The sequence below is a fragment of the Thalassophryne amazonica genome, chromosome 8 (genome assembly GCF_902500255.1).
Source record: "Thalassophryne amazonica chromosome 8, fThaAma1.1, whole genome shotgun sequence".
Taxonomy (NCBI): domain Eukaryota; kingdom Metazoa; phylum Chordata; class Actinopteri; order Batrachoidiformes; family Batrachoididae; genus Thalassophryne; species Thalassophryne amazonica.
The window spans coordinates 113676613-113964970 of NC_047110.1; the positions used below are offsets into that span (position 1 = coordinate 113676613).

At 43.1% G+C, this 288358-nt stretch overlaps 4 protein-coding genes and 2 long non-coding RNA genes across 8 annotated transcripts in view; 4 read left to right on the plus strand and 2 right to left on the minus strand.

Moving 5' to 3' along the window:
• The window catches only part of faap24 (FA core complex associated protein 24), a 30987-nt gene extending 6390 nt beyond the window's left edge, over positions 1-24597 (minus strand). The window contains exon 1 of the mRNA XM_034177303.1: positions 24413-24597. Coding sequence (XP_034033194.1) covers positions 24413-24518 — 106 coding nt within the window. The 5' untranslated portion in view covers positions 24519-24597. The remainder of the gene's footprint in view (positions 1-24412) is intronic.
• Positions 24598-54639: 30042 nt separating this feature from the next.
• Positions 54640-199939, plus strand: tdrd12 (tudor domain containing 12). The gene is made up of 29 exons (XM_034175553.1): positions 54640-54675; positions 62723-62878; positions 62962-63098; positions 70537-70656; positions 82488-82542; positions 84564-84643; positions 130133-130198; positions 130312-130360; positions 132453-132560; positions 141162-141338; positions 141533-141686; positions 142029-142156; positions 142368-142559; positions 158855-158983; positions 160146-160263; positions 160742-160881; positions 161003-161217; positions 170580-170661; positions 171666-171847; positions 172277-172484; positions 177210-177302; positions 177392-177552; positions 177750-177950; positions 178837-178904; positions 185399-185480; positions 185586-185699; positions 193308-193461; positions 193800-193869; positions 198677-199939. Exons 1-29 carry the CDS (start codon positions 54652-54654, stop codon positions 198751-198753), a joined length of 3540 nt encoding a protein of 1179 aa, XP_034031444.1. The 5' UTR covers positions 54640-54651; the 3' UTR covers positions 198754-199939.
• Positions 199940-209075: 9136 nt separating this feature from the next.
• Positions 209076-234624, plus strand: ankrd27 (ankyrin repeat domain 27 (VPS9 domain)). 3 transcript variants are annotated; one of them, XM_034177306.1, is made up of 28 exons: positions 209076-209258; positions 210700-210903; positions 211813-211923; positions 212608-212916; positions 214384-214443; positions 215117-215170; positions 217366-217431; positions 217655-217731; positions 217820-217941; positions 218042-218120; positions 219415-219547; positions 219620-219703; positions 221862-221983; positions 222939-223021; positions 223276-223391; positions 223550-223642; positions 223725-223922; positions 224078-224131; positions 224329-224445; positions 224725-224769; positions 224838-224951; positions 225156-225350; positions 226213-226332; positions 227481-227654; positions 227798-227891; positions 229106-229184; positions 229272-229335; positions 234024-234624. In XM_034177306.1, the coding sequence occupies exons 2-28, from the start codon at positions 210802-210804 to the stop codon at positions 234522-234524; spliced, it is 3366 nt and encodes a 1121-aa protein (XP_034033197.1). In that variant the 5' UTR covers positions 209076-209258; positions 210700-210801; the 3' UTR covers positions 234525-234624. The 3 variants fall into 3 exon arrangements, with proteins under 3 accessions (XP_034033197.1, XP_034033199.1, XP_034033198.1); XM_034177308.1 differs by having other exon boundaries at positions 210795-210903; XM_034177307.1 differs by lacking the exon at positions 209076-209258 and having other exon boundaries at positions 210689-210903.
• On the minus strand, positions 228669-240452 carry LOC117516351. Its single transcript, XR_004562371.1, has 3 exons — positions 240438-240452; positions 233194-233198; positions 228669-228967 (listed from the first exon to the last, which is right to left on the minus strand). It is a non-coding gene; the product is annotated as an uncharacterized LOC117516351 (long non-coding RNA).
• On the plus strand, positions 237070-238313 carry LOC117516350. The gene is made up of 2 exons (XR_004562370.1): positions 237070-237471; positions 237521-238313. It is a non-coding gene; the product is annotated as an uncharacterized LOC117516350 (long non-coding RNA).
• On the plus strand, positions 239338-257193 carry tmed6 (transmembrane p24 trafficking protein 6). Its single transcript, XM_034177309.1, has 4 exons — positions 239338-239638; positions 246004-246130; positions 254934-255109; positions 256904-257193. The coding sequence occupies exons 1-4, from the start codon at positions 239438-239440 to the stop codon at positions 257129-257131; spliced, it is 732 nt and encodes a 243-aa protein (XP_034033200.1). The 5' UTR covers positions 239338-239437; the 3' UTR covers positions 257132-257193.
• The last annotated feature ends 31165 nt before the right edge of the window (positions 257194-288358 follow it).

Here is a 288358-nt window from a genome sequence, read left to right on the forward strand (position 1 = left end):
GACATTGTTCAGAAGAACAGCGTAGTTTGATTAAAAAGTTGATTGGAGAGGGGAAAACCTATACGCAGGTGCAAAAAATTATAGGCTGTTCATCTACAATGATCTCCAATGTTTTAAAATGGAAAAAAAAAAAAAAAAAAAAAGACACGTGGAAGAAAACGGAAAACAACCATCAAAATGGATAGAGGAATAACCAGAATGGCAAAGGCTCACCCATTGATCAGCTCCAGGATGATCAAAGACAGTCTGGACTTACCTGTAAGTGCACAGTTCACAGTGAAGACAGTGAAGCATGGTGGTGCAAGCATCATGATATGGGCATGTTTCTCCTACTATGGTGTTGGGCCTATATATCACATACCAGGTATCATGGATCAGTTTGGATATGTCAAAATACTTGAAGAGGACATGCCCTTGAAATGGGTGTTTCAACAAGACAATGACCCCAAGCACACTAGTAAACCAGCAAAATTTTGGTTCCAAACCAACAAAATTAATGCCTTTCAGATGTGAAGAAATCATGAAAAACTGTGGTTATACAACTAAATTTAGTTTAGTGATTCACAGGATTGATAAAAAAGCAGTTTGAACATACACTCAACAAAAATATAAATGCAACACTTTTGGTTTTGCTCCCATTTTGTATGAGATGAACTCAAAGATCTAAAACTTTTTCCACATACACAATATCACCATTTCCCTCAAATATTGTTCACAAACAAGTCTAAATCTGTGATAGTGAGCACTTCTCCTTTGCTGAGATAATCCATCCCACCTCACAGGTGTGCCATATCAAGATGCCAATTAGACACCATGATTAGTGCACAGGTGTGCCTTAGACTGTCCACAATAAAAGGCCACTCTGAAAGGTGCAGTTTTGTTTTATTGGGGGGGGGATACCAGTCAGTATCTGGTGTGACCACCATTTGCCTCATGCAGTGCAACACATCTCCTTCGCATAGAGTTGATCAGGTTGTCAATTGTGGCCTGTGGAATGTTGGTCCACTCCTCTTCAATGGCTGTGCGAAGTTGCTGGATACTGGCAGGAACTGGTACACGCTGTCGTATACGCCGGTCCAGAGCATCCCAAACATGCTCAATGGGTGACATGTCCGGTGAGTATGCCGGCCATGCAAGAACTGGGACATTTTCAGCTTCCAAGAATTGTGTACAGATCCTTGCAACATGGGGCCGTGCATTATCCTGCTGCAACATGAGGTGATGTTCTTGGATGTATGGCACAACAATGGGCCTCAGCATCTCGTCATGGTATCTTTGTGCATTCAAAATGCCATCAATAAAATGCACCTGTGTTTTTCGTCCATAACAGACGCCTGCCCATACCATAACCCCACCGCCACCATGGGCCACTCGATCCACAACACTGACATCAGAAAACCGCTCATCCACACGACACCACACACGCTGTCTGCCATCTGCCCTGAACAGTGTGAACCGGGATTCATCCGTGAAGAGAACACCTCTCCAACGTGCCAAATGCCAACGAATGTGAGCATTTGCCCACTCAAGTCAGTTACGACGACGAACTGGAGTCAGGTCGAGACCCCGATGAGGACGACGAGCATGCAGATGAGCTTCCCTGAGACGGTTTCTGACAATTTGTGCAGAAATTCTTTGGTTATGCAAACCAATTGTTTCAGCAGCTGTCCGAGTGGTTGGTCTCAGGCGATCTTGGAGGTGAACATGCTGGATGTGGAGGTCCTGGGCTGGTGTGGTTACACGTGGTCTGCGGTTGTGAGGCTGGTTGGATGTACTGCCAAATTCTCTGAAACGCCTTTGGAGACGGCTTATGGTAGAGAAATTAACATTCAATACACGAGCAACAGCTCTGGTTGACATTCCTGCTGTCAGCATGCCAATTGCACGCTCCCTCAAATCTTGCGACATCTGTGGCATTGTGCTGTGTGATAAAACTGCACCTTTCAGAGTGGCCTTTTATTGTGGGCAGTCTAAGGCACACCTGTGCACTAATCATGGTGTCTAATCAGCATCTTGGTATGGCACACCTGTGAGGTGGGATGGATTATCTCAGCAAAGGAGAAGTGCTCACTATCACAGATTTAGACTGGTTTGTGAACAATATTTGAGGGAAATGGTGATATTGTGTATGTGGAAAAAGTTTTAGATCTTTGAGTTCATCTCATACAAAATGGGAGCAAAACCAAAAGTGTTGTGTTTATATTTTTGTTGAGTGTAATAGTTTTGAGTTTGTAGCGTCAACAGCAGATGCTACTATTATTGTGAACACCCCCTTTTCTACTTTTTTTTATACTAATAGCCCAATTTCATAGCCTTAAGAGTGTGCATATCATGAATGCTTGGTCTTGTTGGATTTGTGAGAATCTACTGAATCTACTGGTACCTTGTTTCCCATGTAACAATAAGAAATATACTCAAAACCTGGATTAATCTTTTTAGTCACATAGCAGTACTATTATTCTGAACACTACTGTATATGCTCCGGGTACAGTTGGCAAACGGGACGCAGCTATGCTGCTAGGGGAGCTAGACCTAAGACCTCCTCCTCCCAAGCTAGCTCTAAACAAATGCCGATGATTTTGAGAAGGGATGTTAGTGGCGGAGCCACTCGGGAGTACAAGTGTCTCAAACTACAGGACGCAGAGATCACGAGGAACAAGTTGCCACCTGTAAAACAGGGTGGCCGGCAGTGGATCATTAAGTTTGTGTATGTGTTTGTTGGACAAACTCCAGCCTTAGGAGACTGTAGGATATGTTTGAGAGGGAGCTTGGGGCACACAGAAATTCATGAGTTAGAACTTGAGGCAGGCACTGATGAATATGATGACACACCGTTACAGGATGTAAGCAGAGAGTTGTGGAGAGCTCTGAGGCAGCTTTACCCACCCACACTAAACACTGGGAGCATGATGGCTTGTACCCTCAGGGAAGAGGAGGATGGTGATACCTATGTAAGGCGGTGTAGAGAAGTGTGGGAGAGCCAGATGGAGGGTCCTTTGAGTGCCCCCTGCATGATGTTGTTTAGGAATGCAGTCGAGCAAAGTTGCCCCACCCCAGTGAAAACTCAATTAGATAACACTGTAGGATTACACCACATTAATAACTACCAAAAATGCCACAAAAAGATAAAAGCGAGGAGTTAACTGGGATACAGCTGAAACTGGACAGGACGCAACTGGAGGAAATAAAAAAGAACGATAATGACAAAAAATAGGCACAATTGACACAAAAAGGAACTGGTGAAGGACTTGAGGTTAGTGTTCCTCCCATACAGGCTGTGCAATACCCCCAACACCCCTTCCCGGGTCGTCCTTAGCCATATTATCCATCTACACCAAGCACAGGCTGTTTTATATGTGGGTCTCTGGCCCATTGGACACGTAATTCCCCATATGGCCAACACCCACAACAAAGAGGCGGGGGATATAAAAGGGGAATGAGCAGGGGACCCAATACAGTGAGGCACTCTGCCAAGCAACCTCCTAGAAACAGGGCTATCCCGCAAGGTGGGTGGGACCCTTATAGCTGGCCATATCAGCAGCCCATCCCTCAACCGCTGTGTCTGACCCCTCAACCTCCACCCCTACAACAGCAACCAACAGTGGGAGGGGCTGGACCTCAACAGGAGGTCACACATATTCCCCCTCAACAAGGGGCCGCACATATTCCCCCTCAACAAGGGGCCGCACATATTTCCCCTCAACAAGGGGCCGCACATATTCCCCCTCAACAGGAGGTCGCACATATTCCCCCTCAACAAGGGGCCACACATATTCCCCCTCAACAGGAGGTCACACATATTCCTCCTCAACAAGGGGGCAAACATATTCCTCCTCAACAGGAGGTCACACATATTCTCCCTCAACAAGGGGCCACACATATTTCCCCTCAACAAGGGGCCACCCATATTTCCCCTCAACAGGAGGTCACACATATTCTCCCTCAACAAGGGGCCACACATATTTTCCCTCAACAGGAGGTCACACATATTCCCCCTCAACAAGGGGCCACACATATTTTCCCTCAACAACGGGCCACACATATTACCCTTCAACAGGAGGTCACACATATTCTCCCTCAGCAAGGGGCCACCCATATTCCCCTTCAACAGGAGGTCACACATATTCCCCCTCAACAAGGGGCCAAACATATTCCTCCTCAACAGGAGGTCACACATATTCTCCCTCAACAAGGGGCCACACATATTCTCCCTCAACAAGGGGCCACACATATTTTCCCTCAACAAGGGGCCACACATATTTTCCCTCAACAAGGGGCCACCCATATTCCCCCTCAACAGGAGGTCACACATATTCTTTCTCAACAAGGGGCCACCCATATTCCCCTTCAACAGGAGGTCACACATATTCCCCCTCAACAAGGGGCCAAACATATTCCTCCTCAACATGAGGTCACACATATTCTCCCTCAACAAGGGGCCACCCATATTCCCCCTCAACAGGAGGTCACACATATTCTCCCTCAACAAGGGGCCACCCATATTCTTTCTCAACAAGGGGCCACCCATATTCCCCTTCAACAGGAGGTCACACATATTCCCTCTCAACAAGGGGCCACACATATTCTTTCTCAACAAGGGGCCACCCATATTCCCCTTCAACAGGAGGTCACACATATTCCCCCTCAACAAGGGGGCAAACATATTCCTCCTCAACAGGAGGTCACACATATTCTCCCTCAACAAGGGGCCACACATATTTCCCCTCAACAAGGGGCCACCCATATTTCCCCTCAACAGGAGGTCACACATATTCTCCCTCAACAAGGGGCCACACATATTCCCCTTCAACAGGAGGTCACACATATTCTCCCTCAACAAGGGGCCACACATATTTTCCCTCAACAACGGGCCACACATATTACCCTTCAACAGGAGGTCACACATATTCTCCCTCAGCAAGGGGCCACCCATATTCCCCTTCAACAGGAGGTCACACATATTCCCCCTCAACAAGGGGCCAAACATATTCCTCCTCAACAGGAGGTCACACATATTCTCCCTCAACAAGGGGCCACACATATTCTCCCTCAACAAGGGGCCACACATATTTTCCCTCAACAAGGGGCCACACATATTTTCCCTCAACAAGAGGTCACACATATTCTCCCTCAACAAGGGGCCACACATATTCTTTCTCAACAAGGGGCCACCCATATTCCCCTTCAACAGGAGGTCACACATATTCCCCCTCAACAAGGGGCCAAACATATTCCTCCTCAACATGAGGTCACACATATTCTCCCTCAACAAGGGGCCACCCATATTCCCCCTCAACAGGAGGTCACACATATTCTCCCTCAACAAGGGGCCACACATATTCTTTCTCAACAAGGGGCCACCCATATTCCCCTTCAACAGGAGGTCACACATATTCCCCCTCAACAAGGGGCCAAACATATTCTCCCTCAACAAGGGGCCACCCATATTCCCCCTCAACAGGAGGTCACACATATTCTCCCTCAACAAGGGGCCACACATATTCTTCCTCAACAAGGGGCCACCCATATTCCCCTTCAACAGGAGGTCACACATATTCTCCTTTAACAGGAGGTCACACATATTCCCCCTCAACAAGGGGCCACACATATTCCTCCTCAACGGGAGGTCACACATATTCTCACTCAACAGGTCACATATATTCTCACTCAACAAGGGGCCATACATAATCCCCCCAACCAGTATATGATGCCATAGGGAAGCTGAGATACAGGCCCGGATGAGGAAGAAATTTAACCTGAACCAATAATTAACATGGAAGTGGGAGGTGCAAGTTATGATTTCTTAGTGGATACTGGAGCAAGAGACAACACAAACTGGGACAAACTGAAAAGTGTAATTTATAATGCCCCCTACTGTGTAAGCTAGCTGGTGATCAATTTGTACAAAGCTTTCTTCTTCACTGATTGTGCCCCATCAATAAGCGAAGTGCACATCTCGGGCCGCGCGGTGCATTATGGGTAGGCTAAATTTTTCATCTACCAACCCACATGCTATGATGGCAGAAAGCAGCAAGGAGTGCTATGATTTGGATCATTTCAACCGCTGGAAAGTTGACGATTTAAAGCGTTTTCGTAAGCTTCGCGGATTGCCTGTTACAACCAGGACTACGTACGGCAGTGGACAGAAACGGAAAGAAGAGCTGGCTGCCTTTGCGTACGTTGCATCATTAAAGAAACTACCGTTGGTGCTGACGAAGGAGGAAGAGAGCGCTGCTGTCGAAAATGACCGGTCCTTGTTGATAGTTGGAGACAAACAAATTTCTGACCCCTTGAAGGCAACTGACGGATGGTTAGACGAAGTCCAGAGTCTGAAACTGTGGATATTGCAGAATATTTGCTAAGCAGGGATGAGAAATCACTACTCCGCCGGCTTCGTAATGACTACAAGGAAGGTGGGTCTCACATATAACCTCTTTGGTGTCACGTTTGTTTTGATAAGTTGACACATACAATGATATGTGCATGCATGCAGTTTGTTTATAGAACATGTCAATATTACAATATTACGCGCCACGTCATTCACGGCGCATCATTACAGTCATAAGCCGATGCACATAAACGGCGTCATCAACCACATTATAATTCGGCACAGTTTCAGGATATTGACAAAATAAATGCGTGCAAGAAACTGACAATTTTAGTCCGTCTTTTACGTCCATCTGGATCTTTCTTTTCTGTGAGGAAATTGTGTAGAATGAACGGAGGTTTACAACCACATTTCTTCTTCTTTGTCTTTGTGTGGACTCGGCGGAGCATTGCAATCGTGTGCTTTCAGCCAACTTTCAAGCCTATAAATTCCGTTTGAGTATTTGAAAACAGCAGTGTGCACCTGTCATTATTGTATGTGTCACTTAAGGCTTAAAGCCTTTGAAACAATCCCTGTAAACCTTAACTGTTACAGTCTACTAATGCTACTGTATACGAAATTCAATTGGAGCAGTGTGAGTTTGGTAGTTGGAATTTTTGCCCCCGTTTGACCCACGTATGCGCAGATGCATTGCACACTTCGCTTGTTTATGTGCAAGGGATATTCATGCCTTTGCTCCATGCAATAGCACGACCTGTGTTGTGACAATCCCACCTGCTGTGATCCCAGCTGGACGCCGTTCTTTGTTCTACCGGCTGCCACGCGCTCTGCACCGGACGCTCCATAAATAAAATAATTATTTAGCAAAGAACATTCTGTGCTGCCTGAAAAAAAGATGAGAGAGTAGGAGGAGTCTGTTGGACAGCCTGTTAGAGTGAAGTTTGTCGTGTCAGATAATGCAGCAAACATGGTGAAGGCTTTAAGTGAATTTGGGCACATGCATTGCGTGTCCCATACGCTTCACTTGGTGACATCCCTTCTGTCCAAAGCCAGGACCATCTCTGGCTATATTCATCGCTCAAACAACGCCAACAACAGACAACATGAGCTGCAAACACAGCTGAACCTCCCCCAGCACACTGTCATAACAGATGTAAAAACAAGGTGGAACTATACATTCTACACGCTCCAGCGGTTGGTGGAGCAGCGCAGGGCTGTGCAGATTATGACACAGGAGTCTAACTTGGGTAGAGCTCCGACAGTCATCTACCCAAATGAGTAGAGGTTGGCATCAGACATGCTCACTGTTCTAAGTCCTTTTCAGGAGGTCACACGGGCACTCTCAAAACACAGTGCCTCCATCTCTGAGGTCATCCCCCTACTGCATGGCTTGTGCTCCATCATCAGGTCACTGCATTTGGGGGCTTGTGCAGCTGGTGAGGAATCTGAGGATGACTCTGATCATGTCATGGCTGGTGGTGATGATGAGGATGCCACAGAGGGGCAGGACCAGGATGGTACAGCTGAGTCCAGGGAAAAGTTAGGAGCAGCAGCAAGGAAACTCGCAGCCAGTCTGAGCAAAGAACTAGAATGACGTTTCGAACCTATCTTTGCAAACTCCACATTTCTGCTCGCCACTCTCCTTGACCCCAGATATAAGGCCAGTTGTTTCCAAAACAGTCTTGATGTGGATGCACTGAAGAGGACATTATTCCATAGGATGGAGCTCTGTGACCTTGTGGCTGCACCTGCAAGGAACACAGAAGAGACACCTGCCACCAGCAGCACTTCAGTCCTCTCCTTCCTGCAGAAAAAGAAATTGGCTGTTCCAATGAGGACACATTTGCCATCTGGTGATGTGGAGGCCTGCCTGGCAGATGGGGACATCAACCTTACAGATGACCCAGTCAAATACCGGTCAGGCAAGCTCTAGTGCTGGCCCAATTTGACATGCTTTACACTGCAGCATCTCAGTTGTCCACCTACTAGTGTCAGTCCACAACGAGCAAACCTAGATCCTAGCCATGTGGAACAACTGGTCTTCATTAAAGTAAATGAAGATCTGAAAAACAGCATAGGACTATTTGGTCAGTAGAACAACCTCTCTCTCCCCCTCTCACACAGTCACACACACATGCAGACACAGACACACACACACACACACACCTTAATGAACATTGTTAAACATTGTGTGGGAAAAAATGCTAAGAACGTTAGGTAGTAAAAATAAATAAATAATTGAAAAAATCACAGTTTGATAACAAAAAAAGAAAGAAAGTTGTGTTGAGTGTGACTCTTGTTCATGCATACTTAGGAGTTCATAATTTCCTACTACACTGAATCTCAATTCTGAGGCTGTTCTGTTGTTCATTCATACACTTAAGAATATTCATGTTCTGAGTTTATAAAAAACATGTTCTGTAAATAGTTCCTTAACTATTGTGATCAAAAACATATTCATGTTCTGAGTTTATAAAAAAAACTTGTTCTATAAATAGTTCCTTAAGTATTGTGATCAAAAACATATTCATGTTCTGAGTTTATAAAAAAACTTGTTCTGTAAATAGTTCCTTAACTATTGTGATCAAAAACATATTCATGTTCCGAGTTTATAAAAAAAACACTTGTTCTGTAAATAGTTCCTTAACTATTGTGATCAAAAACATATTCATGTTCCGAGTTTATAAAAAAAACTTGTTCTGTAAATAGTTCCTTAACTATTGTGATCAAAAACATATTCATGTTCTGAGTTTATAAAAAAAAAACTTGTTCTATAAATAGTTCCTTAACTATTGTGATCAAAAACATATTCATGTTCTGAGTTTATAAAAAAAACTTGTTCTGTAAATAGTTCCTTAACTATTGTGATCAAAAACATATTCATGTTCTGAGTTTATAAAAAAACTTGTTCTGTAAATAGTTCCTTAACTATTGTGATCAAAAATATATTCATGTTCCGAGTTTATAAAAAACTTGTTCTGTAAATAGTTCCTTAACTATTGTGATCAAAAACATATTCATGTTCTGAGTTTATAAAAAACTTGTTCTGTAAATAGTTCCTTAACTATTGTGATCAAAAACATATTCATGTTCCGAGTTTATAAAAAAAAACTTGTTCTATAAATAGTTCCTTAACTATTGTGATCAAAAACATATTCATGTTCTGAGTTTATAAAAAAAAACTTGTTCTATGAATAGTTTCTTAACTATTGTGATCAAAAATATATTCATGTTCTGAGTTTATAAAAAACTTGTTTTCTGTAAATAGTTCCTTAACTATTGTGATCAAAAAGATATTCATGTTCTGAGTTTATAAAAACTTGTTCTGTAAATAGTTCCTTTACAATTGTGACCAAAAACACTGAATCTCAATTCTGAGGCTGTTCTGTAAATAGTTTTCAAATAAACAATAAATATAACAACTTCTGATCAATCCATATCAATTTCAGACTTAAAATAATGTACCAATTTAAAGTGGATATGACACCTAAAAAAATGTGGTAAAACTGATATAAATATCAAAGATATACATACAGTATAGTAAGTTGAAAGTGGTTTTAATTATTATCACTGAGAAATAAAGTTTGTACAGCTTCTCAAAGTGTGTTTCTTGGAAAGCATGTTGGCAGCGTGCTGGCAGCGTTCCATCAGCGGTCATGTGATGCCGTGACGTCACAGCGTGTAGAGTCCCATCTTTGTCTGTTCAACTGACAACAGGAACAGATAGGCCTCAGCATGGACAGTGACGAGGTCGAGAACTTTTCTGATTCCACTTCAAATGTGGATTGTTTAAGTGAGGAAATTGAGACTGACTCGGATCCTGAAGATGTCGCAGCTGTGATTAGACCCTACAGATTCGAGCCGTATCTTTCAGATGAACATTCAAACCAGGAGCATTCTGACAGCGAAAATAATGCCGACGGTGCTTCTGGCAGAGCCGAAGCAGAGGCAAGAGATGTGCCAATTCCGATGGATTTTGAAAGGCTGCAGAATACGGAACGGTAAGGGAGGCTTTGATTTTTGTTGCTGCTGTTTATAACACTATAATTATAGCATTTTCGACCACCGTCATTACCTTCGGGTTTTTGCCGTTTTCGAGTGCCAGGCATTGCATTCATCTGTATTTAGTTACGTTTTTTCACGAAAGAATAGGAAATAAACGGCGAAAGTTTTGAAAAAGATCGCCGAAAACAACAGTGAACATGGCACCGCTGTATTTACTATGTATTGTACTGATATTTTTACAAGTTCCTTGACCAATTCAAAATTATTGTGAACATATTATTTGGGGTTGACATTTTGGGTGTTCCTGTGAGCAGTGCGAGAACATGGAGACGGCAGAGGAAAGTGTCTGCTGTCGGGAGCAAACGCGGGTGTGCGAGCGGAGCGCGCGGCAGCCTGACATTTCGTGCATCGCACAACACCGCGGCTTTTGATCAATCTGCCTGGACTTGAAAAGGCTAAAACATTTTGCCCTTGTGTTTGTGCAATATGAGGATAGCCACTTCCAGAGGAAGTGGCTATCATCAAAGTAGCATGTCACCTGACAGAGACATCTTTTACAGCACAGGGAAATCTTTTCGCAGATCAAACTGCAAAGACAGTCGCAAGCTATGTGCCCAGTGTGGAGAGGATGCAGGGACTACAGCAGGTAAGAAACAGGGAATGAATGGGAGAGTTGCTTCCTAGAGGGAGCACTAGGATCACTGAGTTGCAAGATGCGGCTGCACTTGAGGAGAAGCAACAGAACAGACACCTGGACAAGGGAACCACAAAATCCCATGTGGATGGAATCTGGAGAAATCATTATGGGCCAGTGGTAGCACCGGCTGGGCTACCGAGCATCATGTGTCAGGAAGCACATTATCGAGGTCATATCTCTGCAAAGAGGATGAAATCACAACAAAGATGTTGCACCACAAACGGAGAGAAAAAAAAAAACAGAATCTGCCTTTGTCTGCCTCTTTCCTTCCCTTTTTAACCTCTTGTGTGTAGTTTGTCTGTTTTCCCTCCAGGTGGCACGCTGCAGAGCAGAGGAACGCCTGCAGCTCATTCTTCTCCTCACAGCTGATGCCAGATTCTACACGTCGTCATTCCTGCCACTTCCATGCGCTCTGACGTCTGAAATTCCCGTAGCTCATCTCCAGGTAATCTGGCCATCTCTAATTCCCATATTAGAGCTCATTGATCCTTTTGTGTTTCCAGACAATTTCTTGTGCAGCTCCTACACTGCTCTCTGCATGATGTGACTTTGGAACTCATCTGCTCTCTGCCTCTGAAGCGCACAGCTCTGCCCACGTTCAGTTAAGTTCCTGCATGTCCGTGAGATCCCCTTCTCACACTGCTCCTGTTTGTGGCTGTGCATGACTAAGAACTGTTTCCAACAACTAGTACCAAAGTCAAGTCCTGCTTAATTGGAAATGCGTCACAAGACGTGCAGCAGCTGACCTCTGAAGATAATTCATGAACTGTGAAGAATTCATGAACAGAGAACCTTATTTCCTAGACAGTGAACTTCATTCCTGGACCTGAGAACATTCCTGTTTAAGACTTCAGTGAACTGTTTGTTAGTTAACGCTTCCAATGTTACGAGTGCAGTCACCTGTGTTCTCCTCTGTCCTCCTAGGTCCTCGTCCTCGGATCTCTGCGTCCCACTTGGCCCCGGTTCCAGCTCCATATACTCCAGGACTTCAGCTCATTCTCAAACTCCCAAGTCTGGCCCTGTGTGTTCTGCAGCTCCCGAACTTCCACCACTATATGTGGGCCCAGTCTCGGCTCAGCAGGCTTCTTCCAGCTCAGCACAGTGCTTTAAGTTATTTACTATTGTAAATAAAGCTCTTTTCGTTCACAACCTGTTCTGGTTCTTGCTCCCAGCGTTTGAGTCCAGCACCTTGTAACATTCCGGTTCCATCTGGACCTCTAACCACAACAGAATCAGGCATCAAAAAGACAACAAATACAGTATAATTTGTCAGCATTAAGAAACGAGAAAAACAGAAGTTGAGGCCGCGGCACGCTCCGTTTACTAATAAAATAAATTAAAAGGGTAAAAAGCATAGTAACATACTATGCCAATATGCTAGCCATACGAAAGGTAAATGGTAAATGGACTGCATTTATATAGCGGTTTTCCATCTGCATCAGATGCTCAAAGCACTTTACAATAATGCCTCACATTCACCCCAATGTGAGGGTGCTGCCATACAAGGTACTCACTACACACCAGGAGCAATAGGGGATTAAAGACCTTGCCCAAGGGCCCTCAGTGATTTCCCAGTCAGCTGGGATTTGAACTGAGGATCTTCTGGTCTCAAGCCCAACGCCTAAGGTTAAGGGTAAAGGGAAAATAAGTGCGTCTTAAGTCTGCACTTGAAAGTCTCTACAGAATCTGACTGTTTTATTGACGCAGGGAGATCATTCCACAAAACAGGGGCACGATAAGAGAAAGCTCTGTGACCCACAGACTTTTTATTCACCCGAGGAACACAAAGTAGTCCTGCACCCTGAGAACGCAAAGCCCGGGCCGGTACATAAGGTTTAATTGGGTCAGCTAAGTAGGGAGGTGCCAGTCCATGAATAATTTTATAGACTAGTAGCAGAACCTTAAAATCTCATCTCACATGGACAGGAAGCCAAAATGGGTGTAATGTGGTCAAACTTTCTGCTTCCTGTCAAAATTCTGGCAGCAGCATTTTTTTATTATTATCTTTATTTTTATTGCATGTTTTTAAAGATTTATAAATGATACACAAAACCAATCTGGAGGATGGGCGGCGGTTACATCTATACATACTTAACTCTGTAAAGCACTCTGCAACTTCATGTCTGAAAGGCGCCATGCAAATAAAAGGTCTTCCTCTTGTACATTCAACTGGTTGGTACACGATGCAGACATTTACTCAGTAACATCTGAGCTCACAAAGTCATACCACTTTCTCCATTTGTCCATATAATCTGATTCTTTTAACATAATTGAGAAGGTTAATTTCTCCATCTGAGAAATGTCCTATATGATATTAGTCCATTGAAGCTTGACCGGGGCATTAGGTTTGAGCCACAGTCTTATTATGGCCTTCTGTACTGCAGTTAATAGTATTTTAGTTAGCACATACTGCTTTTGCAATATTTCCTAAATACATCACAGTACACTCTCTTGGGATACTATATCCAAGGATCTTTTTTATGACAACATTGACAAATGTCCAGAATGATTGAATTTTAGGGCAAGTCCAGAAGATGTGGGTATGATGTGCCCCAACACTACCACATTCTCTCCAACAAGCTTGCTGTATTTATAGCTGTTTACGCTTCAGATGTGGAGTAATTAAAAAAAACAAATTGCACACTTCCAATTAAATTCTCTCCATTGCACTGAGTTCGTACGTCTGTAATAAACAAAAACTTTGGTACCAATCCTCTTCTGATATTGTAACATTAAGTTCTCATTCCCACTTAGTTGTTGTGAAAGTGTAGGAACATGGACCCACAACAGGGGGCGCAAATGAACGGACAATGGAGGAAGTCAAATAGCACTTTTACTGTTGTGAAATAAGCACAACAAACACGACAGATTACAATAGTAGACAATAAAGTCAAATCACAAAAAGTGTCATGTGGGCAGGCTCGAAGATAGAAGACGTCTGTCCAAAGCAGAACCGGAACCACACGATTTCCTCCGCCACCGAGCCCCGGGAATACTGGAGCCGCCAAGTCCCGAACTCCCAGGTGGCCACTGCCTCCGCTTGTCGGATCTGGTACTGCTGGCAAGGAACAAAAACAGTCAGATGTGGGTGCGCCTGCACCCAGCAACACGTATGGTGGAAAAACCACCTCCACCTCTCGTCAGGAAATTACTGGTTAGTGCAGGAATGTGAGTACTTATCCAAAAGGTCCAAATACAGACTCCAGCTGTTCTACTCACTATCTGCGCAAAAGCAACAAAGTATTACTGTCACGAAGACAACACAACTGGCTGAGTACGTTACCTCCTCGGTAGAGCGATATCTCGGCAAAGAGGTGGAGATGACGTCTTGCTGATATACCGATGCGGATCAGATGATTGGTGACAGCTGTCGTAGGTGACAGCTGTCACCCCGGCTGCTCCTGTGAGGTGGCAGCGCCCTCTGGTGCCTGGAGCCCGCACTCCAGGCAGGGTGCCCTCTGGTGGTGTGGGCCAGCAGTACCTCCTCTTCAGTGGCCCACACAACAGGACCCCCCCCTCAACGGGCGCCTCCTGGCGCCCGACCAGGCTTGTCCGGGTGGCGGCGGTAGAAATCGGCCAGGAGGGCCGGGTCCAGGATGAAGCTCCTCTTCACCCAGGAGCGTTCTTCGGGTCCGTACCCCTCCCAGTCCACCAAATACTGGAAGCCCCGGCCCATCCTACGGACATCCAAGAACCGGCGCACAGTCCAAGCCAGCTCGCCATCGATGATCCGGGCAGGAGGTGGTGCCGGACCCGGAGTACAGAGGGGTGAGGTGTGATGCGGCTTAATCCGGGACACATGGAAAACGGGATGGATCCGCAGCGAGGCCGGAAGCTGAAGCCTCACTGCGGCTGGACTGATGACCTTGAGGATCTTGAACGGACCGATGTACCGATCCTGCAGTTTAGGTGAGTCCACTTTGAATGGAATGTCCTTTGTTGACAACCACACTTCCTGCCCTGGCCGATACGTAGGGGCCGGGGTCCGCCGACGGTCTGCATGGGCTTTCGTCCTCATCCGGGCCCTCAGCAAAGCAGAACGGGCGGCACGCCACACCCAACGGCACTTCCGCAGGTGGGCCTGGACCGAGGGCACACCGACCTCTCCCTCAACCACCGGAAACAAAGGAGGCTGGTACCCCAGACACACCTCAAAAGGGGAGAGGCCGGTGGCTGACGACACCTGGCTGTTATGGGCATACTCGATCCAGGCCAAATGGGTACTCCAGGCCGCCGGGTGCGCGGCCGTCACGCAACGCAGGGCCTGTTCCACCTCCTGATTGGCCCGTTCTGCTTGCCCGTTGGTCTGGGGATGATACCCGGATGAGAGACTCACCGTGGCCCCCAGTTCCCGGCAGAAGCTCTTCCAGACTTGCGAGGAGAACTGGGGACCGCGATCGGAGACGATGTCTGTTGGAATCCCATGCAGCCGGACGACGTGGTGGACCAGGAGGTCCGCTGTCTCCTGGGCAGTCGGGAGCTTCGGGAGGGCCACGAAGTGGGCCGCCTTGGAGAATCGGTCCACTATCGTGAGGATGGTGGTGTTGCCCTGGGACAGCGGGAGGCCCGTGACAAAATCCAGGCCGATGTGGGACCAGGGGCGATGAGGCACGAGCAGCGGCTGGAGCAGTCCCGATGCCCTGCGGTGGTCAGCCTTGCCCCTGGCGCAGGTGGTGCAGGCCTGGATATAATCCCGGATGTCGGCCTCTAGGGACGCCCACCAGAAGCGCTGCCGGACAACTGCCATCATGGTTCTTCGCACCCCCGGATCACAGGAGAACTTGGAGCCGTGACAGAAGTCCAGAACTGCAGCCCTAGCCTCTGGTGGGACGTAAAGTCTGTTCTTCGGCCCAGTTCCGGGGTCCGGGCTTCGTGCCAGGGCCTCCCGGACGGTTCTCTCTACGTCCCAGGTGAGGGTGGCCACGATAGCGGACTCCGGGATGATGGGTTCCGGTGGATCCGACAACTCCGTTTTGACTTCATCTTCATGTACCCGGGACAAGGCATCCGATCTCTGGTTTTTGGTCCCGGGACGGTAGGTGATCCGGAAGTCAAAACGGCCGAAGAACAGTGACCAGCGGGCTTGCCTGGGGTTCAGCCGCTTGGCGGTCCTGATATACTTCAGGTTCCGGTGGTCAGTGAAAACCGTGAATGGCACGAACGTTCCCTCCAACAGATGTCTCCACTCTTCAAGAGCCTCTTTCACCGCAAGGAGTTCTCGATTGCCGACGTCATAGTTCCGTTCGGCCGGGGTCAACCTGCGGGAAAAATAGGCACACGGGTGAAGGACCTTATCGGTCTCTCCGCTCTGGGAAAGCACAGCTCCTATCCCTGAGTCCGAGGTGTCCACTTCAACCACAAACTGGCGACTAGGATCGGGCTGCACCAGAACGGGTGCAGACGAGAAGCGCCGTTTCAACTCCTTGAACGCGGCATCGCAACGATCCGACCAGGTGAAGGGGACTTTTGGAGAGGTCAGGGCTGTCAGGGGGCTAACTACCTGACTGTAGCCCTTAATGAACCTCCTGTAGAAATTTGCAAAGCCGAGGAACTGTTGCAGTTCCTACGGCTGGTAGGTTGGGGCCAGTCTCTCACCGCCGCGACCTTGGCCGGATCAGGAGCGACGGAGTTAGGGGAGATGATAAACCCCAGGAAGGACAAAGAAGTGCGGTGGAACTCGCACTTCTCGCCCTTCACAAACAGCCGGTTCTCTAACAACCGCTGCAGGACCTGACGTACATGCCGGACATGGGTCTCAGGATCCGGAGAAAAGATGAGTATATCGTCCAGATATACGAAGACGAATCGGTGCAGGAAATCCTGCAAGACATCATTAACCAATGCTTGGAACGTCGCGGGGGCGTTTGTAAGACCGAACGGCATGACCAGGTACTCAAAGTGACCTAAGGGGGTGTTAAATGCTGTCTTCCACTCGTCTCCCTTCCGGATCCGAACCAGGTGATACGCATTTCTAAGATCTAGCTTAGTGAACATTTGGGCTCCATGCAGGGGCGTGAACACTGAATCCATCAAGGGCAATGGGTATCGGTTGCGAACCGTGATTTCGTTCAGCCCCCTGTAATCAATGCATGGACGTAGTCCGCCATCCTTTTTCCCCACAAAAAAGAAACATGCACCCATCGGGGAGGTGGAATTCCGGATCAACCCGGCAGCTAAAGAGTCCCGGATGTAGGTCTCCATTGATTCGCGCTCAGGTCGTGAGAGGTTGTATAGCCTGCTGGATGGAAACTCAACGCCTGGAACCAAATCAATGGCACAATCGTACGGGCGGTGCGGGGGAAGGGTGAGCACCAGATCCTTACTGAACACGTCTACAAGGTCATGGTACTCCACCGGCACTGTCCCGAGATTGGGCGGGACTCTGACCTCCTCCTTAGCCTGGGAACCGGGAGGAACCGAGGAACCTAAACATACCCGATGGCAGGTCTCGCTCCACTGAACCACTACCCCGGACGGCCAATCGATCCGGGGATTGTGTTTTAACATCCAGGGGAACCCGAGAATCACACGGGAGGTGGCAGGAGTCACAAAAAACTCGATCTCCTCCCGGTGGTTCCCTGACACCACCAGAGTTACTGGAGGTGTCTTATGTGTGATTAAAGGGAGTAGGGAGCCATCTAGTGCCCATACTTGCACAGGTGAAGTAAGTGCCACCAGAGGGAGCCCTGCCTCCCTGGCCCATTTGCTGTCTAGCAAATTCCCTTCAGAGCCCGTGTCCACCAGTGCTGGGGCCTGAAGGGTTAAATCCTCATAAAGGATTGTAACTGGGAGTCGTGTGGCAATATGGGTGTGTCCCACGTGAATGTCTTGGCCCACCCTAGCCCAGTTTCTAGGGGCGGGCGTTGGTGTTTAACCGCTCGGGGCAGTCCCTCTCCTGATGCTCTATCAAGCCACAAACAAAGCACGCTCCGCGGACCAGCCTACTCTGTCTATCTGGTGGTCTAAATGTGGCCCTGCTCGTGTCCATAGCTTCATCAGCAGGGGGAGCTGTAACCACACGGAGCGTAGAGGCCGTGGAGCATGGGGAGGGCGGAGCTCAGTCGGAGCTGGAAGGGAGAGGGACGGCGCGTGCCTGGCCACGCCCTTCTTCTCGTTCCCGACGCCGTTCTTCTAACCGATTGTCTAATCGTATAACGAGATCAATAAGCCCATCTAAATCCCGCGGTTCGTCCTTAGCCACCAGGTGCTCCTTCAGGACCAACGACAGTCCGTTTACGAAGGCGGCGCGGAGGGCAGTGCTATTCCAGCCGGACCTCGCAGCCGCGATGCGGAAGTCGACTGCATAAGCAGCTGCGCTTCGGCGCCCCTGTCTCATTGACAGCAGCACGGCTGAAGCGGTCTCTCCTCTATTTGGGTGATCGAACACTGTTCTGAACTCCCTCACAAACCCATCATATGTCTGAAGGAGCCGTGAATTTTGCTCCCAGAGCGCTGTAGCCCAAGCGCGTGCCTCACCGCGAAGCAGATTTATCACATAAGCTATTTTGCTAGCATCAGTCGCGTACATGACGGGACGTTGTGCGAAGACGAGCGAACACTGCATAAGAAAGTCCGCGCACGTCTCCACACAACCCCCGTATGGCTCTGGAGGGCTTATGTATGCTTCCGGGGAAGGTGGGAGGGGTCGCTGAACGACCTGTGGAACGTCACTGTTACGCACAGGGTCGACAGGAGGGAGAGCCGCAGCAGCGCCCTGAGGGCGCGCTTCCACCTGTGCGGCGAGAGCCTCCACCCTGCGGTTAAGGAGGACGTTCTGCTCGGTCATTAGATCCAACCGAGCCGTGAAGGCGGTGAGGATTCGCTGCAACTCACCGATCATTCCTCCTGCGGACGCCTGTGCGCCCTGTTCTTCCATTGGCCGGTCAACAGCCGGTTGACGCCCCTCGGGATCCATGACGTTGGCTGAGATATCCTGTTGTGAAAGTGTAGGAACACGGACCCACAACAGGGGGCGCAAATGAACGGACAATGGAGGAAGTCAAATAGCACTTTTACTGTTGTGAAATAAGCACAACAAACACGACAGATTACAATAGTAGACAATAAAGTCAAATCACAAAGGTGTCATGTGGGCAGGCTCGAAGATAGAAGACGTCTGTCCAAAGCAGAACCGGAACCACACGATTTCCTCCGCCACCGAACCCCGGGAATACTGGAGCCGCCAAGTCCCGAACTCCCAGGTGGCCACTGCCTCTGCTTGTCGGATCTGGTACTGCTGGCGAGGAACAAAAACAGTCAGATGTGGGTGCGCCTGCACCCAGCAACACGTATGGTGGAAAAACCACCTCCACCTCTCGTCAGGAAAATGCTGGTTAGTGCAGGAATGTGAGTACTTATCCAAAAGGTCCAAATACAGACTCCAGCTGTTCTACTCACTATCTGCACAAAAGCAACAAAGTATTACTGTCAAGAAGACAACACAATTGGCTGAGTACGTTACCTCCTCGGTAGAGCGATATCTCGGCAAAGAGGTGGAGATGACGTCTTGCTGATATACCGATGCGGATCAGATGATTGGTGACAGCTGTCGTAGGTGACAGCTGTCACCCCGGCTGCTCCTGTGAGGTGGCAGCGCCCTCTGGTGCCTGAAGCCCGCACTCCAGGCAGGGTGCCCTCTGGTGGTGGTGGGCCAGCAGTACCTCCTCTTCAGCGGCCCACACAACATTAGTTTCTACATAGAGTGATGTATGCTTCAAATTACTCATAAGAATATTATAAAGTCTGGAGAGCATCCTGGTAATCTTTTGGCGGTAAGCTCCACAAATTATTTCAATAATTGGATTACGTCCCTCAGATTCAACCTTTCTAATTGCTTTATTATCATAGTCCCTCAGTTGACACTACCTAAACAAATCCTGATTTTCAAGTTGAAAGTGTCTTTGAGTTCTTGAAAACTCCTCATCCTATTGTTTTTAGTAGCCACACGATAGGCTGCCAAACCTTTACTCATCCATTCTTTAAACACTGAGTAATGTGTCCCTGGCCTGAAGTCCTTATCTATGGCAATCCACCTCAATTTTTGATTAGTTTTCAATTTTAATTGTTTTACCAGGGAGAACCGTATCTCTAATGAGAATACAGTGACAGGGTCTAATTTATTTCTTAGAGAGTTGTTCAAATGATTCTCTCCAAGAATACTTTGAATCTTATAGCCAGGAACACGTCTCAATATCCTTCCACCATGCTTCAAAAGTACTATCACACCAATAACACAAAGGTCTCAGTTTCAGATTCGGAAGAGACATTCCCTCTCTATCTTTTGGTAGCTGAAGTGTGGAGAGGCGTATTCTTGCCCTCTCACCACCCCATATGAATCTAGACACCATTTTGTACAGAAGTCTGGGCACTCTATTCATCTTCACCACACTTATTTTACTAGCGAAATCCAGTGGGTAGGTGGACCATTTCTCCAAATCCTTTTTCAAATGTTCATTAAGTGCATTGTTGTTAACCCCATACAATAACTCTGGTGATTTGGTTATGTTAACCCCTAAGTACTGTAGCGCATGGCCTCATATCACCCTAATTAAATAAATACATTAATGCTGTCTCAACAAAAACATGAGTTTAGAACTGCAGACAAAAGACTGTGTTTTCTCTCTCAGTTGAGAAATTCCTAAGTCATCTGGAGATCTTAAGATAAGCTTGGAGACATCCCCCATGGGCCAACACTGGGACTCACAGCAAAACAAAACTGTAATTCAAAGTTCTTCAAAGGGGAGCCCTTGCCTTTTTAACGGTTAAATTTTGGTCACTATGACTTACATGACATTGTAATGGCTTCATGTCAGAATCTGAAATTGTCCAGGCCCGAAGAACCCACTTCTATGGCCTCACGCCAAGGCCAGACCCTCTCAAGACTGCATGATGATATTCCTTCCCCATGGTAACACATGGCCATAAAACCTTGTCTTGATAACAGCTATTATTTTTAGGTTTAAGTGAAGACATTCTTTTAAAATAAAAGAATTGCATCAGTATTCTTTGATTCACATATATAAAGACTTCTAATGGTGTTGGTATTGATTCATCAAACAAAATGCTTTGCATATAATCATTCCATTCAATTGACATGTGCTTCTTAACTGATGTGTGATCTTTCTGTATTATCAATATTGTTGATGGTGAACTATTCTGGTTTATCCAAAGGATGTGTTTAAGTGACGATTAATAATGTGTATCAATTCGAGTGTCTTAGAACAATAGTATAACAAAATAGTTAGTGTTTAAATAACTGAATCATTTGTGTCTGCACTGTGACCACATGAAGTTTCTGTGCGATTACACACCCTAAATGGGTGGAGTTTGGTGACATCAGTCCCCTTTAAAAAGTTAGAACAGAGTCGTGCGGCTCTTCTCTCTGCGTCCTCCCTGCTGTTCTCTCTCTCTTCTTTTCTTAAACACTTAATTGTTATTCTTGGGCCAAGGCTCCATTGCTAAGCTAAGGTAAAGCTGCCATGTGGCATTCATTTTTTGTTCTTTTTTGATAACAAAGTTTTAACCTGACGCTTTAAGGTGTGGCAAGTCTTTTGAATTTTTAAGAGACCTTCCGAGCTGAACTTTTCAAATTAATAGCGAATTTATAGAAAAGCAACTCTCCTTTTCTGTCGGCTATTTTGTTTTTTTCAATGCTTTTAAAGTTTTAACTTTTTCCTAAATTCACAAACATTTTTAATCTGGCTCCAACAAACTTTTTAAAAGCTACCAGAAACCATTTTCAACAAATACCTTCCACCTATGACAGTTCAAAAGTTTTGAGGAGGTGATCCTTGATCACTTCATATTTGTTTGCAGCGGGGGGGCTCTGCAGGAGCGTGATCAGCCTTGTTTCTGTGGAGTTGCTGACTGCTGACAGGATTGTTGGTGGCTGTGTATTTGTTAGCAGCAGAGGGCTTCGCAGGAGCGCAATCAGCCTCGTTTGTTTCTGTGACGCTAGGGCTGAGTATCAATCAAAAATTTTCAATACCAGTACCAATTTTGATACCGGTTCCTGAACGATACTTTTTTCGATACCAATTTTATAAGAACAATTCTAACAAAAGAAAATTACATTACACATAGGACAAATGTTGAGTTGTATTTTTCAGCTTTGGTAATTTTCCACTCCAAGCAGTTTTCTTACAGAAAAAATAAGCAACAAATAATTTCCAGTGCAAAAGAAGCATTTCCTTTCAGACATTTTTGCATGAATGTCTCTCCATAGAATCTGAGCTGAGCTCAGCTGGCTGCTGCACATCAGCACAGAACGTCTCATTTTGGGAGGAAAAAACTTTTGATCAATTGCAGTTTATTGTTTGTATTACAACATTTGGAAAGAGGTGTCATTTGATTTAAACGTCGATTCACTTTGAAGTTATTAATTCCGACCGGACTCTATCTTTCTAATGTGACTCGCTCGGCAGAGAGAGTGTTTGGAGCAGTTTCAATGGAACGTTTCTTTCTCGCAACAAGACAGGAGTCCCAGTTAGTGACTTCAATCCACACAAAAGTGACTCATGATTGACATATTTCAATGGCTCTGAGAGGGGTTAAGAAGCAGATTTGCCGCTTCTGAAAAGCAGCGAAGCAAAGAACCGAAGCAGTTGGTCGGAACAGTGCTTCGTTGCTTCAAAACGATGCACGTATTAAGTTGCAGTTGAAATGGAGTCCGGTGGTGGAGATTTTGAATATGGCTGCTTGTGCTCTCTAACGTCCACAGGTGGACTTGTATGCTCAGAGGAGGACAGCTGTGGACCGCTCTTTTTGCACGTGATTAATCTCTGGGTACCTAAACTTGGCACCTTAAAGACAAGGCATGTTTCATTACTCGGTACTACCGAAGCATTTCGGTCAGTGCCACAAAAAAACAAAAAAAAAGTTCGGTACCCAGCCCTACTTGGCGCTAAGGGCTGACACGATGTAATTATATTTCCTGTCATCTGCTGCGATCTCTCAGAGAGAACTGCGCCTCGGTTTGTGAAAACCAGGCGACAGTTTACAGCAGCGTGACTTTGAGCCATCAAATGTAGAAAAACTTCCAGCAGCAGCAGACATTTGCGTGTGAATAGCTTTGATCCACAGAGGTGTGACATATGAAGAAGGTAAAGCGCGTCAAGATCAGAAACAGCAGGGTTTTGAAAAAAAAAGGCAAAGAGAGCGTGAGACATAGCTAGCTGGCTAGCGCTGTGTCTTGCATGCGCGCATTTTGGGTGTACAGACAGCGATCAGAGTTTTGGTATTTGAGAGATTTGAGAAATATTTGCAGTGTGTATTTTTTAGTATTGATGAGTCTGATGAGTATTTAGTGTGTGTGGTTAGTGTGGTGGTGTTTTTGTTTTGTAAAAATGAGGCATCTTATGAATGATGAGCAAGTGCTTCAGATGGAGTGTGCAGCGTGTCCTCAGAGTTTGAATCAGTGAGGATTCTGATGAAGGAGATCATCCTCTTTTGTTTGGACAAGGAACCAGAGCAGGTGGATTCAGCAACCTGTGCACAGATCTCCACAGTGGGTCAGATTACGCGGTTCTGTTTGCAACTGAGCTCTGTCCCAGCACCAACTCCTGGAACACAGAGATGCAGACACACACTGCTGCAGCAGAGGCTCCAGCTGCGTTTTGTTTAAAGCGTGAGATGAACGTTAGCTTCGGTTTCGTTTGTTCCTTTCGTTTTGTGACTTTACTTTTTTCCCTTCGTTCAGGAATCTTTGTATGCAGTGTGACCAGGCCATGACGTGGGATTCAGCCTAGACAGAATGCCAGTCTGTCTCAGAAATATTTATTGCATTTAGGTGCAATTCTATACCTGAAAAAAAGGACTTGGAAGCAGCTGAAAATGAAATATAAGAATAAAATTCAAACTGGTAAAACTAAAGGACCTGTCACACTGTGAGGTTAATCAGCGCATGTCGAATATGCTGACTACGTCAGGCTAAAGGCTGGAGGACGAGCATCATTTCATAAACAGAGTTAAGTGTTAGCCAATTAAGTGTGTGTGGGACACACATATGGTTGTTGATCGTCCCAAAACATTCAGCTTTAAGACAACTTGAGTACTCCAAAGGTCATGCCAAAAAGTACTTTAAAGTACACTCAGATAATGCTCATCCTCACAGGACGTTTAACAGCTGTAAGAGGGAGAAAACCGAGTTCACAGGCTACGTTACCATGGTAACTGACTCTTGAGGTTAACTTAGTTCACTTTCTGAAACGGGCTCGAGTTAACCCCCAAACAGAAAACTCTTAACAGGCTCCTGATTTATAATAAACGTTAGTTTTCTCGGTTGCTGCGCCTATTTTTCTGACGGCTGCAATGAAAGTGAGTTTCTGGTCTGTTATCCTCGGAAATGTACGTTTTATGCATTTTAAATTATTTTTTGTACTTACCCATTAAGTGTTGAATAAGTGAGGCGTTTCTCCATTTGTCGTTGGCAATAATGTGTCCGTAAGGAGGAACCGCGTTCAGCACTTTACTTCTCGTCGGAAAATTCATTTTTATTTCGTGAATGGCTGAGAACAATGTTGGAATCAGGCACACTAATGCTAACCGTTAGCTAAAATAAACAAACTTTTTTCGTGTGCACTGTTCAGTTGGTTTAGGGCCGAGAAGAGCAGATACCTTCACTTCGCCCCCTGGAGGACAGGAGGGTTCTTTTTTAAATAGAAACTAACAAATTAAAATGTACAAAAGAATAGTCTTGACTCCTGGAACGCAACCACCCAGGCATAAAACACGGTCCACCCTCCCAAAAGTAGCCATATTTTTATGATGTCATTTTTTGTATTTATTTTGAGGACAATGGATCAATCGAAACCAGCAAAAATATCTTTTGTTGTCATGCTGAGAGGTCAGGTTTACACCCAGTCAAAGCAACCTTTGATTCAAGACTAGAATCTTCTTAACACTTTTGGTTCTGTGTGGTAGCTTCAGTTTTTCCTGTTTCCCTCCAATGTGATCTGGAGTTTTTGGTATTTGATCTGTCCTCAGCCTGTCAGTGGACAATATCTCAAAGAGCAGTGGACACATGTCTCCATAAATGAAACATGTCCTGACAAACAGTCTCACTGAAGCTGTTTAAGGAGCCTAAAGTCTTGACTTCCTCCTGACCGATGCCTTATTACAAGTGAGGTAATTTAAAATGTAGAACTGGCTGCAGTGTGTCTGCATGCTCTCCACAAAGAAAAGTTTAAGACAAACAAAATTATTGTTGCCTAGCATTTACTATTTTTAATCAGAAAAGTATTCACATCTCTCTCACACACAAAAAAAACTCAGTATCACAACCTGAAACTTTTCGTGTTATTACAACATACCAACTTGTCACTAAATTATCCTCCACCAGATGATTTGTTGTTCTGCAGTTGGAACGCTCTGTCATCTTATCCAAGTCTGGGAACATCTGTCAGTTAAATAAAAACTAGCAACAGAAACAGCCTGAAACAGCAACAAACAAACAAACAAACAACAACAAATCCCCAATTTAACTAAAAATCTGTTATAAATATGTTACAAATATTTTAGGCCAGTAACAAGGCAGCAGTGAGACATTTCAACAACACACTAATAAATAAATAAACAAATCCAAATAATGTGACATTTCTGCGAAGTCCATTTATTTCACTGTGGCCTTAAGAAAAAAGATCAGAACGTCTGGGTCACGACTCAGTTACCACAACAACAGAGTACATAGACCTACTTTGTGTATCACCTGGAAAACAAATACCTCATAAATCACTCTTTATGAGGCAATAATCACATTTAGGAAGCATTTTTTTGTTTTGTTTTGGGGTTTTTTTGGAACCAATCACTGCAAACATTTATGATTAAAATGATTTGTATGTCATCAAAAGATCTGAACAGTTTCACAAAGATGACAAATTACCTCTTAAGAGTAAATATAAAGTACTGGTAGTAGGAGATAAAAATTAAATAGTTACTGTGAAATAAATCAGAATAAACCAAAGCTATAGCTATTTACAGTCCAGACCCTCGGGAACAGGTCAGGTCCGGGCTACCAGGTCAAACGGTCACAGGTGGGCTGCATCACTTAAAAGGCTCCACCCAGACAGGAAGCCAGACGCTTGAAGAGAAAACAGAGACAAAGGAAACCAGACGGCGGACTCGTGGCGTGACTGTGTGCCGGCAGGTCGTCAGCAGCGCCGTCACTGAACGGGTCAACTTACCGTTATACTTACTTACTTACTTTACCGTTATACTTTACGCTGTGACTAGAAGAAGCTTCACTGACCAGTTGGGTAATTCCGATTTTTTTTCTCAATTTAAGGGAAAATCATTCATAAAAATAATCAGTTTCAAATAACTGTTTCACGTATTTTTGTGACTTCAGTGTTGTTTTCGATGAAGCCTGGACGGTCTCAGAGATATTCACAGAGCAAGTCAGACTAAGACTTTATAGAACACAGACTTGCCATTTGTACTACCAATTTTTCAAGCCAACAGTGTCACGAATACGCCACTGTCAGTCACGCTGCCATACTGTTGGCTTGCCATAGCTCGACATGTTCTCAGCCTTCAGTCATTGTGACCACTGGACTCTGTTCATGAAGGCTTCAGATGCAAAATCCAGTATGTTCTTTTTTAAACATGGATAAAAATGCAGTTTAAATGAGAAACCAGAGGAAATTATTAGCAAATGCACCAGTCTCCATAAGTGAAATGAAAGTAAATTCAAATTCTTTAATATTGTGCACGCACATCAGCCTCAGATAAACATTTGTGGTTTTGGACCTACTGGGTTTTGCACCTGAACCCTTGATGCATGGATTGCTGAGCTGCAGCATTTCTGTCCTTGTATGTTTGAAATTTGTTACTGGTAGTATGTTCAAAGCAGATGGTCACATCATTGATTCTGGTCTGCTTGAGGTTTTGTCCTGTAATCAAAAAACATCTGCAGGAGTTTTTCCTTTACCACTGTTGCCAATGTGCTTGTTCAAGGGGTTGATTTGTTTGGATCGCACATGCATTATTTGTTTTGCATGCACAGACGTTGGAATGCTGTTAAGTTGCACATACCATAAGTTACACCTTAACAGTATTACAACAACACCTGTGCACGTCTGTGACTCCGGCTCCAAGCTGTCTGAGGACATTTAACTGTGGGGCTGGAGTGCTCATTTTCCGCAGTGATGGCAGATCTTGCAACAGACATGTTATAGAGGGTCAGCCTTCTAGTTCTTCTATGAAAGGAAACTGAAGACGAGTGCATTTTCTGCACTCACCACATTAAAAATAAAACCAAACTGAGGACTGTGGCATTAAAGGGAAGGAAGCAGAGGTTTCCTGGACCTGCTGCTGAATCTCCAATATGTGTGATGATGTCCTCCAGGTTCAAGGGGAGGGCAGAGAAAACCCTTTCAGGAGAGCTTCTTCTCAGCTGGTGGATCCACTGATCCTGCCTTTGGTCCAGCAGATCACTGGAGTGTGGTCCTGCTGCAGCACTTCTCCAGTGTCCATCAGCTGTGTAACGCCACCATGGCAGACCTGGAAACCATCATTAGCTTTAAATTATTACCATTTATCAAAGCTCAGGGTCAGATACAGCAGCAGACATTCCAATACGTTTTACATTATCTGGAAAACCCAAACTTGGAGAAGGTCTCTGACCCTGCCTGGTACCATGGCAAACGTCACATCTTCTATCTACAAAGACCTTACTCTGTTCCACTGCCACAAATACACCAAAATTAATGACTGATGGAATTAAACAGCCAGTGACTTGTGCTTTTCAATCCCTTTTTCTGAGCAACGTGTGTGATACAGCAATCTGTAGTCATGTTCACCGTCTTGTGGTAGAAAAGGTGAACCAGACTTTGACTTGTTTTTATTGTCCTTCAGTAAAAAACATCACAGATGCTGTCACAGAATGAAATATCGATGCACTGCATGAATAAATAAAAACAGAAGAAAAGCATAGAACAAAAGTCCAAGGTGTGTGATAGTGATCAAAAAAAAAACTATTGATAACTCTCTCTGTATCTGTATATACACAACATACAATAAATAAATAAAGCACACGGGATATTGCACATATGAAGATGCTACAAATATAAAGTTGCTACCAGATGCTACAGTGTATTTTATGTCCTACGTTCTATACTGCACAATTCTTTCGATCGATTTTACTGTTTCTAATTTAGAGGTTTATGATGCTGTTTTTTCGGACCATATGCCTATTCTTTTTGACATGCCTCCTTTTTGTCATATGGTGAAATCTTGCGCTCCAACTCAGCGCTGTTGTGTTTTTAATTCTTCCACTGCCGCTCTGTTCTCCACTGCTTTTAGTGCTGTGATCAGCTCTTCTGACTGTCTCGGTTTTAATTTAGATGTTGACACCTTCACCTCTCAATTCAACTTGATCTGTCAGACTGTCTTAGATACTGTACTTCCATGGAAACTTAGATCTTCCAAACCTTGATCTGAGTCTTGATGAATGATGTTACGCGCACTGTCAGGGGCGAGTGTAGGAGAGCTGAGTGAAAGTGGAAGGAGGACAGGTCTCAGATGTCTTTCCAGTTACTGCGTGACTGTTGGCGTTTTTAATCAGAAAACTATGAAGGCTGCTAAATTTAAGTACTTTTCTGATGTTATTGCTTCGAACTGTCATAATCCTCGTGTTCTTTTTAAGACTGTAAATTCTGTTTTAAATGCACCACAACTGGATTGTCTGGAGAGCTCCACTGAATTGTGTGAGAATTTTTTCAAAAGGTTGCTGGTATTAGGGCCCTCATTAGTTCTCCTGCTTATGACCCTTCTATCTCTGTGACATGCTCAGCTGTTTTTGACCAGTTTGAGTCTGTCAGTTTGCCGTCTTTGAGAGATATTATTGATCATATGAAGCCTGCTGGTTCTCCAAATGACCCTTTGCCACCTCGTCTTCTTAAAGAGGCTTTTTCCATGTTGGCACCATTTGTACTGAATATTATTAATGGGAGTTTGGTTAATGGTATAGTGCCCGACAGTTTCAAGAATGCAGTGGTGACCCCACTTATTAAGAAATCTGGCTTAGATTCTCCTGAACGTTCCAATTTTAGGCCAATTTCCAAACTTCCTTTTCTCTCTAAAATTTAGGAGAAAACTGTATACTGCCAGTTGAGTTGTTTTTTAAATGACTCCCTGGAATTGTTTCAGTCTGGTTTTAAATCCCGTCACAGTACTGAGTCGGCACTGCTGCGGATTTTTAACGACATTTGTGTTGCTACTGATTCTGGTCACTGTGTTGTTTTGGTCCTGTTGGATCTAACAGCAGCCTTCGATACAGTGGACCATCAGATCCTCTTGTCTTGCCTGGAAAACTGGGTGGGCATTAAGGGTGTTGTTTTAGACTGGTTTAGATCCTACCTATCAGAGAGAAGTTTTTGTGTCCGTATTGGAGCTGTTGATGTTGTGTGGGCCGCTGAAGAGGAGGTACTGCTGGCCCACCACCACCAGTCGGCGCCCTGCTTGGAGTGCGGGCTTCAAGCATGAGAGGGCGCAGAGACAGAGAGTGACAGCTGTCACTCGTTTACACCAGCTGTCACCAATCACCACCATCTCTACAAAAGCCGGATCATTACTCCACCTCCTCGCCGAGAAATCAACTACCGTCGAAGGTAATTCTCTGCATTTCATACTTTCTGAAGACTAATTATTGTTCTGTGTGCAGCCGTATTCCTGAAGTCTGTAATTGGATTGGCGTGCAGTGAGAGTCTGCGACGTCTTCGCCTCTCACTCCATCCAAGGAGCAACTGTCAGGAGCTGCACGGGTGATTCTGTATCGGAGGTGGAGGTTTTCCCTCCGCGAAGACCTGTAGAAGAAGGATTACTGGGTGTGTGGATACACACTCACCATAACTGTTTTGTCATCTTCTGCCAGCAGTACCAGGGTCTGCAACAGAAGACGGTGACCACCTGGGGACTCAGGACTTGGCGGCTCCGGTGTTCTTCAGGCCGTTGGTGGTGGAAGCTGTGTGGGTCCCGGCTCTCCGATCGCCAGAGGTCTCCTATCTTCGAGCCTGCCCGCACGTCACCTTGTGTACAATTGGCATTATCTGTGTCTGTATTTAGTTGTGCGTTTCACAACATTAAATTGTTACTCTTTGTCTTATCCATTGTCCGTTCATTTGCGCCCCCTGTTGCGGGTCCGTGTTACGACCCTTTCCCAACAGTTGAATCTTGTGCAATGCCCCTTATATGTGGGGTGCCTCAAGGCTCCATACTTGGTCCGCTTCTTTTTTCTCTGTATCTACTCCCAATGGGATCGATTTTTAGGAGACATGATATGTCTTTTCATTTTTATGCTGATGACTGTCAAATTTATATGCTCCTGAAGCAGCAAAATGCATACTCTGCGAACGATCTCCTAGAGTGCATTGGTGACATTGAGGCATGGCTGTCCATAAATTTTCTACACCTGAATGATAAAAAGACTGAGGTTTTGCTGTTTGGACCTAGTGACACTTCCAAAATCAATGTTGATCTGGGTCCCATGAGTCAGTATTTGCCACAGACAGCAATAAACCCGGGTGTAAAACTGGACAGTGATCTTAAATTTGATGCTCAGATTAGGTCAGTAGTCAAGTCTAGTTTCTGTCAACTTAGACAACTGGCCAAGGTGAAGCAATTTCTTTCACGGCATCATTTTGAGATTTTAATCTATGCTTTTATCACTAATCGTCTGGACTATTGCAAAGCACTTTATATTTGGCTGAATCAGACTCTGCTTACTCGCCTACAGATGGTGCAAAATGCTGCTGCTTGACCTTTGGCTGGTGTTAGAAGGTGCGAACACATTACACCAGTTTTGGCCTCACTTCATTGGCTCCCAGTTTGTTTTAGAATTGATTTTAAAATTCTTTTATTTGTTTTTAAATGTCTTCATGGCCTTGCACCGCTATATCTGTCTGACCTGCTCCATTTATATGTCCCTTCACGCTCACTCAGGTCAGCTGATTTGTCACTGTTAGTAATCCCAAGGTCAAAGAGGAAGCGTAGAAGTGACTGATCTTTTTCAGTCGTTGCCCCAAAACTGTGGACTGATCTTCCTTTGCACATTAGACAGGCTGATTATCTCTCTGCTTTTAAATCGTCTCTTAAAACACATTTCTTCTCTTTGGGTTTTAATGCAGTTTGACATGTTGGTTTTTTTAGTGTTTCTGGTTTATTTATTTATTTATTTTCATCTATTTTAACTTGCCTGTTCTTGTTGTGCACAGCGCTTTGGTTGTTGGTATTCCTTTATAAATAAACTGAGATTGAGATTTGTATTTAAGTGTCTTATGGCGGTTTGTTGGGTAAAAACTGTCCCTAAATCTACATGTTTTGCACTTCAGGCTACACTACCATCTACCTGAGGGCAGGAGGGAAAACAGATTGCTAAAGGGATGTGAAGTGTCCCTGATTATCCTTCTTGCCCTGGACAAGCAGCGCTGTTCTGCCAGTTTGCCAATAGTTGGCAGCTTGGCCCTAGTAATCTTCTCTGCTGCCCTCACGACCCTCCTCAGTGCCTTCCTGTCTGCAAGGCTGCTACTTTCATGCCACAGAGAGATACTACTGGTTAGTACACTCTCTATTGTTTCTCTATAGAAGGATGTGAGGACAGCTGGGGTCAGATGGACACTCTTTAACATGCAGAGAAAGTGCAGATGCTGGTTGGCCTTTTTAAGCAGAGAGGATATGTGCAGAGTCCAGGTCAGGTTGTCAGGTCAGGTCAGGAGACATGAACCCCCAGGAACAATCTCCACAGCAGAGTCCTTGATGTAAATGGGTGTATGGGGGGAAGCTTCTCTTGAACTTGATTACCAGCTCATTGGTTTTCTCCACATTCAGGATCAGATTGTTGTTGATGGACCAATCAGCAAAGAGTCTCACTTCCTCTCTGTAGTGCATGTCATCCTCATTCTGCATTAGCCCCACTACGGTTGTGTCGTCAGCATATTTGATGATGTGATTTTTGCTGAACTTTGCACAGCAGTCGTGGGTCATGGGGGGGGGGGGGGGGGGGGGTGTTCAGTCCCAGTGGGCCTCGTTAAATGTAGAACTAAAATCAACCAGCAGCATCTGAACCCACACATTTTTCCTCTCCAGGTGTTCCATGGACAGGTGCAGAGCAGTGGACAAAGTGTCCTCAGCAGAGCGGTTTGGTCGGGACGCAAACCTTAGGGGGTCGAATGTAAAATGGAGGTGATGTGCTCTTTTATTAGTCTTTCAAAGCACTTCATGATTATGGAAGTGAGGGCTACAGGGCGGTAATCCTTATGGGCCCTGACACACTAGAGCACAAATGCCGAATGCATGAATTTGAGCTGCATTCGTACGGGACAGACATTTATACAGCCGTGTACAAATGCCACACAAATATCCAGAATGTGGTACAAAGCTGGCTCAAATGATCTGTGCAGTCTGGAGTGCAGCAGCTCCTGAATCCAGGTTGACTACCCAGAGTGCAGGTCGAATGCTGACATACGAGGTCTGTCCATAAACTATCGTACCTTTTTTTTTTTTTTTTTAAACTATATGGATTTGATTCATATGTTTTCACATCAGACAAGCTTGAACCCTCGTGCGCATGCGTGAGTTTTTCCACGCCTGTCTGTGACGTCATTCGCCCGTGAGTCCCGCCCCGTCGTTGGATTTTCATTGTCTGGAAATGGCGGAATGATTTGGGGTTTTTTTCCCATCAGAATTTTTTCAGAAGCTGTTAGAGACTGGCACCTGGAATGTCTATCTCGGCTTTCAGTGCTTACCAGTCCAGTAAGTATCAGTGAAATTGTGGAGAGCTGGACATGTCCAAACTTGTCCTCTGACACGCCGAAATGGAGGTGTTCCTTTGTCTCGCTTCCAAAGTGAATCGGTCTTTAAGTGCGAAGCCTCCGCGCGGCTTTCCATGACAAAATCTCTTGTTAAAAGTGAAATCTGCCAGAAAATGGCTGATGTCCAGCTCTTGTGATAACCAGAGAAAGAGCACACGACGTTCTCGGCTCCACAGAGCCATCAGCTCAGAAATGGTCTGGTGGCTTGTGCCGCGTCGTCGCAGCTCGGAGCACGGTGTGCCGAGCGTCCTTAAAGGGGTCCTTAAAGCTGTACTAACAGTCCTTATTCTCTGTGAAGCCCGTAAAATTTTCACCTAAAGCCAGATAAATTTTTCGAATAGTTTCCAGGTGCCAGTTTCTAACAGCTTCTGAAAAAATTCTGATGGAAAAAAACCCCAAATCATTCCATCATTTCCTGACAATGAAAATCCGACGACGGGGTGGGACCACTCCTTCCACAAGGCGTGCTCACAGGCGAATGACGTCACCGACAGGCGTGTAAAAACTCACGCATGCGCACGAGGGTTCAAGCTTGTCTGACATGAAAACATATGAATCAAATCCATATAGTTAAAAAAAAAAATAAAAAGGTATGATACTTTATGGACAGACCTCGTAAACCCTCCCCCACTAAAAAATAAAAACAGAATAAAATTAAAAAAGACAAGGAAGAAAAACAACACAAACCCCCACAATTCCGGCACCCGAGGTTTGGGTGGAAAGCAAGCGGGGGGTGGTGGCAGGGCGAGCGCTGTGGTCACACTGCTGGGTGTCGCGCTCACATCATATTAAAGATATTAAAGACAGCTCTTGGTCGTCTGAAGTGGTTTGATTTTTGGGGACCTGTGACTTCAATTGTTGGTGTTGTTGGTTTTGAAGCAGCAGAGGTCAGAGGTCAGGATCACAATACAAATTATGTTCAAAGTGAAAAACAGACTTCTGCCACAACACGTCCAGGACCTGCTTAGAATGAGAGACTCCAGTTACAATTTACGAGGAACATTATTATTTCAGAAATCAAAGATTTGAACTACCATAAAAAAAGTCTTTGTATTTCTGTTAAAGGTGTAAATATTTGAAATAATTGCCCGGATAAAATAAAATCGTTCTGTAGTTTTGTTGGTTTTAAAAGCCTCTTACTTGCTATAGCATGATGAATTAGGTTTATCAAATTAGGTTTATCGATTTTGTTCGATATCGATTTTTTTTTTTGATGCACTGCTGCTTGCATGTTTGTGTTTTTTGAAATTCTAGTTCATGGATCAATGTATACTTTGTATTAGTTATAATGAGTATATGTACAATTTTATATACACATGTATAATTTGTATTTTTGGCTAAAGGGGTGGGCGTTTACAAGCTTTTGCTTCTGCCTGCACCCTTTCGGGCACATGGGTGCATTGTTGGACTATTTTCTTTCTCTCTTTTGTTGTAAGTTTTTTGTTGTTCTGGACCTGTGTGCGCTGAATAAATTCATTCATTCATTCATGATGTGCTGAAACAAGTGCAGCGTGATGGTGACTTAGTTTTCATGCAGGTTTCAGACTGTTAAAAAAAAATGTAAAAAAATAAAATTCTGCCCTGAACAGAAAACCAGGCCTGTGACTGATGAAGCGGACAAATCCAACACGTTACATTCTGATGATGTGGCGTCCAGACAGCTAAAGGACTTGGACACACGGAAAACCCACGTGCAAGTTGATGGAATCTAAAGCCAAAAACAGTTGAGCTGTGTGTGTTTACCGGGAGGTGATGGGGTCTGTTCACCCCCTCTGTTGTTCTGAAGGCATTGGCCTGCGTTAGGACGCTAGAGGACAACATAACGGGACATCGGTCCAGCTTATCCAGTTCATCACCATCAGGTGATGAGCCTCTGCTGTAATATGCAAACTTCTTGGCCACCAGATCGTCGTTGACACAGATCTGTTGAAAACAAGGTCCTTCCTTTCAGATCCACTGAGCACCATGAATCCCACAGCTGATAACCAAACGGTGTGAAGAGACGTCATTCAGACCAACTGTAGAACAGAAGTTAGGAAGAGGTGACGTCCTAAAACTATCATCATTTCTCCAGTAGCTCCAACAGAATGTTCACTTTTCAAAAGGGCAATTCCCACAGCTTCCTCATAGGCACCACTGTAAAACCTGTGAGTTCCAGACAAACGCCTGGGATGGCTGAAAAGAGAGACACGCCTTCAATCAACTAAACCAGTCCAGCTGACCTGGCTCAACTGGACTCACCTACAGGATGCGAAGACCTACAGTGTGTGAGTCAGAGACCCACAAACCAGCAGTCACCCCGCTGACGAAGGCTTTTGGTCATCTCTTATGGAGCCGTATGATTCTGTCACCAACACAAATAAACTGATTTATCACAAATGAAATTGGTGATTTCATAACGACGGGTCAAAGTTCACCTTCACATTTCTTGACAGTACGTACGATCAATGGAGGTCGACCTCCGCCTTGGATCATGTAACACCACCTCCGTCTGCACTGACCCTATTTAAAAACACACAAAGAAGCAGAATGTTAAACACTCGTCTTACGTATTAATGTGACTGTTTCTGGATGAGTCTTCTGGGCTGGCTGCAGGGGGCGATAGTGGGCTGACCAGACACAGAAGATGTTTGTGGTGCTGATCTTCCAGTTGTCGTGAATGAGTGTCTGGGAATCTGCATTAATATTGTCCATATTGGACCTTTTAGATCTGGAGAACTTGATTTCTTTGGATGGCAGGGTGTGTTGTGGAGAGGTCGGGGGTCTTTCTGGTTTGGGGTGGGCTACAGGAAATCTACCTCCATGACGGATCTGGCATCAATACCATAAGACCGATCAGACAAGATAACTTAATTACCACCTATTCCAAGTAGTCTGCCCTTATAAATAGACTGAGATGGTTTGGACGTGTGCAGAGGAGGGACTCAGGGTACAGTACATCCAGAAAGTGTTCACAGCGCTTCACCTTTTCCACATTTTGTTATGTTACAGCTTTATTCCAAAATGGATAAAGTTCTCCCTCCCCCAAAGTTCTACACACAATACCCCACTTTTTTAGATTTTTGCTAATTTATTATATATATATATATATATATATATATATATATAAACCCCTAAGAAATCACATGTACATAACTATTCACAGTCTTTGCCATGTCTCCTGCTTCCACTGATCATCCTTGAGATGTTTCTACAGCTTAATTGTAGTCCATCTGGGGTAAATTCAGTTGATTGGACATGATTTGGAAAGACACACCTGTCTACATATAAGGTCCCACAGTTGACAGTCAGAGCACAAACCAAGCATGAAGTCAAAGGAATTGACTGTAGACCGAGACAGGATTGAGGGACAAATCTGGGGAAGGGTACAGAAACATTTCTGTTGCTTTGAAGATCCCAATGAGCACAGTGGCCTCCATCATCTGTAAATGGAAGAAGTCCAGATCCACCATGGACTCTTCCTAGAACTGGACACCCATCTAAACTGAGCAATCAGGGGAGAAGGACCTTAGTCAGGGAGGTGACCAAGAACCTGATGGTCACTCAGCTCCAGCATTCCTCTGTGGAGACAGAAGAACCTTCCAGAAGGATAGCCATCTCTGCAGCAATCCACCAATCAGGCCTGTATGGTAGAGTGACCAGACAGAAGCCACACTTTAGTAATAGGCAAATGGCAGCCCACCTGGAGTTTGACAAAAGACAGCTGAAGGACTCTCAGAACAGGAGAAACAAAATTCTCTGGTCTGATGAGACAAAGATTGAACTCTTTGGTGTCATGTTTGGAGGAAACCAGGCACCATCCCTACAGTGAAGCATGGTGGTGGCAGCATCATGCTGTGGGGATGTTTTTCAGCAGCAGGAACTGGGAGACTAGTCAGGATTGAGGGAAAGATGAATGCAGCAATGTACAGAGACATCCTGGATGAAAACCTGCTCCAGAGTGCTCTTGACCTCAGACTGGGGCGACGGTTCATCTTTCAGGACAATGAGCCTCATTCACTATCTTCTTAAGAATCTTCTTAGATTCCTTCTTAAGCTGTCCCTAAGAAGGTTCTTAAGAAATCTCTATTTCTGATTCATCAACGTGGTCTTCAACCACAGAATTGTTCGCAACTGTGTTCCTACGTTAATGAATTCCATCTCCTCTTTAACTGAAAGCACGTGCCCTATTGAGCCTAATTAACAAATGTTTAGCATAAGTAACAGAGGAGAGGAAAAACGAGCACTCACAGGGACTAGGAGTGGAGGTTCACGGCTCAAAAACCAAGTCAATATAAAAATAAAGCCAGCAACACTCAAGTGTCCTTCTTAATAAAGGTTTTATTGACTCATGGCAAGGCAACAGGATCAGGAGCCCAGACACGTTTCGACTAGGTCTTCCTCAGTGTGTAAGGCCATTCAGGAAATGACGTCTTTTATGGTAACACCAATCATAAACAGCTGTGGAACTCCACAAGACATGCAAATGCAGACACTAATAGTAACAAACCAAAACATTCAAAAGCAGATAATAATAATAAGATGATAAGAAAATAATAAGAAAAAAATGAGAAAAAACACCACTGTAGAAAAAATACACTACAAAAAAAAAAAAAACATCAGCACGTAAGAGTACCAAAATAAGGCCTACCAATATATAAAAGGTCTACATCAACAGCTGTAGCTTGTATATACCACATATGGGCACCAGTGGACAAAAGCTCAACCTAAAACTATTGTCCTTAGGGCTACACACTTACAAAAAAAGAGTATATAAAAAGACATTCATGAAAAGACACAAAAACATATATCAATAACAATGAAGCTCATAAATAGAAACAATACAAATATAAAAAATAACACATCAAGCCTTCACAAAACCAAATAGGCATAGTGAAGGATAAAAAACACACCTAAAAATAATAATGAGTACAAGGCCAAAAAAGTAGGCACAAACAGAAAACTCCTGATCCTGTTGCCTTGCTGTGAGTCATTAAAACCTTTATTAAGGACACTTGAGTTGTTGCTGGCTTTATTTTTATATTAGCATAAGTAACAGCCCATCCAATGCCCACACAAGGGCATGGAACCACATGGCTGTGGCCAGACGCAGATTTCATACAAAGGAAACAACAGAAGTTAAGGAGGAGGTGAGGGCTTCCAGGCTGAGTCAGGTCTGGACCTCATGTACGTCACCTTGAGGGTGACTTGTTATGCAAATTAAACCATAAAAACATCATGGAGAGCATCTCTACCTTTGATAATGCACGTTGCTCACCTTGCAGCAGGTTGTGTAGGTAGAGTGTCGCTTGAGCCGTCCCACTGACTCGAAACCACTGCAGACAAAAGACCAGGAACTGTTCCCCCATGAACAATCATTTCACAACATGGTGCATTAAAGCAGGGACAGGTTTTCTGTACCATCACACAGACTGAAGGCACGCTGCCAGCGACGCTGCATGTGACACGTGCGCATTTATAGTTTACAGGTGTGTTTATGTTGCATTCTATTCAGTTTTCCCACATTGTGTGTCCTTGATTGTGTCTTTCTCCACACTCTGTATCTTCTGTGGCTTTTTTACTTTTGGAAACTAATTTTACAATTGCACCTTTATGCACACTGTGCACGCTGCGCTCGACATATCCTGCACATTACACAGCTGATTCATCATTACCTTATAGGCCTTGAAGCAAACTCTCTGTCCTGGTTTCCCAGTTGTATGGCACTTGAGGTACATTCTTTACTATTCTTACTGTAATCTAACAGCAATTCTAGGTATTTGTACTGTGTTCCAACGACATTTGGACTGCATTTGAAAGCTGATACACATGGAATGTGCATGAATCAGTTGAGGCGGGATCCGCCCACATTCTCAGTAGTCGAACTGGATTCTTATTCAGCTGTCTGAATATTTGTCCCTCCTGACTGTGGCTCAAACTGTGGCTTTTTTTTTACCCATTTGGCCTGATTCTACTTGATTCCTGCTCATTCTGAAATCAAAAATAATTTTTCTTGCAAGTCAAGAGGCCATCCCTACATGATAAACTTAGGGTCCGTCACACTGATTTCAGCACTGCCAAGAATTAGACAGCTCCTCCCCTGCTGTCTGATGTGATGATGAGGTATGTTGATCTGTAGACTGTTGTGCAGACCCGATTCAGAGCTGGATGTTAAATCTAGATTCTTGACCTCTTAAGAAATTTCTAATATAATAACCCAAGTCATTTATTTGATTGTAAAATCCAACAGACTGTTGGTAAAAATCTATACAGGCCTCATAGTGTGGGGTGGCGCGTGCATGATTGCGCGTGCCGCCTAATACTAGTAACATGCATGTAGGGCCCATCAATATATCTTGCACTGGGCCCATGCTGAAGTTGCTACATCAGCTTTCATTTGATAGATTATTTTTATCATCCAGATCCAGTCCCAGAGCTCTGTGTGAGTCTATTTGTGTCAGGAACTGTGAGGACTTGGCACAACAGGCAGGTGGACACAAATGCAGACTCATTGCTCAGAGGTGGGATTTAGAAAAAGGTTTAATCAAAAACAGGCTCTGGTCGATACACAGGGTGACAAGCAGGCAGGCGGAGGTACAGACAGTCGTGAGGCGGCGGCGTGGTCAGTAACGAGCAGAGTTCCAGCACAGGCAAACAGGTGTATCGGAGGAGGCAAAAGCGGAGTCAAAAAACAAGCGGGGTTTCAGCACAGAGAAGCAGGTAACGGGCTCAGGCAAAAGGCAAGGTCAAGACAGGCGAGGGTCATACACGGCAAAAAACAGGCTATGGCAGAAAACACACGAGAGGCTTGGAATGAGGCAAAGCACACACAACGAACTAGCAGTGAAACAGAGGAAAGCATGGACTTAAATACAGAGGTTAATCGGGCGTGATGAGAAGCAGGTGCAAGAAGAAGGCGTGGCTGAGTGAGACAAGAGTGGAGTGACAGGTGGGCGTGTCAGACAAAAGCAGCAAAAAGAGAAATGTGACAGTGACAGAACAAATGTTAAACGATGATATCTAGAATCCAAATGTGAAAAACAGGATAAACAAATGAAAAAGGGCAAAACAGAACAGAAAATTAAAGGCTGGATCTAAACTAGATGAGAACTCAACATGTGGCAGGAGTGTACAGAAAAACCTGAGGGACTAATGTGCTCAAAACAGAGTGACTGAATAACCAGAAAATGAGACAAAGACTAAACTAGATCGGAACTCAGTAAGTGGCTGATGTGTGACATAATTCTCAAAACCTAACTTGATAACACAGAATGACTAAATAAGAAACAGAGACTAAACTAGAACCAAACGTAACGTGGGTGAAGTGTAACAAATCATAAAACCAAGACTAAAGTGTAAGAAACAGAAACTCAACAGTCAGAGCCGAACAAAAGGACCAAGACAGGGAAATGGAGAGAGACTGGGGGACAAAAGCAGATTCTGGGCCGGTCCAGGGCCAAAGCCTGACAATTTGAGGAGCATCTGGAAATGTGAAGAGCAGAAAGTGACTTCTTGGAAATGGACAGCAGTCATATGACTTTTTGTAATTTTTGAAATGGATTGAATAAAAAAAAGGCATTCATGTTTTTCATGTCTGTGATTTCTTCTCCACTGATACAACCCCTGGCAAAAATTATGGAATCACCGGCCTCGGAGGATGTTCATTCAGTTGTTTAATATTGTAGAAAACAAGCAGATCACAGACATGACACAAAACTAAAGTCATTTCAAATGGCAACTTCCTGGCTTTAAGAAACACTATACGAAATCAGGAAAAATAATTGTGGCAGTCAGTAACGGATACTTTTTTAGACCAAGCAGAGGGAAAAAATATGGACTCACTCAATTCTGAGGAAAAAATTATGGGATCACCCTGTAAATTTTCATCCCCAAAACTAACACCTGCATCAAATCAGATCTGCTCGTTAGTCTGCATCTAAAAAGGAGTGATCACACCTTGGAGAGCTTTGCATCAAGTGGACTGACATGAATCATGGCTCCAACACGAGAGATGTCAATTGAAACAAAGGAGAGGATTATCAAACTCTTAAAAGAGGGTAAATCATCACGCAATGTTGCCAAAAGATTTTGGTTGTTCCACAGTCAGCTGTGTCTAAACTCTGGACCAAATACAAACAACATGGGAAGGTTGTTAAAGGCAAACAACTGGTAGACCAAGGAAGACATCAAAGCGTCAAGCGAAAACTTAAAGCAATATGTCTCAAAAATCGAAAATGCCACAACAAATAAATGAGGAACAATGTGGAGGAAACTGGATTCAACGGCTGTGACCGAACTGTAAGAACCGCCTAAAGGAAATGGGATTTACATACAGAAAAGTAAACGAAAGCCATCATTAACACCTAAACAGAAAAAAACAAGGTTACAAGTGCTAAGGAAAAGCAATCGTGGGACTGTGGATGACTGGATGAAAGTCATATTCAGTGATGAATCTCGAATCTGCATTGGGCAAGGTGATGATGCTGGAACTTTTGTTTGGTGCCGTTCCAATGAAAACTATAAAGATGACTGCCTGAAGAGAACATGTAAATTTCCACAGTCATTGATGATATGGGGCTGCATGTCAGGTAAAGGCACTGGGGAGATGGCTGTCATTACATCATCAATAAATGCACAAGTTTACATTGATATTTTGGACACTTTTCTTATCCCATCAATTGAAAGGATGTTTGGGGATGATGAAATCATTTTTCAAGATGATAATGTATCTTGCCATAGAGCAAAAACTGTGAAAACATTCCATGCAAAAAGACACATAGGGTCAATGTCATGGCCTGCAAATAGCCCGGATCTTAATCCAATTGAAAATCTTTGGAAGTTGAAGAAAATGGTCCATGACAAGGCTCCAACCTGCAAAGCTGATCTGGCAACAGCAATCAGAGAAAGTTGGAGCCAGATTGATGAAGAGTACTGTTTGTCACTCATTAAGTCCATGCCTCAGAGACTGCAAGCTGTTTATAAAAGCCAGAGGTGGTGCAACAAAATACTAGTGATGTGTTGGAGCGTTCTTTTGTTTTTCATGATTCCATAATTTTTTCCTCAGAATTGAGTGATTCCATATTTTTTTTCCCTCTGCTTGGTCTAAAAAAGTAACCGTTACTGACTGCCACAATTTTTTTTCTTGATTTCTTATAGTGTTTCTTAAAGCCAGATGTTGCCATTTGAAATGACTTTAGTTTTGTGTCATGTCTGTGATCTGCTTTTTTCTACAAAATTAAACAACTGAATGAACATCCTCAGAGGCCGGTGATTCCATAATTTTTGCCAGGGGTTGTAGAAACTCCAGTAAAAGGTGTTAATTATTTAATGTTACCGGTATGATAACAAAATTACTTTTGTGCATTTTGCACTGAAAAATAGACATCTGGGTCTCTTTCTAGGATGGGCGTGGCAGCCATTACATGAGATATGATTCTGGGACTTGTCCTCATGCAGGTGGTGTGTAAGCTGTCATCTGTTACCACGGCCGCCAAAATGAAGTCAACAGCATGAAGCGTGTGTTTCAGGCCTGAGTTTATATTTGGTGACTGATTATCACAGACGTCAATAGTCAGTCTTACATAAGTTCTGCCTTCTCCTCAAAGATGGACACTTGCAGGGTTGTTGGTTTGATTCCCGCAAGGTGGAACCTCCTCACCCAGAAAGGCAGCAGAAGAAACTTCTGAATGGCAACTCGTACCCTTGAAAGAACCAGAAACAAATTAATGATACACACACACACACACACACACACACACACACACTGAAAACTGATGTGTTTCATGGCTCTAAGAACTGTGGACCTGCTCTACAACAACACAGGTTCTATTTTAACGGACCATCAGCTGATCCATTACAGACTGTTACACACTGTGTGCTGCTCCAGTCAAAGACAAAACACTCCTGCTGCTCTGGACTAAGTCTGTGAAAGATTCTGGTCTGATTGGTGTGATCAGTGTGGAGGTCCGGTGAGGTTCTGGTCTAATTGGTGTGATCAGTGTGGAGGTCCGGTGAGGTTCTGGTCTAATTGGTGTGATCAGTGTGAAGATCTGGTGTGGTTCTGGTCTTACTGGCATGACGGAACAACAATTTGTTCTCCGTGATCGACAAGGAAGCACAGAAACCCGAGAAGACACCGAATCCTTCAAGACTGAGGTTGACCGTGGCCCGACACCACGACTTCAGCGCCGAACAATACACCACACACACCTGAGAGAAATACGACATGTCATGTTCTTGTCCAGTTCCAGTGTTTCTACATAGATGTGCTGTGTAATGCTGAAGGATGTTACCTGTCCTTCCTCCAACGTCACAGGCTGTAGCTCACGTGGGTCACGTGTGCCATCATTGTAGAAGAGGTTCATCTGCACCTGAAGATTGTTGTACTGTTCCATGTCACCATCCGGACCCACAACAGCACGACCCCAGAGGCAGGACGGGTTCTCCACCTGTACACAGACAATAAGTGAATTAAAAAAACACACACACATTTTTATCCAATACAGGTGGGGTTAGGGTGAATGATTTATTCCATCCTTGGTGGACGTAATAAAATAAAAATAGAGTGCAAACCTTCGCCAAAACTAGTTTCCAAAAGGAGACTGCAGTCTTGTTTGGGGGCGGGCGCTAAAGGGATAAAATATGACGTAATTTCTCTACTTCTGGGGTAAAAACCACGGCAGTTTCGATGAGTTTTTGGGCAAATTACACGCAAACAAATTGAAAATACAAAGAAAAGGTGAGGATGCGGTGGGAAAGTGGACATGTGTTGTGGTTCGTTTATGATCCGGAGCTCAAACGTGTGGAGGCGGTTTTGCAGGCGAAAGAACGCAGCTACTCTGGTTAGCTGTGTAAGCTAACACTTAACGGCACGTCGTCTCCCACCTCCTCACCTTTTCTTCTCCACCCGGAAACAAAAAAAAAAAAAAAGCTTTTCGTGACTGCTTCAGTGATTGCAGCCAAAAACAAAACTGTACACCATTTATCTGTGTGAAGTTATGCTGTGTATATATTAAATGGAGGTCACCGTAAATGGTCAAATCCCACGACATCACGGACGGTTCAAACGAGACTACGGTCTCCTATTCTACAACTTTTTACCTTGGGGAAAAAAATTCAAGGTCAAAGTCCTTTTATTCTCTTGCTCTTGAAAGCTCACACACTCATCACTCATTTTCACCCGCTTACTCCAATTAAGGGCCCCTGGGGGCTGGAGCCTATCCCACCTGATATCAGCAATATTTTATTGTATGTTGATGTCATTTCCAGGAGTCAGTCGTAGTTTTAGATGCTGATATCATAATAATGAGTATTTTGTTGTATGATCTTGTCATTACAACAGAAGTCTCTGTTATAGCCAATTGTTTGACCTTGACCTTTGACCTTTTATAATTGACTAATTATTATCACAATGTTTTAGATTATGACCCTGTGCAAGAATAAAAAGTCCCTTTGGCTGATCCCGTTTGCCACAACAAACCCAAAGTGGATCTGCATGTTGAATTGGCACAAGTTTTACTCAACTCCACATTACATGGAGTAATGTGGCAGGGGTGGGGTTTGAACCAGGAACCTTCCGCACTGAAGCCAAGTGCACTAACCACTTGGCCACCACCCCTGCTGTAATGTTCAAGGATATTTTTGCAAATTCTCATGAATAATTTATTCCCAAAACTTTGACCTTAGGTGAACTTTTCAAGGTCAAAAGTTAACATCAAGGTCATATTTGGTCCAACTGTTTTCATAAGCTAAAATATGAATCAAGTTGCAAGTTTCTGTGACAATTAAATCCAAAGTTATAGTCAAGTAAGTGAATTTGACCTTTTGTTTAACTGTGACCTTGAGCTTTGTCCTTCAAAATTCAAGGTCAAGGTCACATTTGGTATGGCTTTCCATTAGGTAAATGGGTGATTCTTTAACTACGGGCACTATTGGCCTTGTAAATGTAATTTCCACCACACCATTGCCTTACAATATAAAGCGCCTTGGGGCAACTGTTTGTTGTGATTTGGCGCTATATACATGTGCTCTGATGTCACTGTTTATCTCCATAGAAACTACCCAAACAATCTTTCATACAAACTGTTTAAAGGGACATTACAGTGTTGTGGTGGAAATTACGCCAATAGTGTGGGACAACTTTCATTTTGTTTAAAAAAATTACAACAGTTGTATGACACTGAATACCCCAATTATGTTTTGATTATTTTACTGATATTTTATTCAGAGATATTTTAAAACATTAGAAAAAACGTTTCTTTACCATTCATTTTTATCATTGAAGATCAAAAGTCTGGGTGCGGGACAAGCACAAAACGGCAATATTTGCATATAATGATGCTGAAAATAGGTGAAAAAGTCATCATAGACTACTAGAACAAATTTCTTAACACACTTTCATTGTAAAGATAACTATAAAAGTGTGAAATTTCCCCTTTTTTCTGTTTTTCATACAAAATGATCAAAGGACATAATAAGTGCCCGTAGTCTAAGAATCACCCAAATATGAATATTTGAATGACATGGCCATTCTTTGTTGAGATATAATGCAAACTAGAGCACTGCACTCGTAGAGCCCAAACATCCACCAACACTAGTTTCCAATTCCACAAAATTTTACCTCGGAAAATATTTTCAAGGTCAAACTCCTGTTAGAAGTGACTTAAATTAGATGTGATCACATATCAGGAGGATGTATTTAGTTCATGCACTTGAATTAAAGTAGTTTTTGTGGCGATGTCAGTGTTTTTTTTTCCCCAACTTTTTTGGTTTCTGAATTCTTTCTCAGATAATTTTCATAGAACATTTTTTTTTTCTCTGCTGTGCACATTGTGTCATTGCTTTTTGGCACTTGGTTTCCAATTGATAACTGGAAGACAAACAGGCATAAAATAGGAACCTCCATCCAGTTTTTGTGGTGTAGGTAAATCCAGAACAAAAAAATGAGAGTGACTGAGGCACTTTTGATTGAGACATAAAGCAAAATGTACATTAAATGGGCTTTTCACTGGTCTTCTCTGTGTCAGTCTGATCCTGTCAGATCTCAGGAGCTAAGCAGCGCAGCATCTGGTTAGTACTTGGATGGGAGACCTCTTTGGAACACCAGCAGCTGTGTGTGTGTGTTTCTCCAGGTGAAACTGGAGTTGCATCAGGAAGGGCATCCGGCCTAAAACATGGGCCAATTACTAATGCGGATCTCACACGCACACACACACACACACACAAAATGAGCTTTTCAATATTAAATTCAAATGGACAAAAAATGCACAATCCGGATTAGCTCTGGATCAGACTTTATCAGGTAATAGTGAGTGCCAGTCTGCAACCTCATTTTCAAATATGAGAGTGATTGGGGCACGTTTGATTAAGATATATTGTAAAATATACATTAAACTGGATTTTCAATGTTAAATTTAAATGGCCACAAACTGTAATCTGGATCAGATCCAGATCAAACTCTGTCAGTTGGTAAAGGATACCATCCTACATAACATTCTCAAATATAGAAGAAATTCAATCTTTTTTGACAGAATTATGAATTTTTAAAGAAAGGGATTTTTCCAATTTTCCAAGATTTTTCCTGACTTTGACCTTTGACTTATGACCTTGAAAACTGAATCAGTGCTTGCCTATCATAATATGAATTCTCTTTTGTGGGTTCCAGGCCATTCACAAAGCAGACAAACAAACAAACGTGAAAACATAACCTCCACCCAGCTTTGTTGACGGAGTTAAACATACATCAAATGGTAATTTCAATGTAAAATTCAAATAGCTACAAAATTTGCGATCTGGATCAAACATGGTCAGTTCCTGCAGATTGTCTATCAAATTTGAAAGCAATTTGATTAGTTTGGAAAGAGATATGAATTTTTGAAAATTAATTCAATATTAAAGGATAGGGATGTTTACCTTTTTTTTCCTGACCTTGACCTTTGAAAAAAGAATGGTGTCTAACCACTGGGGTAGTTTAAGTGTATAAAGTTTGATAATTAGCACAGCGAGCTGTCGTGTGTTCACAAACAAACCGGGTGAAAACAAAAAAAAAAAAGAGCCTCCTTAGGTCGTTGCTCTGGTGACCAACTGTATTTACTTTATGTTATTTAATATGTATATAAATCTGCAGCCCAAAACTATCAGCTCCATCGATAAAACATAACGATAACGCACCATTAGAACTAGTTTAAATCTTTTATTAGCACAATTGACGTGTTAACCATTAGCTGTTCGTCAGCTAATTTAATTAGCTCTACTTACCTTAAAAATAGATAATTTGAGCATTGTATCAGACTTCAGCACGGCACACAATTATCATCACATTTAGGGCGACAAGAAGTCAAAAGGTCAGTTTGCTGCAACCAAACGACTTAACGAGGAATCTAACGTTTAACATTTCCATCTGCCGACTGTTAACTTATGGCGCCCCCTGTTGGAGCTATAACAAAAGCACAGCGTTATGATGGAAAATCAAAAATAAATAACTAAATAAATAAAATAGCTTGAAACATTTTAGCTTATACGTAACTAGCTGAGTTACCAATCCGGATCCAAAATTCAGTGGAGTTTTCCATGTCCTAATATCTATCTGTGGTGCAAATTTGGTGAGAATCTGTGAAGTAGTTTTGAAGTAATCATTCAAACCCTATACAAAGAGAAATCTTGATCCAGAATATCTCCAAAATTTATTGGAGTCTTCCATGGCCTAATATGTATCTGTGGTGAAAATTTGGTGAGAATCCATGAAGTAGTTTTGACGTAATCCTTCAAAGCCTATATAAGGCTGACTGTGTGTGTGTGTGTGTGTGTGTGTGTGTGTGTGTGTGTGTGTGTGTGTGTGTGTGTGTGTGTGTGTGTGTGTGTGTGTGTGTGTGTGTGTTCGTGCACGTGCGCTTTCAACCTAAGGGTCCAGTGACCTCCCCCTTGGTGCCCCCAGTCACCATACCAAGTTTGGTGTCGATTGCTTAATTACTGTGGCTGTGCATAGCAGAGCAGGTTGTGGTCTGTTCAAATATATACGAGGGCTGTCCATAAAGTATAGGTCCTTTTTATTTTTTTCAAAAACTATATGGATTTCATTCATATGTTTTTACGTCAGACATGCTTGAACCCTCGTGCGCATGCGTGAGTTTTTCCACGCCTGTCGGTGACGTCATTCACCTGTGAGCACTCCTTGTGGGAGGAGTCGTCCAGCCCCTCGTCGGAATTCCTTTGTCTGAGAAGTTGCTGAGAGACTGGCGCTTTGTTTGATCAAAATTTTTTCTAAACCTGTGAGACACATCGAAGTGGACATGGTTCGAAAAATTAAGCTGGTTTTCGGTAAAAATTTTAACAGCTGATGAGAGATTTTGAGGTGATACTGTCGCTTTAAGGACTTCCCACGGAGCGAGACGTCGTGCAGCGCTCTCAGGCGCCGTCGTCAGCCTGTTTCAAGCTTAAAACCTCCACATTTCAGGCTCTATTGATCCAGGACGTCGTGAGAGAACAGAGAAGTTTCAGAAGAAGTCGGTTTCAGCATTTTATCCGGATATTCCACTGTTAAAGGAGATTTTTTTAATGAAAGATATGTGGGCGGATTGCAGCGTCGGCTCGCAGCCGCCGCGACGCTCCGCCACAAGAAAAACACCTCTGTTGGAAGCCTTAAGGACAAGTTGGAACATGTCCAGCTGTTAAACAATTTCTCATATACTCACTCCACTGAAAGCCATCAAAAGCCGCCTGGATTTTACAAATGGTTATCAACACGGAGGTGTTTTTCCTGTGCCACCGCACCGCGTCGGCTGCGTCCCGACGCGCGGACCCGTCCGCACGTCTTTCATTAAAAAAATCTCCTTTAACAGTGGAATATCCGGATAAAATGCTGAAACCGACTTCTTCTGAAACGTCTCTGTTCTCTCACGACGTCCTGGATCAATAGAGCCTGAAATGTGGGGGTTTTAAGCTTGAAACAGGCTGATGACGCCGCCTGAGAGCACAGCGTGACGTCTCGCACCGTGGGAAGTCCTTAAAGCGACAGTATCACCTCAAAATCTCTCATCAGCTGTTAAAATTTTTACCGAAAACCAGCTTAATTTTTCGAACCGTGTCCACTTCGATGTGTCTCACAGGTTTAGAAAAAATTTTGATCAAACAAAGCGCCAGTCTCTCAGCAACTTCTCAGACAAAGGAATTCCGACGAGGGGCTGGACGACTCCTCCCACAAGGAGTGCTCACAGACGAATGACGTCACCGACAGGCGTGGAAAAACTCACGCATGCGCACGAGGATTCAAGCATGTCTGACATAAAAACATATGAATGAAATCCATATAGTTTTTGAAAAAAATAAAAAGGACCTATACTTTATGGACAGACCTCGTAAGGCTGACAGTTGCAACAGAGGCCAGCAGGTGTCGCTGTGCATATGTAGTTAGTAAACCTCACTCCCAACAGATCAAAAGGATTCTCTGGTCACAGAGGCTAGAGGCCTGGGTTTTAGCCTTCTGATTAGAGCAGGGGTGTCCAAGTTCGGTCCTCGAGATCTACCTTCCTGACACTCTTAGTTGTCTCCCTGCTCCAACAGACCTGAATCCAATGAAAGACTCGTTAGCAGGCTTTTAATGAGTCTTTCACTGGATTCAGGTGTGTTGGAGCAGGGAGACAACTAAGAGTGTCAGGAAGGTAGATCTCAAGGACCGAACTTGGGCACCCCTGGATTAGAGAGTCCTCCGACTCCCATGGCGAGGATCATGAGTTTGCATCCCGAAGGGAGTGAATGGGCGGAGTCATAACAACACAACGCAGACTGCAGCTGCTACACAGTGTGTCTGTCGCTTTCAACTTCAGAGCCCCAAAGACTTCCCCTTTAGTGCCCCCAGTCACCATACCAAGCTTGGTGTCTAACGCTTAACTACTGTGGCAATTCACCCCAAACACAAATTGTGCCGCATATATATATATATATATATATTATATATATATATATATATATATTGGCTTGCCTCTACTGGTGGTTGGCTCTCACTGCGGTATTGTATCACTTCCTGTTCCGGAGCACAGCGGTGTTTTTCTGTATCTGTTAGCTGTTTAATCTGCGCAGTTAGATTGATCTAGTTATCTAGATTACGATTTGTTTCCCAGTGTAATCTTTACGTGCCTTAACTAAAGCACTCCTTCTGCTGAATCACCTCTAAATTATTTACACATTATTCACTTTGCGTGTTTTTAGGAATCAGCTAGCTTAGCGTAGCTACTAGCTCTTAGCCGATTTAGCATGGCGGCTTCTCCTGTCTCTCCCGCACTTTTCTGCTCTGGGTGTGAAATGTTTAGTTATTCCTTGGCCTCCTTTAGCAGTAATGGTACTTGTAATAAGTGCAGCTTATTCGTAGCTTTGGAGGCCAGGCTGGGCGAATTGGAGACTCGGCTCCGCACCGTGGAAAATTCTACAGCTAGCCAGGCCCCTGTAGTCGGTGCGGACCAAGGTAGCTTAGCCGCGTTAGTTCCCCCCTGGCAGATCCCGAGCAGCCGGGGGAAAGCAGGCTGACTGGGTGACTGTGAGGAGGAAGCGTAGCCCTAAACAGAAGCCCCGTGTACACCGCCAACCCGTTCACATTTCTAACCGTTTTTTCCCCACTCGACGACACACCCGCCGAGGATCAAACTCTGGTTATTGGCGACTCTGTTTTGAGAAATGTGAAGTTAGCGACACCAGCAACCATAGTCAATTGTCTTCCGGGGGCCAGAGCAGGCGACATTGAAGGAAATTTGAAACTGCTGGCTAAGGCTAAGCGTAAATTTGGTAAGATTGTAATTCACGTCGGCAGTAATGACACCCGGTTACGCCAATCGGAGGTCACTAAAATTAACATTAAATCGGTGTGTAACTTTTGCCAAAAACAATGTCGGACTCTGTAGTTTTCTCTGGGCCCCTCCCCAATCGGACCGGGAGTGACATGTTTAGCCGCATGTTCTCCTTGAATTGCTGGCTGTCTGAGTGGTGTCCAAAAAATGAGGTGGGCTTCATAGATAATTGGCAAAGCTTCTGGGGAAAACCTAGTCTTGTTAGGAGAGACGGCATCCATCCCACTTTGGATGGAGCAGCTCTCATTTCTAGAAATCTGGCCAATTTTCTTAAATCCTCCAAACCGTGACTATCCAGGGTTGGGACCAGGAAGCAGAGTTGTAGTCTTACACACCTCTCTGCAGCTTCTCTCCCCCTGCCATCCCCTCATTACCCCATCCCCGTAGAGACGGTGCCTGCTCCCAGACTACCAATAACCAGCAAAAATCTATTTAAGCATAAAAATTCAAAAAGAAAAAATAATATAGCACCCTTCAACTGCACCACAGACTAAAACAGTTAAATGTGGTCTATTAAACATTAGGTCTCTCTCTTCTAAGTCCCTGTTGGTAAATGATATAATAATTGATCAACATATTGATTTATTCTGCCTAACAGAAACCTGGTTACAGCAGGATGAATATGTTAGTTTAAATGAGTCAACACCCCCGAGTCACACTAACTGTCAGAATGCTCGTAGCACGGGCCGGGGCGGTGGATTAGCAGCAATCTTCCATTCCAGCTTATTAATTAATCAAAAACCCAGACAGAGCTTTAATTCATTTGAAAGCTTGTCTCTTAGTCTTGTCCATCCAAATTGGAAGTCCCAAAAACCAGTTTTATTTGTTATTATCTATCGTCCACCTGGTCGTTACTGTGAGTTTCTCTGCATTTAACTGCATTTAATCTATTATTAGACTCTATTGGCTTTGCTCAAAAAGTAAATGAGTCCACCCACCACTTTAATCATATCTTAGATCTTGTTCTGACTTATGGTATGGAAATAGAAGACTTAACAGTATTCCCTGAAAACTCCCTTCTGTCTCCCTTCTGTCTGTCTGTCTTACATTTACTCTGATGGACTACCCAGCAGTAGGGAATAAGTTTCATTACACTAGAAGTCTTTCAGAAAGCGCTGTAACTAGGTTTAAGGATATGATTCCTTCTTTATGTTCTCTAATGCCATATACCAACACAGTGCAGAGTAGCTACCTAAACTCTGTAAGTGAGATAGAGTATCTCGTCAATAGTTTTACATCCTCATTGAAGACAACTTTGGATGCTGTAGCTCCTCTGAAAAGAGAGCTTTAAATCAGAAGTGTCTGACTCCGTGGTATAACTCTCAAACTCGTAGCTTAAAGCAGATAACCCGTAAGTTGGAGAGGAAATGGCGTCTCACTAATTTAGAAGATCTTCACTTAGCCTGGAAAAAGAGTCTGTTGCTCTATAAAAAAGCCCTCCGTAAAGCTAGGACATCTTTCTACTCATCACTAATTGAAGAAAATAAGAACAACCCCAGGTTTCTTTTCAGCACTGTAGCCAGGCTGACAAAGAGTCAGAGCTCTATTGAGCTGAGTATTCCATTAACTTTAACTAGTAATGACTTCATGACTTTTCTTTGCTAACAAAATTTGAACTATTAGAGAAAAAATTACTCATAACCATCCCAAAGACGTATCGTTATCTTTGGCTGCTTTCAGTGATGCCGGTATTTGGTTAGACTCTTCTCCTCCGATTGTTCTGTCTGAGTTATTTTCATTAGTTACTTCATCCAAACCATCAACATGTTTATTAGACCCCATTCCTACCAGGCTGCTCAAGGAAGCCCTACCATTATTTAATGCTTCGATCTTAAATATGATCAATCTATCTTTGTTAGTTGGCTATGTACCACAGGCTTTTAAGGTGGCAGTAATTAAACCATTACTTAAAAAGCCATCACTTGACCCAGCTATCTTAGCTAATTATAGGCCAATCTCCAACCTTCCTTTTCTCTCAAAAATTCTTGAAAGGGTAGTTGTAAAACAGCTAACTGATCATCTGCAGAGGAATGGTCTATTTGAAGAGTTTCAGTCAGGTTTTAGAATTCATCATAGTACAGAAACAGCATTAGTGAAGGTTACAAATGATCTAATGATCAGAGAAACACCTCCGTTGGAAGCGTTACCGGACAAGTTGGAACATGCCCAGCTGTTAAACAATTTCTCGGATACTCACTTGACTGAAAACCATCGAAAGCCGCCTGAATTTTACGAATGGTTATCAACACGGAGGTGTTTCTCTGTGGCGCCGGCCATGAGCGGCTGCCTGCCGACGTGCGAATCCGTCCGCACGTCTTTCATTACAAAATCTCCTTTAACAGTGGAATGTCCGGATAAACTGATGATCCCGACCTCTTCTAAACTTCTCTGTTCTCTCACGATGTCCTGGGTCAACAGAGGCTTAAATTTGGAAGTTTTCAGCTTGAAACAGGATGACGACAGCGGCTCAGGGCGCGGCGCGGCGCGCCGTCCGGCTCCGTGGGCAGTCCTTAAAGCGACAGTAACACTCCATAATCTCTCATCAGCCCTTAGAATTATCACCGAAAACCAGCTGAATTTCTCGAATGGTGTCCACTCGGATGTGCCTTACAGTTTCTGAAAAAATTTTGATCAAGCAAAGCGGCAGTCTCTGAGCCATTCCTAAACAATGAAAAAATAGACGGGAGGGGTGGACCACTCCTCACTCAAAGCCTGCTCACAGGCGAATGACGCAACTGACAGGCGTGAAAAAAAACTCTTGCATGCCCACGAGGGTTCAAGCTTGTCTGATGTAATCGCACGTGATTCAAATCCATATAGTTTTTGAAAAAAATAAAAAGGTTGGTTTCTTTTCTAATAGACCCCATATGTTACCACAGGTAGTTCATAGAATGGACCAGAAACGGAATGAAGTTTAACAATATTTATTCTTCACATAGACAAGTAAGTCCACGGTAAGTGACAGTTCATCTTGAGCTGACTAATGAAAACGATTTGTTTAAAACAGAGGTCTCAAACCGGTTCCAGAAAAGGCCGAGAGGGTGCAGGCTTTCTGTGCAACCACCCACTCCAGCCACCTGTGCAACCACCCACTCCAGCAGGTAGTGAAATAGGTGGCTGGAGTGGGTGGTTGCACAGAAAGCCTGCACCCTCTCGGCCTTTTCTGGAACCGGTTTGAGACCTCTGGTTTAAAACGTGGATTCACAGCAAAACACTGCAAGAGCGGGTAAACCCGCAGTAACATGCATTAAGATTCACTTTAACCCCAAAAACACTGCAGGCAAATAAGATTGAAAATGGTCAGAATCTGAATGGTGTAGCAGACGAATGGGGAAGTGACAAAACAAACAACAACAACAAAATAAAATTAAATAAAAATGAAGATTATTTTATTTATTTTATTTATTAAAATATTATTTTATTTTATATTATTTAATAATATAAAATAATACTAAATAATATTAAATAATAATTTAATAATATTATTTATTTATTTATTTATTTTAATGTACAAAAATATACGTTAACTGGACAGTTCCACTGGACAATTCAGAGCCAAGATGGAACAAAGATGGCGTCTTTGTCTCACATGATACCATTTTAGCCAACCATAGACCACAATGAAAAAATCCGAAGTAGTGGCACTCTACTTCGTTTTATGTCGCCCCCTTTAGACTGAAATTACAAGTGACGCTCTCAAACTTTGGCGTGTCTTGGCTGGTGGGGCGGAAAAACGTTGTTTTCAGGTCAGTTTTTCGATTTAATTCGACATACATGAACTGAACAAATCTAAAACGTTAACACTTAATGAGCATCAACTGATGGTTTCCGTCGTGTGTTTTTTTGTTTACCGTCGCAGGTGGAGCTGTAAGCTAACAGCGTGCAACAGGTGAGCGCAAAATCCTCCAATTAGTCGATTGGACGCACAAATCTTTTGTTTAAAGTTGATAGTTTGTCTTCCCGTAGAGCCCGATTTTGACGACAGTTGTGTGCTTTGCAGATACAATGCTGAAAATATCCATTTTAAAGGTAAGTCGCTCTAATTTATTAATTGATGATTATGGTTCAAAAGTGACAAATGTCCTGATAACTTAGGTGGAGTGGAATATAGTTAGGGTGAGAGTGAGGAAGGGCTCATTGAAGACTGACTGAGCAATTAGAACTGGTTGCAGACTTGAGTCATGGTAGAGTTTTGATTCATGGTGATTTTAAAGCAGCTATAAAATCCAAATGGACGAAATGGAGCCTCATGGGCTCCCTGATCTTATTGGCATTGTGGGATAGTTCGCCTGCAGATTCAGCTTGCCGGACTACTTTCGCCCGACCCAGTTTCTGGTTGTTTGCAAAATGGTGCTGAATTCATCGACATGAGACAATGCTTCTGGATGGCTGTGAGTATTGACTTATGATCATTTAGGCGTAAAAACACACAATATACACAAGTTCTTGTGCCAAATATCACAATTATGTGGGAACTACTTTTTGCGCAGGAATTCATCAAGCACGTCAGCTGCGGGCGCATACTAACACAGAATACCCAGAAACTGGCAAGAAGTTTGGCCAAAACGAGAGCGTCCACTTTTAGCTTGCCATAGGCTAAGCTAGTGGCGCATATGAGAGTGTGCCTAATGGGTTGTCGCGGAGCCATGTCACTTCCTGCAAAGTGCCAGTCCGAAGGCGAGAATTCATACTTCCGCAACTGGCCGCCCAATGAAAACAAGATCAGGGTGCATTGATTGTCTATGAAATCATCTGGTTTTGTCTCTAACTTGCTTCTAACAGCCAGCTGACAGCTCTCATTGCCTGGAACAATGAGATTTATACACCAAGGTGACCTGAAATGAACCATTATACATTAAATTGACTTTATTGAGTATGACCCCTTTGAAAAGTGACCAAAATTGTATTTATATTGAGGTTGGTGATGTGTTCATTGGCCACAAAAAAAAAAACAACCTCCAGAGCAACAGTGGTAAGGAAAAACTCCCTCTGAGGAAGAAACCTCAAGCAGACCAGACTCAAAAGGGGTGACCCTCTGCTTGGGTCATGATACAGACACAAATTACAAAACAATTCACAAAATGAACATACAGAAAATGTTTCCGGTGCACAGGATGGTTTCTGGAACAGACACCACACCCAACAGACGCTAAAATGGGTGTAATGTGGTCAAACTTTCTGCTTCATGTCAAAAGTCTGGCAGCAGCATTTTGAACCAATTGGAGAGCCCTAATACTGGACTGCGGTAAACCAGAAAAATAGAACACTGCAGTAGTCCATCTAGAAGACATAAACGCATGAATCACGGTCTCAGCATCAGCCATAGACAGGATGGGACGAATCGTCGCTATATTTTTCAGGTGGAAGAAAGCAGTCCTTGTAATATTTCTAATGTGGAGGTCAAAGAACAACGTAGGATCAAAAATTACCCCAAGGTTCCTCACTTTGTCAGTGTGATGTATGACACACGAGCCTAGGCTAAGCGTTAACTGGTCAAATTGATGCCGATGTCTCACTGGACCAAGAACAATCATTTGGGCGATTCCATATGCGTCGTAACGGGACATTCAGAGATGCATTTCCAGCCTGTCAGGCAGTGTTAGAGCAAGTACCTACATTTGGGTGCAGATAGGTTGTGATACCACTGGGCAATATTGCCTTGTGTATACTTTTGATCAGAAATGTTTTTTGGGGGAAACAGGCAAAAAAATCAAACGGCGTACGGGACACAGAAAATTGGTAAAATTCTTTCCAGGAATTCAACACAGAAAGTCTGTGAGTTGAATGAGACAGATTCATGTAACCATGCTGGAAATGTTCCCTAGAGTCTGAAAAGAAGCCAAATAAAACCTTTTCTCATATAAGACTATTTTTTATTAAATGCAGAGACTTTAATAAAAGTACAAGGCGGTGTGTTGTACGGGACATCTTTTAAAAGCCAATTATACAATAATTAACTAAGGCTATGTCAAATGATAGTTGTTGGCCAAAGTTAGAGAATCTGTAGTTGTAAGCTTTGGTCTTGAAAAATGAGATGTGGGGATTTTTTAAAATTTTTTTTTTACATTTCTGTATGTCATACAGGACATGACCCCAAACCCCCCATCGAATATGACAATTTCTGCCAATGCAGTGATGTCACATGATCGGGGTGGGGTGGATATAGCCATTCCCTCCCCTATTGACTAATAACAATGGAAAACACTGCAGCAATTAACTGTTAAACATGTGGGACAAAAAGTTACAATAATCCTATTTTTCAGAATTTGAGAAAAATTCAAATTTTTTTTTTTTTTTTGCCCCAAAATATCCAATTCCTGGTGACTGGCAGGAAAAAAAAATCTATTTGGTCTTTGAAGCTTAAGTATTTAAGCACACAATGCATCAGTTAATTTTGATAAATTTTTAAATTAACATTTTTGTTTTTAACCTTCTCATGTGGAATCGCCCATTTCAGTCTTATCAGAGTTTAAAAGTAGGAAGTTGGTTAGACATCCAGCTTCTTACTGTTGCAAGGCAGTCTTCTAAGGATTTTATGTGGGTGAGAGTGCCAGCAATTGCCGGCATGTATAACTGAGGATCATCAGCATAACAGTGAAAGGTAATCCCAAAACGCCGCAGTGTGTGCCCAAGCGGTGCTATATAAAGGGAGAAAAGCAGGGGGCCTAAGACAGACCCCTGTGGAACCCCAAATTTCATTTCACTAGGTTAGAGGTAGTGTTATTGTACAAAATACAGTAAGAACGACTGGTCAGGTATGACATCAACCATGCAAGGGCACTCCCAGTAATCCCAAAATGATTCTCCAGCCTGTCACGGTATGAAGCGCAGCACTGCGCACGCAAACTAATTGTCCGTGAAGATTATTTTATTTATTAACTACACAGATGTATAATAAAACAAATGGTGACTGGTTTATAACACAATGATGACAGAGTTTGAGGGCGAGAGAGAGAGGAACCGCAGCCAGTTTTTTTTTTTTCTTTTTTTTGTTTACATGTGCGTGCGCGAACACAACAAATAGAGCACAGCAACTCGATCTGTGTGTGAGAGTCATAAAACATGGGGAAGAGGAAGACAACACACTGGAAATTTTTTTTCCTTATTTATTTTTTATTGGTTGATTCTACTGGTGCTTATAATTGATAAAACTTGGATAAAGTTACTTGCACCAGTGCAAGTGCAGTATAAATTACGTGCACTGCTCGAATAATACGGGCACAAAAGAAAAAAAAAAAAACTAACTCGCACATGCACGTACTATTGCAAGCCCTGTAGATTTGATATTGGCCTATAGTTTTTCAATACAGTAGGGTCAAGATTAGATTTCTTAAGTAATGGTTTAATCACTGCAGATTTGAAACATTTAGGAACAGATCCAGAAGTTAATGAAAGATGAATAATTTCCACACAGTTGGCCCAAGAGTGGGCCACAGGTCCTTAAACAGTTTTGTTGGTATAGGATCAAATAAACGGGTTGTGCTTTTTGTAGACATTACGAGTTTTGTCAGCATGCCTAGTGAGATACTATCAAATTCTGTAAATCTAGGTAATACCTCAGTAATGGCGCCCACCTCAATAGCAGGGTGTAGTGGCTCGGTTATGGCATTCTGGGATATGCTCAACCTAATGTCTTCTATTTTCTTCTCGAAGTAATCCAAGAAATATTGTGCTGTAAAAGGAGCGTGAACTACAGTTGGTTGTCCATGAATAAGTGTTGCCACCATGTCGAACAAGAACTTTGATTAATGCTTGTTTTTGTTGATCAAATCAGAGTAATAGGTCCACTTTGTAGCCAGTAGTGCATGCTTATAGTCTAAGATAGCATCACGCCACGCAAGGTGGAATACTTCTAATTTTGAACTATGCCATTTCCCTTCTGGACCTCTAGCCTTATGCTTGAGGTCTTGCAAGTAGTCACCACGGTGACTGTGTTTGTTGGGACATGCCTATCGGCTTTCAGTGTGTGTGGAAAAAAAGATTATGTTGTTTTGCCCCTGTCTTAAAATAACCCTAATGATGTATTTGTTATTATTCACGAATTTGTTTTTATATCCACTAACGACTGGGAGTGAAGCACACTGGGATCATTCTGAACTGGGAGTGAAGCACACTGGGATCATGCTGAACTGGGAGTGAAGAGCTGGGGTTATTATGTTTTTGTAAGAGGAAATAACTTTCAGATGCCTGTTGATTAAAGGAATTATGTGCGCCTGGGAGTTTGAGATGGCCACTCACCCTCCCTTCGCGCACACACTAGAAAAGAGGGGGCAGAGCCATGCTCCGACAGAGTCTGCTGCGGGTTACGTACGAACGCCCAGCCGGTTGACAAGCGCACTCTGCCGAAGGTGTTGGCTCTCCACCTTAAAGGCGTCACGGTAAGAGAGAAAGAGATATGCGCTGCAACCACTTGTGTTTGATGTAACTGCTTTTGTGGGGAATAAATATGCGCCTGTTTGTTCTAGCAAAATGCAGTCTGTGTGATCATTTCTGTGTGCCGATCTGACCGAACCTTGTTTCAAAACACAGTGCTTACCAGTCGAGTGAGTATAAGAGAAATTGTGGAGAGCTGGACATGTCCCAACTTGTCCTCTAACACTCCGAAACGGAGGTGTTCCTTTGTCTCGCTTCCAAAGCGAATCTGTCGTGACGCGCGAAGCCTCCGCGTGGCTTTCCATGACAAAATCTCTTGTTAAAAGTGAAATCTGCCGGAAAATGCCTGATGTCCAGCTCTTGTGATAACCAGAGAAATTGCACACACGGTCCCGGCTCCACACAGCCATCCGTTTAGAAATGATTGGTGGTTTCTGCCTCTCGATGGCGGCTCGGAGCGTGGTGCGCCATTGTGGGTCATCCATAAAGCTGTAGTAACAGTCCTTATTCTCTGTGAAGCCTGTAAAATTTTCACCGAAAGCCAGATAAATTTTCGAATGGTTTCCAGCTGCCTGTCTCTAACAGTTTCTGAAAAATTCTGATGGAAAAAAAAAAGCCCAAATCATTCCACCATTTCCTGACAATGAAACGGCGACGAGAGGGGTGGAGCAGTGTTCACTCAAAGCCTCCCCACAGGCGAATGACGCAACCGACAGGCGTGGAAAAACTCACGCATGCGCACGAATGTTCAAGCTTGGCTGACGTGAAAACATATGAATCAAATCCATGTAGTTTTTGAAAAAAATAAAAAGGTCCGTTACTTTTCTAACAGACCTCGTATATATCACGATATAAACTTATTATTGACGTGTTTCTGAATGGGTCATATAGTCCCTTTGCAAAGCGAAATTGATTAAAATAACAAACAACAAAGAAAAACAGATATAATTCATTTTGAGCACCTGATTCTCTGACTTATATCGCCATTCCTGCTTCTATCCAGCAGGAGGCAGTGTTAGTTTGCAAACATTACCATGATTGGTCGGTGGAGTCTAAAAATTTATATTGTGAAACGACTATATGGTTTATATCGCCCACCCATAGAGCAAACCTATAAGCTTGCACAACAGCCCTCTGTCCAAACCATTCCGTACTTTAGACTTTCCCTTAATCCCCCTGGCAGCCCCATGCGCTTCCCAGAATGCACCGTGGTGCCAGCAGAGTTCTGGCATCTCACGGTGCATGTAAACAATGGAAGAGAGGATGTGGATGAACCTGTGATGGACTTCTGCTGTGCCCTGATGTTGTCTTCTTGGCCATACTTCACAAGGTGTGTTTACATTGTGCCCTGAACTGGAACTCTGCTGAAACCAACCTCTCGTCAAGGACCACGAGACGGCGCGAGATTCACAACTGCAAAACAGCGAATTGTGCTCTGTTTACTTTAATCTTCTCTCTCCTCTTACTGTCAGTGCTGTTTTGGACTAGCTCTTTGACAGGGAAAATGACATAGAGGAGAATGAGTCTGAGACAAAGGGTTGTGTTGAGGAGGACCCTGATTTTAAGGCACACTCATCTCATGAGAATGAGTGTTGACCCTCCTGTTGTCACTCATCTACCAGTAGACACAATCCCTTCCAAAAATGGAAAAATAATATGGCCCCTTTCCCCACTTCAACAGCCAAGTAGACTTAGCTCTGCTAATATTATCAAAATGGTTCAAGGTCCCACCAGATATGCAGTTAGCTGTGTTGAAGACATCAAGTCATCATGCGAGCTCTTCATAACACCATTGATTGAAAATATTGTTCTTGGGATGATAAATTTAGAGGGGGAGCGTGTGCACAGGGACAGTTGGAAAGACTTGGATGTACTTGACTTGGAAGCCTACATTGTCTTGCTCATTTTGACAGAAGTTTAGCTACAACTCAAAAGGTCAAGTGACAGCAAGACTTTGGAACTCTGAGACTGGCAGGGCAATATTTCCAGCAACAAGGCAGGGCTAACAAGAACGTGACAAACCTGCAGCAGTAAGGGATGTGTGGGACACGTGGGTGAAGCGTGTACCCCAAGGCTGTGAAAACTCCGCGGAGCCACGGAATTCCACGGATTTCATCATGGGGGGGGGGGGCGGTAGTGTTGTACTCTTTAATTGTGATCGTTACTGAGTTTTTAAAATGCTTATCGCAAAGCGTTCTTTTTTTACGACATCATGCAAGTTTTAGAAGTCCACGGACACTGATCTGTGTGTTACAGATACAAATCAGCTTCCTCGGATTTGCAGAGGAAAAATGCCACTCAAAGCCTGGCTGTTACGACAGTTGTCGTAAAGCGGGACTGGTTGGTTGCTGCAGTGACACTGTGGCTCCTGTGTGAAGCTTAGCTAAACGTAGCATGTGGACATCGCAGACTTTTAGAGCTTTCAAGTTTTTAAAAGAAGAATTTTGCAGCATGTCTGTCACGGAGCAACATCAGACAGAGAGAAGATGGCGAGAGACAGTTTGAAAAAGTCTGATAAGGACAAGAATCTGTGGAATTGTTGCTGGCTTCATCAACACACCTGAAAGATAAACAGGAAAAGCGAACTGGTAAGAATTTTTTTTCTCTGTGGAAAATAAACATTGTGCTGTTCAAACAGAATTTCAGAGAAGATTATGTGCCTTTTTTTCTTTCATTGAAAAAAAGACATTGTGGCTTTGAATGAATTTAGGCTACATGAATTTACACAACATTGTAAATGAGTTTTATTAATGTAGACTTTTTTCATGGGAAAAAAAGACATTGTGGCTTTGAGTGGATTTACAGGAATTTACACAAGAATAGTGGGTTTTTTTTACTATAAGGTAAGTTATTGATATTTTACCCTGATTTTTAGAATATTCTACAAGCTTTAGCTGTGGTTTTTGACATGGTTTAACAGTCTTTTCAGTCTTCATGAATTTCATGTAGTTTAATTGTTCTGAGTTGATGCATAATTTGGTTTACAATTAAAAGGAAAATCATTCCAGGTCCTACTTCCACGTCATATTCTGTTATTTCAACATCATCATTGACGGTTCAAATGAAAGGTTGAATCTAGGATCATTTAAATATGCACTAATTTTGAGATTTGTTCTTCCAGGAGAGGTTGAAAATGTATCAGTAGATGAAAATTTAATTTGGTTTCTGGGGCCCCACAAGGCCCTAGATCCCGGCTCCTGGGGGCTGCGCCCCCCAGACCCCCTGCGAATTTTCCTCGGATTTCACAATTTTCATTTCACAGCCCTGGTGTACCCCCGCTTTACAATCCAGGCCCCCACATGACTGGTGATGTGTTAATAATATTTGATGATAATAGGATGGATAAAGTGTAATATGATCTCATTTATTTAGATCCCTTACCATTGCAAAATGAATAATATGTATATCCACAGACCATGACTGTCACTAAAATGCATGTGAGGTGATAATCAGTGAATCGCTGCAGGCGCTCCGAAACAACGCATGCGCTGTATTCTGTGGTGCCGGAGGACTACAGTGTGTAATGACTGGAACTTTGTGACACGTTTAGATATTGGAAATAATCTTGTTTTGGTTTGCCCCCCCCCCCCGGTACTCTGAATCTCCCTCTGTCTTCCTGTTGGTAGCTCGCGGTTACACAAAGCTGTAAACTGTAGATCTTTTTTAACACGGACGTGGTCTCCTCTGACGTGTCTGTGTACAGGTGGAGAACCCGTCCTGCCTCTGGGGTCGTGCTGTTCTGGGTCCGGATGGTGACATGGAACAGTACAACAATCTTCAGGTGCAGATGAACCTCTTCTACAATGATGTCACACGTGACCCACGTGAGCTACAGCCTGTGACGTTGGAGGAAGGACAGGTAACATCCTTCAGCATTACACAGCACATCTATGTAGAAACACTGGAACTGGACAAGAACTGACATGTCGTATTTCCTCTCAGGTGTGTGTGGTGTATTGTTCGGCGCTGAAGTCGTGGTGTCGGGCCACGGTCAACTCAGTCTTGAAGGATTCGGTGTCTTCTCGGGTTCTGTGCTTCCTTGTTGATCACGGAGAACAAATTGTTGTTCCGTCATGCCAGTAAGACCAGAACCACACCAGATCTTCACACTGATCACACCAGCCAGACCAGAACCACACCGGACCTCCACAATGATCACACCAATTAGACCGGAACCACATTAGACCCCCACACTGATCACACCAGCCAGACCAGAACCACACCGGACCTCCACAATGATCACACCAGCCAGACCAGAACCACACCGGACCTCCACAATGATCACACCAGCCAGACCAGAACCACACCGGACCCCCACAACGATCACACCAATCAGACCAGAACCATACCGGACCCCCCACTGATCACACCAATTAGACCAGAACCACATTAGACCCCCACACTGATCACACCAATCAGACCAGAACTTCACCAGAACCCCACACTAGAGTGTGACACGGGAGTAGATTTTCACTCCTGTCCCATCCCACTCCCACAGAAAAATTCCTGTCCCATCCCAATCCCGGGCCAGAGCCAAAAAAAAAAAAAAAAATGCTGGTACAATGACTCCCACTCCCATCCTTCTCCCATTCAGAATGACTTCTGCTCCTGTACTGCTCCCATTTTTTTCCTTCTTTTAGATTTTAGGCAATGCATCGAATTTGATTTGATCTTTTCCCCAATTCTTTTTTAGATTACATTGTGTTCTGCAGTTTTATTTCAAAAGATATGGCAACAGGAAAGTTTCTGTGGTATAGGGAGGCACCTATTGCCTAAATCCAAATTAAAAAAGCTTCACTAAAAGACAAAACATAAATAATGCATGGCCTGTGGTCTTTCAACAGAGGACCAGCTGCTAAGTCCCTGTTTCTAGCTCTTTGGGAGGTCAGTTACAGCAAAAAATAATAACAATGAAAAGAAAACATGGGTCACACCATGTCTACTTTAGTTGAATAAACCCAAACATAACATAACGTTGTATTTTACTATTTCACTGAGCAATTGTTTCCCTTAAAACAGTGGCATTACTTTTATGTTTTAAATTGCTAAAACAACAACAAACTGTGCCAAGCAAGAGAGAACTGTCCTCAATGAACACAAGTGCATGAAGGCATCATTACCTTCACAATTCACATACATAAAGTTCTAAGCTGCAAGTATCTAAAAAAAAAAAAAAACGCTTTATGGAGATCAAATTCATTTTTCAGCTGTTCAACAGTTGGTGAAGGTAAATCAATCCCTTCTCTGACCATTTTTTAAAACTACTGTCAAGATTATTCGGTGTAAAAGTCTTCATATATCCAATACTTGTTAGAGGCAAGATTGACTTTGGCAACTTAAAGGCACGTTTTATTTTACCCCATATTTTAAGAGTTACTTTCGTCCAGTCTGACAGCCTTCCAGAGGGGGCGTCTATGAAAGGTATGAATTTTAAAGGGATGTCACATAGTTGTTTTTCAATATTGACCCATCTTGTGCTTGTATTATCTTGAATCCAGTCTGAGAGGTTTCATTTGTGCAGCCCAGAAGTATAATTTTAAATTTGGTATCTTAAGGCCCCCATTGGACTTAGGTTGCTGTAAACCTTTAAGTCTAATTCTGGGGCACTTATTTTGCCAGATGAACTTTAAAAGCATTTTGTCCCAGTTTTCAGAAGAAAGCTTTCAATGCGGCCCAGCAGAGAAAGAGGGAGCCCCGCCCATTGGTCCAAGTCGACTTTTATGCACTGAATTATTTTAGTATAATTTGAGTCATACAGGTCTTGTAGGAATAAGGGGATGAATATACCAAGGTATGTAAGACCTTCTCTAGGCCACTTAAACTCAGTGAGATGTTTTACACTTTGAGGTATCTTACCATTGATGTCCATAGCCTCCGTTTTATCCATATTTACCTTATATCCGGAATAGTATCCAAATTCACTGATAAGTGTCTTAAAATGTGGTATAGTTGTCAATTCTATTAAGTATAACAGTACATCGCCTGCTTAGTGATATTTTATGTTCCTCATTAATTATCGTAATTCCTTTTATGTTATCATTATCTCTGAGTTGGGCAAGTGGTTCAATGCTAATGGCGAATAAAAGTGGTGAGAGGGAACAGGCCTGCCTGCAACTGCATTCCAGTTTGAATCTCTGCGATGTATAGCCGTTGACTTTACCAAGAGGCCTGTGGGTTTGAATAGAGAGTTTGTATCCAATTTATAAAGTTAAGACCAAATCCAAAGCATTTTAAGGTTTGAAATAAAAATGGCCAAGATACGTGGTCAAATGCTTTTTGAGCATCCAAGGATAAAATCATGGATTCCGATTTATTATCTTTTTGATAGGATATTATATTCAACAGGCATAGTAGATTATCCCCATAGTATGTTCCTGTGATGAACCCAGTTTGGTCTGGATGAGTAATTTAAGTTATCTGATTTACTCGCTTAGCCAGAATTGCAGTCAGTATCCGCACATCTCCATGTAACAAGGATATTGGCCTGTAAGACTGGCATTCAGTTGGATCTTTGCCTTCTTTGTGTATTACCACTATGGTTGCATGTGTCCAGGACGATGCCACAGTTTTAGAATACAGTGCATAGTGATAAGCTTTTAGCAAAAGGGAGACGGTAAATTACAAAACATTTTAGAAATTCATTCACATAGCCATCTGGCCCCTTACTTTTATTTTTTTTGTTAATGTGGATATCACCTGCTTAACCTCCCACTCTTGAATTGGTTCATCTAATTTCTTAGCCGTTTCTTCTGTCAGTTCTGTCAAATTAATATTTTTAAGAAAGTCTGCTAATTTTCCATCATCAGTGCAGGTGTCTGTATTCTCGTAGAGAGATTTAAAAATGCTTGCGAAAATTCTGCTATTTTCTCGGGATTTGTAACAGTGCTTTGAAATGTAATTTTTTTGGACTACATTAAATGACTTTTGTTTGCTTAGTTAGAAGGCTAATAATCTACTTGCTCTCTTACCATGACGGCAGGACAGCTTGCTGCCTAAAACCTTGGTTCCCACTCCCGTCTGCTCCCGTTAACTTTTTATCCTGTACCATCCCAATCACATGATAAATAGTAAACTCCCATCCCTTGGGAATCCCACAGGAATATCGTGACCCGTGAGATTCCCGAAAAAATGTCAGCCTCTACCCCACACTGATCACACCAGCCAGACCAGAACCACACCGGACCTCCACACTGATCCATGGGTGCTAGTCTTCCGTTTTGACTATTTTCCGTAAAAGTCAAAATTAATATTCCGTTATTTCTGTTCTTTAAATATATTTATATTTAAATGGGGGGAAAAAAAATGATGAGCAACATTTCCTGACTGAAACAGACAAACTAGTTATACAAGCTGTCATTGGTCAGAAATTGAAGCTTGGCTCCAATGAAGCAGTTTGACACATGCGGTTCGAGCACTGTCGAGACATCAGCTTCATGCGCCGCATACGTTTCAGTACGGAATTTGGAATTTATTTTCTCTGTTGTAATCAAAGGTAAGTGCACTACAATTAATATAATGAATAAGACATTGTTTCATCATGAAAGCGGAATGGAGACAGTGGGGGGAAAAAAAAACTTTGTGATCGACGTGTGAAGCCAAACACATTTCGATGTCCGGTTAAGAATCGTTGAGAAATGATTTGATCCACCGACATCAATAGCCTTTTTACTTAACGATTCCTGTTGTTTTTGAGGATGTTTATCAGGAAAATGAAAATTTCTTTACGTTTTCTCTACAGTGCTTCTGCAGTGGCTCTGCTTGAAGCTTGAACCAGCAAAGCAACACTTCGACCCCTTGCTTCGCTCCTTTTCAGAAATGGCGGGTCAACAATTTTTTCATTAAGTCCCCCTTAAAGCCATTTAAAGATATCAATCATGAGTCACCTTTGTGCTGATTAAAGTCACTAACCGGGACTCTTGTTGCGGGTAATAAACGAGAATGGCCCTCCGTCCCATACCGGAGTTTTATGTGATGGTTCTCTGGCATGAGCTGTACTCAGTTCGCCAATGCGGAAACTGAAGCTGTCCATCAAGTAAAGGAAATAATAATGAGCGAAGTGTCGTGGAGCGGCGCGAAGCTCACTCATGGTACAGGGAGTCCTAAACAGGAAGTGCCAAAATTCATGTCCAAACGTCAAACACTTACTGAATTGACAGCCGAGATCCCACAGAATCTCGCAGGAACTCAGTGGCAAGCTCACACTCAAACAGGAAGTGCCAATTTATCAGTCACATTGAAACAGGAAATGTTGAACACTTCCTGGCATGGGTGGAGCTAGAGCGGATGCCGGGGTTTCACTGGACTCCCCTGAAATCTGATTGGACACAGATGATTGACATGTCACGTTACCACACATCTGATTGAGAGCTGCATTTTCAAATCAGTGAGTCACATTGACTGCTAGGTTCCTCCTGTCCAGTAGTTTGTGCTGTGTACCACAAAAAGTTCTAATCCACCTTAGTAGAAAAAGAAAAATGTTTGCCTCAGATTTGAACTGACATGTCGTTTGAAACTAGGGACTTCTATCACACCAAACTTATATTGTTGAGTCAAACGACTGTATTTTATGTCAGAAATGAGGTCCAGGTTGGTAAAAGCAGAATTTCTCCTTTAATTTGGGTTGCCATGTCTCTGTTAGTTGTTTAAGAGTGCAAACATGTTTAAGCTAATAGACAGCAGCTGGTTCATGCTCTGTTGGCTCATTAGTGCAGCAGATAACTGAAACAATCCTCAAATGGTGATACAAGCATCAAATTCAGCATAAATACAGCTGGAGCTAAATGAATGGAACAACTAACTTTTTTGACCCCTGTACAAACTCAAACTGACCTTTGTCACCATTTTTATCACTTATCATGTTTCCACCCCCTGATTGTCTAAAGAAACTGGCAATAAACTGATTATTATTTACCAGGTTTTATCAGTTTGAGATTTGCTTTCAGTTTTAGTTTGAGGAAGATAATTTTAGAAATTTTATTCTTTTTTTGTTTTTCTTGTATTTAAAATGGCATAAACAATTAAAATGTGTGAAATTCCAAGTGTTCCGTACTTTTGGAGGGCACAGTATCCTAACCGTATGAGCGCAAAATGAGTGTGGTATTATTACTGTTTAGTTTAAGAATGTTTAATTTTCACTGTTGCCTAGCACAGGTTTTAGGTCATGCTCATGCTCCCGAGAACAATTTTACTGAAAAAAAAGTCTGAAGGACCTAAAGGACATGGTTAGATGGTGAGGAGCTTTTCCAGGCATGTGAGAGGCAAATAAAGAAAAATGCTTAAAAAGGCCGGGGGGGGGGGATGCAGCCCCCCAGAAGCTGAAAGGTTTTTGCTTTGCTAATGCTCTGCTGAAGCATTTACTCAGTCTGAAGGACCTAAATGACATGGTGAGATGCTGACGAGCTTCACTCATTCATGTCCATGACATATGCATATTAACAATAATATGATATCCTCTGTTTGTGGTTCTTCTGCACAGCTCCAGGACACTGTGTGGCTTTCTGCCGAGTAAAGTGGAAAGATAGATTTTGGTCAGAATTAATAAGGTCAAAGTGAATCGCTGTGTAAAATCAAATGACACCTCTTTCCAGACGTTGTAATACAATGATAAACTACAACAACCAAAACCGTTTTTATAAATTACATTAATATTGATGTACAGCGCAGCTGGCTGTAAGAGACTCAGTCTGAGTTACATTTGTCTCAATATCTGAAAGGAAATTGTTTTAACAAAAACTACAGATTTTTTTTTTCCATTTCTGTCCAGAGGTCAAGGATCCAGTGACCAATTTCATATTTAACTATTTAGAGAGATTCTGCATCATTGGCAGAAACAGGAAAATATGTACAAATCATAGTTAACTTTTGTTTGATCTCATACTTTGATGTAGATCTGAAGCTTTTATTATTTCATATAAAATTAAAGAGATTATTTAGTTGTCTTATTATATGGTACGATACATTGGGTTATGGTGGTACCAAAAAATTGGTGTCACTGTATACTGTCAGGCACCGAGGCAGCATGCCACAAAAATGATCAGACACCGAATGCAGACTCACAGACATGATGTGGGAATAAAAGGATGACTTTATCGTAGAAGCAGGCAAGGGTACGGTACACAGGTAGTCAGACAACAATGCAGAAGTACAGACAAGGGGCAGACAAAAACGCAGTCAAAAAACAAGCAGGTTTCAGAAACATGGAGAGACTATTAACCAGGGCTGAGGCAGAGAGGAAATCCGAGGCACAAACGAGGTTGAAGCACGGCAAAGCAAAAACAGGACTTAGACTAGAAGGCTGGAATGATAGATACAAGAACTAACCATCTGGCAGGGAAGTAATAACAGGTGGTGTAATTAGTGGAACAAGACGCAGGTGTTGGTGAAGGTTCTGGAAGGAGTTGTGGTCTGGTGAGGCAAAGAAGGGAGAAGAGAGTCAGGAGAGTGCCGTGAGACAAAAGCAAAGTGAACTGGGGCAAGATCACTAGGTAACAGAAAAACCAACGGTGCAAAATGGGACATGCTTAACAAACAATAATTAACGTAAACAAAAAAGGGGGGAAAGTAGGAAATAGTGACTAACCTAAAAAGTGGAAAACAAGAAGATCAAAGATAATAATTGAAACTAGAACAGAACAGATAGTGATTCAAGTATAAAAGTAAATGCAATAACCGATAATAAGATGACTGCATAAATTGACTACACTGAAATGAATGAACCGAAGGACAAAAACCAGAGACTACAGAAATATGCGATAAATAGCAAATCAAAATAACTGATAAACAGAGAATGCAATAAATCAGATGGAACAGAAGCAGATAAGAAACACTAAAGAAAAACCTGTGACTGAAGCATAATGCAATCAATGTGAAAAACTAAACTAAGACTCAACATTAAATGAATTATAGCAGAAAGTAAAACTCATGACTACCAGAACACAACCAGATAATAAGACACAGAAGATAAATAAGAAACAAAACCAGAGAATTACATAATATGAATCAATCAAAACAAATGGGCAAAAAGGGGAGACAGGCGCCGACATTATTTTTTTAAAGTAAGAATTGTTGTTGTTGTTGTACCAATTTGTCGCACAATCAAACGGCAAAAAAGTTTCAGTCAAAAATGTTTTTCTCACCAGCACCCAAGATCACTCCAATCAGAGCAGACCAGTCCTCCATACTGATCACACCAGCCACACCAGAATCTTTCCACAGACTTGTTTCAGAGCAGCAGGACTGTTTTGTCTTTGACTGGAGCAGCACACAGTGTGTAACAGTCTGTAATGGATCAGCTGATGGTCCATTCAAACAGAATCTGTGCTATTGTAGAGCAGGTCCACAGTTCTTAGAGCCATGAAACACATGAGTTTTCAGAGTCGTCTGTCACAGCTCTCTCTCTCTCTCTCTCTCTCTGTGTGTGTGTGTGTGTGTGTGTGTGTGTGTGTGTGTGTGTGTGTGTGTGTGTGTGTGTGTGTGTGAGAGAGTTTGGATCACTAATTTGTGTCTGGTTCTTTCAAGGGTACGAGTCACCATTCAGAAGTTCCTTCTGCTGCCTTTCTGGGCAAGGAGGTTCCACCTTGCGGGAATCAAACCAACAACCCTACGAGTGCTCCTCTTGGAGGAGAAGGCAGAACTTACGTAAGACTGACTAAAGAATTAGTTTTGTGTATCTGCAGGCTGTGACAGACAGTCATTTTGGGTTAGATTATGGCCCGGTCACACGGCATACGAAGATTCCTGAATGAAGGGAAAAAGTAAAATAGTCACAAATCGTTGAGAAAAGGTGGATGATTGAGCTTTTGACTTTTCCCATCACCGAATAGGCTGCGATGTCACAACGTAGGACAGATCTGGGCGTTGATTCAGGTTTTCCCTCTTTCTTTTTCCCTTCACGTGCCCCAGCCTTGATTTACTAGTTATTTTATTTTCATTGTGTTTATTCTCTGTTCTGTTTTGTTTTGCCTTGTTGTTTCTTTGTTAATTTTATTCTTCGGCCATTAGATCAAATCAATTTTATTTAATCAATCCTCTACTGTCACATGATAATTTCACAAGGACCACGATGGAAATAAGTGTTTATGCTTCATTATCAGTGTATCACTGACACAATCAAATCAATTTTATTTATATAGCGCCAAATGACAAACAGTTGCCCCAAGGCGCTTTATATTGCAAGGCAAAGCCATACAATAATTAGGGAAAAACCCCAACGGTCAAAACGACCCCCTGTGAGCAAGCACTTGGTGACAGTGGGAAGGAAAAACTCCCTTTTAACAGGAAGGAACCTCCAGCAGAACCAGGCTCAGGGAGGGGTAGTCTTCTGCTGGGACTGGTTGGGGCTGAGGGGAGAGAATCAGGAAAAAGACATGCTGTGGAGGGGAGCAGAGATCAATCACTAATGATTAAATGCAGAGTGGTGCATACAGAGCAAAAAGAGAAAGAAACACTCAGTGCATGATGGGAACCCCCCAGCAGTCTAAGTCTATAGCAGCATAACTAAGGGATGGTTCAGTCACCTGATCCAGCCCTAACTATAAGCTTTAGCAAAAAGGAAAGTTTTAAGCCTAATCTTAAAAGTTAGTTAGTTCAGTTCCATTCTAGTTTTCTTCAGCCGGTGTGTGTTTGCATTATTGTTCATTAGTTTATCACTTATTTTGCTTTTCTCATTTGTATTAACAGTTATGCTGTAATGTCTGGTTTTGCTTTCTGTCATCATGTGGTCTCTGTTTTTCTTAGTTTGTTTTACCACCTTGTTTTCTTAGTCAATTCCAGTTTAGTTTTGCTTAAGTATTTATTTTCCATTTATTCTCTCATCAGTTCTCATGTTCATGCCCTGTTCGTTGTAGTATTATATTCTGCCCTCGGTTTCTGTTTTAGCTCTGTTCTCAGTCTTTTCTCATTGCCATTTGTTTGTCTCCACTCCATGCCCCTGAACCTGACATCATGTCTTCGTCCCTCACTCATAATTTGATTGTCACTTCATGTCACTTCACCAGCTCTTGTGTCCTCGTCTCTCTCTCGGACTCTTTCTGCTTTGTGCTCTTATCCACTCGCACTCATTGCACCTGCTCAGGTATCTTTGTGTCTTACCTCACTCCACCTTGTGTTATCCTTCCTCACTATCTTGCGGCATGCGTAATCTTTGTATAGGTAGTATAGGTTAGGTTTGTGAAATCCTACATCGCAATGTTGTACTGAGATGTTACAGGTGCAGATAAGGTCCAAAGGTTTCGCATGTCCTCAGTCTTCCCACTGCCACGAGTTAGACCACCAGTGCTCTTTAGAGACCTCATCAATGTTTGTTCAATGACAACACTACTAAGCCCTGCTCAGCACTGATTGCTCCTACGAACAACGTGAAAACCATCAAGGAACCTTCGATAAACATCTCGGTGCTTTTCCTCCAGGTTGCTCATTTGCTGCATGTGGTAATGAGCAGATCATCATCATCATCAATTCATCAATTTTATTTATATAGCGCCAAATCACAACAAACAGTTGCCCCAAGGCGCTTTATATTGTAAGGCAAAGCCATACAATAATTACGTAAAAACCCCAACGGTCAAAATGACCCCCTGTGAGCAAGCACTTGGCGACAGTGGGAAGGAAAAACTCCCTTTTTAACAGGAAGAAACCTCCAGCAGAACCAGGCTCAGGGAGGGGCAGTCTTCTGCTGGGACTGGTTGGGGCTGAGGGAGAGAACCAAGAAAAAGACATGCTGTGGAGGGGAGCAGAGATCAATCACTAATGATTAAATGCAGAGTGGTGCATACAGAGCAAAAAGAGAAAGAAACACTCAGTGCATCATGGGAACCCCCAGCAGTCTAAGTCTATAGCAGCATAACTAAGGGATGGTTCAGGGTCACCTGATCCAGCCCTAACTATAAGCTTTAGCAAAAAGGAAAGTTTTAAGCCTAATCTTAAAAGTAGAGAGGGTGTCTGTCTCCCTGATCCGAATTGGGAGCTGGTTCCACAGGAGAGGAGCCCGAAAGCTGAAGGCTCTGCCTCCCATTCTACTCTTACAAACCCTAGGAACTACAAGTAAGCCTGCAGTCAAAGAGCGAAGCGCTCTATTGGGGTGATATGGTACTATGAGGTCCCTAAGATAAGATGGGACCTGATTATTCAAACCTTATAAGTAAGAAGAAGAATTTTAAATTCTATTCTAGAATTAACAGGAAGCCAATGAAGAGAGGCCAATATGGGTGAGATATGCTCTCTCCTTCTAGTCCCCGCCAGTACTCTAGCTGCAGCATTTTGAATTAACTGAAGGCTTTTCAGGGAACTTTTAGGACAACCTGATAATAATGAATTACAATAGTCCAGCCTAGAGGAAATAAATGCATGAATTAGTTTTTCAGCATCACTCTGAGACAAGACCATTCTAATTTTAGAGATATTGCGTAATTGCAAAAAAGCAGGCCTACATATTTGTTTAATATGCGCTTTGAATGACATATCCTGATCAAAAATGACTCCAGGATTTCTCACAGTATTACTAGAGGTCAGGGTAATGCCATCCAGGGTAAGGATCTGGTTAGACACCATGTTTCTAAGATTTATGGGGCCAAGTACAATAACTTCAGTTTTATCTGAGTTTAAAAGCAGGAAATTAGAGGTCATCCATGTCCTTATGTCTGTAAGACAATCCTGCAGTTTAGCTAATTGGTGTGTGTCCTCTGGCTTCATGGATAGATAAAGCTGGGTATCATCTGCGTAACAATGAAAATTTAAGCAATGCCGTCTAATAATACTGCCTAAGGGAAGCATGTATAAAGTGAATAAAATTGGTCCTAGCACAGAACCTTGTGGAACTCCATAATTAACCTTAGTCTGTGAAGAAGATTCCCCATTTACATGAACAAATTGTAATCTATTAGATAAATATGATTCAAACCAGCGCAGTGCCTTTAATACCTATGGCATGCTCTAATCTCTGTAATAAAAGTTTATGGTCAACAGTATCAAAAGCAGCACTGTGGTCTAACAGAACAAGCACAGAGATGAGTCCACTGTCTGAGGCCATAAGAAGATCATTTGTAACCTTCACTAATGCTGTTTCTGTACTATGATGAATTCTAAAACCTGACTGAAACTCTTCAAATAGACCATTCCTCTGCAGATGATCAGTTAGCTGTTTTACAACTACCCTTTCAAGAATTTTTGAGAGAAAAGGAAGGTTGGAGATTGGCCTATAATTAGCTAAGATAGCTGGGTCAAGTGATGGCTTTTTAAGTAATGGTTTAATTACTGCCACCTTAAAAGCCTGTGGTACATAGCCAACTAATAAAGATAGATTGATCATATTTAAGATCGAAGCATTAAATAATGGTAGGGCTTCCTTGAGCAGCCTGGTAGGAATGGGGTCTAATAGACACGTTGATGGTTTGGATGAAGTAACTAATGAAAATAACTCAGACAGAACAATCGGAGAGAAAGAGTCTAACCAAATACCGGCATCACTGAAAGCAGCCAAAGATAACGTACGTCTTTGGGATGGTTATGAGTAATTTTTTCTCTAATAGTTAAAATTTTATTAGCAAAGAAAGTCATGAAGTCATTACTAGTTAAAGTTAAAGGAATACTCAGCTCAATAGAGCTCTGACTCTTTGTCAGCCTGGCTACAGTGCTGAAAAGAAACCTGGGGTTCTTATTTTCTTCAATTAGTGATGAGTAGTAAGATGTCCTAGCTTTACCGAGGGCTTTTTTGTAGAGCAACAGACTCTTTTTCCAGGCTAAGTGAAGATCTTCTAAATTAGTGAGATGCCATTTCCTCTCCAACTTACGGGTTATCTGCTTTAAGCTGCGAGTTTGTGAGTTATACCACGGAGTCAGGCACTTCTGATTTAAAGCTCTCTCTTTCAGAGGAGCTACAGCATCCAAAGTTGTCTTCAATGAGGATGTAAAACTATTGACGAGATACTCTATCTCACTTACAGAGTTTAGGTAGCTACTCTGCACTATGTTGGTATATGGCATTAGAGAACATAAAGAAGGAATCATATCCTTAAACCTAGTTACAGCGCTTTCTGAAAGACTTCTAGTGTAATGAAACTTATTCCCCACTGCTGGGTCCATCAGAGTAAATGTAAATGTTATTAAGAAATGATCAGACAGAAGGGAGTTTTCAGGGAATACTGTTAAGTCTTCTATTTCCATACCATAAGTCAGAACAAGATCTAAGATATGATTAAAGTGGTGGGTGGACTCATTTACATTTTGAGCAAAGCCAATTGAGTCTAATAATAGATTAAATGCAGTGTTGAGGCTGTCATTCTCAGCATCTGTGTGGATGTTAAAATTGCCCACTATAATTATCTTATCTGAGCTAAGCACTAAGTCAGACAAAAGGTCTGAAAATTCACAGAGAAACTCACAGTAACGACCAGGTGGACGATAGATAATAACAAATAAAACTGGTTTTTGGGACTTCCAATTTGGATGGACAAGACTAAGAGTCAAGCTTTCAAATGAATTAAAGCTCTGTCTGGGTTTTTGATTAATTAATAAGCTGGAATGGAAGATTGCTGCTAATCCTCGGCCCGTGCTACGATCATTCTTACTAAGAAAATTGGCCAGATTTCTAGAAATGAGAGCTGCTCCATCCAAAGTGGGATGGATGCCGTCTCTCCTAACAAGACCAGGTTTTCCCCAGAAGCTTTGCCAATTATCTATGAAGCCCACCTCATTTTTTGGACACCACTCAGACAGCCAGCAATTCAAGGAGAACATGCGGCTAAACATGTCACTCCCGGTCCGATTGGGGAGGGGCCCAGAGAAAACTACAGAGTCCGACATTGTTTTTGCAAAGTTACACACCGATTCAATGTTAATTTTAGTGACCTCCGATTGACGTAACCGGGTGTCATTACTGCCGACGTGAATTACAATCTTACCAAATTTACGCTTAGCCTTAGCCAGCAGTTTCAAATTTCCTTCAATGTTGCCTGCTCTGGCCCCCGGAAGACAATTGACTATGGTTGCTGGTGTCGCTAACTTCACATTTTTCAAAATAGAGTCACCAATAACCAGAGTTTGATCCTCGGCGGGTGTGTCGCAGAGTGGGGAAAAACGGTTAGAAATGTGAACAGGTTGGCGGTGTACACGGGGCTTCTGTTTAGGACTACGCTTCCTCCTCACAGTCACCCAGTCAGCCTGCTTTCCCGGCTGCTCGGGATCTGCCAGAGGGAAACTAACGGCGGCTAAGCTACCTTGGTCCGCACAGACTACAGGGGCCTGGCTAGCTGTAGAATTTTCCATAGTGCGGAGCCGAGTCTCCAATTCGCCCAGCCTGACCTCCAAAGCTACGAATAAGCTACACTTATTACAAGTACCATTACTGCTAAAGGAGGCCGAGGAATAACTAAACATTTCACACCCAGAGCAGAAAAGTGCGGGAGAGACAGGAGAAGCCGCCATGCTAAACCGGCTAAGAGCTAGTAGCTGCGCTAAGCTAGCAGATTCCTAAAACACACAAGTGAATAATGTGTAATAATTTAGAGGTGATTCAGCAGAGGGAGTGCTTTAGTTAAGGCACGTGAAGATTACACTGTGAAGCAAATCGTTATCTAGGTAACTAGAGCAATCTAACTGCGCAGATTAAACAGCTAACAGATGCAGCAAAACACCGCTGTGCTCCGGAACAGGAAGTGATACAATACCGCAGTGAGAGCCAACCACCACTGTTGTCACTGAGTGTTCAGTTTGGCAACATGATCGCAGATAATTGAAGTGCCCAGCTGCAGCAAAGACAGTTAGGCAATTGGACATTGCTTGCAAATGCATCAACCAAGACCGACTATGATCCGCCTTGATCAACATTCTTGCCATGCCAACCTTATGCTGATAATTCAGCCACAACTGGCTGGTCTTTGAGGTCTGTGCAAGTTCAGATCTCTTCTTCTCCGTTACTGTCTCGAGTTGGATCAAAACCTCAGAACAAGCAGCATCTCCTAGTGTCGTCTCTCCACTAAGAAGGGAGGAGTACATTTCCTCGGCTTGATCCAGCAGTGTCTGAGAAAGATGAGAATTAGTTATTCAGTTAGATCCAATTCAACAGGTCAACTTCAGATAAAACTGAAGTTATTGTACTTGGCCCAACAAATCTTAGAAACATGGTGTCTAACCAGATCCTTACTCTGGATGGCATTACCCTGACCTCTAGTAATACTGTGAGAAATCTAGGAGTCATTTTTGATCAGGATATGTCCTTCAATGCGCATATTAAGCAAATATGTAGGACTGCTTTTTTGCATTTGCGCAATATCTCTAAAATGAGAAAAGTCTTGTCTCAGAGTGATGCTGAAAAACTAATTCATGCATTTATTTCCTCTAGGCTGGACTATTGTAATTCATTATTATCAGGTTGTCCTAAAAGTTCCCTGAAAAGCCTTCAGTTAATTCAAAATGCTGCAGCTAGAGTACTGGCGGGGACTAGAAGGAGAGAGCATATCTCACCCATATTGGCCTCTCTTCATTGGCTTCCTGTTAATTCTAGAATAGAATTTAAAATTCTTCTTCTTACTTATAAGGTTTTGAATAATCAGGTCTCATCTTATCTTAGGGACCTCATAGTACCATATCACCCCAATAGAGCGCTTCGCTCTCAGACTGCAGGCTTACTTGTAGTTCCTAGGGTTTGTAAGAGTAGAATGGGAGGCAGAGCCTTCAGCTTTCAGGCTCCTCTCCTGTGGAACCAGCTCCCAATTCAGATCAGGGAGACAGACACCCTCTCTACTTTTAAGATTAGGCTTAAAACTTTCCTTTTTGCTAAAGCTTATAGTTGGGGCTGGATCAGGTGACCCTGAACCATCCCTTAGTTATGCTGCTATAGACTTAGACTGCTGGGGGGTTCCCATGATGCACTGAGTGTTTCTTTCTCTTTTTGCTCTGTATGCACCACTCTGCATTTAATCATTAGTGATTGATCTCTGCTCTCTTCCACAGCATGTCTTTTTCCTGGTTCTCTCCCTCAGCCCCAACCAGTCCCAGCAGAAGACTGCCCCTCCCTGAGCCTGGTTCTGCTGGAGGTTTCTTTGTTAAAAGGGGTTAAAAGGGAGTTTTTCCTTCCCACTGTCGCCAAGGGGGTCGTTTTGACCGTTGGGGTTTTCTGTAATTATTGTATGGCTTTTGCCTTACAATATAAAGAGCCTTGGGGCAACTGTTTGTTGTGATTTGGCGCTATATAAATAAAATTGATTTGATTTGAACACATTCTTCAGGTCAATGTATGGAAAATGCCCCCTGAACTTGTTAGATAATGGCCCAATTTCTTTTTTAATGGTCTTAATGTATTCCTTGCCCCCAAAACCCGGGGATAGACTTCAAGATCATCAAATTTGAGTTGATAGTTACATAGTTATGATCATTTACACAAAGTGAGGAACCTTGGGGTAATTTTTGATCCTTTGTTGTCCTTTGGCCTCCACATTAGAAAAATTACTAGGACTGCTTTCTTCCACCTGCGAAATATAGCGAAGTTTCGTCCCATCCTGTCTATGGCTGATGCTGAGACCCTGATCCATGCATTTATGTCTTCTAGATTGGACTACTGCAATGTTGTATTTTCTGGTTTACCGCAGTCTAGCATTAGGGCTCTCCAATTGGTTCAAAATGCTGCAGCCAGACTTTTGACACAAAGCAGAAAGTACAACCACATTACACCCATTTTTGGCATCCCTTCGCTGGCTTCCTGTCCCAGTGAGATCAGATTTTAAGGTTCTGCTACTAACCTATAAAATTATTCACGGACTGGCACCTCCCTACCTAGCTGACCTAATTAAACCTTACGTACCGGCCTGGGCTTTGTTCTCAGGGTGCAGGACTACTTTGTGTCCCTAAGGTGAATAAGAAGTCTGGGGGTCATAGAGCTTTCTCTTATCATGCCCCTGTTCTGTGGAATGATCTCCCTGCATCAATAAAACAGTCAAATTCTGTGGAGATTTTCAAGTCCAGATTTAAGACGCACTTACTTTCCCTTTCATATGGCTAGAATACTGGTACAGTTTTGTTTTATGCTTTTTACTCTTTTAATTCATTTATTAGTCATTGGAGCGGGCTGCGGCCTAAACTTTACATAAATTCTGTGTCTTAGTGAAGTTTAGGGCTAGTGGCCGGCGATCACCTTAGTATTTCTGTTTTTCTTGTTGTTTAATGCTGACAAATTATACCGTATTTTTTGTCTTTCTGATGCCCGATTCTGTTTTTTCTCTGTTTAAGGTGCAGCTCCATCCAGAGATGGGAGTTGTATTTGTGTTGGCGATCCTCCTGTCCTGTGCACCAGCAGCAATTCTTGTATATTTGTCCGTGAATTGTTCTGTAATTTATGTTTGTAGCATGGCCCAAGCAGAAGGTCACCCCTTTGAGTCTGGTCTGCTTGAGGTTTCTTCCTCAGAGGGAGGTTTTCCTTACCACTGTTGCTCTGGCGGTTGGTAAGGTTAGACCTTACCTGTGTGAAGCACTTTGAGGCAACTCTGTTGTGATTTGGTGCTATATAAATGAGTTTTCAGCAGCCATCTTGGACACCATCTAGAAAGAAACACTTTTCCGGGGGCCCTACTTTTGTAACTTTTAGTATGTTATAAAGTACACTAAACCCTACCAGAATTTTAGGGGGTTGAGGGGGTATTTTCCATATATTGACTTGACTATGGATCCATCTGCTCTGGTTGCTTGTCCAGAACAAAAGGGGATCATCTCTTTCATCATCAGAATCCTCAGTCTGGTTCAGACTCTGACCACATTCTGCACGCTGTCTTACTTCAATTAAAAAAAAAAAATACAAAAAAAGCAAAAAGCTGAAGCACTAAACATTGATAAGACATCTCATTTTTACAAAAAGCAAACAAAAACACCACCAGACTAACCACACACAGTAAGTACTCCACCAAAATAATACACACTCCAAACATGCCAAATATTTCTCAAATGTCTCAAATACCAAAACTGTAATCACTGTCTGTACACCTGAAATGCGTGTGTACTCAGCATTTTTCGCGTGCCGTTGCATTTGTAGATTTGCTTGCAGCTGTGTATGCTTTCTTTTAACTCACTTGATGCCATTGGCTCTTAAACGCGTCTTTTCCAATAGTAACGCCCCACGCCAAAGACGCGTCATCGAGCCAATTTCTTTTCTTTTGGTATGTTTGTTGTTGACATGGACATAGAACTCACTTTTCTATGGGTCTTGACAAAACACTCAAATGCTGAAAAAAATCCTGGCACTGGGATGTTCTGAACTTTGAAAATGAGTTAATGTATACGTTCTGTCATGTGTGGCCCTTGCCGCACTCCTGCCTTCATTTTTTTTTTTTTTTTTTTTTTGCATTGTAGAAATGCGCTTCCTTCTCACAGCGGTAAACCAAATGGCACTCAGGTTTCCAGATGTACAGAGGGACACACTGCTTCCTTATCAGGGCTGGGAACATCAGACCTGCAAAGCCCCCCCGTTGCAAAGAAATACACAGCGATTAAGGATCACCTCGTCAAAACGTTTGAACTGTCAGACTGAAAGGGCCAGCAGGCTGTTCTCTCTGCACCGGCTAGAGGACACCAAGCCCTTCAGAGTTCATGGATAGAATGCTGCAGCTCCTGACAGGGCACCGGCCCGACTTTTTGTGCAGCAGCTCTCCCCTCAGGTGTACGCAGCGCTGCCCAACACTACGATCACGGACTGCTGTGTGCTGGGGGAGGAGGCAGACAAATTCTTCCTGGCCGGCCAGCACCATGGCATGATAGCAGCAGCACCCGCCCCATCACACGCCGCAGCAGAAGCCCCACACCACACACCAGCACCACCGCAGAGGAGCTGCATCTCTCCTCCACAGCAGCGCTCACAAACCGGCTTCTGTACTGTATGAAAACATTCAGCTGGTTGAACGAAGTCGAACTAAGCACTAAAGCTACAAAAACTAAGCAAATGATAAGAAACCGTCAAGAACGACAGCAATGCAGAAGAATTGAGGGTTTTGGCGGCATTCATTCAAATTTTTTGACAGTTTAAAAATCCTGATGAAGCGCCAGCTGCAGGAACAAAGCTGTACAAAGGTTAAACGATGCCAGTGAAAATCCAGATTTCTTGTTTCGTTTGGACTTTGTTGTCCTTTGTTAGTGCTGTGTGACCGGGCCTTGATAGAACTTTATTAATCCCTTGGGTAGACTCCCTCAGGGAAATTGAGGCTCCAGCAGCATTGGATAGCAGCACACAGAGTAAGAAGCACACTGAGTATCCACAGCCAGCACTGTGCCTTGTGGTACTCTGATGCTGCTGATCACAGTGCCCAATGTGGTCTCTCAGCCTGACGTACTGCAGACTGTCGGTGAGGTAGCTGGAGATCCAAGTGACTAGGCAGGGGTCCACTCAGACCCTGTTCAGTTTGCCCTGAAGCACAAGGGGCTAGATGGTGTTGAAGGCGCTCGAAGTGCAGGAGAATTTTGTCATCATTCCGGAACCATTAAATAATTGAGCTTTTACTGGAGTTTCTATTAGTGGACAGGAAGTCAGACATGAAAGATATAAATTCAACAAAAAAAAAAAAATCAGCAGTTGGGGGGAGGAGTCACAACTATCAGGTCCCAAGAATTCACTTTTTGCTCTTTCTGAAATCTCATCTAAACTCGAGCCCTATGACCCACAGGATCTAAATCATAAACAGGTAAACCTGGTGGGAGTCTCTGTACTTATAGATGTTTATATTTTTAAGCTTATTTCGTATAACACATTGAATATGTCTGCTTTGGCAGAGGTGCTGTCAGCTGACTGCCCGATAGTGAAATGAAAAAATAAGTGTGTACGCGTAAAAAGCCCAAAGCCACTTCACCCTCTAAAATTAACTTCCAAAAAACAGCCACAGAAGATGCACTGTATGTGAGAAAGTAACTATTTTTCAGAGTAGAAGTTGTGTATTTGAGTAGCTTTTGTTGCCATCTAGTGGGGGATGTTAGCATTTCAGGGCTTCTGGTACATTTTCTACTTGAAACCCATAATTCATCATAAAAGAGATTTATAAATATCAGAAGTGCATGATTTTTTTGGGGGGTGGGGGGTGGGGGGTGATACAGAGCTTTGACCTGCCAGTGTTAATGTGTAAAAAATCTAACGTTTTGAGAGGGTTACAGTTCTTGACTTTTAAGATGTGAAAGTTTGGTGGAAGGGTGAAATTCTTCCTGGCAAGAACAACTGACAGTTTGAATAATAATTATGACTGCTTATAGAGGACTTTCTCAGGAATCAAAGCACCAAACAACATAAATTACAATAAAGGAATAAATACAAAAATGAAAAGTACTCCGCAACAGTCCCAAATTAAATAGCTGATAATAATCAAGAGAATGATGGTGAAGAGGGACCACAGCATGAATATAGCCTGGTGTATATACACACACGTGGCATGTCACACGCTGCAGTTGCACATCAGAAGTGACGCACACATCGCTGGCAGCGTGCTTCAGTCTGTGTCTTTTCTCTGCAGTGGTTCGAGTCAGTGGACAGCTCTGCGACACTCTACCTGCACAACCTGCTGCAAGGTGAGCAGCGTGCATTATCAAAGGTGAGATGCCCCCGTCACCTTATTAGGCTTTGATTTGCAGACAATAAAACCTTTAAAAAAAAATTACATTGTGAAATATTTACTTTGTCAGTGTGAAAATTTGGTAAACTCACATTTTGAAATGTTTGTTAAAGTGTTAAATATTCTGTGCACTTTTTAGCATTTGGTGGCAGGATTGGTGCCACAGCCGGTGTAAACGCCACAAAGCTCGGCACTGAACATGGGTTTTACTGTTACTGTAGCTTGTGGGAGTAACTCGGCCACTTCATTGGAAAGAAGCGGCCGAGTCTAAATTCTGGGTCTTTTAGTGAAGCTTTGGGCTAGTGGCCGGCAATCACCTTAGTATTTCTTCTGTTTTTCTTGTTGCTTAATGCTGACGAATTATACTGTATTTGTTGTCTTTCTGATGCCTGATTCTGCTTTTTTCTTTTCGCTCTGTTTGAGGTGTGGCTCCATCCAGAGATGGGTGTGGTGTCTTTCTGTAACCCTCCTGTCTTGTGCACCGGCAACATTTCCTGTGAATTGTTCTGTAATTTGTGTCTGTATCATGGCCCAAGCAGAGGGTCACCCCTTTGAGTCTGGTCTGCTTGAGGTTTCTTCATCAGAGGGAGTTTTTTTTCTTACCATTGTTGCTCTGGGGGTTAGTAAGGTTAGACCTTACTTGTGTGAAGCATCTTGAGGCAACTTTGTTGTGATATGGCGCTATGAAAATAAATTGAAATTGAAGGGAACAGAATTACAAGACAAAAATACCAGAAACTACCAAAGGTCTTTTGAGGGGTGGTGACCGGTGTGGTGCTGACGGGCGGTGTCGAGGTCTGAACTTGAAGTGGTTCGTTCAAGTGAACACCTGGAACAACCTTGCTGCAAATGAGGTCCACAGATCTGGGAGTGGACAGATGGATACGCCCCCCTTTGGTCTGCCACCCCTCCCCCCTCCTGGTCCGTGTCAGACCGCGTTCTTCTGTCCCCAGCCAGTGAGGGTATGATGAAGCTCAGACTGGAGTGTCCTCTGAGTGTCTTGTCTGTTGTCTCGGTCTCCACTCTGAATGTGGTGAGCGACGTCTTGGTGAGGGAGACTGTTTACTCGCGGCTTCACTCTGTGATAGACCGTCCCAGAGGTGACACTCCACTGGTCATGGGTTCTAGATTGCAAGGTTGGTGAAGCAAATGAGCACAGAGAAAGCCCCAGGTATCTGAACACTTCCAAGCAGGTGGAGATGCTTGTCTTTTGGCACTGAAAACATTCTTTGGGACTATCTGGTAGACTTGTATCGTCATGACTGACTGGAAGAAGGGACTCATGAGTGGTGCAAGTCTTTCTGTATCTCATGATTCAGGTCAAAATTGATTTTTGTTTCAGATTTTCAATTCTAAATTGATTCAGATCAGAGCTGATGATTTCAGGATCTACTCCAGTGCATTCAGGTGATGTGGCAAAGGATGAAAGCAACATGCGTCTGAGATGATGGTTTTATAATTTGAAAAAACAACTTATAAGTACATTTATTGCGTTTCCACAACACTGTCGGTGCAGGTCTTTTGAAATGAAACAGGTGTTGGATCTCTTTATTGTTTATGTTCAAGAATCGGCTGTAAGTTAAAGTGTGCAGGGTGCGCCAGTTGCCTCTTGGTGGCACCACTGCAGCTGTTCGGCTTCTTTCGACTTGAGGTGATGACGTGCTAATGCGCACAGTTTATTTGTTGTTTCGGTAATGCTTGACCTTCACACAGTTTGCTTGTTGAATTTGTCGGATGAAGCACCTTAACCACCATATTATAGAATCCAACCTGCGTCCAAAACGCTTGGTTTTAAATTTAAGGATGGATCAGGTGAATTTGTTGCTGCTCCAAACTAACTTGCTAACATGGCACAAACTGTTGTATGGATGAATCCGAAAATGACATCATATTTTAGTTGTTGGGTTCAGATTGACTGTACACAACTTTCTAAATTTATTTTGCAGTAATCCAGTGCTTTTTTTTTTTTTTTTAAAGCATCAGTTCGACGGAGGCGGTGTTACGTGGATTCAAAAGGAAGAGTCGACCTCCATGGATCTGTACGTGACTGTCAGTACGTAAAGGTGACCTTTGACCCGGCAGCCAGTCACATTCAGAAGTTTCCATTGTAGAATGTCGCTGAGGACGATATTCTCACAGTGATGAAATCCATGCCTTTAATTTCCTGTTGCTGACAGAATTTTAACCTGAGATAATGGATTACAAAACTTGCTGTCACCAGAAGTCACTGTTGATTGTTTGGGTTGCTACCTCGCATGCAGTATGTAGTGAGCGCGGCGGTAGCGTGATACCAGCCGGATGGTTTATTATTCAGCTAAATGTTTGTTGTTTTGTGCGTGCAGAACAAACAGCAAATGAAGCGCAATGACACAACAGAGAACCACGATGCTAAATTAGCATCTTGTACCCTTCTCCTGGAGATCACCTGTCCCACATGTCTTCCAGCTTTCTCTGCTCCGCTCAGCCAATTGAGGTCATTACATGTGGACATGGAAAACTGCAAGGGTCAGGTGGACCTCCAGGAGCAGGCTCAGTGACCCCTGCTGGAGGCGAATGGTGAATGCCAAAAAAAAGAGGGTTTTTCCACTTCCTGAGTGGTGGCCTCAGTGACTGGAAACAAGCTGTACGGAACTGGACCCTGCTTCGGACCGCTTCTTGGTTCCCTTTGTTCCTGACTATAGCTGTTGATGTGACTGAGGTCTCCATCTTTCTTTTTTTCTCATCTTTTATGTGCTGCTCTGGTTTTGGTGAAGTGAGAGGAGGCGTAAATACAGAAAACTGAATGGAAGAGAAAATCAAGCGTCAATGAAATGAAAGAATTCAAATGAAAAAGTAAAGCATAGTTTTAGGATGTCATTTTTATGAGGCCATCAAATATGGCCATCAGGTATTGGCGAAGGCTTTGCGTTCGTCCATTGGCCCGTCTGTCTGTGTTCAGTCCTGTTACTGCCACATGTCTGCAAATTCACAGGAACATTGTGGGACACACGACCTTAGACAAGTTCAGAAAGGGCTAACCTTGACCTATTTTAAGAGTTCAAAGGTCCAGAGGTCATCATGCAAATCCTCTTTTGTGTGTGTTTGTGTGTGGGGGGGGGGGGCAGTGACAGCCAATCATAGTACGGCCCCTTACCAAAAAATAGTACTGATAAGTATATAAAAAGTAAACTAGAAGTATACTTGAAACATACTTGCATTTACTACTTTTTGGTAAGGGGCGGCTCAGTGACTCCACTGGCTGGTCTCTCTGGTGCTCCAATGCCGCTTTTTCTGGCTAAATATCGCACATTTCTCGTATATTATGTAAACATTAGCAACAAACACTTCTAGAAGCACTTCTAGAAGTAAAAATGCAAAGGCATCTCAGCGTCAGCGTGCACGCGGTCAAAGCTAACTTCCACCATTTTCAAAAGCTTGTGTACGAGATCTGTTAGAAAAGTATTGGACCTTTTTTTATTTTTTCAAAAACCATATGGATTTGAATCACGTGTGATTGCATCAGCCAAGCTTGAACCTTCATGCGCATGCGTGAGTTTTTTTCACGCCTGTTGGTTGCGTCATTCGCCTGTGAGAAGGCTTTGTGTGAGCACTTGGTCCACCCCTCTCGTTGGATTTTTTTATGCGAAAATGTCTGAATGATTTGGCGCTTGTTGCATCAATTATTTCCAGAGGAAACTGTGAGAGGCACTCCAGGTGGACACTGTTCGGAAAATTAATATGGCTTTCAGGGACGATTTTATGGGGATTATACAGATTAGAGTGTTGCTGCCGCTTTAAGGACGGCTCCAACTGCGAGAGCGCCAATCGACATGCTTAAACAACCAGATCATTTCCAACGTGAAGGCTTTGTTGATCTGGGACCTCGTCTCGACTTTCACAAAAATTGCAGAAGGTGTGGACATCAGCACTTTTTCAGCACATTCCACTGTTACAGGAGTTTTTTCATGGAAAGAAAGCGGAGGGATGCGCCACGGAGCCGTTCATTACGCGGACAAAACCACCTCGGGTCCGTCTCACAGGACGGCTTTCAGGTGGATTCAGATTGATTCCGGTTGCTTTTCAGTCGTGTGATTATCCGATTGTTGCATGAGCTGGACATGCCCCAACATGTCCTGGAAGGCTTCATCACGGCGTTGCTTTGCGCCATTGCGGCTCCACCGCGACGCGCGGAACTCCTCCGCATGTCTCTCAATGTGCTGAAAAAGTGCTGATGTCCACGTCTTTTCACAATTCCTGTGCTAGTCAGACGACATACCGGATCAAGACAGCGTCCAGTTTAGAAATGAATGGCACATTCCACTGTTACAGGAGTTTTTTGTCATGGAAAGAGGAGCGGAGTTCGTGCGTCGCGGTGGAGCCGCATGGCGCAAAGCAACGCTGTGATGAAGCCTTCCAGACATGTTGGGGCATGTCCAGCTCATGCACAATCACAATCGGATAATCACACGACTGAAAAGCAACCGGAATCCATCTGAAAGCCGTCCTGTGAGACCAACACCGAGGTGGTTTTGTCCCGCGTAATGAACGGCTCCGTGGCGCGTCCCTCCGCTTTTCTTTCCATGAAAAAACTCCTGTAACAGTGGAATGTGCTGAAAAAGTGCTGATGTCCACGACTTCTGCCTTTTTGTGAAAGTCAGATGAGGTCCCGGATCAACAAAGCCTTCATGTTGGAAATGATCTGGTTGTTTCAGCGGGGTCTGAGCCTGTCGATCGGCGCTGGGAGCGCGCCGCGCTCTCAGACGCTGTGGCCCGTCCTTAAAGCGGCAGTAACACTCCTTAACCTGTGTGATCCCCATAAAATCGTCCCTGAAAGCCATATTAATTTTCCGAACGGTGTCCACCTGGAGGTCTCTCACAGTTTCTGGAAAAAAATTGATGCAGCAAAGATCCAAATCGTTCAGACATTTATTCGCAATAAAAAAACGACGAGGGGGTGGACCAGTGCTCACACAAAGCCTGCTCACAGGCGAATGACGCAACCGACAGGCGTGAAAAACTCACGCATGCGCACGAAGGTTCAAGCTTGGCTGATGCAATCACACGTGATTCAAATCCATATGGTTTTTGAAAAAAAATAAAAAGGTCCGATACTTTTCTAACAGACCTCGTATACATACACACACACCCTCCTGCAGAAGTCGTTATAACGTAAATAAAACATTGTTCATGATTGAGCTTATTGTGCAACATCAGTATAAACATACAGAAGTGAATGTTTTGAGAAATGTGAAGTTAGTGACACCAGCAACCATAGTCAATTGTCTTCCGGGGGCCAGAGCAGGCGACATCGAAGGAAATTTGAAACTGCTGGCTAAGGCTAAGCGTAAATTTGGTAAGATTGTAATTCACGTCGGCAGTAATGACACCCGGTTACGCCAATCGGAGGTCACTAAAATTAACATTGAATCGGTGTATAACTTTGCAAAAACGTCAGACTCTGTAGTTTTCTCTGGGCCCCTCCCCAATCGGACCGGGAGTGACATGTTTAGCCGCATGTTCTCCTTGAATTGCTGGCTGTCTGAGTGGTGTCCAAAAAAATGAGGTGGGCTTCATAGTTAATGGCAAAGCTTCTGGGAAAACCTGGTCTTGTTAGGAGAGACGGCATCCATCCCACTTTGGATGGAGCAGCTCTCATTTCTAGAAATCTGGCCAATTTTCTTAAATCCTCCAAACCGTGACTATCCAGGGTTGGGACCAGGAAGCAGAGTTGTAGTCTTACACACCTCTCTGCAGCTTCTCTCCCCCTGCCATCCCCATTACCCCATCCCCGTAGAGATGGTGCCTGCTCCCAGACCACCAATAACCAGCAAAAATCTATTTAAGCATAAAAAATTCAAAAAGAAAAAATAATATAGCACCTTCAACTGCACCACAGACTAAAACAGTTAAATGTGGTCTATTAAACATTAGGTCTCTCTCTTCTAAGTCCCTGTTAGTAAATGATATAATAATTGATCATCCTATTGATTTATTCTGCCTTACAGAAACCTGGTTACAGCAGGATGAATATGTTAGTTTAAATGAGTCAACACCCCCGAGTCACACTAACTGCCAGAACGCTCGTAGCACGGGCTGAGGCGGAGGATTAGCAGCAATCTTCCACTCCATCTTATTAATTAATCAAAAACCCAGACAGAGCTTTAATTCATTTGAAAGCTTGACTCTTAGTCTTGTCCATCCAAATTGGAAGTCCCAAAAACCAGTTTTATTTGTTATCTATCGTCCACCTGGTCGTTACTGTGAGTTTCTCTGTAAATTTTCAGACCTTTTGTCATCCTCAACACTGCATTTAATCTATTGTTAGACTCGATTGTCTTTGCTCAAAATGTAAATGAGTCCACCTACTACTTTAATCATACCTTAGATCTTGTTCTGACTTATGGTATGGAAATTGAAGACTTAACAGTATTCCCTGAAAACCCCCTTCTGTCTGATCATTTCTTCTTTTTTTTTTTACTCATCATTTTATTTATTTTTCAAATACAATACAAACAAAATACAGCACTCAGATGAACATGAACATAAACACATTTGCCCGGGCGGCGTCTTGTCAATCAGCTTCCTGAATACTTAAGCCATTTTTGTCCATTTGAGCTTCCTGTAGTCTCTGTCTGCATGTCAGCTTTTCCATTAAATATATGTCTTCCACTATCGATATCCATTGGTCCTTTGTTGGTAAGTCTGTTGTTCCCCAGTTCCTTGTTATTGCCTTCTTTGCAGCTATCAGCATCGTTTTGATTATTTGTCACTCTCATGTATAATTCCTTCAGAAAAATTACATAAATAGAAAACACAGGTTCCAGTGGTACCTTATATCCCAACACAGAGGTCAAAACATCCCAAACATCTTCCCAAAACTTACAAATTTTTGTACATTTCCAAAAAATATGTAAATGGTCTACATCAATATCTCCACACCCTCTCCAGCATTTTTGATGTTTTTTAACTGTTTGCTTTTGATTTTTGGGGTGATGAAGAACCTAATGAGGTTTTTCCAGGTAAACTCCCTCCATGTCCGAGAGCTAGTTGTTGTGTGGTGGACCTTCCACATTTTTTTGCCATTCTGTGTCCTCAATTTTTATCTGTAACCTCTTTTCCCACTTACATTTCACTTTAGTTGTATTTTTGTCTGTTTGTTAAAGCTTTATATAATGATGTTATTATTTTCAGATTAGTATCCCCATATGCCTTTGTCATAATTTCAACTAGCTCACTCTCTTCCATGGAGGAGGCCGCCTGTATTTCAGTTTTATGGAAATTTCTCATTTGAAGATAACGAAAAAAGTCTTGTTTCTCCAGTTCAAATCTCTGCATTAGATGTTGAAAACTGTCCAGCTGCCCATTCTTCTCTAAAACACACCACGCTGTTATCCTTCTAAATGTCCACTGTTTATAATTCTTGTCATATAAAACAGGTTTAAAGTTTACATCATATGCTATCCATTTAAGTTTTGATGCACTTTTCTGATGTTTGTGTTGTTTGAGTATTTTAAACCATATAAAGAGTGTATGTTTGGTTATAGAATCTAGATATAATTTATTCTTCTCAAACATTCCTGTATCTCCAATGATACTTTGGATGGGCTGTTTTTAATATTTTTGTTTCAATATTTTTCCATTTTCAACAGTAGTCTGTTTTGCACCAATAATATAGATATTTTATTTGTGAAGCATAGTAATATTCTTTTAATTTTGGTAATGACATCCCCCCTTTTTCTTTGTGCAGCTGGAGAGTTTTGTATTCAACCCTAGGTCTTTTACCCCCCCAGATGAATCTGGAGATAATCCTGTCTCATGTTATAAATTGCAATGTAGTGACCTCTACTGGTAATGCTTGAAATAGGAATAAAAATCTCGGCAAGATATTCATTTTTACAATCTCAATTCGTGAGCTAAAATCTAAAGGTAATGTATTCCATCTTTTTATATCTTTCTGTATTTCCTCTTGCACTTTAGTATAGTTTTTGTTAAGTTCCCTAAAGTTCTGTTACTTCTACCCCTATGTATTTGATAGCTTTAAGTTTCCAATTGAGTTTATATTTTTTATGTGTTCAGAAGGAGTGTAGTTGAATTTAAGTATTTGAGTTTTTGATATGTTAATCTTGTATCCAGATAAATAACCGTATCTTTCTGTCATCTCTATCAACTTGGGAAGTGATGTATCTGGGTGCTCGAGGAAGGCTATAACATCATCTGCAAAAAGTCCAATTTTATGTTCCTCTCCATTTATCGTTGCTCCTTTAATGTCTTGATTTTGTCGTATTGCTTGTGCCAATGGTTCTATAAAAATTGCCAAGAGGCTAGGTGAGAGGCAACACCCTTGTCGAGTAGACCTATGAAGAGTAAACTGTTAAGTAAGATCACCATTTATTTTTATTCTGGCTGTGGGGTCTTTGTATATTGTTTTAATAATATTTATTGATTTGTTATTGAAACCCATTCTCTCTAGTGTCAAATATAAAAATTCCCAATTAACATGGTCAAATGCCTTTTCAGCATCTATGCTCGTAATAACTAAATTTTTATTCTCCCTTTGTGCCCGTTCAGTTATGTGAAGAGTTCTCCTAATGTTATCATGCGTTTGTCTCCCGTGTATAAATCCTGTTTGATCTTCGTCTGTTATTTCTGTTAGGAATACATTAAGCCTTTTAGAGATGATGGATGTAAAAAATTTATAATCTATATTGAGTACTGAGATAGGTCTGTAGTTTGTGCAGTACTCCTTATCTTTACCTGGTTTAGGAATAACCGAAATGATTGCTTCTGACCATGAAGCCGGCATTTGTTTTCTTTTAGAGTCGAATTCAGAGCGCTGTGGAGAATAGTCATAAGTTCCTCTGTAAAGATCTTGTACCATTCCGCTGGAAAGCCATCGCTTCCAGGTGACTTATTATTTTTTTTAGTGCTTTTATATCTTTTTTAATCTCCTCTTGTGTCAATATATTATTTTGGTACAGTCCGATTATTGGTAAATCTAGTTGTTGTAAAAATTGTCTGATCTCATCCTCATTCGCAGCAGCGGGTTGTGAGTAAAGCTGTCTATAGAAATCTACAAAAACTCTTTTTATATTTTATAATATATACTTCCCATTTTCTGATTCTTTAATCTTATCTATTGTGTTTAATGTTTGCCTTTTTTTTATTCACATGACTAGCAGTTTTGTGGCTCTGGGTCCTGTTTCATAGTAACTTTGCTTATAAAAGACATGTTTTTTTTCCCATGTCCTCAATCAAAATATTATTTATTAGCTTTTTAGTTTCTTGGATCTGCAAGTAGATTTCTTTTTCCTTATTTTTCAGAAACTGTTGTTCGAGTTCCTTTAATCTTACTGAACAGTTTTCATATGTCTGCATTTTCTTCTTTTTTAACCATGATGTTTTGGAGTTTAATGTTCCTCAAAGCACCGCCTTCATCGCATCCCACACTACTATTGGTTCTACCTCTCCATTATTGTTCTGTTCAATATATTGATTAATTTCTTTTTTTGTTCTTCTACTTTTTCGCTGTTAAAAATTCCCACATTTAGTCGCCATAACGTCTGTCTTTTGGAACTATTAATATTAATTTGTATGTATAGGGCATTGTGATCTGATATATCGGCACATCCAATTTTGCATTCCGTCACTCTATATACATCTAGTTTTTTAATCAGAAAATAGTCTATCCTTGAATATACATCATGGCTTGCAGAGTAATGTGTATAATCTCTTTTTAGTGGGTTAAGGGTTCTCCATATATCTATCATTCCCATTTCCTCTATTGATAACTTTAAATATTTTGTTAAATGTAATTTATTTTTCCATGTGCTTGTTGTATCTAATTTATGATTTAAGATTATATTAAAGTCCCCGCCACAAATCAGTATTCCCTCTGCCTCTGCAGCTATTTCACTAAACAATGATTTGAAAAATTGCTTATTGCTTTCAGGGGGGGCATAAACGTTTATTAATGTAATTACCTGATTTTCCAGCCTCCCTTTTACTATTATATATCGTCCCTCTTTCCCTTTTTATCTCCTTATCTAAAATAAATTTTGTTGAATTTGATATAAGTATCGCCACACCCCTCTTACGGCCTGATGAATGAGAACTGTAAAATGTATTCCTAAATCCTAATTTTTTAATTTTCTCGTGTTCCTGATTATCTACAACCCCTGGCAAAAATTACGGAATCACCGGCCTCAGAGGATGCTCATTCAGTTGTTTAATTTTGTAGAAAAAAAGCAGATCACAGACATGACACAAAACTAAAGTCATTTCAAATGACAACGTTCTGGCTTTAAGAAACACTATAAGAAATCAGGAAAAATAATTGTGGCAGTCAGTAACGGTTACCAAGCAGAGGGAAAAAAATATGGAATCACTCAATTGAGGAAAAAATTATGGAATCATGAAAAACAAAAGAACGCTCCAACACATCACTAGTATTTTGTTGCACCACCTCTGGCTTTTATAACAGCTTGCAGTCTCTGAGGCATGGACTTAATGAGTGACAAACAGTACTCTTCATCAATCTGGCTCCAACTTTCTCTGATTGCTGTTGCCAGATCAGCTTTGCAGGTTGGAGCCTTGTCATGGACCATTTTCTTCAACTTCCAAAGATTTTCGATTGGATCCGGACTATTTGCAGGCCATGGCATTGACCCTATGTGTCTTTTTGCAAGGAATGTTTTCACAGTTTTTGCTCTATGGCAAGATGCATTATCATCTTGAAAAATGATTTCATCATCCCCAAACATCCTTTCAATTGATGGGATAAGAAAAGTGTCCAAAATATCAATGTAAACTTGTGCATTTATTGATGATGTAATGACAGCCATCTCCCCAGTGCCTTTACCTGACATGCAGCCCCATATCATCAATGACTGTGGAAATTTACATGTTCTCTTCAGGCAGTCATCTTTATAAATCTCATTGGAACGGCACCAAACAAAAGTTCCAGCATCATCACCTTGCCCAATGCAGATTCGAGATTCATCACTGAATATGACTTTCATCCAGTCATCCACAGTCCACGATTGCGTTTCCTTAGCCCATTGTAACCTTGTTTTTTTCTGTTTAGGTGTTAATGATGGCTTTCGTTTAGCATTTCTGTATGTAAATCCCATTTTCTTTAGGCGGTTTCTTACAGTTTGGTCACAGACATTGACTCCAGTTTCCTCCCATTCGTTCCTCAGGTCTACCAGTATGTTTGCCTTTAACAACCTTCCCATGTTGTTTGTATTTGGTCCAGAGTTTATACACAGCTGACTGTGAACAACCAACATCTTTTGCAACATTGCGTGATGATTTACCCTCTTTTAAGAGTTTGATAATCCTCTCCTTTGTTTCAATTGACATCTCTCATGTTGGAGCCATGATTCATGTCAGTCCACTTGGTGCAACAGCTCTCCAAGGTGTGATCACTCCTTTTTAGATGCAGATCTGATTTGATGCGGGTGTTAGCTTTGGGGATGAAAATTTACAGGGTGATTCCATAATTTATTCCTCAGAATTGAGTGAGTCCATATTTTTTTCCCTCTGCTTGGTCTAAAAAAGTAACCGTTACTGACTGCCACAATTTTTTTTTCTTGATTTCTTATAGTGTTTCTTAAAGCCAGAAAGTTGCCATTTGAAATTACTTTAGTTTTGTGTCATGTCTGTGATCTGCTTTTTTTCTACAAAATTAAACAAGTGAATGAACATCCTCCGAGGCCGGTGATTCCATAATTATTGCCAGGGGTTGTAGATGCATTTCTTGGAGAAATGCAAATTGTATTTTTTCCTTCTTCAATTTTGTTATAATTTTTCCTCTCTTAATGGGAGTATTTAGACCATTCACATTCAGTGAAAGAATTATCATATTGTTGTGCATATTAACCTTGGGGGGTCTGGAATGGGGTCTGGAATTTTATGCCGCATTCTTTCAGTGTCTTCTTAATGCCCAGGTATGTACGCCACTTTTTCACTATTTCTGAGGGGTAGTCGTGATCAAACTGGATTAACCTTTCCGCTATACGTATCTTTTCCTGCCACGTTTTCTTCAGAATCATTTCTTTCATTTCAAACTTTAAAAAGTTGACCACAATCATCCTCGGATTGTCACCTGGGTTGGGTTTGTATGGTGGCGTTCTGTGTGCGCGCTGTATTTGTAGCTTGGTGTCTTTGGGAATAGCTAGTTCCTTTTTAAAAAGTTTATCCAAATAACCTGGTACCGAGTCCCCCTCACTACCTTCTGGTAATCCAAAGATGCTTCAAGATCTGTTAGCTTGTCCTGCATATTGTGTGAGTTAGCAGCTTTTGTATCGAGTCATTAGCATCCGCGTTCATGTTCTCCAGCTCTGAGATGCGGGTTTGAGCCTCAGTTAAGCTCGCTCTCTGTTCTTCCAGCTCTTTGTTGCTTACTTTGAGTTTTTGTTCCATTTCGAGTCTAAGTGTGCTCATTTCTTGTTTTATGTCAGCTTTCAGTTCCTCACCAAGTGTCCGTAATTCGGCCCGGAAAGTTGTTGGAAGTTTATCTATATTTTCACTAATCTTGGCTAATGCTATTTGCCAATCCTCCCGGTGCTCTTGTGCTGCTTCTTGCGCCATGTTGTCCTCGTATTCACCTTCGTCTTGAATGTCAGGTTCTTTCTCCATTACTTTGTTTCTTAGACGTCCTTTTCGAGTGCCACTGTTTCTCATCAGTATTGTGTCAGATTTTTATCGAGTTCTTTTAGATTTGTGAGGTTTTAGTTCACCGACTGCAGAGAGCTCTCACTACACAACCTTCTCCCCCGCCATCTTCCCGGAAGCCCCCGTCTGATCATTTCTTAACATTTACTCTGATGGACTACCCAGCAGTGGGGAATAAGTTTCATTACAGTAGAAGTCTTCAGAGACTAAACTGTGAAAATATTCCCAAATAACAAACCCTGGGTGTCCAAACAATTGAGAATCTGTCTTAATGAAAAGAAGGCAGCCTTCTGCTCTGGTAATGTGCAATTAAAGCAGGAAAAAAGGAGACAGCTGAGAGGGAATATATTTAAGGCAAAAATTGAGTACAAGAATGAAGTAGAAAGTAAATTTTTCAGTGGCAACATAAAACAAGCCTGGGAAGGTCTAAATACACTGATGGGCAAATCCAGTAAGAAATGTGATGCTCTTACAACCATTAATCAATGTTTTGTTGATGAGTTAAACCGTTTCTTCTGTAGATTTGATAAAGTGGATGATAAACAGGAATGTGATATCTGTAAAAATCTTCCAGCAGGAGCTCCCACAGCCATCACTGAGGATGACGTGGCTAAAAGTCTTTCTAAACTGAAGCCAAACAAAGCCACTGGCCCAGATGGCCTGAAAGCCCGTTTACTCAGACTGTGCTCCTCAATTAAAAGGAGTCTTTTCCAGATTGTTTGATTCCCTTCTTGCCACAGGAGTGCCCAAATCTTGGAAATTCTCCATAATAAGGCCTATACCAAAAAAGCCAGGGGCAAGCAAACATGAAGATTTTCGGCCCATTGCCATAACCTCCATATTATGTTAAACTGTGGAGAGAGTTTTAGTTGACGTCCTGACCACCACAATGGTCAGTGAACTAGACCCTCTGCAGTTTGCCTATGAGGGACAGAGGTACTGATGATGCTGGATTGATCTTGCTGGACATGATCTCAAATCAGCTTTCACTTGCTAAAGCATACGCTCGGGTTTTGTTTGTAGACTTCAGTGCAGCTTTTAATTCTATGAAATTACATATTCTTCTGAAAAGGCTGGCTGATTTAAATGTTGAAAAGGGCCTGATGCTCTGGATCAGAGACTTTCTGTCTTGTCGCCCTCAAAGAGTTTGTGCTAACAACATTCTGTCAGGAGAGCTCATCATAAGCACTGGCTGGCCACAGGGTAGCGTTCTTTCACCTCTGCTCTTCTCTCTTTTTACAAACGAATTTGCAGTTAATGACACAAACTTTAAACTGATTAAATACGCGGATGACATGGCCCTAGTCGGCCTGCTACAGAAGTGTGACTCCTCTGGTGAAGCCTCCTATCTCGCTCACATTAAGGCTCTTGAAGCTTGGTGTCTCGACAGCCAGCTGGAAATCAATGTGTCTAAGACAAAGGAGCTTGTTTTTCACACAAAGCAAGAACTGACCGTGCAGCCAGTTTCACTCGATGGCCAGCTTTGTTGAAACGGTTGAAACTTTTAAATAGCTTGGTACAGTTCTTGATAGTTACTTGAGCTTCTTTGAAAACACTGATTTTATCTTTAAGAAATGTTCACAGCGACTCAGTCTTCTCAGAAGATTGAGTTGTCTTGGTGATAATCCGCAGATTTTAGAGCTTGTGTATTCTGCACATTGAGAGTATTTTAACATTTCATCTTTGTGTTTGATTTGGTCACTTGAGTTGTAAATGTAAGGACAAATTAAATAGAATTGTAAAAATGGCGGGGAAAATTGTGGGAAAACCCCAGAAGACTCTGGCCCACATTTACACTGACAGGATGAGGAGGAAAGCTGAGAGAGTCCTGGCAGACAGCTTGCATCCTCTGTCCTGTCAGTTTGAGCTCTTGAAGTCTGGGAGGCGCTACAGAGCTCCTCTGGCCAAAGGTTCTTTCAAAAAAATCTTTTATACCAAATGCCGTCACCATAATGAACTCAAAAAGTGACCACTCTACAAATTAAACCTGAACTGCTTTACTTCTGTTTTATTTGATTTTATTAGATCTTACTATACGTTTTATTTATCTTACTAGGTCTTATTCTATTTCTTCTTTTACTTCCATGTATTTTATGTATCTTATTTTTGTTTTATTCGTGTGTTTGTATGAATGTTTTATGACTGTTTTTTTGTCTTTTTTGTGCTGGTGAGCCAAAGACAATTTTCCACATCAGTGGACAATAAAGAATTATTCTGTTCTATTCTATTCTTTCAGAAAGCGCTGTAACTAGGTTTAAGGATATGATTCCTTCTTTATGTTCTCCAATGCCATATACCAACACAGGGCAGAGTAGCTACCTAAACTCTGTGAGATAGATTATCTCGTCAATAGTTTTATATCCTCATTGAGGACAACTTTGGATGCTGTAGCTCCTCTGAAAAAGAGAGCCTTAAATCAGAAGTGCCTGACTCCGTGGTATAACTCACAAACTCGCAGCATAAAGCAGATAACCCGTATGTTGGAGAGAAAATGGCGTCTCACTAATTTAGATCTTCACTTAGCCTGGAAAAAGTCTGTTGCTCTATAAAAAAGCCCTCCGTAAAGCTAGGACATCTTACTACTCATCACTAATTGAAGAAAATAAGAACAACCCCAGGTTTCTTTTCAGCACTGTAGCCAGGCTGACAAAGAGTCAGAGCTCTATTGAACCGAGTATTCCTTTAACTTTAACTAGTAATGACTTCATGGCTTTCTTTGCTAATAAAATTTTAACTATTAGAGAAAAAATTACTCATAACCATCCCAAAGAGATATCGTTCTCTTTGGCTGCTTTCAGTGATGCTGGTATTTGGTTAGACGCTTTCTCTCCGATTGTTCTGTCTGAGTTATTTTCATTAGTTACTTCCTCCAAACCATCAATATGTCTTAGACCCCATTCCTACCAGGCTGCTCAAGGAAGCCCTACCATTAATTAATGCTTCGATCTTAAATATGATCAATCTATCTTTATTAGTTGGCTGTGTACCACAGGCTTTTAAGGTGGCAGTAATTAAACCATTACTTAAAAAGCCATCACTTGACCCAGCTATCTTAGCTAATTATAGGCCAATCTCCAACCTTCCTTTTCTCTCAAAAATTCTTGAAAGGGTAGTTGTAAAACAGCTAACTGATCATCTGCAGAGGAGTGGTCTGTTTGAAGAGTTTCAGTCAGGGTTTAGAATTCATCATAGTACAGAAACGGCATTAGTGAAGGTTACAAATGATCTTCTTATGGCCTCAGACAGTGGACTCATCTCTGTGCTTGTTCTGTTAGACCTCAGTGCTGCTTTTGATACTGTTGCCCATAAAATTTTATTACAGAGATTAGAGCATGCCATAGGTATTAAAGGCACTGCGCTGCGGTGGTTTGAGTCATATTTATATAATAGATTACAATTTGTTCATGTAAATGGGGAATCTTCTTCAGACTGTTAATTATGGAGTTCCACAAGGTTCTGTGCTAGGACCAATTTTATTCACTTTATACATGCTTCCCTTAGGCAGTATTATTAGTCAGCATTGCTTAAATTTTCATTGTTAGGCAGATGACACCCAACTTTATCCATTAAGCCAGAGGACACACACCAATTAGCTAAACTGCAGGATTGTCTTACAGACATAAAGACATGGATGACCTCTAATTTCCTGCTTTTAAACTCAGATAAAACTGAAGTTATTGTACTTGGCCCCACAAATCTTAGAAACATGGTGTCTAACCAGATCCTTACTCTGGATGGCATTACCCTGACCTCTAGTAATACTGTGAGAAATCTTGGAGTCATTTTTGATCAGGATATGTCATTCAATGCGCATATTAAACAAATATGTAGGACTGCTTTTTTGCATTTGCGCAATATCTCTAAAATTAGAAAGGTCTTGTCTCAGAGTGATGCTGAAAAACTAATTCATGCATTCATTTCCTCTAGGCTGGACTATTGTAATTCATTATTATCAGGTTGTCCTAAAAGTTCCCTGAAAAGCCTTCAGTTAATTCAAAATGCTGCAGCTAGAGTACTGACAGGGACTAGAAGGAGAGAGCATATCTCACCCATATTGGCCTCTCTTCATTGGCTTCCTGTTAATTCTAGAATAGAATTTAAAATTCTTCTTCTTACTTATAAGCTTTTGAATAATCAGGTCCCATCATATCTTAGGGACCTCTCAGTACCATATCACCCCAATAGAGCACTTCGCTCTGACTGCAGACTTATTTGTAGTTCCTAGGGTTTGTAAGAGGAATGGGAGGCAGAGCCTTCAGCTTTCAGGCTCCTCTCCTGTGGAACCAGCTCCCAATTCAGATCAGGGAGACAGACACCCTCTCTACTTTTAAGATTAGGCTTAAAACTTTCCTTTTTGCTAAAGCTTATAGTTGGGGCTGGATCAGGTGACCCTGAACCATCCCTTAGTTATGCTGCTATAGACTTAGACTGCTGGGGGGTTCCCATGATGCACTTAGTGTTTCTTTCTCTTTTTGCTCTGTATGCACCACTCTGCATTTAATCATTACTGATCGATCTCTGCTCCCCTCCACAGCATGTCTTTTCCTGGTTCTCTCCCTCAGCCCCAACCAGTCCCAGCAGAAGACTGCCCCTCCCTGAGCCTGGTTCTGCTGGAGGTTCCTTCCTGTTAAAAGGGAGTTTTTCCTTCCCACTGTCGCCAAGTGCTTGCTCACAGGTGGTCGTTTTGACCATTGGGGTTTTTCCCTAATTATTGTATGGCTTTGCCTTGCAATATAAAGCACCTTGGGGCAACTGTTTGTTGTCATTTGGCGCTATATAAATAAAATTGATTTGATTTGAATGTGTCAGTGATACACTGATAATGAAGCATAAACACTTATTTCCATCGTGGTCCTTGTGAAATTATCATGTGACAGTAGAGGATTGAACATGTACAAATTGTACATAACACAATAGGATCTTAACAACTAATATAAACATGTATAATTATATATATATAAAATCAAGCAATCAGTGCACTGAACATTAATAAGTCACTCCAATCTGCACCTTTCAAGTTTCTTGTACAGTATCTGTAAACCATGTGCAATATTCCCGTGCAGTATGATTCCACATTTGTATATAATTCTCGGTTCACTTGGTCCACATTTTATTTTACTTTACTTTATCTTATGTTTATTTAGCTGTACATATACTCTGAACAATTTATTGTTAAATTTTATTATCTTTTATTTGGCTAAAAATTACTCGCACCACGGAAAGCATCTTTTTGGAGTTACACTCACATCTTGTTGCAATGCAAATTACAATGACAATAAAGGCGATTCTGATATATATAATTTGCACTGAGTTACCAATTAAACAACTACAAATTATAAAGAAAATGATGCTCATGTGGCAGAGGGTGTTTTAGCATTGCGTTATATTTTTGCGATATAAACTTCTGTTCCACAGTTGGTCTGATTCACGTCTCTTCACACTGTTTAGTTATCAGCTGTGGAATTTGTTTCTCAGTGATCTGAAAAGGAAGGATTTTGTTTTTTACAGCTCTGTGTGAACGATGATCTGGTGGCCAAGAAGTTTGCATATTACAGCAGAGGGTCACCTGATGGCACTACACTGGATAAGCTGGACCGATGTCCCGTTATGTTGTCCTCTAGTGTCCTCACGCAGGCAGACACCTTCACAACTGTGGACGGAGGGAGAGCACAGACCCCACGGCCTCCTGGTAAGCACATGCTGTAAACTGTTAGCAGTTCGCTGCAAACTGTTGTATGCTGATGACTCTGCTTTATTGGTAACTGGTAAAGATGTGGCAGCTATTCAGCAAACCCTGTCCTCTGAACTCGAGTTGGTTAGAGAGTGGTTAATTGACAACAAACTGTCTCTCCATCTTGGTAAAACAGAATCAATCCTGTTCTGATCCAAAAAAACGACTCCTGGTAAATGACACTGACGTATCATGTGCTGGCAACAAAATTATCAGTAAAACCTGTGTAAAATACATTGGTCTGGCCCTAGACCAGACCCTATCTCAGGGGTGGGCAACTTGTCCCAGAAAGGGCCAAGAGGGTGCAGGTTTTCTTTGCAGCCACTGACTCCACCTGGTGATTTCACTGATTATCACTTTGACCAGATGGAATCAGTTAATGAGTGAAATCACATGGTGGAGTCAGTGGCTGTAAAGAAAACCTGCACCCTCTTGGCCCTTTCTGGAACAAGTTGCCCATCCCTGCCCTATCTGGTGATTTGATAGCTGATAAAGTGACCAGCAAATCCAATGCAAAGTTTTTATATAGACAGGCCAAAGATTTGGATCAACATACATAATAAAAACTTCTTATGTCAGCCCTAATACAGTGTCATCTGGATTATGACAGTTCTGCTTGGTATGATGGCCTGACCAAGTGCCACCAGGGGAGGTTACAGATTATAAAGAACAAAATTATACGTTTCCTCCTCTCCGCTCATCCTTGGACCCTTATAGGTCCAGCCGAATTCAGACAGGTCGATATCTTGCCAGTGAAGCTTAGAGTTAAAACTTAATCATATGTTTAACATCGTAAGTAACCAATCCCCTCATTATTTGTCCTCTTCTTTTAATTTCACAGCCGATCAACATAGCATGAACACACGGTCCAGCAACTTGTCTCTAGTCATTCCCCATGTTAAATCCTTTGGTGCTTCCAGTTTTATGTGAAGCTTTTTAACAGTCTACCAAGTCAAACCAGAGTCTGTGATTCAACGTCCTTATTTTAAAAACTTTTTATTTTGCAAAATGTCCCAACTAGAAAATAGTTAAATATTAAATTAATTCAGACTTCAGACAACTTTATTGATCCCAGAAAAGGGCAATTATGTTTACACTCCAATTACCTCAGACAAAATACAGCAGTTAATCCACAATTATTACTTGTTTACCGTAATAATGGCACACATCAAAATTAAAGACAACACACATACATTTGACATTGTTTATGTACACTAAACTTGAAGCAGTCCGTCATCCGAATTGAGGCAAAGTGGGTGAAGGCCGCTGCAACTGTAAGTCGCACCGCCAGACCAGCTTGAGAGGGGACAAGGCCTGCCGCAGGAAGGGAGGGGCAGAGAGTGGTAAGGGGAGAGGCGGGAGCATGCTTTGGTCCATGTGTAAGTCTGTTAGTTTATTGTCCTTGTGGGTTGAGATAAGAATGGAGCCAAATAGTCTCACCAGAGCCTGGATAAATTCCTCTGGAGGTAAATGGAGGGCAATTGACCTTGATGCCTTGGAGCCGAGCAGTGAAAAACACTTTTTTTATAGATCCACTCACTCAGCCAAATCCCAATTATAAATTAAGAGTATTCCTAACTTTGAATTAAGAATATTCACCGCCCTCCGAAACCTTCAGCTTCAACTGCATTGTTTGTTTGTTGGACCTTCCTACGGCCATGTTTGTCTTTGTTTGCTTGTCGACGTGTTTTTTTTTTTTGTTGTTTATTTGTTTTTTCTTGTTGGGCCACAGTGGAAACAAGCACTTTATGCTTTTTTGTGTTACCCTGTATATTTATTTATCCATGTTTAATACATTTTTATACGGTATTATCTAACACGTTTACATTTTTATAAGAATAAAAATCAATCAATCACTCGCCTGAACCCGCTGTCCGTGTGGGTTTGCAGCTCCATCACCCAGCGGAAGTCGCAGAGCAAAACCTTCAACAGAAATCTCTGAAAATCACCAGCTGTTTGTCACCAAACACTGTTTGCAGTTTGATGTGTGCAGTTTGATGTGTGTTCAGCCTCATTGTGATTTTTTTTTGTTTTTTTTTGGTGCTATGACCCTCAGTGATGTCACAGACTCGGACTGCAGCTGATTTACTGATTGACTTGCTGCCTCAGGTTAGCAGCATCACTCACTGCATCACGTCGCACTCATTTCAGCACATCCTGACCTCTGACCTCTGCTGCTTTAGAGTCAACACCAAGTACTGGAGTCACAGGTCACCAAAGGTCAAACCACTTCAGATGAGCAGTCAGAGAAGATCTCAGATGCTGCTGCGGTGAGGTGAGCCTACGTTTACACCAGGTCAGCAATTTCCTCTTAAGCCCCTTTCACATTGGCGTATTTGTAGAGCTGCGTATTGTGGCGTATCTACGCTGAGTTGAACAGCTTTACACCCACTTTTAGCAGCTCTACGTCGGGTTTTTGCTCCCGACGCAGCAGTATGTTGAGGGCTACATGTGTAGGAAGGAAGAAATTAAACATGTTTAATTTTCTTCGGCCCGGAGCGCTGGACACATAAAATACGTAGTTTTAAGCAGGTCTGCCCAGCACAGTGTTACTGCATGCAAGTCTGTGCAACACGGCGCTCCTGTACACAACCAAAAACTGAGTGCTGCATCCAGAGTGAATCAGCTGGAGAACAAGATCACGCAGCTGCAGCACCTCTGTGTGCTCAGAACAGCTGATCTAACTGATGGACATGTGTGTGCTCAGAACAGGGAATCGAACCTCAACTCAGAAATCCAGAAATAGCAGCGCTCGCTCTCTCTCTCTCTCTCTCTCTCTGTCTGATCAAACTTGAATAAGCGCTGTGACTCTTTAAAATAAAGGCCTTGTCACTGCATGTCGGTGTGATCATCAGATGGTCTGATCAAATCAGCAGACCTGATCGGAGCAACCAGAGCTTTAAAAGTTTAGAGTAACAGCGCTTCATTCACAGCAGCCTCAGCAGCATCTGTACACAATGAAAATGATCCACCAAGACAAAAAAAAATAATAATAATGTTAAATGACTGTTTGACGTGCACCACACTGTGCTGTAGAGAACAGAGCGCACTTCCAGAGGCAGAAAATAGCAGTTTTGGCTACATACGTGGCAGTAATGAAACTGTAAAAACCTTATGATACAATCCACTGGTTTCCAAGTGCAGTGTTGTGTTCTGCACAGCCGACAGGAGGGAACTGGGTTTAAATAGCGGCAAGAGCTACACGCGACTGTGTATACACATTAAAAAGCGAACACGCGCAGCTGCAAGCAGATCTACGAACATGGAAAAGGCTGAGTACATGCGCATTTCGGGCGTATTTAAATGAAACACAACGCTGCAATATGCAGCTGTACTAATACACCAATGTGAAAGGGGCTTAAAAAAAATCAGTTATTTAGAATCACAATTATTTTAAAATGAAAAATAATTGATTTTAATTTGGCTGCTGTGAAAGATTTAACCAGGGTCCATCGATTACTGATTTTTACCTGAGGCCGACAAATGGCCAGCAGGTATTGCAAAGACCTGGCGTCTGTCTGTATTCAGCATAAGTCCAGTTCTATTCCTACCACAGTCTTCAAATTCACAGGGAGCATTCTTGGGACACAGACCTTGGACAGATGGCTAACTTTGACATATTTTAAGAGGCATTTTGAGAAGTTAAAATGTTACATTCTGTTTAAATTTGTTCCATTTTGTTTTTGAGTGCTGGGCGTGGCAGCCAATCAGAGTAGAGTTGTACAGTGATGTCAGTGGCTGGTCTCTCCAAAGCCGCTTTGTTTTGTGTGTTTATATATATGTTTCTCATATTTTTTTGTAAAAGCTAGCAAGAAATAATTTTGCGGATGTTGGCATGGTGACATCACAGGCTGGTAGCTTGCTCTTTCATTTGTGTGTAAATATATCCTCTTTGTCGTATATTATGTAAAAGATAGCGAGAAATAAACACTTCTAAAACTGAAAACGCTCTTTTTGTAACCCGATAACACATTTTGCAGCATTAACTTGCACGCTAACTTCCTATGGAGTTAAATTTGTCGTTAATACCAGCAAATGCACAGAGGGTGATCCACAAATATTCTGTTGTGGTTCGTCTTTAGTCTTCTCGGGATGTCGTCTTTTAGATAACACAAACTAATTGCAAGTGATATGCTAGAAAAGGACACAACACTTTAGAATAACTCATCCTTAAGCAAGATAAAATGCACAGAGTTTTTAAGTTTATTTAAGCCTTCGACACAGAGCTTAGACAAACTGAGTCCTCTAGAGAGACTGAATATGTGACAACCGCGCTCATCTATTTATTGGAGACCCGTGGGCATCGCTCCTCCTTCGACTTTTTTATTTATTTCATTCCCAAGACATGGTTTTCTATTGGAAGCGTCCTCTAGTGAACCCTAAGCAGGTGTTAGGCCATTATTTCAATGTGACAAACGCTCCCATTAAAACGTGAAGGATTTACAACTGATTTTTTTAAAAGACCTTCAGCCACAGGTGCAGCTGGCCTGAGGCCCCCCCCCGCACGTGGCCTCAGCCACAGGTGCAGCTGGCCCGAGGCCCCTGCACGTGGCCTGCGGGAAAGCACCTAAAAGGCCTTGGAAAGCCCCTGACAGACTGAATGACTAATAGAGCCCTTTTTTTTGGGTTGAACACCTGCTAGTTCAGCCAGAGGACATACAGTTCGGATCAGGACACTTGATAGTTCATCATAGTTCAAATAAGGACCTAAAAATTCTTCTACAGTCCCTCCTCTGGGACTCGAAAGAGTCCCATTACATCAACTATACTCTCGGGTTGTTTACTGACAAGACATCCTCATTTGTGCATTGCAATAAAAAAGAAAGAAAAACACATCACTCGACTTACTGATAACTCTGGTGCGGATATGAATATCAGTGATACTTCACACGGTAAATATATTGAAGTGCAGGTGAACCTACATACTAAGGCACAAGGTGATCAATTAGCTGGATTATATCAACGCAAGGTGACATTCAAACATTGGGTTTGGGTGTAATTCAAGGCACTTAAAATGGCCACATAAAACAAGTTACAGCAACCTCTTAATCATGGCAAAGTAAAGGCTTTACATTGACATCAGTGCAACCAATCATCTTCTGGCATCTATTGTCTCACTCAACCAGAGGCTCCAACCCATTATACTTGGATCTACATATTATTTTGTTAAAGCGTCACACATTTATTATTTAAATGCATCAAATAACCCCTACGTTACCACTATTTAGTCAACCAATCAAGAAACTATTCTAAGGTTAGCGCAGCTATGTCTAGTTAAATGATAAACACAATAAATGGTTTCCCTTCATGTCCGTCCTTAAGTCATTTGCCTTAGTCAATCATATAATGGTTTTCATTATAGGCCATTTCTCAACATTCTCCACTTTGTTTTTCTTCTTTTTCAGCTTGTTTTCTAATGCCCTTTTTGGCCAGACGCCAAATTTAGGCGATGCATGTCTCTTGAGGCATGCTATAATTTAAGAAAAAGGGGTCCCTGTGGTGCATCTTTACTACTAAATCTCCAAACACGCCATGTAAGGGTCCCCTTTTTATAACTTTGCAATGTGATATCTATGTGTACGCATTTAGCTTTATCTGTGTTACGCAGATGATGGTAAGGACAGACATTTACCCGACCTTCGTTACTAACATATATCCTTCTTTGTTTTTATTTACACTCGGATTTCTGGAACCAGTCCGCAATTCAAACTCAAGAACCAAGATCATAGTCCGTTTTCAGTGCCATTACGTCAGTCCGCGCTCCTCAGCATTTACTCAGCGTCTGAAGTTTTGGGAGAAGTTGGGGAATATGGGGAGGTTGGCTTTTCAGGGGTAGTGGGGGAAGGATCAGGAATTCTGGCTTTCAGACAGTCGTGCAGTTCTCTGATGGATCTTTCCAGCTCCTTGTGCTGCTTGGCCAGGTTGTACAGGGCCCCCAGAGAATTCTTGCCCACATTCAGGGTGGTGGTGGCCAGCCCTAGCTGTTCCCTCTCCATATGCTCCATCATGCTGGCTAGCATGTCCATACTAGACTGAAGACCACACAGTTGAGTATGGAGGCCCTCCTGAGCACAAGAGATGTTGGCATTGTCACGGTGTATCCTTAACAGGTATGCAGCTGTCTGACTCAGTTGTGGCATGATTTCCTCAAATAGCCCATGGGGAATGTGATTTGTGAGGGGCAGGAGCTGCTCCAAGGTTTTTGGAACAGACTCTTGTGGAAGACGAAGCTCTCGAACCAAGATTGCCATGTCCAGTGGGGTGACCATGACCAGATTAAGGTTGTGCAGTCCAGGGGACAGGAAGTACAAGGGGGAAGGCATTTCATGTGTGGGGGGAGTATTGTTGATGTCGCACAGGCAAGTGGTTGGGACACTCTGGGCATTTAGCAGCCTGTACAAAGCTCCCCTCTGTCCTGGTAGGTGAGTTTGGCTAAGGTCCACCCCTGCTGATCCTCCTCCAGAGGCACTGGGCTGATCAGAATATCTCTCCTGCCTTGGGGGTGGAAAGCTGGGGACAGGTCCTAGCAGTGAATTGGGTCTAGGATGCACTCGGGCGGTTGCTGCATATGGCCGACCTTGGCTGCCTCCCCTGGAGGGTATCGTTGCCACTGGCACATGTGACTGTCTCCATGGCATCTGCGGAAGGGGTGTGTTCCTGAGTCCAAAGGGTCCTTCAGGTGATGGTGGAGTCCTTGGGCCGACTCTTGCTGCAGGCAGATTCTGTGAAGCCGTCATCGCCAGGTGCTGGAACGATGAAGATCCTTCTGTTGCCAACTGGTTTAGCTGCTGGATGGATGGCGGCTGTGGCGACCAATCATGTCTCGACCATCCCTCCTGTATATCCTCTTCTCCAAACAGTTCTGAGAGTCCAATCAGACTTGATAGAGGCAGATCAGGCATAGGTCCCTGATCAGGGGAGTCTGGTCTCTCAGCCATACTCCTGTGTCCTAGTAATATACATATACGTTCATTATTACAGCTCCATGTCATTCTTTCAGATATTGTCTATCCTATCCCTCATTTTTGTGGGTGCATCTGTGTGAATGTAAATGTGCGTGTATGCCTTCTTCCTCGTCTACAATATCACCAAGCACGGTCCATCCCAGTCCTCCCTATCTGGGGTATACGCCACAATATTAGGTAGCTGGGGGCTGTCGGGGAGGATAATTGGTATTTCATCCATTTCCATATATTCTGGTTCTCTGTCTATTTCGTTTGTGCTTTCTTCCAGGGCTCGGATGGCTAACAGTGGGAGCTGTCCTACTGTGGATGAAATCAATTTATTGACCAGAAATTTTATCAAGGGAATACCACAACATATTACCAGCAAGACCGCCACCCCTGTTAGTGCCAAGATTACACCTATCTGGTATAACCAGTCTTTCCATGATATCCACCCTCTCCTTAGAGCCCCAAACAGTGAAAACAGTGGGCCAATATTCATTCCATTCCCTACAATGTATCCAGAATCGTCAGTTTCATTTCTCCCTCTTATGGAGTTACTTAACAGTTCCTGTTGCATCTCTTCAAGTGTGATTAAGAGCTCTGTCAAATTTCCGTCTTCCCCTGTATGCATGGGAATAGCTGTGCAACATTCGGTGGCTTTGATCATAATACAAACTCCTTGTTCATCAGCCATCATCATCTCGATAGCTAATCTATTTTGCATTGTCATTAGCGAGGTGGCGTGCAGTTGTTCGGTTAAGGCTCCTACAGCTGCCAATGTCCAATTCAAATATCTTTGTTGATTATACCACAAGTAATTAATCCACTGCACCTCCTGGAACCTAGAACGGATTTTTGGAGTAACCCCGAACAGAGCCAATGCCCATCCCCATTTATCCGCGTCTTCATCTGCTTTAACTCTGCTACTGTCTATGGCTTCTAATTGTCGGGGTAGCCCTTCTGGTATCCCGTTTCTTACTGTGATGTTGTAGTCTGTTTTAAACGTCATTATTCCTCTTTTCTTACGAAGTTTCTGTGGCATGGGCTGTATTGCATTTGGCATTTCAATTACTGTTATTGCTCCTGTGAGCATCACAGGAGCACAAAGGCCTTTCCAATTCGGGGACAGCGATGACAGGAGTTTCCTTTTTTGTCCGCATATCCAAAACATGTCAGCTAAGGGTACCATTCCCTTAGCTAAATTTGGAGTAGATACCCATGAAGCATGGGTGAGATTCAGTCCAATTACAGACCCCCCTGTGGCCGGTACTATTTGTTCACACTGTATGCCTGCTGCTGGCAGGGTGTGACAGACGGTAATGTTCCATGCTGTTTTGGCCAGTTTGTATTCTTGCTGCTTTTGCATACACTGTATGTGGTGTTTTGACTGGGTCGTCCCTACCTGCCAATCGCTTATGTATTGTGCTACTAATCCTTTAGCTATACAGAATGGGTGTATCATCCCTTTCTCTATTTTAATCATAGGTGGAACGGTTCCTTCTGTACTTAGGGGCACTGGACAAAGTTTACTGTCGGCAGCATATTTTTCATCACCTACTGCCATTTTCATAACACATTGTGTATAGCATTCTGCTTGGTCTGAGTTATGTTGGGGGCTCCTATAACAGTTGTTGATATCAGGTAGGGGTTTAGCCTGAGGTATCACACCTTTCCGGTGACAGGCTATGCAAGGCTTTTCACTGATCTGCCTAGCCGAAAATTTCAACCATTGGTAAAATAAATTTGTCTTCAACCCTTGTGTACGGGCTAGGTCTGTACTGGGATCCCATCTCCCTAAGTGACTGCTTGTTTCTAGGCTTCTAATTGTCCTCTTTTTCCTTGGTTTGATTTTTACCCATTTTGTGGCTTCATGTACTGTAACAGTTACGTCTTGCTTGGTTTCCCTGCATCCTCTTTTATCACAAATTACCTCTATGTTGAGTGTTCCCTCCTCTTCACATTTGATGCTAATGGCTTCGCCTAATATGTAATCCCCCAGCTTTCCCTGTATTCCTATGTTCTTGTAGGCTTTTGATTTAATGTATACCAAATTATATGTTTTTCCTGTGTTTAGAATGCCTTGTTTAGCTGCTATTGCGGCCATGGCCACGGCACAGTCCGTTGTATGTTTTGGATGTCTATTTTCTCCCATACTGACCACCAGTAGTATTGTCAATCCCTTGAATAATTCCTTAATCATTGCTCTGATGACTGTTGAGATGTGCTACTGAGTGAGCCGTCACTAGATGAGCTGTCACTAGGGATGTGTGGTGTATCTGTGCTTTGTCTGGGTTGTACTTCCTGTGGTTCTTCTGTCGGTAAATCTACTAAGTTGCTGTCCGAGTCTGATGTCTCCTGTGGCCTGTATCTGTCGGTCTGTATTGTCTGTCTGTTGGCCTGCGTCTCCAGTTGTTTCTGAGTCTGCATCTGAGTCTGTCGCTGCTCTATCTGGCAGGGATCCACTACTCTCTGAAGCTGTGCGTCGTCTTTGTTCAATCAGTCTCTGTGAGCGCCTTGGCCGGTGTTCGCCTGGCTGCAGGGAGGCGTGGCCTTCCCTCGGTGCTTCTTCTGGCTGCAGGGAGGCGTGTCCGTCCCTCGGTGCTGCTGTAGGGTCTCTGGCTTCTCTTGCTTCCCCCCTTGGCCCGGCGGCTCTGCCAAGACGAGCTTGCCGAGGCCGCAGGGGCGCTGGGCCACCAACCCTACAGCAGTGGTTTAAATGAAACCAAGTGTCCTTACCGTCTACTTTGACTGCTGTATGTGAGGCAAGAATAACTTTAAAAGGACCTTCTCGGCGGGGCCTGTCCCACTTCTTTTTGAACACTTGGACGTAAACCAGATCACCAGGCTGGATGCTCTGATTTTCGAGTGGAATCTCTGCTTCTCTGTCTTCTGTAGCACCTTTGACCTGCAAAAAGATAGTTTTGTGTATTTGGGTTAACTGTCTCAGATAATTATGCCATTCGTCTTGTAGCTGCTCCAGCGATGGTCCTTCGTAGGGTCCTCTCAGGTATGGAATAGGCATCGGCCGACCTGTAAGAGCTTCAAATGGTGTCAAATGGGTTAGTCGGTTAGTTTGTGAGCGCATTGACAATAAAGCAAGCGGCAACGCATCCAGCCAGGTTAGTTTGCCATTGCTGTCTGCTATGATTTTTGCTAGTTTGTTCTTTAAAATGCCATTAGCCCGTTCCACCGCCCCATTTGATTGAGGGTGATAAACACACCCAAACTTCTGTTTGATACCCAATTGTTTGAATGTTTCTTGTGTAACCTTGGCTACAAAAGCCCTACCGTTGTCAGATGAGATAGTATCTGGAATGCCAAATCTTGGAAAGACATCTCGGCACAAGAATTTGGCTACCGTTTTATGGTCTTGATTTGCAGAGGCTACTGCCTCAATCCATCGGCTGAATCTGCATATCACTACCAAAACATATCTCATTCGTTTAACTCGATTTTCAGCTCCCATGTCTATGAAATCCATCATAAGATGTCTGAATGGCCCATCAGGGACCGGAATGTGGGCTAAAGGGGCTGTGAATGATTTCCGGACATTGTACTGTGCACATACCTCACACTCAACAAACGGTCCACTGTAGCTGCCATATATGGTGACCAACAGACAGCTTTTAGTTTGTTCATAATTTGGACTCGCGAACAATGATCGGGTCCTTGGGCCCAAATGATTGCATGTCGTAATAAATTGGTGGGTAACACAAAATGTCCATGACTACTGCGCCACAGCTTGTCCGCTGGCCCCTGACTGCGTGTCTCAATAGCGCCTCGTTTAACCCACATTCGTTTTTCTTCTCCACTGGCCCTACTTTGAGCCACTATCAGTGCGTCAAGTGAAACCAGTGGGGCACAATCTTGGATGGTTAACAGGGGAAACATATTTTCTCCTTGTGCTCCTTTGCGAGCTGCGTCATCTGCTAGGTTGTTACCTTGAGCTATGATGTTATTATTCTTTTGATGACCTGCACATTTAATGATGGCTACCTCAGACGGTAATTGGAGAGCATGTAACAGTTGGGAAATCGCTTCTCCATGAGTGACAGGGGTGCCATCTGCTCTCAGGAATCCCCTTTGTTTCCAAATGTTTGCATGTACATGACATACGCCATAAGTGTAGGCTGAGTCTGTGTAGATATTGACACGTTGATCTTTAGCTATCTGGCAAGCCATAGTTAAGGCTTTGATTTCTGCCAGTTGGGCTGAACAAGGCTGATCAATTCCTTGGGACTCCAGTAATTCAAAGGTTTCGCCATCCATGTTTAGTTTAACAATCCCCATACCTGCATGCAATCCCGCGGCATCCCGAAAGCATGAGCCGTCCACGAACAGGGTTAGATCTGCATCTATGGCGTGATTATACAAATGTTCTCTGGCTCTCAAAAATTTCTCTGTCTCTGCCACACAGTTATGTGGAGTACCATCTAACGGTGTGGTCAATGTGGTGGCAGGATTCACCGTGTGACAACGTTGTATTGTTATTTCTGGGACGGACAACACAACTTCATATCCAGTGCGTCTAGCTTGTGTTAAGACAAAACGTTGACTGGTTAGCAGGGCATGTAACTGATGCGACGTGTACAACGTTACTGCATGTCCCATGATTATGGATGATGCTTTTTGAAATGCAAAGGCAGCTGCTGCTAGACCCTGATAGCATGGTGGCAGTCCTGTTTCAATGTTGTCAAGCTTTGTACTATAATAGGCCAATGGTTGTTTTCCTTCATTTGTTTCCTGCATTAGTACAGCACAAGCATAACCAGCTTTTTCAGTAACATACAAATGGAAAGGTTTCCCATAATCTGGGTTACCTAACGCGGGAGCAAATTGCATGTCTGTTTTTAGGGCCTCAAAAGCTCCCGTTGCCTCATCTGTCCAGACGAGGAGAGCTGCATTGCTTGTTTTGCAAAGGTGCAGTTTTTATAGCATAATCACAAATCCACGGCCGATTGTACCCTGCCATCCCAAGGAATGAAAGCATCTGTCCCACTGTTTGGGGTTTGGGAGCCTTGATTATAGCCTCCACTTGGCTTGGGGCTATACATCGCGTGGTCCCACACAACTGTCTTCCCAAGTATTCTACTTGTTGTTTGCAGAACTGCAATTTGTCCTTACTTACTTTATGACCTCCATCTGCCAATGCATGCAATACAATTAATGAATCTTTTTCACACTGTTCTTGAGTCTCTGATGCAATAAGGAGATCATCCATATATTGCACCAATGTACTGGGTATATCAAGGTGTTGTAAATCTTCAGCCAGGACTTTGTTAAAGATGGCTGGGGACAGGTTCAGTCCCTGAGGTAGCCGTGTATACGTTAACTGTTGTCCCAGAAATGTGAATGCAAACAAATGTTGTGAGTCTGGGTGCACAGGCACACTGAAATAGGCTGAACACAGATCGATTACTGTGTACCATTTTGCTCCAGCAGGGATGCTTGATAGTATAGTATGCGGATCAGGTACTATAGGTGCATCCATTTCTATTATTGCATTGATAGGACGCAGATCATGTACCAGCCGATACTCTTTGGTATTGTTTTTAGGGATAGGGTAGATAGGAGTATTGCATGGGCTTGCAGTTTTTATTAAAACTCCAGCTGCCGTTAGTCCCTTAATTACTGGTTTTATGCCTTCAATAGCCTGAGGTTTTAATGGATACTGCCTTTGGTGAGGCAGTTTTGCTCCCGGTTTTACTTTTATTGATACTGGTAAGGCTGTTTTTACTAGTCCTACATCTGTTTTGCTTTTGGACCACACCACTGGTGGTATTTGCTCTAACAATTTCTCTTGTTGGGCCGATAACACCATCTGTCCCTCTGATCTAGGATTGAGCTCCACTTTTTGAGCTATAGCCTCATTATTTACTTTTAAATTAATTCGTATAAACTGCTGGTCTTTTGACAGATGTACTTGTGGACTTTCCATGTTTTGCCATTCTTCAACTTCTGAGGCTGTCTTTACCATTGGACCTAGGTCATGGGATTCGTACTTTTCTGAGACTAAAAGGGTCACATGAGGCGTGGCATTCGGCACTTGATACCATTGTTGTTCAGCTGAAGTTAGCTTGACAGAAGCTGCGGCCCCTTGGGGGCCTAAATAAATTTCTGTGGTTATGTGAAACAGCCGTTGATTCATCAATACATCCCAGCAGCATGCATAGTCAGCCTGTTCTTGTTTGGCATCGAACATCAGGGTGACATGTAAAGGTAAACTAGGTGTATATACTGCTGCATAGTGTTGTTCTGCCCAGGGCTTCCATTTTTCCCATTCCAGTTGGAGATTTGAATTTTCTGGTTGTAACTTCAGCCAGTATACCATGGGTTGCACAGGTCGGACCTTGTTTTCCATGTCCATAAGCACCATAATGTTGGCGAGTGCTTCGTCAGGAAAGTGTATTTGCAGTCCTTGATGGGTACACACTATCTGGGTTTGTAGCTTACATAAAATGTCTCTTCCCAGCAAATTCACAGGTGTATTTTGTGAGTATAACAGGGGTGCTTCAATTGTTTTTCCTGCAATCGTTACAGGAAGTGGGCGTGTAAAAGGTATTATTTGAGTTTTCCCAGAGAAGCCGATGGTCTTAATTACAGACCCAGAGAGGGGGAGATGAGCGCCCATTTTCCCTATGCAAGAGTATGTTGCCCCTGTATCCACCATGAAAGGGAAATCTCTGTTTTGTATATTAACAGTGACGGTTGGCTCTTCCTTAGGTATCATCGAAATAGCCAATGCCACCGTTTCCCCCTCTGTCTTCTCTAGGCCTCCCTATTGCCAATAGGCAGAGGGTCCAACCCAAGGTCGGGCCGGACAATTTCTCATTCGATGTCCAGGTTGTCCACAGCTCCAACACTCATTAGAGGGTTGATCCCCTATTGGGGGTGTTGGTCCCATAGGCGGTCCCGCTTGACTGTTCCTGGGAGCTGAGTTCTGGAATCTGCTTCCAAATGAAGGTTGGCGAGATCCTCTTCGCCACCCTCCTCTTTGACCTTGAAAGTTCCGTGACTCTCCTCTCCACCCATGACTGTAGGTGGGTCCATTTCCGGGTGTGCCAGTGCTTTGGTAGTGATAGTGATGCTCCACTGGTGCTGAGACTTCTCCTGTAGGAGTGCTTCCTGCTGCTCCTTGGGGGCTCTGTGTGGCTGTTACCACAGGTGCCTGTATGGTGGCAGCAGTGTTTGCCGTAGGGCCCGTGCTTGCCGGCTCAGAAGGAACAGGGGTCATCATTGGTGCCTGGGTCTTTGTTTTTTCTTTCTTGACTTTGGTTAGCTCTCCCAACTGCATCTGCACCAATTTTTTCGTCAGGGATTTTGCTGCATCTTCTTCTTTTTGTTTTTCTTTCTTGTAGATTTCAAGATGGTGACAAATATGCTCAGAGTATAAAGCCCAATTCATTTTTGATAGTCCCACGACTCCATCTAGGGCTTTCTGAACCTCATCTGGTAGAGCCTTTTTTACAGTTATTTTAAACAGGATTTCAGTTGCTGGAGAATGGTTCCATGCATTTCCTGTTTCCTCCGCCCATCTCTTCTGGAATCGGTGCAGGAACTTCTTTGGGCACTCTTCAGGTGTCCACTCCTCATCATCCAATTTAAAGGGATCCAAGACCTCAGGGTACTTTCTTCTCAGTCCTTCCCACATGGAGTTTCTATAGCAATTAAAGGGGACTTCATCATGTTGATTAGTGCCCATCATCTGTGTTAGTCCAACCTTTCCTGCTAATTCTTCAGTGTCATGTTTTCCCATTACATGCATTAGCAAGGCTTTTATGTCACCTAAAGACAAGGTTACCCCTGCAGTGCCTTCTTCTAAGGCAGTTATCCATCTCCCAGCTCCTTGGGTGATGTCTGGCAGCCTGTTGGCCAGCCCCACCATGTCTGTCCAGCTCCATGGGGTATACACATGATGACCATTTCTAACCACCAATGGGCATATGAGGTCTTCGTCCTCCTCTTCTTCTGTGGGGGCTCCATACTGTCTTCCAGATCGAGTGCGACTGACTGGTTCCAGGCAGTCTATCCAGTTGGTTATATCCTGTTCTAAAGCCGCTATGTCTTTGGCTACACATTGTTGTCTTTGCCTGAGTCTGGCCTCTTTTGCACTCTCAATGATGATCTCACCAGAAATTTTTCGGGTGGGTGGCTCTATAATATGATTCCCTTGATTGGGCGTCGATTGTTGTAATATTCTTCTTTCCTCAGCGTCCCTATGTCTTTGTATTCTTTCCTTCGCTAGCCGAAGCTGCTCAGCTAGTTCTTCATTATCTCTTCTGGCCAGATCCAGTGTGTCACAGAAGCTCTTGTGCCACTCTTCGGAGCCTCTATAGCCTGTGAAGGTCCAGTCGGCTGACTTATGGTGGGAGGGGACGGTTTTCAGTGGACCTCGATGTGCAGGCGGAGCCTTCAGGTCTCTCTCTTTATCCTCGTCTGCCTCTGTGTCACTGTTATTTGTGGCCCCCCCTGCTGGTCGTGGTGAGCGACCACCTACTTTCGGACTTGGAGACCTTGTATGATCCATTTGACAGACTGAGGACCTGTCTCCTTGTGGCTCTCGAGCTTTTAGTGTCAGTGTGAATTTGCCCTCCACATCCATGCCTTGGTCCTCTTCACGAGTTCCTAATACAAATTGTCCAGCTGTCTTTCCCATATCATGACATTTATATGGGGGTGGCTCTGCTTCCCAGCTCGGTGCACTGGCTTTAGTCTCTTTGGATCTTTCCTCTGTCATTTTTTTCTCTCTTCTGCTGTAGCCTCTGTGCTTCCTGCTTGAACAAGGCCAAAACTTCTTTTTCTTCAGTGCGTTTTTTGTTGTTATTTACGTTCTTCTGCTGATCTTTCATTTCTTTTTTCTGTATTTCTACCGCAACTGCTTCACACATCACCGGATCAAATGATCCCTCCAAAGGCCATTGCCTGCCCCCATGTGACCTTTTGTGCCACTTTCTCATACATTGGTTGGCCTTAGTGCGTTTTCCTGGATATTTTCTTAGTACTAAGTCTAGCGGGGTACTTTCCCGACCTTGACCTTGAGAGTTACCCATGTAACCCTGACAAACGCTATGTGAGGTGTTTCTATGGTGTTCTGGTAGTCCCTCAGGGGCTGTCCTGATCCAGACCAATAACTTGCCGGCTGTAACACCTGTTTTGTATTTTAAACCCTTAAAAGGATTAAATTTCCAACTGTTATGCCCGTCTTCTTTTTCTTTAACTAAATATGAAAATTTACCTGTTTCCCACCGAACCTTCCTTGGGACCACAGTCAGAGTCAACCTAGGAAACAGTTCTTCACCTGGATCGGTTGGCAGTGTTATTAAATGATTTAATGGTATGCTAATTTCTTTATTAGGATCAGCACAAAGCAGCTCCAGCCACGGGGTTAAACCCTGATGCCACAGACGTCTTATCAGCAGCTCCCAATTAATTAGAGGGAATTGTTCTTTCTTTTGTTTCAGATTGACTACCTTAGTAATCTGCCATAATTTCTGATTGATCTCTTGTTCGTCCTGCCAATGTTCTGCTCCTACACTGTCAAAATAGGTCCTTTCCAGCCAAAAATGTGTCCTGATTCCCTGGGTTTCGATGTCTCCGTCAGTCAAGTAATGTTCTGGGAGTATTATTTCATTATCACTTAAGTCTCCCATCAATGACTGTCCCAAGCATTGATCAGTCTGTCAGCTTTTTCACTATAATCTAAGCTTTAACTCTTTTGATTTATAACCAACTTTATTTATTTAATCCTCTTACAACCCTAACACTTCCTAATGTCTTTGCTCCCGACTTTCTATTTTCCTTCTAATTTTTTAACTTTCTGCTTCTCGTCTTTTTCTGCTATGTTTGTTTATTAGTTTTCTTTCTTTGAAATATCTACCTTCTCTGTATTTACATAGCAGTCTCTTCTGTCTTTTTCTTCACTGTCTCTGTTTCACACTTTCCTCTCTGCCTGTCATGCACCTCCCAAGTCCTTCTGTTGGGTCTAAACACCTCCTCCTCGTACCTACTCTTCACATTAATCTTGTATGTCAGCCAGCCTGCAAGCCCTCACAGCTTTGCCTGCAACTCCCCGCTTACTTTCCGCTCTCCCACACCAATCTTCAAAAGCTTTATACACAAAAATTATTAAAAACAACTTTCTATATATCTCTATCTAGACCTCTGCCACCCTTTACTCCGCGGCTTTAAACAACCTTTTTATTCACTTAACACCAATGTGTTCTGTTTAAGCATGTATCTCTTCTTCACGTTAGACAGCTTCTCCGGCGCTGCCAGCAACTTCATATATTATTTTTTTTACAAGCCCTCTTTGAGCGTACAATATTTCATTTACTTCTACGCCTTACCGCGCATCCTGTGCTTAATATATTATTTTTCACCAGCTCCTCTCTGAGCATACAATATTTCATTTATTTCTACGCCTTACCGCGCCTCGCGTGCGTATCCTGTGCCTTTCTGCACTTTCTTCTACTTTTTTTTTTTTTCACTTACTGAGCTCCTCGTGAGCTTAATGTGCCTTTGCACTGAAAATACTCTTTTTCTTTTCTTATAAAAAACTCATATTACTGTGTACTTAATTACTTATTCTTCTCCCACGCCCCACAAGCGTGTATTTGGTGCCTTACTGCACTATTTTCTGCTTCATTAATTCTCATGTATTCTGCACTAACTCTCTATTTTATTTTTTTTCATAGTTTTTCTCTTTTCTTAAAAAATGACGTCCTTTATTGAGCTCTTTTACTTACTGTCAGCTGTGCTACTTTGCACTTTTCTCTTTAAATCTCTTTATCACGTACGGTATTTCTACTGCGCCCCCTCAGGCGCTTATCTTGTGCTTTCTCTGCACGTATTCTCTTGTTAAACTCTTTAAATAACCTTGTATTACCTTGTATCTATTTGTCAGTATACTCCCCTAAACTAACCCCTACAGCGCATGCTATCAGCCGGCACATTAGTAACGAATTTCAACACCAATTATTCCCCAAGCATCCAGGTTAGTTCTCTACGCACTCTTTTCCGCACCAGAGTTAATGAACATTCCTGACCTTTCACTCACACAGACATTCTTTTTCCCGGGAACACACACACCTTCTGAGCATTTTATCTACAAGGCCTGATAATTTTCAATCTTATCTTTTTTTAGTCTCTTATCAATTTTCTTAGTCCAGGTTCTTTTGGGTAAGAGGCAATTAAAAAATATCACCTGTCAACTTGGGCGGAAATCCCGACTCACTCCTCCAGATCGTGCCGAAGTTACAAAAGGTTTCTGCTTACCTTTTAGTCGTGATCACTGTTATTTACGGTCTGGAGGGATGAGCTGGACTGCCCCAGGCTGCCGGAATGCCCCTGGACCCTCCTGAAGCTGGCTCGCCAAGTTCTGTCGTGGTTCGTCTTTAGTCTTCTCGGGATGTCGTCTTTTAGATAACACAAACTAATTGCAAGTGATATGCTAGAAAAGGACACAACACTTTAGAATAATTCAGCCTTAAGCAAGATAAAATGCACAGAGTTTTTAAGTTTATTTAAGCCTTCGACACAGAGCTTAGACAAACTGAGTCCTCTAGAGAGACTGAATATGTGACAACTGCGCTCATCTATTTATTGGAGACCCGCGGGCATCGCTCCTCCTTCGACTTTTTTATTTATTTCATTCCCAAGACATGGTTTTCTATTGGAAGCGTCCTCTAGTGAACCCTAAGCAGGTGTTAGGCCATTATTTCAATGTGACAAACGCTCCCATTAAAACGTGAAGGATTTACAACTGATTTTTTTAAAAGACCTTCAGCCACAGGTGCAGCTGGCCTGAGGCCCCCCCCGCACGTGGCCTCAGCCACAGGTGCAGCTGGCCCGAGGCCCCTGCACGTGGCCTGCGGGAAAGCACCTAAAAGGCCTTGGAAAGCCCCTGACAGACTGAATGACTAATAGAGCCCTTTTTTTTGGGTTGAACACCTGCTAGTTCAGCCAGAGGACATACAGTTCGGATCAGGACACTTGATAGTTCATCATAGTTCAAATAAGGACCTAAAAATTCTTCTACAGTCCCTCCTCTGGGACTCGAAAGAGTCCCATTACATCAACTATACTCTCGGGTTGTTTACTGACAAGACATCCTCATTTGTGCATTGCAATAAAAAAGAAAGAAAAACACATCACTCGACTTACTGATAACTCTGGTGCGGATATGAATATCAGTGATACTTCACACGGTAAATATATTGAAGTGCAGGTGAACCTACATACTAAGGCACAAGGTGATCAATTAGCTGGATTATATCAACGCAAGGTGAATTCCTTGATTTGCATAACTTTCGCTTTTGTCAAAAGCTTCCAATTTGATACGCGTCACAATACGTGGGTCCTAATTTTATATGCGTCACGATGTTTGGGTCCCACTTTGATACACTAAAGGATGGTCAGGTCCCAGCTTGATAATTGTCATGATACCTGGGTTCCAATATGATACACATCATGATGCTTCAGTCCCAACTTGATGCGCATCATCACTGTACTTGGGGAACTGCAGTTCTCCAAGTATTGCAATTTAATATTATTACGATGAATTTTGTTTAGTTTGCTTTTTAGAAGACTAAAAAACAAAGATTAAATAATATACTTCTAAAGACTGCGCATCATATATTTTGTTTGTGAACGTTTGGTGCGTTTTAATCTTGTAAACTTGAAGTGAAGACTCGGTCCATCCTTAACTTTTGCATGGAAATCTCTTTGGGTCCGCCATGACTTTTCTTCTTTGTGTGTCGACTCTTGACCCCCCTCGTAGTGAGTTTTCACGCTTCCATCTTTAGTTTCAGTGTGGCAGGTGAAAACGCTGACTCTAGTCTGGCTGCTGATCTGACCCGAGACCTCCACCTGTTTGGGTGAGCGCTGACTTCAGCCACGTCCCTTTTTGTCAATCTGACTGCTGAGAATGTTCGATGCTGACTGAGTGCTGACTGTTTCACACCAGGTTCCTGAAGTTTCTGAATCCTGCCCTCAGCTACCAGCAGGTGGCGCCACACGTGAGTACAACCTCAACAAAAGTGATGAGGAGAGACACTCCATTGGTTAGACGGGTGAGGCTGTAAAAAGTCTTCACTCTGTGCGACACGGGATGCTGTACACACACAATTTTCAATTAAGTCTTAAGAACCAAATCACAATTACACCAGTTGCACCGTATGCAACAATGAATTTCCTCCTCTCTGCTCATCCGCAGCAGTGGCTGAAACTGAAACAAATCTTTCAACATTGACTTTTAAATATTGTATTGTACCATTTTAGCTTCACTTTCTTATCTGTTTTGTGTTATTGCTTTGGTCTTAATATGTTTTAGATTCTTTACTGGTTTAACTTGGTTCTTGTTTTTTGTTTAAATAGTAAAAGCCTAACCAGGAGACGGGCTGTAAATTGGCCGTGACTAGAATCCTTCATGCATGACTGCTGTTGTTATATTTGATAAGAAATAATGTTTAATGCATTTGTCTCTGTTCAATGAAAGAAAGAACAGTTGAATACAAAAACTTGCTGACATTTCAATCATTCTATAATGGAGAGATTCTAGCAAAGTTGTGATTGTGTCTAGAACAGGGCTGCCCAATTTAGGGCCCACAGGCCACATTGATAGCAAAAGAGTCTTTTTAAAAATTATTTTTATTCCTGTCCCAACAGCCTTCTTTTAGGGCTTGCTGCAGTTCCATATCTCACCACGGTTTTACATGTAGAAATTGTGGGGCGCTGTGGAGTTCCTGTGATGGTCAACCCTTTTTTTGGGTGAAGCCTGCCATCTAGTGGATAAAAGAAATAATTCTCCATGAGGCCATTTTGCCATCATCATGTTCTGCGATTTGTGACGTGTAACTTAAATGTTATGAACATAGAGCTGATAAGCCCTTGATAAGTAGGAATTTGGGTGCTCCTGGTTTAGAGTGAGCTCTCAAAAAGTGAGCTGTGGACAGAAAAGACAAGTGAGGGAAGCCATCAGACACACAAGACATCTCTGGAGGAGTTCCAGCCTTCAGTAGCTGTGAATGGAGTCTCTGCAAACATCAGCTTTGGTCTGTTTTGTCACCAGTTTTAGCTTTGCAGTGAAAATGGAACACAAAATGAGTTTGTTGAATAGAAGATACCAGTTATCATCTCATTTGCTGGCATCACATCTGAGTTGACACCCTTTGAGTTTTGTGTCTGGTTTGTAGATGCTGCAGACTGCAGAGGGTGCAGAGTTCTGGAACGGCTGCCACTAAAAGAGGTTTTGGGTCCTTTTTTTTTTCCAGGACAGTCAGTGTGATCAGCTGAGTGTCTGTCCACCAGCTGAGGCGACTGCAGCTTCCCTCACCTGCACAGGAACCACTGTGTATGTTTCCATCACGCCTCCGTACTGATCTTTGAAGCAGGTTAACGCTCTGTAAGATGTTGGACAGATGGTTTTATTCCAGTCTGTGTTTTATGTTTGAGGTTGTTTTGGTAATTGTCTTCAGTCAGGTGTGTTTGTCAAGCAGCTGTTTGGATTTTATCATCTGTCAGATTTTGTGTTCTGTCATATCCAGAGGTGGGACGAAGTCACCGTCAAGTTACACTCAAGTAATGAATCTGCAAGTCCCAAGTCATAATGACCACCAGTTGTTTGGAAGCTGACTTGAGATTTGACTTGGGACGTGCAGATTGATGACTTGAGAGTGACTTGGCGGTGACTTCATCCCACCTCTGGTCATATCAGTCTGAGCGGACGCTGCACAGCGGTACGACATGAAACGTGTTACAGCTCAGCAGCAGAGAGTCGCGGGCCGTGTTGCAGTGTGTACGCCATAACCGCAACAGAGTCCTGAGCACGCATGGATGCACATCCCATGTTCTGTCATGATGACGTGTACTGTACAATGTAACATACATGTTATTACATGCAGCGATACACACACACACACTAGACTGTTTCACTGGAAGCCACAAAGCTAATGGTACGCTAACAGTCACTAAAAACACTCAATAAAAATATAAACGCAACACTTTTGGTTTTGCTCCCATTTTGTATGAGATGAACTCAAAGATCTAAAACTTTTTCCACATACACAATATCACCATTTCTCTCAAATATTGTTCACAAACCAGTCTAAATCTGTGATAGTGAGCACTTCTCCTTTGCTGAGATAATCCATCCCACCTCACAGGTGTGCTGTATCAAGATGCTGATTAGACACCATGATTAGTGCACAGGTGTGCCTTAGACTGCCCACAATAAAAGGCCACTCTGAAAGGTGCAGTTTTATCACACAGCACAATGCCACAGATGTCGCACGATTTGAGGGAGCGTGCAATTGGCATGCTGACAGCAGGAATGTCAACCAGAGCTGTTGCTCGTGTATTGAATGTTCATTTCTCTACCATAAGCCGTCTCCAAAGGCATTTCAGAGAATTTGGCAGTACATCCAACCAGCCTCACAGCCGCAGACCACGTGTAACCACACCAGCCCAGGACCTCCACATCCAGCATGTTCACCTCCAACATCGTCTGAGACCAGCCACTCGGACAGCTGCTGAAACAATCGGTTTGCATAACCAAAGAATTTCTGCACAAACTGTCAGAAACCGTCTCAGGGAAGCTCATCTGCATGCTCGTCGTCCTCATCGGGGTCTCGACCTGACTCCAGTTCGTCGTCGTAACCGACTTGAGTGGGCAAATGCTCACATTCGCTGGCGTTTGGCACGTTGGAGAGGTGTTCTCTTCATGGATGAATCCCGGTTCACACTGTTCAGGGCAGATGGCAGACAGCGTGTGTGGCGTCGTGTGGGTGAGCGGTTTTCTGATGTCAATGTTGTGGATCGAGTGGCCCATGGTGGCGGTGGGGTTATGGTATGGGCAGGCGTCTGTTATGGACGAAGAACACAGGTGCATTTTATTGATGGCATTTTGAATGCACAGAGATACCGTGACGAGATCCTGAGGGCCATTGTTGTGCCATACATCCAAGAACATCACCTCATGTTGCAGCAGGATAATGCACGGCCCCATGTTGCAAGGATCTGTACACAATTCTTGGAAGCTGAAAATGTCCCAGTTCTTGCATGGCCGGCATACTCACCGGACATGTCACCCATTGAGCATGTTTGGGATGCTCTGGACCGGCGTATACCACAGCGTGCACCAGTTCCTGCCAATATCCAGCAACTTCGCCAGCCATTGAAGAGGAGTGGACCAACATTCCACAGGCCACAATTGACAACCTGATCAACTCTATGCGAAGGAGATGTGTTGCACTGCATGAGGCAAATGGTGGTCACACCAGATACTGACTGGTATCCCCCCCAATAAAACAAAACTGCACCTTTCAGAGTGGCCTTTTATTGTGGACAGTCTAAGGCACACCTGTGCACTAATCATGGTGTCTAATCAGCATCTTGATATGGTGGATGGGATGGATTATCTCAGCAAAGGAGAAGTGCTCACTATCACAGATTTAGACTGGTTTGTGAACAATATTTGAGGGAAATGGTGATATTGTGTATGTGGAAAAAGTTTTAGATCTTTGAGTTCATCTCATACAAAATGGGAGCAAAACCAAGCAGCATTTATATTTTTGTTGAGTGTAAGTTCACCAGATGTACATAAAGAATTTGATGTTTGTGTTGTTGAAACAGGTAATGGGAGCAGCCGGGGGGGGGGGTTGGAAGTGTGTATGGCTGGACCCATCGGCCATACACGAAGGTGTTCAGGACACACCCACAGGTACCAGGAGGGCCATAGAGAGAGATTAGAAAAAAATAACGCCCTAAATGCTATTGCATTGCACGAGTCCCATGGTTTGATGAAATGATGCGCACGGGCTGAAATAATTGGTTTTGACAGTGCACATGTCAGAGGCTGGGATGTTGTGCTGGCAGTCTCACGTTTCTCCGAGCAAACAGACAACCTGGTATGTGCTCAGTAAGTGCATTTCTGTGTTTGCTGTTATCCGCATGAACACACAGTAACATCTCTGACTCTCACTTGCTTTGGTTTGCTCAATGAGGGGAAAAACAGCAAACATGCACTTATCACACGTGCACAAACTGATCAAATGTGGGACGTAATTAGTTAAATCGTGGGAACTCTGCGTGGGCTGCAGACGAGCCCAGGACCTGTTGTGCAGCTCCCACACCCACGTGACATGCACGCTGCTGTTCTGCGTTAGGATGACGTGATTATGATCCGACGGCGTCGGGTCGTATCATTGTGCCGCGTGTGACCGATGATAACCAGACGGTGAAATCCAAACCATAGCACGACGGCCTCGTGCTTCACTGGCTGTTCACGTGGTTCATGTCTTCAGCAGCGGAGCAGGCGGAACGCGAGATGGTCCAGACTGTAACTATGCTGAAGATTTGGAGGAGGGCGACACAAGGTAGAGTAAATAAAATGAGCAGTTAGCTCATGCTGTTATTTAATGCTTGGATATTTTCACAAATGTCAAACACGTTCACAATATTTCATTTGGTAGGAAAAGTGCAGCAATTTTTTTTTTTTTTTTTTTTTTTTTTAAACTTCAAAATGCCAAAACAATTCTTTTAATAAAAACAAAGCCATGTTTAATGTCACAAAGCTGAGAGAATTGTCTAATTCATATTGTGGTATTATTTTGTGTTTTTCATGGATTTTATTCTTTTTATTGTTCCTCTTGTATTGAGGCTGTGAAGCACTTTTACAAAAGTTTTCTGGAAATTACTATATGGTGCATCAAAGTATTCACAGCGAGTCACTTTTTCCACATTTTATGTTAGTCTTATTCCAAAATGGATGAAATTTTTTTTCCCCTCAAAAATTCTACTCAACACCCCATAATGACAACATGGAAAAAAGTTTTTCTAGCAGCACCTCTCAAGCTCCATCAGGTCGGATGGGGAGCGTCGGCGCACAGACATTTTTTTTCTTTTTTTTTTTATATAGCGCCAAATCACAACAAACACTTGCCCCAAGGCGCTTTATATTGTAAGGCAAGGCCATACAATAATTATGTAAAACCCCAACGGTCAAAACGACCCCCTGTGAGCAAGCACTTGGCTACAGTGGGAAGGAAAACTCCCTTTTAACAGGAAGAAACCTCCAGCAGAACCAGGCTCAGGGAGGGGCAGTCTTCTGCTGGGACTGGTTGGGGCTGAGGGAGAGAACCAGGAAAAAGACATGCTGTGGAGGGGAGCAGAGATCGATCACTAATGATTAAATGCAGAGTGGTGCATACAGAGCAAAAAGAGAAAGAAACAGTGCATCATGGGAACCCCCCAGCAGTCTACGTCTATAGCAGCATAACTAAGGGATGGTTCAGGGTCACCTGATCCAGCCCTAACTATAAGCTTTAGCAAAAAGGAAAGTTTTAAGCCTAATCTTAAAAGTAGAGAGGGTGTCTGTCTCCCTGATCTGAATTGGGAGCTGGTTCCACAGGAGAGGAGCCTGAAAGCTGAAGGCTCTGCCTCCCATTCTACTCTTACAAACCCTAGGAACTACAAGTAAGCCTGCAGTCTGAGAGCGAAGCGCTCTATTGGGGTGATATGGTACTACGAGGTCCCTAAGATAACATGGGACCTGATTATTCAAAACCTTATAAGTAAGAAGAAGAATTTTAAATTCTATTCTAGAATTAACAGGAAGCCAATGAAGAGAGGCCAATATGGGTGAGATATGCTCTCTCCTTCTAGTCCCCGTCAGTACTCTAGCTGCAGCATTTTGAATTAACTGAAGGCTTTTTAGGGAACTTTTAGGACAACCTGATAATAGTGAATTACAATAGTCCAGCCTAGAGGAAATAAATGCATGAATTAGTTTTTCAGCATCACTCTGAGACAAGACCTTTCTGATTTTAGAGATATTGCGTAAATGCAAAAAAGCAGTCCTACATATTTGTTTAATATGCGCTTTGAATGACATGTCCTGATCAAAAATGACTCCAAGATTTCTCACAGTATTACTAGAGGTCAGGGTAATGCCATCCAGAGTAAGGATCTGGTTAGACACCATGTTTCTAAGATTTGTGGGGCCAAGTACAATAACTTCAGTTTTATGAGTTTAAAAGCAGGAAATTAGAGGTCATCCATGTCTTTATGTCTGTAAGACAATCCTGCAGTTTAGCTAATTGGTGTGTGTCCTCTGGCTTCATGGATAGATAAAGCTGGGTATCATCTGCGTAACAATGAAAATTTAAGCAATACCGTCTAATAATACTGCCTAAGGGAAGCATGTATAAAGTGAATAAAATTGGTCCTAGCACAGAACCTTGTGGAACTCCATAATTAACTTTAGTCTGTGAAGAAGATTCCCCATTTACATGAACAAATTGTAATCTATTAGACAAATATGATTCAAACCACCGCAGCGCAGTGCCTTTAATACCTATGGCATGCTCTAATCTCTGTAATAAAATTTTATGGTCAACAGTATCAAAAGCAGCACTGAGGTCTAACAGAACAAGCACAGAGATGAGTCCACTGTCCGAGGCCATAAGAAGATAATTTGTAACCTTCACTAATGCTGTTTCTGTACTATGATGAATTCTAAAACCTGACTGAAACTCTTCAAATAGACCATTCCTCTGCAGATGATCAGTTAGCTGTTTTACAACTACCCTTTCAAGAATTTTTGAGAGAAAAGGAAGGTTGGAGATTGGCCTATAATTAGCTAAGATAGCTGGGTCAAGTGATGGCTTTTTAAGTAATGGTTTAATTACTGCCACCTTAAAAGCCTGTGGTACATAGCCAACTAACAAAGATAGATTGATCATATTTAAGATCGAAGCATTAAATAATGGTAGGGCTTCCTTGAGCAGCCTGGTAGGAATGGGGTCTAATAAACATGTTGATGGTTTGGATGAAGTAACTAATGAAAATAACTCAGACAGAACAATCGGAGAGAAAGTCTAACCAAATACCGGCATCACTGAAAGCAGCCAAAGATAACGATACGTCTTTGGGATGGTTATGAGTAATTTTTTCTCTAATAGTTAAAATTTTGTTAGCAAAGAAAGTCATGAAGTCATTACTAGTTAAAGTTAATGGAATACTCAGCTCAATAGAGCTCTGACTCTTTGTCAGCCTGGCTACAGTGCTGAAAAGAAACCTGGGGTTGTTCTTATTTTCTTCAATTAGTGATGAGTAGAAAGATGTCCTAGCTTTACGGAGGGCTTTTTTATAGAGCAACAGACTCTTTTTCCAGGCTAAGTGAAGATCTTCTAAATTAGTGAGACGCCATTTCCTCTCCAACTTACGGGTTATCTGCTTTAAGCTACGAGTTTGTGAGTTATACCACGGAGTCAGGCACTTCTGATTTAAAGCTCTCTTTTTTAGAGGAGCTACAGCATCCAAAGTTGTCTTCAATGAGGATGTAAAACTATTGACGAGATACTCTATCTCACTTACAGAGTTTAGGTAGCTACTCTGCACTGTGTTGGTATATGGCATTAGAGAACATAAAGAAGGAATCATATCCTTAAACCTAGTTACAGCGCTTTCTGAAAGACTTCTAGTGTAATGAAACTTATTCCCCACTGCTGGGTAGTCCATCAGAGTAAATGTAAATGTTATTAAGAAATGATCAGACAGAAGGGAGTTTTCAGGGAATACTGTTAAGTCTTCTATTTCCATACCATAAGTCAGAACAAGATCTAAGATATGATTAAAGTGGTGGGTGGACTCATTTACTTTTTGAGCAAAGCCAATAGAGTCTAATAATAGATTAAATGCAGTGTTGAGGCTGTCATTCTCAGCATCTGTGTGGATGTTAAAATCGCCCACTATAATTATCTTATCTGAGCTAAGCACTAAGTCAGACAAAAGGTCTGAAAATTCAGAGAAACTCACAGTAACGACCAGGTGGACGATAGATAATAACAAATAAAACTGGTTTTTGGGACTTCCAATTTGGATGGACAAGACTAAGAGTCAAGCTTTCAAATGAATTAAAGCTCTGTCTGGGTTTTTGATTAATTAATAAGCTGGAATGGAAGATTGCTGCTAATCCTCCGCCCCGGCCCGTGCTACGAGCATTCTGACACAGTTAGTGTGTTCTGACAGTTTCAGATCACTCCAGAGATGTTCAGTCAGATTCAGGTCTGGACTCTGGCTGGACCACTCAAGGACATTCACAGACTTGTCCTGAAGACACTCCTTTGATATCTTGACTGTGTGCTTAGGGTCATTGTCCTGCTGAAAGACGAACTGTCACCCTAGTCTGAGGTCAAGAGTGCTCTGGAGCAGGTTTTTATCCAGGATGTCTCTGTACATTACTGCATTCATCTTTCCCTCAATCCTGACTAGTCTCCCAGACCCTACTGCTGAAAAACATCCCCACAGCATGATGCTGCCACCACCATGGTTCACTGTAGGGATGGTGCCTGGTTTCCTCCAAACATGACGAGTTCAGTCTTTGTCTCATCAGACCAGAGAATTTTGTTTCTCCTGGTCTGAGAGTCCTTCAGGTGCCTTTTGTCAAACTCCAGGTGGGCTGCCATGTGCTTTTTACTAAGGAGTGGCTTCTGTCTGGACACTCTACCATACAGGCCTGATTGGTGGATTGCTGCAGAGATGGTTGTCCTTCTGGAAGGCTCTCCTCTCCACAGAGGAATGCTGGAGCTCTGACAGAGTGACCATGAGGTTCTTGGTCACCTCCCTGACTAAGCCCTTCTCTCCCGATCCCTCAGTTTAGACGGGCAGCCAGCTCTAGGAAGAGTCCTGGTGAATCTGAACTTCTTCCATTTACAGATGATGGAGGCCACTGTGCTCAATGGGACCTTCAAAGCAGCAGAAATGTTTGTCCCCTTCCCCAGATTTGTGCCTCCAGACAATCCTGTCTCTGAGGTCTACAGACAATTCCATTGACTTCATGCTTGGTTTGTGCTCTGTCAACTGTGGGACCTTATATGTAGACAGGTGTGTGTCTTTCCAAATCATGTCCAATCAACTGAATTTACCCCAGGTGGACTCCAGTTAAGCTGTAGAAACATCTCGAGGATGATCAGTGGAAACAGACACCTGAGCTCAATTTTGAGCTTCATGTTGAAGACTCTGAATACTTATGTTTACTTTTTTTTTTAAGTAAACTTGCAAAAATTTAAATTGTGGGGTTTTGCATGTAGAATTTTGAGGAAAAAATTATTTTCTTCCTTTTTAGAATAAGGCTGGAACAAAACAAAATATGATCAAAGTGATGGAATATGTTCCAGATGCATTGTAGCTTCTTTATTGGTGTCTTTTTTTTGCAGCAGCAGTTCTAGTAGATCAGCAGAGTTCGAGACGACGTGTAGATTTAAAGAAAGCACATGTTTACGGTAAAAAAAAAAATTAAATACATTTGTGAATTCTTTCATACAATATTTTCTGACAGCATTTGGGTTTGTTGTGATTTTTATTTTTTTTAATAACTGTTGTGTGTCTGGTGCAGACTGTTGGAGTGGTTGAATCCAGTGCTTCTGAAGCCTAAAGATGACACGGTACGCTTTATTTAAAATATCTTGTTTTTGTTGTTGTTGTCACTGCAAGAATTTAAAAAGTTACTTTTTCAAATGATGTCAGTTGTGTGAGCTTTAAGCAAAACATCTTCTTAGTCACATAAAATCTTGTTTGGGATTCGTAGTCTGGTGCTGTTTCATTTTATTTTTATATATTTTTCATAGTAAGACACCGTTCTCTGTATATTTGTGTTTAATGGTGTTTTTGAAATGCCGTGACAACTACAGTGTTTATATTTGCCTTTATTAAATGAAGGCTGCTGTTTGTGAATGAATTGGTTGATTTCTGAACAGGTACACTTAATTAAATCATTAAATGTGACAGCACATTCACTAGTGTGTTAATTTGGTTTCATTTGTGAATTCAATTTATATAGCACCAAATCACAACAAAGTTGCCTCAAGGCACTTCACACTAGTAAGGTCGAACCTTACCAACCCCCAGAGCAAGAACGCAGGTGACAGTGGGAAGGAAAAACTCCCTCTGATGGTTTGAGGAAGAAACCTCAAGCAGACCAGACTCAAAGGGGTGACCCTCTGCTTGGGCCATTCTAACAGTTACAAGGTTTTTACAAAGTTTTACAAATGTGAAGAAACAGAAAACAGGAAATCAAAACATGACGCAATATGAAAGGAGTGTGTATTTGTTTGAGACGTCCACAGCAGGTGGTTATAACCGAACCACCTGCTGTCACATTATTTTATTTAAGAAAAAAATGAAGCGGCGTTTTTGTAGCTGGTTTCCTCTTGTTTGTTGTATTTACTGTTTTAGTTCAGTAAACATTTTATGCTTTAAGTCCATGGACGTGTGCGATGCAGGTCCAGGTGTTAAGGCCCTGTCACACCTTGACGATTTAGCCAATGTATGCCAACTGTATTAAAAAACGCTGGTATAAGTCCAATAAGTTAAGGGTAAGTTTTTTATAAGTTAAGAGCTCGTTGAAACATGCTGATGTTCGTCCTGATGATCTGAGCTCCTCAAATTTTTGGCATGCTGAAAATTTTCAACATGTGCCAGCGTGTCACTCACGTGTCCCGCACATGCGGAACATAGGTTTTAGGTAAGTTATGTGATTGTTGGGAGATGTTTCTTGTCATTTACTCATAAGTGTAAATCTGTCCATTAATGCTGGCCACTGATTGGCTGAATGCTGCGTCCGTATGCAGAACGACTGTTTCATTCACACTCGGAATGAATCTGACCTGTTTATTTCAGTCCAATCACAGACGGACATGAATCCACATAAAACTCCTGATTTTTGAAAATGACCTCGGAAAATCCTTTAATTCTCATGCTGGTGCTGCGCTCTGATCACACAGAATCGCTGTGATGGTTTGAACTTTTAAAGCGCCATTGCTGTGGTGTGATCGATCGATCAGGGTGATCACGCCTGATTAATGCGCTGTTTAAACATTTAAAGTGCCATGGCTGTCAGTGATCACCACACCGACAAATCACACAGCACGTCATTGTGATCACACCTGATCACGGTGGACTGGCGCTTTAAAAGTGAAAATCATCACAGCATTTCATTATTCAGGTCTGTGATGACCTGATCAGCGGCTGATCAGGTCTGATCAGATCTGCTGATTAGGAAGCAGCCAGCACTTTAAACATTTAAAGAGTCACAGCCCTCCATTCATTCATGTCAGTTTTTCCCACAGCTGGTCCACTCATCAGCATTCTGTACACAATGAAAGTGGTCCAAGATAAAAAATGAAAATAAAAAAATTAATATTAAATTAGTCTTGTTTCTGATGCGCACCACATCGTGCAGTACCGACCAGAACCACTAGGTGTAAACGGAGCTGTCAGCAGACGCTGGATAATGGTCAAGGTGTGACAGCTGCATTAATTTATTAGTTGAACGAACGACAGCGTGTGGCAGAGTTTTTAATATGGGCAGCATACGCAGACTAAATCGTCAAGGTGTGTCGGGGCCTTTACGCACCATCTGTGCAGTCATCTAGAATTCATAGAACCTGGATCATCGCTCACACACAGAATAACCCGTGCGTATCTGTGCATTCACCGTCATCGTATTAAATCTCTGCATCTCCTGACCATCCTCAGGATGTTTCCAGTGATCCCGTCTGCAGTGAGATGCTGGTGCACTCGGCCTTTCCAGTGGAGCCATGCACCAGCATGGATAACGCCCCCATCACAGACTCAATCCGCCAGGTACAGAAGGACATACTTGGTTGTCTTTTTTTTATTATTATCAACCATTGACTGTTTGAAGTATTTCTCACATCTGTAAGGGACGGGACAACATCTGTCAGCTACTAATGCAGTTTTTTTTGTAATGCACTTTCTAAAATATTTTATAAATGTGTAGAACTCAGTCTTCTGAGGGAAATTGAGTATTATGGTTAGTAACTTATTTAAATTCTCTCACCACCTTTAGGAAGTTGATAGAAAATTGTTTTTCCTCTTTCTCTCTTTAGCGCCTTGGGGCAACTGTTTGTTGTGATTTGGCGCTATATAAATAAAATTGTTTTGATTTGATCTTTGAATCCTGCGACCACAGAGTTCCTACTTTCGGTATGAGTATACGTCAGAGGCACCGGGAGGCTCCGCTACAGAGGGTCCAGGAGGGTGGCATTTGTTATTGTAGGGGATATGTGGTTGTCTTAAGAATTCAGAAAGGTGATTTAATAAGGAACCGTCCAGGTCATTGCATGTGCCGTACATGTATGTACGGCACATGCAACAGAGCAAAGAACAGAGCTGGAAAGGAAGGCATGAAGCGTAATGATCTGGCTAGGAAGTGGGGAAAACAAGAGTTTCATTTCATCCCACACCTGTCCTCAATCAGCTACTCATCACACCCTGTATTTAAACCAAAGGTTACGTATGTAACCACGGTTCTTCGAATCCCGACTGACCGCCAGAGGGCGGTGCCGAAAGCACTGAATGATCCCTTCGCGCATGCGCAGTTGGAGTAATAATACCAAAATAATCACAACTGTGACACCACGGATGACCAATCACAGTGTATATCAATCAATCAATCAATCAATCAATTTTTTTTATATAGCGCCAAATCACAACAAACAGTTGCCCCAAGGCGCATATATAAACATACGTCATCCAAGGCTCTGTCCCCTTTTTCGTCTCGCGCGCAGTTCGCCACTGTTGGCATCCACCATTTTTGTGCTGGATATTTCTTGTGGTTTTGCCGTCGTTGGACACCCTTTCGTCTTTCCTTCTGGCAGGAGCAGCATTTTTCGCCCTTCTGGGGCTGCGACAGTTCTTGTTACTGCGGTAAGTGTCTCTTTTCTTCGCCATTACCGGTGACGGCAGCGTGTTCGCCCCCTCTCCCGGTATTGCGCGGATATATGGACATACATGTATTGTTTCAAGCTACCTGGGTCCTTTTGTTGTTTCGTTTTTGCCATTACCGGTGACGGCAGCGTAGCGCACCTTCTCCCGGTTTTGGGCCTATTTGTGTTCATAGCTGATGGTGTTGGCCTCCTTTTGTTGTTTCGTTTTTGCTACTACCGGTGACTGCAGCGTGAGCGCCCCCTCTCCCGGTTTTTAGCCTGTCTGCATTGACGGCTGACTGTGTTAGCCTTTTTTTGGCCTGCGTTTTGTCAGCGCTAACGGAGTTGGTGTCCGGTTTTGCTATTACTGGTGACGGCTGCGTTCGCGCCCCCTCTCCTGGTGCTGGCGTTTGTTCTGAAGACTGCAAGCCTGTTGGTCGGGCTTATGGACGGCTCCCGCTGCTTGTGGGTTCGCACTCCGAGCAGATGGTCATGACCTTTGCCCAGCTTGTCTCGGGATTGACCCCCTGACGGAGGCGCTGTCAGACCATCCCTGTATGAACTGCAGTTACATGCCTTGTGCTGTGAGTGGCTCAGCTGGCACAGGTGCACCCTCAACAAGAGGCCGACCAGCTCCCGCCTTTGGTGCGGGTGACTGTGCCCAGGCGTTCAAAGCGTCGGAGTGAGGTCACTGCTACCTTGGCTTCTCCTAAGAAGTGGGTCGCAGCCGATTAAGGCCTTGCCACAAGGGTAGAGCAACTGTCTGCTGAATTGGCTGAGATTAAGTCATTGTTTCATGCCCAGCAGCTGGAAGCTCCCTTGCCTGGGACAGGGGCTTCTCCACCTGAGTTGGTGGAAGAGGATGTATTGTCTCTCGCCGCCTCGGCCTCTCATTTTGTGGCAGTAGCGGAGTCTCGGCCATCTTTTGCTTTTGACACGGGTTCGTTTGGCTCCTCTCACAGTGTGGTCAGTGAGTCGATCAATGCCGCTGTGCAGGATGTTATGCATAGGGCCTTAACTCTGCTGCAGTTGGATGTTCCCGTGGGAGAGGGGCCTGCCCCTGGGAGTGCTTTTTTCAGACATGGGCGTACGCCCACTCCCTTTTCTGTTCCCTTCTCGGTGGACTATTTGAGGGAATTGCACGCGTGTTGGCGGGATCCTCGCGCCTTCTCATGTCTCTCGGCGGACGGTCCGGCGTTGGCCTCTATGCATGAGTCTGCCAGGGCCGGTTTGGACTGCATGCCAGCGGTTGACCCGGCGGTGGCCTCGCTGGCTGTGTCTCCGGAGGAGGCTCTACGCAGCGAGGCTCGGTGCCCACTGACTCAGTGCCGTGTGACTGACAACCTCCTTTGCAGGGCTTATAATGCAGGAGCGCGTGCTGTCCAGTTTGGTAATTCCCTGGCGCACCTCCTGTTTGCATCTCTGCAGGATACTGGTGCTGCGGCGGATGTGGTAGGATTTAGTGATACTGCTTTGCAGGCTTTTTCCCTGATGTCAAGAGAACTTGGCCGAGTTATATCTTTTCTTGTTCAGGCTTGTCGACAGGTTTGGCTGGCGCAGTCTACCCTTACTGAGGCATGTTGGAGGACCCTCCGTGGTGTTCCCGCGGAGCCAGGTGTACTGTTTGGCCCGGCTTCCCTGGAGGCACTGGAGCGGTCCATCCAGGCGCAGCAGACTAGGCAGCGACTCTCTGGCCTCAACAGACCTGTGGCCCCGCAGCGTTTGAGGCGTTTGTCTGTTGGCCATGATGTGCAGTCACCCCCGCCTCGATACCGCTCTGAGGGTTATCAGCGGGGCTCTCAGCGGTGGCCGTGGGGGTTTGTGAACCAGTTCACCACCCCACCAGGCAGACCTGAGCTTCGGATGGTGGCCACCAACCCCCCAGGGCCCGCAGTGCTCCTAGGGGTCGTGGGGAGTGGTGGTGAGGCCACCGGGCCGGCAGTCGGATGGTTTTCCCATCAGCAGCTCGACTACTGGGCTGCTCACACTGTGGATCTGTGGGTGGTTGCTACTTTGACCAGTGGTTAAAGGTTGCAATTCCAACGTCAGAATTGTCGTGTGTGGTCGTCGTGTGACCTGCCACACGACGACAGTGTGGCAGGTCAAGGTGACTTTGATTTCCGACCCGGTGAAAGCTCGAGCACTGGACCAGGAGCTCTCTGCTGTCTTGGCCAAGGGTGCTGTCGAGGAGGTTGATTCTCTGCAGCAACCCAGAGGCTACTATTCCACATATTTCCTCATTCCGAAAAAGACTGGCGGGTTTCGTCCCATTTTAGATCTGCGGGGACTCAATTGTTACTTGAAGGTGCTGCCGTTTCACATGTTGACCACGGCGGAGGTCCTTTGAACTGTGGCACGGGGGCATGGTTTACATCGATAGATCTGACTGATGCCTATTTTCATGTGCCTGTTGCGGCAGACCACCGCCGCTTTCTGAGGTTTGCCTATCGGGGTCGTCATTGGCAGTTTTGGGTACTCCCGTTTGGCCTCTCCCTTTCTCTAAGGGTGTTTACTCGGTGTGTAAAGGCAGCTCTTGCCCCGCTGCAAGCATGTGGGATGCAGATTCTGCCAAATCTTGACAATTGGCTTCTGTGCGCCCCGTCTTGAGCGCGTACATCTCGGGATATGCATCGGCTACTTGCTCACGCGTCCCATTTGGGTCTCAGGGTCAACCTGGAGAAGAGTTGCCTTGCTCCTTCTCAGACCACTGTTTTTCTCGGGGCGGCCTTGGATTCAACTTCCATGGAGGCTCGTCCATCCGCCTGTAGGATTGATGATGTCCTCCGGTTGGTCAGTCGGTTCAGACTAGACAGGCGGTTTCTGTACATGACCTTCATGCGGCTTCTTAGCAAACTGACGTCAGTCTCTCGCAGTCCTGCCATTGGGCTTGCTTTCGTTACACCCTGTGCAGAGGTGGCTCAACAACTTTCGTCTGGACCCGCGACTGCACAGACATCGCAGGCTCACGGTGACATGGTTGTGCTTCTGGGCCCTGGCTCCCTGGAGGAACAGGGCTTATTTGTCCAGGGGTGTCCTAAAGGGGCTAGTGCTGTACCGCAGAGAGGTGGTCACCATGGATGCCAGTTCCATGGGATGGAGCGCGGTCTGGTGGCACAGAGCGGTTCAGGGACTCTGGAGCCGAAGGGATCGCTTGGAGCATATCAGTGTGCTGGAGCTACGGGTAGTGCATCTAGCTCTGAGGCACTTTCTTCCCCACATGCAGGGGAGACATGTTCTGGTGCCGTTGGGCAACACCTCGGTTGTCTACCACATCAACCATCAGGGGGGCACCAGGGCGGCTCATCTTCTAAGAGTCTCCAGGGTGGCTCATCTTCTAAGAGTCTCCAGGGTGCCTGCTCCAGGGGAGTGGTGTATTCATGGCGATGTGGTGAGCATGATCTGGGACCTCTATGGTCGTGCGGAACTGGATCTGTTCGCAACGGAAGTGTCAACTCATTGCCCTCGGTGGTTTTCCCTTACGGGGTGTTGGGCGCGTTGGGTCGGGACGCATTTGCTCATCTGTGGCCTAAGGTGCTCCTGTACGCTTTTCCTCCTCTTCTGTTGCTTTGGCCCACTCTATAGAGGGTTCTTAGGGAGGGCCACAAACTGTTGCTGGTGGCTCCGTTCTGGCCCGTGTGCCCAAGGTTCCCATTGCTTCTGAGTTTATGTCGAGGCAACCCCTGGTGTCTTCCACCCAGGAGGGATCTTCTCTCTGTTGGGGGGACGAGTATGGCACCCCGTTCCTCAACTCCTGAACCTGTGGGTGTGGCTGCTGGATGCCAGGGGTCAAGCCTGACTGGGCTCACTGATCCTGTCAGGCGTATCATTTTGTCTGCCAGGGCACCTTTTACCCAGCGGCAGTATAACAGGTGGCGACTGTTTTGTCGGTGGCGTTCTGCCCGAAGTGAGGATCCGGTCACCTGTTCCATTTGTACTGTTCTGGATTTTCTCCAATCTGTCCTTGATGAGGGACGCTCTCCCTCGACACTGAAGGTTGCATCCACCGGCTGCCCCACGTGTACCTGCCTGGGATCTGACCCTGGTGCTCGCAGTGCTTTCTCGTCCTCTGTTTGAGCCTTTTGCAGAGGTGGACCTCAAGTGGCTCTTGGGTAAGACTGCGTTTTTGTTGGCCATCGTCTCTGCTAAAAGAGTGGGTGAGTTACATGCTCTATCTGTCAGCCCCTCGTGTCTCAAATGGGGTCCCGATCGGGCTGATGTTAACCTGTGGCCGAACACGGCATTTTTGCCTAAGGTGTTGTCCCGTGCTTATAGTAACCAGGCGTTGTGATTTCCGCGGTTTTGATCCTAGTTGTTGGTGGCCGGGGATGGGTCTGACTTGTTGAGAGCACTGGAGGTGTATATTGCAGCTACTGAGAGTCTGAGACGCTCTGACCAGCTGTTTTTGTCATGGGGGTCCTAAGTTGGGTTGCATCTCTCTCATTGGATCCTTGATGTTATCTGCCATGCCCATTGTGCAGGGGACTGTTCCCGGCCGGCCGGCGGGCATGAAGGCTCACTCTACCAGGAGTGTCTCTGCTTCCTGGGCGGCTATGAGAGGGGTTCTGCTGGATGCCATCTGCGCTGCGGCATCATGGTCTTCCCCGAGTGCGTTCACTCGTTTCTACAATGTCAATGTGGCTGACCCTTATCCTTTGGGTCGTGTGCTCCTTTTGGGGTCCTCTGGGTCTCCTCTGTGAGGTAGGTGCTCGGGATTCCTCATGACATTGTTGGTATTAGTCATTCAGTGCTTTCAGCACCGCCCTCTGGCAGTCAGAAGGAATGAAATGGAACGAAGGTTATGTATGTAACCACAGTTCTATGAATCTCTACTGACCGCTGGAGATTCTCTGTGTCTCGGAATCTCCGTGTTGCGCGAGAAGGTTCTGTAGGGACAGAGCCTCGGATGACGTATGCTTATATACACTGTGAGTGGTCATCCGTGGTGTGACTATTTTGGTATTATTACTCGAACTGTGCATGCGCGAAGGGATCATTCGGTGCTTTCAGCACCGCCCTCTGGCGGTCAGTCGGGATTCATAGAACCGTGGTTATATACGTAACCTTTGGTTTAAATACAGGGTGTGATGAGTAGCTGATTGAGGACAGGTGTGCAGGAAAGTTCCAGAGTGGGGCGTGGCAACAGGGGGAAGAACCTCCCACCACCACAGACCCAAGTGACGGATAAGAGCGAGCAGAGACACCAAAACCCAAGCAGAAGTAACAAACAAAACCACAGTGATACAAAGAGAACAAAACAAAATCAAACCAATAAAATACCTAACAAAACCCACCATCCTGATAATCTGTATCCTCTGATCTGCAGCTTAAAAAAAACACTTTCTAAGACTTTAATCTTATTCTAGAAATCGTTTTGGTCAGCTGTTGTCTGCTCTAATGTTTTGTTGGGTTTGGTAGACTTTAGCCCGAGTCCTGCCTCTGTGTCTATCAGTCGGGCCCCTTCACCATGCCGGCATGTTAAGCTTCACCAGCCTGTCTGTGTGCCTGGCTGTATTAGCTTTTAAAATTCACTGTCAACTTCCAGGTTGGACCCACCATTGTATAGCTCTGTCCAGATCAAATGCTCTGACCTTCAACAACTATATAAGTAGTATGGCTATTAGATTCTATTTTCAGTTAAAAAACTTCAACCTGCCACCAGCTCTGTTGGATCTAGTACCAACTACAAACTCTCAAAGGAGCACCAGTTCAACATCGGTGGAACAGCTCCAAGTCCCTTCTTATAAAAACACTTATGGACAAAGATCATTCTTCTACATCTATACTAAGGTGTGGAATGGTATCTCTCTGGGCACTAGAACTATCAGCTCAGAGATACTATTTAAAAAAACTTAGAGACGATTTATTGAATAGTTATTTGTGTAACCACTGATCTACCTTTCTCACTTGTCTGATCTTTTTATCTTTTTATTTATGTATTTATGATTTTATGAATGTGTGCTGTACATGTTAGGTTTATTGTCCACATGATTGAATGAAATGATTGTTTGTGTGTAGGTTTATGTGTAAAACAGGAACCTGCTGTAAAACAGTTTTAACTGAGTCAGGCCTGGGGTAATGTGCAATTGTGCTTTTAACCTTTTTCCTGTATAATAAATGAATGAATGAATTACAACAAAGTGAAATTTCATGTGCAGTGAAAACAGCCAAATCTCCCCACTGTAAGACACGAAGCCCATATGAAAGTCATAATAAGTCAGTAGAATGAATAATGCAATACAACAGTTATCCTGATACAGTGAAAATGGAGAACTGTCATGCATATATGAAACATTATGACTTATCCTTTTGTAAATCCTTCCTTCCATATGAGTGACGTTGTTATTCAACCAAGTATATAATTTGCTAGGCCCTTGCAGTTCTGTCTTGGATATGGGTGGCCCTGAAAAGGGCCGTTGGGGGTTTGGAATTAGATTATCCTAAACGGTAACTGGATAGCTGGTGTCCTTGTCTCCTACACCTCCCCTCCTCATGCGCCTCTGGTAGGATCCCCCGTGAACTGCGGACTTTTCGGCTCCAAAATGCCATTCGTCCAGTGTGTATCTGACAGCATTCCTGAAACCCAGGAAATCATCATCGGAATCTCCTCTCATAAAGATGTCCCTGAATAACTCCCTATTCTCTGGTTCATCTTTGTCAAGTATGCTGTTTTCACCGACCACAGTATGTGCAGTCGCCACCATGATTCAGTTCTTTTTTTTTTTTCCTGACGCATGCGGTCGGATAACCCACTCTGTATTGGGGAAGACACTCGTCTAACCAATGCAAAAGGAGCATTACACCCGGAAGTGTGTCTGACATACGCATGAAGTTCGGGCTTCAACTAGTCCTTGGCGTTCATTGGTTATAACGCCGGTTCTGTGGGTACCTCCCAAACAGTAAATATAGCAGACCAGAAGACAATGAAAGTGTGTCCGGGGAGCGATATTTCGAGGACGGGCAGAGTGTGTAATGCATGGCGGTCCACTATATATCTATGACGCACAGGACTGGCGTTAACTACCACAGAGCCTTTCACAGAAGAGGATAAAAGTGCAATAAAAAATTTTTGCAGATGCTCAGCTGTAGATCACAGCTCACACATGATGCAAATTAAACAGAAAAAAGTGTTTTAATTCTATAGATTGCTAAATCCCAAATTAAGGGGCTCTTGCAGCTTGATAGAGGAGCCCTGTGGACCTTCAGTCTACAGCTGAAGTAGTTCAGCAGATGATGTGACTCCATCAGGAAGTCAAAAAAACTACTGTTCTGTTTGTGATAATGTGACTAACTTTATCTAACACAACTATGAGGACAAACAGACAAACACTGGTCTTCTGCTGCGACTGATGAATGCAAAATGCTGTTTTCTTGTAATTGTATGTTTGTTACATGTAATATGCAGTAGTTTTTGTAATTTTGGAGCCTCTGTTGTAAACATAGGACAGAATCCTCCAGACTGGGGTGCTGTTACAGGACCGGTTGAGCCGGTTTTGTGTGTGTGTGTGTGCGCGTGCAGGTCCTGCAGAGGAGGCGTTATTGCAGTCTGTCACCAGCAGAGCGCTACAGCTGGCCCGCTGTGGCTCGCGGCTGCAACACCGTGGTCATCTCTAGCGACGCTGTGCGGCCTCTCAGCTACCTGCCGCCGCTCCTCACCCACATCCTGCTCAACTCCAGCTTTAGCTCCACAGCCGGGGTGAGTCCAAACCTTAACACCAATGAGAAAGTTTGTAAGTGTTCTGAAATGCTTTGCGTACCTTCCTCGGCGTATAAAGGCCGTCAGTGTGTCTCTCAGTAAGTATGAATAAAGTTAAATAATCCTCCAAAACTGAGCTTTCTTTGTAAATAAAGCAGTAATGTCTTTTCTTTTTTGTCTTTTTTTGTGTTCAGCCGGTAGCGGTGCTGGTGTGTCCGGGCTGGGAGAAGGCTCAGATCATACAGGACCTGCTGGAAGAGACCAAGGTCACCCAAACCCTCCACCCCGTGATGGCGCTCGTAGGCATCGCCAAAGATGAAGCCAAGAGCGTCAGAATCCCCAAAAACTGTGAGTTTGTGTTTCTCTCCTAAGGAAGCTTCTGGAAACAGGGATGTCAAATTGCTGGACGAGCTTCAGACCTTCCTGAGCACATTAATCCGCATCGTCTCAATCCACCCAGCTCTAAATGGGTACTGGCCTCAGCTGGGGAAGTAATCTGCATTGGACTAGGCTCCCATCTTGGCACCACCGGCACCAGTAGGCCCTCGGGTCTGTGTAGGACTGGCTTCTCCTTCATGTTCTGCTTGAAGACCTGGAATTTCAACATCTGCTACACACTACAGCATCACAGAATGCCGTTTGTTCTAGAATATTCCAAGTGGAGGTAGTCACAGAGCTGTTTTATTCCAGGTGCCGTGTTGGTGACCACACCCTTCAGCCTGGTCCGTTTGCTGGCCTGCCACAGCTTTCTCTTCCTGCATTTGTTCCACCTGGTGTTGGATGAAGCTGATAAGCTCTTTTCTTTGGCCCCAGACCAGGTACCTCTGTGGGGGGTGGGGGGGCACACGAAGTCTGTGATAGGTTGGAGAAACCTGGTGCTTTAGTGTGACATCTAGTGGCAGGAAATGGTTAATATGACCTGGAAATAAATAACCCTGCGGGTGTGTCTCACTGGGTGCAGACTGTGTGTCAGAGGGGGGTGTGATGCGCCCACAGTGACGTGAACTTCTTCACGTCTCGTTCTGGCAGATGGAGGTAATTCTGCAGCATTTCCACAAGGTGACCTCCAGTGACAAAAACGCATTCCAGCCCCAGCAGCTTGTCGCCTGTGCAAAGACATGGACCTGTCACATGGAACACCTGGTGACATCTCACATGCCCTACTGTTGTGTCGTCATCACGTTGCCCGAGGAAGCTGCGCTGTACGGCAACGTTCAGCAGGTGGGTCTGCGTGAATCCCCTGGAATCAGGCTGACAATGATGGACCTGCATTTAGACTAGCGATGGGTGTTGATAAGATTTTACCGATATCGATTCCCTTATCGATATCTCTTGTGAATTTTCTGTGTAGGCTTTATAGGTTTTCTATGTCGACAACATTTTAAATTGGTCACTGGATCCTTGATCTCTGGACATAAATATAAATAAATAAAATCTGTAGTTTTTGTCAAAAGCCTTTCCTTTCAGACATTTTGGCATGAATGTCTCTCCATACCTCTGAGCTGAGCTCAGCCGGCTGCTGCACGTCAGTGCAGGACGTCTCATTTTGGAAGGAAGAAAACGCTTTGATTGATTGTAGTTTGTCTGTATTACAATGTTTGGAAAGAGGTGTCATTTGATTTAAATGGCGTTTTGCTTTGAAGTTATTACAACCCCTGGCAATAATTATGGAATCACCGGCCTCGGAGGATGTTCATTCAGTTCTTTAATTTTGTAGAAAAAAAAAGCAGATCACAGACATGACACAAAACTAATGTCATTTCAAATGGCAACTTTCTGGCTTTAAGAAACACTGTAAGAAATCAAGAAAAAAAATTGTGGCAGTCAGTAACAGTTACTTTTTTAGACCAAGCAGAGGGAAAAAAAATATGGACTCACTCAATTCTGAGGAAAAAATGATGGAATCACCCTGTAAATTTTCATCCCCAAAACTAACACCTGCATGAAATCAGATCTGCTCGTTAGTCTGCATCTAAAAAGGAGTGATCACACCTTGGAGAGCTGTTGCACCAAGTGGACTGACATGAATCATGGCTCCAACACAAGAGATGTCAATTGAAACAAAGGAGAGGATTATCAAACTCTTAAAAGAGGGTAAATCATCACGCAATGTTGCAAAAGATGTTGGTTGTTCACAGTCAGCTGTGTCTAAACTCTGGACCAAATACAAACAACATGGGAAGGTTGTTAAAGGCAAACATACTGGTAGACCAAGGAAGACATCAAAGCGTCAAGACAGAAAACTTAAAGCAATATGTCTCAATAGAAAAAGCACAACAAAACAAATGAGGAACGAATGGGAGGAAACTGGAGTCAACGTCTGTGACCAAACTGTAAGAAACCGCCTAAAGGAAATGGGATTTACATACACAAAAGCTAAACGAAAGCCATCATTAACCTAAACAGAAAAAAACAAGGATACAATGGGCTAAGGAAAAGCAATTGTGGACTGTGGATGACTGGATGAAAGTCATATTCAGTGATGAATCTTGAATCTGCATTGGGCAAGGTGATGATGCTGGAACTTTTGTTTGGTGCCGTTCCAATGAGATTTATAAAGATGACTGCCTGAAGAGAACATGTAAATTTCCACAGTCATTGATGATATGGGGCTGCATGTCAGGTAAAGGCACTGGGGAGATGGCTGTCATTACATCATCAATAAATGCACAAGTTTACGTTGATATTTTGGACACTTTTCTTATCCCATCAATTGAAAGGATGTTTGGGGATGATGAAATCATTTTTCAAGATGATAATGCATCTTACCATAGAGCAAAAACTGTGAAAACATTCCTTGCAAAAAGACACAAAGGGTCAATGTCATGGCCTGAAAATAGTCCGGATCTTAATCCAATTGAAAATCTTTGGAAGTTGAACAAAATGGTCCATGACAAGGCTCCAACCTGCAAAGCTGATCTGGCAACAGCAATCAGAGAAAGTTGGAGCCAGATTGATGAAGAGTACTGTTTGTCACTCATTAAGTCCATGCCTCAGAGACTGCAAGCTGTTATAAAAGCCAGAGATGGTGCAACAAAATACTAGTGATGTGTTGGAGTGTTCTTTTGTTTTTCATGATTCCATAATTTTTTCCTCAGAATTGAGTGATTCCATATTTTTTTCCTCTGTTTGGTCTAAAAAAGTAACCGTCACTGACTGCCACAATTTTTTTTTCCTGATTTCTTATAGTGTTTCTTAAAGCCAGAAAGTTGCCATTTGAAATGACTTTAGTTTTGTGTCATGTCTGTGATCTGCTTTTTTTTTTTTCTACAAAATTAAACAACTGAATGAACATCCTCCGAGGCTGGTGATTCCATAATTTTTGCCAGGGGTTGTAATTCCGACTGGACTCTATCGTTATAACTTGACTCGGCAGAGAGCCGGGCAGCGTTTGGAGCTGTGTGAACAGAACGGAGGACGATTCTCGTTTTTCTCCCAACAAGACGGGGTCCCAGTTAGTCACTTTAATCCGCACAATAGTGACTCACAATTGACATATTCAGGGATGAAAGTGGTGAAAAACAAAAAAAAGCTGAAACCCAAAATCACCCCCAATGCCACCTGCATGGAAATGTTTGAATTCTAGAAGCTCTGAAATGCAATCTGGGACTATTCCAGACAATAAACTGCAGTGAGTGCAGCATCCATTTAGTGAGGGGAAAAAAACCCAACTTTCCTTATTCAAATTCATTCCAGTAGTATTCTGCTCTTACTAGGATGCAGCAGTTTTCTAACTTGGCAGATAGTTCTGGAGAAAATCACTGAAGAAATTAACACATTGAAAATATGGTTTTACCGAAACAAATTGTCATTAAACTTAAATAAAACAGGGATGAAGTGGAGGTGTAAGAGTCACTAGGTGTTCACAGGAAACATTTATTTCTATATGTATTTATTTATTTTCATTGTTAGTTGGTTTTATCTTTTCTGTTGTTTTGTTTCATCAGGTTCTTTTTGTCATTCTCTAAAATTGTATTGTCACATTGAGTTATTACTATTATTGTTGTTGTTGCTATTATTAATAATATATAAACAAAATAAATAAAAAATATTACAATTTGTAATACATTTGACTCTTTTAGGACAACAAACGCTGAGCCCTTAATTATTATACAGACAACAAATGTGCACAAATGTGCTGAGATGCGAACAGCTTAATGCTAACTTTTACGTTAAATGCTATAGACATGCTAACGCATTAGCATCAGTCCCATTTTTAAGTTATTAAATACATCTGTCAACTGTTTCAGAAGACTATAACAGGTCAGTTTAACATAAAAAAGGTAAATATTACTCACAGGCATATGCTCTTTAGGGTTTTAGCGGGGAAAAATTAAGATAAAGCGAAATAAAACAAAGAACCACAAAACAGCGGGTCGGATCAATGCTTTATTGCTTCATGCTTCAAAGAAGAGCCGCACTGCAGAAACAATTGATTACAGACCCTGCAGGGGTTCTGTAATAAATGTAGAGACATGATCATTTTCCTGACAAACACCCCAAAAACAACTGCCGCTCTTAAGGACCACTAAGGGAATCGTTAAGCAAAAAGGCTATTGATGTTGGTGGATCTAATAATTTCTTAACGATATCTGAAAAAAAAAACGGTTCTCGATACCCAGCCCTAATTTAAACACAAGAACGTAATAAAATCATGGGTGTTTGTCTGTCTGTTAGCAGGATGACTTCAAAACTATTCCACAGATTCTCACCATATTTGCACCACAGGTCATGGAAGATTCCACTGAATTTTGGATGTGATCTGGATCCGGATTGGCGGACATCAGAAGGCTCTGATTGCTCTTGTCGATAGAAATGTGTTGACGTGCAGGGAAATAAGTTCCTCGTTATTTCCAAGGGGCACACGACAGCATTAAAATGTATTATGATAAAGACCACACGTGGAGAACACTGTACGTGTGGTGTTGACACAGATGTGTCATTATGTCTGCATCTGTGCACCTTTGTGTTATTTGTAAAAAATACTTTTCAGCGTTTCACCCATTTTAAAGGATGAAATTTCCATAAATTTGTCAGTAAGTTTTGAAAAGAACTTTACAGTTTACTCAGCGAAAGGTGACAAACATTGATATACTAATGATCAGAGGAAAGACAGTCTGAGTCCTGACTGACCGTATTTTTCAGATTATATGTCACACTGTGGTGTTGGTCCAAAAATGTGTCATGAACAGGGAAAAAACATTCACACCTGTTTATAGGTTTTATGTGGGTTTTTTTTTTGTGTGTGGTGGTATTGCTTCATGCAACAAGAAGCAGAAGTAATTTAATCTACAAATCATTTAGTTATAATTCAGATACTGCATTAGCGAACAGACCCAAACAGCACAATATTCTTCCGCTTGTTGCCACTGAACAGATGCAAACGTCTGTTCAGAGATAAACATGCACATTTACCTCATTAAATGTAATGAAATGCTTTTAAACTAAACTTTTTAAAAACCTAGCAGCCTTACCTTAGCCTACCCATCCTGCTCATTGCTCACCTTGTTGTCTCACACAGTCCAGACAGGTGGTGTTCCGAGTAGTATAAAGGTTCTAAAAAGGTTATATGGTTTGAGACTAGTTTGAGTCTGATTTATTGATTTCATTCATTCTTTAAGCATCAGCGCATCCTTCTCATTTGGATCTTTTTGTGTTACAGTAGTTGACATGACATGATGTCTTCAACCGCTTATCCACGATTGGGTTGTGGTGGCAACAGCTCCAGCAGGAAACCCCAAACTTCCCTTTCCTGGCACACATTAAACACCTCTGACTGGGGGATCCCGAGGCGTTCCCAGGCCAGTGTGGAGATATAATCTCTCCACCTAGTCCTGGGTCTTCCTCAGTCTCCTCCCAGACGAATATGCCTGGAACACCTCCCTAGGGAGGCGCCCAGGGAGCATCCTTACCAGATGCCCGAACCACCTCAGCTGGCTCCTTTCAACTAGAAAGCGGCTTTACTCCGAACTCCAAGAAGAGTAAGGTCCAACCCCTGTCAGAGAGTGGCTCGGGAGCCAAGGCTGTGCGTGGAGGTGAGGCCCACTTGATCTAACTGGTACCACTTCTCCTGGCTCCAAACAGGCCCCAGCTTCCTCCAGGCCACGTCACGTTTCCTCTTTCTGGATTTTTTCCATGGAGTTGTTATAAACCAGTCTTAGTGTGGCCCCTTGCCTGAGTCTCATTTGCATGGGAGACCCTACCAGGAACACAAAGGCTCCAGACAACACCGCTCTCACGTTCATAAGGGCACACAAACCTCTCCACCACAATAATGTGATTGTTCCCAGTTACGGTAGTTGGCATCGAGGTTGACGGTGCATCACTTCCACCTTTTTCTCATGAGGGTCAGTCGCAGTACAGATCAGTGCACGGAAGCAGCTTGTCACACTTAGGGATGGGGCCAATGCAATATTGGTATCGGGTTCCGATACCAATGTAATTCACGGATCGGAAATGTCTTATACCACCTGCTGCTTTTCTGATCCATGAAATACATCTGGGGTTTTTTTTTCTTATTTTTTCCCTGCGGAAACGTCTCCAGAAGGCATTCTCTGCTGACTGCCGCCGGCTGCAGATTGCAGAAGGGATCTCTCGGATGGAGGCGTGCCTCAATGAGACGTGGATTAATGAGACAGGCCTCCATTCAGGAAACCCCGCCCGCAGCCAGAGAGCAGGCGAGCATTAATTTAAGCAGCAATGGAGTTAGCCAACTTTTTATCATGTCTGCTGTGTCCGCAAAGCAAGACAGCAATGTCTAAAGTACAGTGAACTTAAACATTTGAAAAAGCGCCGCATTAAAGCCCACGATTTTTTAGCTGGGACCAGAAAGATAAGAGGAGCCGAGGGGATAAAAGTACTTCATTTATCCAGTAAATGAAGTACTTTTATTTTTTATTTTATTTTATTTATTTTTTTGGCGATTTCTTGTATTTTGGAAAATGCAGAAATGTGCTCCTTCAAAACGGTACATGTACTCGGGGCGGGTGTGCCAACTGGTGTTCAAGAGATGAAACTTCAGCCAGTGATAATTCTTTCACCAAAACATCAATTCTGGGTTTATGTACTTTCTGGCAAATTGTAGCTGAACTTTCATGTCTTCTTTTTAAGAAAATCCTCCTTTACATCACATCATTATGAAGGTGTATAACTGGGTCATATAAAATATCCTCATACAAAAATCAACAATGATCGTCTTTATTTCTTCCTCTTTCGGCTGCTCCCATTAGGGGGCGCCACAGGAGATCAATCGCTTCCATCTCACCCTGTCCTCTGTAACTTCTTCTGTCTCACCAACCACCTGCATGTCCTCCCTCAGCACATCCATAAGCGTCCTCTTTGTCCTCCCTCTTCTCCTCCTGCCTGGTAGCTCCATCCTCAGCATCCTTCTCCCTATATACCCTGGGTCCCTCCTCTGCACATGTCCGAACCATCTCAATCTCACCTCTCTGACTTTGTTTCCAAACCGTCCCACTTGAGCTGTCCCTCTATGTTCATTCCTAATCCTGTCCATTCTTGTCACTCCCAAAGAGACCGTCTTTTTGTTACTGCCACCGTCTCTAAGCCGTCCAACATAGCTGATCTCACTACTGTCTTGTAAACTTTCCCCTTCATTCTTGCTGATATTCTTCGGTCACAAATCACTCCTGCCACCTTTCTCCAACCACTCCACCCTGCCTGCACTCTCTTCTTCACCTCTGCCACACTCTTCATTACTTTGGACAGTTGACCCCAAGTATTTAAACTCATCTACTTTTTAAAGTCAGTAGGAGTAAGACTGAGTCCATGTGTGTGAAATGAGAGGGAGCCCAGTGGAATAGTGCAGTTACAAGGAGTAGAAGTGCTGAAAGTAGATGATTCTGTGTAGGCTCTCAGTTGTCCAGGTGGTTTCCATAGTAGAGAAGCTTGAATCTTCGACTGGACTGGGTTGCTTGACGCGAGGACGTTTCGCTTCAAATTGCAGAAGCTTCCTCAGCTAAAATTCTTGCTCTGGTATTCTGACTTCTGTCTGTCCCTTGTCGAGAAGAACAAACAGAAGCAACAAAAGCTGGAGTTTTAAACCTAACCAGACGCCTCCTACCGAGAGGAAGACTGCTATGGCTAGTGACTAAACAATTGCTTTAATTAGCACCCATTCTGCTCTAGTTAGCACCCTCCTTACCATGAACAAAAGACTGAAACTGCTTTGATCTGAGTACCCCATTGTAAACAGGGGACAAAGCATGTCTCAGACCCCCTCCCTGGTTAAGGCTGGGTTTCAACTGCCTCCTTCACTAATCTCTCAAACCATTTCTTCTCTCTAAGATTTTAACTTCCTTGTCCTCAGGCGTGTGGTTAGTGTCTTTAAGGTGGAGATGAACTGCAGACTGAGGTCCACTGGTGCCCTCTCTGCGGTGCTGGTATCGCCTTTTGTGTAAAGTTTGCTTAGTCTCACCTATGTAGTGTTTGTTAGTTTTCCTGACATCTGATAGAATCCACTACATTGCTCTGTTTGTAACTAGGGATCCTGTCCTTAGGGTGAACTAATTTCTGTCTTAAGGTGTTAACAGGTTTAAAGTAAACTTGGATTTTGTGCTGTCTGAAGATCATCTGTAGTTTTTCCCCTACTCCTGCTAAATAAGGGAGAGACACTCCTCTTCTTCTTGTCTCCATCCCCTGTCTGTCTGGTCTCTTTGTTCTCTGGAACTTCTGCACTTTATCGAGGGACCATCGTGGGTACCCACATACTGTGAGGGCTTTCCGGACAAGTTGTTACTCTTTAGCCCTTCCCTCTGCAGTTGTGGGCACCTGTAGGGCTCTGTGTTGAAGAGTCCTGATCACCCCGAGCTTATGTTCAAGGGGGTGGTTTGAGCCAAAGAGCAGATATTGGTCAGTGTGAGTGGGTTTTCTGTAAACCCCTGTCTGGAGCTGCCTGTTCTCTCCAACCGTAACATCACAGTCCGAGAAGGCTAAATGGTTGTTTCTGGCATCCTCACATGTGAACTTGATATTGGAGTCCACCAAGTTGATGTGCTCTGTAAAGTCCTCAACCTCCTGTTGCTTGATTTTACCCATGTGTCATCGACATATTTGAACCAGTGACTGGGAGAGATGCCCATGAAAGACGTCAAGGCTGTCTTCTCCACTCATGCCATGTACAGATTGGCCACAATGGGGGATACCGGAGACCCCATCGCACAACCATGGATCTGCCTGTAGTAATTCCCCCTAAACAGGAAATACGTGGTGTTAAGACAGATCTCCAAGAGTTGCCAGTTGTGGTCTGGTGTAAGTTTGGTCCTTTCAAGTAGAGACACATCCTCCAGCAGTCTCTGCCTCACAGCTGAGACGGCCTCAGTGGTGGGGATGCAGGTGAACAACGATGTCACATCAAATGACACCATAGATTCATCTGCCTCCAGCTGAAGGTCCTTGATCTTGATCACAAAATCTTGTGTTCTCCACATGGTGGTCTGAGTTACCCACTAAAAGAGCCAAAATCCACTTGAGGTGCTTGGCTGAATTGTACGTGATGGAATCTATGCTACATGTAGCACAGAACACTACATAGGTGAGACTAAGGAGCCGTTACACAAAAGGCTATACCAGCACCGCAGAGGGGGCGCCGGTGGACCTCAGCCTGCAGTTCATCTCCACCTTAAAGACACTAACCACATGTTTGAGGACAAGGAAGTTAAAATCTTAGCCAGAGAGAAGAAATGGTTTGAGAGATAGGTGAAGGAGGCATTCTATGTGAAACAGTTGAAACCCAGCCTTAACCAGGGAGGGGGTCTGAGACACGCTTTGTCCCCTGTTTACAATGGGGTATTCAGATCAAAGCAGTTTCAGTCTTTTGTTCATGGTAAGGAGGGTGCTAACTAGAGCACAATATATGCAAATTAAAGCAATTGTCTAGTTACTAGCCAGTAGCAGTCTGCCTATCGGTAGGAGGCGTCTGGTTAGTTTTAAAACTCCAGCTTTTGTGACTTCTCTTTGTTCTTCTCGACAAGGGTCAGACAGAAGTCAGACTACCAGAGCAAGAATTTTAGCTGAGGAAGCTTCTGCGATTTGAAGCGAAACGTCCTTACGTCAAGCAACCCAGTCCAGTCGAAGATTCAAACGTTTCTACTATGGAAACCACCTGGACAACTGAGAGCCTACACGGAATCATCTACTTTAAGCACTTCTACTCCTTGTAACTGCACTATTCCACTGGGCTCCCTCTCATTCACACACATGGACTCAGTCTTACTCCTACTGACTTTCATTCCCTTTCTCCCCAGAGTATATCGCCACCTCTCCAGGCTAAATGGTAAATGGACTGCATTTATATAGAGCTTTTCCATCTGCATCAGATGCTCAAAGCGTTTTACAGTAATGCATCACATTCACCCCATTATCAGGGTGCTGCCATACAAGGTACTCAGTACACACCAGGAGCAACTAGGGGATGAAGGACCTTGCCAAAGGGCCCTTCGTGATTTTCCGGTTAAGCTGGGATTTGAACCAAGGATCCTCCTGTCTCAAGCACAATGCTTAACCACTAGACCATCACCTCTCTTAGACCCAACCTCCTTTCTGCTCTCACTACAGATCACAGTGTTGTCTGCAAACATCATAGTCCGTGGAGACTCCTGTCTGATCTTATCAGTCAACCTGTCCATCACCGTTGCGAACAAGAAAGGACTCAGAGCTAATACTTGGTGTAATCCCACCTCCACTTTGAATGAGTCTGTCATTCCTACTGCTCATCTCACCACTGTCAAATCATTGTACATGTCCTGCATGATCCTCACAAACTTCTCTGCCACTCCAGACTTCCTCATACAATAATTGGAACCTTCAATTTCAATTCAGTTTATTTCATTTTATACAGCGCCAAATTACAGCAAAGTTGCCTCAAAGCGCTTGACACAAGTAAGGTCTAACCTTAAACCCCTAGAGCAAGAACACAGGCGACAGGTGTAAGGACAAACTCCCTCTGATGATACTGAGGAAGAAACCTCAAGCAGACCAGACTCAAAGGGGTGACCCACTGCTTAGGCCATTCTAACAATTAGGTTTTGCAAAGTTTTACAAAGCTGAAGAAACAGAAAATTGAAAATCAACAACATAATGTTATAAAGAAAATGAGAAGTCCACACAGGTGTCACCACCACAGGCAGGGGCCGTCCACGCCATCAGTGGGCCTGGCCCTGCGACAGGGTCATTTTATGCAGACTGCAGCATGCAGCACCTGCCTTCCACCTCACAGTCCATCCGGGCCCTTCAGTTCGGATCCGTACGTTGGTTGTACCTCAGACAGAGAGCAAAACAGCAGAATCATTTGGCCAAAAAAAAAACAAACAAACTGCACCTAAGGTATAATTCATCAGCAGTAATTCAACAGAAAAACAGAAATTACAAAGGTGATTGCCGGCTGCCAGCCCTAAGGTTCACTAACAGACCTAAAATTTAGATAAAGTTGAGGCCAAGAACTGTTCCATTGCTAATAAATTTACTTTAAAAGGATAGGAAGCATAATACCATTCTATGCCAGTATGCTAGCCATACAAGAGGGAGATTAGATGTCATAAGTCTAGACTTGAAAGTTTCCTAGTATCTGACTGTTTTATTGACACAGGGAGATAATTCCACAAATCAGGTGCACAATAACAGAAAGCTCTGTGGCCTGCAGACTTTTTATTCACCCTAGGGACAGAGTTGTCCTGCACCCTGAGAACACAGAGCCCGGGCCGGTACGTAGGGTTTAATTAGGTCAGCTAAGTCGGTAGGTGCTAGTCCGTGAACAGTATAAAAAGTTAGGGTTAGGGTTAGGGTTAGCAGAACCTTAAAATATGACTTCAATGGGACTGGAAACCAGTGAAGAGATTCCAAAATGGGTGTAATGTGGTCAAACGTTCTACTTCCTGTCAATAGTCGGGCAGCTGTGCTTTGAACAGGGGCCAATTTAAATGTAAGAAATTGCTTGACGTCCAGCTTTTCACTGAGTGTCAGAGTCAAACCTGTTAAATCAGAGACAACTCAGACATTCACAGAGAATAATCAGACAGTGAGATACAGTCTCACTGTCTGATTATTCTCTGTGAATGTCTGTGAATTCTTTCTTGCACAAGGAGAGCAAGATGACGGGACCTCTCTCTCGCCTCATCTCACTCTGAAGGGCCAGGTCTTGCTGACCTCCTTTTATTCAAATACAAACATAAGACAAGAATGAGCAGAAAATGAAAATGTTCTTGTTCGACAGTTAAGCTAATTAAGACATACTACTGTGCTCAGTAAACACGATTTATGCTCTGACATTTCTCAAGGCAGCAAGAAGGCATTTTACCATGTGAAATGCGCAGTGGTTTATTTAGAAAGTAAAATCACACAAACATACAATGTATAAAAAAAAATCAGGAGACATTATAATTGGTAACATATATTTACAATTTCTGACACTGAGGCAAGGCAATCCTCTCAGGATTTTATGTGAATATAATTACCAGAAGTTATCGCCATGTACAACTGAGTATCATTAGCATAGCAATGAAAGGTAATCCCAAAACACCACAATACGTGCCCAAAAGGTGCTATACAAAGGGAGAAAAGCAGGGGGCCTAAGACAGATCCCTATGGGACCCCATGTCTCATATCATCGAGGTTAGAGGTAGTGTTGTTATACAAGACAGTGAGAATGACTGGTTATACCCTGTTACAAGATATATCTACATCCACAAACACACAATGGAACTCCTTCTGGCCTTCTCTATACTTACTCATCAGTGCTCCCAGAGCAAACATTGCATCTGTAGTGCTTTCTCGGCATGAAACTATATTGCTGCTCACAGATTCTCACCTGTTTTCTAAGCCTAGCTTCTACTACTCTTTCCCATAACTTCATAATGTGGCTGATCAACTTTACGCCTCTGTAGTTACTGCAGCTCTGCACATCACCCTTCTTTTTAAAAATCAAAACAGCACATTTGTTCAACTCCTCAGGTGTCTTCTCACTTTCCAAGATTTTCTTAAACAATCTGGTTAGAAACTCCAATCCCATGTTTCCAAGACATTTCCATGCCTCTGCTGAATTGTCATCTGGACCAACTGCCTTTCCGCTCTTCATCCTCTTCATGGCTGCCCTCACTTCATCCTTACTAATCTTTTGTGCTTCCTGATTTACTCTCTCCACATTATCCAGCCTTTTCTCTCTCTCATTTTCTTCATTCATCAGCTCCTCAAAATATTCCCTCCACCTTTTCAACACACTCTTTGCTTGTCAGCACATTACCATATGCATCTTTTACCACCCTAATCTGCTGCACATCCTTTCCAGCTCTGTCATTTTGCCTGGCCAGTTGGTACAAGTCCTTTTCTCCTTTCTTCTTTCTTACAATTCAACTTCTTGTACAGCTCACTAAATGCCTTTTCCTAGCTTTTGCTACTTCTCTTTTCACCTTACGCCACATCTTCTTGTACTCCTGTCTACTTTCATCTCCGACTATCACAATTCTTTTTGGCCATCCTCTTTCTCCTTTCCTGGACATCTTCATTCCACCACCAAATCTCCTTGTCTTCCTTCCACTGTCCATATGTCACACCCAGTACCTTCCTAGCCGTCTCCCTCACCACATCTGCAGTACTCATCCAGTTGTCCATAAGTGCTTCCCCTCCATCCAGTGTCTCGCTTACCTGCTCACTGAAATTCACCCAACAGCTTCCTCCTTCAGCTTCCACCATCTGATCTTTTGTTGAACTCTTACTCTCATCGTCTTCTTCACCTTTAAAGTCATCCTACAAACCACCATCCCATGCTGTCTGCCTACACTCTCTCCTGCCTGTTTTGCTTTGCATCTCCTTCACGGAATGTAGTCCACCTGTGTGCACCTTCCTCCACTCTTATGTCACCGTGTGCTACTGTGAGTCTTAACGCAGTCATATCGAGGAGTTTTAATATTTTAGATTTAATGAACAATGGGTAGGTGTGGTCCCAATAACCTGCATTATGAATTGTTCTTAATGCTCTTTTTTGAGAATGAATAATGATTGCAATGTGGTTTTATAATTGTTGCCCCAAAGTTCAGCAGAGTAATTCAGGTAGGGTGCAACCAATGAACAATACAGAGTATGTGGTGCTCTGCAATCAAGAACATGCTTTGGTTTATTTAACACTGCAATACTTTTTGATACTTTCTTTTAAATATGTTGAATATGAGCTTTCCAATTAATTCTTTCATCAATAATCACACCTAAGAACTTTTCTTTGACATGCTCTATGATTACCCCTTTTATATTTACAGTGGGGTAAAAAAGTATTTAGTCAGTCCCTGATTGTGCAAGTTCTCCTACTTAGAAAGATGAGAGGTCTGTAATTTCATCATAGGTACACTTCAACTATGAGAGACAAAATGAGAAAAAAAAATCCAGAGAATCATATTGTAAGATTTTTAAAGAATTTATTTGTGAATTATGGTGAAAATAAGTATTTGGTCACCCACAAACAAGCAAGATTTCTGGTTCTCAGACCTGTAACGACTTCTTTAAGAAGCTCTTCTGTCCTCCACCTGTTACCTGTATTAATGGCACCTGTTTGAACTTATCTGTATAAAAGACACCTGTCCACAGCCTCAAAGTCAGACTCCAAACTCAACCATGGCCAAGACCAAAGAGCTGTCGAAGGACACCAGGAAGTAAATTGTAGATGTGCACCAGGCTGGGAAGAGTGAATCTACAATAGTCAAGCAGGTTGATGTGAATAAATCAACTGTGGGAGCAATTGTAAGAAAATGGAAGACATACAAGACCATTTAGTCCATGAGCCAGTCATCAATTTTGACCTAATCGGTACCATTGAAGGTGACTAAACACTTAGAATCGACTCTGTGTATCATGGCCTACACAAAAATGTATGATAGCCATCCCAGGGTGGTAGCTGTAGCCAGGTTGGGGTCAGTGAAGAATTACATAGTCAAATTTTTAAAATGCTCCAATCACGTTGAAAACTATATCATATTATTTGTCTGGTCATAACAATTCCAAAAACGTATAGTTTGTACTATCTGTGATGGAATGTTCTGGAGTTATGGGGAAAAACAGCAAAAATGGTGACAAAGGTCAATTTCAGTTTGTACAGGGGTCAAAAGTTAAAGTTGCTAAAATTCAGTAAAAAAAAAAAAAAAAAAAAAAATGCAAATTATTGTTTTGGTTAATAGGGTTCTAATAAGGAATAGTTTGCGCCATCTGTCATACTTAGTTATGTTACAGGGTAACACATGTCATAGAATCCAATAGATGTTGACCTTGTTTGACCTTTACCTTGGAGACCAAACATTCAACACAGTCAAAACTATTACATTTATTAATCCTTGTATTTCAACCAATAATTTGCATCATTCTGTACTGAATTTGGAGCAACTTTAACTTTTGACCCCCGTACAAATTGAATCTGACCTTTGTCACAATTTTTGCTGTTTTTATCCCATAACTCCAAAACATTCCATCACAGATAGTCCAAGCTATACCTATTTGGAATCATTATAACCAGACAAGTAATGTGATATAGTTTTCAGCATGATTGGAGCATTTTTAAAGTTTGACCTCTGTGTAATTCTTCACTGACCCCTACCTGGCTATAGCTACCACCCTGAGATTGCTATCATACATTTTTGTGTAGGCCATGATACACTGAGGCTGGATTCTAAGTGTTGTTTAGTCACCTTAAGTGGTACCGAAAACCTGCTTGGCCCATGGACTAATTGATAATCTCCCTCGATCTGGGGCTCCACGCAAGATCTCATCCTGTGGGGTCGAAATGATCATGAGAACTGTGAACAAAAATCCCAGAACAGGCTGAGTTTGCCCTGTGATTTCCGATGGTACATGAACACAGCAGCAGCCTCAGCGCTCACAAACCGGCTTCTGTACTGTGAAAACATTCAGCTCGTCGAACGAAGTCAAAATAATGTTACAAAATTAAGCAAACAATTAAAAAACGTCAAGAACAGCAATCGGAATCAGAAAAATTTTATTGCCGTATGAGTGAACAAGTTCACATTAGGAAATTGTTGCAGTACTTGGTGCTAACAAAAGACAAAAAAAAAAGACCAGTAAAACAAATATAAACTTTACACTATAACAATGTTACAAAATGTACAGAATGTATATGAGCTAAGATAAATATGTAAGATGTATTTACATATACATACATATGCACACGCACGTGTGTGTGTATATATATATATATATATATATATATATATATATATATATATATATATATAAAATACACCCATGTGTGATCCGTGCAAACAGTACATAACACAGGGTCGTTAGTGGTGATAGCAACAATCTAGAGTTCTGAAAGGTCTTGTTGATGAAGCTAACGGCAGAGGGGAAAAAACTGTTCTTATGGCGGGAGGTTCTGATCCAAGGGGACCTGCCTGAGGGGAGTAGGTCAAAAAGGCTATATTTTGTCAACATACAAAGCCACTCCTCCCCCTCTATTTTGTCTATTCAAACAATTGAATTCATAACCATCCAATTCATAGCTTGTCATCAACCTCTGTAAGCCAAGTTCCAGTTATAGCAATTATAATAAATGGTTAACAAAATTGTTTTAAATCTTTAATATTCACAAAGTTTATATAGACTCCTACTGTTAAAATGGATTGAGAGTTTCCCATCACTTTTAATGCAGTTGTTGTATTGGTCCTCTGAATAATACTGACAGTTACTATTTTTGAGGGAATAGAAATGATTGTCTGGATCTCTCATATTCCAGATCCTGCATATGATGATTGTTATACTGAGAAGGTAGTACTTCCAAACTCTCATAACCCTCTACATAACATTTAAACTGTTACTGTTCAGAAGCACCGACAAATGGTCTGCATGTTTATCAGTCATTGTAAAAGTTTGATAAAATTTTGTTCATGCAGCCATAACACTTCAACAGCATTAACCATCAAGTCATGTCTCAATTTAACAGGAAAATGGTCACACATGAGAATGGCCACACCACCTCCAAACCTCTTTCAGTCATTCCTGTAAATTGAAAAGCCTCTTTATATAAACAGTTCAGAGGTTTATATAAGAGGCTTTTTATGAAACTTTTTTATAAAACTTTAGGCTTTTTTATAAAACTGTCCAGATGGGTTTCAGAAATTGCAAGAAAATCTATTATTTGATTGCAAAAATAGAGAGGTCATGAATTTTATTCCTCAGACTACATATATTGATATGTGCAAGAACTAAACCTTTAGATAGGTTGTTTCTATAATAGTAAAAGTGCAATTTTGCATAATAGAGCTTTTTTGAATTCCCTGAAAAAACATCATGCAAGCATAAAGACTTTTTTTTTTTGCAGTATTTGAGGGTTATTTTTGCAATATGTTTCCATTGAGCATATTTTCAATTGACTGCTTAAAATTGAGCAATTTGAGGGTCATGGAAACCTGCTTTGAGGCATTCTCCCATTTCTGCTAATTACAACGTGGGTGCATCTTTTATTTTTGTTTATTTATTTTTAGATAAAGAAACCTTTATCTCCCCTGCAGGTTGTCCTCATGTCTTCAGATACCAATAACATCTCAGTGATGCTGGGTGCACTAGATTTCAACCCCGATGTCGGACAGAAGACTCTGATCATAGCCCAGTCTGCAGAGGAGGTTGAAAACATCTGTAAGGTGAAAATGCTAATTCACATACTCATCACACTGCTTTGCCTGTTGAATAGCAAACATGAGGATCCATAAAGGATCCACTGTGATGTCCCAGAGCAAAGAAACAAACACTCCCACAGATGGACACTTTTCATCCTACTGTCACACAAACTTAGCTGTTTTGATATTTTGTTTTGTTGTTGTTGATTCCCTACAAAATGTTTGGACAAATTGCATTTGCTGTCGGTAAGCGTATAAATATTCAAGCTAGCATTGATGATGATACCAGGTGCTCCATAAATTAGATAATAGGAGTCTATTTGAATGGAGTCAGTGGCAGCAAATTTTGGGAGTCCCCCCCCCCCAAAAAAAACACACACACAAAATTTTGGGGAGAAGGGGTGCTACTTGGTGGCTTCTGGTGTATTTTGAGTCATTTTTAAGTGTGTGCAGATTATTTTAGAAGCACTTGAACTATAATTAATAATAATAATTAAGCATGCAACTGGGTTTCAGTTCATCTCTCTCACTCACACACACACACACACCATGAACCTCATCTGTGGGATGGAACTCATAATCACTGTATTTAAGCACGATAAGCTGTTCAGGCGGCCCTTCATTGTGTGTTATAACTATGCTTGGCTTATGAAGCTGAACCATGGAAATGCCTTAAACTTACTGTTTGACAAAATTGTCCAGCTGGCTGCCAGCATCAGTTAAAGCACAGACACAGTGGATTCCTTCACGTTTCCTTGATGTCTAACATTATCAGTCAGTAACTCTGTTTTGCAGCTTAGTTCATCCATAAAGTATTGATTCAAAGCTTTGAGGATTCAAGTGCTTTGTGACCTTTGCTTTGAATTGTGACGTTCACAAAAAATACACAGACAAAATGAGACAAAAATATCTGGAACACATGTATTCAGTCACTTCTCAGGTGATAACAGGCCAAGAGGGGCAACGGCGGCCATGAGAGCGCTGTCACAGACACACAGACACGCACTTACAGGACAAAATCACAGTGACAATATAATTAAAAAAAGTTTTATTTACATGTTAGATATAATAGCTGGCGGCTTTACATGGCATAATTGGCGACTCCACTAACTGCCATATTTAGGGAACGTGTCTGCCAGAAGAATAACTGGTTCAAATCCTATTTTGTGTGTGTGTGCGCTTTCAGGTATTAACCAACAAATCGGTGTTCTGCCTGAGGACCCACGAGGGATTGACCCACCTGTTCGACTCTGTGGTCCAGCAGTGGAGGAAGGACGTTGGTTCTGGCACGCATATTATTCTGGGTAATCTGTATATTTTCTGCAAGCAGATAATTTAGTCGCATTTCATAGCAGTTTGTTTATAGTTCTTACGGTTCTGGTACCGGTTGGGACGTCCACACTTCACCTGGCTGCGGGAAGTGAATGGTTAATTTGGGGGGACAGGGGCAATGGTCTGCCTGGGTGGTTGCTATCCAGCACCCAAGATGGTTCAGTGGCATTGTTGATGCAGCGAAGGGCGACAGGAGCGTGTGCTCACAGACTTGGAGACCTTGTCTAAATGGAGTAACGACACTCTGTAACATCAGTCTTTGATGTTTTTGAGACCAAACCTCCAGTCTGTGTTCTTTGTAAAACTGGACTCCGTCAGAGGTCAGTTAAGATCCATCCATCACTGTATCCACAGTGCACTGATGTTCTGCCTTTAAGGATCAGGCTCAAAAGACAAATTGGCACATTTCTGACTTGTTTTGTTTGTTTTTTTTTGCCCTTTGACCTGCAGTGACGACTAACGACTGTTTTCCCTGCCTGGGGATCACCGATGCCACTTGTATTGTCCACTACGGCTTCCCCAGTTCTCCCAAAGTGTTTGGGAGCCGGCTCCTATGCATGGCAGAGAACTTCAGGAACCTGTCTGAGCATGTAAGACAAAGAATTTTCTGCACCAGTGGTTGAAGAGTTGATTTAATGGATTAGTTCCTGGTGGAGAAGATCCACAGAAGGAGTTTATTACCATGTGATTTTTGTGGTGTCTTCCTACCAGGATCCAACGTACATCCCGCCCGCCACCAGGTCGGTGCTGCTGATCTCTGAGAGGAACTCCCGCCACATCGCCGGTGTGCTGCGGTATCTGTTGCGAGCAGGTGCCCCGCTGCCTCCCGAGCTACTGTCCTTCGCACAGGGCATCTACGAGGCCCGTGAGGACCAGAAGACCAGCAGGCCTCTATGCAGCTACCTGAAAAGCTTTGGAGTCTGCAGGTCTGCTTTCCCTCCGCTGACACTTAGCTTCATCCACGCAGCGATAACTTGTCTGATTATATTATTTTTTTGCTGTCTCAAATTTAGGGAATACTAGATGGAATAACTGAAGTTTGACAATCATCTGTTCAGCATGACCAACTGAAATCTCTTCTGTAGCATTTTCTGATTCAGACATTGTTGAAGCTTTTAAAGAGGCTTGGACTTTCATTCTCCTGCAAATATCAGCATCACCAAACACCTTTGACCTCATGACTCCATAACTTCTTCCAGGCATCTCTGGATCTCAAAGGCTGAGGAGGTGATTGTCCTCCGGGAACCATCACCTTATTGTGGTGGAATGGTTTGTGTGCCGCCATGAACCTGAGAACTGTGTTGTCTGGAGACATTGTGCTCCTGGTAGGGTCTCCCATGGCAAATTGGTCTCAGGCGAGAGGCCAGATTAAGAATGGTTCACAAGACACCATGACAGAATGAGGCAGAGGAAATGTGACCCGGCCCAGAGGAAGCCCGGGGGCCTCATCTGGAGCCAGGCCTGGATGTAGGGCCTGTCACCAAGCGCCTGGTGGCTGAGTTTTCCACTGAGCCCAGTCGGGTACAGCCCGAAAAGGCAACGTGGACCTTCCATCACCACCACCCGGATAGTGTGGGTGAACTGGGAACATCTGGAGGAGCCCACTGTCTGACAGATCGTCATCTCACACCTCCGGTAGAGCTTTTCTGGCATCCCTGTGGAGGTTGGGGGCGTTGAACCAGAATGGGCAATGTTCAAAATTTCCATTGCTGAAGCTGCAGCGGGGAGCTGTGGCGTGAAGGTCTTGTATGATCGGGTGCCCCAGGAGGTGCTGTGGGAGTATGGAGTGATCCAGTCTTTGTACTCACAAAGCAAGAGCTGTGTTCAGGTGCTTGGCAGTAAGTTGGACTCGTTTCCGGTGGGGGTTGGCCTCCGCCAGGGCTGTGCCTTGTCACCATTCCTGTTTGTGATATTCATGGACGGGATATTGAGGTGTAGTCGTGGGGGGGTGTTCTGGTTTGGTGGGCTCAGTTTCTCATCGCTGCTCTTTGCAGATGATGTGACTTCATCAGCCTGTGACCTCCAACACTCACTGGCTCGGTTCACAGCCGAGTGTGAAGCAGCTGGGATGAGGATCAGCACCTCTAAATCTGAGGCCATGGTTCTCAGCAGGAAACCGATGGATTGTCTTTTCCGGGTAGGGAATGAGGTCTTGCCTCAAGTGAAGGAGTTCAAGTACCTCAGGGTCTTGTTCACGAGTGAGGGGACAATGGAGTGTGAGATTGGGCGGAGAATCAGTGCAGCAGCGGCGGTGTTACATTCGCTCTACCGCACTGTTGCGATGAAAAGGAAGCAGAGCCAAAAGGCGAAGCTCTGTCTACTGGCCAGCCTTCATTCCTACTCTCACTTATGGACACGAGGGTTGGGTCATGACCGAAGAGTTTCCTTAGGAGGGTGGCTGGTGTCTCTCTTAGGGTGAGAAGCTTGGTCATCTATGCGGAGCTCAGAGTAGAGCTGCTGCTCCTTTGTGTTGAAAGGAGCCAGCTGAGGTGGTTCGGGCATCTGGTAAGGATGCCTCCTGGGCACCTCCCTCGGGACATGTTCCAGGCATGTCCGTCTGGGAGGAGACCCCGGGTAAAACCTGAGACTAGGTGGAGAGATTATGTCTCCACACTGGCCTGGGAATGCCTCAGGATCACCCAGTCAGAGGTGGTCAATGTGACCAGGGAAAGGGAAGTCTGGGGTCCCCTGCTGGAGTTGTTGCCCCATGACATGATCCTGGATAAGCGGTTGAGGATGAGTGAATATTTAATTTTTTATTTTATGTTCGCAAAAACGCGCGCTTGCGCATGAGTACGTGTGCACCCACGCATGCTCGTGCATGCGCAACCACACATGCGTGCGTGCACATGCACACACACAAAACCAATCCACTGTGCTGCCTGGAGGTTGTTAGCAGGAAGAAAGAACAAAAGCTGGACTCATTTTTGACGTGATTTTTTAAATTTATTTATTTTTTTGCTGCACTGAGGACGTATACAGTCTTATTTTTGTTCACGCATGCACAAGCGCCAACCAGGTTGCGTGTGTGTGCCCGCGCGTGGGGGACACAACGCTCCTGAGACATAATTGAAGCTAACTGACACTGCTAATTCTTGTAAGATATAGACACGCGCATACACACACACACGCGCGCGTGCACACACAAAACAAATCCACTGTGCTGCCTGTTAGCAGGAAGAGAAAGAAAACCTGGACTCATTACTGACGTCACTTTTTTTTTGCTGCACTGAAGAGGTACAGCTGGACCGAGCTGGTTGCATGGGCACGCGCGCGCACGGGACAGCGACATGATTTGATTGAGTTAACTGACACTGCCACACACACACAAAATCCACTCCCCTGTAACCCTCTGGATGCATGAAGAGCTGCTAACATGAAACGCTGATGTGATTTTTGGCTGAACTGAGGAACTACACTTTTTTTTTTTTAAATGGAAGTCTGAAGTCAGTGCACAGCATCACTGGACTACACGTCACAGTGGAACACCAAAATGTAAGTCCCTTTTCTGTTTAGAAATTAATAAAATATCAAATGACAATGATCTATTTTAGCAGTTATATAAAACAAATAATGAATGTTTTTACATTCTTTCAATGGTACGAATATTTAATTCGGTGAAAGCTGAGTTGAATGGTATGTTCCAGCTTTCACCGAATTAAATATTCGTACCATTGAACTCATAAACATTCATTATTTTTGTGTGTGTATGTGTGTGTGTGTATATATATGTATATATATATATATATATATATATGTATATATATATAAAACACTAAACACTTAAAAAAAAAAAAAAATGGGAGGAGAAAACCCCAGGAAAAAAAAAACAAAAAAAATCTGTTATTTAAAGTTGAGCTTTTTGTGGTCTCAGAAGTAACAAAAAAAATCTGTAGCTTTATTTGGAAAAAATAAAAATAGACTGAACCATTTACCAATGAAAGCGTTCATGGCTAAGCCGAGCATTAAAGCTTCAGTGCAGTAAACATCATGTTTTAGTTTTAAATTATTCTCACCTCGAGTAAGCTGCAGAAGTAAGCTCTGTTGGTCAAACTTGGTGTTTGTATATATCCAAAAGTGGTGAATGTTGACTCACTCTGCTCCATCATCCCGGCTGCCTGCCTTGCTCTGCCTGGGGATGAGGCCTGAACTCCGGCTCCCTCTGTGCGGGTCTTCCCACTGTTGCGGTTTGATTGATAACCCACCAAGTCGTCAGTCCTCCGTCGGGTCGGCGTCACGCTGACAAGTAGCTGAAAAAAGCTTCTCACAGCAGGGTGATGGGAGACTTGTTCTACTGCTGTTTTTAAAAGCTTTTTTGTGGTTCTACAGATTGAAATCTAAGATGGAGATCGCTGTTTTGTTTTTTTTTTTTCGGGTTGTGGCAACAGCCAGAGAGTGACGTAGAAATCTCCACCCCCCCCTTGCCACTTCCGAAGCAACGCGTCTGTCGTCACTGACTTGTTCGGTTACCGCTTTGAGTGTGAAAACCCATTACTTTTTTAAAATGTTCAAATATGTCGTTGAATTTGGATCCCCCCCCCAAAAAAAATGTTGATTGATGTGCTTCCGCGTCAAAAGTCACATGACCTAATTAAGGGTATGTAGCACACAATCCGCTCCAGTCTATCTGTTTGAATGCGTGTTGAACCTGTGGAATTCAGCCTGCACATCAAATTTAAATTTTGTTAATAGGCCAAGTATAACTTGAATTATGATTGATAATTAATGCGAGTGTTTTTTTTTTTTGTTTTGTTTTTTTTTTTTCCTGGACAATATGCTCATATATGCTGTGCATTTTGCAAACACTTACAGCAAAAGTGACTCATTTCCTCATTCTGCTGGTGGAGAGAGAGGGCTGGAAAGAAATAAGACTCCCTCCACTGCAGCAGGAGAAAGTGGTGTTTGCCACTGGTGGAAAACTGAGGCGCTAAACAATCACCAACCCCACGTGGATTTGATGACAACCCACAGACCCCACGTGGGTGCTCTTGTGTGTGAGTGTGCATGTTTTTACAAACGGACTTTTCTTCCATTTCTCTGTCTGCGCCAGTAAAAGAGTAAATAAATACACATTTTTTCTTAATCACTGGTGTAAAATATATTACCGAATAAACAATGTGATCCCAATACACGTAATTTGGTTGCTGAGCAAAGGAAAATTGTGGTTTCATGTGGCGTGAAAAGCGATCAGTTTTGAAAGTTGTGTGATATTTGCTGTGCTTGGAGTGTGTTTTTAGTGTATGTAGTGTAGTTATTTTATTAAGTGCATCAAAATAATGAGACGTCTGGACCAACGTGTCAAGTTTTTGTCTTTTTTTTTAAACTGCATGAAGACGATCAAAGCGTGGAACTCGTCATCAGAGTCTGAACCAGAGTGTGATCATTGTGATGATGAAGTGGACTTTATCGTTCTGGTCTGGATGAACGAGAGCAGGTGGATTCACCAACGTGCGCGCAGAACTGCCCAATGGATCGGATCACACGCTTCTCCTTCCAGCTTCTCCAGGACTCTGCGCTGCAGAACTCTGCTCCAGCGCCAAGTCCTGGAACACAGAGCAGGCTCCGGGGCAGAGAACACTATATACATTGGTGCCATATAAATGAAAATAAATTGAATTGAAATTGTGTAGCATTTTATTGCATGTAAATAGCCACAAAAAAGCCTTGAACCATTTCCTGCATTTTAATGTGAATTGTTGTGTATATAACTTTGTTTGTGCTACATTTTTACATATATTATTGAAATTTACAATTTATATTTTCATTCTAAGTTATGAAAATGGTTTGTTACACATTTCTGGTTTTCACAGTAAAAAAAAAAAAAAATTCCGATTCGAATTTTAGGTTTTGGGGTGAATCTAGGTTCACTGTTTTAATGTAGTATGTCAGAATGAAAGAGAAATTGTAAAGTTGCACAGGTGAGGTTGTGCTGACGAAAATGACACCAAACAATGCAAAATAAACAGTTTTTTAAGGTAAATTATGAAGGTAAAACCAAAAGTAGTCAAAAACGCCCCAAAATAGCCAAGACTCCAGAGGGTTAAATTCAACTGTTTATTTATAATAAAACTGAATATTAAATGTTTTAATAAATTAAATGGACACTTAACAGAATAAATTAAAAGTAACCATTGTTTACTAATCTACTCTGTTTTAAGGTTGCTGTTGAACAACGTGAGACGAGACACCATTAAATTTAATATATTGTTCTAGATATCATTACCATGTTTATAATCGTAGAACAGAGATATTTTAGAACTTTGACCTTAACACATCACAACCCATAAAATCGAAAATTAAATTATGCTCGTTCACATGTACATTGTTGCCATTTATCTCTGTGAGGGGAAAATGTCTATAGTAGGCATGTGAATCTCATCACTGACAGCGATTTGATATGCATCTCGATACACTATCAGCAATACAATACATATGGCGATACATAACGATACAATTCACCCCTGTTCCTGATTCAATGCGATTTGATATGTATTTGATGGCAAATCAATTCCTCTCATCGTGATACAATGCGATTCAACATGATGCAAAGAAATTATACCAAATATTTAAACATAAGCTTTAATTCAGTATGGAACTATGGTATTCTTCTTCTGATTCTACTAGAGGCAGAGGATTTGCTTTACTCCTTATAAGCAGAAAATTTACCAGATTCAACACTAAAGGGCCTTTCACACTGAAAGCATCAGAAATGTAAAAAATAGGTCTAAAAAGCATTATTTTCAATGAGACGTGTCAGAAGCGTCGTGTCAAAAGCCGAGCTAAAACAACGCTTCTGACGGGAGCGCACATTGTCGCTTGTCAGCAGGCTGACGCAGTCAGAGTTCAATCCAATCCAACTTTCAACGTGCTGAGCTGTGACATACCTTCGCGCTGTCCAGTAGGAACCCAAAACACTGAAGACTAGTGGCAGAAGCCACTGATCTGTACAAAACGGATCAGTGCAGAAACCACTGATCTGTACAAAACAAACGTGTCACAGGACTGCTCATTTATAGAGCAGTTTTCTGAAGAAAAATCCTTGGAAATGTTTTTTGTTGTTGTTACCTCAGAAATTCTGATTACTGTTAAAAAGTTTAGAACACTTGTAATTAAATAGCTAAATAAATCGGTAAATGGTTCTTTAGAAACCTCTCATCTGTAAATTAAAACCACCTGTTATTTCAGATTAGATAATTTCTTGTTTAACATAAGGAACCTTGGACATTTATTTTTAGACGACTAAAATAACATGGAAACTTGTACATTTTTTAAAGTTTGGTAGATTATATCTCATTTCAACCAAAAAAAACACACTGTAAATAAATACAAATGTTTATTATAAATGCAACAGGAAATAATTTAACAATGACTGCAGTGTGATTGTAAAGTAGGATTTCTGTGACATAAACCTCATGTTTTTTTTTTATATATATAGTCATTTAAACTTTCGTCAAAATATGTAATTGCCTTTAATGTTATCAGGACAGTCATTTCTAAAATATGAATTTGAGCACAATAAGTGGAGAGCTTCTACCTGTGCAAATGTCTTTTGACTTTGATTCGTGGACATTTTTATTGATCCGTTCATTTATTGTTAAAATATAAAATGTAACAGCTTTTTAAAAAAATAATAAAATAGTTGCTGTTGAAAGAGCCTTTTATTTAGAAGCAGGTGATGTTCTGCTGGATTCTCGGGACCAGATGAAGGTCTCTTCTGCAGCTTTGAACTCTGGTGGTGTTGCTGAAGACACCTTTGTCCTATTTTGAAGAGCAGAGATGTTTTCTTTTGACTGGACCTCGCGGTGTTCAGCTCATCAATGGAAGTTTGGTTGTCTGCACACCAAATGTTCCTGATTGGGACAAATAAATATTTCTTTAAATATAAACACTAAACAGTTATTTATAAAAAAAAAAAGAACAAAAAATGAAAACAAAAAAACAATGGAAAAAAAATGCCCCCCCCCCAAAAAAAAAGTAATTTAAAGTTGAAATTTATGGTCTCCGAAAAAAGCTGTAGCTTTATTTGGTAAAAATAAGAGACTGAACCATCTACAAATTAAAGTGTTCACTCAAATCAACTGTGCTAACGTTAGCAGATCATTAAACCTTCATCCTCACCTCAATAAAGCTGCAGAACTAACCTCCGCTGGGCAAACTGGGACTTCGCATATATCCAAAAAGTGAGAGATTTCGGACTGAGTGGGTTTGCTCCATCACCCCGGCTGCCTGCCTCGCTCTGCCGAGTGATGATGCCTGAAGGCCGGCTTCTCCGTGCGGGTCGGCCCGCTGTCGCGGTTTGATCGATATCCCTCCAAGTCATCAGTCCTCCCTCAGTCGGCGTCACTCCAAAAAGTAGCTGGAAAAAAAAGCTTCTCCCAGCAGGGTGATGGGAGAATCGTTCTGCTGTTTTTTAAAGCTTTTTTGTGGTTCAGGCGACGCAAATTCAAGATGGCGATCGCTGAACTTTTTTCAGGTTGTGGAAACAGCCAGTGTGTGATGTAGCCGCAATCTCTGCCCCCTTGCCGCTTCCGAAGCGATGCGGCTGACGTCACGACGCGTTGGAAATGCATCGGCCTGGCGTTACGCATTGGGAAGCGTTAAAGCGTCACGCTGATGCTTTCAATGTGATAGGCCCTTAAGGAACAGGATTCGGTTCCCTCATATGTGGAACCTGTTTCATCACACTGTCAGAACTTAAACAGTGAACCGTAAGACATCACTCTTGGTGAGTGACTTAAAGTGAGTCACTCATTGACAGAGTACCGCCTTGGCAAAAGTAATCTGAGACACTTTAACAGTTTTGCCGGAGCTCTGTTTAAAATCTGCGGCTCTGTCGATACCGTTAAGTAGCACAACATTCTTTGGAAACTTGACAAGATGCAGGTTGTTTGTAATCTTTTTAAAAAAAGCCAAAGTGTCTCCAGACACCTGATTTAAATGTTTTAGGTGCATCAAAAATCTCTTCTGACTGGTTGTAGCTGTTCTTACGTTAGAAATATGCTTTCTGGTTTCCGTCCATGTTCAAAACAAAAGGCGGTGCAGTGATGGTGCATTCAATGTGCCTTGGGAAAAAACTGATGCAAGCACGCAGCGAGCAATGCATCACAATTTCACCCGTCAGTTGAATCAATGCAGTCTGAATGAATCGATACACTCGCATCACACACGTTTGGAACTAGATACCAATTCGTATCGATTAATCTCCGCATGCCTCGTCTGTAGGTCCAGTTTAAAAATGTAAGTTCTTTGCAAATGTGTGTCTGTGTCATTTGTGTGTGAGTGAGCACGTGTTTGTATTTGTGCCTGAACTCCCGCCCACCTCTGCCTCTGGTTGGCCTTAAAAAACAAAACAAAAGAAAAAACAAAACTTTGCAGCTCAGCTGTGGCAGAGCACATGAAAGCGTCTTGAGTGAGCTTAATTATAGTAACTTGCCTCATTTTATTGTCAGTAATATTAGTGGATTGTAACAATAGAAACAGATTACTTAAACAAATCACCCTGTTTGTAACTTGTTTATTTTAATGGTGTTACTCTCATCAGTTCATTTCATTAGGTAAACATGCACACATTTGGCTCTAAACACACCTTTTCTTCATTGGGGAGTGGAAGCAATTTACTCTTGTGTTTTTTGTGCCTTGTACATTAACATTGAGCTCATTAACTTCTGCTTGCTAACATGTTGCCTTATTGCCTTATATATGAATAATGTGCCAATTAAATTAGGTTTTTGTTGCATGTAGTTGCACCACATTTCAGAGGTGAAGGTAACTTGTAGACGTGTTACTTGTATGTATTTTTGTTCCCATCTTCATGAATCTGTTAATACTCCAGTGTGACCTGTAGTCCAGAAAATACAGGAAGTGAAGGTTTCCACATGTTCACCACTTTGACAACATGTAGATACACTTCCAATGGCCAGTTTCATCAGCTCTTAGTCTTCATCAAGGACAATTGCAAGCTCAGATTGCTCACAAAGATCACAGCATGCTCTGCAAAGTCATGGTCAGTAAACCATTCTTCATCAATGAAGGCACCTGAGCCACTGCTTTCTGCAACCCGCCTTGACATTCCGTCCATGCGAGCATCAGATGGGCCGTGTGCATTATTTCCGTAAGGAGACCTGATTGACACGTTTTTGATGTTTCTCCTGTGGTACCTCTGCTGTGAAACGCAGCCTGATGAACACGTATATAGAGAGCAGGAACTACGAGCAAACCAGTGATGTCACTGAATCCAACCTTTTAATATAAACCAGTATAACGTGACGCTCTGTGTTCTTCTTTACAGAGAAAGCAGATTGTGTCCTGACCGTCACAGGTTCAATCCCCGGCTGGATCAGTCGACATTCCCGGCCCCCGGAGTTGTAGAAGTGAGACTGTTTTTTGTTTTTTGTCATTTAGATGAAAAAAACCCAACACGGTACAGAATAAGAGAAACATCAGTAAGAACAAAGACATTTTCACTTGGTGCAAAGTTATAGGATAAACTGCTTTAATTCATCATCAGTAAACATTGTTCTGGACTGGAGGTGGTCCTCCAGCCCGGAAATGCAGTGCCTCCTTTTTGGAAGGACGGGCAGTCCAGCCTTTATTAAAATCTACCCAAACCCAAATGACAGACATGAAGACCTCCAGCACATGAGAATTTAGAATCTAACTCTAAAACCAGCATGAAAAACCTGGAGGATGGTAGCACTCTGACAAATCCTTCACCAGTTCCAGAGTTTGGATCCTGAAGTTCTGTTAAACCTTTGAGGTGGGGGGGGGGGGTTCCTGGGTATTACATTGGACCTCCTTCATCACTCATATAAAGTCTGTACGGTCAAAAGCTTCTCGTTTTTTGTTTTGTTTTTTTGTTGTTTTTTTATAATTGACGCAATTACTCCTTGTACCATGAATTTTTTTTAGATGGTTCTGAAGGAGAAACTTGACGTGGAAATGCAAAATTTTGTTCTTGAAGCTTTGACTTTTCGAGATTTTTTTTTTCTTTTTTTTTTCCTGCACTGAAACCCAAGAAGGTTTGTGTTCTACAGGTAGACCTTGAAAAATACCCAAAGATACCCCAAGTATCTCCAAGTTATGACAATGGTCGTTCAAAAGGTTTAACCAGTAATTCTGGCTGGAATCATCTGTGGAGTTTGAGGAGGCATTCATCTTGAAAAGCTAAAGTTGAAAACTGTCTTATGACTGTTGTTGTTATTCAGTAACTTTATGCGGATATAAAGTAGAGATTCTGACCGACTTCTCACAGACGTCGTTCAGTAAAACCAGATGTGCCATTTAGCGGCGGCGTATGCAAACTTAAGCCTGCACTTGCAGATTCCACTCAGGGCTCCAGTGGTGTTGAACAGACCCGTGCTGTGCCTGTTTGTAGGTGCTGCCGCTCTACGTTAAGACAGCATCAGTCTTTTACGGTCGGATCGTCAACCAGGAACACAGCGGTTTCAATGACATGGCAGCCGACATGGCTTCCTACTACATCGAGAAGAAAGCTGCACCTGGCGAGCTGCTGGAGGGAGGACTTTACGCCGTCCTGCAGGATGAGCTCTTCCACAGGTAACTTTGATTTAATGGGAATGAAGTCTTTTGTGTTGCAGCTTTGAGCATGACATTCAAGGTCAGAGGTTCAAATCGTGTCTGTTTCAAAGTGTCCTTGAGCAAGACATTAAACCCATACAGTGGAACTGGCACACTGAAGGAACACTGACACAGGATGAAACCACATCAACGTGACATAAAAGTGGAGCCTTTTTTCTGACTGGAGCCGTTTCTGTCTGACTGTGGAGCTGATTTCGCTCTCGTTTCTGTCTGACTGTGGAGCTGATTTCGCTCTCGTTTCTGTCTGACTGTGGAGCTGATTTCGCTCTCGTTTCTGTCTGACTGTGGAGCTGATTTCGCTCTCGTTTCTGTCTGACTGTGCAGCTGATTTCGCTCTCGTTTCTGTCTGACTGTGCAGCTGATTTCTGTCTGCCTGATTTGTGGCAGGGTGAAGGTCCTCTCTGTACCTGACAGAGGTGACCGGCTGTTCTTCAGTGTGTTGGTTTGGTTTCTGGATGTGGGGAAGAAGGAGGAGGTCAAGTCCCATCAGATCTTCCACCTTCCGGACAGTTTCCACTCTCTTCCTGCCCAGGCTGTGGAGATGATCGTCTGCCGGGTCAAACCTGCTGATGCTGAGACAGACTGGCATCCAAAGGTTATTTGCTCACTGTGATGTCATGATTTTAAATTAGTCCCTCCCTCTTCAGATTTTGCCTCTCTGAATTCTGATTTGCCACTTGGTGGGTAACAAAAGCCGTCGTAGCGTCTATAGTTGTTAGCCTCACGTGACTGTGAACCAGATCCACTGAGTGAAACAAAGTTCAAAATGCTCGGTGGTCACATGGAACACGTAGACTTCAGATAGTTCCAGAAACATGCTCATCAGTCAGATCATGTGCTGCTGATATAAAATCACAATCTTTAAACATATTTTACAAGTTCATCACAAACACTTAAATCTGCTATGCTGCTGGAATCTGTTACCAACTTCCCACAAATATTTAAAGGCTTTATGATCCGCCATTACTGTGAAACTGGATTCATCTGATCAATAATAATCATAATTTGTGTATTTTAGTGAAGCGTGCAGATGCGAATCACAACACAAACGCAGGGATTAAAGTTCTCCAGCTCTACGACAGATTTCTGTCAGTTGGGCTGCCAAAACGCTATTTATGAAATCAGTGCAGATCCAGTGATAATTAAAAATTTTGGGGGGGGTCTTATCAGACCATTGATTATGATCTGCAGTTTCACTGATCAGCTGTTTGTTTACTGTTGGTGTTATGTCCTGGGTTTGTGAACTTTTTCCGTGATTTTCGTCCTGGTGCCTGTTTGGGGTTGAAGTACCGTATCAGAAGTTCATTACGTGCACCGTGACCCCGCTCCCATATTTACAACATATCAGCGTTCGATGAAGCGAGTCCGCTGTTTTATCAGCAGCTTAGAGTTTGAAATAAACTCAGTTCCTGTCATCTCTGTGTGTCTCAGAGCGAGCAAAGAGCAGCAGCACACCTGCAGTGAGCTTGACAGACATTTTTACTCTTTTCTGAGCTGATCTGTGAGTGTCATCACTGTGGTTAAACTAAAAACGTGCTGCGCATTCAGAACAAATGATGTTTTTTTTTTCTCTCAAATACGCCTAAAGTTTCCTCTGAGGACACATGACATAAAAAGCACTGATTATAAACTTCTTACCTCAGTTATTTTGTGATTTCTACATAAATACACAACTTCTCCTTTCTGCCCATTCAGAGACTGGAAACCAGGGGCGAATCCAGGTGGAAAGAGGGGGCACCCCCCAGTACACCTCCAGATTAAACATCTATTTTTGCAGACATTTTTTTTCATACTCCTAAATACTATTACTTCTTATAATGATACTAATAATAATAATAATTTTGACAATTAAAATGTTTAAATCAGTGTTACTCTCAGCCTATGTTTTACTATAGTTAGTTCCACACTAAGTTTAATTGATGAGTCATAAACACGTTTATTTAATTTACCTTTCCTGTTAAAAGGGAGTTTTTCCTTCCCACTGTTAAGTGCTTGCTCACAGGGGGTCGTTTTGACCGTTGGGGTTCTTCTGTAATTATTGTATGGCTTTGCCTTACAATATAAAGCGCCTTGGGGCAACTGTTTGTTGTGATTTGGCGCTATATAAATAAAATTGATTGGATTTGATTTGTATAACTAAAGTGGGATGTGAATGTAATGTCCAAGCTCAGCATTCCTGTCTCTATTTGGGGTTCCAGCTTTAAAATCAGGTCCGTTAGGAGGAGGGAAGCCAAAAACACAAAAATGACTGACTGTTGTGGTTAGTAATCTGATCAAACAAACATGTAGGTTGTGATATAAATTTTGGTTAAAGGCAAAGAAAAGGTGAAAATGTGTAAAAGACGTGTGCTTGAAGCTTCCAGCAGCTCCGGTCTGGACTGTGCCGCCCCGGCTGGTTCCATTCAGTGCACATCATCAGACTCAATGACAAATAAAAGCTTGCAAAAAAAAGTCTTGAACAAAGGTTTATTTTATTTAGCCTAATAGATTTTAATTGGTGCTGAATGAATGAAGTAAAAGCTGTAGAAAATAATCTTGGATGAATCCCACTGAAACTAACAGGTAAGAATTTATATTTATTACGTGTGTTTTACTCTGCCAATCAATGCATTAATGGATGTATTTTGGTTGTTTAAGCCACAAGTTTCAAAGCTTGTGAAAAAGCAGCAGCTTTTAGCTTGTAAATGATGGTGAATCTAATACTGAGAAACTGTGTTTTACTGCTTTTAAAAGATGACAGTGTTTGGGGTTTTATTTTTTTATTCATTTATTTTTCATGCATTCTTTGTGTTTGTGATCCTTGAATTTACCCAGCAGTCCCTGCAGTGCTTAAAGTGAAACTTGTTTATCAGAAGCCGACAGTAATCTGATGTGGCCGTGTCCAAATCAATACTAAGTTATTGGTTATCTGTAATAAAGATTGTTTTTTTTTTAGCAGTTTATCGTCATAAAAGATAGCTTTTCAGTTATCTGATTAATGGTCATTGAAGCTAAGTTTTTGGTTAACTGCACACCACTGGTTTCAAAGTATGCGGTATTCACAGCAAACGGTTACAGAGCCATCTGAAAACAAAGTACTCGTGAGTACTCGGATGTGTCCGACAGTTGACATCAGTACTAGAAGCGTCCCAGCGTGTGCTTCAATGGAATGTAGCTGCTAACGTTAAGAACTGAGGCACAGATTAATTCCAAAGTTGACATAAGTGTGATGTCGTGTTATGATGACTCGTTTTTAAGTGATAACTCTTAATTTTGATGGAGTCACGGTAAAATCTGCAGCTCTGAGGTTTCTGCGCACCTGCACTGCCATGAGTCATAAACATATGCTGCCGGGGGAAAGCGAGTGTCTCGTCAGCTGCACAGCACGCACACATTCCAGTTCCAAATTTGCACTCAGTGGAAAAAAAAGAAAAAAAAGAAATCTAGCCACAAAATACAAAAGGGGAACCTGCCACATTCACCGTGTTGTGGATTAATTTCCAAATGTAAACTTCACACGATTGCCATGGCTGCAACTCTGCCTCTCTTGATCGTGGCACGTAATATAATGTCCATGAACTCCTGGAAATAATGTATTCTGACTTTTTCCAATGTAACAATCCTCTCTATGTCCAGGCTGTTTGTTAAAAACAGTGTAAAATGTCCCACGTCCATGTCTACAGCTTCAGTAACCAGCGTCTCCAGACTTTAAGCTCCAAAATATGACACTCTGAAAAAGTTAAGAGTTTCAGGGTGTCGTCTCCTCTCTGTAAATCCAAGCCATCACGTTCGAACAGCAGCTTCGTTTTTGGACGGAGCAGGTTCATTTCCCTTTGTCTCAGTCATTGAGATGTTTCTGTTTTACTAATTAGGACGTCACACACTGAAAAATGCAGAGAATTGCCGAGTGAGACGTTTTCCAGAAATGCACCTGCTAACACTCAGAGGAATAAAATGCATCAGAGATCACAAATTATTAGCACGTGTGCAGAGACACTTACAGTCATGAGTTCTTTTGTGTTGTCTTACTAACTCAGAGTCTCGGAGTGATGCTGAAAAGCTAATTCATGCATTTATTTCCTCTAGACTGGACTATTGTAATTCATTATCACGTTGTCCTAAAAGTTCCCTGAAAAGCCTTCAGTTAATTCAAAATGCTGCAGCTAGAGTACTGACAGGGACTAGAAGGAAAGAGCATATTTCACCCATATTGGCCTCTTTTCATTGGCTTCCTGTTAATTCTAGAATAGAATTTAAAATTCTTCTTCTTACTTATAAGGTTTTGAATAATCAGGTCCCATCTCATCTTAGGGACCTCATAGTACCATATCACCCCAATAGAGCGCTTCGCTCTCAGACTGCAGGCTTACTTGTAGTTCCTAGGGTTTTTAAGAGGAGAATGGGAGGCAGAGCCTTCAGCTTTCAGGCTCCTCTCCTGTGGAACCAGCTCCCAATTCAGATCAGGGAGACAGACACCCTCTCTACTTTTAAGATTAGACTTAAAACTTTCCTTTTTGCTAAAGCTTATAGTTAGGGCTGGATCAGGTGACCCTGAACCATCCCTTAGTTATGCTGCTATAGACTTAGACTGCTGGGGGGTTCCCATGATGCACTGAGTGTTTCTTTCTCTTTTTGCTCTGTATGCACCACTCTGCATTTAATCATTAGTGATTGATCTCTGCTCTCTTCCACAGCATGTCTTTTTCCTGGTTCTCTCCCTCAGCCCCAACCAGTCCCAGCAGAAGACTGCCCCTCCCTGAGCCTGGTTCTGCTGGAGGTTTCTTCCTGTTAAAAGGGAGTTTTTCCTTCCCACTGTCGCCAAGTGCTTGCTCACAGGGGGTCGTTTTGACCGTTGGGGTTTTTCCGTAATTATTGTATGGCTTTGCCTTACAATATAAAGCGCCTTGGGGCAACTGTTTGTTGTGATTTGGCGCTATATAAATAAAATTGATTTGATTTAACTGGGACGTTAAAAACATGAGACATGTCCTTAAATACAGATTACACAGTAAAAAAAAAAAAAAGAAATTATCTGAAGGTACTGCAGAAAAACACACCCACTACTGGTTTTTCAAGCCAGTAGGGGGCAGTAAACACCAAAATTCAAGATGAATATGCACATGACATTTTTGAAATGGTTTGATTCTGACGCAGCAGCAGGGAGACGTGCTGACAGGAAACTGACAGCCGTCCACAGACCTGGACGTGTGGACGCGGTCCTGGGCAGTTTCAATGTTTCCTGTCAGGACGTCTCACGTGAAGAGTCCTTGGAGGGGGATTTATTTCTGCTGCCCTGCCATGTTTTTCAGGATCTTTGGATCAAGTGTTTTTTATTTCACAGGTGACCCGATCCATCAGCCAGAAGATCCGAGGACTACAGCACCGAGCTCGAGCAGTTCTCAGTCTGGGAAATACCATTTTTCTTGATCCCATGGTGAGTGTGCGTTCTCTGTGTTTCAGACGTAAATCCGTTCTGAACCGCGTGGACTGGGTGTCAACTTGGCTTTTTCTTTCATTCCTGAGGTCCGGGTGACTCAGGTGCCGGGGATGAAGACGGTGATCAACGAATACAACGTGTCGGCTGAGGTCCTGAACACCGGGATGGGAGTCAGCAACCCAGACCACATGGTGGACCTGCTAAAGGCGCTGCACCAGGACGCCATGAACACCGAGCATGCGCGCAGGTGAGGTAACAGCCTCACTCGCGGCGGCACGCCTTTTTGTTCCAGCCATCAGAAATGAGGCAGAGTGACACTTCGTCTCGTTGAAACGATCTCTGCTCAGTCTGCAAACTGTTTCCTGTTGCCTGAAAGCTGCTCGGGACCCAGCGGCCGTGTCGTTAATCTACCTTCATCTGAAGATGACCAAAGTGTTTGTGCAGGTCAGAAGATGGTGCTCTGGAGGCCCAGGTTCAAACTGGGGACGGCGTCCTGGCTGACACCTTCAGGGTCCCAGAGCTCACCGCTCCAAAGCCGCTCAGTCCAGCGTGTTCTCAGAGCCACCCAGAACCAGCACCGTCTCTGTGGGGCGTCCACGCTGCCTCTGGACCCGAGGCCGATCTGGGCTCGGCTGAACACATGAGGTTGGTGTGTTTGTGTCCGCTCACGCGGCTTCAACTCCAACAGGATACATACACATAGTCTGGACTCCAGCAAGTAAACACAAATCCACTTGAGAGTGTTTGATAACGTCCTCGCCGTTTTGAACCTGCATGACTGAAACCAGTGGGAGTTCTGTTTGTGGCAAACTTAAACTCTGGGACGCCTCACTGAGGACCTGAGACGAGCTTGATGTGATTCTGATAGTGGCCAGCAGGGGGCAGGTGTCCGCTTGAGATCCTGGAAGGTCTGAGACCGAAGCTCATCAGCACTCAGGCTTTTGGTTCTGTTGGTTTTTTGTGTGAATGTTGAACAATATCTTGCCTTAACAGTTTTGCATCAGAGAGGTTTGTCATTTGTGATATTTTATATACTTCTTAATTTGATTTAAATTTACTAAATCTACTTTTTTGTGTTTATTTTTGTGGAATTTCTGTGAAATTAGAGTGGATTCATCTGTTAGGATTGTGCTGCTTCTGGTAATGTTTCGTGTTTGAAATGGTAAATGGACTTGCTCCTGGTGTTTGAAGTCTTCAGTGAGATTTTGAAATACAGACGGGAAATATTAATCTCACCAGGAGGGGAAAAAGAGATTAAGTCTGTCTGAAGTAAGTCAGTTTCAAGTAATGTTCATGTGATCCAGAAGAAGAACAAACAGTTTGTGAAGAACAGCAAAATTTTCTTGTTTTTGTGTAGATTTGAGGGAACTTGTGATAAATTTTATTTTATTTTGATGCATGCTGCAGTTTTCATGTTTTTGCAGCTGCACTGACATGAGTCTTGATTTAGTTTTCATTTGTGATTAAACCTGCTGCATTTTAAATACATTTGTTTTTATTATTGTTGTTATAATTATTTATTTTTTGACAGGGATGGAGGTGGATGTGAATTTTGTCCCCAAACCACTTCACCAGCACAAATCATCCCTGATGAGAACGGTAAGAACTGAATGTCTGTGTGTTAAAGATCGACACAGACTAAAACAGTTAAATGTGGTCTATTAAACATTAGGTCTCTCTCTTCTAAGTCCCTGTTGGTAAATGGTATAATAATTGATCAACATATTGATTATTCTGCCTTACAGAAACCTGGTTACAGCAGGATGAATGTTAGTTTAAATGAGTCAACACACCCCGAGTCACACTAACTGTCAGAACGCTCGTAGCACGGGCCGAGGAGGAGGATTAGCAGCAATTCTTCCATTCCAGCTTATTAATTAATCAAAACCCAGACAGAGCTTTAATTCATTTGAAAGCTTGACTCTTAGTCTTGTCCATACCAAATTGGAAGTCCCAAAAACCAGTTTTATTTGTTATTGTCTATCGTCCACCTGGTCGTTACTGTGAGTTTCTCTGTGAATTTTCAGACCTTTTGTCTGACTTAGTGCTTAGCTCAGATAAGATAATTATAGTGGGCGATTTTAACATCCACACAGATGCTGAGAATGACAGCCTCAACACTGCATTTAATCTATTATTAGACTCTATTGGCTTTGCTCAAAAGTAAATGAGTCCAACCACCACTTTAATCATATCTTAGATCTTGTTCTGACTTATGGTATGGAAATAGAAGACTTAACAGTATTCCCTGAAAACTCCCTTCTGTCTGATAATTTCTTAATAACATTTACATTTACTCTGATGGACTACCAGCAGTGGGGAATAAGTTTCATTACACTAGAAGTCTTTCAGAAAGCGCTGTAACTAGGTTTAAGGATATAATTCCTTCTTTATGTTCTCTAATGCCATATACCAACACAGTGCAGAGTAGCTACCTAAACTCTATAAGTGAGATAGAGTATCTCGTCAATAGTTTTACATCCTCATTGAAGACAACTTTGGATGCTGTAGCTCCTCTGAAAAAGAGAGCTTTAAATCAGAAGTGCCTGACTCCGTGGTATAACTCACAAACTCGTAGCTTAAAGCAGATAACCTGTAAGTTGGAGAGGAAATGGCGTCTCACTAATTTAGAAGATCTTCACTTAGCCTGGAAAAAGAGTCTGTTGCTCTATAAAAAAGCCCTCCGTAAAGCTAGGACATCTTTCTACTCATCACTAATTGAAGAAAATAAGAACAACCCCAGGTTTCTTTTCAGCACTGTAGCCAGGCTGACAGAGAGTCAGAGCTCTATTGAGCTGAGTTATTCCATTAACTTTACTAGTAATGACTTCATGACTTTCTTTGCTAACAAATTTTAACTATTAGAGAAAAAATTACTCATAACCATCCCAAAGACGTATCGTTATCTTTGGCTGCTTTCAGTGATGCCGGTATTTGGTTAGACTCTTTCTCTCCGATTGTCCTGTCTGTTATTTTCATTAGTTACTTCATCCAAACCATCAACATGTTTATTAGACCCCATTCCTACCAGGCTGCTCAAGGAAGCCCTACCATTATTTAATGCTTCGATCTTAAATATGATCAATCTATCTTTGTTAGTTGGCTATGTACCACAGGCTTTTAAGGTGGCAGTAATTAAACCATTACTTAAAAAGCCATCACTTGACCCAGCTATCTTAGCTAATTATAGGCCAATCTCCAACCTTCCTTTTCTCTCATAAAGTCTTGAAAAGGTAGTTGTAAAACAGCTAACTGATCATCTGCAGAGTAATGGTCTATTTGAAGAGTTTCAGTCAGGTTTTAGAATTCATCATAGTACAGAAACAGCATTAGTGAAGGTTGCAATGATCTTCTTATGGCCTCGGACAGTGGACTCATCTCTGTGCTTGTTCTGTTAGACCTCAGTGCTGCTTTTGATACTGTTTGACCATAAAATTTTATTACAGAGATTAGAGCATGCCATAGGTATTAAAGGCACTGCGCTGCGGTGGTTGAATCATATTTGTCTAATAGATTACAATTTGTTCATGTAATGGGGAATCTTCTTCACAGACTAAAGTTAATTATGGAGTTCCACAAGGGTTCTGTGCTAGGACCAATTTTATTCACTTTATACATGCTTCCCTAGGCAGTATTATTAGACGGTATTGCTTAAATTTTCATTGTTACGCAGACGTATACCCAGCTTTATCTATCCATGAAGCAGAGGACACCATCAATTAGCTAACTGCAGGATTGTCTTACAGACATAAAGACATGGATTGACCTCTAATTCCTGCTTTTAAACTCAGATAAAACTGCAGTTATTGTACTTGGCCCCACAAATCTTAGAAACATGGTGTCTAACCAGATCCTTACTCTGGATGGCATTACCCTGACCTCTAGTAATACTGTGAGAAATCTTGGAGTCATTTTGATCAGGATATGTCATTCAAAGCGCATATTAAACAAATATGTAGGACTGCTTTTTTGCATTTACGCAATATCTCTAAAATTAGAAAGGTCTTGTCTCAGAGTGATGCTGAAAAACTAATTCATGCATTTATTTCCTCTAGGCTGGACTATTGTAATTCATTATTATCAGGTTGTCCTAAAAGTTCCCTAAAAAGCCTTCAGTTAATTCAAAATGCTGCAGCTAGAGTACTGACGGGGACTAGAAGGAGAGAGCATATCTCACCCATATTGGCCTCTCTTCGTTGGCTTCCTGTTAATTCTAGAATAGAATTTAAAATTCTTCTTCTTACTTATAAGGTTTTGAATAATCAGGTCCCATCTTATCTTAGGGACCTCATAGTACCATATCACCCCAATAGAGCGCTTCGCTCTCAGACTGCAGGCTTACTTGTAGTTCCTAGGGTTTGTAAGAGTAGAATGGGAGGCAGAGCCTTCAGCTTTCAGGCTCCTCTCCTGTGGAACCAGCTCCCAATTCAGATCAGGGAGTCAGACACCCTCTCTACTTTTAAGATTAGGCTTAAAACTTTCCTTTTTGCTAAAGCTTATAGTTAGGGCTGGATCAGGTGACCCTGAACCATCCCTTAGTTATGCTGCTATAGACGTAGACTGCTGGGGAGTTCCCATGATGCACTGTTTCTTTCTCTTTTTGCTCTGTATGCACCACTCTGCATTTAATCATTAGTGATCGATCTCTGCTCCCCTCCACAGCATGTCTTTTTCCTGGTTCTCTCCCTCAGCCCCAACCAGTCCCAGCAGAAGACTGCCCCTCCCTGAGCCTGGTTCTGCTGGAGGTTTCTTCCTGTTAAAAGGGAGTTTTTCCTTCCCACTGTAGCCAAGTGCTTGCTCACAGGGGGTCGTTTTGACCGTTGGGGTTTTACATAATTATTGTATGGCTTTGCCTACAATATAAAGCGCCTTGGGGCAACTGTTTGTTGTGATTTGGCGCTATATAAAAAAAAAATTGATTGATTGATTGACATTAACAACTGGAATCATTGAATAATGAAACAGTGTAGTGAAATCATAAAAATATGTGTAACGCATGAAATCATCACTTGTACAGCCAGTTTTCTTCAGACACATTCAGGGGATGAACAGATTAACATTTTCATTAATTAAGAAATGCAGACATTGTGGTACTGTACAGTAACTCTCGAGGAGGCAGCTCTCAAACACAGTTGCAGGAGCAGTATGTCTCATGGCTAATTTACTAACTTCATATAATACTATTAATAATATATAATAATACTAATAACTTCATATCTCCTTATACAGATAATTAGAGTAATAATAACTTTATGTTGTGTGTCATGATACATACTGTCCTGCTTATCACGCTACACAGACAGAATGCAGTTTTACTTTTATACATACCGTTTAATATAACACGTGCACTCAGTGTAGATAACGGTCAGAATGCAACATAATTTACTGTTCCACATTGAGGGGAAACGGCCGTCCATCTGGGGGCGGGGCTGGAGTTCAGGGAGAAGTGAAGAGGCTGTGTGTGTGTTTGGTAAAGATGAGCTGTTGAGTGAAGACATCTACAACCCCTGGCAATAATTATGGAATCACCAGCCTTCAGTAGATCACAGACATGACACAAAACTAAAGTCATTTCAAATGGCAACTTTCTGGCTTTAAGAAACACTATAAGAAATCAGGAAAAATAACTGTGGCAGTCAGTAACGGTTAGTTTTTTAGACCAAGCAGAGGGAAAAAAATATGGAATCACTCAATTCTGAGGAATAAATTATGGAATCACACTGTAAATTTTCATCCCCAAAACTAACACCTGCATCAAATCAGATCTGCTCGTTAGTCTGCATCTAAAAAGGAGTGATCACACCTTGGAGAGCTGTTGCACCAAGTGGACTGACATGAATGAAACAAAGGAGAGGATTATCAAACTCTTAAAAGAGGGTAAATCATCAAGCAATGTTGCAAAAGATGTTGGTTGTTCACAGTCAGCTGTGTCTAAACTCTGGACCAAATACAAACAACATGGGAAGGTTGTTAAAGGCAAACATACTGGTAGACCAAGGAAGACATCAAAGCATCAAGACAGAAAACTTAAAGCAATGTCTCAAAAATCGAAAATGCACAACAAAACAAATGAGGAACAAATGGGAGGAAACTGGAGTCAACGTCTGTGACCGAACTGTAAGAAACCGCCTAAAGGAAATGGGATTTACATGCAGGAAAGCTAAATGAAAGCCATCAACACCTAAACAGAAAAAAAAACAAGGTTACAATGGCCTAAGGAAAAGCAATCGTGGACTGTGGATGACTGGATGAAAGTCATATTCAGTGATGAATCTTGAATCTGCATTGGGCAAGGTGATGATGCTGGAACTTTTGTTTGGTGCCGTTCCAATGAGATTTATAAAGATGACTGCCTGAAGAGAACATGTAAATTTCCACAGTCATTGATGATATGGGGCTGCATGTCAGGTAAAGGCACTGGGGAGATGGCTGTCATTACATCATCAATAAATGCACAAGTTTACGTTGATATTTTGCACACTTTTCTTATCCCATCAATTGAAAGGATGTTTGGGGATGATGAAATCATTTTTCAAGATGATAATGCATCTTGCCATAGAGCAAAAACTGTGAAAACATTCCTTGCAAAAAGACACATAGGGTCAATGTCATGGCCTGCAAATAGTCCCGATCTTAATCCAATTGAAAATCTTTGGTGGAAGTTGAAGAAAATGGTCCATGACAAGGCTCCAACCTGCAAAGCTGATCTGGCAACAGCAATCAGAGAAAGTTGGAGCCAGATTGATGAAGAGTACTGTTTGTCACTCATTAAGTCCATGCCTCAGAGACTGCAAGCTGTTATAAAAGCCAGAGGTGGTGCAACAAAATACTAGTGATGTGTTAGTGCGTTCTTTTGTTTTTCATGATTCTATAATTTATTCCTCAGAATTGAGTGATTCCATATTTTTTTCCCTCTGCTTGGTCTAAAAAAGTAACCGTTACTGACTGCCACAATTTTTTTTCCTGATTTCTTATAGTGTTTCTTAAAGCCAGAAAGTTGCCATTTGAAATGACTTTAGTTTTGTGTCATGTCTGTGATCTGCTTTTTTTCTACAAAATTAAACAACTGAATGAACATCCTCCGAGGCCGGTGATTCCATAATTTTTGCCAGGGGTTGTATATAATACAACATCTAAAATTGAAGTCCGTTTTCTCTCTGTTTTTGAGTCGCTCCTGTCAACCTGGAAAAAATTGGAGGAGGAAAGCCACTTGGGCTGCAGCTATTATTTTAGTAATCGAGTATTCTATTGATTATTCTGGTGATTAATCAAGTAATCTTATAAAAAGTATTTTTGTGTTTTTAAACATCAGTAGTCCAGGGCTCTCCCTACTAAGCAGTGGCACAACGTCTCTGTGCCAGTCTTGACATTTTGCTGAAATGGCAAAGAGATGTCTTTGTTTTGTTTTATTAACCATTTTTAAGTTTTTTTTTGTTTTTTTTTATGTTGGTGGACAGGGTCCCTACATGATTTTTTTTTTTTTTTATCACTCTTTCTCTATTATTCAGCAGATGCATTTCAGCTGTAGGTTGAACATGCAGCCTCGCAGTCTTTTTTTTTCTTTTTTCAAGTTACAGTTTTTGTGAAGCGAAAATTAAAAAGCGAAACACTGCAAGTCTGAGCAAAACACAGTTGAGTGGACTTTTGCTGAGAGGATCTTCTTTCAGAAACTGTCAGTGTGGCCGTGAACAGATCTGTAGCTGTGTGGGGGGGGGCTCCCATCACACCGGGCAGAGAGACAGCAGCTGGCCGCCGGGTCACTCCCCACGTAGAGAGGACCGTGTGTTTTTAAAAATAGACAAACACACTGCTTCACTTTAAATGTGCAGTAGGTCTGTTTCAGATGATCCCTGTGAACTGTCTTTCTCTTAAAAGGCTATTTTTACTCTGCGTCTTGTGTTGGAAAGGTGTAGCTATTGTTGCTAATTTGATTAGCTGGTATGCTCTAGTCTTCCGTTTTTTTTTTTTCTGGGCACGTTACAGCACCACACACAGGCCTGGCATATGTACTACAACATTAAACGAAGCTTTGAGGCACAGAAGTAGCTGACCTTTGATGTGTAATGTAAACTAAAGGGTGTTTGTGGTTCCAGGTTTGTCTGCATGTGAGGATCAGAGCAGCGACGAGCAGCTTGTCAACACTAACGGAGCCGACACCGTCCTCCAGACTAAAAGGTACTCGTCGATCCGAGCTGCACTGATGGGGAGTCGGCTTTAAATTAGAATCTCTGCAGCGTTAAAACTTCTTCTGGTGCGAGTGTTGACTGTTGGGTTTGTCAGTTTCCACCCACAGGTCCGCTGGTACCAGACGTCAGACTCTGTGGTCCTGAAGGTGGATTTGATCAACCCGGAGCACCAGCGCTGTGATTTCTACCCGGACAGAGTCGTCTACAGGTCTGTCAGGAACCAGTCACTCACAGGTCATTCTGACGTGGTCCAGACCTCGGTGCAGTTCCAGGTTTCTGTGTCCGTGTTTCCAGGTGGAGCTAAAATTCAGAATTACTCTCACCATAGATACGATGTACAACCCCTGGCAAAAAGTATGGAATCACCAGCCTTGGAGGATGTTCATTCAGTTGTTTAATTTTGTAAAAAAAAAAAAAAAAAGCAGATCACAGACATGACACAAAACTAAAGTCATTTCAAATGGCAACTTTCTGGCTTTACGAAACACTATAAGAAATCAAGAAAAAATTGTGGCAGTCAGTAACGGTTACTTTTTTAGACCAAGAAGAGGGGAAAAAAAATATGGACTCACTCAATTCTGAGGAAAAAATTATGGAATCATGAAAAACAAAAGAACCTTGCCCAATGCAGATTCGAGAGTCATCACTGAATATGACTTTCATCCAGTCATCCACAGTCCACGATTGCTTTTCCTTAGCCCATTGTAAGCTTGTTTTTTTTCTGTTTAGGTGTTAATGATGGTTTTCGTTTAGCTTATCTGTATTTAAATCCCATTTCCTTTAGGCGGCTTCTTACATTTTGGTCACAGACGTTGACTCCAGTTTCCTTCCATTCATTCCTCATTTGTTTTGTTGTGCATTTTCAATTTTTGAGACATTGTTTTAAGTTTTCTGTCTTGACGCTTTGATGTCTTCCTTGGTCTACCAGTATGTTTGCCTTTAACAACCTTCCCATGTTGTTTGTATTTGGTCCAGAGTTTAGACACAGCTGACTGTGAACAACCAACATCTTTTGCAACATTGATACAATTAATGTGTGTGATACAATGAGTGATACAATACCGCAGTGAGAGACTGCGGTATTGTATCACTTCCTGTTCCGGAGCACAGCGGTGTTTTGCTGTATCTGTTAGCTGTTTAATCTGCGCAGTTAGATTGATCTAGATAACTAGATAACGATTTGTTTCACAGTGTAATCTGCATGTGCCTTAACTAAAGCACTCCCTCTGCTGAATCACCTCTAAATTATTTACACATTATTCACTTTGTGTTTTTAGGAATCAGCTAGCTTAGCGCAGCTACTAGCTCTTAGCCGATTTAGCATGGCGGGTTCTCCTGTCTCTCCCGCACTTTTCTACTCTGGGTGTGAAATGTTTAGTTATTCCTCGGCCTCCTTTAGCAGTAATGGTACTTGTAATAAGTGTAGCTTATTCGTAGCTTTGGAGGCCAGGCTGGGCGAATTGGAGACTCGGCTCCGCACCATGGAAAATTCTACAGCTAGCCAGGCCCCTGTAGTCGGTGTGGACCAAGGTAGCTTAGCCGCCGTTAGTTCCCTTCCAGCAGATCCCGAGCAGCCGGGAAAGCAGGCTGACTGGGTGACTGTGAGGAGGAAGCGTAGCCCTAAACAGAAGCCCCGTGTACACCGCCAACCCGTTCACATTTCTAACCGTTTTTCCCCACTCGGCGACACACCTGCCGAGGATCAAACTCTGGTTATTGGCGACTCTGTTTTGAGAAATGTGAAGTTAGCGACACCAGCAACCATAGTCAGTTGTCTTCCGGGGGCCAGAGCAGGCGACATTGAAGGAAATTTGAAACTGCTGGATAAGGCTAAGCGTAAATTTGGTAAGATTGTAATTCACGTCGGCAGCAATGACACTCGGTTACGCCATTCGGAGGTCACTAAAATTAACATTGAATCGGTGTGTAACTTTGCAAAAACAATGTCAGACTCTGTAGTTTTCTCTGGGCCCCTCCCCAGTCAGACCGGGAGTGACATGTTTAGCTGCATGTTCTCCTTGAATTGCTGGCTGTCTGAGTGGTGTCCAAAAAATGAGGTGGGCTTCATAGATAATTGGCAAAGCTTCTGGGGAAAACATGGTCTTGTTAGGAGAGATGGCATCCATCCCACTTTGGATGGAGCAGCTCTCATTTCTAGAAATCTGGCCAATTTTCTTAAATCCTTCAAACCGTGACTATCCAGGGTTGGGACCAGGAAGCAGAGTTGTAGTCTTACACACCTCTCTGCAGCTTCTCTCCCCCTGCCATCCCCTCATTACCCCATCCCCGTAGAGACGGTGCCTGCTCCCAGACCACCAATAACCAGCAAAAATCTATTTAAGCATAAAAATTCAAAAAAAAAATATTATAGCACCTTCAACTGCACCACAGACTAAAACAGTTAAATTTGGTCTATTAAACATTAGATCTTTCTCTTCTAAGTCCCTGTTAGTAAATGATATAATAATTGATCAACATATTGATTTATTCTGCCTTACAGAAACCTGGTTACAGCAGGATGAATATGTTAGTTTAAATGAGTCAACACCCCCGAGTCACACTAACTGCCAGAATGCTCGTAGCACGGGCCGAGGCGGAGGATTAGCGGCAATCTTCCACTCCAGCTTATTAATTAATCAAAAACCCAGACAGAGCTTTAATTAATTTGAAAGCTTGACTCTTAGTCTTGTTCATCCAAATTGGAAGTCCCAAAAACCAGTTTTATTTGTTATTATCTATCGTCCACCTGGTCGTTACTGTGAGTTTCTCTGTGAATTTTCAGACCTTTTGTCTGACTTAGTGCTTAGCTCAGATAAGATAATTATAGTGGGTGATTTTAACATCCACACAGATGCTGAGAATGACAGCCTCAACACTGCATTTAATCTATTATTAGACTCTATTGGCTTTACTCAAAATGTAAATGAGTCCACCCACCACTTTAATCATATCTTAGATCTTGTTCTGACTTATGGTATGGAAATTGAAGACTTAACAGTATTCCCTGAAAACTCCCTTCTGTCTGATCATTTGATGGACTACCCAGCAGTGGGGAATAAGTTTCATTACACTAGAAGTCTTTCAGAAAGCGCTGTAACTAGGTTTAAGGATATGATTCCTTCTTTATGTTCTCTAATGCCATATACCAACACAGTGCAGAGTAGCTACCTAAACTCTGTGAGTGAGATAGAGTATCTTGTCAGTAGTTTTACATCCTCATTGAAGACAACTTTGGATGCTGTAGCTCCTCTGAAAAAGAGAGCCTTAAATCAGAAGTGCCTGACTCCGTGGTATAACTCACAAACTCGCAGCTTAAAGCAGATAACCCGTAAGTTGGAGAGGAAATGGCGTCTCACTAATTTAGAAGATCTTCACTTAGCCTGGAAAAAGAGTCTGTTGCTCTATAAAAAAAGCCCTCCGTAAAGCTAGGACATCTTTCTACTCATCACTAATTGAAGAAAATAAGAACAACCCCAGGTTTCTTTTCAGCACTGTAGCCAGGCTGACAGTCAGAGCTCTATTGAGCCAAGTATTCCTTTAACTTTAACTAGTAATGACTTCATGACTTTCTTTGCTAATAAAATTTTAACTATTAGAGAAAAAATTACTCATAACCATCCCAAAGACATATCGTTATCTTTGGCTGCTTTCAGTGATGCCGGTATTTGGTTAGACTCTTTCTCTCCGATTGTTCTGAGTTATTTTCATTAGTTACTTCCTCCAAACCATCAACATGTCTATTAGACCCCATTCCTACCAGGCTGCTCAAGGAAGCCCTACCATTAATTAATGCTTCGATCTTAAATATGATCAATCTATCTTTATTAGTTGGCTATGTACCACAGGCTTTTAAGTGGCAGTAATTAAATCATTACTTAAAAAGCCATCACTTGACCCAACTATCTTAGCTAATTATAGGCCAATCTCCAACCTTCCTTTTCTCTCAAAAATTCTTGAAAGGGTAGTTGTAAAACAGCTAACTGATCTGCAGAGGAATGGTCTATTTGAAGAGTTTCAGTCAGGTTTTAGAATTCATCATAGTACAGAAACAGCATTAGCGAAGGTTACAAATGATCTTATGGCCTCAGACAGTGGACTCATCTCTGTGCTTGTTCTGTTAGACCTCAGTGCTGCTTTTGATACTGTTGTCCATAAAATTTTATTACAGAGATTAGAGCATGTCATAGGTATTAAAGGCACTGCGCTGCGGTGGTTTGAATCATATTTATCTAATAGATTACAGTTTGTTCATGTAAATGGGGAATCTTCTTCACAGACTAAGGTTAATTATGGAGTTCCACAAGGTTCCGTGCTAGCACCAATTTTATTCACTTTATACATGTTTCCCTTAGGCAGTATTATTAGACAGTATTGCTTAAATTTTCATTGTTACGCAGATGATACCCAACTTTATCTATCCATGAAGCCAGAGGACACACACCAATTAGCTACACTGCAGGATTGTCTTACAGACATAAAGACATGGATGACCTCTAATTTCCTGCTTTTAAACTCAGATAAAACTGAAGTTATTGTACTTGGCCCCACAAATCTTAGAAACATGGTGTCTAACCAGATCCTTACTCTGGATGGCATTACCCTGACCTCTAGTAATACTGTGAGAAATCTTGGAGTCATTTTTGATCAGGATATGTCATTCAATGCGCATATTAAACAAATATGTAGGACTGCTTTTTTGCATTTGCGCAGTATCTCTAAAATTAGAAAGGTCTTGTCTCAGAGTGATGCTGAAAAACTAATTCATGCATTTACTTCCTCTAGGCTGGACTATTGTAATTATTATCAGGTTGTCCTAAAAGTTCCCTGAAAAGCCTTTAGTTAATTCAAAATGCTGCAGCTAGAGTACTAACAGGGACAAGGAGAGAGCATATCTCACCCATATTGGCCTCTCTTCATTGGCTTCCTGTTAATTCTAGAATAGAATTAAAAATTCTTCTTACTTATAAGGTTTTGAATAATCAGGTCCCATCTTATCTTAGGGACCTCATAGTACCATATCACCCCAATAGAGCGCTTCGCTCTCAGACTACAGGCTTACTTGTAGTTCCTAGGGTTTTTAAGAGGAGAATGGGAGGCATTCTTTCTCTTTTTGCTCTGTATGCACCACTCTGCATTTAATCATTAGTGATTGATCTCTGCTCCCCTCCACAGCATGTCTTTTTTCCTGGTTCTCTCCCTCAGCCCCAACCAGTCCCAGCAGAGGACTGCCCCTCCCTGAGCCTGGTTCTGCTGGAGGTTTCTTCCTGTTAAAAGGGAGTTTTTCCTTCCCACTGTCGCCAAGTGCTTGCTCACAGGAGGTCGTTTTGACCGTTGGGGTTTTTCCGTAATTATTGTATGGCTTTGCCTTACAATATAAAGCGCCTTGGGGCAACTGTTCGTTGTGATTTGGCGCTATATAAATAAAATTGATTTGATTTGAACATTGCTTGATGATTTACCCTCTTTTAAGAGTTTGATAATCCTCTCCTTTGTTTCAATTGACATCTCTCGTGTTGGAGCCATGATTCATGTCAGTCCACTTGGTGCAACAGCTCTCCAAGGTGGATCACTCCTTTTTAGATGCAGACTAACGAGCAGATATCTGATTTGATGCAGGTGTAGTTTGGGGATGAAAATTTACGGGGTGATTCCATAATTTATTTCTCAGAATTGAGTGAGTCATATTTTTTTCCCTCTTCTTGGTCTAAAAAGTACCGTTACTGACTGCTTACAATTTTCTTTCTTGATTTCTTATAGTGTTAAAGCCAGAAAGTTAACTTTTGAAATGACTTTAGTTTTGTGTCATGTCTGTGATCTGCTTTTTTTCTACAAAATTAAACAACTGAATGAACATCCTCCGAGGCCGTTGATTCCATAATTTTTTGCCAGGGGTTGTAGCTTTGAAACCCCCCCAAAAATCCTTTTTAGTTCTAAATTGAAACATTTCTATCAACACTTGCAGTAATCATATCGTGACTACAGAAGAAAAACCTGTTTTCCGTGGAAATGGAAACCCTAAACCCCGCCCCCGCAGTGCAGCCAGCGGGCCAGACGTCGCTGTACACGGGCAGTCTGCAACATTTCATTTGTGATTAGAATGACTTTAGTTGCACTGGCCCAAGTGTTTCTAGACTTGGACCATGTAATTATGCATAGTGACCCCAAGAAGCCTCTTGATTTTAGGGTCACAGTTCAAATCACTGGACTGTACTTTTAAAAAGCCTTCTGCAAAAAAAGCACACTTGTCAGCGTAACCTCCATCAGTGTTTGCGTGGGTTCGTGTGGACCGTGTGCTTGGGTTTGCTGCCGCTGTCGGCTGCGTGTGTGCATTTGTTCCGTTTGCTTTTCAGTTGGAGGTTCTGACTGCTGCCAGAATGTTTTTGGGTTGTATCTTTCTTCATTTAAACTTCGGTCCTTGTTCCCGCGAGTGACCTCTGGGAGAGTCAAAACATTGGAGAGACTTGAGTCTGCACCACTACAGAAAATATGCGTGTCTGTTGGTAGGCACCGGCTTGAAGTCTCGCGTCAGTCACGCTGCCAGCTGATGGCGTTCAACAACCCTCACCTTATCACTTTGAGCCTGTGGACAACAGTGGGACTGCAACAACAAAACAATCCCTGCAGCTCAAAGCCTTTTTTTCCCCCTCATTAAGATAAAGGAGTCATGTGGACCTACATTAAAATTAGCCAAGGGGGCGCTAATGAGATTGTGCAGGTGTTATCTCAACCAGCAAAACAAAACGTGTGCTTTTTTAAGTTTTGTTGCGAGCGGCAGACACTCGTGCCTCTGTGATGAGCTCAAACTATCATTTGGGGAGAAATGGCACCTTTGAAAGAACAGTGTACAAGAACGGTGACCCTTGTATGTTATATTCATTCATTACACACAGACTGTTATATTTCAAATGTTTTCTTTTCATTTTGATGATTATTGATTGATTGATTAACTGAAAACTAATGAAAATCCCAAATTCAGTATCTCAGAAAATTAGAATATTAAGATCAATACAATAAAAGGATTTTTAGAAATGTTGGCCAACTGTACAGTATGAACATGAACAATATGAGCATGTGCAGCACTCAATACGTAGTTGGGGTTCATTTTGCCTGAATTCCTGCAGCAATGCGGTGTGGCACGGAGTCGATCAGTCTGTGGTGTGAGAGCCCAGGTTGCTCTGATAGTGGCCTTTAGCTCTTCTGCATTGTTGGGTCTGGCATATGGCATCTTCCTCTTCACAGTATCCTGTAGATTTTCTACAGGGTTAAAGGTCAGGCAGGTTTGCTGGCCAGTTAAGAACAGGGATACCATGGTCCTTAAACCAGGTACTGGTAGCTTTGGCACTGTGTGCTGGTGCCAAGTCCTGTTGGAAAATGAAATCTGCATCTCCATAACATTGGTCAGCAGCAGGAAGCTGAAGTGCTCTAACAATTTCGTGGTAGATGGCCGCGTTGACCTTGGACCTCAGAAAACACAGTGGACCAACACCAGCAGATGACACGGCACCACAAACCATCACTGACTGTGGAAACGTTACACTGGACCTCAAGCAACATGGATTCTGTGCCTCTTCTCTCTTCCTCCAGACTCTGGGACCTTGATTTCCAAAGGAAATGCAAAATGTACTTTGATCAGAGAAGATAACTTTGGAGCACTCAGCAGCACTCAGCAGTTTATTTTAAACCCCGAGGCTTTGAATGTATTTGGAAGGGAACAAATTAGTTTTTATTTTTTAATAAAAAGAGAATACTGTCCTTTTTCCTCGCCGTGTGTACAGAATGATGATGATGTCACTCTGACTTCTTCTCTATCCTTCAGTGGCACTGTGAGCGGTCGGTTTTACCGAGCCGAGCTGGAGCTTCACGCCGCCGTCGCCGTCGAGCGCTGCAGCTGGGAGATGAAGTCCAACAAGCCGGTTCTGAAGCTGATCAAACAGCAGCCAGGACTCTGGGACAGACTCCTCAGAAACAAAGTACTGGAGCTGCTTCAAGTCATCAAACCAGTTCATACAAGTCACACCACACATGACCACAAAGCACACGACTCATCTGTAATGCGGGCAGGTTGCTGTAAGCTTATTCACAAAAAGATCAGATAAAAACAAAGAAACAAACAGCTGTGTGTGCAGGTAAAAACAAAAGAATTTTAAAGGATTCAATTTCATTCATTATTTTGCGCACACACGCGAAAACATTAGTTTTCTCCTTTTATCTATTTTCATTTTGATTGTTTCCATTCTATTCTATAAAATAAGTCAGGCGGAATATTTTTGTTTCATTAATTACATTTGAAACGTGTTTCTTTCTACAGAATATTTTTGTGAGCTTTGACACTGAGCACATTGATGAGGAAGAAGACCGAACACAGAAACAAGGAAAAGGTAGGAACAGGTTCTGATCCAACGAGTCCGTGAGTTCAGCACCTGTGGTTCTGGTTCTGCTCTGGTCCACTGTGCATTTAAGCCTCAAGTCTGGGTTTGGGTTTGACTTCTTGTCAGCAAACGTAGACTTTTCTCTTCCTGGTTGCCTGAAAACACTTCATAGACACATCACACCGTCTTTCTGACACATTCAGGGATTTTCAAATTAAAAGCCCTCGGAGTGGCTGTGCAATATAAAACAAAGCAGACCGCTTCTTTCTTTCTTTCCATCCATCCTTCCTTCCTTCATGTGCCGGCCACATACGCTTGAGTTCTCATTTAGAGCAATTATTTGACTTGTTTTGAAGGGATTTACAGTCATCCATACTTCCTGTTGCATTCTGATTGCTGCAGCTGTGTTAAAAACACATCCAATCATTGTGAACCAGGATGGACAAACTCAGAAGTAATAAATACATACCTGGCAACAAAACTGCACCCCGCTGGTTTTGCTTCTCCTTAAACGGAGGATGTCGTCGTGCTGTCTGATGGTACTTCCTGCTTCACACAGTTCTGTAAATGTACACATTTCAAAATTCCACATGACGTCATTAAATATGATTGCCATCATCTCCTTTTATCTTTTGATTCTTTAATATGTCCAACAACAGTCAGTAAGCCAGTAAACATTGACATCGCTAACAGCTAGCTGTGCTAACTGCTTTAAAGTCCCATGTCCACACCACAGCTTCAAGTTATTCATTTATATAGCTCCAAATCACAACAAAATTGCCTAAAGGCACTTCACACAAGTAGGTCTAACCTTACTAACCCTCAGAGCAAGAAGACAGGTGACACTGGTGAGGAAAACTCACTCTGATTGGAGGACGAAACCTCAAGCAGACCAGAACCAAAGGAGTGACCCCCTTCTTGGGCCATGCTACAGACACAATTTACAAAAGGAATATACAAGAAATATTTGGAGTCTATGCTGGTGCACAGGACAGGAGGCCTGCAGAAGAAGACACCCACTCTAGGGCTGCAGCTATAGAGTATTTTGAAATAGAGTATTCTAGCAGTGATTTAATTGAGTAATCGGATAAAAAGTCGTTTTCCCCGTTTTTAAACATCAATAGCCAGAGCTCTCCCAAAGCAATGGCAGAGTGTCCACTGTGCCGTCACGCAGATTGTCACATTTAGTGTTTTTCCTGAGTAATTTTTTTTTCACGTCTTTACAAGTTTGGATCTTTCCCGTGTCAGGAGCTCAGCACTCCCCTGACAACCGGACCGTAAATGCAGGCGGTTGGTGTAATCCTCAGTCAGTCAGGCTGAACGTGAGCGCAGCCTGTGAAAAACTGGGCTCTGGAGTGCAGCTTTTCCACAAAAGCACACTGATAAATTTGCTCTGCACCCTGTCGACGAAAATTCTGATAAAATCCAAATAAAGGCGGTTTTTGAATAAGTCCGATTTACTTAAAGTGCACGTAGAGCAGAGAGCAGCCAGCGGGACCGAACCGTGTGTGTTTTAAAAATGCATAAACACACTGATTTGCTTTAAATGCACAGTAAGTCTATTTCAGATGATCAGTGTGGACCCTCTTTCTCTTAATAGATGCTATTTTACTCTGTGTTTCACATTGGAAAGCTGTAGCTTTTGGTGCTGCATTGATTAGCTCTTACACATCTTGTTGCATGCTCTAGTTCTTCTGTTTTTTTGTTGTTGTTTTGTTTTGTTTTTCCTGGGGAAGTTACGGCCCCACACACGGCCTGGCATATGTGTTCAACATTAAACCGAGCTTCAAGGCTCATTTGCCTCTGAACATTTTTTTAACTAATCGAGTTACTCAATGAATCGTTTCAGCCCTAATCCACTCCCATCTCTGGATGGAGCCATCTGATGTCACTTTCTGCCTGCGCTTTCACAGTCACACTCATGCAAAATCTGATAAACAATGTGGGTTCCGTCCTGGTCGTGGAACAATCGACCAGCTCTTCACTCTCACAAGGATCCTGGAGGGGGCCTGGGAGTATGCCCACCCAGTCTACATGTGTTTTTTGGACTTGGAGAACGCGTATGATTGGGTACCCCAGGAGATACTGTGGGAGGTGCTGCGGGAGTATGGAGTGAGGGGGTCCCTTCTCAGGACCATCCAGTCTCTGTACTCACAAAGTGAGAGCTGTGTTCGGGTGCTTGACAGTAAGTCGGACTTGTTTCTGGTGGGGGTTGGCCTCCACCAGGGCTGCGCTTTGTCACCAATCCTGTTTGTGATATTCATAGACAAGATATCAAGTAGAGAAGCTTGAATCTTCGACTGGACTGGGTTGGTTGACGTGAGGACGTTTCACTTCAAATCACAGAAGCTTCCTCAGCTAAAATTCTTGCTCTGGTAGTCTGACTTCTGTCTTGACTCTTGTAGAGAAGAATAAATCAGAAGCCAACAAAAGCTGGAGTTTTTTAACCTAACCAGACCCCACCTACCGAGAGGCTGACTGCTATAGGCTAGTGACTAAACAATAGCTCTAATTAGCACCTATTGTGCTCTAGTTAGCACTCTCCTAATGACAGGACGGAAGCTTCCCCTGATGGCTCCCTTGACGACTCTCTCCTGATGACGTGAATGACTCATTACCACGAACAAAAGACTGAAACTGCTTTGACCTGAGTACCACATTGTAAACAGCAGGAAACCGATGGATTGCCTACTCCGGGTAGGGAATGAGGTCTTGCCCCAAGTGAAGGAGTTCGAGTACCTCGGGGTCTTGTTCACGAGTGAGGGGACGATGGAGTGTGAGATTGGCCAGAGAATCAATGTCGCAGGCCAAACGGTCCACCCCTAAAAATTGGTTCGCCCTGCCTCCACTGCACATGCGTCATTTCGGACCACAGCAGCTTGTCTAAAGCCTGGTTTACACGACAGGATTTTAAAATTATATTTAGGTTTCCAAAACCTGAGACCACACACGTGAAGATAAAAAAATCATGGATCTAACAGGTTTGGTCGTACAGTGTGTGGCGTTCAGCCACACTGTAATAACAACACTACCACACACGAACAGATTTAACACACAAACATTCACAGTTCAGACAGGAAGTCTCGCAAAATCTCTCGAGATTAAACGTGACTTCAAAGTAACAAACGGAGATACTTTGTGGACTACTTAAAACGGGAAAACAATAGAAAAAGAAAAGGTGTTCTTTAAAGGAGTGGAGACAGCGCGACCACCGGACTTTCTGGTAAGTCAGAACAGCTGTTTTGATTTTATTTTCCGCTCCGTACGTCTGTCACCTCCCTTTCTGATTGGCTGCACGTCACATTCAGCAGGCTGTGAGCTCGTTTTGGTCGGAGGACACACCACACGCTGCGATATCGGGCCAAAAAGATCCAACATGTTGAATATCCCTGATTTGCAATCGGAGCGCTCCTGACGCCCTTCCGAGCAGATCAGAGTGCTCTGAACACACCACACACGGCAGGAATATCTGATTGGATTATCTTTGACGTCATCAGGATTGTCGGGCGTCCTTAAGATTGTCGGAAGGGGAAGATCGGGTCCGATATCGGCCTAATTATCCTGCCATGTGAACCCAGCTTAAGATGGAGTCTCTCCACCCAAAGCGATCAAATGGAATAATGTGATTATTAGCCATCAGATGATAAAGGTAAAGCCTCTTAAATCATTCTAAAGTCAGTTTTAAGCAGGAACGAGGCGATAATCAGTGACGCATTGGGAGGTGTTCCAGGCACATCCATCTGGGAGGAGACCCCGGGAAGACCCAGGACTAGGTGGAGAGATTATATCTCCACACTTACCTGGGAACGCCTCGGGATCCCCCAGTCAGAGGTGGTCAGTGTGGCCCGGGAAAGGGAAGTCTGGGGTCCCCTACTGGAGCTGTTGCTCCCCCCGACCTGAACCTGGATAACTGGTTGAAGATGAGTGAGTGAGTTTAAATGTTGAAATAATTTCTGTGTTCTTCCTTAAATCTGCAGAAGACTGTAAAAGTGTGTGTGCATGCGCTGTAAACAAGCCCCCCCCCCCCCCCCCCACACACACACACACACACGTCATGAGGTGGGCAACAGTGATTTAAAACCCGCTGTATTCACACGGCAGAACACATTATTTAGCATGAATTAACATTTTCTCCAAAAGGACATAAAAATATGTACAGTAATAAAGTGTACTAATAATTAACATTAAAACTGGACAGAAATACAAAGGATCTGTTTTCATTTTAACATGATACAGTTTGGACAGTTTGTGTTAATCGATGAATCACTCAGTGGTTACACATGGAAATGTTCCTTTATTCATCCTTCAGTTTTTAGTATTAAAGAAAACTACGAAAATTGAAGTGTTCCACTAAGAAAAAAGATTGTTGATGTGTGAGCGTCTGCACTTCATCACCACGTCAGCACGTGATGACGCTCAAGAGGACGTATCGTAGCACAACCTGACTGAAAGTCACTGACTGCAGGTGAACTTTGACACGCTTTAACGCTTTGTCTCATCCTGAACGTCGCTGCAGTTCTGAGTATGAATTACTGCCGTAATCGCCTCTCTTCTCCTCTCACTGATGATGAATCATATTGAAAATGCAGCAGCTTTTAGGAAATTGAGAGATTTTCAAAATAAAACACTCTAATAACTGCAAAACAAAACAAAAAAAACCCCTCCCAGACAACTTTAACATTGTGGTGTTTTTACATCGTGAGTTCTCGGCACACGTGTTCCTCAAAGATTCCAAACTTTCTCTCCTCACAGTTTGTTTTTTTTTCTCTCACTCCTCGATGCTCCTTTAAACTGATCTGTTTGTTTGTTTGTGCAGGTCGCCACATGTTTGATGACTCCGAGGAGGAGAGGAACGGGTACGTCTTCTCAGACAGCAGCAGTGAAAGTGACTGATCAGAACATGTTTATTCTCTTTACCGCCAGGGTCGTGACCTTTGACTTTTCACTGTAACGGCACCTGTTTCTATCAAATCCAAGAGTTTATTATTTTTCCAGCAGTGAAAGATGGTCAGGATTAAAATTCCAGACTCATTCAGTGGGTTCTGTTTTCCCGCAGTTCCCTTTTTCTTGTGTTCCTGCTGCAGAACCAGTTCGGTGGTTTCCTGCTCGTCAAACTCAAAGCATTTGAAGTGTTTATAAAAATACAAGATATGTTTAAGTTTAAGCTGTACGTCGATCTTTGTTTTTGCTGCCTGCAGAACGCTTTCTGCAGGAACGACGAGAGACATGCTCAGTGTCACACGTTACCATCATAGTAACGGTGCCAATGGTCAGGGTGACTCCGCGGGCCCACAGCTTGAGAATCACTCAGAACCCAAACTACTGCACGTGTTTGGTTTCTCGCTGATGGAACGGCACGCGACAGGACAAATGTTCTGCTGTTCCTCCATCATTATTTTGTTAGTGTTTGTTTCTTTAATAATTGTGTCCGGTGAGACATGCAGCGGTGGAATGCACAGCTGTACGTGTGCGTTCCACCGGCTGAACACAGCATTATTCACTGATTTGGTTAAATGCTGTGGGATTAGTCGGTGAGATTAGAACTGACCCAGGTGATGTGCCGCTGGGCGGCTTATGTTGTTCTAAGTTTCGACCTAACTTGTGTGAAGCACCTTGAGGCAACTTTGTTGTGATTTGATGCTATATAAATTGAAATATACAATGTTAGTTGAAATGACCTGGGATTTTTCGTTTACCCAGTTCAGGTTGATTTATTCACGTTTGCTGTTTAAACTATTTCACTGTCAGTGAGCTGAAGGGGTGATTTTTCAGATAACAGGGTGGGGGCGCTCTTACGAGTGACTTTAAATCTTCATGTTTGGGAAATCCGTTCCCAATTTTACGTTTTTCTGTCATTTGTGTCATCTTCCAGTGTGTAGATTGACACTAACGGCAGCGGCAGCAGCGCTGATGTGGAATCTGCATCCAGCGCAGTGAAAAGATGTTTCAGGGCTTTAGCGAGTGGCATTTGCATCAACTGTTGTGGCCACAGTGTTGCTGGTGTGGATCCAGATCTCAGTTTGGCAGACATGTTTTGCTTTCCATCCAGACCGACAACCCCAATTCCAATGAAGTTGAGACGTTGTGTAAAATGTAAATTAAAAACTAAATACAATGATTTTCAAATCCTCAACCTATATTCAATTGAATACACCACAAAGACAAGATATTTAATGTTCAAACTGATAAACTTTGTTTTTGTGCAAATATTTGCTCATTTTGAAATGGATGCCTGCAACACGCTTCAAAAAAGCTGGGACAGTGGTATGTTTACCACTGTGTTACATCACCTTTCCTTCTAACAACACTCAATAAGCGTTTGGGAGCTGAGGACACTAATTGTGAGTGTCATGACTGGGTATAAAAGGATCATCCCCAAAAGGCTCAGCCATTCACAAGCAAAGATGGGGTGAGGATCACCACTTTGTGAACTGCATGAAAAATACAACCGCTGGCAATAATTATGGAATCACCGGCCTCGGAGGATGTTCATTGAGTTGTTTAATTTTGTAGAAAAAAAGCAGATCACAGACATGACACAAAACTAAAGTCATTTCAAATGGCAACTTTCTGGCTTTAAGAAACACTATAAGAAATCAGGAAAAATAATTGTAGCAGTCAGTAATGGTTACTTTTTTAGACCAAGCAGAGGGAAAATATATGGACTCACTCAATTCTGAGGAATAAATTATGGAATCACCCTGTACATTTTCATCCCCAAAACTAACACCTGCATCAAATCAGATCTGCTCGTTAGTCTGCATCTAAAAAGGAGTGATCACACCTTGGAGAGCTGTTGCACCAATTGGACTGACATGAATCATGGCTCCAACATGAGAGATGTCAATTGAAACAAAGGAGAGGATTATCAAACTCTTAAGAGGGTAAATCATCACGCAATGTTGCAAAAGATGTTGGTTGTTCACAGTCAACTGTGTCTAAACTCTGGACCAAATAGAAACAACATGGGAAGGTTGTTAAAGGCAAACATACTGGTAGACCAAGGAAGATATCAAAGCGTCAAGACAGAAACTTAAAGCAATATGTCTCAAAAATCGAAAATGCACAACAAAACAAATGTGGAACGAATGGGAGGAAACTGGAGTCAACGTCTGTGACCGAACTGTAAGAGACCGCCTAAAGGAAATGGGATGTACATGCAGAAAAGCTAAACGAAAGCCATCATTAACACCTAAACAGAAAAAAACAAGGTTACAATGGGCTAAGGAAAAGCAATCGTGGACTGTAGATGACTGGATGAAAGTCATATTCAGTGATGAATCTCGAATCTGCATTGGGCAAGGTGATGATGCTGGAACTTTTGTTTGGTGCCGTTCCAATGAGATTTATAAAGATGACTGCCTGAAGAGAACATGTAAATTTCCACAGTCATTGATATCATCAATAAATGCACAAGTTTACGTTATTTTGGACACTTATCCCATCAATTGAAAGGATGTTTGGGGATGATATTTTTCAAGATGATAATGCATCTTGCCATAGAGAGAAACTGTGAAAACATTCCTTGCAAAAAGACACATAGTTTCAATGTCATGGCCTGCAAATAGTCCGGATCTTAATCCAATTGAAAATCTTTGGTGGAAGTTGAAGAAAATGGTCCATGACAAGGCTCCAACCTGCAAAGCTGATCTGGCAACAGCAATCAGAGAAAGTTGGAGCCAGATTGATGAAGAGTACTGTTTGTCACTCATTAAGTCCATGCCTCAGACTGCAAGCTGTTACAAAAGCCAGAGGTGGTGCAACAAAATACTAGTGATGTGTTGGAGCGTTCTTTTGTTTTTCATGATTCCATAATTTATTCCTCAGAATTGAGTGATTCCATATCTTTTTCCCCTCTGCTTGGTCTAAAAAAGTAACCATTACTGACTGCCATAATTTTTTATCCTGATTTCTTATAGTGTTTCTTAAAGCCAGAAAGTTGCCATTTGAAATGACTTTAGTTTTGTGTCATGTCTGTGATCTGCTTTTTTCTACAAAATTAAACAACTGAATGAACATCCTCCGAGGCCGGTGATTCCATAATTTTTGCCAGGGGTTGTAGTCCAACAGTTTAAGAAGAATGTTTCTCAACGTTCAATTGCAAGGAATTTAGGGACTCCATCATCTATAGTCCATAATATTAGAAGATTCAGAGAATCTGGAGAACTTTCTACACGTAAGCAGCAAGATTGAATGCCCGTGACCTTCGATCCCTCAGGTGGCACTGCATTAAAAACCGACATCGTGTAAAGGATCTTACCGCGTGGGCTCAGGAACACTTCAAAAAAACATTGTCAGTTAACACAGTTCGTCCCTACATCTACAAGTGCAAGTTAAAACTCTACCATGCAAAGTGAAAGCCAAACATCAACAACATCCAGAAACACCGCCGCCTTCTCTGAGCCTGAGCTCATTTGAAATGGACAGACGCAAAGTGGAAAAGTGTGCTGTGGTCTGATGAGTCCACATTTCAAATTGTTTTTGGAAATCATGGACGTTGTGTCCTTTGGACAAAAGAGGAAAAAGACCATCCTGTTTGTTACCAGAGCAAAGTTCAAAAGCCAGCATCTGTGATGGTATGGGGGTGTGTTGGTGCCCATGGCATGGGCAACTTACACATCTGTGATGGCACCATCAATGCTGAAAGGTACATCCAGGTTTTGGAGCAACACAAGCTGCCATCCAAGCAACGTCTTTTTCAGTGTCAAACCACATTCTGCACGTGTCACAACAGTGTGGCTTCGTAGTAAGAGTACTAGACTGGCCTGCCTGCAGTCCAGACCTGCCGCCCATTATAAATGTGTGGCGCATTATGAAGCGCAAATTATGACAACGGAGACCCCGGACTGTTGAACAACTGAAGTCGTACATCAAGCAAGAATGGGAAAGAATTCCACCTACAAAGCTTCAACAATTAGTGTCCTCAGTTCCCAAATGCTTATTGAGTGTTGTTAGAAGGAAAGGTGATGTAACACAGTGGTAAACATACCACTGTCCCAGCTTTTTTGAAACGTGTTGCAGGCATCCATTTCAAAATGAGCAAATATTTGCACAAACACAATAAAGTTTATCAGTTTGAACATTAAATATCTTGTCTTTGTGGTGTATTCAATTGAAAATAGGTTGAAGAGGATTTGAAAATCATTTTATTCTGTTTTATTTACATTTTACACAACATCCCAACTTCATTGGAATTGGGGTTGTATCAGGAGAAAGGGCTTTGAACCCAGGACCTTCTTGCTGTGAGGCAGAAGATCACTGATGCGTTATCTTTTGATAAATGTAAAGTAAGTCCCTTTGGCTGCTCCTTTGTTATCCCGCGGGGTCGCCACAGCAGATCCAAGGTGAAGTTTTTCACCAGATGCCCTTCACTTTAGGGAAGAAAAAAGCTTTCAAAAAAGGTGCAACACCTGTTTGTGTTCCTGTGACTTCAGGATTGGATTATCATCAAGAATAAAAGTATATAAAAATGTATATCTCAGCGCGCCCCCCCCCCCCCCCCCCCAAAAAAAAAAACAGGACTTCTATTCTTGAAATATTTTGTCTGAATATATTATAAAATTGAACATTAATATGCATTTTTATTTAAAATGTATTTCAACAAATGTAGTTAAAATTAAATAAAACAAATATTTTCAGGCACCAGAGAATAAATGTTAAGGTAAATGGACTGTTTGTATAACGCTTCTCCATCTGAATCAGAAGCTCAAAACTGTTTACAATGATGCCTCACATTCACCCGATGTCAGAGTGCCACCATGCAAGGCGCACAACTGCACACTGGGAGCAACTGGGTGAGTAAGGACCTTGCCCAAGGGCCCTTTGTGATTTTTGACGAGGGTTTGATCCTCTGGTCTCAAGCCCACAACTTAACCACTAAGCTTTAAAGATTCTGCTGAAGTGGACTTTTCTAATGTGGGTTGGTCTTCTGCTCCACAACATAGGAACAGGATTAGTAAAGGCTCTGAAGCCGGCTGCCGCCTTATCATCCAAACACACAGTAAACCTGCAGCCTGAGACTGCGGGCCGCAAGGCGGCACATAAGGCTCCAAACACTCTACAATATGTGAGGGCACAACCATTTAAAACCTTTTAAATTGGCAACAAAACCTTTTTTTCATATTCCTGAGATGGTTTAGTTTTCTTACACACTAAATTTGATGTTTGTAACTAGCTGAGTTAATCATTCTACACACAGGTAATAGAGAAGAATTTTAGCCACGTCATTGTATATTTCATGTCACTTTAGTTAAATGGTAAATGGACTGCATTTATATATCTGCATCAGACGCTCAGTGCTTTTCACCACGCTGCTGTCATACAAGGCGCACATTACACACCAGGAGCAACTAGGGGATTAAGGACCTTGCCCAAGGGCCCTTAGTGATTTTCCGGTCAGGCTGGGATTTGAACCGAGGATCCTCTGGTCTCAAGCCCAACGCTTTAACCACTAGACCATCACCTCCTTACTTTAGTTAAGGTGTAGTAAGTTGCGTTGCATGGTGTGTATGTTGTCATTATTTTCAGAGAGCAGTTTGTGAGAAGGGAATGATAAAAGGTGACAGCAGGTCATATCACTGCAACGCTCTGCCAGCTGCACACAGCAGCTATGTTTTAATTGAGAAAAAACGCACACCTTAACTCGCATGCGGTGTGCGCTGGCCCTTTCAGATTGTAATTAAAGTGCACCCTAACCAACTGCTGCTACGTAGTAAGTGAAGTGTGATGCTGCTGCCTGGGTCATGATTTAATATGTAAGGCTGATTGTGTGTGCACGTGTGCATTCAATCTAAGGACCTCCCCCTTGGTGCCCCAGGTCACCATAGCAAGTTTGGTGTTGATTGCTTAATTACTGTGGCTGTGCACGGCGAACACGCACATGGTCACCTTTCTACATTACATTTAGTCAACAGAGATCTGGGGGGGAAAAAAATCCACTGAGTCAACGATTTGAAACAAAACACCTTCAGGCACCTTGGCCTCATGAACATTTTTTTTTTTAAGTAGAATTTGACTACAAATGCTTTGAGCAAAACCAAGGACATACATGCAGCTGTGATTCGAACCAAGATTTAATTTATACAAAGAGGTTATATATGACTACCCGCGCTCCCAGTGCTGCCCACTAAACGCCAACGTCCCTTCATGGACATCGTGATGCCTCCTAACCATGCAAAATATTGAAGTTCCTGGATGTTAATGCATTTTCAAAGGGAATTCACGACGGAACACACTCAGAAAAACACTCACAAAATACTATAGTAGAGAAGCTTGAATCTTTGACTCAATCTTGCTCTTGTCAAGATAGAAGTTAACTACCAGAGCAAGAATTTTAGCTGAGGAAGCTTCTGTGATTTGAAGCAAAACGTCCTCGCGTCAAGCAACCCAGTCCAGTCGAAGATTCAAGCTTCTCTACTATGGAAACCACCTGGACAACTGAGAACCTTTACAGAAGCTCACAAAATACCTGTTAAAATGTCATTCTGACCTGGATATCGAGCCAGTAGAATTAATTAACATTAAATTATGTCAGGAAAGTATTAAACTTACTCTGACACACACACATTCCCTGAACTGAACTGTTAAGCTGCTGCTGAACCGAGTACAGCTCCTAAAACCATAACCAAACATATATTATATTTTTGCACAATTATCCTTTATTGACCGAGTTTCATTCATGAAGTCAGTGGTGTGTGTGCGTGTGTAAGTGTGGTCTGTGTGCGTGTGTAAGTGTGGTCTGTGTCCTCGGATGACACAGGCAGGAAACATACACCTGTTTATCAACCAAACGTCACGACAAAGTGACAAGAAGAACCAAAACCACTAACTTATGGAAGTAAATATTGTCTCCCTTTTTCCTCCGTTTGTGGGTTTGCCAACATGCGCAGCTTTCCGGCAAATTCCACCTGTTTCTTAAACGAGCTCAGTAAAGTGCTGGGGATTAAAATGGCGACCACGCGTCCTTGCGGGGACACGGCTCAGTGCAAGTGCAGACTCTAGTTGTTAATATATAACCTCTTTTGAATGTATCATGGGACACTAGCGCCCCCTGTTGAAACACACCCTGCTTATACTTGAACCTGCATCCTTTGATCTCACTTCCTGTCTGATATTTGAAGTGTTGACATTTAAAGTACAAATGCCTGAAAATGGTCAATATATTTTTTTTTTTATGAAGCTGTTGTATATTACTGTTGAGTCTGAAGTTGAAGTCTTGTTTTGCCCTGGTGGGTGTTTATGGTTTTACAGGTTGGGCTTTTGTGAGCCGGGGGGGTGGTAGTTGTAGTTCCCGACAGCTTTCTTATTTATGTTTGTTCAGGTTTTTTTTTTTTTTTTTTTTTTTTTTTTTTGGTTGTAGGTTTGTTGTTGTTTTTTACCTTTGTTGAAGTGACTTGTTTGAAAAGTGTACAAAAGTCAATTATTTTTTGTATTTGTGCATATTTTTTTTTTATTATTACACTTGTAAACATTTTTTTCTTGCATTGACTTTGAGAACTGTTTTAGAGTAACTATAGGGTGCTGAATCCAAACCTGAGCTCACATTTCCTCTGTCACAGCGCACTCATCAGTTTGACGCCACTAATCGCACAAAAGCAGTTACAAAACCATAATTTTTAAACCACGTTCATGAAATGTGAACAAGAGCCGTAATGCGGTTTATGGCGCTGAAGAGTTGTGCAAAACGGCAACTTTTGCTTCAATGCTTGATACGAGAAATATGTTTTCATATCTCAAAAATGTGATGTGAAATTACCCAAAAGCTGTTGAAAACTCCATGCAAGAAAAATTGTTTCCCAGTGTTCCTAAAGTGGGTGAAAAGGCTGTTGACGGTATGTTTAGTTTTGGTACTCTTCTGAGCAGATATTGTGGAGAAACATTTCTCTATATTGAACTGAGTGCAAATGTAAAAGAGAAATTGAAGTTATTAAATGTAATTTACACGCTGACATTTGTTTGAACATTTAAGTCAGATATTTTCTGTTTAATCCAGTTTCATGTGAATCAGTTTTTGAAAATCTAATAAAATAATTTGCTCCCGTGTGTGTGTCAGTACTTAATCTGTGCATCCTGAAATAGTACATTGATTTCATTACTATTTAATTAATTTAGTGTATTTTAATCCAAAGAGCAGTGATGTAATCTGTTACTTCTTTCTGGGGAAACTTTAGCTCAGAATCATTTAATTCTTCCTTTTAGAAGGATTTTTTTTTTCCTCACTGCAAAGCTGGAATCTTGCACAGGAACATCCATCCATTTTCTTCCACTTTATCCGGAGTCAGGTCGTGGGGGCAGCCGCTCAAGCAAAGCCGCCCAGACCTCCCGATCCACACACACCTCCACCAGCTCCTCCGGGGGAATCCCAAGGCATTCCAAGCCACCCAAGAGATGTAGTCCCTCCAGCGTGTCTTGGGTCTTCCCTGGGGCCTCCTCCCGATGGGACGTGCCCGGAACACCTCTCCAGCGAGGCGTCCAGGGAGCCACCTCAGCTGGCTCCTTTCAACATGGAGGAGCAGTGGCTCGACTCGGAGCTCCTCCCGAGTGACCGAGCTCCTCACCCTATCTCTAAGGGAGCGCCCAGCCACCCTGCGGAGGAACACTCATCTCGGCCGCTTGTACTCACGATCTCATTCTTTCGGTCATGAGCCAAATCTCATAACCATAGGTGAGGATCGGAACATAGATCAATCGGTAAATCGAGAGTTTTGCCCCCCTGCTCAGCTCTCTTCACCACGACGGTCCGATGCAGCGACCGCATCACTGCAGATGCTGCACAGATCCGTCCCTCGCTCATGAACAAGATCGCAAGATACTTAAACTCATCCACTTAAGGCAAGGACACTCCACCGACCTGAAGAGGGGAAGGCACCATTTTCTGGTCGAGAACCATGGCCTCTGATTTGGAGGTGCTAATTTTCATTCCAGACGCTTCACACGTGGCTGCAAACTGCCCCAGTGCATGCTGAAGGTCCTGATTTGATGAAGCCAACAGAACCACATTGTCCGCAAACAGCAGAGACGAGATTCTGTGGTTCCCAAACCAGACCCCTCTCCACCCTGGCTGCGCCTAGAAATTCTGTCCATAAAGGTAATGAACAGAACCGGTGGCAAAAGGCAGCCCTGGCAGAGGCCAACGTGCACTGGCAACAGGTTTGACTTACTACCGGCAATGCAGACCAAGCTCCTGCTGCGGTCGTACAGGGACCGGATAGCCCTTAGCAAAGGACCACATACTCCCGGAGCACCCCCCCCCCCCCACAGGGTGCCCCGAGGGACACGGTCGAACACCTTCTCCAGATCCACAAAGCACATGTGGACTGGTTGGGTGAACTCCCATGTACCCTCGAGCACCCAATGGAGGGTGTAAAGCTGGTCCAGTGTGCCGCGACCAGGATGAAAACCACACTGCTCCTCCTAAATCCGAGGTTAGACTATCGGTCGAATTCTCCTCTCCAGTACTCTGGAATAGACCTTACCGGGGAGGCTGAGGAGTGTGATCCCCCTAGAGTTGGAACACACTCTCCGGTCCCCCTTCTTAAACAGAGGGGCCACCACCCCGGTCTGCCAATCCAGAGGCACTGTCCCCGATCGCCACGCGATGTTGCAGAGGTGTGTCAGCCAAGACAGTCCCACAACATTCAGAGACTTAAGGTACTCAGGACGGATTTCATCCACCCCAGGAGCCTTGTCACCGAGGAGCTTTCTAACCACCTCGGTGACTTCGGCCTGTGTGATGGATGAGTCCGCCTCCAAGTCCCCAGTCTCTGCTTCCTCTTCAGAAGACTGTTGGTACTCCTGTCACTGTTCCTGTGCCAGGAGTTGGGTACCAACTTCTGGCACAGGAACATGTGCCTAAAAATATGTTACAGTCTCAGCTTTAAAAATCGCTTGTTTTAGGCAATATAAGACTTTGTGTTCAATCAGATTTTATCATTTTCTCACAAAATGATCTAAAAATCTCGACACATTAACAGAATTTTTTTCATATGCTTGTAAATTTGTGATTTTCTTTCATGAAAGAGAAAATGTACTTGGATTTGTAATATAAGAATGTTTTCTTTTCAAACGCATGAAATCTTTGTTTTGCTGACATTTGAGCTCTTGTCATGCGGATGAAACCTTTCTGGGCCACGCCCCCGCTCCCACCCGCCGGGGGGGGCGCTCGTTCTGCACGCATGCGCCGTAACCAGCGCTACGGGGCGGTATCTTTTGTCAAATTGGAAAGACACTTGTTTAGTAACGTCGCTGATTACGTGTACAGATTTCAGCAGGCTTTGATTTGTCAGCTGATTTGGCGGATTGTCTCATATCTGGCAACAACAGCTGTCAGGCGGCACGGAGCTGCTTTCTGGGAATCCGCTCTGATGGACTTTTAAATCCGGATCAGCTGCTAGAAACAGGTAAGAACCGAGCCGGGCCCGGGTCTGTTGGTCCTTTTTTTGTTTTACCCGCATATTTGACGTGTTGAAGTGCTGCAGTTAACCTACAACCCGCTTTAGCTAGCGCAGCTAATGCTAATGTTTGTAGCTAGCAGGCTAATTTACAGAAGCTGTGATTGGTGGAGTCACGAAAAAAACATTTAACGACTTGAAACGCTCTTAAAACCAATAATTTATATCATAGTTTTCAAAGCGAATAAATATATGTTCGATAGAAGTAGTGATTTAGAGAATTCACTAAACCCTTGAACCTCTTAACATTACAACTTCATTTCTGTTTATATATTTATATAAACCAGAAAATCAGTCAACATACCTCTGTCAGGAATATTTCAAAGAATGAGCAGAAGAGCATCAGTTTGAGAAAATAGAAATGAAACAAAAATACACTTTTTTTTCACTTCAAGATGTTCAAATGGTTTTAATGGAGAGCAGCAATAAGACTGAAATCGGAGCAAAGTGAACATACTCAGAGTGTGACTAATGGCAGCAGATAGTTCTAAGTTAAAGAGTTTTAAAGTTTGATTTTAAAGATCAAGGTCAGATCTTCTTGTCTTTCTTTGAGACCTGCTGATGACTTTGCCTGACCTGCATTTAGAGAACACAGAGCACAAGAAAGAACAGGATCAACAATATCAGACAAAATAGAGGATCTTTGACTGTTTTTAAAATGGTCCAGATGACGTTCCAGTGGACGCATGGAAATGGCTTGGAGAAATGGCAGTGGAGTTTCTAACCAGCTTGTTTAATTAAAACGTGAGCAGTTGTCTGATTTAAACGTGCCGACTTTTTGTTCGTTTGTTTTTACACATTAAGCGCCTTGGGGCAACTGTTTGTTGTGATTTGGCGCTATATAAACAAATTGATTGATTGATAGTGTCTTTATTTCTAATTTTTTATAAGTATTTAATGCAAAAACTAGATTTTTATTCTTATTGTTTATTCCCTTATTTTTAAATAATGCCAGGTGGTGTTTAGGCCATTGCTCTTTAATATGGTGCCATGTGGCAACAACATTTTACTGTTTGTAATTTCTGTATTTTATTTAAATAATCAGCTGGCTCTTGTACAGCTTGGACACTGTGATGTCCCTCTTTATCTCGTGATAATCATGATGTTTTTTTTATTGTACGTCTGTACTCAAACAGCTGTTGCCTGAAGTGGTTTAATGCGAATCGCTATCAATAACAACTTTTGTTTTGCGTATTACTGCAATAAGTATAATAAGTATTTGGGGGGTTTTTTTGTTGTTGTTTTTTTTTTTTTTTTTTTTTTTGGTTTGTGGACAACTGGGACTGATTTTAATGGCCCAACTGATCAAGAATATAAATCTTTTTGAGCTCTCCCCCTTTCTATCTTTTATAATTTAATTTATTTCTTTTGTTTGTCAGGCTTTCTTCAGCTCGCTGGCTCTGTCTGTGTGTTTACAAAGTGTGAAGAACTCAACCGTCCATGTTGTGCTGGACTTATCGTCTCTGAATCCCTTCCTTCCTGTAGGCTCCTTATGGCTGTATATGATGAGAACATCCTGAAAAATCCTTTCTACCTAGCGCTGGAGAAGCAGAGACCTGACCTCTGCAGCCAAGTGGCAGAACTCCACGGAGTGGTGAGTACCACTTCCTGCCTGCTTCCTGAAAATTTTAATTTTAAATGAAAAAAATGGACTGTTGGCCTGTCAGAAGGGTTACAGGAACTGAGCAAACACAATGACGAGCTGATTTAAGGAGAGCCAGACCCATGTATTGGTTGACCGATATCAGCCTTCCACGTACGTGTCATTATCGGCCACCAAAAAATTCTCCAGGCTGGAGAATTAAGTTTATTGTTTTAAAGTAACCTATAATCGTGATTGATGGAAGCGGGATAAAAGGCATCTGAATGCTTGAAACAGCCGGGGCCTTTATTCTAGAAATGGGATGTCTGTTATGACTGAGAGGTCAGTCTGAGTCATCGGGAATCTTGTGGAAACTCAGCTGATCTGAATGCTGCCATAATATTAGGAACACATGAGCTGGATTGGAGTTGCTAATGGGGCATTTCACAGCTGGCTGCTTTTGTAAAAAAAACAAAAAAACCTTAACCACGTGTGAGTGCTGTCTGTCGGCTTGTTTCCAGACCATCACGGGTCTAGAAATGGTTTTTCCATGACTCCAGACTGATTCTCTTCTTCACAGCTTTGTGTGCAAATGCCTCACAGCTGAACTGTAACCTTTGTGAAGGTAGGATCAAAGGGGAAGGTCACAAACACTCTCGCGTCAGACGGCCTTTGGTTCTGAGCTGGTTCACTGGGCCGGGCCCGGATTACCTCTTGTTCAGCTGATCCGGCATTCCTCATCGTCTCTTCCTGTTGGTATCAGCCAGCTTCCCATGCGGCTGAAAACCTGTCAGCAAGAGAAACAGATCAAGGCCAAAATGTCTGACCTTTCAGCCAGTCAGTGAGCAGTCATAAGGAAGAGAAATGCAGATGTTTGGATTCAGTTTGACATGTTGTGGTCTTTGATTTGGATGTGTGCAGGTTCTGGTTCCTCGCTGTGGGAGTTTGACCATCAGCAGCTTCTCGGACTCTCAGTTTGACAGTTATGTCTTACATCCTGTGGACAGCAGATACCAAACTGCAGACGGAAAGGTTTGTCTTCTCCTACAAAACCACTCCCATCACACAAAGCCCCGCCCTGATCGACCAACACCAGAAACTGATATTACGCTGACAAGGTCCAGGAGCCAGAGATGTAACAAACATCCTTGGTGGAGGTTTTTGTTCTGGCACGGCACCATTTAAAATCCTCCACCTGTTTGTTTTGGATCAGGCCCAACATTTTCAGCCATTTTCTCTTTTTCCTCGACTTGCGTTCACAAGTAAAACAGACTCTTATGATGTCCAAAAAACAAGCAAACAAACAAATGTCATTCTTACTTTTTTGTCTCCCTGATATTTAAGAATTTCTATCGAGTTCAATAAAATACGTTTATTAGCAACAATGAGAATCCACTCAGCCAATCAGGGAAAGTCCGTGCTTGTCTTCATTTTAGTCTTTTTCTGTATGTCATAATCAAATGAAGTGTTAAAACATTGCTCACAGTGTTTCTCTGTGACATTAATTTGTTGTACTGAAGTGCTGATTGTCTCTTGTGTTAAAGCCTTTTTTTTCTTGACCTTTTGTTAGTGGCTCTAAAGTCTGGGTTTCTTGTCCCAGAATTTAATACACGAGACAGTTTCAGAATGAGCATCAGATCTTAAAAGCTTTAAATAGAACTTACAGAATCTTTATTTTACTGTGAATTTTTTACTGTGTCCATGTTTGTGCTGCAGGAGGTGGAGATCCAGGACAGGCAGGTCCTGCTGGGATCAGGCTTCCCGGCTGTGGCTGAGGTCCCCATCCTGTTTGAGGAAACCTTCTACAATGACCAGGAGCAGAGCTACAGCATTCTGTGCATCTCCAGGCCCATAGAGGTGGAAACGAGTCCGTCGGACCTCAGCCCTTTGTCTCCGTACTTCCTGACCAGTCTGGACTATGTCAGGGAGTTCCTGGGCCGCCACGCCCTCAAGATGGACAAGTTCATCCAAAGCTTCTGTCAGACCTTCAAGCAGCAGGAGAGGAAGGGACTCCGACATCACATAGTAGGACAGACTCTGCTCCCTGCCTGTTCTGTCTCTGTCTCCGTCTCTGTCTTGTTGTTTTTGGGAGAAAAAAACATATATGTAGTAATGTCTATGAAAAAAATATCCACCTTTTTTTTAGTGGCCAATTCTGTTTTCTGACATTTTTACAGACTAAATTAATTTCTCTGGAAATAAGCAAAAAGTACAGTACAAATGATCTCAGTCTGTCCCACACTGTCAAATCTGAATTAATTCCTGAATGAATCTTTAACTGTCTTTAATTTCACTTCCTCCTTGACAGCACTTACCCAGAATCCTCTCATATCAAAAGCCTTTGACTTGATGTTGACATCTCGTGTGTGTGTGTGTGTGTGTGTGTGTGTGTGTGTGTGTGTGTGTGTGTGTGTGTTCGCCGTGCACAGCCACAGTAATTAAGCAATCAACAACAAACTTGCTGTGTGTGTGTGTGTGTGTGTGTGGGGGGGGGGGGGGGGTGGTGTCATGTGATTTGGTGGTATGAGGAGGAAAACATGCTGTACAGTTTATAATTGATCAAAACTGTGTCCCTGGCCACTTTATTAGGTACGCCTGTTAAACTGCTTGTTAAAGGAAGCAAGTAATCAGCCAATCACATGGCAGAAAGTCACTGTATTTGATGTAGGCGTGGTCAGGATCTGCTGAAATTCCTCAAAATGAGGATTAAAGTCACTGCTTCCCAACCATCAGGGACCTCGAACCTGCACGTTGTATCATGTCTGCCTGCTGTATATAAAGGTGATTGGCTCATTCAGGGTTCTGTGAGCTGTTGATTGGCTCAACTAGAGCAGGTTCCTGGGTCCCTGAGGCCTGGGGTTAGGATCCATAGCTTTATGTGCCACAGCTGTTTGTGTCAGATGGCTGATGTTCTGGTTGGATTTTTAAACTCCACCATCTCTGGGGTCGACTGAGAATGTGGTGAAAAAGAGGAATGGTCTTGTGAGCGGCAGCCCGCTGGGCTTGGAACATTCACACTGGATCAAGATGGTAGAAAGATACAAACTTGATCGGCTTTTTAAATGTTTCCTTTTATATCTTGAAGTTTTTTTCTCTTACGACGTTATTAGGATCTCTGGTCTTCATGTACACCAGTTGAAAGGCATCGTTGTCATCCAGGATAAATCCATAGTTTGAAAACATAAACCGGCCCAAAATTCCCGCTGTAGAGGTTTATTACTCCGGCTGAGGGGCGCGCTGTCAAGTTCTGGTCCAGTCGTTTTTTTGTTTGTTGTTGTTTGAAACACAAATTTTACTGAAAAATAAGGAAAAATTAGTATTGAACTTATTGTGCAGCTTACTGGTCACACCTGGTACTGCAGCTGTTTTCAGTCTAAGTCATCTAGATCAGGGATGTTTGGAAATGTCGAGATAAATGACATGTAGCAGTTCTGAATGGGTTCATCAGAAGTGCTCTGTAGGACTGACACACTTCCTGTCTCCTCCCTCCAGGACTCTGTGAATGGACTTTACACAAAATGTCTTCAGTGTCTCCTCAAAGACTCACATCTGGTAAGTAGAAAACAGCAGCTTTGACATCTGTGTGAGGCTGTTCTCACAGTGATGTCATAAAGGCATAAAAACCTGCTACAGAATAGTCTTTGTCATTGTACATACATACAATGAAATTTGTCGTCTGCATTTAACCATCCTAATTAGACACAATCCAACCACTAGAGGCAGTGTGCAGCCACAGTCCAGCTCCCAGGAACCAACTCCAGATGTAGAGATGCTGCCTTGCTCAGGAGCAAAGAAAGGAGCATAAATAAACATGTTTTTGACTGTGGGAGGAAACCAGAGGAAACCCACACAGACATGGGGAGGACATGCAAACCCCACACAGAAAGGGCGGGAAGCCATCCCCTTCAAAGCCACCGTGCTTTGATGGGGTCTGTGAAGGGGCTTTTGTCAGTGACATCATAAAGGGATAAAAACCTGTGAGAGCTTGATGGGGTCTGTGACGGGGCTGTTAATGACATCATAAAGGGATAAAAACCTGAGAGCTTTGATGGGGTCTGTGACGGGGCTGTTGTCGGTGACATCACAAAGGGATAAAAACCTGTGAGCTTTGATGGGGTCTGTGACGGGGCTGTTGTCACAGTCAACAGCCTGTGTTTTTATTCATGTTGTGAGATTGTCTCACATCCTGTGCAGACACTAATGCATGGATGTTCTTTTTCCACAGAAACTTCTGGCGAAGCAGGATCTCCAGATGACTCTTCTCAAGCAGGCGGTGGAGGTAATTTGACATACAGTTTGTCCTGCTGCTCATTTCCGCAGGGTTCAGGTTTGAACCCCTGCAGTGGGAGAGACATCTGCTGATGCCACCAGCCCACTCTTTGTTGATGAGCATTTTGAGTTTTGAGGGCCCTATTTTCACAGAGGACACAATGCAGACTTTCCTGTTTAAGCTGTGGGGGAATACGGCCCAAAGTCGGGTGCAACAGGGTTGTATTTACGGTTTAATGTTGGGGGCCCTTGGGCAAGGTCCTTAATCCCCTAGTTGCTCCCAGTGTGTAGTGAGCACCTTGTATGGCAGCACCCTCATATCGGTGTGAATGTGATGCATTATTGTAAAGCACTTTGAGCATTTGATGCAGATGGAAAAGCGCTATATAAATGCAGTCCATTTAGTGTTCAACATTTTGAGCCATTCAGTGTCAACAAGCAGTTGGTTCACTTGCTTACAAAACAGTAGTCATCTGGAGTTGCATCAGAACGGCATCTGCTATATAACGTGCCAAATCAACATACGGATCCATATCTCCTCTGCTGTGGCAACCCTGAGCCAGAAGAACAACCCAAACCTACTGAGGAAACAGGTGCAAGTGAATCAGTTAATGAATTAACTTACGTTGTCAGAGGCCACAGCAGACACCAAAGCTCCCTGAGGTGAAGCAGCGCAGCAGCAATGTCCTGCAGTTATATAGCACTTTAATGTTGAAAGTGCTTTACATTGATGTCTCACAGTCACCCATTCTCTCTCACACGCACACCTATGACTGATTGGTTTGCTAATGTTGAGGTGAGCATCGAATAACGGCAGATTATTTTACTAACTTTGCAGTGATTGTTGAATGACCGGATTATTTTAGTAATTTCACGGTGAGCGTCGAATGGTGGTGGATTATTTAACTAACTTTGCAGCGAATGATGAATGACAGCGGATTATTTTAGTAATTTTACGGTGAGCATCGAATGGTGGTGGATTATTTAACTAACTTTGTGGTGAGTGTCGAGTAACAATTATTTTATTAATTGCAGTGAGCATTGATGGCTGATCATTTTACTACCTTTGTGATCAACAACGGATTATTGAAGCTTGTACAGGGTGTCTTAAAAAAAACAGAACATGTAAAAATTGTAATAAATCCGACAAGTTTAAGTACAGTGAATTTCAAGGAAGCGAAGAAGATGGTGGCCGATCCATCAGGACTAAAACCTCAAGACACAAAAATGGCTTCTTTCCATCCGCAGCTAGACTTATAAATAATACCAGAGTCCACCATTTACCCTGCCCCCCCCCCCCCCCCCCCCACTGCCACAAAGTACAGATTGATCATTCCTGTGCTGCCTTTGCACAGCCCCATTCCACTATATTTGACAGTGAACATAGTTTTGTCTATTTGACTCCTTTACTTCTTACAGAAGTATTTTTCCTTTTCTTTTTTTATTGTTGTTTATACACCAATAACACCAGATCAAATTCCTTGTATGTGTGAACTTACTTGAATAAATTCGATTCTGATTCTTAGAATTTAGCAGACTTAAATTTCAGTTTGAATAGAAACTTTAATGTCGTCGTACATACATACAATGAAACTTGTCTTCTGCATTTAACCATCCTAATTACAGTTAGACACAATCCAACCACTTGGCGCAGTGGGCAGCCACAGTCCGGCGCCCGGGGACCAGCTCCAGATGTAGAGACGCTGCCTTTGTCAGCGGCAGAGAAAGGAGCCTAAATAAGCAGGTTCTTGATTGTGGGAGGAAACTAACACAGACACGTGGAGAACATGCAAACTCCACCCAGAAAGGCCAGGAATTGATCCCATGAGCTTCTTGCTGCGAGACACCAGTGCTAACCACAAATCCACTGTGCCATCTGTGTACGATTGTTCCCCAAAGTTTCCAATATTGTTTCCCAACTTGTCTTGGTCAACCAAGGAAAATACATTTTTCCTGGAGGCCTGTTTCTCCAACAATTTGAACCATTTAGAGCATAATTTTAAAAGAACGTGACTTTTATGCAAAGCATCCAAGATAACAGAAACTTTGGGTAAAGATTGTAGTTTGTCTTTGTAGGATTTGTTACAATGTTTATGGTTTGGGAGGGTTTACCCTGTGGAACATTTTGCAGCCTTATTTGCTTCATTATTTTTAACTAGTAACTCTGCAGCACTTAAAGTCTGTCTGTGTTTTTCTTTTTCGTAGATGTATGTTCATCATGACATCTATGATTTAATCTTTAATTTTGTGGGAACTCTTGAAGCCAATCAGGTCAGTCTGAACTTTCTCCTATCAAACCTCTGAATGTTTAAATTTTATCTGCTGACTTTTCTTTTAGGTTTTTTTTGGTCATATTTTTCCTCAGTAGGAGATCAAAAATGTTGTAACTGTGTCCGCACACAGAATTCCAACAGAACCTGTTTATGACTTTGTTTTAATGTTATTGTGGTGGCGTTCGGCGCTGGTCACCATCTGATTTGCTGCTCGCCAACAGGATGCTGCCTTCAACAAAACCACCAGGAGTCTGCAGGAGCTGCAGCACAAAGATCTGGGCATCAAACCAGAGTTCAGGTCAGTTCAGCGGGTGGAACCGTTGGGTCCTGTGAAGCCGCAGTGTAGCGTCCGTAAAGCTAACTGCTGCTGCTGTGTGTTGGTGCAGCGTGAACTTGTCCAGAGCCAAGAGAGAGCTGACTCAGCTCAACCTGCAGACCTCGCCGCTCCTCAAACTGCTCTGCCTGCGGAAAGTCGCTTTGACTGCCACCCACACACCCAGACACACAGGTACGAGACCCCACCCACAATGAACCTATGCTTGACTGGACCTGACCCGGAGACATCTCTGTGTTTGATCCGTCTGTAAGCGCTGTCCGTGTGTCTGCAGACAGCATCGAGGCGGTCTGCGCGGACGACCTGCTGTCCGTCATTCTCTACCTGCTCATCAAGGCTGAAATCCCCAACTGGTGAGTCACTGTGACCTTTGACCTTACAATGACGTGAAGCAGTTCAGCTGCGTACTCACTGTGACAGCCAGCTTAGGTCAGGGAGCCTCCACCACACCATGGACCCACCTTGGGTCCTGGATGGAAACCACCCAAGCAGATAAGTGGTCCATCCTCACATCTCCAAAGTCACCATCTATCTGCTGCAGTGTTCTTCACCTCCTTCAGTCTCGGGGGTCCTCATCACTGAGGCACCTGCGTCCTGGATCATGTCCAGAGACAAACACCACATGGACTAAATGTGGTGTCTGAGGTTCCCTCACAGTGTCAGTGATCCTCCTCATCTGAGTCTCACTCAGTAACCAGGACCCGAGGATCCTCCACAAAGACCTGGTACCAAAGACACCCAGTCCTCACCTTTGGTCACCAGTTAGAGTCCAACAGTAAGACAGGAAGCACCAGGAAGGCTTAAAGTGCCACCTGTGCCATACGGGCAGAGAGAACCTGGCACTGTAGGTAGCCGAGTGCGTTTGAATCCTGCTCACACTAGGTGTCTGTGTCCTTCAACAATCCACTTCATCTACGTCGTCTCAGTCCACCCAGCTGTAAATGGGTGCCAGTCTTGCTGGGGAAGTAACCTGCTTCAGACTGGCTTCCCGTCCAGGTGGAGTCGTACAGAATTGGGACCCACAGGACACCAGCAGGCCTCAGGACTTGGGTGGGACCCTGATATGAACCCAGGTGTCCCTCACTGTGCATCTCTGCCTATCATTAAAAACATAAAACGTCCTCTTTGCACTCATTGTTGGTCTTGTACTTTTAATTTCTTTAGCAGCAGAGTTTTCCGTCGTCTCCTCGCAGTAGAACATCTGATTTCCTGTCTGTTGCATGTGACTGCAGCAGAGTTCCTAGTGGCCACTCAGTGCAACTGCAGCCTGACCTGATTCCATCCTCTGCATGGGTTGTGGAGGCGGAGGAAACGCTGCTGCGCCGCCCACAGGTCCAGCCGAGCTGTATAACTGGTCACGCGTTTCTCCAAGCACAGTGTCTTGGTGGCTTCCCTCACTTTTTCTCCGCACAGGTTTACTGTTTGTTTGTTTCTTAATCGCTGATGGAGGTGTTCCTGTGTTCACCGTCCCACTGCTAGAAAGAAAACTGGTTATAAAGGTGACTTTCTGTAACTTTGGACCCTTTAAAAAAAATTCTGATGTGTTGATTTGCATTAATTTCTGAGGGTGGTGTTAAGTTGTCTGCTGGTAAATGTGGAGCTGAGCTGCAGGATCAGGCGCTGTTGTCTTCTGCTCTTTGTGGTCAGGATGGCCAACCTGAGCTACATCAGGAACTTCTGCTTCAACCACTCCAGTAAGGATGAGCTGAGTTACTGCCTGAGCACCTTCGAGGCTGCCGTGGAGTACATCAACCTGGGCCGGCTGCAGGACGCCACCTCTGTGAGCCTCCAAACAAACAAAACGCAGACTCTCTCTGTGCTTTGATGACATCATCTGCTTGTTCATCTGCAGGGGGGACTGAACGCTAAGGCGGTGTTCAGAGAGATGAGTCTGTTGTCCCAGACTGCTGCCACGCCCATCCACAGCCTGTTTGAGGTGAGTTCTGTTCCCGCCCACTGCCCAACCCTTGACCTGATCATTGGACGGCTGCAGGAATAAACAGCCGGCGTACAGGAAGAGCAGACGTTCCTCCGTCACTTCAGAAAGTCATTCATGTCTGTAGGTCTACTCGCTGAACTCTGAAAGAGCCCAGTCTGGGTCCAGATCTGAATCCTGTCCTCTGACTGACTTCAAACTGTTACTCAGTTTGTGTATCGCCATGACAACCCAGTCCTCCAACAAGACCATCCAGATCTGAATTCACCTGGACTGAGATTTTATACTTTTGTTCATTTAGAATTTCTTTGTGAGCTCATGTTTGTGATCTTCAATCACCAGGAGCCTCATGTACAAAGGCTGCGTGCACGCAAAAACGTGGCATACGTCCATCTCCATGCTAACCTTCAGATGTATCAAAAGTGAACCGTGAACATGTGCAAAAATCCTGGCTGGCGTACGCATGTTTCTACAGCTACTGTTCCTCTGCTGACATGTAGAGGTGATGCTGGGAACCGTTAAGTGTGAATGTCATCAGAGTGATGTGCACATCAGAGACACACTGATGAACAATTAACACACCCACGTGTTTGCAGTTATATGGGTGGATATTATAAACACACGCAAAGTGATGCGTAAAATGGCACTAACAGTGGCTGTGTTAGCGTTGTTAGAAGATCTGGTAAATGGTGCAATCCAACATGAGCGTATATTTAAGGATCACAAGGATTTACTTCCAAATGGCGATAATTGGCTCATAAGCTGATTTTGATTATCAAGGCCACTGTTACTGGAGTTGCGAGCAGAACTGCGGCCGGCCCAGAGCCCAGTACAGTGAGGAGCCAGGTGCTGACTACACTGGGCTTCCTGGCAGTGGGGGCATTCCAGCGGGAGCTGGCTGATCGGTCAGGAGTGTGCCAGTCAACCTTGAGCCGAGCCATGCCAGCTGTGTGGAACGCAATCATCTGAATGTCATCCAGGTTCATGACATTCCAACATTAAAGCACAATTTGCAGCGAGAGCCGGTTTCCAGAATGTAATTGGAGCTATTGATTGCACACATATTACCGTAAAGGCCCCATCACATGATTAATTTTGTTTTTGTTAATCAGAAACAATTTTACCGGAGCACATTGCATTCACCGGATAAAAAAATGAGACCCCTGATTCCGAAATCTTTTCTCATAATTACGAGATCAGGTTTCTAACTTTTTTAAATCCAGCTTTTGTACAATGTGCTTCTGTACTTCCAGTCCATCAGTAAAGACAAGTGTGAGAATTCCCGAGTCATAACCACTGACAGTGCAGTGTGATCGCACACAAAATGTGGGTTTCCCCCGAAGGTGTTCATCCAGGGAGCGGCACGGGGTGTCTGACCAAAATGATCCGTGCTCCTTTCTATGTGAATTACATTCATCTTGATGTACTGTGAGACTGGAGTTTAGGGACCATCAACAAATTACCACGGTGAGAGCAATTGCTTTGATAAAAACTCAATGTCACATTTATGGTTTGTAGTGCCACCAAACTCCCATCACACTTCAGTGAACTCCCTCTGGTTGTACTACAGCTCTTCTTCTTTTGGCTGCTCCCCGTTAGGGGGCACCACAGCAAGTCAGTCATTTCCATCTTAGCCTGTCCTGTCTTCCTCTGTCCCACCAACCACCTGCATGTCCTCCTTCAGCACATCCATAAAACTCCTCTTTGTCCTCCCTCTTCTGCCCCGGCCTGGTGGTTCCATCCTCAGCAACCTTCTCCCTATTTACCCTGGTTCTCTCCTCTGTAGCTCACACTCGGTTAAATTCCTTTTCTTAATTCTGGTCATGTGGAATGATCGGACGGAGGGGGAATCCCCAGGTCCTATTTAAATAAATTAGCATAATTAAATGGGGGCATGGAGAGGGAGCAGCTTGGTACTTCTGCATGTGTTGAATTCCACATTGATTGGGATATACAAAATAGAACGTGCTTGGATCCATGTGTACACACACTTTGATACATCTGTGTATTTTTGCGTTTGACAGTTTCTGGGTTTTAGCGTAACGCCGTGTTTCAGTAGGAAATCCACAAGTCTTTGTACACGAGGCCCCTGGTGTTTAAAAACAAAAATAGATAGAAATGTGAGCTGGACTGATCGATGCATATTCTGTGGCCACAGCACATCGCTAACGGCAGCGCGGAGGAGGTGGAGCGTCTGCTGAGTGCAGGAGAGAGCGAGGACGACGTCAGGACGTGCCACCCCCTCTGCTCCTGTGACCTCTGTGACCTCCAGCTATCAGGGTCAGTGTGCACGTACAAACACAGCACTGGCTATCAGCCACTCAAACCAGATGAACGTCAGTGTGCGCGCGCGCGCACACACACACACACTCATCTGAAGTTCTTCCCCCAAAAAATCCAGACTTTGTTTTCTCACATTTCTCTGAATGAGGAAGTCAAATCAGTTGACTTTCATTTCTCGCTTCCTGTTTTGAAGCATCATTTGACCGTGTGATACCGTTGGTCTCTTTTCATCTTTCTGGTAGATGTTTCTTTGTTTAATTAAATTACAAAATTAAAATGTGAAATGGAAAAAAATGCAGAGATTTTTAACTGTTATGACTTTACACCACATAAAAGAGAATTAATATTTATATTCAATTATTTAACTGTTTTCTGCGAAAATAATTCCTATGTCACACTTCAAAAATCTTTTTATGTATTTCTGTATTATTTTTGTTTTTCAAATTAAATTTATAAAAACCCTCACCTGCATCCTTAAAAAAAATCTTAAATCATTGAATATTTTTTAAGATTAAAATGTTACTGAATTCTGAAATGGAATAACTGATTTATTGAAATAAATCAAAATACAATCTTTAATATTAATGAAATTTAATTTGGGGTTTTCTAGTTGGTTCACTGTTATTTAGATTGAAATAAAGAAATACTTTGAATTTTGGGTCACAAATTTAAGTTTCAATGTAATGTTAAAAATATGCATTTTATTTTTATCTTAGTTTTTAATAACACTTAACACTAACACCAGCTGAAGTCAGATGTTTGATACAGAAGTTCACCCTTTATGAATTCATATTAAAATAAAATTATTAGTAAAAATCTCTTGAATTTGATGTTTAATAATTAGATTTCTCAAATGCTCTTCATTTTAATTTGATAGTCTCGCGGTTGATTGACACACGTTTATAATGAATTTGTTCTCTCCACTTTTATTTGCCTTTCATGCCTGTTTCAGGCACTTGAACGACCCGTCCATTGTCACGCCGTTCTCCAGAGATGACCAAGGCTACACGCCACTGCACGTCGCAGCTGTCTGTGGTGAGCGCCGTCACGCCACAATCAGGAACTCTGTGTTTTTACCTCACACAGAGAATAATTACACTTAGAGAAACGGCTCTGATCCGTCCTTTGGCCCTGGACGTGATTTGCTTTGCTGGATGAGACTCGTTTTTATTGGATGATTTAGATTTTATGCAGAATTCTCATCCGTGTTTTTAAAGTGATTAAAGTGTGGTGCAGATTTTGCGTTTCCGTAGTTACGGTAAATGTCGGTGTGTTTAAACCTGTGCCAGGTCAGACTCAGCTGATTGAGCTGTTGGTGGATAAAGGCGCTCCAGTCAACGCCACGGATTATCACACCCTCACGCCGCTGCACCTGGCCTGTCAGCGGGGATACCAGGGAGTCACGGTGAACATACACACAATAACTCTTCACATCCTTCATCTGGATGGGCAGTGATGTCAGAGTAGGCGGAAACACTTGTTAAGAAGCTCCGCCTCCCTCTGTGTCTCTGTGCACAAAGGAAGCATCAGGTCGTTTCCTAAAGCTGAACTTGTGTTGTGTAGTTGTTGCTGCTGCACTACAAAGCCAACGCAGACGCTCAGGACAACAACGGCAACACACCGCTCCACCTGGCCTGCATGTACGGACACGAGGACGTAAGTGAACGCCGAGCGCTGTGCGGTTGATGTGCACTATGCCGCGCGTGTCTGCTGACGGGGTTTGTGCTGTGTGTGTCAGTGTGTGAAGGCGTTGGTCTACTACGACGCGCAGACCTGCCGTCTGGATCTGCAGAACGATAAGGAGGACACGCCGCTGCACCTGGCCGCCCGCTGGGGCTACAAGGGCATCATCCAGGCGCTGCTGGAGAATGGCGCCAGCACCGACGTCCTCAACAAGAGCAAGGAGACGCCGCTGCAGTGCGCGCTCAACCCCAAGGTCAGCCACGTGCACAACACAGACACAGCGAAAGCTCAGCAGAATACCCCATTTAAAAAAAAAAAAAAGAAAACATCTCTGTGTGTTTGTGTGTGTATAATCATCACACGGTGAGGCTGATGTGATGCGTTGGGTTTGTTTTCTTTCTCCTGTAGATTGTGGAGTTGTTGGAGTCGACTCAGATCCTCCGACATCACAGCAGAGTCAGCGTGGGTCTGACCTACACTCACCTTCTGCTCCTACAGCTCATGTCCCCATGTTTTTAGACCAAATACTCCACTTCTTCAGTCATTCCTCAAACAGACACAAAGAAGTCTTTAATTTTTTTCTAATTCACGTGTGGTTGTGCTCCCGGTGAAGCCTTTGGACTCCTACAGCTGATTTCTCCTCTTCTCCTTCCTTTCAGTCCATCAGTCACTCCCCTCTGACGTCAGACTGCAGCAGCCGTTGCTCCTCCGTCTCCAGCACCTCCTCTCTGAGCTCAGAGACTAAACCAGAGGCCGAGCGGGTCCGGCACAGAGAGGTACAGAACCCCACCACAGCTGAGCCTTCACTGTGTGTGTGTGTGTGTGTGTGTGTGTGTGTGTGTGTGTGTGTGTGTGTGTGTGTGTGTGTGTGTGTGCGCGCACTCACGCTTTACTACAGACTGCAAAGGAAGTAAACACATCCAGTGTGTCTCCAGACAGAAATCAGACGGATCCTGATCCACTGTTAAATCGTTCAGTGTCTGAATCCTTCAGCTTCAGAAAACCACCACAGCTGCAGCAGTTGATCGGCTCCGTGTCCGGTTTGTGTTTGACAGGTGGAGAAGCTGCTGCGCGCGGTGGCGGACGCCGACGTGGAGATGGTGAGAGAAAAGTTGTTCTGTTCAGGGTTCAGAAGGAGCGGACGTCCTGAACGCAGTGTCTGTTACAGGTGCGTTACCTGCTGGAGTGGACGGACGAGGAGGAGGAGGAAGGAGCTCTCCACCCCGAGGTTCTCCTCTGCCACCCACTGTGTCAGTGTCCAAACTGTGCACCAACTCAGAAGGTCTGACGGAAGCATTCCGCAAACACAATCGACCGTCATCACTCAGTTTGTTTATTTATTTGTCACAGCAAATCACAACTTAAGTCACGGGGCGGTGCCTCAGAGGGTTACGATCTAACCTCAGTCAGCTCATTACCAAAACAACACGTGAGCTGGGTTCCTCTCGGTCCTCTCTGAACCCAGTTTCTGTGTTCTATCCCGCAGGCATCCGTCCTGCAGGCCGGAGCGCTCGGCGTGAACTGCAGTAATGTCGACGGGTTCACGCCGCTCCATGTCGCCGCCTTGCATGGCCACCTGGTTCTGGTCACCTTACTGATCCGCCACGGCGCAAATGTCAATGCCCGCAACACCCAGAACGCTACACCGCTTCACCTGGCCAGCCAGAACAGCCATGTCCAGGTAGGTGCAAAGCATGCTGGGAAATTTCTGGCTGTGTAGGGTATTTTTTTTTTTTTTTTTTTTTTAAGCCATATGGCGGCTACTTTGATTTCTGATTTTATTGTATTAGTTCTACCAGTAAGTGGGTCTGATGCAGTAATGGGAAAAAAAGTCCACAAAACAGCTAAAACTGATAAAAAACAGTATTTTACTTGTACCAAATAAAAAAAGGACTGCACTGCTGGTGCGTTCCATCCCCGTACAGGCCGGCGTGCTCTGGCAGCATGGTGGTTAGCTCTCACCTCGCAGCAAGAAGGTCCAAGGTTCAAATCCACAGTATCGTGATGACAGAGTGAATGTGTGGTTCGACCTGGTACGTTTACAGAATCCATCGTATCGGTGAAGCTACGATTAATGTTGACGCTATCAGACAAACTTTACCGTCTGAATTTTAATTTCTATTTAACACCTTTTGATGTGCTGTTATTTTCAATGTTTGACCCAAATAGAACAAATGTCCACATTTTGGAAGACAGCGTTAAAGTGACAAATACTAGCAAGTGAAGATGTGTGCTGCCACATGACATGAGCACCATTTGCACTGTTTTCAAGGTTATATCACCACCTTGTGGCCAAAAGATGGTACTGCCTCAAGTGCATTAGAAGGGATTTTTTTTTTTCTTGTCTACCTACATGTTAAGTTCATTAATTTCCTCAACGCTGTGATCCCGTTGTTGTGCGTCCACAGAAGAATGCGGACCAGATATAAAATAAATTTGAGCTGCGACACGCCTGCTAGTCACCGAGCCAACACGAGTTCTCCGGGTCAGAGTGTTTGCCTCACCATGTGTTTGTATCTTTGTTGTGCCAATGATTTGTTCAGGTTGTGAGGTTTTTGTTGGAGTGCAATGCAAAACTCAACAAGAAGGATCACTATGGCAACACGCCTCTGATGCACACCTGTCTCCGTGGAAACCTGGAGACGGCCACCATACTGCTACAGGTACTTTCATATACAGGGTCTTCGTTACCTCGTAATTATCACCCTGAAACCTAAACTCTTAACCCACCTGCTGTGGTGGGTGGGACCCAGTGACCTCATATTGACAAAAATATCCTCAATCTCTAACATGGAAACACGTGAGGTTAAGGACACGGGGTATGTCACAACATATTTGCTCATATGTTTTCCAATTTGTTTGCATCATTGAAATGCCAAAGAATTTGTCCACTAGGGGCAGGATGTCTGCTTTATATTTAGAATTTCATCAAACAGATGTAACAAAGTGCTTGTACAGATACAGATTCTTTATTGTCCTTGTAACCAGTACAACAAAAGGTAAGGTTCAAGCCTTTCAGTGCAAATATGAACTTGAGTAAACCACACGCAGACTTAAAAGGTCTGGAGAAGAAAAGAAAATAAACATGGAATTTAACGGCATGAAAAAGGTATGTCCAGAGCGCAAATTTAAAAAAAGAGAAAAATTATAAGATTGAAGTAGCAAAAAAGAGATTTTATTTATATATATATATGAGAAACGTATGTACAAAACTGTGGATATTTATAACATCTGTAAAATTAGCAACAGATCACAAACAATTTAAAAGTAATCATGCAAAATACATAAAATCTCATAGTTTGAACAGAAATGAAAAATTACTCATATAACCCACAGCATTAAGAGCAAGATGTCAGTACATAAGGAAATGAAATAAAAATACAACGTAGCAGAGATTCAGCGCCACAGAGCAATATAAATACTACGGTCAAACCTAGAGAACTATAATTAGAAATATGATAAAAGGTGGCTGCTTTCAGTCGAGATTTGAGTATTTCCACCGAATTTGATTTCAACAGGCACATTATCGTCATCGCTGACATTAATCTTGTCATTGTTGATGTTATTTTCGTCATCCTTGTCGTTGTCCTCGTCGTTATCTCCGAGCACATATGATGTTAAAATGTCGTAGTGACAGCAGCTGGACATTGGAGTGTTTTTGTTTTGGCGTTCCAGTCTGCATCTTCCCGACGCTGTATGTGGAGTTCAGCCAGCTCGACCTCACTGGATTTTAGCGACTATTGACCAACACACACCTGACACGCTCCTCCCTCCTTTTCTTCTTCTCTGTCGCTCTGCTCCCTCCCATCAGAGCAACGCCTTGGTGAATGTGGCGAATCATCAGGGGAACACAGCGCTTCATGAGGCAGTGCGCAGTGGCCACCAGATGCTCGTGGAGCTGCTGCTGAGGGGCGGGGCTACACCCAGCCTGAGGAACAAGAGACTGAGGACGCCGCTGGATTGCGCTTACGAGCTGGGTGGCAAGGTGGCACTGAATAAAGTTTTAATTGTATCTGAATGTTGACGATATTACGGATTCTGTTTAGGGGACGGAGAGACATGATGCGTCTTTGACCAGAAATCAGAAAATGTACTGTTTTTAAAAAAATAACGTAATGCTGTTTTCAGAACACGGAGATCCTGCGAGTGCTGCAGAAAGCGTCCGGACTGTCTCCCGATGCCGAACCAATGAAGCTCCTCTCTGTGCCCAAAGGAGCGCTGGGTAATCAATCACTGATCAAACTTATTACCAATATTCTGTGGAATGGAACCAGTCAGATGCTTCATCCAGGGTGTTGTCATTTCAAGTTTATTGTCCAATAAGCGACATAAATATCCTATTTATTTCTAGTTTAAATAAAAACAATAACATCACAGTACATGAATTCAGTTGATTATTAATTAAGATTAACTCTGAGTGCTGGTCCCAAGCCTGGATAAATGAGTAGGGTTGTGTCAGGAAGGGCATCCGGCATTTAAAAATCCACAGTTGTCATGCAGTTCGCAACTGGCCAGACAAAGGGACCAAACTGGAAAGGATGTGGAACAGGTCAGGATGGTAAAGGATGCAAATGGTAATGTGCTGACAAGCAAGGAGAGTGTGTTGAGAAGGTGGAGTGAGCAATTTGAGGAGCTGATGAATGAATAAAATGAGAGAGAAAATCAGCAAATGTTAGGGATCAGTAAGGATGAAGTGATGACAGCTATGAAGTGGATGAAGAGTGGAAAAGCAGCTGGTCCAGATGGCATTCCAGTGGAGGCATGGAGATGTTCAGGAGAGATGGCAGTGGGGTTTCAAACTAGTTTTTAATAAAACTTTGTAAAGTGAGAGGATGCCTGAGGAGTGATGTGCTGCTCCCAATTTTTAAAAATGAAATCCCTACAAAACCATGATATCTCAAGTGCAGCTTGTTTTAGTCAGTCGGTGTGTCTATTAACTAACTGTGGATCAGGGTTTGAGAGGCTGTCGTCAAACCAGACGGTCAGCTGATTAAATCTGTGTCAAAGACTGGTAGACTCCAAAACAGGTCATTCTGCAGAATCACTGAAAACCATCAGTGACTGTAACCGTGAGGGCGGAGCCTGGTGTGGTGCGACTGTGAACGCATGCTCCAAAAAAACTCAAATCTAAATTAAACTCTTACTGAAAGCACTTTGAGAGTCAGAGGACCAGTTTGTGTAGAATATTTAAAACAAGATTAAAATCAGTAAAACATTAAACATCTGCATTTAAAAAAAGGTGCTTTAAAAACAGAATTTAAAAGCATTTTAAATCATTCTGAGTGAAAAACACTTAAACTGATAAGGATCAAAAATAAATTTTAAAAAATCATTTAGACTAACATGATTTTGGAAATTAATAGTTTCATTTGTAAGTGTTTGTGTGTGTCGCGTCACTCTTTTTCTTGCTCTCTCACTTGCTCGTTCTCTCTCTAGCTCATTCGTTCGTCCAGCGTTTGCGGCTGCAGGATCAGGCTAATGGCAGGAGGCAGAAGGTGGCGCCGTCTGTCAGCAGGTAAACCATTTAAAAGCAAAAAAACAACTACAAGGAAGGAGTTCTTGGATTGTTAAATAGTTGCTTTATTGTATTTTTTTTATTCAGAATCCAGCAAATGAAGAAAAGTTCCTCTGGTCCTTCTCACATCCGCTCATCAAGCTCCAGCCAGGTACCACGCTATGCTAACAAGAATGCTAACGGTTCTGCGATGTAGATTTAAATGCTTCATTATACTGAGTACGTTTTGCCGTTAAACACGTCTACGTTGAGCCTGATGATTTGTGGGTGGGCACATGTAGCAGTGCAATGTTACTCTTATGGGTTTGTGGTTTTATGGCTAGAAGTATGTGTAGTGACTCATGATGCGGTATCATGACTCAAGTGTCATCGTACGCAAATACTGAGATTAAAATGTAATAGTTCATTTCTGTGGTCATGAGGTTACAACAAGGGGGCATCGCCACAGCCGAAATTATTCAGTAAACTCAGCCAGAGTTTAACCCGATGGGAAGAACGAGCTCAACTAGAGTCCCTTTATACAGAGAGTAAGAAACATGACGAGCTGAAGGGAAAAACAAAAGGTCACATGACTCGTGGCGCCATCTTGGGACCAAAATAGCGCTCGCTGTTAATCCATCTTCGTGTAAATCCATCTTATTTATTTATTCTCTGAAAATGTCGGGTTGTTGTGCATTTGGAGGCACAAATAGACACAACAAGGGATTCAAGATGTACAGATTCCCTACAGATCTGAACAAAAGAAAAATTTGGGAAAATATTCATAAATAAAGTCAATAAAGTCGTGTGGGATGGAAGCCGACATCATTGTCAAAGCTTTGTTCAGTCCCATGTACACTAAAACTCAAACATCGTATAAACCAGATGTTTTTCTATGGTTTTCCATTTAATAAACACTGTATATAACAGATTTTGGCTCAGATCAGACACAACATCCTGTCTGACTGCACGCAGTGTGTTCTCATTTAAAAAAAAAAAACAAAAAAAAAACGCGTGTACTGGACAGAGCAGTCTGGACGTGCACAGTAACACAGTTATGAAATTGAAGTTTAGCGCTGTGACACTCGCTGGTTTGAGGAAAGTGGGACCGGAGTCATTTCCATGATTAAAAGACTGACCGTTTATTTTTTTCACACCGTGCTCGGACTTGGACCCGCAGCCTGACGTGCACTTGTTAAATCAAACACAGCACAAGACTGTGATTTGACACTTTTCTGCTTTCACTCCTTCCTCTCCCGTCATATTTTAAGTTTTTGCAGTGCTCACACTGATTACAGTTCAATAATAGATCACATACATTTGGCAGAAAAGTCCATAAATTTACAACATGGAGTCTGAAAAAGATGAAATTGTACAGCTTTCCTTTGAATTAGAGGTGATGATTGTAGAAAGAAAAGCTTGCTGAGGGTCATATTAGTCCAGAATAAAGCAAAATCCAGAGATGGAAAACTTTAACCTGTCACACACGTCGACGTCATGACATGGAGTTACAGAGCTGCAGAAGCATAAATCAGGCTTTAAATAATTAATTAAATCATCATAAAATGTAAATTTGATAGCTTAACTACTTTATATTTATTTTGATAGCACCTGTACCTGGGTGTGTTTCTGTATGTGGTTAACTGATTAAAAATAAAATAAACATAAAAGGTTCATTCAGTAGTTATAAATGGTGCCATGTTCTCAGTTGTCCCTACTCTCTGTATGAAGGGACTCTGAGCTCAACAAGTCCTCATTTTTATTCCCTGCTGTCTGAAGGTCCAAAGAGGGGTGGGGGAGTCTGTCTGTCTGCCCCTCCCTCCATCCCACAAAGGGTGTAATAAGTGTTCTGAAATCAACTTTGCTCAGATTTTTAGGAGGAATTTCATGAAGCTTGGTACAAGTCTTTGTTATAGGTCAATGATACCGTGATTTCTGGACTATAAGCTACTACTTTTTTCCACAGTCTTTGAACACTGCAGCTTTTACAATGATGCAGCTAATTTATGGATTTTTTTACAGTGTTTTTCATAAGTTGAAATATGTCAGTTGATTTCCTGAAAGCTGTGCTTCTCATGTGGTGTAAATTCATACACAGTGTAAATGTAAGGTCTTACCTGTTTGTTTTAGAAGAGAAATTAAAGTCCCTCTCTGGCACTTTGAGCCAGTGTTTCACCGTCAGATCAGCGGAGCGGCACCCCCCCCCCCCCCCACCCTTCCACACCGGTTCTGTCTTGGCGCAACAAGTGGAAAAAGCCACAGCGCCTCATTGTCTCATTTACCACCGACTCCATCCGATCTTGGCTGCACGTCATGAAATCTCAAGAAAAAGTTAAAATTACTCAGTCCTCCGTGTGGAGCAGAGACACCGTGTGCGCGCTCTGGATGATGTGAGGGTCAATATTTATGTGTAACCCTTCAGCGGGAAAAAGCATTTATGGTACTTATTTAATTAAAAGGTCTGTGTAATATCTTTCTGTGTAAATATCTCATGTTACAACGTGGAGACCCACAGCTTAAAGACAAGTGCGGCTTAGTTATGTACAGTTTCTTTTTTCTTTTGAAAATTGGTGGGTGCAGCTAATATTCAGGTGCACTCTATAGTCTGGAAATTACGGTACACATATTGTAATATTGGACAAGATCGACATGTTTTGGCCAAGTTATGGTTCCTGATTAACAAACCTACACACGGCCAGTTTCATGAGTTGGTGTCTGTACTCTGAAATCAACTCCTTCCATATTTAGGATGAATTTCGTGAAAACTGTTACAAATCCTTGAAGTGTTATCAGAATGTAGTGAGCAGTTGCACCAAAGCAACATTTGCCAGCAGGGGGTGCTGCTCTGTGTTCTTATTGATGAATGATATCAACTAGCCAGGCTAAGCTAACTTTCTGAATCACTACATAAATAATAACTTTAACAGAATATATTTACGAGTTATTATGCGGTATTTCTTTATTGTTCAGTTTTTAGCTTCGGAAGAGCAGAACTTTATATATATATATATATATATATATATATATATTTATTTATTTATTTATTTAGGGCTGGGCAACATTAACGCGCTATTGTTGCGTTAATTATTGAGGTCATTATCGCTGACAATTTTGTTCCTCCCCTTAACGCTGCGGGTTTTTTTTTTTTTAGCCTTTTATGACTGTTGCTCGTTGCCTTTTATTTTGAAAGCGTCAGTCGGGGGCGAGCTTATGCTGCTGCTTCCTGCTGATAGTTGAGTTCACACAGCAAACGAGACGAGGATCGAGAAAACTACAGGCTATGCAATGCACAACAAAACAAAATGCAGAAAGACGCCGAACTTTTGAATGGACATTTTCGGTACAAAGTTCTACAGCATCAGGCCCGGATCCAGACCGGTTTTTGGTCAATTTTTTTTTTTTTTTACACATCGTTCGTCATCGGTAAAAAAAAAAAAATCTTGGATAATCTCGAATAGCCGAACGTGTCCCCGCGGTGAACACAGCTTTTCGGTGGTTTTCATGTCAACCTATAGTCCGTAAATTACTCGGATTTTTCCGAGTTTCAGTCATACGGACGTACAAATAAAGTCGGATATTCAGGGTTTGGTCTGTAATAAACTATTTCTGCAGCGCGGCTCCACTTTGAAACCATGAACCATTGAAGCAATGCTTCGATCCAGTAGCTCGTTGGTTCTTTGATTCACTGCTCTTCAGAAACGGCAAACTGCTTCTTAACCCCTCGCAAAGCCATTAAAATATCGTCAGTCAGTTTTGTGTGGATTAAAGTCACTAACTGGGACTCTTGTCTTGTTGCTGTCAAGAAACGAGAATCGTCCTCCGTTCACACAGCTCGAAACGCTGCGCGGCTGAGACAGATTCCGGTCGGAATTAATAACTTCAAAATGAATCGCCGCTTTAAATAAAATGACACCTCTTTCCAAATGTAATACAGACAAGGAACTACAATCGACTAAAAGGTTTTTTTTTTTTCCTCCCAAAATGAAACGTGCTGTATTTTCTTTTCAAATTACATCCTGAAGTGAAGCACAGCAGCTGTAAGAGCTCAGCTCAGATATATGGAAACACATTCATGCCAATGTCTGAAAGGAAACGCTTTTGACAAAAACTACAGATTTTGTTTATTCCTATTTATGTCCAGAGATCAAGGATTCACCATGTAGAGTTCATTATGTACAAAGTTTAAGGATCCAGTGACCAAATTCATATTTATTTACTTTAAGACTCAATAAAATGTTCAATTTCAATTCAGTTTAATCAGCTTATAAAGTGCCAAATCACAACAAAATCTAAATGTACTAAAACAAATACATCACAATTGTACACATATCAAATTGTGGTATGTGTACAATTGTGACGTATTTGTTTTAGTACATTTAGTGATGGACATGAATATTATTTTGATATGAAACAGGATAACAAATGACCTGTCAGTGGTTTTATATTTGATTTCATTAGTGTGCTTCAGTTGAAATTTACATTTTCAAATTTATGCAATGTTCATTTAAATTTTCAAATAACTGTGCTTTTAAGCGGCTTTTGAATTCATTTTTGGGTTTCATATATACCATGCGATTAATCACAGTCATTGAGTTAATGCGATTAAGATTTTTTATGTTTGCCCACCCCTAATATATAAATATATATATATATACACACACACACTGGCACAGTGAGTTAGTTTGACAACCGGTATTTTGTAGACCGTTTATTTCTTTGTGTTAAAGGTCGGCGTCGTCAAGGCGATTGGGGCGTCGTCATGATGATTTTTGATGAACTGAGATTTCAGGGCGTGGCCACGTGTCTGTAAACATTTGAACAGTGCCCGTTACAGCTTCATGCTGTCTGCTTCCTCCACAGGTGAATCCAGAGAGAAGGCAGCTGAGGGGCGGAGCCACGGTGGATGGAGACAGCCAATCAGAAGCCCTTGCGATAGAGTCTCGGCTCAGAGAGCGGCCGCTTTTTCGTTACCACACTCTGGACTCGGACATGTCTGTAACAGAGCCGTACGCCTGCACTGAGATGTCACGTGATCACACAGACCACATGGCGAACTCTGACAGCGCGGCGTCCAGCGGCGTCCACTCGGTCAAAGAAACAAATGGCATGCATCACCTCACCAATGAAACACCATCTCTCATCCCCTTTGATGTCTTTAACTTAAGCACTTTTAGCCACACCTCATCAACCCCGCCCCCTGATGCAGTCTCAGACACTAACAGGTCAGCTGAAGCCCCTCCCACACCTCCCTCAGCCAACCACTCTCCTTCAAACATCACGCCTCCAGACACGCACATCCAGGCACTAAATGGAGGATTGGAGACTGACTCTCAAAGAGGGCGTGGCTTCACAGCCTGCTAATCTCCAGACTGATGGAGACGATCACAGAGACGCGTCCCTTCAACAACTCGCCTCAGGTTGGAGCCTGAGCCCAGAGACTCTCAGCGAAACGGAGCCAGTGTGAACATAACACAATAACGTGATAAAGGGTCGGTCAGTATGTCAGCTGCCACAAATTTAACGATCAAAGTGTTTAAAAAAAAACAAAAAAGTCGTATTTGTGTCGCGTTCTAGGTGGAGCTGTTGGTTTCGGTTTCTTGCTCAGACACTTGGGGATTGAACCCTCTGCCTGAGCTCAAACCTGACTTCAGGTAAACCAGTCAGGGCCATCACCTAAACCCCGCCCACCTCCGTCAGTAGGTGGAGCCAGTAAAAAAGCTTTTGAATCTGAGAGAACAAAAGCTGCTGCGCGTTTGTCTTCATGAAGAATCTTCAGGCTTCGTGCTCAACATGTCGACATTCAAACATGGAAATTTACTCTGAATAAAAACAAGTTATGACCAAAGAAAGGTTTGAATTCTGCTAAAAATGACTTTTTCACTGTTTCCAGGAAAAGTCACAACTTTATCAATTTTTAGTTTTATTTTCAGAATGTCTCACATATTCTACAAAGTCTGGAGGAAAAATTTCACCATTGTTTTGGGTTTGTGTAAATTTCCGTGTTAATACTTTCCTCGTAGATGAGCACTGAAAACGTGCACTGTGATGGCTCCACCTACAACAAATGATGCCATTCAGGACAACTGTTATTCTCATCTGAGCTTTGTGATGTCATAAAGTGACAATATTTAAGCAACAGTTGAAATGAAAAGCGGTGTCTGTGTGACAAATTGGATTATAATTATGACAGTGACTTGTAGCGATAACCTACCGATAGGCAGATGGTCACTTCCTGACTTGTGATAAATTTCCAACTTTAGTGACGCAACAGCGCAATGTTTCTTCATTCTCAGATTTAAAAAAAAAAGTTTATTTTTTAAATTGTGAATTAGAATTTTGTCACGTAAACTTTCCGTTTGTAGTGGTACAGAGTGTTTTATATATATAGTAGTGCTATGTGACTAAAAAGATTAATCCAGGTTTTGAGTATATTTCTTATTGTTACATGGGAAACAAGGTACCAGTAGATTCTCACAAATCCAACAAGACCAAGCATTCATGATATGCACACTCTTAAGGCTATGAAATTGGGCTATTAGTAAAAAAAAAAAAAAAGTAGAAAAGGGGGTGTTCACAATAATAGTAGCATCTGCTGTTGATGCTACAAACTCAAAACTATTATGTTCAAACTGCTTTTTTATCAATCCTGTGAATCACTAAACTAGTATTTAGTTGTATAACCACAGTTTTTCATGATTTCTTCACATCTGCGAGGCATGAATTTTGTTGGTTTGGAACCGAGATTTTGCTCGTTTACTAGTGCGCTTGGGGTCATTGTCTTGTTGAAACACCCATTTCAAGGGCATGTCCTCTTCAGCATAAGGCAACATGACCTCTTCAAGTATTTTGACATATCCAAACTGATCCATGATACCTGGTATGCGATATATAGGCCCAACACCATAGTAGGAGAAACATGCCCATATCATGATGCTTGCACCACCATGCTTCACCGTCTTCACTGTGAACTGTGACTTGAATTCAGAGTTTGGGGGTCGTCTCACAAACTGTCTGTGGCTCTTGGACCCAAAAAGAACAATTTTACTCTCATCAGTCCACAAAATATTCCTCCATTTCTCTTTAGGTCAGTTGATGTGTTCTTTGGCAAATTGTAACCTCTTCTGCACGTCTTTTATTTAACAGAGGGACTTTGCGGGGGATTCTTGCAAATAAATTAGCTTCACACAGGCGTCTTTTAACTGTCACAGCACTTACAGGTAACTCCAGACTGTCTTTGATCATCCTGGAGCTGATCAATGGGTGAGCCTTTGCCATTCTGGTTATTCTTCTATCCATTTTGATGGTTGTTTTCTGTTTTCTTCCACGCGTCTGTGTTTTTTTTTTCTTTCCATTTTAAAGCATTGGAGATCACTGTAGATGAACAGCCTATAATTTTTTGCACCTGCGTATAAGTTTTCCCCTCTCCAGTCAACTTTTTAATCAAACTACACTGTTCTTCTGAACAATATCTTGAACGTCCCATTTTCCTCAGACTTTCAAAGAGAAAAGCATGTTCAACAGGTGCTGGCTTCATCCTTAAATAGGGGACACCTGATTCACACCTGTTTGTTCCACAAAATTGACAAACTCACTGACTGAATGCCACACTACTATTATTGTGAACACCCCCTTTTCTACTTTTTTTTTTTACTAATAGCCCAATTTCATAGCCTTAAGAGTGTGCATATCATGAATGCTTGGTCTTGTTGGATTTGTGAGAATCTACTGAATCTACTGGTACCTTGTTTCCCATGTAACAATAAGAAATATACTCAAAACCTGGATTAATCTTTTTAGTCACATAGCACTACTATTATTCTGAACACTACTATATATATATATATATATATATATATATATATATATATATATATATATATATATAAATTGTCCCCCCTGTGTTAAAGTTGCTGTAGAGTTCAGGTGGTTGGTGGTTTTGCTTCAACGAGCTAAAAGCTCCTTCAATCTGCAGATTTTCCTGTCTGAAAAAGTCACATTGACTTGAAATTGTACAGAGGTAAATCTGTGACGAAATGCGACGTCAGGGTTTTTTGTTTGCTTTCTTCTTTGTAGTTGAGATGCGGTTTCCACACTTGTCACAGCAACAAAGGCAGTGGGTTCGATCCTCTTCAGGATCGCTTTCTGTCCATCCGAAGCCACTCAGGCGCTGCTCTCCAACCATCTGCCATGATGGGTGGGTCAGATATAGTTCCTCCTCTTCTGCTCACTTTGATGCACTTTCTTCTTTTTCACAAAAAGGGATGCAAACATAGTTCTTCGGTTCATCATGTCTGAATGTTTTTATTTGGTTAAAAGTGGATATGTTTTTTTTTTTTTTTCCTCCCTACTGCTTTTAGCACTTTAACTCTTAGTCTGATTGGCTGATTGTCCGGGTTGTTCTTGTTACGTCATCTGCCGATTGGGTTTGTTTTTATCTTTCTGTTATTGATTCACCTCATTTCAAGGAAAATTTTTTGAGATCTCAAAGTTGCTGGCCAGCGATAAACTGATTAAACGTTTTAGTTTACCATAAAAAATACTGAAATTTTAAACATTTGGATTTGTTTGTAGCCCTAATAGCATGTGAAAGCTAGCGTTAGCTTTACGTAGCTTCACTTAGCTTTGGTTTAGCTGCTGTTTGGAAAATGACGGGAGCATTTTGTAGGTACTGTTAGCATAACCAGGCTAATGCTGTGGATTATTTATAACAGTATTACAATGAAAACATGTAACTTTCATGAAAGTAAAGGTGAAAAGATTTAAAGTTTAAAAAAAAAAAATCAAACAGCCACGTGTGAGATGGATCAGTCTGTGACGGCGTGATTGGAAAAATGCTATATGCTGGTTAGCTCATGGGGACGCTAACTGTTTGCGCCTTTAAATGTACAAATAAAGTCCGAATTTCCCTCCAGCCTGGTTCTGTGTGGACGACATTAAAGCTGCTTTGTGGACTTCAGCTCGATTTAGACGCCTGCTGGTTTCCTCATTGGCGTTTTTGGCACATTGTTACGGTTTGTAGCCAATTGCACCTTACTACTTATTTATTTTTATACAACTCTTTTAATGATCTGGTTTGAAGATGTTGTATGTGAATGTGCCTCATTTAATTCACCTCCAGATAATCAACAATAAACCCGAACTTCAAATGAACAGCTTCTTTGGTTTTCACATGATTATAATCCTGAGATTTACTGCATATTCTACACAAAGAAAAATAATCAGAAAGAGTTTAAGTGTCCTGGGGGAGTCCGATGTAACATCCACTTCGCAGTCAAACCTGGTCCTCATGGACCATCTAACCTACACATTTTCCATCTCTGTCTGCTCTGCCATGAGCCAATTATCTCATTCAGGTCTGCAGCCAATAAAGTATTAAGACACCTGAATGAGCCAATCACTAAGTCCACAAATAGGATCAAAGAGGAGTGGTTAGGATCAAAGGTCAGTGATAAAGATCAAAATTTAGATCAAAGATGACTGGTCAGGATCAAAGATAACCCATCCAGACCTAAGTTGTATACAAAGACAAACTGTTCAAAGTGGCATTTTTGAGGGACATAAAGTTCAAGAGGACCATCGACAAAAGGGTAGGACCTGACATCAATGACCCCCAGAACCTGTATAAGACTTATTGGCATCAAGGTTGCAAATCAGAATTAGTTTGGATTAAAAAAATGGTCAGGTTTAAAGGTCTTGATCAACACCAATGAGCAGTCAGTATCAAAGGTCAACAGTTGGAGCCAAAGTTTGAGTTAAAGATGAGCGATCAAGGTCAAAGAGTTCCAGAATTAGGATGGATTAAAAAACTAAGGATCAAAGATTGTCACAGTTAGGATCAAAGGTGAGGATTACAGAGGCGGTCAGGATCAAAGGTCACCAATGAGGACCAAAGTCCTGATCTCTCAGCAATCAGGATGTGAAAATGTTGAAGACATCGAAAGACAAACCCTGTCACCATGTCAACAGAAACAATCGGTCTTTGATTTTACTCGTGTTCGTTGATTTCTGCAGCCTGGCTGCTGCATTTTGAAAACAAAACTTCCAGATATTGTGTGAGCTTTAAGAACATGTTTTGTCTGTCTTCATATTTGTCAGTTTGTTTATTTTGCAGAATCACAGAATAAAGTCAGATGTTGTTCAGAACCTTGTGGGCGGAGTTTTGATGACTCCACCTGTCAAGGTCACAAACTTTTCCCACAGATGGCGCCGACGTTTCAGTTAATCATTTCTAACCCGTGCCTCGAGTGCGCCACGTCCACCTGTCGCCTATAGACATGTTCCTCTGGATTCTAGTTCTGGCGGTCCTGGGTCCGGTTCAGAGTGGGCCCCAGACGGGCCTCCACCCCGACATCAGTGACCAGGAGCTGTTCTGGGGCTCAGACCAGTATGACTTCTCGGTGGTTCTTTCTGCCGGAGGGTTGGAGTGTTTCTGGCACTTTGCTCACCACGGAGAGAAGTTCTACCTCAGCTTCATGGTAAGAAGTTTCAAAGCTTGCAGCTGTCGGTCTGTTTGGACTCACCGACCTCACAAAGTCTTTTTCTTTTACAGCCACTCGAAATGTTTCATTCATAAGTCGCAGAATCTTCAAAAACAAATATTTTAAGACGAACAAAATCCAAGTCTGTCTGTCGCTAAAAGAGACAAGAACCAAAAGAGCCTAATTATCTAAAATTAATGAAGTTTACGGGCAATTCTACGGTAATGGAATTACAATCTGAGCTAATCTGTTGTGGTTAGATGCCATATGTCCAGATTTTGTTGCTGTTGTAATTCCGTTGGGGGCGCTGTGACTGAAAATCCCCATCCCTCACCAAAAAACAGCAGCAACAGCACAGGTGGTCGACCACACCCATTGAGCTGTTTAAATGGCTCAATGGGGCCGACCGCCTGAAAACGTTAAAAAATGAAAGTGGTTTTTTTTTTTTCCTTCCACCATCTATTTGTAAACGTTTAATCAGCATTTTGGGTTTAGACATTTTTTTAACCGTCATTTTGAATAGTGGTATTTTTAACCTGTACAATGAGTAAATTTTAATTTGGAAGCCTGACTTGCGAGAGACATCCACATTTATTATGTAAAAGCTGGCATGAAAACTGAGTTGTCCTTTGTCTCACCAATCACCTGCATGTCCTCCCTCAGCACATCCATAAACCTCCTCTTTGTCCTCCCCCTTCTCCTCCTGCCTGGTGGCGCCATCCTCAGCATCCTTCTCCCTATATACCCTGGGTCCCTCCTCTGCACATGCCCAAACCATCTCAGTCTCTCCTCTGACTTTGTCTCCAAACTGTCCCACCTGAGCTGTCCCTCTGATATCTTCATTCCTAATCCTGTCCACTCTCGTCACTCCCAAAGAGAATCCTAGCATCTTCACATCTGTCAGTTCCACCTTATAGACATCTATTTATAGACGTTGAATAAGCTTTCACTTTTAAACCAGTTTTCAACATATTTCCACCAAAACCGATTTATAAGTGGCTGATAATGTTAAAGTCCTCCCTTTTGGAAATCTTAATTAATGACCATAACATTTTTGTTAAAACTAGCAGCACACAAATTACTTTAAAACAGTGTTCTGGCTGTTGAGAGACAATTACAAGTATCACATATACACTATAATCACAATAGCTGACAAAAGGACAAAAAACCCATAGAGGACACAATAAATTTATTTAAGCAACAATTTAAATACAGCAAGAGAAATGTCTTTGAATTGCTGGGTCACTTGAATCTTAAAACTTTCATAAAAACACAAAGAAATTTTTCCCTCCCTCACGGTCCGCCAGAAGCACCTTGGTGCCAACCAAAAGTCCTTCTCCATGGTTTCTCCAAATTCCTCCCACACCCGCTGCTTTGGCTGCTGCCCTTCGGACCTGTAGGTACCTTGGAACTGCCTCCGGAGTCCTGAGAGATAAAATATCCCGTAAGGACTTCTTCTTCAGTCGGACGGGTTCCCTGACCACCAGTGTCCACCACAGTGTTCGAGGGTTGCCACCCATTGAGCCACCTAATATCTTCAGGCCACAGCGCCCTGCTGCAGATTCAGCAATGGAAGCTTTGAACATTGTCCATTCTGGTTCAATGCACCCAACCTCCACAGGGATGCTAGAAAAGCTGCACCGGAGGTGTGAGTTGAAGATCTGTTGGACAGTGGGCTCCTCTAGATGATCTCAGTTCACCCGCACTACCCATTTGGGCTTACCAGGTCTGTCTAAAGTCCTCCCCCACCCTCTGATCCAACTCGCCACCAGATGGTGATCAGTTCACAGCTCTGCCCCTCTCTTCACCCGAGTGTCCAGAACATGTGGCCTCACATCAGATGATAAGATCACAAAATCAATCATCAATCGTCAGTCTAGGGTGCTTTGGTACCATGTACACTTATGAGTATCCTTATGTTGGAACATGATGTTTGTTATGGACAGTCCGTGACTTGAACAGAAGTCCAATAATAAACGACCATTCGGGTTTCAATCAGGGAGGCTGTTCCTCCCAGTCAGCCTCTCCAGGTTTCTCTTCATTGCCCACATGTACGTTGAAGTCCCTCAGGAGAACAATGGAGTCCCTGACTGGAGCCCCATACAAATACTCCAAACTGCTGTTTGATGCAGGGAGGCGACCCTCTCATCTACCGTGGTAAACTCTAGTGGCGCTCAGCCAGGGAATCTTGAGTACCCCCACACCTGCCTCACACCCTGGGCAACTCCAGAGAAGAATGAGGTCCGACCCTTATCAAGGAAAGTGGTTCTGGAGCTGAGGCTGTGTGTGGAGGTGAGGCCCACCAGATCTAACTGGTATTGCTCCACCTCCGGCACAAGCTCCGGCTCCTTCCCCACAGCAAGGTGACGTTCCACACCCGTAGAGCTAGCCCCTGCCGCCCGGGTCTGGTCCGCCGAAGCCCTCGACTTTCATTGCCACCCGTTGGACAGTAAGGATGGGACTGTGTTGACCTCAAGTGAGGATGTAATCCGACATTGGAAGGAACACTTTGAGGAACTCCTGCATCAGACCCAATTGCCCGCTATAGTAGGGGCAGAGCTGGAAGCTGATGAAGGATCATCATCAATTTCCCTGGTGGAAGTCACTGAGATAGTCAAACAACTCCGCAGTGGAAAAGCCCCGGGGGTTGATGAGATCCATCTGGAAATGCTGAAGGCCCTGGGTGTGGAGGGATGAGACGTCTCTTCAACATTGTGTTGAGGTGTGGGACAGTGCTAAAGAGTGGCAAACTGGGGTGGTGGTCCCCATATTTTAAAGGGGGGACCAGAGAGTGTGTGCCAACTACAGGGGCATCACACTACTCAGCCTCCCTGGTAAAGTCTACTCCAGGGTGCTGGAAAGGAGGGTTCGGCCGATAGTCAAGCCTCTGATTGAAGAGGAACAGTGTGGATTCCGTCGTGGAACAACCGACCAGCTCTTCACTCTCACAAGGATCCTGGAGGGGGCCTGGGAGTATGTCCACCCAGTCTACATGTGTTTTTTTTTTTTTTTTTTTTTGGACTTGGAGAAGGTGTATGATCGGGTACCCTGGGAGGTCCTGCGGGATTATGGAATGAGGGGGTCCCTTCTCAGAGCCATCCAGTCTCTGTACTCACAAAGCGAGAGCTGTGTTCGGGTGCTCAGCAGTAAGTTGGACTCGTTTCCGGTGGGGGTTGGCCTCCGCCAGGGCTGCACCTTGTCACCAATCCTGTTTGTGATATTCATGGGCAGGATATCGAGGTGTAGTTTGGGGGGACGGGGTACCAGTTTGGTGGGCTCAGTTTCTCATCACTGCTTTTTGAAGATGATGTGGTCCTGTTGGCTTCATCGGCCTGTGACCTCCAACACTCACTGGATCGGTTCACAGCCGAGTGTGAAGCGGCTGGGATGAGGATCAGCACCTCTAAATCTGAGGCCATGGTTCTCAGCAGGAAACCCATGGATTGACTACTACAGGTAGGGAATGAGGTCTTGCCCAAAATGAAGGAGTCAAAGTACCTTGGGGTCTTGTTCACGAGTGAAGGGACAGTGGAGCGTGAGATTGGCTGGAGAATCGGTGCAGCAGGGGCGGTGTTGCATTCGCACTACTGTGCTGTTGTGACGAAATGGGACCTGAGCCAAAAGGCGAAGCTCTCCTTCTACTGGTCAGTCTTTGTTCCTACTCTCACCTATGGTCATGAGGGTTGGGTCATGACCGAAATAACTAGATTGCGGGTACAAGCAGCCAAATGGGCATCCTCAGGAGGGTGGCTGGTGTCTCCTTTAGAGATCAATCAATCAATTTTTTTTTATATAGCGCCAAATCACAACAAACAGTTGCCCCAAGGCGCTTTACATTGTAAGGCAAGGCCATACAATAATTATGTAAAACCCCAACGGTCAAAATGACCCCCTGTGAGCAAGCACTTGGCTACAGTGGGAAGGAAAAACTCCCTTTTAACAGGAAGAAACCTCCAGCAGAACCAGGCTCAGGGAAGGGCAGTCTTCTGCTGGGACTGGTTGGGGCTGAGGGAGAGAACCAGGAAAAAGACATGCTGTGGAGGGGAGCAGAGATCGATCACTAATGATTAAATGCAGAGTGGTGCATACAGAGCAAAAAGAGAAAGAAACAGTGCATCATGGGAACCCCCCAGCAGTCTACGTCTATAGCAGCATAACTAAGGGATGGTTCAGGGTCACCTGATCCAGCCCTAACTATAAGCTTTAGCAAAAAGGAAAGTTTTAAGCCTAATCTTAAAAGTAGAGAGGGTGTCTGTCTCCCTGATCTGAATTGGGAGCTGGTTCCACAGGAGAGGAGCCTGAAAGCTGAAGGCTCTACCTCCCATTCTACTCTTACAAACCCTAGGAACTACAAGTAAGCCTGCAGTCTGAGAGCGAAGCGCTCTATTGGGGTGAGAAGTTCGAGAGATGGGGTGAGAAGTTCGGTCATCTGTGGGGAGCTTGGTGTAGAGTCGCTGCTCCTTCACGTTGAAAGGAGCCAGCTGAGGTGGTTCGGACATCTGGTAAGGACACCCCCTTATAGACCAGCAACAGGACTTTGATCTGGCAGAAACCGGAAGCCAGAATGGGTGTAATGTGGTCAAACTTTCTACTTTGTGTCAAAAGTCTGGCAGCAGCATTCTGCACTAATTGAAGACCCCTAATGCTGGACTGCAGCAGACCAAAAAATAAAGCATTACAATAATCCAATCTGGAAGAGATTATTGAATGTATCAAAGTCTCAGCATCAGCCGTAGACAGGACGGGACGACTCCTCGCTATGTTTCGCGGATGGAAGAAGGCAGTCCTCGTAATATCTAATGTGGAAGTCAAAGGACTATGTAGGATCAAATGTAGGATCAAAAAGTACCCCAAGGTTCCTCACTTTGTCCGTATGATGTATAACACATGAACCCAAACTAAGTGCCAGCTGGTAAAATTGATGCTGGTGTCTGGCTGGACCAAGAACCATCATTTCAGTCTTATCAGAGTTTAAGAGTAGGAAGTTACTAGACCGCTAGCTTCTCACAGATACAAGGCAATCTTCTAAGGATTTTATATGGGTAAGATTACCAGCAATTATCGGCATCTACAATTATCATCAGCATAGCAATAAAAGGCAATCCCAAAATGCCACAGAATATGCCCAAGGGCCACTATATAAAGGGAGAAAAGCAAGGGGCTTAACACAGACCCCTGTGGAACCTCAAATTTCACGTCACCAAGGCCAGAGATAGTGTTATTATACACAACACAATGAGAACGACTGGACAGGTATGACACCAACCAAGCAAGGACACTCCCAGTAATCCCAAAGTAATTTTCCAGCCTATCAAGTAAAACACAATGATCCACAATATCAAACGCAGCACTAAGATCTAAAAGCACCAAAACCATTGTGGTGTCCGAATCCATTGTGAGCAGAAGATCATTCCCCACTCTAGTAAGCACTGTCTCTTTGGAGTGATGTTTTCTGAAAGCAGACTGTAGTAGCTCAAAAAGATCATTCTCAGTAAGATTGTCCACAAGCTGCCGTGAAACCACTTTTTCCAGAATTTTAGAGCAGAATGACCGATTATAAATATTCAATACACCAGAATCAACAGTCTTAAGTCCATCGAGGGTTTTTAATTTTCGCTTTGGAACATCCAGCAATTTTCAGAGAATCACCTCCTGGGCAAATTACTGAATATAAAAAGAACACATTTAGTCTGCTTATGCACAAACTGAAGACGAATCACAAAATTCAAAAGCCAGAGGTTACTCCAGATAACATTACACCCATATATATAAATATAAACATCTGGAGGGACCGAAAGTTGGACAAAATACACACGTGTCTTATGTTATAAAATTTCACTGTGTCCCTCTGGATGGAGGAATAAGTTTGATGTGCTGGACACTGTAAAGAAAAACAAACATTAAAAAAAATCCACTAACATGAAAGATTGAGATGTTACAACATAACCAAAGTTTCTGTAATTATAACATACCAATTAAGTACAAACAAGTAAATACATTTGCATCCATTTATTTGACAATATTACATATACATAACACAATTTGACAAAGGATAACACAAAAATAAATGACTTTTTCTCCCACTGTGGGGAAAAATACAGCATGACGTCATCATTGAAGATTAAAAGGATAAATCAGAGTCACATCTGCTTCAGAATCTAATCCTCTTTTTTTCTGGACACAAAATCAGAGTTGTCACCAGATTGGACTGGAACCAGTTTGTTTGAGATCCTGCAAACAAACACACACCAACTGAAAACGTCAGGTCCTTAACGGCCGTACTTTAATATGTTGATGATGTAAACATTGTTTCAACTTAGTGATGGCATCGTTTGTCTGTCTGTCTGCCTGTCTGTCTGTAGGTCCAATGGGTGACAGGAGTCGGCCATGACAGGCATCTGTCTGTCTCTGTCAACGCTCCCAGCGGTTTGTTGTTGTCAACTGTTGATGATTCAAAAGGTCAAATTAACTTCAAGGTGACAGAGACAGGTAAACGTGGTCAACACATGACTCAGCACAATAATTTGGGTAGAACACATGAGTCAGCACTCTAACCAGGGTAGAACACATGACTCAGCACTCTAACCAGGGTAGAACACATGACTCAGCACCCCGACTCCGGTCGAACACATGACTCAGCACTCTAACCAGGGTAGAACACATGACTCAGCACTCTAACCAGGGTAGAACACATGACTCAGCACTCTAACCAGGGTAGAACACATGACTCAGCACCCCGACTCCGGTCGAACACATGACTCAGCACCCCGACTCCGGTCGAACACATGACTCAGCACTCCAATTCAGAATTAGGGATGGGTATTGATAAGATTTTATCAATATTGATGTCATTATTGATTCCACTTATCGATTCCTTATTTATACCTCTTTTAAATTTTCTGTGTACTAAAAGTAGACTTTACAGGTTTTCTGTGTCAGTAACATTTTACTGAGTCTTAAAGTAAATAAATATGAAATTGGTCACTGGATCCCTAATCTGTGGACATAAATAGAAATAAACAAAATCTGTAGTTTTTGTCAAAAGCATTTCCTTTCAGACGTTAATGGCATGAATGTCTCTCCGTACCTCTGAGCTCAGCCGGCTGCACGTCAGCATTAATATAATTTATAAAGAACGTTGGATGTCTGATTTGGGGAAGAAAAAACGTCTGTCTGTTGTAGTTTGTCTGTGTTCCAACGTTTGGAAAGAGGTGTCATTTGATTTAAAACGGTGATTCGTTTTGAAGTTATTCTGACCGGACTCTAACTTGACTCAGCAGAGAGCGGTGCAGCGTTTGGAGCTGTGCGAATGGAACAGAGGACTATTCTCATTTTTTCCCTGCAGCAAGACAAGAGTCCCAGTTAGTGACTTTAATCCACACAAAAGTGACTCATGATTGACATTTTAAAATGGCTTTGAGATGGATTAAGAAGCGGACTTGCTGCTTCTGAAAAGCAGCGAAGCAGAGAACCAATGAAGCAGTGGGTTGGAGCACTGCTTCGTTGGTTCAAGTAGAGTTGCACTGCAGAACACTTGATACCAGACCCACTGCAGGGTCTGGAATCAACGTAATGGCCCAGTCACATGGCACACAATGAATCCTGAAGGAAGGGAAAAAAGTAAAAAAAAAAATTTTAAAAAGTTACAAATCGCTGAGAAAAGGTGGACAAAAGAACTTTATCACAGAATAGCCTGCGAACAAAGAGCACAAAAGGAACGAAAGATGAACAAAATGAAACCAAAGCTAACGTTGATCTCCACGCCTTAAACAAAATGTGCCTGGACCTGCTGCTGGGGCAGTGTATGTCTGTATCTCTGGGACAGAGAGGGACAGAGGTCATTGTGCCTGAGTCCTGGAGAAACGGCAAACAGAAGTGCGTCATCCGACCCACTGTGGAGATGTGTGCGCACGTCGGTGGATCCACCTGTTCTGGTTCTTCAAAACAAAAGAGGGATCATCTCCTTCATTCATAAGACGCCTCATTTTTACACCACCACACTAACCACACACGCTAAATACTCCACCAAAACAATACACACAGCAAACATGCCAAATATTTCTCACATCTCTCAAATACCAAAACTCTAATCGCTGTCTGTACACCCGAAATACTTGTGTACTCTACGTTTTTTGTGTATCGTTGCATTTGTAGATTTGCTTGCAGCTCTGTATGTTTGCTTTTAATGTATGCGTTCTGTTGTGAGGTGCCCTTGCCGCACTCCTGCCTTCATTTTTGTTTTGTTTTGTTTTTTTACGTTGTAGAAATGTGCTTCATTCTCAAAATGGTAAACCAAACAGGGCTCAGGTTTGAAGATGTACAGCAGGACACACTGCTTCTTTGACAGGGCTGGGAACATAAGATTGTAAAGTTCAGAATCCTTCTGTCACCCCCCCACCCCCCTGCAGTCCATCTCTTGATTCGAGAGAGAGAGAGATGCAGAAAACGACTCAAACACTGGGTGTTCTGTTTTCATGTCACACCTCTGTGGATCAAAGCTGTTCACACGCGAATATCCGCTCCTGCTGAAACCTTTTCCATACTTGATGGCTCAAAGTCACGCTTCTGTAACCTGCTGCCTGGTTTGCACAAATAAAGGCACAGTTTGCTTTGATGATACAAAATAGCGCCACGGAAAAACTAGGCTGATCACGCTCCTGCAAAGCCTCCCCCCCCGCTGCAAACAAATACAAAGCCATCAATGATCACTTCTTGAAAGCCTTTGAGCTGTCAGACTGAAAGGGCCAGCAGGCTCTTCTCTCTGACCAGCACCACGGCATTACCGCAGGAGCACTTGCCCCATCATACGCAGCGGCAGAAGCCCCACACCAGCACCGCCCCGGAGGAGCTGCATCTCTCCTCCACAGCAGCGCTCAGAAACCGGCTTCTGCACTGTATGAAAACATTCAGCTGGTCGAACAAAGTCAAACTAAACACTAACGTTACAAAAACTAAGCAAACAATAAAATAACATCAAGAACGACAGCAAAACAATCAATCAATCAATTTTTTTTATATAGCGCCAAATCACAACAAACAGTTGCCCCAAGGCGCTTTATATTGTAAGGCAAGGCCATACAATAATTATGTAAAACCCCAACGGTCAAAACGACCCCCTGTGAGCAAGCACTTGGCTACAGTGGGAAGGAAAAACTCCCTTTTAACAGGAAGAAACCTCCAGCAGAACCAGGCTCAGGGAGGGGCAGTCTTCTGCTGGGACTGGTTGGGGCTGAGGGAGAGAACCGGGAAAAAGACATGCTGTGGAGGGGAGCAGAGATCGATCACTAATGATTAAATGCAGAGTGGTGCATACAGAGCAAAAAGAGAAAGAAACAGTGCATCATGGGAACCCCCCAGCAGTCTACGTCTATAGCAGCATAACTAAGGGATGGTTCAGGGTCACCTGATCCAGCCCTAACTATAAGCTTTAGCAAAAAGGAAAGTTTTAAGCCTAATCTTAAAAGTAGAGAGGGTGTCTGTCTCCCTGATCTGAATTGGGAGCTGGTTCCACAGGAGAGGAGCCTGAAAGCTGAAGGCTCTGCCTCCCATTCTACTCTTACAAACCCTAGGAACTACAAGTAAGCCTGCAGTCTGAGAGCGAAGCGCTCTATTGGGGTGATATGGTACTACGAGGTCCCTAAGATAAGATGGGACCTGATTATTCAAAACCTTATAAGTAAGAAGAAGAATTTTAAATTCTATTCTAGAATTAACAGGAAGCCAATGAAGAGAGGCCAATATGGGTGAGATATGCTCTCTCCTTCTAGTCCCCGTCAGTACTCTAGCTGCAGCATTTTGAATTAACTGAAGGCTTTTTAGGGAACTTTTAGGACAACCTGATAATAATGAATTACAATAGTCCAGCCTAGAGGAAATAAATGCATGAATTAGTTTTTCAGCATCACTCTGAGACAAGACCTTTCTGATTTTAGAGATATTGCGTAAATGCAAAAAAGCAGTCCTACATATTTGTTTAATATGCGCTTTGAATGACATATCCTGATCAAAAATGACTCCAAGATTTCTCACAGTATTACTAGAGGTCAGGGTAATGCCATCCAGAGTAAGGATCTGGTTAGACACCATGTTTCTAAGATTTGTGGGGCCAAGTACAATAACTTCAATTTTATCTGAGTTTAAAAGCAGGAAATTAGAGGTCATCCATGTCTTTATGTCTGTAAGACAATCCTGCAGTTTAGCTAATTGGTGTGTGTCCTCTGGCTTCATGGATAGATAAAGCTGGGTATCATCTGCGTAACAATGAAAATTTAAGCAATACCGTCTAATAATACTGCCTAAGGGAAGCATGTATAAAGTGAATAAAACTGGTCCTAGCACAGAACCTTGTGGAACTCCATAATTAACTTTAGTCTGTGAAGAAGATTCCCCATTTACATGAACAAATTGTAATCTATTAGACAAATATGATTCAAACCACCGCAGTGCAGTGCCTTTAATACCTATGGCATGCTCTAATCTCTGTAATAAAATTTTATGGTCAACAGTATCAAAAGCAGCACTGAGGTCTAACAGAACAAGCACAGAGATGAGTCCACTGTCCGAGGCCATAAGAAGATCATTTGTAACCTTCACTAATGCTGTTTCTGTACTATGATGAATTCTAAAACCTGATTGAAACTCTTCAAATACACCATTCCTCTGCAGATGATCAGTTAGCTGTTTTACAACTACCCTTTCAAGAATTTTTGAGAGAAAAGGAAGGTTGGAGATTGGCCTATAATTAGCTAAGATAGCTGGGTCAAGTGATGGCTTTTTAAGTAATGGCTTAATTACTGCCACCTTAAAAGCCTGTGGTACATAGCCAACTAACAAAGATAGATTGATCATATTTAAGATCGAAGCATTAAATAATGGTAGGGCTTCCTTGAGCAGCCTGGTAGGAATGGGGTCTAATAAACATGTTGATGGTTTGGATGAAGTAACTAATGAAAATAACTCAGACAAAACAATCAGAGAGAGAGAGTCTAACCAAATACCGGCATCACTGAAAGCAGCCAAAGATAACAATACGTCTTTGGGATGGTTATGAGTAATTTTTTCTCTAATAGTTAAAATTTTGTTAGCAAAGAAAGTCATGAAGTCATTACTAGTTAAAGTTAATGGAATACTCAGCTCAATAGAGCTCTGACTCTTTGTCAGCCTGGCTACAGTGCTGAAAAGAAACCTGGGGTTCTTATTTTCTTCAATTAGTGATGAGTAGAAAGATGTCCTAGCTTTACGGAGGGCTTTTTTATAGAGCAACAGACTCTTTTTCCAGGCTAAGTGAAGATCTTCTAAATTAGTGAGACGCCATTTCCTCTCCAACTTACGGGTTATCTGCTTTAAGCTACGAGTTTGTGAGTTATACCACAGAGTCAGACACTTCTGATTTAAAGCTCTCTCTTTCAGAGGAGCTACAGCATCCAAAGTTGTCTTCAATGAGGATGTAAAACTATTGACGAGATACTCTATCTCCCTTACAGAGTTTAGGTAGCTACTCTGCACTGTGTTGGTATATGGCATTAGAGAACATAAAGAAGGAATCATATCCTTAAACCTAGTTACAGCGCTTTCTGAAAGATTTCTAGTGTAATGAAACTTATTCCCCACTGCTGGGTAGTCCATCAGAGTGAATGTAAATGTTATTAAGAAATGATCAGACAGAAGGGAGTTTTCAGGGAATACTGTTAAGTCTTCTATTTCCATACCATAAGTCAGAACAAGATCTAAGATATGATTAAAGTGGTGGGTGGACTCATTTACTTTTTGAGCAAAGCCAATAGAGTCTAATAATAGATTAAATGCAGTGTTGAGGCTGTCATTCTCAGCATCTGTGTGGATGTTAAAATCGCCCACTATAATTATCTTATCTGAGCTAAGCACTAAGTCAGACAAAAGGTCTGAAAATTCACAGAGAAACTCACAGTAACGACCAGGTGGACGATAGATAATAACAAATAAAACTGGTTTTTGGGACTTCCAATTTGGATGGACAAGACTAAGAGACAAGCTTTCAAATGAATTAAAGCTCTGTCTGGGTTTTTGATTAATTAATAAGCTGGAATGGAAGATTGCTGCTAATCCTCCGCCCCGGCCCGTGCTACGAGCATTCTGACAGTTAGTGTGACTCGGGGGTGTTGACTCATTTAAACTAACATATTCATCCTGCTGTAACCAGGTTTCTGTTAGGCAGAATAAATCAATATGTTGATCAATTATTATATCATTTGCCAACAGGGACTTAGAAGAGCGAGACCTAATGTTTAATAGACCACATTTAACTGTTTTAGTCTGTGGTGCAGTTGAAGGTGCTATATTATTTTTTCTTTTTGAATTTTTATGCTTAAATAGATTTTTGCTGGTTATTGGTGGTCTGGGAGCAGGCACCGTCTCTACGGGGATGGGGTAATGAGGGGATGGCAGGGGGAGAGAAGCTGCAGAGAGGTGTGTAAGACTACAACTCTGCTTCCGGATACGGATGAACTGAGGTTTTCGGTGGCATTCGTTCGAATTGTTGAACAGTTTAAAAATCTTGATGAAGCGCCAGCTGCAGGAACAAAGCAAAGGTTAAATGATGTCAATAAAAGTCCAGATTTCTTGTTTTGTTTGGGTGTCGTTGCCCTTCGTTAAGTGCTGTGTGACTGGGCCTTAAAAAAAAAAGTCATTTTCCTGATAAAATGCCCTCAAAAACAACGGCTGCTCTGAAGGACCGATAAGGGAATTGTTAAGCAAAAAGGCTATTGATGTTGGTGGATTGAATCATTTCTTAACGATTCTCGAAAAGAACCAGTTCTCGATACCCAACCCTACTCAGAATTCAAATACAACTAGGACTGCAAGCAGTCATATACGGGCCCTCGTTCCGCGCAACCGCCTACCCAGGCCAGTGGGTGCCATTGTGACTACATGTGGGTATGTGCATGCAGGGGCAACCACTCATCACACAGTTAAAATTTTAAACAAATCACACAATGCATCAAGGAGTTATGACATGTTGATTGTTCATCCACTAGGGGGCGCTCAGTGTACAAACAGAGGGGTTGGGTGTGTTCAGGGGCCAACCGTCATCATACATGTGAAGTTTCAAGTCAGTCAGGCAAAGCATGAAGGAGTTATCATGACTTGATGTTCCATGGCAAAGGGTCAAAATGGCGGCACCATACCGGCCACACCCTTCAACATAGAGAAAAGCTTTCGATAACTTTTGGTCAGTATCATCTTTGGATGTTGTCAAAGAAATTTGAAGTGCATTGGACAAAATCCCGAGGAGTTCGTTCAAATACAAGATGTGGAAATCATTTCAACATGAGAAGAAAATTCAAAATGGCCGACTTCCTGTTTGGAGTAGACTCATGGTGCAAGAGACTTTTTTGTACGTCTATGCAAGTCACACATGTATACCAATTTTCATCTCCCTACTCCAAAAAAAACCCCTATGGGGAGGGGTTGACCTGCCCATGGGCGACGCCCCTATGAATTGTAGGAGGTTGTCATGCTTGACCTGTGTATCAATTTTCATGATATGACAAAATTAAAGCCGTCAAAAGGAAGAACGTAATTTCATGGCGAAGGGGCGATATTCGGTACGCCACCACACAGAAGCCGTTACTCGTAGGTTCACGGCGATCATCGCCTACGTTCACCAAGGTGTTCTGCATGTTTTAGAAGTGGAAGGAAGTTGATGGTGTTAAGTATGTGAAATCAGTACCTATTTAAGTATAATGTTCCATGGCGAAGGGTCAAAATGGCAGCGCCATAGTGGCCACACCCTTCGACATAAAGAAAAGCTTTCGATAACTTTTGGTCAGTATCATCTCTGGGTGATGTGTAAAAAATCTGAAGTGCATTGGACAAAATCCCTAGGAGGAGTTCATTCAAATACAACGTGGAAATCACGCCAAAATGAGAAGAAAATTCAAACTGGCCGATTTCCTGTTTGGAGTAGACCCATGGTGCAAGAGATTTTTTTGTACGTCTATGCAAGTCACACGTGTACCAATTTTCATCTCCCTACTCCAAAAAAAACCCCTATGGGGAGGGTTTTTTGAAAGTTTCAAGGGGGCGCTATTGAGGCATTTTGCCCCGCCCATGTGCGACGCCCCTATGAATTTGTAAGAGGTTGTCGTGCTCGACCTGTGTATCAATTTTCATGATGATGTGACAAAATTAAAGCCGTCAAAAGGAAGAACGTAATTTCATGGCGAATGGGCAATATTCGTCACGCCGCCACACGGCCACCGTTACTCGGAACTTCACGGCATTCATCGCCTACGTTCACCAATTTGTTCTGCATATTTTCGAAGTGGAATGAAGTTGATTGGGTTAAGTATGTGACATGAGGACCTCTTAAAGTAAAAGTAGGACCTTTCCCGCCACCACCGGGGGGCGCTATGGCGCAGGTGGGAACTTAAGATATCTAGACGTTCAGGGCAGAGCCCTCATCATGTCCAGCAAGTTTGAAGGATCTACGATGAAGTATGTGGGCGTGACAGCCATTCAAAGTGAAATGGCGTGCTCCGAAAAGCTCGCCAAAGTTTGACAACCCCTAGCAGCCACGCCTTTTGACTTAATTAGAATCTTTCGATAACTTTTGATCACCATTGTGTTGTGATGATTTTGACCAAATTTGAAGATGATCGGATGAAATCCCTAGGACGAGTTCGTTCAAATGTAAGTAGTGGAAATGGCCAAAAATGGCAAAAATTTGCTCAAAATCGAAACTTAAAATCAAAATGGCTGACTTCCTGTCGATATTTCACCATGACAGTAACAGACTTTTTCGTGCATCCTGGCATGGTAAATATGTGTACCGAATTTCGTGAGGCTACGATGAAAAAAGCCCAATGCGGAGGGGTTTTTGAAAATTTCTAGGGGGCGCTATTTCGCGATTTTTCTGCGACCATGTGCGACGCCCCCAAAATATCGAATTTCGGATCCGGCCGGACGACTTTGGAAAGTTTGAGTTTTTGAGCATGGGAAGAGGCCGAAATTTCAATTTCAAAAGTGGCAATAATAATAATAATAATAAAAAATAATAATAATAAACAGCGCAATTACAATAGGGTCCTCGTAGGACGTTACCTACTCGGGCCCTAATTATTTGTACAGCGCCAAATCACAAGTCACCCCAAGGCGTTTCACAAGAGTGTGGTCCAACCTGACCCACCCCTTAAGCCATCAGATTAGCAGCAGTGGGCGGGGAAAAAAACTCCCTCAGGTTTTTTTAGACAACAGGATTGTGCTTCCTGGGGTTTGTCTAAGTCTCTTTCTTGTTTGTTGTTTGTCCGATCAGGTTTCTATCAGATGTGCTTCAGCAACTTCCACAATCGGTTGGGCAACATGCAGGTCTTCCTGAGCTTCGGTGTTTATTACGACGGCTACCAGGACCCCACCCAGCAAAAAAAGGAAGACAAGAAGAAGAAAGAAGAAGCCAAGAAGAACCTGAACAACACGCTGAGCATCATAGAGGTAGACAGATGAAACTAGTTACACATCTCAGTCTCTGCAAAATGTCCTTCTCTTCACAGTCAGAAAGATTTAAGAACAGATTTAACAGGATTTCTTGTGAAAATAATTAGTAAATGTTTGACTTCATGATGAACATTATTGTAGAAACTGAGCTACAAAGTTCCAATGAAGCAGTTTTTTTTCTCTTTCTTCTTCTGACTCCAGCGATGTTTTTTTTTTAAGCATCATATCATGATGTCCTTTAAGTTAGACGGTGCGCTACAGTTTTCACAGTCCTGTAGGTCTTTAAAATCCTGACTGCAGCACTTGAGAAGCTGAGTGAAGATTCAGAGTGTCTGGGTCTGAAATGGTCCTGGTCCAAGACCAACATTCTTGGACCCGACCATCAGAAGTGTCTCTGTATGTGGTGAAGGTATCGAACTTGTAGAGACTTTCACTGATCTCAGCAGGGATGTTCATGTCTCTGTGTCCTTGGTCTTTCGGATTGAGAGACGCCTGTGAAGATCTCATGGAGTAATGAGGTTGCTGGACAGATGTCACAATAATATCTTTGTAAGAAAGTGAATGTCCACGTCTTTAGGGTCCTGGTGCTTCCTGTCCTACTGTCTGATTGTGAGACTTGGACTCTAACCGGTGACCTAAGGTGGCGACTGGATGTCTTTGGTACCAGGTCTCTTCAGAGCATCTTTGGGTACCACTGGAACGACTTCGTATCATGTGAACGGTTTCTTGTGGAGACTCGGATGAGGTGGATAACTAACACTGTGATCAAGCGACAGCTTCAGTGTTTTGGTCATGTTAGGGTTAGGGTGACTGTTTACGACCCAAAGTGGTCCTGTGGTGTCGTGGATCCAGAAAAGCGCAGCACCGACATTGTCCCAGACTTGATTTGAGCAGTAATTAAAGGTTTTTTAATATATTTGACTTGCAGTGTTTAAAAATAAACAGTTTGTGATTAAAAACATATATATTTACCTCCAGCAGGAGGGCGGAGCCTATGAGACCACGCCTCCCTGTGTGATGACATGACAAATTAAATGTGTGTGGAGATGATCTTTGGGTCATTGAAGGGTGGAATTAGTTTTGACTGATTCTCGTTTGAGGTGTTTAGTTGGCGTTGGCTGTCACTGTAACAGTAATTAAAGGATGTTTTTTTTAATGATTGTAGCGTCATAATGATGATGACGATTCAGCCGGTCTGAAACATGAGTCCCACAGCAGGAACCTGCCTTCTGAGCTGGATGAGACCTCTGGTCTGGTGGACGGAGGCTTGTGTGGTGATGCTTTGGGGCTGACACACATCAAACATGGATCCCGCCCACATTCAGCAGATGCACCTCAAACTGTAATGTGGTAGTAATAACTGTAGTATCAGCAATACTTGTAGTGGTACCAAGTGTCAGTGAGTATGAACCGGTGCAGCGCATCGCTGCACTTCAGTCTCCAGGACACGTTGGCTCCTGGATGGCAGATGACAGTCTGTCCTCTTGTTTCTAAAGGACCCAGATGTGGGCGTGTCCTTGACTTTGTCCACTTGCTGCGGTCCTGAACGCTGAGACGCCTTTGTGCTAGATCATGACCAGAGAAATGCACCACATGGCCAAATGTCACAGTGATGTTCCCTCTTGGTGTCAGTGATCCGAGGCTCACTGAGTAACTTTGTTTCACACAGTTGTTCCAGTAGGACTGAAGGATCCTCCACAGGGACCTGGTACCAAAGACAACCAGTCTGAAACTGAAGTTTGTCCTTCGTTTGTAGCAGTACTATGATCTGTCTCTGTCTTCTTGTTGCAGGAGGCAACACACAGAGTCGACTACCGTGTTTTCCACATGTTCCGGTACTACAGCGTGGGACGGATGAGTAAGAGCGCTGACTACTACCTGCTGGTGTCCAACTCGCAGTACATCACGTGGTGGTCGGCGGCTTTGAGCCTCCTTATTGTCACCTCAGGCTGCCTGCAGCTGTTCTTCCTCAAAAGACTCTTCATCACGAAGACGAGTGCAGAAAAGCTTCGCTGCTGAGACGCCATCCGGCTCCTGGAATCCAATGTGAAGAAAAAAACCCACCAACGAATCCAATGTGAAGAAAAAAAAACCACCACTGAATCCAACATGAATTTGGGGGGGAACCTCCACAGAATCCAACATGAATTGGGGGGGGGGGGGGAACCCTCCACTGAATCCAACATGAATTGGGGGGGAAAAAAAACCCTCCACTGAATCCAACATGAATTGGGGGGGGAAAAAACCCCTCCACTGAATCCAACATGAATTGGGGGGGGAAAAAAACCCTCCACCGAATCCAACATGAATTGGGGGGGGAAAAACCTCCACCGAATCCAACATGAATTGGGGGGAAAAAAAACCCTCCACTGAATCCAACATGAACTGGGGGGGGGAAAAACCCTCCACCGAATCCAACATGAATTGGGGGGAAAAAAAAACATCCACTGAATCCAACATGAATTGGGGGGGGGGAAAAACCCTCCACCGAATCCAACATGAATTGGGGGGGAAAAAAAACCTCCACTGAATCCAACATGAATTGGGGGGAAAAAAAAACCCTCCACTGAATCCAACATGAATTGGGGGGGGGAAAAACCCTCCACCGAATCCAACATGAATTGGGGGGGGAAAAAAAACCCTCCACTGAATCCAACATGAATTGGGGGGGGAAAAAACCCCTCCACTGAATCCAACATGAATTGGGGGGGAAAAAAACCCCTCCACTGAATCCAACATGAATTGGGGGGGGAAAAAACCCTCCACCGAATCCAACATGAATTGGGGGGGGAAAAAACCTCCACCGAATCCAACATGAATTGGGGGGAAAAAAAAACCTCCACTGAATCCAACATGAACTGGGGGGGGGGAAAACCCTCCACCGAATCCAACATGAATTGGGGGGAAAAAAAAAACATCCACTGAATCCAACATGAATTGGGGGGGGGGGAAAACCCTCCACCGAATCCAACATGAATTGGGGGGGAAAAAAAACCTCCACTGAATCCAACATGAATTGGGGGGAAAAAAAAACCTCCACTGAATCCAACATGAATTGGGGGGGGGAAAACCCTCCACCGAATCCAACATGAATTGGGGGGGGAAAAAAACCCTCCACTGAATCCAACATGAATTGGGGGGAAAAAAAAACCTCCACCGAATCCAACATGAATTGGGGGGAAAAAAAACCTCCACCGAATCCAACATGAATGGGGAAGAAAAAAAAACCCTCCACCGAATCCAACATGAATTTGGAAGAAAAAAAAACCCCTCCCCTGAATCCAACATGAATGGGGAAGAAAAAAAAACCCTCCACCGAATCCAACATGAATGGGGAAGAAAAAAAACCCTCCACCGAATCCAACATGAATGGGGAAGAAAAAAAAACCCTCCACCGAATCCAACATGAATTTGGAAGAAAAAAAACCCCTCCCCTGAATCCAACATGAATGGGGAAGAAAAACCCTCCACTGAATCCAACATGAATTTGGAAGAAAGAAAAACCCTCCACTGAATCCAACATGAATTTGGAAGAAAAAAAAAAACCCTCCCCTGAATCCAACATGAATTTGGAAGAGAAAAAAAAACCCTCCCCTGAATCCAACATGAATTTGGAAGAGAAAAAAAAACCCTCCACTGAATCCAACATGAATGTGGAAGAAAAAAAAAAACCTCCACTGAATCCAACATGAATGGGGAAGAAAAAAAAAACCCTCCCCTGAATCCAACATGAATTTGGAAGAAAAAAAAAAACCCTCCCCTGAATCCAACATGAATGGGGAAGAAAAAAAAAACCCTCCCCTGAATCCAACATGAATGGGGAAGAAATAAAACCCTCCACCGAATCCAACATGAATGGGGAAGAAATAAAACCCTCCACCGAATCCAACATGAATGGGGAAGAAAAAAAACCCTCCACCGAATCCAACATGAATGGGGAAGAAAAAAAAACCCTCCACCGAATCCAACATGAATGGGGAAGGAAAAAAAAACCCTCCACCGAATCCAACATGAATGGGGAAGGAAAAAAAAACCTCCACCGAATCCAACATGAATGGGGAAGGAAAAAAAAACCCTCCACCGAATCCAACATGAATGGGGAAGGGAAAAAAAACCTCCACTGAATCCAACATGAATTTGGAAGAAAAAAAAAAACCCTCCACTGAATCCAACATGAATGGGGAAGAAAAAAAAAACCCTCCACTGAATCCAACATGAATGGGGAAGAAAAAAAAACCCTCCACTGAATCCAACATGAATGGGGAAGAAAAAAAAACCTCCACTGAATCCAACATGAATGGGGAAGAAAAAAAAACCCTCCACTGAATCCAACATGAATGGGGAAGAAAGAAAAACCCTCCACTGAATCCAACATGAATGGGGAAGAAAAAAAAAACCCTCCCCTGAATCCAACATGAATTTGGAAGAAAAAAAAAAACCCTCCACTGAATCCAACATGAATGGGGAAGAAAAAAAAAACCTCCACCGAATCCAACATGAATGGGGAAGAAAAAAAAAAACCTCCACCGAATCCAACATGAATTTGGAAGAAAAAAAAAAACCCTCCCCTGAATCCAACATGAATGGGGAAGAAAAAAAAACCCTCCCCTGAATCCAACATGAATGGGGAAGAAAAAAAAACCCTCCCCTGAATCCAACATGAATGGGGAAGAAAAAAAAACCCTCCCCTGAATCCAACATGAATTTGGAAGAAAAAAAACCCTCCACCGAATCCAACATGAATGGGGAAGAAAAAAAACCCTCCACCGAATCCAACATGAATGGGGAAGAAAAAAAAACCCTCCACCGAATCCAACATGAATGGGAAGGAAAAAAAAACCTCCACCGAATCCAACATGAATGGGGAAGGAAAAAAAACCCTCCACCGAATCCAACATGAATGGGGATGGAAAAAAACCCCTCCACCGAATCCAACATGAATGGGGAAGGAAAAAAACCCTCCACCGAATCCAACATGAATGGGGAAGGGAAAAAAAAACCCTCCACCGAATCCAACATGAATGGGGAAGGGAAAAAAAAACCCTCCACCGAATCCAACATGAATGGGGAAGGAAAAAAAAACCCTCCACCGAATCCAACATGAATGGGGAAGGAAAAAAAAACCCTCCACCGAATCCAACATGAATGGGGAAGGAAAAAAAACCCTCCACCGAATCCAACATGAATGGGGAAGGAAAAAAAACCCTCCACCGAATCCAACATGAATGGGGAAGGAAAAAAACCCTCCACCGAATCCAACATGAATGGGGAAGGAAAAAAAAACCCTCCACCGAATCCAACATGAATGGGGAAGGAAAAAAAAAACCCTCCACCGAATCCAACATGAATGGGGAAGGAAAAAAAAACCCTCCACCGAATCCAACATGAATGGGGAAGGAAAAAAACCCTCCACCGAATCCAACATGAATGGGGAAGGGAAAAAAACCCTCCACCGAATCCAACATGAATGGGGAAGGGAAAAAAACCCTCCACCGAATCCAACATGAATGGGGAAGGAAAAAAAAACCTCCACCGAATCCAACATGAATGGGGAAGGAAAAAAAACCCTCCACCGAATCCAACATGAATGGGGAAGGAAAAAAAAACCTCCACCGAATCCAACATGAATATGGAAGGAAAAAAAAACCCTCCACCGAATCCAACATGAATGGGGAAGGAAAAAAAAACCCTCCACCGAATCCAACATGAATGGGGAAGGAAAAAAAAACCCTCCACCGAATCCAACATGAATGGGGAAGAAAAAAAAAACCCTCCACTGAATCCAACATGAATATGGAAGGAAAAAAAAACCCTCCACTGAATCCAACATGAATGGGGAAGGAAAAAAAAACCTCCACCGAATCCAACATGAATGGGGAAGGAAAAAAAAAACCTCCACTGAATCCAACATGAATATGGAAGAAAAAAAAAACCCTCCACTGAATCCAACATGAATATGGAAGAAAAAAAAAAACCCTCCACTGAATCCAACATGAATATGGAAGAAAAAAAAAAAACCCTCCACTGAATCCAACATGAATATGGAAGAAAAAAAAAAACCCTCCACTGAATCCAACATGAATATGGAAGAAAAAAAAAACCCTCCACCGAATCCAACATGAATTTGGAAGAAAAAAAAAAACCTCCACTGAATCCAACATGAATGGGTTTGGACAAACGAATCGGTCCGAACAAATGCTGTAAGAAAAAAACAAAACAAAAAAACACTGGTATCTTTTGAGTAATTACCTCCTGTGTGCAGATCTTCATGTTGGCGGAGATTCAGCTGACCTCAGTTCAGTTATTGAAGCTTTAGAAAGATTCATCTTAACATTTCTACAATTCAACATATTGAGTTCACACAGCCGATAGCTTCAGCTGTTATCTTTGAATGAACACATTATTTACTAAAAGCATTTCCTGTGTTTTGTTCAAAACTTTTAATTTTGTATGTCAAACCATAAACGAACTAAAATCAAATAAAAAGTTCATCCTTCCACTAAGACCACATAGTGCTTTTCAATGCAGCATGATGATTTTATTACATCCGCTAAGGACGTAATAAAATCATCTGCGTTTTTTATTTCTGTCTGTTAGGATTACATCAAAACTACTGCACGGATTTTGATAAAAATTATTTGACACAGATATTAGACCACGGAAGACTCCACTGAATTTCTTAGGTGACTCGGATCCAGATTGATGGATGTCAGAAATCTCTGATTGCTCTTGTTTATATATTTATTTTCCAGTAATTTCCTAAAATAATAATAATCTCTTTCAGGTAAAATTCAACCCCCTCTCAACCAAAAAAGAAAGAAAGAAAAAAGTTGAATCAAACTTATTTCTGCTCATATGTGTATGCCTGCTAAATTTTCAGGTGATAAATGTAAACGTTAAAAATGTCGAACTTTCTGCTTCCTATCAAAAGTCTGGCAGCAGCATTTTGAACCAGTTGGAGAGCCCTAAACGCATGGATCAGGGTCTCAGCATCAGCCATAGACGGGATGGGACGAATCTTCGTTGTATTTCGCAGGTGGAAGAAAGCAGTCCTCAGAATATTTCTAATGTGGAGGTCAAAGGACAACGAAGGATCAAAAATTACTCCAAGGATCCTCACTTTGTCAGTATGATGTATGACACACGAGCCTAGGCTGAGCGTTAACTGGTCAAATTGATGCCGATGTCTCATTGGACCAAGAACCATCATTTCAGTCTTATCAGTTTAAAAGTAGGAAGTTTCTAGACATCCAGCTTCTCACTGATGCAAGGCAATCTTCTAAGGATTTTATGTGCATGAGATTACCAGCAGTTATCGGCATGTATAACTGAGTATCATCAGCATAGTAGTGAAAGGTAATCCCAAAACGCTGCAATATGTGCCCAAGGGGTGCTATATAAAGGGAGAAAAGCAGGGGGCCTAAAACAGACCTAAGATTATTCTCAGTAAGATAGTCCACAAGCTACCATTAAACCACTTTTTCCAGAATTTGAGAGCAAAATGATAGATTTGATATCGGCCTATAGTTTTTCAATACACTCTGGTCAAGATTAGATTTCTTAAGTAATGGTTTAATCACTGCAGATTTTAAATATTTGGGAACAGATCCAAAGGTTAATGACAGATTAATAATTTCCAGCCCAGTCAGCCCAAGAGTGGGCCACAGGTCCTTACAGTTTTGTTGGTATAGGATCAAATAAACAGGTTGTGCTTTTTGTAGATGTTATGAGTTTTGTCAGCATGCCTAGAAAGATACTATCAAATTCTGTAAATCTAGGTGAGGTGTCAGTGATGACACCCACTGTAGGCACTCGTGAATGCTTATACTCGAGTAGCATCTCGCCACGTGAGGTGGAATACTTCTTGTTTTAAACTGCGCCATTTTTGCTCTATAGACCTCTAGACTTATGATTGGGGCCATGTAAGTGATCATTGAACCAAGGCAAGTGTGTTTTTGTGTGTGTGGGGGTGGCGTGGTTTTAACTAAGGTGGTGCAGTCATGTCGAGTGTAGTTTTGAGCGCTGAGTTTAAACTGTCCACAAGACTGTCTACTGATTGGACATTTTCCAAATGTGAAGCTAAGACAGCGATGGGACGGTAGTTCATTTCATTGAAGCTGTCCTCAAATGGAGGAAGATCTCACACAGGGAGCAGAGACCCAAACAGGCCTGTACAAAGATGAGGAAGGAGTGAGGATGGATTTTGTTGTAACATTTGTCAGTTGAGAACATGTTCTTTATGGAGGAGCCATTTGTATCCTACCTGCTTATTGGTCCACAGAACTTTCTCTAGGTCACGTGTTTCCTGCTGTTTTTCCACAACCACACTGGTCTCTGCAGTATCCCGAGTCTCAATGAAAATCAGTTTGCTCCTCTGGATGGTTCCCAGGATGCCCTCCTCACACCAAGACACCACAAGCTAAATGCCATCGGGGAGGACTGGAGACATCTGTCCGCCCGGGGGAGGGGGACCGGAGACGTCTCAAGAGTTGGTTGCCACAATCATCTTGTTTTAAGCTTTGAACTCTTAAGTGTCGCGATCATTTGAAACTGCCAACGAGAAGAGGACCGAGGCAGGTCCATGGCAGTCATGGTAAGTATTTCCATGGTAACAGGACAGCAATGAAGTGTTTTGGGACGATGTCCGGTGGTGTGAGTCCCAGATGTGATTTTGTAGACTGAAATCTGAAATGTTTGATGGCTAACGCTGTGATCCCAGAATTCATAGCTTGTTCTCATGGGAACATTGAAACTGTTTTCATGATTTCTTTACTTCATTCAGGGATCACCACCGTGTCCGTAGGTGGGTGTGGCCCACCAACCTGCCTGCCAGCACCAGGGCTGGTCCACGTGTTCAACAGCGGAACAGAAAAACCTGAAACACTTTCATTTTCTTTTAGCTTTCACACCTGAACTCGATCATCAGCTTGGAGCTCCGTCACTCTGCAGGTAAATATAATTTATCAGTTATCACATATTTAAAAAAATAAAACTTTAAAAAAAAATTAACTATTAATAATTAGAATCCCAAATATATATTTAAAAACTACTTAGTGAAATCCAAACTACTGCCATATAAATTAAATGTTTGAAATGAGTGTTATTTTATAGTTTCTGATTGAATTTCTGTTTATGTTCAAATAAAAGTCAAGATGTTTCACATCACAGCCTTTGTGAAATGTACATTGAGTTTAAAAAAAGGCTAAAGTAAATCCACTGTGACGGTCTTTATAGGTGCTGTTTGAGGTTTCATTTAGAGATATGAAAATTTCAAACAGTGATTTTAAAGGACATTTTATTTGACCATAGTACCAAAATCAAAAAAGTTGAAGTTATCTGAATTGTTCTTTCATATAAAACCTCAGAAGAAAAAAGGTTTGTCTGAGATATGCAGAATTTAAACTCCACCCATTTGAGGCTGTAAGCACAGCTGATTGGTCTGCGTGAGGAGTGGGTGTGGCTGCCGCGTCATTTTTTGGAAATTAAACATTTGCAGGAAACCCGCCCCCTGTGATGTCACTAAGGTTGTTTTGCTTGTTCTGTGGATTCCTTAGTGTTTTGTCTTGTTTCTGTCTGGATGAGAACTTGTTTGGCAGGATTCCATTTGCTTCTGTGATGTCGCAAAAACATTCAGATTATGGATTCACATCTGGTGAACTTTCAGGCACCAGATTATTCACAAAAGCAACATTGTTTTACTGCCACCTGCTGGATGGAGTAGACTAAACAAGGGAGTGGGATATAAACAGATTTTAACCAGAATATGACCAGAAATAAAAGATAGAAGGTGTGGCTGGGGGTGTGGTCAAAACGCTTGCTCTGCACTGTGAGTTAGTGATGGCCAACTCCACACATGTACTACTGGGAGGTTTTGAAACCTTTGAATCACCTGTGTTTTCAGTATTGTTCTGGAATCTAAATGAAAAGGAAGACCTGCTAAACCCCGACACCTGCTGGACGGTATAGGAATGTGCGTCCATATAAAATTATGAACTTCACATTTAAAGGTACTATGAATTATTTTTGCACTGACTGACTCCACAAACCTCCATCCTCTGCATTGAGCAGAAGGAACAGCGAGTAGCGCCTCATTATAGCGGCTGCAGCCTCCAGCTTTTGGGGTATGTGGCTCTGCTGCAGAGCTCCACAAGCATTGATCAGGTTTCTTTTTCTCCCTCCTTCCCCCAGCGTGTCATGGAGTACGTCGGAAGAATCTCAAACTTATCTAAGAGCATTTCCTGGATGTTGGATGAAGTGAAGTGCAAACAAAAGTCCAGCCGCTGTGTTGCTCAGCGAGCCAGAGCCCTGGAGGAGCTGGTTCAGGCCATCGTTCACACCGGCAACACCTCCGGCACCGTGAGCCGGGCTCTCCAGGACCTCTACCTCACGTTGAACATGGCTCATGATCTGGTGAAGGACTGCACTAAGACCAGAGTCCCACCAAACCCGCTGAAGCTCAAACGGGACTTCAAGAGTGTGAACAAGCAGCTCAACAACGCCTTCCAGGTAGAACTTGACATCCATGTTTAGTTTGGTGGCTGAGGATGGCCGGAACGTTTTCAGGAGAATAAACTGAAAATCTGGTTCACTTTGTTCTGACAGGTTCTGTCTGTAGCTCTGGAGGTCCATCAGGGGAGTTCTGTGGGCAGCGTGTTTGATTCCTGGGAGCTGGATGATGATGATGATGATGATGAGTGGGACGGTACGATGGCCCTGTACGGCGCCGCCGCTCCACAGAGGACGATGCCCACCGCTGCTTTCTATGCAGCCAGGATGGTTGTGGAAGATGGCAACATACTGGTTGACGAGACTTACTTTATCCAACAGTGATTTGATCAACTCATTTATTTACGCTCGCTGTCACGATATGTGATGCAAAGGTCACGGAGGATCTGGAATAATCACGCGCTGTTTTCTCGTTATACGTAATGCGACGTATTGCTGCGCAACACTGTGCGTGAAATCACTGGAAGAGTTCCGGTTTGTGTTTGCAACATTAACATTTCCAATCTTTCAGGAATACGATCCAAAGTTCGTCAAATCTTCACAGACTGTCAGAAAACAGTCGGTCATCATTCTTTAGTCTGTTGTTGTTGGAACACGCACAGCGTAACAATTACAGCACCAAATCCGAACTCATCCAGCGATTTCACGCACTGTTGTGTTGTGAAACATAGAATTATGGGTAATGACAAAAGACCAAATACCAAAAGTCCAAAATGTTGCAGCTCAGGAATGAAAGACATTCAAGGTGAAAATGAGGAGTTCAGATGCAAAACCCAGTAAGTATTTTTTTTTTTTTAATGGAGAAAAATGCAGCTGGAAATGGAGATTTAAAGGAAACCATATTCAGAAATGCACAGACTTGAATCAATAAAAGGAAATCAGTTTGTTCAAATTCCTTCGTATTTTGCACACTGATGGTCGTCTTGACAGTCAAGTACATGTTGGCCTCAACTAAAAATTTCTGGTTTTGGAGATACTAGATTTTGCATCTGAACTCTTCAAATGTAAAAGTGTCATTCTGCAGATGGGTGGAAGCACAAAGAGTCACATGACCCTGTTCACCACTGTTGCGTAATAAAGTCAATAAGTCGCAGGTTTTTCTCACAGTTATGAGACATATTATTTAAAATGCAGTCAACAGGCAAACCTCTTCTTCCATCAATAAAATAAATAAATTTTGCATTTTAAAGAAGAATCTGATGTGGATTTTATCATGCAGGAAAATATTCATGTTTATTTTCTCTGAGCAAATAATCTGATGTTTATTTGGGGATTTTTCTCATGTCTGGTTTTAAATTAGTGAGAAACCTTTTGAAACCAAAAAGAGTCAGATGTTTGATTAATGATGATGATAATCCTCATTGATGCTGTGATATTAATATCAGCAAGGGTTATTATTATTATTAATCATGTTTGTTCAGTCTCAAAACAACAATACTAATAATCTGCATTAAGGAGGTTATGTTTTCACCCCTGTTTATGTTTGTCTCTTTTTGAACAGGAATTTTTCATATGTCATGAATTTTTTTTTTTTTTTTTTTTTTTGAGATTTCATATCCTGATGGGCAAGAACTGATTCAATTTTCAGGATCAAAGGGCAAAGAAAAATCTTGGAAAAATCCCTCTCCTTTAACATTGAATTTTCAAAAATTCATAACTCAAAGATAAAATTTCTTTAACATTTGAGAGTGTTATGTCAGATCATATCCTTTATCACCTGACAAAGTTTGATCTGGATCTGATCCGGATTGTGGATTTGTGGACATTTGAATTTGATATTGAAAAGTCCATTTGATGTATATTTAGGGAATAACCCTGTTGTGTCTGATTTACATACATTCATGCTGGTTATACGGCCGCAAAATGAGCTTTACCGGCGACGCGTTAGTGGAGCCTTGTAAAACGGATCATTTGGTCGGCGATGCTTACCGTCGAGGCAGTGTCGCTGCAACAGCAGTCATGGCGTGGAGTAATTCATCAAATGTGAAACAGTAATTCTGTATCAGAATCCATACCAGTGCTTCTGTATGGTTGCTTAAATTCACAGATTTCGACATCATCGTCGGTACGCGACTTTCTCTCGCTCTCTGCTAACAGCTCCATTATTGACAATAGCGTAGCAGCGCGTGCGGCCATTTAGGGCACGGAGTAATACATCCAAATGTGAAATGGTCAAGTACGTTGCAAAGTGACACCTGATATTATACGGTCTGAAATCTCACACGATTAACCAATCAGATTTGTGGAACAAATGTAATTGGATTAGAATTTGCATTACATCTCAAGCAAATATGTCTCAATCACTCTCATTTGTGACAATGAGGTGCAACCTGGCACTCTCAATGAACAGACTAAGTTTAATCTGCATCTGATCCATATTTTGGATTTATCAGATATTTGATTTTAACATTGAAAAGCCCTTTTGATCCACACTGAACAAAAATATTACGCAACACTTTTGTTTTTACCCCCATTTTTTATGAGCTGAACTCAAAAGACCTAAAACAGTTTCTACCTACACAAAGGACCTGTTTCTCTCAAATATTAACAAATCTGTCTAAATCTGTTAGTGAGCACTTCTTTGCTGAGATAATCCGTCCCACCTCACAAGGGTGGCATATTAAGATGCTGATTAAACAGCATGATTACTTCACAGGTGTGCCTTAGGCTGGCCACAATAAAAGGCCACTCTGAAATGTGCAGTTTTGCTTTATTTGGGGGGGAGGGGGGTCAGAAAACCAGTCAGTATCTGGTATGACCACCATTCACCTCACACAGTGCGACACATCTTCACATAGAGTTGATCAGCAGCCAGACGCCATAGAATGTGAGCATTTTCTCACTTGTCGGTTACGACCACAAACTGCAGTCAAGTCGACACCCCAATGAGGACAACGAGCAGCAGATGAGCTTCCCTGAAACGTTTTTTGACAGTTTGTGCAGAAATTTTTGGGTTCTGCAAACTGATTGTTACAGCAGCTGTCCAGGTGGCTGGTCTCAGACGATGTTGGAGGTGAACATGCTGGATGTGGAGGTCCTGGGCTGGTGCAGTTATAAATAACCTTTATTTAACCAGGTACAATTCCATTAAGATCGACAAGGATCAACTGGGCAAGAAAGGCAGCAGCACATGTCATAGTAAACATCATTTGTGATAAATAAAATGGATGGATGGATGAATGAGCTTCATTGTCATTACAAGTGCAACAACAACGAGATTACGTCCACACTCAAGTTACACAATTAGTCCACAATTATTACTTGTTTGCCGTAATAATGGGACAGAATTAAGACAATACATATACATTTGACATTGTTTATGTGCACTAAACTTGAAACGGTCCCTTTTTCGAATTGAGGTGATGTGAGTGTGTGAAAGCTGCAGCAACAGGAGTCGTGCCGCCGCTAGCTTGGGGGGAACGGGGACCTGTCGCAGCTAAAACTGCACAGCCACCGGAGGAGAGTAGGGGTGGCGTGAGCGGTGTTATCCAATGTTATCCAGTTTGCGTCTGAGTTCAAAGGTTAACGTAGCCTGAGAATTCATCGCCTTGCCCAAATCATTAATCATGACGGACAAGCAAGGAGTCATGGTTTGGCAGCAGCCGTCTTGCCAGTCTTCTGGTAGGTCAGGGCAGCACATAAGCCAATAAGTACCAGCCCTCCTATGAAACCAAATATGAATAAATCCTCAACGTCCTCCACAGAGAATGGCACAAAGCATGCGACATGATAAATAAAATACCTTAATCTTGGTCATAAAAACATAGCACATGAGCTAAAGTCTCAGATTTGGATCAGAAACATAGGCATGATCTCATAAAATAGACCAGACTGGTTACACGTGGTTTGGAGTTGAGTGGTTGGATGTACTGCCAAATTCTCTCAAATGCCTTTGGAGATTGCTTACAGAGGAGAAATTAAGATTCAATTCACGGGCTCTGGTGGACATTGCTTCATTTCATTTCATTTATATAGCGCCAAACCACAGCAAAACTGCCTCAAGATGCTTCACACAAGTAAGGTCTAACCTTACCAACCCCCAGAGCAACAGTGGTAAGGAAAAATCCTGAGGATTTAAGGAAGAAACCTCAAGCAAACCAGACTGAGGGGTGATCCTCTGCTTGGGCCTTGATACAGACATAAATTATAAAACGAATATACAGGAAATGCTGTTAGTGCACAGTACAGGAGGGTTTCACCACACCCATCTCTGGATGGAGCCGCACCTCAAACAGAAAAAACAGAATCAGGCATCAGAAAGACAAGAAATATAGTATAATTTGTCAGCATTAACAAGAAAAACAGAAGAAATACTAAGGTGATCGCCGGCCACTAGCCCTAAACTTCACTAAAAGACCCAGAATTTAGATACAGTTGAGGCCGTGGCACGCTCCGTTTACTAATACAATGAATTACAAGAGTAAAAAGCATAGAACTACAGTAGTGTTCAGAATAATAGTAGTGCTATGTGACTAAAAAGATTAATCCAGGTTTTGAGTATATTTCTTATTGTTACATGGGAAACAAGGTACCAGTAGATTCAGTAGATTCTCACAAATCCAACAAGACCAAGCATTCATGATATGCACACTCTTAAGGCTATGAAATTGGGCTATTAGTAAAAAAACAAAAAAAAAAGGGGGAAAAGAAAGTAGAAAACGTGAGCCCAGTTGATGCTGATGTCTCACTGGACCAAGAACCATCATTTCAGTCTTATCAGAGTTTAAAAGTAGGAAATTGTGAGACATCCAGCTTCTCACTGATGCAAGGCAATCTTCTAAGGATTTTATGTGGATGAGATCACCAGCAGTTACTGGCATTTATAAATCAAATCAATTTTATTTTATTTTATTCATAATTATTGTATGGCTTTGCCTTACAATATGGAGAGCCTTGGGGCAACTGTTTGTGATTTGGCGCTATATAAGAAAAAAGTTGATTGATTGATTGATTGATTGATTTATATAGCACCAAATTACAACAAACAGTTGCCCCAAGGCGCCTTATATTGTAAGGCAAGGCCATACAATAATTACAGAAAAACACCAACGGTCAAAACGACCCCCTGTGAGCAAGCACTTGGCAACAGTGGGAAGGAAAAACTCCCTTTTAACAGGAAGAAACCTCCAGCAGAACCAGGCTCAGGGAGGGGCAGTCTTCTGCTGGGACTGGTTGGGGCTGAGGGAGAGAACCAGGAAAAAGACATGCTGTGGAGGGGAGCAGAGATCAATCACTAATGATTAAATGCAGAGTGGTGCATACAGAGCAAAAAGAGAAAGAAACACTCAGTGCATCATGGGAACCCCCCAGCAGTCTAAGTCTATAGCAGCATAACTAAGGGATGGTTCAGGGTCACCTGATCCAGCCCTAACTATAAGCTTTAGCAAAAAGGAAAGTTTTAAGCCTAATCTTAAAAGTAGAGAGGGTGTCTGTCTCCCTGATCTGAATTGGGAGCTGGTTCCACAGGAGAGGAGCCTGAAAGCTGAAGGCTCTGCCTCCCATTCTACTCTTACAAACCCTAGGAACTACAAGTAAGCCTGCAGTCTGAGAGCGAAGCGCTCTATTGGGGTGATATGGTACTATGAGGTCCCTAAGAAAAGATGGGACCTGATTATTCAAAACCTTATAAGTAAGAAGAAGAATTTTAAATTCTATTCTAGAATTAACAGGAAGCCAATGAAGAGAGGCCAATATGGGTGAGATATGCTCTCTCCTTCTAGTCCCCGTCAGTACTCTAGCTGCAGCATTTTGAATTAACTGAAGGCTTTTCAGGGAACTTTTAGGACAACCTGATAATAATGAATTACAATAGTCCAGCCTAGAGGAAACAAATGCATGAATTAGTTTTTCAGCATCACTCTGAGACAAGACCTTTCTAATTTTAGAGATATTGCGCAAATGCAAAAAAGCAGTCCTACATATTTGTTTAATATGCGCATTGAATGACATATCCTGATCAAAAATGACTCCAAGATTTCTCACAGTATTACTGGAGGTCAGGGTAATGCCATCCAGAGTAAGGATCTGGTTAGACACCATGTTTCTAAGATTTGTGGGGCCAAGTACAATAAGTTCAGTTTTATCTGAGTTTAAAAGCAGGAAATTAGAGGTCATCCATGTCTTTATGTCTGTAAGACAATCCTGCAGTTTAGCTAATTGGTGTGTGTCCTTTGGCTTCATGGATAGCTAAAGCTGGGTATCATCTGCGTAACAATGAAAATTTAAGCAATGCTGTCTAATAATACTGCCTAAGGGAAACATGTATAAAGTGAATAAAATTGGTCCTAGCACAGAACCTTGTGGAACTCCATAATTAACCTTAGTCTGTGAAGAAGATTCCCCATTTACATGAACAAATTGTAATCTATTAGATAAATATGATTCAAACCACCGCAGTGCAGTGCCTTTAATACCTATGGCATGCTCTAATCTCTGTAATAAAATTTTATGGTCAACAGTATCAAAAGCAGCACTGAGGTCTAACAGAACAAGCACAGAGATGAGTCCACTGTCTGAGGCCATAAGAAGATCATTTGTAACCTTCACTAATGCTGTTTCTGTACTATGATGAATTCTAAAACCTGACTGAAACTCTTCAAATAGACCATTCCTCTGCAGATGATCAGTTAGCTGTTTTACAACTACCCTTTGAGAGAAAAGGAAGGTTGGAGATTGGCCTATAATTAGCTAAGATAGCTGGGTCAAGTGATGGCTTTTAAAGTAATGGTTTAATTACTGCCACCTTAAAAGCCTGTGGTACATAGCCAACTAATAAAGATAAATTGATCATATTTAAGATCGAAGCATTAATTAATGGTAGGGCTTCCTTGAGCAGCCTGGTAGGAATGGGGTCTAATAAACATATTGATGGTTTGGATGAAGTAACTAATGAAAATAACTCAGACAGAACAATCGGAGAGAAAGAGTCTAACCAAATACCGGCATCACTGAAAGCAGCCAAAGATAACGATATGTCTTTGGGATGGGTATGATTAATTTTTTTCTCTAATAGTTAAAATTTTATTAGCAAAGAAAGTCATGAAGTCATTACTAGTTAAAGTTAAAGGAATACTCGGCTCAATAGAGCTCTGACTCTTTGTCAGCCTGGCTACAGTGCTGAAAAGAAACCTGGGGTTCTTATTTTCTTCAATTAGTGATGAGTAGTAAGATGTCCTAGCTTTACGGAGGGCTTTTTTATAGAGCAACAGACTCTTTCCAGGCTAAGTGAAGATCTTGCTACTGATGATGCTGATCTACTTGACCAGTCGTTCTCACTGTGTTTTGTACAATAACACTACCTTTAACCTTAGTAACATGACATTTGGGGTTCCACAGGGGTCCGTCTTAGGCCCCCTGTGTTCCTCCCTTTATATAGCACCGCTTGGGCACATATTGCAGCGTTTTGGGATTACCTTTCACTGCTATGCAGATGAGAGTTATACTTGCTGATAACTGCTGGTAATCTCATCCACATAAAATCCTTAAAAGATTACCTTGCATCAGTGAGAAGTTGGATGTCTAGAAACTTCCTACTTTTAAACTCTGAAAAGACTGAAATGATGGTTCTTGGTCCAGTGAGACATCGGCATCAATTTGACCAGTTAATGCTTAGCCTAGGCTCGTGTGTCATACATCACACTGACAAAGTGAGGAACCTTGGGGTAATTTTTGGTCCTACATTGTCCTTTGACCTCCACATTAGAAATATTACGAGGACTGCTTTCTTCCACCTGCGAAATATAGCGAAGATTTTTCCCATCCTGTCTATGGCTGATGCTGAGACCCTGATTCATGCGTTTATCTCTTCTAGACTGTTGTTTGGGCCGCCAGAAGAGGAGGTACTGCTGGCCCACCACCAACGGGCGCCCTGCCTGACGTGCGGGCTTCAGGCACGAGAGGGCGCTGCCGCCACGGACACAGCCGGGAGTGACAGCTGTCACTCATTAATTCCTGACAGCTGTCACACATTCTACATCATCGCACTCCATAAAACCCAGACGTCATCTCCACCTCATCGCCGAGATATCGTACTTCATTAGAGGTAATATCCTCAGCCATTTGTGTTTACCTGAATCTGTTTATTGTGAGTGTTTGCAGGTCCTTAGTTTGGGGAGGCTGTGCAAGACGGCACTCTTTTTCCTCTGAGGGATCGCTGCAACGTATTGAGTGAGAGGTGGAGGTGGCATTCCCACCGTTGTTGTTACTGGGTGTACACACACCCACACTTGACTGTCTTTGTTCTCGCCAGCAGTACCAGATCCGACAGTCGGGGACGGTGATCACCTGGGAATTCGGGACTTGGCGGCTCCAGTATTCACCAGGTTCTGTGGCGGCGGAAATCGTGTGGTTCCGGCTCTTCTCAGGATAGACGTCTTCTATCCTCGAGCCTGCCCACACGTCACCTTTGTGGATTGACTGTAATTATATTCTGAGATTGTCTGTATGTTCGTTGTGCACATTTCACAACATTAAATTGTTACTTTTTGGCTCATCTATTGCCCGTTCATTTGCACCCCCTGTTGTGGGTCCGTGTCACTACACTTTCACAACAGACTGGGTCAAAATGCTGCAGCCAGACTTTTGACATGAAGCAGAAAGTTCGACCACATTACACCAATTTCAATTTCGATTTATTTTCATTTATATAGCACCAAATCACAACAAAGTTGCCTCAAAACACTTCACACAGGTAAGGTCTAACCTTACCAACCCCCAGAGCAACAGTAGTTAGGAAAAACTCCCTCTGAGGAAGAAACCTCAAGCAGATCAGACTCAATGGGGTGACCCTCTGCTTGGGCCATGCTGCAAACATAATTTACAGAACAATTCACAGAGCAATTCTGGACGAATATACAAGAAATGCTATTGGCGCACAGGACAGGAGGATCGCCAACACGAATACAGCTCCCATCTCTGGATGGAGCTGCACTGTTGTGTGGGCCGCTGAAGAGGAGGTACTGCTGGCCCACCACCACCAGAGGGCACCCGGCCTGGAGTGTGGGCTCCAGGCACCAGAGGGCGCTGCCGCCTCACAGGAGCAGCCAGGGTGACAGCTGACGCTCATCATCTTTGACAGCTGTCACCATTCATCAGGATCAGTGTTGGTATATCAGCCAGACGACATCTCCACCTCTTTGCCGAGATATCGTTCTACCTTGAAGGTAACGTACCTCAGCTGACTGTGAGACAGTATCCTTTTGTTACTTGAGCGTTGTATTGTGAACTACTTTTCCAACGAGAGGTGGAGGTAGCTTTCCTGTCATACGGATTGCTGGGTGCAAACGCGCCCTCATTTAACTGCTTTTTGTTCCTCGCCAGCAGTACCAGATCCGACATGCGGAGGCAGTGGCCACCTGGGAGTTCGGGACTTGGCGGCTCCAGTATTCCCGGGGTCTGGTGGCGGAGGAAATCGTGTGGTTCCGGTTCTGCTTTGGACAGGTGTCTCCTATCTTCGAGCCTGCCCACACGACACCTTTGTGATTTGACTCCTGTCTAGTGTGTAATCTGTTGTATTGGTTGTGCACATTCGCAACAGTAAATTGTTGTTATTTGACCTACTCCATTGTCCGTTCATTTGCGCCCCCTGTTGTGGGTCCGTGTACCTACACTTTCACAACAGGATATCTCGGCCAGCGTCATGGATCCCGAGGGGCGTCAACTGGCTGTTGAACGGCCAATGGAAGAACAGGGCGCACAGGCGTCCGCAGGAGGGGTGATCGGTGAGTTGCAGCGGATCCTCACCGCTTTCACGACTCGGTTGGATTTGATGACCGAGCAGAACGTCCTCCTGAACCGCAGGGTGGAGGCTCTCGCCGCGCAGGTGGAAGCGCGCCCTCCGGGCGCCGCTGCGGCTCTCCCTCCCGTCGACCCTGTGCGTAACAGTGACGTTCCACTGGTCGTTCAACGACCCCTCCCACCTTCCCCGGAAGCATACATAAGCCCCCCAGAGCCGTACGGAGGCTGTGTGGAGACGTGCGCAGATTTCCTTATGCAGTGTTCGCTCGTCTTCGCACAGCGTCCCGTCATGTACGCGACTGATGCTAGCAAAGTAGCTTATGTGATAAATCTGCTTCGTGGTGAGGCACGCGCTTGGGCTACAGCGCTCTGGGAGCAAAATTCACGGCTCCTTCAGACATATGATGGGTTTGTGAGGGAGTTCAGAACAGTGTTCGATCACCCAAATAGAGGAGAGACCGCTTCGGCCGTGCTACTGTCAATGAGACAGGGGCGCCGGAGCGCAGCTGCCTATGCAGTCGACTTCCGCATCGCGGCTGCGAGGTCAGGCTGGAATAGCACTGCCCTCCGCGCCGCCTTTGTAAACGGACTGTCATTGGTTCTAAAGGAGCACCTGGTGGCTAAGGATGAACCGCGGGATTTAGATGGGCTTATCGATCTCGTCATACGATTAGACAATCGGTTGGAAGAACGCCGTCGGGAATGAGACGAAGGGCGTGGCCGGGCACGCACCGTCCCTCTCCCTTCCGGTTCCGATCGCGTTCCGCCCTCCCCACGCTCCACGGCCCCTGCGCCTCGTGTGGTTACAGCTCCCCCTGCTGACGAAGCTATGGACACGAGCAGGGCCACATTTAGAGCACCAAGTAGACAGAGGAGGCTGGACCGCGGGGCGTGTTTTGTTTGTGGCTCGATAGAGCATCAATTGAGAGACTGCCCCGAGCGGTTAAACACCAACGCCCACCCCTAGAGACTGGGCTAGGGGTGGGCCGAGACATTCACGTGGGACACACCCACATTGCCACTCGACTCCCAGTTACAATCCTTTATGAGGATTTAACCCTGAAGGCCCCAGCACTGGTGGACACGGGCTCTGAAGGGAATTTGCTAGACAGCAAATGGGCCAGGGAGACAGGGCTCCCTCTGGTGGCGCTTACCTCGCCTGTGCAGGTGCGAGCACTAGATGGCTCCCTACTCCCTCCAATCACTCACAAGACACCACCAGTAACCCTGGTGGTGTCGGGAAATCACCGGGAGGAGATCGAGTTTTTTGTGACTCCGGCCACCTCCCGTGTGATTTTAGGGTTCCCCTGGATGTTGAAACACAATCCCCGGATCGATTGGCCGTCCGGGGTAGTGGTTCAGTGGAGCGAAACCTGCCATCGGGTATGTTTAGGTTCCTCGGTTCCTCCCGGTTCCCAGGCCAGGGAGGAGGTCAGAGCCCCGCCCAATCTAGGGACGGTGCCGGTGCAGTACCATGACCTTGCGGAGGTGTTTAGCAAGGATCTGGCGCTCACCCTTCCCCCGCACCGCCCGTACGATTGTGCCATTGATTTGGTTCCAGGCGTTGAGTTCCCGTCCAGTAGGCTGTACAACCTCTCACGACCTGAGCGCAAATCAATGGAGACCTACATCCGGGACTCTTTGGCTGCCGGGTTGATCCGGAATTCCACCTCCCCGATGGGTGCGGGTTTCTTTTTTGTGGGGAAAAAGGATGGCGGACTACGTCCATGCATCGATTACAGGGGGCTGAATGAAATCACGGTTCGTAACCGATACCCCTTACCCTTGTTGGATTCTGTTTTCACGCCCCTGCATGGAGCCAAGATATTCACCAAGCTTGATCTTAGGAATGCGTATCACCTGGTTCGGATCCGGAAGGGAGACGAGTGGAAGACGGCATTTAACACCCCGTTAGGTCACTTTGAGTACCTGGTCATGCCGTTCGGTCTTACAAACGCTCCCGCGACGTTCCAAGCATTAGTTAATGACATCTTGCGGGACTTCCTGCACCGATTCGTCTTCGTATATCTGGACGATATACTCATCTTTTCTCCGGATCCTGAGACTCATGTCCGGCATGTACGTCAGGTCCTGCAGCGGTTGTTGGAGAACCGGCTGTTTGTGAAGGGCGAGAAGTGCGAGTTTCACCGCACTTCTTTGTCCTTCCTGGGGTTTATCATTTCCCCTAACTCCGTCGCTCCTGATCCGGCCAAGGTTGCGGCGGTGAGAGACTGGCCCCAACCCACTAGCCGTAGGAAGCTGCAACAGTTCCTCGGCTTTGCTAATTTCTACAGGAGGTTTATCAAGGGCTATAGTCAGGTAGCTAGCCCCCTGACAGCCCTGACCTCACCAAAAGTCCCCTTCACCTGGTCGGATCGTTGCGATGCCGCGTTCAAGGAGTTGAAACGGCGCTTCTCGTCTGCACCTGTTCTGGTGCAGCCCGATCCTCGTCGCCAGTTGGTGGTTGAAGTGGACACCTCGGACTCAGGGACAGGAGCTGTGCTCTCCCAGAGCGGGAAGACCGATAAGGTCCTTCACCCGTGTGCCTATTTTTCCCGCAGGTTGACCCCGGCCGAACGGAACTATGACGCCGGCAATCGAGAGCACCTTGCGGTGAAAGAGGCCCTTGAAGAGTGGAGACATCTGTTGGAGGGAACGTCCGTGCCATTCACGGTTTTCACTGACCACCGGAACCTGGAGTATATCAGGACCGCCAAGCGGCTGAACCCCAGGCAAGCCCGCTGGTCACTGTTCTTCGGCCGTTTTGACTTCCGGATCACCTACCATCCCGGGACCAAAAACCAGAGATCGGATGCCTTGTCCCGGGTACATGAAGACGAAGTCAAAACGGAGTTGTCGGATCCACCGGAACCCATCATCCCAGAGTCCACTATCGTGGCCACCCTCACCTGGGACGTAGAGAGAACCGTCCGGGAGGCCCTGGCATGAAGCCCGGACCCCGGAACCGGGCCGAAGAATAGACTTTACGTCCCACCAGAAGCTAGGGCTGCAGTCCTGGACTTCTGTCACGGCTCTAAGCTCTCCTGTCATCCAGGGGTGCGACGAACCATGGCAGTTGTCCGGCAGCGCTTCTGGTGGGCGTCCCTGGAGGCCGACGTCCGGGATTATATCCAGGCCTGTACCACCTGCGCCAGGGGCAAGGCCGACCATCGCAAGGTTTCGGGATTGCTACAGCCGCTGCCCGTGCCTCATCGCCCTGGTCTCACATCGGCCTGGATTTTGTCACGGGCCTCCCGCCGTCCCAGGGCAACACCGTCATCCTCACGATAGTGGACCGATTCTCCAAGGCGGCCCACTTCGTGGCCCTCCCGAAGCTCCCAACGGCCCAGGAGACAGCGGACCTCCTGGTCCACCACGTCGTCCGGCTGCATGGGATCCCAACAGACATCGTCTCCGATCGCGGTCCCCAGTTCTCCTCGCACGTCTGGAGGAGCTTCTGTCGGGAACTGGGGGCCACGGTCAGTCTCTCATCCGGGTATCATCCCCAAACCAACGGGCAAGCAGAACAGGCCAACCAAGAGATGGAGCAGACCCTGCGTTGCGTGACAGCCACGCACCCGGTGGCCTGGAGTACCCATCTGGCCTGGATCGAGTATGCCCACAACAGCCAAGTGTCGTCAGCCACCGGCCTCTCCCCTTTTGAGGTGTGTCTAGGGTATCAGCCCCCGTTGTTTCCGGTGGTTGAGGGAGAGGTCGGTGTGCCCTCGGTCCAGGCCCACCTGCGGAAGTGCCCTCGGGTGTGGCGAGCCGCCCGTTCTGCTTTCCTGAAGGCCCGGATGAGGACAAAGGCCCATGCAGACTGTCGGCGGACCCCGGCCCCTACGTATCGTCCAGGGCAGGAAGTGTGGTTGTCAACCAAGGACATTCCACTCCAAGTGGCCTCCCCGAAACTACAAGAACGATACATAGGTCCCTTTAAAATCCTCAAGGTCATCAGTCCCGCCGCAGTGAGGCTTCAGCTTCCGGCCTCACTGCGGATCCATCCCGTGTTTCATGCGTCAAGGATCAAGCCCCATCACACCTCACCCCTCTGCACTCCGGGTCCGGCACCACCTCCTGCCCGGATCATCGATGGCGAGCCGGCTTGGACTGTGCGCCGGCTCTTGGATGTCCGCAGGATGGGCCAGGGCTTCCAGTATTTGGTGGACTGGGAGGGGTACGGACCTGAAGAACGCTCCTGGGTGAAGTGGAGCTTCATCCTGGACCCAGCCCTCCTGGCCGATTTCTACCGCCGCCACCCGGACAAGCCTGGTCGGGCGCCAGGAGGCGCCCGTTGAGGGGGGGGTCCTGTTGTGTGGGCCGCTGAAGAGGAGGTACTACTGGCCCACCACCACCAGAGGGCACCCGGCCTGGAGTGCGGGCTCCAGGCACCAGAGGGCGCTGCCGCCTCACAGGAGCAGCCAGGGTGACAGCTGACGCTCATCATCTTTGACAGCTGTCACCATTCATCAGGATCAGTGTTGGTATATCAGCCAGACGACATCTCCACCTCTTTGCCGAGATATCGTTCTACCTTGAAGGTAACGTACCTCAGCTGACTGTGAGACAGTATCCTTTTGTTACTTGAGCGTTGTATTGTGAACTACTTTTCCAACGAGAGGTGGAGGTAGCTTTCCTGCCATACGGATTGCTGGGTGCAAACGCGCCCTCATTTAACTGCTTTTTGTTCCTCGCCAGCAGTACCAGATCTGACACGCGGAGGCAGTGGCCACCTGGGAGTTCGGGACTTGGAGGCTCCAGTATTCCCGGGGTCTGGTGGCGGAGGAAATCGTGTGGTTCCGGTTCTGCTTTGGACAGGTGTCTCCTATCTTCGAGCCTGCCCACACGACACCTTTGTGATTTGACTCCTGTCTAGTGTGTAATCTGTTGTATTGGTTGTGCACATTCGCAACAGTAAATTGTTGTTATTTGACCTACTCCATTGTCCGTTCATTTGCGCCCCCTGTTGTGGGTCCGTGTACCTACACTTTCACAACATGCACCTTAAACAGAGACAAAAAACAGAATCAGGCATCAGAAAGACAAAAAATACTGTATAATTTGCCAGCATTAAACAACAAGAAAAACAGAGAAATACTAAGGTGATCGCCGGCCACTAGCCCTAAACTTCAATGAAAGACCCAGAATTTAGGTAAAGTTGAGGCCGCAGCCCACTCCAATTACTAATAAATGAATTAAAAGAGTAAAAAGCATAAAACAAAACTGTACAAGTATGCTAGACATATGAAAGGGAAAATAAGTGTGTCTTAAGTCTGTACTTGAAAGTCTCCACAGAATATGACTGTTTTATTGACGCAGGGAGATCATTCCACAGAACAGAGGCACGATAAGAGAAAGCTCTGTGACCCGCAGACTTCTTATGCACCTTAGGGACACAAAGTAGTCCTGCACCCTGAGAATGTAAAGCCCGGGCCGGTACGTAAGGTTTAATTAGGTCAGCTAGGTAGGGAGGTGCCAGTCCATGAATAATTTTATAGGTTAGTAGCAGAACCTTAAAATCTGATCTCACTGGGACAGGAAGCCAGTGATGGGATGCCAAAATGGGTGTAATGTGGTTGAACTTTGTGCTTCGTGTCAAAAGTCTGGCTGCAGCATTTTGAACCAGTTGGAGACCCCTAATGCTAGACTGCGGTAAACCAGAAAATAGAATATTGCAGTCCAATCTAGAAGAGATAAAGGCATGGATCAGGGTCTCAGCATCAGCCATAGACAGGATGGGACGAATCTTCGCGATATTTCGCAGGTGGAAGAAAGAAGTCCTAGTAATATTTCGAATGTGGAGGCCAAAGGACAACGAATGATTAAAAATTAACCCAAGGTTCCTCACTTTGTCAGTGTGATGTATGACACACGAGCTGAGGCTGAGCATTAACTGGTCAAATTGATGCCAATGTCTCACTGGACCAAGAACCATCATTTCAGTCTTATCAGAGTTTAAAAGTAGGAAGTTTCTAGACATCCAACTTCTGACTGCTGCAAGGCAACCTTCTAAGGATTTTATGTGAACGAGATTACCAGCAGTTATCAGCATGTATAACTGAGTATCATCTGCATAGCAGTGAAAGGTAATCCCAAAATGCCGCAATATGTGCCCAAGGGGTGTTATATATCTTCATTGGCTTCCTGTTAATTCTAGAATAGAATTTAAAATTCTTCTTCTTACTTATAAGGTTTTGAATAATCAGGTCCCATCTTATATTAGGGACCTCATAGTACCATATCACCCCAATAGAGCGCTTTGCTTTCAGACTGCAGGCTTACTTGTAGTTCCTAGGGTTTGTAAGAGTAGAATGGGAGGCAGAGCCTTCAGCTTTCAGGCTCCTCTCCTGTGGACCCAGCTCCCAATTCAGATCAGGGAGACAGACACCCTCTCTGCTTTTAAGATTAGGCTTAAAACTTTCCTTTTTGCTAAAGCTTATAGTTAGGGCTGGATCAGGTGACCCTGAACCATCACTTAGTTATGCTGCTATAGACTTAGACTGCTGCGGGGTTCCCATGATGCACTGAGTGTTTCTTTCTCTTTTTGCTCTGTATGCACCACTCTGCATTTAATCATTAGTGATTGATCTCTGCTCCCCTCCACAGCATGTCTTTTTCCTGGTTCTCTCCCTCAGCCCCAACCAGTCCCAGCAGAAGACTGCCCCTCCCTGAGCCTGGTTCTGCTGGAGGTTTCTTCCTGTTAAAAGGGAGTTTTTCCTTCCCACTGTCGCCAAGTGCTTGCTCACAGGGGGTCGTTTTGACCGTTGGGGTTTTTCCGTAATTATTGTATGGCCTTGTCTTACAATATAAAGCGCCTTGGGGCAACTGTTTGTTGTGATTTGGCGCTATGTAAATAAAATTGATCTGATTTGTTTTGATATAAAGGGAGAAAAGCAGGGGGCCTAAGACAGACCCGTCTTGGAACCCCAAATTTCATGTCACTAAGGTTAGAGGTAGTGTTACTGTAGAAAATACAGTGAGAACGACTGGTCAAGTATGACGTCAGCCATGCAAGGGCACTCCCAGTAATCCCAAAATGATTTTCCAGCCTATCAAGTAGAATATGATGATCCACTGTATCAAATGCAGCACTGAAATCTAACAGCAACAGAACCGTAGTGCTGTCCGAATCCATTGTAAGCAGAAGATCATTCAATACTTTAGTGAGAGCCGCCTCTGTGGAATGATATTTTCTAAAAGCAGGCTGCAGTGGCTCAAAGAGATTATTCTCAGTAAGATAGTCTACGAGCTGCCGTGACACCACTTTTTACAGAATTTTAGAGAAAAATGATAGATTTGATATCAGCCGATAGTTTGTCAATACAGTAGGGTCGAGATTGGGTTTCTTAAGTAATGGTTTAATCACTGCAGATTTGAAACATTTAGGAACAGATCCAGAAGTTAAAGAAAGATTAATAATTTCCAGCACAGTCAGCCCAAGAGTGGGCCACAGGTCCTTAAACAGTTTTGTTGGTATAGGATCAGGACATTCAGGAGCTGCTCCAAGAGGAAATCCAGTAGACAACTTCCTTCTCCATCTGCCTAGGGTACATGGAGGATGAGGGGTATATTTTGCGGGAGAAGCTGAAAGAAGAGAACGAGAGCAAGAAGACTGTAGAGAAGTACGTCTTTGCTCTCTAGACTCAGCTGGCTGAAAGAAAGACAAAGGCAGGATAGAAGGCCTTGTCAGTAGAGGGGGCTGAAGAGGGCCTCAAAGGAGTCCAATGGGAATTTGGACGGTGTTCAGCGGCAGCTGGAGTAGAAAAGTTCAGCCTATGGACAAACTGGATAAGATAGAGATCCGTTTGCAGCAAGAGAAATGGATGACCTCTTGGTGGACCAGGACCACCTTCGGCAGATCGTCTCCAATCTGGAGAGGAAGCAAAAAAAGTCTGACCAGATGTGGGCCAAAGAGAAACGTATTGCTACTCTATATGCAGAGGAGTATGATCGTGCCGAAGCGGAGGCCAGGGAGAAGGAGACAAAAGTGTTGACCCTGGCAAGAGAGTTAAAGACTCTTACAGACCTGAAAGATGAACTTGACCGATTTAATAAAGTGCTCAAGACCGAGACGGATGACTTCGGAAAGAGTTCATAGTTTGGAGAGGTCCAAGCGTGCCATGGAGCAGCGACTGGAGGAGATGAAGATTCAGCTGGAGGATGTATATAGGTAATGTTTCCAGGCCCACTCCGTCAAGAAGAAACGGGAGCTGGATCTGGGAGGGCTTGAAGGCCATCTTGAAGATGCTACTGAAAATCGCGATAATGTCTTATAGCACTTGAAGAAACTGCAGGCCCGCATGAAAGACCAGATGAGAGGACTGGAAGAGCTGTGAATGTTCAGAGATGAAGCAGTTAATGATGCTAAAGACAGTGATAAGAAGCTTAAAGCAATGGAGGGAGACATGTTACACATCCAGGAGGAGCTGTCTACTACAGACAGGCTCAGGGAGTGAAAGGATGAGCTCCAAGATGAGATCTATAGTCTCAACACAGTGGAGATTTGAACTGAGTTGTTCCGTGCCTGCAGGGTGAGAAGCTGAGTTATATTAAAGCCAGGAAGTGTTTGCTGATTGTGTGCTGTGTGGAGAGTGTTGGACTCACTTCATGATTTCTTCCTTCGCAGACTCTGTTTGTTGGGGCCGCCTGGGGGGTGTCGGCGGGGTCCCTGGGTCCGAACTGCTGTGGCTCCAGACCGTTTGCGCTGCTGAGAGCGCGCCGTGTTTCCACCTCACCAGACCGCGGACTTTTTGGGTTGTTTATCACTCCACTCACTATTATGTGTATTAAATTCTGTTACCTTTTGAACCGTGCTCTGCTTATTTTATGCTGGGTCCTGTCAAACGCTGGGTCAGTGCTCCGACCGCGTCCGGCACATAACATTTTCTTCCCAAAGTAATCCAGGAAATCTTGTGCTGTAAAAGGAGAGCGAACTACAGGTGGTTGTCCATGCATAAGTGTTGCCACCGTGTCGAACAAGAACTTTGAGTTATGCTTGTTTTTATTGATCAAATCAGAGTAGTAAGTCCGCTTTGTAGCCAATAATGCATGCTTATAGTCTAAGATACGCAAGGTGAAATACTTTTAATTTTGAAGGACACCATTTCCGTTCTAGACCTCTTGCTTTATGCTTGAGGTCACGCAGATAATCACTGAACCAAGGTGACTGTGATTTGGGGGAGCGCGGTTTTAACACAGGTGGTGAAATCATGTTGAGTGTAGTTTTGAGCACTGAGTTTAAACTATCCACAAGTCTGTCTACTGACTGGGTATTTGTCAAATGTGAAGCTAAGACATCACCGTAGTGATATATAAGGTTGTTGTTCCACTAAACAAAGCAGCGAAACTGTAAACTTAGTAAGTGAGTGATCAGACACCACTGATGTAAGAGGCATGATGTCAAAATTCGTGACAGCAGTACCATGTGCAAGAACCAGATCCAGGGTATTTCCACTAATGTGCGTCAAATCCCGAATGTATTGCCGAAATCCTAATGCATCCACAATTTCCATAAATGATTTGCAGAGGGGATCAGAAGGCTTATTTATATGAATGTTAAAGTCACCAATGACCAGAATGTTAGCTACACTAGTTGACAAGTTAGAGATGAACGCACCAAATTCATCTAAGAATTCAGAATATGGGCCAGGAGACCTATATACAGTGACAAAGTAATACGACTGATTTTTATTCTTCTGACCTTGGCAATGTGTAATATCCTGAGCAGAGCGGAGAATCAGATGCTCAAACGAGTGATATTTATAACCCCCAACAGCTAATAAGCTAAACCTAGATTTATAAATAAGAGCAACACCCATTTTGGTGTCTCTTCACTGGCTTCCTGTCCCAGTGAGATCAGATTTTAAGGTTCTGCTACTACTATAAAACTGTTCACGGACTGACACCTTCCTACCTAGCTGACCTAATTAAACTTTACGTACCGGCCTGGGCTTTGTGTTCTCAGGGCGCAGGACTACTTTGTGTCCCTAGGGTGAATAAGACGTCTGTGGGTCACAGAGCTTTCTCTTATCGTGCCCCTGTTCTGTGGAATGATCTCCCTGCATCAGTTAAACAGTCAGATTCTGTGGAGATTTTCAAGTCCAGACTTAAGATGCACTTATTTTCCCTTTCGTATGTCTAGCATACTGGTACAGTTTTGTTTTACGCGTTTTACTCTTTTAATTCATTTTATTAGTAAACGCAGTGTGCCGTGACCCTCCTGTCCTGTGCACCAACAGCATTTCCTGTATATTCATTTTGTGAATTGTTCTGTAATTTGTGTCTGTATCATGGCCCAAGCACAGGGTCACCCCTTTGAGTCTGGTCTGTGTTAGATAAAATGTACTGTACAAACATGATTATCATTTATTATCTTTTATTACATCTGCTCCTTTTGTATCTTAAATTCTGCAAACTGTTTACAAACAGGAGCCAGGTCAGCCTGTTTACAGTTTGACATCTAGCAAGCTTCAGCAAAACCACTCACTCTGTACCTAAGATCAGAATGATTCAGTTGATTGCAAATGTATCTGCACATGACTAATAGCACATGTTGTAACCGTGAACTCATGTAGCCCCCCACCCTTATCTTTGTTTTTTTACACAATAAAAGGGCCTCGCACAGAATGACACATTTGGAGAACTGCACATAGCAACCTCTGCTATGTCTCCCCTTTGCCAAGCTCACTAAAGACATCTCAACTCTCTGTCCGAGTTCTTTCTTGTATGTCTAGGTGAGGTCAAACTTGACATATTTCCTGGCGCCGTGACCCGGATGTCAGCATACCCAGTCGCTGCGGAAAGGAGGGAGACACACTGAAGCCCGTCGACAGCTGGCTCCACAGGGAGGCCGAAAGAAAGTCCCGGGGAGTGAATTCTCCTCCAGGCCGGTGATTTAGAAGTCAACCTCCGACCGCAACGCTGGATTGACGACATCAGAACAGGAAAAAATCAACGAACCAGACAGAGGACTAAGGTCAATTCTTTTATGGTCTGACAGGGTCAGGACTAAGGTCAAATTTGATGGGGTCAAATTAGTAAATTCCTTTATGATCTGACAGGGTCAGGACTAAGATCAAATTTGACAGGGTCAAATTAGAAAACAGCTATGGGGTGACTGTTAAAGACGTGACGGGGTCACGTCAGAACAAAAAAGTCCACTATACAATCAAAGTAAGACCAAAGTAAGATCAAAGTACTATCAAAGTAACACCAAAGTAAAATCAGAAGACGTCTAACAGTGTGAAAGTGGTTTGTATGAATGTGACTTGTATAAATGGAATGATAAACAATTGAAGCTCCTCCGGGACTCCTGACATCCTCCATTCCAGGGGACAAAAATGAAGAGTCTGTCTGTGAAGTAAATTGTGAAATCATTCATTCGCACCACACCTGTTTGTGTTGAACGATGTAACTGGAAAGATACATTAGGTAAGATCATTCACCTTCTCCGGGAGGTTGAAGTAAGATACTTTCCAGCTAAACTGTTGACCAAACAGTAAAAGGGGAAAAATAGATTGTCTGTTTAGGATTCCCTAAGAATCACACCCACAGACGACCAAAATGGGGAATACACAATCGTGTTGCTGTTGTTGCACAAAAAAATGATTCACTTGAAGGTGATGTCAAATTTATGATAAAATGCGATCCAGAAGGACAGAAATATGTGGAAAAATGGAAGAAAAAACATGACTTCAAGGGCAAACTGATTGTGTTGGAGTGTGAGACACAGGTAGACAAAATAACCGCGGAAGCAGCAAGAAAGAAGGAGGGAGTGAGAAGAGACCGAAAGCCGACAGAATTGAAAAGCGCAAAGAAGTGGTTAGAGCAGGCTAATAAATGGCAGGATGCAATTAAATACAAAGGATTTAAAAGCCAAACACAAACATTATTTGTGAGAACAGAAGACAATGAGACTGTGGTGAAACCAAGACAACCACGACAACAATTACCTCAAGTCCTCCCACCGCCGCCGGACCTGCCTGATCAACAGGATCAGGCTGCGGGAGGAGACGGCCAAGTGCTGTTGCCTCAGGGAGGTCCTTCAAAATGCACGCGAGCCAAAGCAAAAAAAGAGACAAAGGAAAAAAGTGAAAATATGTATCATGGGCATGGTAGGGTCCCAGAACAAGGTTATACAGAATGCATATCACCACCGAATTCAAATTTGTATCCATCATTAAATGACATGTACCCCATGGTTCAAGTACCAAATCCCCATGGGACAGCAGGAAATACATTCACATATGTCTTTCGTCCTTGGACAAAAGACGAAGCCCATAAGGCTACCAGTTCCCTCGTTGACCCAAGCGTCGATGTGGATGAATGGATCGTTCAATTCATCGATCTGGTTCGAAGCTACCGATTAAATGGACAAGAAATTGGGAAAGCCCTTCAATGTGCTCTTGGACGGAATTGGGTGCATGTCCGAGGTACATACACAGGCCGTGATGCTCAGGGCACTGTATGTCAATATACCGATGACATGGCTGAACCACTAAAGGCTCAATTTGTTGTCATGATCAACATGAAGACAAAATTCAAGCCAAAAGCAAATTATAAAAAAATAACTGCAGCAAAACAGAAATCCGATGAGGACGTAGATGATTTTCTAGTCCGTTTAGAAAAAGTGTTCAGAGTCCAAAGCGGCATTCCACACTCAGACGATGCGGACAGACCATATCAGAACCAATTGAAGCAAGTTCTGATACAAAATTTAAGTCCTGCCATCAGCTTCTACATTACTAAACACTGTGTGGAAATGGACTCAAAGAATGTTTCAGGAATTATGGATTGGGCTCGACATGCTGAAAAATTATACAAAACCAAGAAAATGAAAGATACTCCTTCTGTTACTGTATTCTACAACAAAGACGATATGTCCCTCAAATTAAACAGTAACAGTGAGATCTACTTCCAAGGTGGTTTTCCCACCGGACCTGGACGTGGCCGTTTTCGCGGTTGCGGTTGCCACCAAATGCGAGGCCGGGGCAGATCAGCACCACC

Coding starts and splice junctions, on each gene's coding strand:
- ankrd27 (XM_034177306.1), top strand. CDS start 210,802: ATGGCTGTATATGATGAGAACATCCTGAAAAATCCTTTCTACCTAGCG. Junction 223,643..223,724: donor GCATGTACGGACACGAGGAC/GTAAGTGAACGC, acceptor TGTGTGTGTCAG/TGTGTGAAGGCGTTGGTCTA. Junction 225,351..226,212: donor GCCAGAACAGCCATGTCCAG/GTAGGTGCAAAG, acceptor TGATTTGTTCAG/GTTGTGAGGTTTTTGTTGGA.
- tmed6 (XM_034177309.1), top strand. CDS start 239,438: ATGTTCCTCTGGATTCTAGTTCTGGCGGTCCTGGGTCCGGTTCAGAGT. Junction 239,639..246,003: donor AGTTCTACCTCAGCTTCATG/GTAAGAAGTTTC, acceptor GTCTGTCTGTAG/GTCCAATGGGTGACAGGAGT. Junction 246,131..254,933: donor CTTCAAGGTGACAGAGACAG/GTAAACGTGGTC, acceptor TTGTCCGATCAG/GTTTCTATCAGATGTGCTTC.
- tdrd12 (XM_034175553.1), top strand. CDS start 54,652: ATGCTGAAAATATCCATTTTAAAG. Junction 82,543..84,563: donor CCTGCACAACCTGCTGCAAG/GTGAGCAGCGTG, acceptor TTTTTTTTAAAG/CATCAGTTCGACGGAGGCGG. Junction 185,481..185,585: donor ACCGTCCTCCAGACTAAAAG/GTACTCGTCGAT, acceptor TGGGTTTGTCAG/TTTCCACCCACAGGTCCGCT.